This window comes from Chiloscyllium punctatum, chromosome 16, assembly GCF_047496795.1.
Source record: "Chiloscyllium punctatum isolate Juve2018m chromosome 16, sChiPun1.3, whole genome shotgun sequence".
NCBI lineage: Eukaryota > Metazoa > Chordata > Chondrichthyes > Orectolobiformes > Hemiscylliidae > Chiloscyllium > Chiloscyllium punctatum.
The window spans coordinates 39,429,379-39,673,171 of record NC_092754.1 but is presented as its reverse complement, the minus strand read 5'-3'; the positions used below and the strand labels follow the sequence as shown (position 1 = coordinate 39,673,171).

Genomic DNA, 243,793 nt, shown 5'->3' with positions numbered 1-243,793 from the left:
ATACAGCTCAGAATGGGAATGCGGTTAGTAATTTTAATCCTCTGTCTCAGTTATGTCTAACAGTTTTACAGTTCTGATGAGAGGTCACCAACCTTAAATATTAATTATGCTTCTCTTTCCACAGATCTTGTCCGACCTGAGTACTTTTAGCATTTTATGTTTTTATTTCAGACTTCCAGCATAGTGTGACAACAGTAAGATTAATAAATTAATCAGACTCTTAAAAATTCTTTCATGGGTTCTGGACATCACTAGAAAGATATGCAAAGATGGTTGGGCTTAAGACACGACCCTGCAGTGATGTACTGAGAGATGATTGGTCTTGAACAATCATAACCATCTTCCATTGTGTTCTCTGTGACTAAAATTGGTGAGACATTTTGAAACAGATTCCCATTAACTTCAATTTTGCCTGGTTTCCTTCATGCCCTGATTAAATGTTGCCTTGATGTCAAAGGCAGTCACTCTCACCTTACTTCTTGAGTTCAGCTCTTTCGTTCATCTTTGGACCAAGACTGTGTAGGGCTTGGTGGATCACAAACTGAGCAACATTATGACTATTTTTGAGTAAATGTCACTATATAGCATTGCTTGCAGTACTTTTCAGATTTCATAGAGAGGGCTGATAGAGCAGGAATTGGTTGGTTTTGATTTTTCTGGTCTTTTTGCTGTTAGGAAAAACTTGGCCAATCTTTCTAATTGTTGAGTAGATGCCAGTGCTGTAGCTGTATTGGAACAGCTCAACCAAGGGCATGGGTAGGACAGTATGCAATCTTCAGTACTATTGATGGAATGTTGTCAGGGCCCATAGCCTCATATAATCCAGATGTCACAGCAGTATCCAGTACCTTCAGCTAATTCAGTGTCAAGTAGAGTGAATCATATTGGCTGAAGATTGCCATCTGTTGACCTCAGAAGGAGTCTGAGATTACTCAATATTTCTTCAGCTTTGACCTTTGCATTGATGTGCTGGGCTGTCTCGTCACTGAGAACGGGGATTTTTTTTTCTCTTTTTTTTTCCCAATTCCCCACACTAACTGCGGTGGTGCTTATATTTGCCCCAGCACCATGTCGTGTGTGTGCAGGTGTGAGACACAGTGAAAGACAATAGGTGTACAAATCTTTATTCATCTTCCACTACCAGGAAGAAAGGAAACACCAGCGTGGCCAGTGAAGGGCAGCCCTTCTCATCAAAGGGCAATGCTGTGTGATCAAAAAAGTGGAGGGGAGGGCAGAGATTAAATCAAAATAGAGTTGGAGGGGAAAATAAAACACTCCATTCCCTATGGTGCCCACCTCTCCCTGAACAACTCCAGAGTGTTGGTAGACACCACATGTTCCTTCTCCAGAGACACCCGGGCTCTAACCTAACTGTGGAAGAGGGGCAGGCAATCGGCCCTAACGACCCCCTCCACGGCCTGGTGCCTGAACCTGTTTATGGCCAGTTTGGCCAGGCCCAGGAGCAGACCTACAAGACGATCCTCTGACCAACCGTTCCCCCCTCTGCACCGGGTGTCCAAAGATCAGGAGCGTGGGACTGAAGTGCAACCAAAAACAGAGGAGAAGATTGAGAATGGGGATATATACAGAGTCTCCTTCTTAAGTTTCATTTGATTATCCATCACCAGTCATGTTGCAAACAGCAGGACTTCAAAGCTTAGATCTGATCTATCGGTTATGGAAACATTTGCTTAGCTCTGTCTATTACAAGTTGCTTCTACTGTTTGACACACAAAAAGTGTCAAATTTATTGCTTAAATAAATTGACCCCTCATTTTTAAAAGTATATAATTAGCTGTTACCATGCATTTTGCATGCGCACCTGATACGCTCCTGCAATGCTCTCCTGAATTCTTCATTGAACCAGACAGGTCTCTGCCTTCACATGGACTATGCAGTAGTCACTTGTACTGGTTCCAATCACTCCTGCTGATTGTGTTGCAATGTCTAGGAGATTTGGTTTCCTTATCACTTGTTGCAGATTTAGTCTAGCAGTGATGGTCTCAGGACTTGGCCAATCTGTTCAGTAATGATGTTATTGAGCCACTCTTGGCAGTAGACACTAGAGTGTGGTGCTGGAAAAGCACAGCCAGTCAGGCAGCATCCGAGCAGTAGGAAAGTCGACAATTCAAGCATAAACCTGATGAAGAGCTTATGCTTGAAACGTCAATTCCCCTGCTCCTCAGATGCTGCCTGACTTGCACCACACTCTTCGACTTTGATCTCCAGCATCTGCAGTCCTCATTTTCTCCAGGTAGACACTGAGTCCCAACCCAAAGTACACAATGGGCTCTTGCTGCCCTTGGTGTTGCCTCCATGTGTTGTTCAGATTATCAGCTGTGGGGGAAGGGGTGAGTAAGACAGTGGCAATGGTAAGCAACTTTCCTTGTATAACCTGATGCCATAAGATTTCATGGGGTCTGATATCAATCTGCTGGGTTTGCAGGACCACCTGTGTTCCTGGTGAAGGGCTTTTGCCCGAAACGTTGATTTTACTGCTCCTCGGATGCTGCCTGAACTGCTGTGCTCTTCCAGCACCACTAATCCACAACCTGGTTTCCAGCATCTGCAGTCATTGTTTTTGCCCACCTGTTACCCAGGGATGGGCGCAGCGAAGGCACAGTCCTTAGCTGTGAGTTTTGAAGTATAAGACCTATGCTTTGAAAACTTTGCTGCCTTGATCTTATGTGAACATCCCAATTAAGGCCAAGCTTTTGGATTCAGGGAAAATGGGTTAAAATAAAGACCATTCATGATTTAACTGAATGACGGAAAAGATTCAAGGGAGTGAACGACCTACAGTGTTCCTAACAACCTATGAGTTTCCAAATGGACAGGTCATGAAGACCATATTTACTATACCATTAGAAATTTTGAGCGACTGAGAAATCAAGATTTGGAGATGCCGGTGTTGGACTGGGGTGTCCAAAGTTAAAAAAATCACACAACACCAGGTTATAGTCCAACGGGTTTAATTGGAAGCACTAGCTTTCGGAGCGACGCTCCTCCATCAGGTGACTAGAAACGTAAAAGAAGGAGCTGAGGTAAATGCAAAAGGAGTGTTTATGTGAAGTTACGGATGAATTTTAAATAATGGAACCCGTGAGAACAGCAGCTAAGAAAGGCAATCTTGAGGCATTTACAAAAAGTGAGAGAGGTAAGTGTAAAGTGAGGATTGAAGGAATAGTGGGCAGGAACCATTTAAGAGACTCGAGAGGACAATTTAGAGCAGCAGTAGCATTGAAAAAAATTAAAGACATTTGCAAAGACGAACGTAAGGAACCATCGGTGCGGAAGCAAAACGTACGGTAACAGCTAATTAAATATTTTTTAAAAAAGATATCATTAAAATTGCCGAAATACGAAAACTCAGTCCTCAAAAAATGTCATTGATGAAAGCTTTGGAGAGAACGAGGCTAACTCCTTTCAGTCTTTAAGGGAATCCTAATGTTAGCTTGTTACTGACAAACATTCCACGAGGCGCTAGTCGAATTGATACTCGTGTGTTTTTATTTAACCAAAAAATATTTGGACCAACAATTCCCGGTAACGGAACGATCAAATTTCCGAGAACTGGAGACGAAACTTTCTGCGCAATATCGGAGCTTCGAGTGAGGGTCCAGTCCCGGTGAAGCCCCCTCCTCCTCCCCCCCCCGGAGCTGTGTACAGAACACTGGCATAAAAGAGAAGCATTTCCGGCCCACTACGCACGCCTCTCCCAGCCCTGATGTCAACACAGAGAGATAGCGAGAGGAGGACCCAGGTGAGCCTTTGCCCAGTGTTGGCATCAAGCATCCCCAGCCCCTCCGCCTAAAACTTACTACCACATTCACAGCTCCGTGTCATCAGTTGCTGACACCGTCTCTGCCGTGATGGCCAAGAACCGCTCTCCAGACAAGAAATCCAGGAGCCGGACCAAGTTCGTGGAGGTAAGCTGGAGCCTGTTCACAGAGCCTGGCTTAGCTGAACTGCATTGCTTCTGCTGGCGCTGCATCAGGCTGTGGGGTGAGCAATGCAATTGTTGAATTTGCAATGTGCTGCCCATCAGGGCAGCGGCTGTACTCGGTATGAACTTGATACATGTCTATATATTTTTAAAGAAATTACTGACACTTCCTGCTGTCGTGTAAAAAAAAACAATTCAATGTATTAGGCAAAGTGAGGACCCTTCTTAGATTTGGGGGGTGGGGTTTGTGGATTTGCTCAGGTCTGTCTTCTGGCGTATTATGTTCCCCGCCGCCCCCCACCCGATTTTAAGTCGCGACATGTCATGAATGTTTCATATCTTACAACATACCGTCCTCCCTACTGCACGTTACTCACATCCTGCGACTCAGAGGAAAAGCATGAACAGTTTTCCAGCTCTAAAAGAAAGAATGACGTGTTTGTGATGGAAAACTATCCGGTTACCAAGAAAAATAAGGGAATTGCTACTGGAAACTGTTGGGAAGGCTCTTTAGGATTAATCACATTTCCAGAGTTCAGTGGCCAGATATCTCTGGGAGGGCACAATGCTACTTAAAATAGAGAATTTCCCCCACTATTGAAGATGGCATTTATGCATTTTAGTCAGATCCCACCCGTGTCACATCAAATCAGTTAAAATCGGACGTTGGTGATGTTTCGACTGCAACAGGAATAAGTGGAATCAACATTTTGTAACAGACAGCTGTTCCAAAAATGCTGTGTGCTGAGTTACTGACCGCAGTTTCTTCCTCAGCCATTCAAATTTTAGTGCTTATGTATTTATCACTCCGTCTTTAAAGCTATTATGGAATCTGTTTTTACCATTATTTCTGATGGGTCAATTAATAGTCAAACCTTGCCCTTTATTTTGTTTTTAAAAGTTAAATTCATGTCCTTCAATTACCAACTTGCCATTAACAGAAATTCTTTTCCCAGTTAACTTTTCAAAAACCTTCCTTATTTTGACCATTCCTGTTGATCCCCTACTGAAAGGAGCTCCAATTTCTCATGCGTATCCTTTATATTATTTTATTTTGGCTGTATTGGAGTAAGATAAATAGGGTGAACATTAAGATGGATGTTATCATAATAAACTTGCTTCCCAATCCATGGGTCTATCCATGCATCCTATCTCACCTTCAACTGCCTCTTCAAAACCTACCTCCTTTATCTTCAGTTATGATTCAGAGGAGCCGGTGCTCAACTGGGTTGGACAAAGTTAAAAATCACACAACACCAGGTTATAGTCCAACAGGTTTATTTGGAAGCACTAGCTTTTGGAGCACCGCTCCACAACCACCAGAAGGAGCAGCGCTCCGAAAGCTAGTGCTTCCAAATAAACCTGTTGGACTATAACCTGGTGTTGTGTGATTTTTAACTCTCTTCAGTTAGCTCCTTTAACCTTTTCAGCTCCTACTATTTGCAAGGCTAAGTGCTATGCACAAATGATAGGATCCCTGTACAACAGCAACAAAATCCATAGAGTGGTGATAGCAGAGGTGGCCTTTGAGCCATTGTATCTATCCTGTCTGGAACAGCAACTTAGCTAGCTCCATACCCCAATCTTTTGCCTGCATACTTTTTCTCTTCAGTTGCTTAGACAATTCTCTTTCAAAAATGAGATTTGGCATCTTACTGTACCACACTGTCAGGCTATGCATTCCAGACAGCAACCACTCAAGGCCCGGAAGGATTTTCTTTACATAGCAGTTGGTTCTTTTGCCATTAATTTCAAATCAGTGTCCTCTGGTTCTCGACCCTTCTGTCAACAGGAACAATTACTCTATTCAGATTGCAGCTCTCTTCTCCACCTTCTCTCCAGAAGGAAAACAATACAAGCCTCTCCAATATATTCACCTCGCATGCATTTTTTTCTCTGTTCCCTTTATTCATTATGGTCCTCCCACTTGCCCAAAATTTTAAAGTATCATATATTTAAATTTCCTACGGTTGGGAATGTAGCAAAACCTGCTCCCTGTTTGAAACAGAAAAGGTTCAAAACTCTGAGTAGATATTTCATATCCTTTAAGCTTAGGGAGAGCAGACCTTGCAACTAGCCTTAGCGCTTCCAAAGAGGGAAAGAACTGGAAAGAGTCTTTACAATACACATTAAAAGATCCTTCAGCACCCTCTGTGTTACAGCACTTTATTTTCCTTTTGAGACATTGTCATGATTCAGTTTCCGATCTCTGCTGATCCCAGTCGGAACAATTGACCTCAGTGTGCTTGGGCCTGCGCTGGCAAATTAGTCAGGTTTACTTTTTTTAATGAGTGAGTAGTGGCGAATTTTTGTTTTATTGAACCTGAGGAAGGTTTATGGTGGAGTTCGCTTGTATCAGTATTAGGACCTCTGAACTAGACATTTGGTATACAGGGCCAATTAAACAATTCGCAGATGGCACCAATCTTGGAAGTATTGTGCACTGTGAAGAGGATAACATTAAACTTCAAAATGACAGACAGGTTGGAGGAGTGGGTAGATAAGTGGCAAATGAAACTTAATGCAGGTAAGTGTGCAGTGATTCATTCTGGTAGGAAAAGTTGGAGAAGAGAAAATAAAGGGGATAATTTTAGGGTGTTCAGGAGCAGAAGGCCCTGGAGATATATGTGCACAATTATCAAGGGTAGCGGGGTAGGTTGAGAACATCAACAAAATGAACAGGCCTTTATAAGTAGGGCTGAGAGCACAAAAGCTATCAGATTATGATAAACCTGACTAAAACGCAATTCAGCCTCAACTGGATTGGTGTGTCAATTTCTGGGCACCATACCTCAAAAAAGATTTGAAGGCGTTAAAAAGAGTGCAGAAAAGGTTAATGAGAATGGTTCGAGGAATGAGGAACTGCAATTACGTTGAAATTGGAGAAGCTGGGGTTATTCTCCTTGGAGAAGAAAAAGTTGAGAGGAAGTTAGTTGGAGATGTTCAAAATCATGAGACGAGACAGAGTATATAGAGAGAAACTGTCACTATTGGTGAATGATTCAGAACTAGAGACATTGATTTCAGGTAGATGAGACAAGAGGCTTTGGTAACACAAGTAGTGTAACTTGCAGAATGTTTATGTCAATGACAAAAAGATTTTAGATTTACATTTTCAAGCCACCATTTTTTTTCTCATTTTGAAATTTGGTAGATGATAATGATTCTGTGGGCTTAATTTAAAGATTGACATGAATGTGATCCATTATTCAGTGGTGCTAAACTAATTGAAACAAAACGCATCTCTGTGTGCTTAAGCAAGATGGATTTTAGTGGATTGAGAGTTTGCAAAGGGCCATTGAGGAATTGAGAGTTTTATCCTTACACAGTTAGAAATAAACTTTGAGATGCAGAGTGCTTGATTAATAGGATGTGGGATTGCATCAGTGATTCCCAGGTTGTAAACTCCTAATCTCAGTTGGATTGTTGAGGAGAAGTCTGTGGAGGTATAATTGTTTATCTTTAGGATGGTAAATCAGCCATGTTACTTCTCAGCGCTTCGACTGAGTAACCAGTTACACTGCAAAACGATCAGGAAGGCATGGTAAAAACAATGACTGCAGATGTTGGAAACCAGATTGTGGATTCGAGTGGTGCTGGAAAACCACAGCAGTTCAAGTAGCATCCGAGGAGCAGGAAAATCGACGTTTCGGGCAAAAGTTCTTTATCAGGAAGGGCAAAAGTCCTTCATCTTTCCTGATGAAGGGCTTTTGCCCGAAACATCGATTTCCCTGCTCATCGGATGCTGCCTGAACTGCTGTGTTTTTCCAGCACCACTCTAATCCAGTATCAGGAAGGCATGCGTTGGTATATCCTTTTCAATTAGAATATAGTTCACAGTTAAAACTTCACATAATCAAAAAAATGAATTACTAATCATTGGATCAATGCAGAGTTTTGGGAACAAATATTGAGTAATATTTTAAGTCTATGTTGTGAGAGCTGTAGTTTATCTGTGGAATTATTCCTGCAGTATGTAGGTTCCTTTACAGTGGAGGATCAAGATCTTGATGAAAAGACATGGCGGATCCATCAACAGCTTCATATTCTGAAGGTAAAGATTGCATGTTGTCGCCAAAAGTTGTCTCCGAGGGACTGTTCTTAAAGTCAGTCGCTGGTCCATTAACTGGTGGACAATTCCTAATAAACTAAATCATAGCAATAGGATAACATTCAAACTAGGAAAGGGAACAGTTAAACCTAATGATACGTGAAGATTGATCAACACATAGGCTTCTCGTTACAATAGTGGAGGTTTAAAACCTCCAGATTCATTTAATTAGGAGTAGTATCCTGTGATTGGAGAGAGACATAAGAGACAGCAGATCCTTTATGGATAAAAGATGTTTTACAATAGTCTAAAATAGTGAAATATGGGACGCTAAGGGTGAAAATGCAGCTGGATATATTCCACTGCTATGAAGGGAGAACATAAAATGACTAGCATTAAAATAGATTAAATTGAAAAACGTATTGGTGAGAATCGAATTAGACAACATCTGGAGCTATAGAAATAGCTAAATGAAGATCTGAACAAACCACTAAACCGCATATGTTTCAAAGCAGAAAAATACTTGGAACGTGGAAGCACAGTTGAAGCTAAGCTTCAAAGTAGTAACATAGGTTTGTGTTTTCCAATTGAACTTTTTTTTAACTATCTCTTATTAGCTGTAACTCTGATGTTTGAAAATTTTATGTCAGGTGGAATACAATAGTTGCGTTAGTTTCACCATTAGAACACAAGTATATCTTAACTTTAAAAAACTCTGTTAACTTCAAAATGACAAACAGGTAGGAGGCATGTGTGGATAAGTGACAAATGAAAGTTAATGCAGACAAGTGTGAAGTGATTAATTTTGGTAGGAAAAGTTGGAGAGGATAAAATAAAGGGGATAATTTTAGGTATTCAGGAGCAGAAGGCCCTGGAGATATAGGTGATAGAGTTAAAAAATCTTTAGATGGAAGTTAACTAAATGGTCAAATTTAGTATATAGTATTAATAAAAATGTAACTTTTAATTCAAGAATATTTGGTGACCGAATCCAAATGCTGGATATTTTGAATTATCATAATGTTGAACTCATCACGTTTAAGTTGCAACATTGTCCTTCTAACCTACAAAATGGGATGTGTTTGGACCAAACATTTTTATCTTGTCCATAGATCCCAGTGCTATTATTAAGTGGAATCAAAAAACGATATTAAGGTCAACTTAAAAAGTGGTGAAAAGTAGCATGATAAACAATTGCTTCATATGAAATTATATTGTTAAGCAGTTGAGATGCTTGTAAAAAAAAAGATGATCGTAATCATTTCCATTAATCTAGATTATTCTATTCAGTCGTGGTCTGTGGGTTTCATAATTGCAATGGAAATCATAGTTATGCTTATGAAAAATATGCACTTTTTTCCTGCTGTTTTGACTATCTGTTTATTTAATGTGGCCAAGTTTTCTAGTAAAATGGTTCCAGGTGCCAGGCGTTAGTTGCACACTAATTATCTTATATAGGGCTCTTGTAAAAAGCCCTCTTGTGACACAGTGGTAGTGTCCCTACCTCTAGGTTGGGAAGTCTGTGTTCAATACCTACTTGGCAAAGAAATGTGTAAAAACATTTCTGAATATGTTAATTAGAAAAATAAGGTCTATTTTAAAAAATTGTAGGCTTCTGGTGGTGTGGTGGTAGTATCCATACTTCTGGACCAAAATGCCTGGCTTGAGTACCATCTACGCCAGAGGTCATACAGCCATACAGATCTACAACTCAGAAAAAGGGTCTTCATCCCATCATGTCTGCTCCACTCAAAAACAACAACCTAACTATTCTAACCATATTTTCTAGTACTTGCTCCATGGCATTGTATACCTTGGCATCGCCATTGCACTGTTGTGATTGTAACAAGGTAAGGCAGGTGTTTCTCATAGAATTTGAGTTCCCTGATTGAGAATGCTAACCTACTCCAATTGGGGAGCCCTGGCTGACCAAATATAAACAGAATGTCAGAAATTCTGTTCACTCCGAGAGCTGGCTCTGAGGAAACCGGACCAGTGTCAAGTACTATGCACATGTAAATAAAGTGTGACTTGGTGATGGGATACTGGCCTCTGTAGAGTTATTTCATGCACCTGTAAGTACTTCTTAAGTTTTGAGGGTTTCTGACTCAACCACATTTGCAGGCAATGAGTTCCAGTTTCCCATTAATCTCTGGGTATTAAAAAAAAAAGCTTCCCTCACATTCTCTTTAAACCTCCTGCCCCTTATCTGAAACCTAAGCCCCCTGCTCATTGACTCCCCCAAGGGGAAAGTCTTCTTCCTGACTACCCTATCTATGCCCCTCATAGTTTTTTACATCTCAATCATGTCCCCTCTTAAACTCCACTGCTCTAGGAAAAACAACCCCAGTCTATTCAAACTCTCTTCATAATTAAACCGCTTCAAGCACAGTAACATCCTTGTAAATCTTCCTTGCGTCCTCTCCAATGCAATCACATCCCTCCTATAGTGTGGATTCCAAAACTACCAGCTGTGGCCTAAACAACATTTTATACAGTCCCAGCATAACATTCCTGCTCTTAAATTCTATGTCTCCGCTAATAAGGCAGGCAAGTATGCCGACCATTTGCCTTCTTAACCACTTTATCTACTTGCCCTGATACCTTAAGGGACCAGTGTACATGCACACCAAGGTTCCTTTGATCCTCAGTGCTTCCCAGGGTCCTAAAATTCATTATCTATTCCCTTGCCTTGTTTGTTCTGACCAATCATCTCACACTCATCCAGATTGAAGTCCATTTGCCACTGATCAACCCGTTTGACTAGCCTGTGTATATCCTCCTGTATTCTAAGGCTCTTCTCCTCACTATTTACTACCACTCCGAATTTTGTATCACCTATGAATTTACTGATCAATCCTCCTACATTCAATCTAAATCATGTATTTAAGCCACAAACAGCAAGGTCCTCAACACTGACCCCGTATGGGATCTCAAGGGATAGAGACTTCCAGTCAGAAAAACATTCCTCAATTATCACCCTCTGTGCTTCCTGCCATTCCAGCCAACTGTGGATCCAGCTTGGAAAATTGGATAATTGGGCTCTTATCTTTGCTATCAGTCTCCTATGCTGGCCTTATCCAAAGCCTTGCTGATGTCCAAGTACACTACATCAAAAGCATTGCCCTCCTCTGCAAATGTGGTCACTTCTTTGGAAAAATCAGTCAAGCCGGTCAGACATAACCTCAACTAACATAACCATGCAGACTATTCTTGATTAATCCTCACCTTTCCAAGTACTGATTAATTCTGTCCCTCAGAATCACTTCCAGTAATTTCCCAACTACCGAGTTTAGACTGTCTGGCCTACATTTTCCTGATTTATACCTTGCTCCCTTTTTGAATGATGGTATTACATTGGCTGTCCTCCAGCACCTCTCTTGTGGCCAGACAGGAATTGAAACTTTTATAAGCACCCTTATTTCCCCCCTTACCTCACTCAAAGACCTGGGATACATATCATCAGGCCCTGGATATTTATCAACTTTTAGCCCTGCCACAGCACACACTCAGAGCCTCTTCTCTGTTTACGCTAATTTATTTAATTGTATCACAGACCTTCTCCCTGATTTCTATCAGGTGTTTCATAAAACACCTGAGCAGGTTGATGAAAAAAGATCCATAAAATCGTGATTCTAAGGGTCCTTAGAAGCATGGTGGTAATGTCCCTACTTCTGGTCAAGGAGCTCCAGGTTCAAATCTCACTTGCTCCAGAGGTGTGTCATAACATCCGTGACAGGCTGTTTAGAAAATGTCATGGTCTCGTGATATTACAAAAGTAATGTAGAAAACTTAATGCTGTAGATGATGCATATTTAAAATGCTTGTTTTTGAAATTCTTCTTATGATTTCAGAGAGGAATTAATCATTTTGTTAGAATTTCAATCTGTTTCGGTTCTTAAAAGGCACTTAAGTTATATCTCACGTCATCTGACATGTGCTTTTATTTTCTTGTAGAATCTTCCTCGAAAAATGGCAGTAATACTAAAATTCTCATCACAAGGAGTAAAGATGTACAATGAAAATAAAGAGGTACAGTGAAGAGACCCATTTATAATTCAAGTTGTACAACTCATTCACTTTATTATGACTGGAAAGCTTGACAAAATGGCTACTGAAGTCAAATTTAATGAAATACAAAATTCATAAATAGTATTTGGTAATACCTTTGAACTTTTTTTTTCCTCTTCCTCATTCCATTTCTCCAACCTACCCTCTTTTTGCTTTCTCTCCTTAAGGCAGTAATTTATGTTGAAGTATGATCATCTAATAAAAAGCTTTCTCATAAATAATTGTCAAATTGGTCAACTGCAGATAATGAAAATTGTCTGGCATGGTGAATGTTGATGCATATTAGAGGCTGCAGTTAAAAAATTCAGCACAGTCAAGTTATGGGGGATATGCTGCCAATCATTGACTCTGCCTCATTAGCTTTGCCTATCAATGATAGTGTTGTATTTATGATTTTAGGAATTACTTATGGCTTCAGAGCATATAACTCCAACAGATCAGCTCCTCAATTGTATACCATTACTTCTTAAAATTGGAACTAAGTGTCTACTTCCTCTCTCCTTCCCAACGTCATCCTCACTCAAGCTCGGAATCTATATGACATTTTAGTTTGTCCCTCATTTTCACCATCTTCCAACTATCACAAGTTTCATCTCCGCTGAAGCACAACTCCAGCTCCCCAAATTTTTCTTCCTGTGAACTAATGACCACACAACCAACTTACCCGACCCAAATGTTTGCTAACCCAGCTATGTACTCACCTTGCCTATAATTCCATTCAGCTAACTTAATGGAGAATGCAGGAGAGCATGCCAGGAGCAGTACCTGGCATACTCAAAAATGATATATCAACCTGGTGAAGCTACCAAATAGGACTAATTGCATGCCAAACAGAATAAGCAGCAAGTGATAGACAGAACTAAGAAATCCCACAACTCCGAGATCTAAGCTCTTTAAGAGCGAATTACTGCAGATTATGGAAACTGTAATGAAAACAACAAATGCTGGAGATCACAGTTGATCAGACAGCATCCATGGAGACAGAGTTTGCTGTCTCTCCATGGATGCTGTCTGACCAGGTACAAGCTCTGTAGTCCTGTCACATCCAGTTGTGAATAGTGGTGGAAAATTAAAGAACTGAATGACTTAAGATCCTAACCATAATTGCATAAGATAATGCTGAAGCATTCACAGCAATCTTCAGCCAGAAATGCTAAATGGATTATCTACCTCAGCCTTCTCCAGTCGTCTCCATTACCACAGATGCTGGAGCCAATTTGTGTCTTATGCCAAATTGATTCACTCCACATAATATCAATAAATGGTTGGAGGTACAGAATACTGCAAAGGCTGTGGGTCCTGACAACATTTCGGCAATTGTGCTGAAGACTCGGGCTCCAAAACTTGCTGCACCCTAGCAAAGCTTTTCCAGTATAGTTACAACACTGGAATCTACCCAACAAGTTGGAAAACTCCCCAGGTATGTCCTGTGTACAAAAAGGAGGACAAATCTAATCTGGCCAATTACCGCCCCAACATTCTACTCTCGATCACCCGTGAAGAGATGGAAGGTGTCATCAACAGTGCGACCAAGCAGCACCTGCTCAACAACAACCTTCTCAGTGATGCCCAGTTTGTGTTCTGCCAGAGCCACTCAGCTCCTGATCTCACCACAGCCTTGGATCAGACATAGACAAAAGAGCTAAATTCCTCAGGTGAGGTGAGAGTGACAGACCTTGACATTAATCAAAGCTGCATTTGACTGAGTTTGGCAGCAAGGAGCCTTAGCAAAACTGGGATCAGTGGTTATCGGGGGCAAATTCACTACTGGTTGGAGTCATACCTGGCACATAGGAAGACAGTTGTGGTTGTTGGAAATCAGTCATTTCAGCTCCATGAAATCTCTGCAGGAGTTCCTGAGGGTAGTGACCCAGGCCCAACCATCTTCAGCTGCTTCATTAATGACCTTCCCTTGATTCATAAGATTAGAAGTGGGGATATTTTCCAATGATTGCATAATTTTCAGCACTATTCATGACTCAACAGATACTGAGACAGTCCATGTTCAAATGCAACAAGATCTGGACAATATCCAGGCTTGGAATGGCAAGAAGCAAGTAACAAATTTGCACCACACAAATGGCAGACAATAAGAGACAATCTAACCAATGCCCCATGACATTCAGTGGTGTTGCCATCACTGAATCTTCTTCTATCAACTTCTTTGGGATTACCATTGACCAGAAATTCAACTGGACTCACCACATAAAAATTGACTACATGAGCAGGTCAGAGGCACGTAACTCGCCTCTTAACTCTCCAAAGCCTGTCCACCATATACAAGGCACAAGTCAGGAGTGTGATAGAATACTCCCCAGTTACTTGGATGGGTGCAGCTCCATCAACACTCAAGAAGATTGATACTATCCAGAACAAAGCAGCCCACTTGACTGGCACCACATCCACAAGCATCCACTTCTTCCACCACCAATGCTAAGTAGCTGCAGTGTGTACTATTTACAAGATGCACGGCAAGAAATTCACCAAAGATCCTTAGACAGCACCTTTCAAACCCATGACCATTTCCATCTAGAAAGGCAGGGGCAACAGACACCATGAGAACACCACCAGCTGGAAGCTCCCCTTCAAGCCACTCACCATCCTGGCTTGGAAATATATCACCATTCTTTCACTGTCACTGGGTCAAAATTCTGGAATTCCCTTCCGAAGGGTTTTGTGTGTCACCTTACAGCCTGTGGATTGCAGTAGTTCAAGAAGGCAGCTCACCACCTCCTTCTCAAGGGCATTTAGGGACATCCAATAAAAATTGCTGGCCAGCCAGCAATGCTGACATCCCACAAGTGAATAAAATAAAGTTCCTGCCCTTTTCACAGAATCTATACCAACTTTGTTGAAACACCAAAAGAGTTTGTGATTTCATTTGTACACATTATTCTATGATGTCCCACACTAAACATAATTAACCGATCCATTGAATTGAGTACACTCTTAATTGTCCAAAAATACCTAGCACAATTGCTTAAAAAGCACCTTCTTTTGCCACTGTTTGCTTACTTCAAGGGAATTTTAAGATTCCTTCTTTGGTTTTCTGGTTTTCCTTGTTTACATGTTGGACCTAAATGATGTTATCTGGAGGCATATGTCAACCTACATTTGGATAGTGACAACATTCAACATCCAACCCCAGATCTAAAACACCATCCACTCTAAGCTGTCAGAAATCTTGCCTGATATAAATGAACACTTGTAAGAATTATTCTGTTCCTGTCAGATTCTGTGGCTTAACCTAAGACCATTTTGCTTTAATTCACTGTAATCTCATATACTATTTCACTGAACCACGCTTCAAATCTATCATCAAAACTTTCACCCACTTCTTAATCCTTGTCTTATCTCCCACCCTACAAAATCTGTTTTTGTTACATTCGGCCTCATCTTTTCCAAGAGGAATCCTGCTTAATTTTGTTCTAAGCTCTAAATCATTCAAAACTCCACTACCCTAACCTGTCCCACACTGACTCACACTTTCCATCCCGATCCTCACCAACACTGGTTGAATGACCCTAATATATTTAATTCAGATTTCTCGTTCTCTGTTAAAAACCTAACTTCTGTCCCACTTTAAGACCTTGGTCTTTCTACCACTGGTCTTGCTATGCATCCCATCCTCCCGCCATCAGTCACCTTGTCTTCAATCACCTCAACTTCTTCCACTGTTCCTCTGCCATTCTGTTCCTCTCGCCACCTTTTACAGTCTCCTCAAAATTTGTCTTTGTGATCATGCTTTTAATCAAGTCGACTTGATCTTCTTTCGCTGTCCAGTGACCATTTTCCCATGACTCGCTTTAGGATGTTTATTTTGTTATTAATGGCACTGATCCAGCAAGTGCAATATTTTACAGTTATCGCCCACTTGCCACGTTTTTATCTGATCATCTTGCTGAAAGATAGGTCCATAAGATGAACTCTCACATGTATTAATGTTAACATTGATTTAAAAACTGAAAATGTGTTGCTGGAAAAGCGCAGCAGGTCAGGCAGCATCCAAGGAGCAGGAGAATCGACGTTTCGGGCATGAGCCCTTTTTCAGGAATGAGGAAAGTGTGCCAAGCAGGCTAAGATAAAAGGTAGGGCGGAGGGACTTAGGGGGGCGTTGGAAATGCGATAGGTGGAAGGATGTTAGGTTAAGGGTAATAGGCCGGAGTGGGGGTGGGGGCAGAGAGGTCAGGAAGAAGATGGCAGGTCAGGAAGGCAGTGCTGAGTTCAAGGGTTGGGACTGAGACAAGGTGGGGGAAGGGGAAATGAGGAAACTGGAGAAATCTGAGTTCATCCCTTGTGGTTGGAGGGTTCCTAGGCGGAAGATGAGGTGCTCTTCCTCCAGCCGTCATGTTGCTATGGTCTGGCGATGGAGGAGTCCAAGGACCTGCATGTCCTTGGTGGAGTGGGAGGGGGAGTTGAAGTGTTGAGCAACGGGGTGGTTGGGTTGGTTGGTCCGGGTGTCCCAGAGGTGTTCTCTGAAACGTTCTGCAAGTAAGCGGCCTGTCTCCCCAATATAGAGGAGGCCACATTGGGTGCAGCGGATGCATAAATGATGTGTGTGGAGGTGCAGGTGAATTTGTGGCGGATATGGAAGGATCCCTTGAGGCCTTGGAGGGAAGTAAGGGGGGAGGTGTGGGCACAAGTTTTGCATTTCTTGCGGTTGCAGGGAAGGTGACAGGAGTGGAGGATGGGTTGGTGGGGGGTGTGGACCTGACGAGGCAGTACTCCCTCGTCAGGTCCACACTCCCCACCAACCCAATCTCCACTCCTGTCACCTTCCCTGCAACCGCAAGAAATGCAAAACTTGTGCCCACACCTCCCCCCCACTTCCCTCCAAGGCCCCAAGGGATACTTCCATATCCGCCACAAATTCACCTGCACCTCCACACACATCACCTATTGCATCCGCTGCACCCGATGTGGCCTCCTCTATATTGGGGAGACAGGCCGCTTACTTGCAGAACATTTCAGAGAACACCTCTGGGACACCCGGACCAACCAACCCAACCACCCCGTAGCTCAACACTTCAACTCCCCCTCCCACTCCACCAAGGACATGCAGGTCCTTGGACTCCTCCATTGCCAGACCATGGCAACATGACGGCTGGAGGAAGAGCGCCTCATCTTCCGCCTGGGAACCCTCCAACCACAAGGGATGAACTCAGATTTCTCCAGTTTCCTCATTTTCCCCCCCCACCTTGTCTCAGTCCCAACCCTCGAACTCAGCACCACCTTCCTAATCTGCAATCTTCTTCCTGACCTCTCCGCCCCCACCCCCACTCCGGCCTATCACCCTCACCTTAACCTCGTTCCACCTATTGCATTTCCAACGCCCCTCTCCCCCCCCCCCCCCCCCAAGTCCCTCCTCCCTACCTTTTATCTTAGCCTGCTTGGCACACTTTCCTCATTCCTGAAAAAGGGCTCATGCCTGAAACGTCGATTCTCCTGCTCCTTGGATGCTGCCTGACCTGCTGCGCTTTTCCAGCAACACATTTTCAGCTCTGATCTCCAGCATCTGCAGTCCTCACTTTCTCCTAATTGATTTAAAAACAAACTTGGTTTCTGAACTGTGGAGCCAAGCCAATGTTATTGATTTTGAGAATCAAATTAAATCACTCCAAGTTCAAAGGATCAAATCAATTAAATTTTGCCAGGTTTTCTCATCAGTGCAACTTTTGCAGATATTAATTTCAGTTTGATTGAGGAATCAGTCAGTCTTAGCTAAATTGAACTGGATATCTGCTGGATTTGATGCTTTTCTAGGCTTAACCATAGGAATGTGGTGATGTGTAATACACAAAAAAGGATTCTACAGAAGTATCTGGCAGTGGTAGAATTTATTCTATCTTGTTTTCCTGGTGTAACATTGTTGGATATATGAGAAATTGGGGGGGGGGGGGGTCCTTGTGCTGTCTCTCTAAAGCCTAGTTTGATTTCAACTTCAGCTAATACATCTACCAATACATCTTGTGACAACATTTGGTCATTTTTATTTGTTCCAACGAATTCTGGAAAGTAACTGATCGGTTTAAGGGTTGTGTTTTAAAAGTAACATATATTCAGCTAAGAATTTTTAAAAAGCTAATGAGGTAGGTTGTGCAGTTAATTTCACTCATCGTTACAGTTGATAAGACTGTAAACTATAGAGAGATTGTTTATACTGCTTTAGTAATCAGTAAAACTCTCACATCCATTTCTCCTGGGAAGGCTCCCAGTTCAAAATGTTAAGCAGGGTTTGTTTAACAACAAAACACTGCCTTCAAGGTTGAATTCAAGACCCGCCTCTCTTGGAGCTGTGTCATAACATGTTCAAACAGGCTGATAAAAACATGTTTTTATATAAAATAATGAATATCCTAACATTACATTATCAGGGGCCATTCTTTACTTAATCAAAATATTTTCTAATGAACCTCCTGCATTTTAAAACTGAGTATGGTTATTGGTAGGCTTTTTTTAAAGCAAGCAATTCACTCCTGATTTCCCAAAAGGCTGTCCATGATCTACAAGGCACAAGTCTGGAGTGTAATGGAATGCTGTCCACCTGCTTGGATTAGTGTGGCTCCAACAATATCCAAGAACCCAACACCATCCAGGACAACAGCACATTAAATGGTGCCCATTCCACCAACTTAAACATTCATGCCCTAACACTGATGCAGAGTAACAGCACCTACAACATATATTGCAGCAACTCATCAATATTTCTTCTCATGCACCTTTCCAACCCACAGTTTCTACTACCTAGAAAGATAAGGGCAGCAGATGCAATGAACACTGCCATCTGCAAGTTCCCCATCAAGTTTCATGCCATCTGGTTTGGGAATTATGTCACTTTTCCTTCACTATCTCTGGATTGAAATCCTGGCATTCCCTTCATAACTGTACTGTTGGCGTCCCTACACATCAAAGGGCTGCAAGAGTTCAAGAAGGCAGCTAACCACAACTTTCTTGAGGGCACTTAGTGATGGCAATAAATGCTGGTCTCCCACCAAGGAAGAAAAAGATGTAGTCAGTGATGTTAGGAGTACTGTATGTCCTGGCCTGCAGAAATGTTGTAATATATAAGGATGTGCAATTTGAAATTTAATTCCTTCAACCCCAGAGGTTCTTATTAATTTTAGGAACAATTGCACTCCTGAAGCCTTGCATTTTATAGAGAACTGGCTGTATATTCTGCAACAAAGATTGTGTATTGTCCCTCAAGCAGATTTCTTGATGCATGAGAATCCTGTCAAAAATATACCAATTATATTGATCATGTATAATGTGTGCAGACAGTTGGATATTCTTTGAACAAAGGAAAGTCCCATACTGCCACACTTAATACATAGTTGAGGAGAATCTTGATGTCCATCTGTATGTAAATTTGGGATGATATGTAAACAAAGCTGAAGAGGGAGGGGGCGGGTCAATAGTTGTTACAGTGGTCAGAACAGTGTCCTGTCAGTTTTTGAGATGTGCACCTGAACCCTGAACAGCCTAATGTGACAAATGTCGTAATTTGCAGAATGATAAGGTAAATTTAATTAGCTTTGAAAATCTTATTCCACTTCTATCAGTATGTTCACAGCATAAACAACTCCAATTGAACATTAATTAGCAGTGGCTCACTGAGTGGCCACAATAATGACTGGTATATGAAATAGAAAGTTCACATTGGTGTAATTAGCAGTGCTTTTCTGAAGTTAAGAAACCTTGGGGCAACAAGAGTGGATGCTTTATTACCTGCACTTAGTATTACTTGGAGTGACAAAGTTTAATACTGACACAGTCCTGAAATTGGAAGAGTGATCCTTTTTATCCAGCAGTGACATTCCTCCCTCCAGTTCATGTCATAAATGAATAGGATTTGTTCAAGCCCTTGATATGCTCCAGGTGAACTTAAAGAGGTGGCTAAAGGAACTAAGTGGGAATTTTCTATCTGCGGTATCCTCTGGAGGAGGGGTTGATCTAATAATCCAGCATGTGTTCTTGGCATGTAGTGCTCTGTGCTTTGAGGAGAACATTTACCTTATGTCCTTTTTTTTTGTATTGAAGTTTGAATTATACATTAATTCTAATTGATCACTTAAAGGGTTAATAGCTGCCTCAAAGTTCTCTCTCTGTTGGGTGATCAGCAACATCCTGCTGTTGTGTGACTAACAGTTGTCCTCCCAGATTGGTAATGTTATTAATAATGTTTGAATTGTGTGGTCATTTTGTATTAACTAAGTACATTCTTTGTGTGTAGATGGCTCACAGTAACCAAAGTGAATGTGGAAAATAGTTTGTCATGGAACTGGAACCAGAGACAAAGCTTTATGCATGAATTTTTGTTTTCAGGCCAGGAGCACTGAGTTGGGTGTGTCCCAACTCCACAAACCTGATCCAAGAGAAAATGGTTCAGGAGTTGGCTTGGTTCTCTAGGAATCAGGCTGGGCAATTTCAGAATTAATGTAGAGGTTCTCGAAGGTGGGAAGGTCTGCTTGGGTGGAAGTCTGCCTCCGGACTCTGACACGGAGTCCGCAGTTTCTAAAAAAGAATAAAACATAAGACATCTCTCCAGCTCTCACTCCCTTACATCCTTTCACTTGCCACACAATCCCCATGTCCCATGCCAACTTACACCCTTCAATAAGTCACATGGCACTTTATAACTCCCAACCTAACTTAGTGCTAAATCATACCAATATATACCCCACAACCACCTACGCTTTGCTCTTATACCTACTATTTTAACTTCCCAGTCTCCCCATAGGCATAACTCAGAACCATACTGAGATGAAATAAGTGAGAATAAATATTGTATTCAAGTGCTTAATTCTTAGTCGCAACTTTAAAAATCTATAACCACATGAGATGTTAATCAAACTATGAAATGATTGGCACTCTGCTGTGATAATGAAAGATTACAAAATCAATCTGAAGCACTAATTCAGTTATGGTAACCCTTAGGCTTATTTCAACATAAGTAAAACAAAATAGCAATAATTAACTTTTGTTAGCATTCCTAATATTTTTGCCACGTTATAACAGGCAGGAATTTTAAATGCCTTGCCAGCTTGATTCTTTTGGACACTTTTGACAGTTCTTCTGAGCTTTACGGTTAATGAGTTTATATACTTTCATGTATATTTGTGTTTAGTTTTGCCAGTTCTAAAGGGCAATTTATCTGTCCCAAAAGGCACCAAGTCTCCCCCGAAGGGCACATTAGCTCTCCTAAAAGGCACATCACCTCCTCCAAATATGTGCTGGGATCTTATTCAAAGGGATACTTTTAACTCTCCAAAAAGGTGCACAAACAATCTAAACAATCCACAAAATTCAGACCTTTTACCAAGTCTAGTTTGAGCACAATGTGCTTCACAAAGCTAGGTCACCAAAACCAGACACAATTAGAGGTAACAGGCAATTTATATGGTCAGCTAACTCCACAAAAAGCCCTTATGTCAAATGTGACCTGCCCCTGTGAAAATGCTAGCTGCTATATTTTGGGGCAGAATTTCTGATCATTGACCTCCTTCACCTTTTCAGTCATGATGGAGAGACTCATTGCAGCATAGATATTTACAGCACAGAAAAAGGCTATTTGGCCGACTACGCCCAATAAAGATCCTGTTTTCCAGCTTTTGGCAAACTACCCTGATGGCAATGGCAATGGCAATGGCAATGCAATTATAGAGTCTTACAGTTATACAGCAAGGAAAGAGCTGCTTTGGTCCAACTTGTCTGTGCCGATCAGACATCCTAAACTGATCTAGTCCCATTTGCCAGCATTTGGCCCATATCCCTCTAAACCCTTCCTATTCAAGTACTCATCCAAATGCCTTTTAAATGGTGTAACTGTATCTGCCTCCATCTCTTCTGGCAGCTCAGGTTTCCCAAACTAAAGTAGTCCTAGTTGCTTGCATTTGGCCTATATCCTTGTAAAACTTTCCTATTCATGTACCTGTCCAAACGTCTTTTAAATGTTGTAACTGGATCTGCATCTCCCACTTCTTCCAGCTATTCATTCCACACGTGAAACACACTGTATCAAAAAGTTGCCCCTCAAGTCCCTTTTAAATCTTTTACCTCTCATCTTAAAAAAAAGCCCTCTAGTTTTGAACTCCCTGACCTTTGCTATTCATGCCCCTCATAATTTTATAAACCTCTACAAGGTCACCCTGAATCTCCTATCCTCCCATGGCTATTAAAGTCAGGTATCCCATGTCTTCTTAACCACTTTATCTATCTCCAGGCATCTTTGAATATTCCAGTCTTTACCATGGTTAAATTATTCATGGTGTAATTCCTTGTTTTCATAGCCCTCCCCAAGTGCATCACATCACACTTTTCCAGGTTGAGTTCCATTTGCCACTGCTCTGCCCATCTGACTAGTCCGCTGATATACTCCGGCAATTTATGACTAACGTCTTTTTTGGATCCAAGCTTACACTTTCCCTTGAATCCCATGGGCTTTTACTTTCTTGTCCAGAATGTCATGAGGGACCTTACCAAAAACTTTGCTAAAGCACATGTAGATAACATGAAATCACATCTCCCTTATCCACACTCCTGTTACTTCTTCTCCAAGGCCATTTGTTCTGTGAAAGTCTAAGCCCAAGTTTTTCTGTAAATTGTATTACCATAAGAGACTGCTAATTAATTGTTCTTCTTGGTACAAGGTCATTTTGTTCTTATTTTGTTTCCCCTCATCCCATCACCATCAGATCTGTGCTGTTGGAGTTACCTTCTCCTTCATGGAGCTCACTGGCAAATTCCCATTTTCTGACTGGCTCAAAATCCAAACCACAGCCTGGCACAGTTCAGTTATGCCGAACTAACCAATTGCACAATTTGTTGCTGCATATATGCTCGTTCTTGGTGTACATCCAGTTGGGAAGTTTGCCTGTACTGTTGCAGACATCTGCCATTAATTTGGTTCTAGTATCAAATTTACTGGGTACAGAAAAGATATATCTTTATTTCTCTGTGACAGTTAATCGCCCCAATATTAGCTCAATTCATATCAGACATTTTCTGTTTATGTATTTAGTAAAAGGAAAATGAAATAGCATAATTTACAGTTCTCCAGTATACTTTGAACGAATTCAGAGTTACAAGATCTCAAAATAGTATGTTTTATAATTCTGTAATGTAATGCAATCAAAAACAACTCCCCAGTATAAGTCATCTGTCTTGCCTAGCCCCCATTTTCGAATTGCTCCGAAATCTTCCTGGGAATACACTTCTGTCAGCTATTTTGTTTCTTAGTAAATGAAGTATATGATGCTCAAAGTAACATTTAAAGAACGCTTAAATTACACATTTTAAAAAATGCATGGCCAAAATTAACTAATTAGCTTATTGAATTGAATTAGATTTATTATCATATGTACATAAGTACAGTGAAAAGTTTATGCCATTTATGGCACCATCTTAGGGACAAAGGTACCTTGGTACAGATTCTTGGTACAAAGCAGGAGAAAAAAGAAAACAAAGGTTAAAAACTTAAACATTAGTCACAGAGTCATACAGTGCCCTCACTAAAAACTGAAAATGATAAAAGAAACACAGTTAACAGTTCAACACCACAGGCCATGCTGTGCTTGCAGTCCTCACATAGGCTCAACTTCCCCTGCTCCAGGCTTGACTTCACCCTCCCTGCTGTCTCAGGATGCTTGCTCTCAATCTCGTCTCCAGCTACCTTGGACTGCCTGCTCCTGCTCTCACTGCCGTCTGCCTCGGGCTGCCTAAACATGCTCTCACCGCCAGCTACCCCAAGCCGCCTACTCCTGCTCTTGCCTTTAGCTGCCTTAGGCTGCCTGCTTCCACTCTCGCCACCTCAGGCTGCTTGCTCCCGCTCCTGCTCCCGCTCCCGCCTCCAGCTACCTTGGGCTGTCTGCTCCTGCTCTCGCCACCTTGAGCTGCCTGCTCCCGATCCTCCTACCTGTCCATCTTCCTTCCCACCTATCTGCTCCACCCTCCCCATCGACCTATCACAATTACCTCCCACTTGTATACACCAATCACCATCCTAACTACCTTCCCCCAGCCATCCCCACCTCTCTATTTATCTCCCAGCCCCCCTCCCCCTCCACATTCCTGATGAAGGACTTGTACCCGAAACGTCAACTCCCCTGCTCCTGACCTGCTGTGCTTTTTCAGCACCACACTTTTTGACTTTGCTCCCACTCTCACTCAATTTTAACTGTTTGAGATTAATAAAGCTGAAATGAATTGTACACTTGCAGAGTTAAAACTGGATCATATTTTATTGACATTTGAGAAACCAAGGGTATATTTTGGATTTAATATTATTAATTAGTTTTACATGATTTTATCTGTGCTTTACTTCAACTGTTATTTTCACTTTGGTGACAATTGTCTATTAAATTCCCCTACCCTGGCTAATAAGAATGGGATGGATGAGGAGACAAAATTGGGGCTGCATTGTTAGGGTGTGTTCTCACCCTACTCCTATCCACCACCATTTTAACTCCTGGTTCTTAGGGAGTTTCAGAGGGGGATGCCTCAGAAAGTCTAGGCATCTATTGTTAAAGGAATCAAGTAAAGAAGTCGGTAAATTTTGCTGCAACTATGCAAGGCATTAGTGAGATTGCATCTAGAGTCTTGCATATACTTTTGGCCCCCTTACATGAGGCATTAGAGGCAGTTAAGATAACCTTTTGCTAGAATGATTCAAGACATGGGGGAGTTTGTCTTAAGAAGAGAGATTGAGTAGTTTACGCCGATACTCTCTGGAGCTCAGAAGGATGAGAGGAGATCTCATTGAGATATTTAAGATGTTAAAGGTAATTGACAAAGCAGAGAGAGAGGATATTTCCTCATGCAGGGCAATTGAGAATAAATTTTAGGATAAGGGATAGCAGATTTGAAACAGAGATGATAAGAAATTACTTCTCTGAAAGGCTTGCAAATCTGTGGATTTCATTACCCAGAATGTACTGGTCATGGGAACTAAATAAATTTAAGAATGAGATAGACACATTTTTTAATTAGTAATAGATTAAAGGGTTATGGAGAGCGTGCAGCAAAGTAGAGTTGAAATCAAGATGAGATCAAGCCATGATAATATTAAATGAGAGATTCTTGAGGGCTGAACTGCTTACTCCTGCTCCCAGTTCTTATGTTCAATGATGTGGCACTGGTGTTTACCCTCAGAAAAGGTGGAAGGAGTAACTATCTGAGCTCTCCCATGCTCCCATGGTAGCAGGGAAGTACAGCTGTAGATGAGGGAACTGTAGGGGAGGCAAAGTACCTTCCAAGAAAGATGGAACAGCACTCTGTCAGCAAGATCTTTTCAGTTTAACCAATCAGAGTCTTTAGAAGATATCAGTTTCCTGCTGTGCACTAACCTTGGTGACCCTGGTAAGTCATTGATGGGTCAGGAAACCGAATTACATGATTGGTAAATCCAGAATTCAGCACTAAAACAGCACAAAATTGGCTTTTTATCAATTGCAATAGCTGTTTAGCCGTCAGTTCCTGCTTGGATACAAGTCTACTCTGGGAGATTCAGGAGAGATCAGGATCCCTTTAGTTTTCAGGATTTCAACATTCCCCACTTAATACCCTCCCAGGCCAACTTTATCCATATATTCACAGAGCGGTGAAACTCTACCTTTGAGTACCCTTGCTACATTATATTGAGAATTGGGGCACTTAAAACAATAGAACCACAGGCATTTCCTGTATCCCTTCACCTCAGTATTCTCGCTGAGTTAAAACTGGAATTGTTGAATTTATTTGAGTTCATTTTATTGCAGGTTAATTTTCCTTTGATTCTATTGCTCATAGCTGTGTGCCTGCCACTGCTGTGTCAGGACTGTACATTGCTAATTGTCCTTACCTTTATTTGTGGTCATTGTTGTTATTTCTTACTACTTAGTTTTTTTTTGCTTGTTTCACAGGCTCCAACATTATTGCTCCCTCATTCAATGAGATTATGGCTGTTCTGACTGTGGTCTCAACCCATTTTCCTGTCTACTCCCATACCCTTTGAGTTCCTTGTTGTACCTCTTCCTTCAACATATTTAATGATCCTGCCCCCACAGCTCCTGAAAAAGAGAATTGTCCACACTCAGAGAAAATAAAATGCTCCACGTTTCCATATTTAAAACAAAGAAATTGAGGAGCAATATCAGATTCCAAGATACAGGTATCATCAGTGTTGAAAGAATTGGAAGAGTTAAATCAATATGTTAGGAGGTCAACAAGCTTGTGGTTTAAAACCCTTCCTGTCAGTAGAGACAGAGAAATTAAGATGGTATCAGGTTCAACAGATAGGAAGGAATGAGTTAGGGAAAACAGTCACCTAACAGATTGCTCTGTGGTTACTTTGGTCCAGTTTGGTGGGTATTTGCAACAAAAAGGTGGTGGCCTACAGAATATCAGCGATTTTGGTCAGACTACAAATTGCTTCACCAGGTTGGCTTAAAGAAAACATTTGGTATCATGGTTGAAAAATTAGAAGCTTTTGTTACTGACTTTCAGAAGAACTAACATGAAATGCTGTGCAAATAATTTGGTTGCACAGATGTAATTAATTCCTGTGCTGGGTTTCAACTAGACGCTGTTGATGGCTCATGCCCTGAGGAGAATCTTATACACAACGTGTCAACCGGCGGATTGTCAGTTTGCATTTGTCACACGCAACCCGTACAGACCACCAAGTGAGCTCTTCTGCCATCTGTTTGTCACCACACAGCCGAACGAGGTGGGTCGGTAATAATTTTAAAAAAACCATGAATCAGATGATAAAAACCATCCATTTGTTCAATAAGACTTTTTGAAAAAATATAGAATCGTGCTTTATTTTCTGTACAGAAAGTCCTCTATTTGTTTTTACTTAGGAAATAATGGCTGAGCAAAGGTTTGGTACGGAAAGTCTACAGATGACTGAGTTTTCCTCTTCCTAATCTGGAGGCCAAAAAGTACAATTGAGTCCTCCTCCCATCAATCCTATTACTGCCTTGGCTGAGACCATGAAATGAATTTGGAAACTATTTGCTGTGAATAGTTCCTATAGTCTGACTGCCTGAATAGATGAAGTTGGCTGCTGTGTTTATAACATCCTTCTGTTTTTGACATAAAATGGAATGTTTTTCTGGGGAAAGAAGAAGAGATCAATAGAACAACTTTCTCTTTATGTCAGTGTATGGTTGGGTGTCCTGAAACATGGGAAGTGGAGAGAGACAGATTTTCTTATTGTTTACAGTTAAGTTGCAGCAGTACAACACAAAGATTTATGGAAATGAAAGCTGCTAGCTGAGTGGAGTGACTTGGCACTTAGATCAGTCTCACTGAAAGAAATGCACAGGAGCAAGATGTCTCACTGAGACTGATTAGTATAGTAATGCTGAAAATATGATTTCTATTTCTATGATCAACAGAGCTTGGTTACATTTTATGATTAACCAGAATCTTGTGACCCAATGAAGGAAATTAAACTATTTGATTTGCGAAAGCAGTGGGACAGTTTAGAATGTTGCTGGATAATTACATTACGTACCACAGCACTAAACTCTTACTGTGTAGAAATTGTTTGCAAGTGTTGTGAATTAATAATTATTATCCCTGCTGGTGATGGTAAGCAGTTGATTTCATGTGCCTTCTGGATAGTAATATTATTCAGTAAAGGCAAAATCAATGTAGTTGCAAGTTGTATGATAATCCCCATTCCTTTACAAAACATTTCTCACCAGTTGTCAACTGTTGAGCTGTCAGTTGGAAAAATTGCTCTTCATTACTAGGAAGCTACAATTAGACAAGCAAGACACCAGAGGACAGCAGTGAGCTCCATTACAGCTGCAAATGACCATTTGGAAACAGTGTAAGAGAGTTGCAGAGAAGCGTCCAATGATCCCCAGGAAATATCTCAGTTCAAAAGCCCAGTCCCAGGATAGTGGCAGCAGCTTTCTTTTAATTTATTTTGAGGAGCATTGACAAAGTGATATTTTTATCTTTATTGCTCATCGTTGCTGTTTCAATACTTTAATAGTCAACTGTGTAGAGGTGGTGGGTTTCATTCTCTGAAACCATAAATGAAAAGTTGTGCTTACGTGACAATCAGGGAGCCTTCGTGGCTATTTTCCTGCTGCCAGCTTACCAGTTTTTAGATATAATGAATTAATTTTGAGAATTTGCTGACAGGAAGTGTTGCATCTAAATGTAAGTTGGTATGGAGTTGGAGTTTGTACATGTTTGGCCATTTTAGCTCAATGCACAAAACATCCCTGACTGTTCTGCCAGGAGACTCTTGTATTTAGGAAATAGGTTCTTTTATTTCACTTTAGTAGGCAACGTCAGAAATCAAATGACACATAGTCCAACAGGTCTATTTGAAATCACAAGCTTTTGGAGCGCTGCTCCTTTGTCAGGTGAAACTTTGTATGCAAAGCTTTAATTCTTGTGTACATCATTAGAGGTTTTAGTCAATATTCATAATATTTTTGTTTATATACTAGCATTTTTATAGTCCTTCTGTTTTGGTTATGATTTGGTGTTGCTAGTTTGTAACAAGTAATTAAGAAGGTAAATGGAAGTTCAGCCTTCATTGTTAGAAGGCTGGAGATTAAGTATTTGGAAGTACTGTGTAAATTTTGGTCTCCATATTCATAGAACGTAGAACAGTGCAGCACAGTACAGGCCCTTCAGCCCTTGTTGTGCTGACCTTTTATCCTACTCCAAGATTAAACTAACTTACATACCCTACATTTTACTATCATCCATGTGCCTATCTAAGAGTCATTTCAATCTGACTCTACTACCACTGTTGGCAGTGCATTCCACTCATCCACCACTCTCTGTGTAAAGAACCTACCTCTGACATCTCCCTTAAACCTTCCTCCAATCACCTTACAATTATGTTCCCTTGTGATAGCCATTTCCTCCCTGGGAAAAATCTCTGGCTATCCACTCTATCTATGCCTCTCAGCATCTTGTACACCTCTATCTAGTCACCTCTCAACTTTCTTTGCTGCAATGAGAAAAGCCCTAGCTCCTTCAACCTTTAAGAAAGGATACATTGACATGGGAGGCAGTTCAAAAGAGATGCACTAGACTGATTATGGGTATGAAAGAGTTGACTTATTGAGAACAGCTAAACAGGTTAGGCCTTTGTTCATTAGTGTCCAGAAGAATGAGGGGTGATCTGATTGAAACATATAAGACTCGGAGGGTGTTTGATAGGGTAGACATTGAGAAGCTGTTTCCACTAGTAGGGAGAATTTTGAACTTGGAGAGATAGTTACAGAATAAAGGGAATACTCATTTAAAACTGACATGCAACAGAATTTTTCTCTCAGTGGAATGATGTCTGGAATTCTCTATCTTAAAGATTTGTGGAGGCTAGATTACTGAAAGTATTTAAAGAGGAAGTGAGTAGATTTGAATGATATAGGAGTTGAGGGCTATGAGGAGCAGGCAAGAAAGAGGAATGGAGGCCTGGGGCAGATCAGCCATGATGTCATAGATTGGCAAGGCAATCTACTCCTACTCCTATTTCTATGTTTTTATGATTCCAGGAGAAAAAAAGTAAAAAGAGTTGCAATTTATGCAGAGTTTTTCGTAATCTCAGGAGGTACCAAAGTATTTCACAATAAAATAAGTTATTTTAAGTGTGGTCATTGATGAATATTTGGGAAAACATGGCAGCCAAAGTGCACATATCAATGAAGAGACAATTTAGTGATCTCTTGCTCCCCACCCCGCCCTTCTGTCACAAGCATAAAAACAACCATTTTGCATGCATCTTTTAGCCCACAAGCAGAGCTGGAAAGATACTTACTTACTCACTTTCAGTTTACCAAAATTATCTTCCCTGCATGCTTGAGAATCTTCCATTCTCCCCCTGCCATATCCAGGATTGACAACTTGTGTATACTGTTTCTCCTTAGGAGTGAGAGTCTGGAATTTATTCTCAAACTGCTGGAATATGACTAAACAGAAGTGATAATGGTACCATTAGCTCAAGACTGATTCGCACTGCAATCTTGGATTGAAGGATTTCAACTTCCCAAGCATACAATTGGCATTATTAAAATTTCTGCTCCACTAAACTCCTGTAAGAGATATAGGTCACTCCTTGAAATGTGCAATCTTGTTTTGCATTTTGAAAGGTATACCTGATTCTTTGCCCACATTACTATTCTCTTGCCAATAGGGAATATTATCAAACTGACTTGATATATTTTCTCTCTTTTATCACATGAATTCACAAAAAAGATGACAAACTATTCATATAATTTTTGAAGTTCTGATTTGATGAAATTAAAACTGAAACATTGGTTTAGGAGAGAGGGCTCTCCTCCTGTTCGTTCACAGTAATGGATCAAATGCATATTCTTGTCAACTATAGAAAAGACATATGATATTCACAGAATGCAAAATTATAAGCCCTAAGAAGGTCAAACGCACGTTTTAAATTTGCTTTTTTTGCATATCTTCACTCTTGGAGAATGTTGGAAGCATATTGCAGGCTGATTACTGACCTGACTTGAGCCACATAAACATGGCTAGCAAGTCTCAAAGTGAGAATTAAACCCAGGGCCTTCTGGATCAAAAACAGGAGTGGTGCCCAAGTGATTCATTCAGGCTCCCTACACCCTTGAATGAAAAACCTACATATGCAATAAGTAAGTCAAGAAAACTTTCAAAGCTGTTGTTGCAAGTACACTCACGGAGTTGACAAATTTAAAAAATCTCAAATCCAACCCAACCAACCACTTCAGTTTTTAATAGAGGTCAAATGGAAAAGTCGAGGTTGGAGTTTAGGAACTAGCCTGCTCCAAGGAGGTGCTTTGTCCATTTAAACATTATAATGAGGTTACATTCCTGACATTTAATCTGACTTGCAGAATTAACTGAGGTTTCCTGAGGCCCATTAAACCCAGGCAGCCAATCAGCTAAAGGCAAGACTGTCTCGCGAAAAAGGATGTGACTTTCCAGCACTGTTTATGGACCAAGGGATGTGGTTCTGCTTACTCCCAGACCACCAAACTTAACTTTCCTGCCTGCCATCACCTCCCTTCTTCTCCTGCCACCTGCAGGATTAGCAACAAGCTCAGCCTTTTCCTTCTGGGGAGTCAGAATCTAAGCCCTGCCATCTGGTATATAAGTGATTTGTGCTTTCTTATCCATGCAGTTAACCAAGCCATAAATATGCTGTATTTCTGGAGTTTCCATGCCTGCACATGATTGCAAATTGGGAGGGGCAGCAGTTGTGTAAATGGATGCAGGAAGGTATAAAGGAAAGTAAATTGTGTGAATGGGTAAAACGGTGGCAATTGGATCTCAGTGTGGGTTACACTTTGGATCCAAGAGGGAAAAGTCACAGTACTTTCTAATTGGGTGAGAAACTAGCAACTAACCGTGATTAACTTCAATCTTCTCATATTTTATAATTAATACACAAATCAAAGTTAAAAAAAATGAATTCCCCTGTGATTAATTTTGTGTTTCTCACCATATCATTCAGAAGATTAATCTTTAGTTCCTGAAGATTGCAGGCCAGTACTAGAATGGAGGAGAACATTTTCAGTACTAGAATGGAACTTATCACATATGCAAATTCTATTTGTGGTTATTGAAATATAATGTTTATATAAAATTTAATTTTAAAATAGTTTCTACACAGAGGGACTTTGTTACATGAAGGTTGGTGGATGGTGGGTTGGTTGGTAATTTTAGACCTGAGATAGATCATTTTTTATTAAGCAAAGGTATTGTGGGATATGGAGTTAGGATATAGATCAGAGCTGAAAATATGTTTGCTGGAAAAGCGCAGCATGTCAGGCAGCATCCAAGGAGCAGGAGAATCGATGTTTCAGGCATGAGCCCTTCTTCAGGAAGGGCTGCGCTTCAGGAATTCTTCAGGAATATGCTGCGCTTTTCCAGCAACACATTCTCAGCTCTGATCTCCAGCATCTGCAGTCCTCACTTTCTCCTTAGGACATAGATCAGCCATGATCTCATTGAATGGTGGAACAGGCTCAAGGGGCTGAATGACCTACCTCTCTTCCAGTGTTCCCAAAATTTATTTGAATGTAGAAAATGATCACAAATTCCAAAACATGATAAATATCCACCTGCAAAGTAACAGTTATTTGGAATAGACTGTCATTCTAAATGGTTAGATTAAAAGGAGATATGTAAATATTTAATTAAGTATAGGAGTAAGAGTTATGGGGCAAAGTATTAACAGAAATGGACAAATGCTGTATAGAACACTGTCTTAGTAAATGCTGTGGATTGAAATAAGTGGAATGTACTTGGACTAGGATTGAAGATTATATTGAGATTATAGATGTTTGATGAGTATCATGAAATTGTTTGCCTGATTTATCTTTGGGGGACTTAAAGCTGTTAAGAAAATTAAATTATCTACTTTTCAGCTTTCTCATGAGGTTAAATTGAGAAGAATCCGTGATCCTTTCCCTTTTCCTAATGTCTTTTAGGGAATTTGCAGTCCTGAGCCAGCCTGGCTGACATGTGACTGCAGAGACACAATAGTGTGGTTGACTCTTAATTGCCCTTTTGAAGAGGCCAAGCAAACCCAGTTCAAGGGCAACAAAGGATGTGCAACAAAGCCACTCAGGTTTTAAGTTTCATCTGACGGATAGCATTTTGAACAATTTTAATAGTTCAGCTCTCCATTGCTACAGCACTGGAATATTAATTTAAATTATGATCTGAAATCTCCTATTCACCTATGAATCCATAACCTTCTGACCCAGATGCATGATTGCTAACAATTGGCATATAACATTATACACTTCACAAATGTCAACAACAGAAGAATCATTCATATGTCATTTTATAACCTGTTCTTATGTATACCTAAATCAAAATTTAGAGTGCGGGGTGTGTGGTGAGACAGGTGACAAAAGAAATGTAAATTTAGGAGTGATATCTTTAATTGCCATAAGAATTATTGGTGTAGCACACCTAAATAACTGAAATTATCCTTTTACACAGATCTTTTACAAGTATTTTGGGATTTCATTCCATAATTCTGTCCAATTATAATTAGGTTCCAGTAGTTTATGGTGGTTGAGTAAGTATATTCAATTTTACTTGTTTGGGACTGAACATATTCAGCGGTGCTTTGAGGATCCTATTCTGCAGTTTTATCCCTTCCTGTAGCAGTGCAAATTCGCAGAGTTGTACATATGAAGTAATGTAATGGATACAATAGAGACCATAGAAAGACTCAATGATAATATTATTCAATTAATATATTTAGCCTAAATAATTTTTTAACTTCACATTATATTAGCTCAGTAACTAAATTCAAAGACACATGATTGCAGCTAATGTAAGGAACATTGCCAGGGTACGTACTGTGGTGTAAGTGATGCTGCTAGGTCATTATAACAGGGATATGTAAGACTTTTGCTGTCAAATCTGTCAATCTTACCTTGACAGATCACAGGGAGGCTACTGTGAGAAATGGAAAAATACAATATAGGCTTACAAAGGAATAGAGTATAGTAGCATTACAGAGTAGCAATTTGGATAATGACACCCGGAGCAGGACAGGAAGGAACTGAGTATACAAACATAGTAAAACAGCAATAAATACAGTCAAAAGGGGAAAAAAAGTGATATAAAGGCAAAATTAATGGCTCTTTACTGAAATGCTTTGTAGTATTTAGAAATGCAGATTAATGCTTATGGTTTTGTAGCCATTGCAGAGCCCTCGTTACAATGAGATCAAAGCTGGGAACTAAATAGTCAGAGGTATGTGACTTTTTCACAGGCAGGAAGGAAAGGGTGGTAGTGTAACATTGTTGGTATGGAATGGAATAAGTATAATAGCAAGAAATGATCTTCGATGGAAAGTGCAGTCTTCAAATGGGTGGAGGTAAGAAATAAAAAGGGGAAAACACTGGTAGGAGTAGTCTACAGTCTATTCTGTGGGTTAGAATAAATCAGGAGTTAATGCCTCCATGGAAGAAAGGCAGTACTTTTATCATGGGTGTCTTTAATCTTCAAATCAGGGGCTGTCCTTTGATTTGATTTGATTTATTTATTGTCATGTGTATTGTAGTGATTGAAACCAGGTGGATCTTGTTAACTTTAAGGTTCTTGATTGGGAGTGTTAACCTGGGCCAGTCAGGAAAGCCTTGCCTGATCAATGTAACCAGGGCATTAGAATCTCCTCAGTTGAGGATTGACTCCCTGCTGGCTAGCCACAACAACCATTGTGTACTGTGGATCGTTTATTATTGAGCTTTGTTTCTACAAAGAAAATATAACCAGGAGATTAGAATCTTCTCAGTCAAGGACTGACACTGAGCTGGCTGGTCACAGCCAGTGTACTGTGCGTTAGTAAATAAATCGAGGAGAAAGTGAGGACTGCAGATGCTGGAGATCAGAGCTGAAAATGTGTTGCTGGAAAGGGGCAGCAGGTCAGGCAGCATCCAAGGAACGGGAGAATCGACGTTTCGGGCATAGGCCCTTCAGGCTTGAAGAAGGGCTTATGCCCGAAACATCGATTCTCCCGTTCCTTGGATGCTGCCTGACCTGCTGCGCTTTTCCAGCAACACATTTTCAGCATTAGTAAATAAATGGTGATTTGGTGACAGGACACCGGTCTCTGTGTAGTTACTTCAGTGGTGATGAGAGTGGGATTAATGAAGTAACCATGCCAAAGTGCCTTCTAGCTGAAATGCAATTGGACTTCAAACAGGCATTGCAGCTGGCCTTGTCATTAGAAAATGTGGCAAGTGGACCGTGGACACTATAGGGCATCCCAGTGGAAGTGGACAACCTCACCTGTCCAACTGAGCTTGGGGAACACCACTTGAGAGTAGGCAATTGCAGCACTTGAGAGTAGCCCAATCCACAGCAGAACCCCAAGTGGCTAAGCAATTCTTCAGGATCTGGGCCAGCAAGCCATTGTAGTTGCTGTCGGTATATGGACTCAAGACAGCAAAGGCATTGTACAATGCCTGACTTAAGTAGGAAAGCTTGAAGGCTGGTACCCAGGAGAGTGCACACCCTGGAAAGTTCCCCTCCTTGTGGTTTGGAACAATTTAATTTCTTCGTGACACCCAAATTGAGCCGATTTAAATTAATGTTTGGTTAAATGATCACCCAGTTCCCTTGGAGATCGATACTGGCACAACTGTATCTGTCTTTGCAGAATCTGTCTTTTAACAGGATTCCCTCAAGACTCTAACCTTTAAGCTTGCGCAAGACCTCAGCCAGACTGAGCACATACACTGGGCAACCATTGTAAGTTATGAACACAACATCAGTTCTGGTCTCCTATGAGAAGCAGTTGGTGCAGTTACCACTGATGGGCCCAAGCCTATTGGGGCAGAATTGATTGAGAAAGTTTCACTTTGACTGGCTCAACATTTTTTGGTTGGAAAATGGCTGCTCAGGGAAATTCTAATGAAATACCCAGGAGATTTTCAAGAAGGGCTTCGGACTATCAAAGGGACCAAGCCACTTTACATGTCGACCAGGACGCAATTCCAAGATTTTGCAACACTTACCTGTGCCATTTGCCTTCTGGGCAAAAGTAGAGGTGGAAAACCAAAGGAATCATGAAACCAGAGCAGTTTGAAGAATGGGCAGCATCGGTTGTACCAATTGTGACGCCTGAAGGCTTGGTTCACCTTTGTGGGAATTTCAAGTAAATGGTAAACCGCTTCTCATAGCTGGATAAATACCTGATCCCTCGAGGACGTATATGCAAAGTTGGCATGGGGGCTGTCCTTTACGAAGCTGGACATGAGACACGCCTACCTGCAATTGTGACTGGATGTGGAGTCCCAGAAGTATGCTACAATCAATACCCATTAGGATCTATATCAATATACAAGACTGATATTTGTAACATCATCAGCCTGTGCTCTTTTCCAGGGGACCATGGAAAACATTTTACAAGGGCAACCCATAGTTGCCATTAATCTGGTTGACATACTAATAACAAGGAGGACCAATAAATAGCACTTGGAGAACTTAGACATGGTGCTTAAATGTTTCTCCCAGCTGAGCGCACACCTTAGAAGAGAAAAATATGTTCCAGGAGCCCCAAATGACCTACTTTGGATTATAGAGCCGACAAAATTGCGTTACACCCGTTGGAAGAGAAAGTGAGGGTGATCAAAGGAGCCCTGGCTGCCAGATCTGTACCGGAGCTTAGGTTTCTCCTTGGGTTAGTGAATTATGACAGAACGTTCACCCGTAACCTGGCGACCATCTTGGCACCCTTAAAAAAAAAAGGTCAGCCTTGGAAACAGTTGCCAAACCAAGAAGCAGCCTTTAGGGAAGTGAAAAAGCAGCTATTGTCATCTAAGGTGTTGGCCACTATGATTCAAAGTGAGAAATAGTGCTGATAGGTGATGCCACCCCACATGGTTTCGGGATAGTGTTGGCTCACTGGTGGCTCAATAGAGAGGAGCACCCAATAGTGTATGCTTCCTGGACTTTGGCAGATGCCGAACACAAATATGCCCAAAGAAAGAAGGAAGGTTTGGTGGTCATCTTTGGTGTGAGGAAGATCCACCAGTACCTTTATGGACATGAATTTGTCATAGTCACAGGTCACAAATCTCTGCTTGGGCTACTGTAGGAAGACAAGGCAGTGTCACCCATAGCTTCTGATAGAATTCAGCATTGGGCCATTACTCTCAGCGCATACAAGTACAAGTTAGAACACCATCCAGAATTCGAATGCCTTGAGCCACCTTCCATCAGTAGATACCACACTAGTGGTGCCTCCTTGGAAAAGTCCGTTTTGGTTTTAATCTTTCTGAACAGCCTTCCATTCACCACTGACAATATCCGACTGTGGACACAAAAAGATCCTCTCCTAGCAAAACTAAAGCCGCTGGTAGTAATAAGAGAAACAGAAGGGCCATCGCAACCAGAATTGAAACCTTCTTAGTCTTGGCGAGACCAACTCACCATAGAGGATGGCATATTACTGTGGGGAGCAAGGGTGATTGTCCTGAGTAATGGTCGTCACCAGATACTGGCCGAACTCCACAGGGTAATCAACAGGTTTCCAAGATGAAGATGCTATGTCTGGTGGCCAGGGTTGGATGCCAATATAGCTACGTTGATGCGGCAGTTGCCAACAAGGACAAAAATTGCCATCACCCCACATTTATGGAAATGGCTGGACTCGGTTGCATGTCAACTATGGTGGTCCTTTCATGGGTCAATGCTCCTGGTCATTGTGGACGCCCATTCAAAGTGGTTGGACACGCATAAGGTTCGTTCAGCAAACTCAGGAATGACGATTGAGAAGCTGTGAGCATTGTTCGCAGAAGACAGACTCCCAGAATTATTGGTCTTGGACAATGGGATATCATTTACCAGCAGGGAATTCAAATATTCCAAAAGTTCAATGGCATTCAGCACATAAGAACAGCTCCATACCATCCTTTGTCCAATGGTCTCGCAGAAAGAGTGGTCCAAAAATTGAAGGAAGGCTTAAAGAAACAGCCTGTAGCCTCACTTGTGATGAAACTGTCCCGGTTCCTGTTTGATTATCAGATTACCCCATACACAATAACAGGGTAACTCCAGCAGATTTGCTGAGTCTGCACCAGGTTAAATCTGATATTTGCAGACCTGGGGAGGGAGGGTAAAACAGTAGCAGGAATGCCAATGCTGACCAAATATCTCCTCTAAGTGAGAGGTAAAGTTTAATTCAGTGAATGAAGTTTGATTCTGGAATTACGGAAATGGCCCTTTATGGATACAAGGCAAGATTGACGGGAAGTCAGATCCTGTGAGTTACAAAGTTCGGGTAGGTAATTCTGTCCAAAACAAACACATGGATCACCTGAAAGCTGTTACCTTATAAATGGGGGAGGAGCAAAACATACCTGGCCCCTCAGAACAGCCTGAAGGCCAGGCAGAAACTGCAGCTAGTGTCGAGGAAACATCACAGTCCGAAATGGATGCAACCTCAATACTGTTGCTGCCTGAAGAAGAGGAGGTGACTCTTCCAAGACATTCTGGACGCAATAGATGGTCAAGTACACGCCACCTGTGTCTGGATCTGAGTCAGAGGAACTGGACCTGTGTGAAAGCGTCGCAAGAGAAGCTACAAGCGAAACACTTGGTGGGGGCGGGGGGGGTGGGGGCGGGGTGGTGGAGAATGGGGGGATTAGAGTGATTGGGATGAGTTTGCCCTTATTAACCATGAGGTTCTTGATTGGCTCAGGTTAAGAACCCCAATCAGGAAAGCCTTGACTGACCAGGAGATAGCCGGAAGGGGCTTAGGGTAGGAAGGAAGTTGGGAGGGGCAGGCAGTTTGATGGGTTGCCAGGCTTGCCTGTGTTCAATGCACTGTTTTGTTGATCATTTTCATTGGACTGTCTTGTATGAGTTTGTGTTACTGTTTCCTTGTTGATAGCATGAAGTGGGATTTGAGGTTCATGTTCATTTTCCTGCTAACTGGTTGCACAGTGGGGTTTGGCCTTCCTGTCCCTTTCCCCTGTAAATTGCAGTTTCTTGTAAACTGCTGCTTATTGTTTATTGCAAACTGTTGTTTGTATTTTGTACCATTTGATATTTTTTTTTTAAAAACAGGAGATTAGAATCTCCTCAGTTGAGGGCTAACTCCAAGCTGGCTGGCTAGTGTATTGTGCACTAGTAAATCAAGGGTGATTTGGTGATAGGACATTGGCCTCTGGAGTTATTTCATGTATCTTGTTACAAAAATACAGTGAAAAGTGTATAGTCTCACCACTCTCCAGCACCATTGTAAAACACAGAAAACCAACACATGGAATATAAGGTCAGAACAATGAAGAAATTAAGAAAATGTTTCCCACTTTACAGTCCTTCTTGTTAAGTGCTGTGTCATGAGCCATGGGCCTGGTGACCAGCACAAATCTTGTTCGCCACACCACTGCTGCTGGAATGAATGTTGCCCACTCTTCAGCACCAGGATAAAGCAGATGAGTTGTAGGACGGTGCTCGGAGATTGGCAGTTATTGGTATTGAGTACTGAGGCTCTTGCTGCGATGCCGTCATTGTGGGGAATGCTGCTGTAGAGTGCTGAAACATCCATTGTGACGAGGAATGTTCCCGGTTCGACTGGTCCGTGGGTACTGACTTCCTGTAAGAAATCTACAGTGTCGCGACAGAAGCTGGGGGTCCCCTGTACAATGGGTTTCAAGATGCCTTCAACATAGTCAGAGAGGTTCGCACACAGGGTCCCGTTGCCCAATACCATGGTCCTGGTGTGTTGGCTTTGTGTATCTTTGGAAGGCAGTACAAGTCGCCTAAGCGAGAAATGCGTGGGATGAGGGTGCTTAGAAATCTCTGAAGGACTGGATCCAAACTTCTGAACAATGTGTTTAGTTTATGGGTGTGCTCTTTGTTCGGATCGGCCGGTAATTGCTTGTAGTGTTCAGTTGTCGGAACACTTCCTTGCAGTAATCTTTTCTATTCTACATGACGATGGCTCCTCCTTTACCTGCTGGTTTGATGACAGTATTGTGGTTGGTTTTGAGAGCATGAATGGCATTGCATTCTGATCGGGTGATTTTCTGCTCTACTTTGTGGGTGCGGCTGGGTGTATACTTACGCATACACAGGATCTGTTCAGATGAGGAGGAATGTGACAGGCACTTGGAAGTAGTCAAGGATGCCTTTCTAAGAATGGGTAATGATGCCCAACTCATCGACTGCCAGTTCCAAAGTGCCACAGCGAGAAACTGTAAAGATTTCCTCAGGAGACAGACACGAGCTGCAATCGACAGGGTACCCTTCGTCGTGCAGTACTTCCCCAGGAGCCGAAAAACTATGCCATGTTCTTAGCAGCCTGCAACACATTATCAATGAGGATGAGTACCTTGCCAAGACCTTCCCTGCACCTCCACCTCTTGCCTTTAAACAACCACCAAACCTCAAACAGATCATTGTTCGTAACAAACTGCCTGGCTTGCAGGACAACACCATACAACCTTGTCACGGTGGACGCTGCAAGATGTGTTAGAGTGTTGACACAGATACCACCATTACACGTGGGGACACCTCCCACCATGTACGTGACAGGTACTTGTGCGACTCAGCCAATATTGTCTATCTCATACACTACCAGCAATTTGGTTTTGTTTCTGATTTACAGTATCCACAGTTCTTTCAGCTTTTACTGTTTAAGTATGTCCTGTTAGCTCTCAGAAAATAGATGGAATGCTATAACGATCAGTAATGTTTACATTTATTAGTCAGTATTTGAGAGTTGCTGTTTAAATTTCTTCTCTGCAGTGACAGTCTATATTCATTATATACTTACAGGGTTAGAAAAGTGTTTTATATGACTGTCAGGAATAGGGCACTGCAATTCATGATTTACAAAATTTATATACCTGCCTCATCTGAATAATTGTGACCTTAATTGTTCCATCTCCAGCACTACTACCTGGTTCTTAAAGCTGGTGGCAAGCTCTGCACATTGTGTAAAACATGGCAGTATTTCTCTACACCAGGTGGTTCAGGCAGTCTCTTCCCTGTTAAAGGGAAACTGTACATGAGGATTGCTGCATTACAAATTCCTGGAAACTGAACATCAAGAATGACAATGCAATTCACAGTAGTAGAGGTAATGGTGGTGCAGATTTGCAGGAGGAAATATGCTATTGTCCTGTGGGATGTCAAAACCATCATCAAAAATCAGCAACAAAAACAGAAGTAGCTGGAAAAGCTCACCAGGTCTGGCAGGACAGAACACAGAACAGTACATTGCTGACAAAGGATGTATGCCCGAAACGTCGATTCTCCTGCTCCTTGGATGCTGCCTGACCTGCTATGCTTTTCCAGCGACACACTTTTCGAATCTGATCTCCAGCCTCTGCAGTCCTAAGTTTCGCATAGAACAGTACAGCACAGTACAGGCCCTTCAGCTCTCGATGTTGTGCCAACCTTTTATCCTACTCTAAGATCAAACTAATCTACATACCCTTCATTTTACTATTATCCCTGTGCCTATCTAAGAGTCGCTTAAATGTCCCTAACTAATGTCTCTAATGTATCTGACTCTACTACCACTGCTGGCAGTGCATTCCATGTACCTACCACACTCTCTGTGTAAAGATCCTACCTCTGATATCTCCTTAAACCTTCCTCCAATTACCTTAAAATTATGCCCCCTCATGATAGATATTTCCGTCCTGGGAAAAAGTCTCTGGCCATGCAGTCTATGTATGCCTCTCATCATCTTGTAGACCTCTATCAAGTCACATCTCAGCCTTCTTTGCTCCACTTCTCCATAAGACATGCCCTCCTCTCCAGGCAGCATCCTGGTAAATCTCCTCTGCACCCTCTCTAAAGCTTCCACAATGAGGCATCCAGAACTGAGGACAATATTCCAAGTGTGGTCTAACTAGGGCTTTAGAGAGCTGCAGCATAACCTGGTGGCTCTTAAGCTCAATCTCCCTGCTAAGGAAAGCCAACATACCATATGCCTTCTTAACAACCGCTATCAACTTGGATGGCAACTTTGAAGGATCTATGGACGTGGACCCCAAGATCCCTCTGTTCCACCACACTGCCAAGAATCCTGGCCTTAACCTTGCAATCTGCATTCAAATTCAACCTTTCAAAATGAATCACTTCACACTTTTCCAGGTTGAACTTCATCGACCACTTATCAACCCAGCTCTGTATCCTGTCAATGTCCCATTTCAACCTACAACAGCCCTCCACACTATCCACACAACTCCACCAATATTTGTGTCATCAGCAAATTTACTAACCAGGTGCAACTCTGTTGGAGCTATCCCTGTAATTGCATGAGGTTTGGTCTGATAATCAAATGGGAATCGGGACCACTTGGTATTAAGTGAAGCTATATTCTGTTTGTTTAAGCCAGCCTTCAATGGGCTGTTCTTTCTGCCAGACCATTGGATAATGGATGGTATGGAACTGTCCTTATATGCTAAATGCCATTCAAGTTTAGGATATACTCAAATTTGCTGCTGGTAAATGATGGTCTGTTGGCTGTGACTAACACTTCCAGGAGTCTGTGTATTGGAAAAGATGTTCGCAGCTGTTCTATTGTCATACCTATGTTTGATGAATGAACTCCATGCATGTCCAACCATTTTGAGAAGGCATCCACAATGCCTAAGAACGTTAAGCCCATGAAAGGGCCGGCACATTCAATTAGTAACCGAGTCCAGATTTTGCCCGGCCATTCCCACAAAAATGGCAGAGCTGCTGGCTGTAACTTTTGTCTTTGTTGACATTCTGGGCTCTGCCCCACCAAAATAGCTATGTCGCCATCCAGTCCTGGCAACCAGACATAACTTCCTGCACACGTCTTCATTTTGGACACCTCTGGATGACCCTGGTGGAGTTCAGCCAGTACCTGGCAGCGACCTTTGCTTGGGCAATTACACTTGCTCCCCTTAATAAAAAAAACGTTCACTACTATTCTTAGAACAGCTGGTGCTGGAGCCTACCAGGGAGAAGGCAATTCTGGATCTGGTATTGTGCAATGAACCAGAATTGATCAGGGACCTCGAAGTGAAGGAGCCATTGGGAAGTAGTGACCATGATACAATAAGCTTCAATCTGCAATTTGAGAGGGAGAAGTGACAATATTTCTGTTGAATAAAGGGAACAATGGAGCTATGAGGGAGGAGCTGGCCAAAGTTCAATGGGGCAATACCTTAGCAGGGATGACAGTGGAGGAAAATTGGAAGATATTTCTGTGTATAATGTAGAAGATGCAGGATCAGTTCATTCCAAAAAGGAAGAAAGATCCTAGGAGGAGGCATGGGTGGCCGTGGCTGACAAGGGAAGTTAAGAAACATATAAAGTTAAAAGAGAAAAAGTACAACATAGCAAAGATAAGTGGGAAAACGGAGGACTGGGAAGCTTTTAAAGAACAACAGAGGATTACTAAGAAGGAAATATGCAGAGAAAAAAATGAGGTACGAAGGTAAACTGGCCAATAATATAAAGGAGGATAGTAAAAGCTTTTTTAGGTATGTGAAAGGCAAAAAAATGGTTAAGACTAAAATTGGGCCCTTGAAGACAGAAACAGGGGAATATATTACGGGGAACAAAGAAATGGCAGAAGAATTGAATTGGTACTTCAGATCTGTGTTCACTAGGGAAGACACAAGCAATCTCCCTGAGGTAACAGTGGCTGAAGGACCTGAACTTAAGGGAATTTATATTTGCCAGGAATTGGTGTTGGAGAGACTGTTAGGTCTAAAGGTTGATAAGTCCCCAGGGCCTGATGGTCTACATCCCAGGGTAATGAAGGGGGTGGCTCGAGAAATCGTGGATGCGTTGGTGATTATTTTCCAGAGTTCGATAGATTCGGGATCAGTTCCTGCGGATTGGAGGGTGGCTAATGTTGTACCACTTTTTACGAAAAGTGGGAGAGAGAAAGCAGGAAATTTTAGACCAGTTAGTCTGACCTCAGTGGTGGGAAAGATGCTGGAGTCTATTATAAAGGATGAAATTACAACACATCTGGACAGTAGTAACAGGATAGGTCAGAGTCAGCATGGATTTATGAAGGGAAAATCATGCTTGACTAATCTTCTGGAATTTTTTGAGGATGTAACTCTGAAGATGGATGAGGGAGATCCAGTAGATGTAGTGTACCTGGTCTTTCAGAAAGCTTTTGATAAAGTCCCACAGAGGAGGTTAGTGAGCAAAATTAGGGCACATGGTATTGGGGGAAAAGTACTAACTTGGATTGAAAGTTGGTTGGCTGACAGGAAACAAAGAGTAGTGATAAACGGCTCCATTTCGGAATGGCAGGTGGTGACCAGTGGGGTACCGCAGGGATCAGTACTGGGACCGCAGCTTTTTACAATATATATTAATGATATAGAAGATGGTATTAGTAATAACATTAGCAAATTTGCTGATGATACTAAGCTGGGTGGCAGGGTGAAATGTGATGAGGATGTTAGGAGATTACAGGGTGACCTGGACAAGTTAGGTGAGTGGTCAGATGCATGGCAGATGCAGTTTAATGTGACTAAATGTATGGTTATCCACTTTGATGGTAAGAACAGGAAGGCAGATTACTACCTAAATGGAATCAATTTCGGTAAAGGGGCAGTACAAAGAGATCTGGGTGTTCTTGTACACCAGTCAATGAAGGTAAGCATGCAGGTACAGCAGGTAGTGAAGAAGGCTAATAGCATGCTGGCTTTCATAACAAGACCGAATGAGTATAGAAGCAAAGAGGTTCTTCTGCAGCTGTACAGGGCTCTGGTGAGACCACACCTTGAGTACTGTGTGCAGTTCTGGTCTCCAAATTTGAGGAAAGACATTCTGGCTATTGAGGCAGTGCAGCGTAGGTTCACAAGGTCAATTCCTGGAATGGTGGGACTACCTAACGCTGAAAGACTGGAGCGACTGGGCTTGTATACCCTTGAGTTTAGAAGACTGAGAGGGGATCTGATTGAGACATATAAGATTATTAAAGGATTGGACACTCTGGAGGCAGAAAACATGTTTCCGCTGATGGGTGAGTGCCGAACCAGAGGACACAGCTTAAAAATACGGGGTAGACCATTTAGGACAGAGATGAGGAGAAACGTCTTCACCCAGAGAGTGGTAGCTGTGTGGAATGCTCTGCCCCAGAGGGCAGTGGAGGCCCAGTCTCTGGATTCATTTCAGAAAGAGTTGGATAGAGCTCTCAAGGATAGTGGAATCAAGGCAGGAACAGGATACTGATTAAGGATGATCAGCCATGATCATATTGAATGGTGGTGCAGGCTGGACGGGCAGAATGGCCTACTCCTGCACCTATTGTCTATTGTCTATTGTCTACTATGATCCAGTCTGGCCGGGTCCAGAAAGGTTTCGAATCTGGTTGTGATATTCCTTTTGTTTCTCACATCACCACCAGCTGTTTTAGTTTTGCAGGACTGGGTCTTTTTGCGTCAACAGTCTGATATTATCAGCAGTGAGCAAAAGGGTGTTTAGAAAGTTTGAAACCAGAATGAATATTTCAGTGGCAGCAGCACCAGTGGAGTATCTGCCAGTGGGAGGCAGCTAAAGGCATCCACATTTGCTACTTGGCCTCCCGGACCATGTTCCAACTTGTAGTTGTACGCACTTCAAATGAGAGCCCACTGCAGCATTAAGTGAGAAGCTATGGACTTGGCTTTATCTTCGAGTAGCCCTAGCAGAGGTCCATTACTGTTACAAATTTACATTTGTAAAGGTATTGGTGGAACTTACTGACACCAAAGATGACCGCCAACTTTCCTTCTCAATCTGGATGTATTTGCACTTGGCACCAGCCATAATCTGGGAAGCATACGCTCTTGGGAATTCCTCTCCATTTGGCCATATGAGAGCCAACACTACCTTGATACCATACGGGGAGGCATGGCATATCAGCACCAGATCTCGCTTGAGTTCATATTGTGCCAATACCTCAGACAATAATGGCTGCTTCTTCATTTCACTAAAGGTGATGTCTTGTCTATGAGACCATTTCCAAAGTTGCCCCTTTTTCAATAGCAAATGTAAGAGTGCTAGGTTATGTATGAAATTGTCAGAATAATTCACTAATCCAAGGAAAGACCTAACTTCTGGTACAGTTGTGGGAGCTGGGGCATCTTTGATTGCCCTCACTTTGTCTTCCAAACTGGTGTAATCTGGTCTTGTTGATTCTGTAACCCATGTAAGTTACTTGGGGTGCCTGGAACACACATTTTTCTTTCCAAGGCATATACCCGAATCGGAGAAATACCTAAGGACTGTGTCCAAGTTCTATACAAATGCTCTTTGTTGGTCTTTCCTGTTGTTAAGATAGATAAATGGCAACCTGTGGCAGACCTTGTAAAATGTTCACCATTGTCTGCCGGAAAATGGCACAGGCTGATGTCATTAGGAGAAAGTGAGGACTGCAAATGCTGAGAGTTGGAGTTGAAAAGTTTGGTGCTGGTGAAAGCACAGCAGGTCAGGCAGCATCTGAGTAGCAGGAGAGTTGACCTTTCGGGCATTCCCGATGAAGGACTTATGCCCAAAATCTCAACTCTCCTGCTCCTCAAATGCTGCCCAGCCAGCTGTACTTTTTAAAGCACCACACGTTTTGATACAGGCTGACGATATGCTAAATGGCAGTTCCATATATTGGTACAAGCTCTTATAGGTATTAACTGTAGCATACTTCTGGGAATCCTCATCCGACTGCAATTGCAGGTATGCATGGTTCATGTCCATCTTTGTGAAGAACAGCCCTGCCCCCACCCCCACCCCAGCCACTTTTGTGTATAAATCCTCTATGCATGGGATTAGGTATTTATCCAAGGATGAGAAGCAGTTTACCATTTGTTTAAAATTCCCATAAAGGCAAATCAACCAATTGGGCTTCACAATCATTCCGGCCGGTGCTGCCCATTCTGCCAATGTTTGATGATTCCTTCACTTTCCAGTCTCCTGATTTCTGCCTCTACTTTTGCATAAAATGCAATGGCATTGGGCAGGCTTTGCAGAATGGAATTATTTCCTGGTCAACATGCAAGGTGGCTTTGGCCCCTTTGACAGGCCCTAGACCTTCCTGAAAATCTTGCAGGTATTTAATTTAGACTTCACTCAGGCAGTCATTTTCTAATGAAAAAATGTTGAGCCAATCAAGGTGAATCTTTCTCAACCATTTTCATCCTACCAGGCTTGGGCCCAAGCCTTGTACTACACTCAGAGGTAACTGAACCAGCTGCTTTTCAAATCCATGACCACATCCATCTAGAAGGACAAGGAAAGCAAATGTATGGGAACACCACCACTTCCAAGTGCCCCTCCAAAACCATTCGCCATTCTGACTTGGAAATATATCACGTTCCTTCACTGATGCTGGGTCAAAATCCTGGAATTCTCTCCCTAAAGGCATTGTGGGTCAACCCACAGCAGGTAGACTGCAGTACTTCCAGAAGACAGCTCACCACTACCTTCTCAAGGGATGGGCAATAAATGCTGGCCCGGTCAACAATGCCCATATCCCACATATGCATTTAAATAAAGCCTACTGCCTGAAACATTAAAGTTGATTTCAGTTGATTGAAAAATTAAAATTAACAAGAATATATTATAAGCTCTCCAATATGGGAATCTTCAGTTGGAAAATCTAATTGTCTAGAAATCTTTTGAGTAGACCCATGGACTCACTGTTTGGCTTTTCAGGCACTGAAACAAACTGGGAAGGCAAGGCCTTACTTACTTTTGAACTGAAGACAGAAAATGATGGACAGTGGGGGTCATGGTAATGATATATCTTGGGATCATCCAGTACAAGTTTACGAACCTACTGGACTTCTCCCTCAGCATGGTGTCTTCCTATCCTTTTTGGTCTCTCTCTCTCTCTCTCTCTCTCTCTCTCTCTCTCTCTCTCTGTGTCTATTCCATCTTATATCTCTCTTTTTCTGTCAGAATATTCTTTTCCCTCTTATGTCTTTCTTTGCCTCTTTTTTCTCTCTGTTTCTCATCATCGCTTTTCACGAACTTTTTCTCTTCCTGACCCATCATTTTGTAGCAGTAACTTTTCACAGATCCAGTCATTTTCAGGATATCATTTTATTTTCAAATCCTAGGTATGATACAACATTGGATCAGGAAGAGATGAAGTCCCATTTTCTGGCACTGGTTTGTGCTCAGGTTGCTAACTTAACCTTGGGCAGAAGTATGTTTCATCTTCCTACACCTGATTGCAGTACAGTGACCAGAACTGAAGTTACATATGTATTAGATAGATGTTATATACTATAATATACCGAGATGAAGAGAATTTCTTTTACGCAGAGGGCAGTGAATATTGAGAGTTTTCTCTCCCCCAGAGAGCTGCAGGAGGTTAGTCTTTGCCTATATTTAAAGTATAAATTGATACATGTTTGGTTATCAGTGTCATAAAGAGTTACAGGGATAGTGGGGGTAAAAAACAATAGGTCAGCCATAGTCGTAATAATTGTGGAACAGGCTCGACAGCTGAATGATCTACTTCTGTTCATCTGTAGCAACATTTAATAAGTTGGACCCGGTTTGATACCTTCTGCTATCATGTCCAGACACATGAATGAAGAATGACTACTTTTTTGTTATGAGAGTAATTAAAATGCAATTCTCTAAAGAAAGGCTACTTTTTCCCTTCCTCCAAGCACACTCTTAAAACACCTGGCTCCATAATTTTAATCATATTTGTCAAATAATGTGGGGGTATGCCTTGGAGCTCCTTATCCAGGGTTCAAACTGCAATACAAGCAATGGCAATGAGCAAAGCCCAGAGCTCCAGCAGTAAAGCCTTCGTTGATATCAAATGAGATGCTTGCATCCAATTGAGCCCATTCTCCCTCCTCCTGCTGGTTGAGGGAGAAAACAAAACCCTTTTGCTGCACAATGCTAAATGTCCTATCAGCTGAGATAAACATGGTATGGCCATGGAAGGGGCATTCTTGTCAGAATGTCAGTCCTTCTACTACACCTTATTCTCGGACAGAACAGTTAAAATATTCACAAAAACAAACAGACCATCTAACTATAAGGGATAGGAGCAGAAGTATGGCATTTGGCCCATTGAGTCTGTTCCGTCATTCAATGAGATCATGTTTGATCTGATAATCCTCAACTCCACTTTCCTATCTTTTCCCCTAACCCTTGATTCACTCACTGATTAAAAGTCAGCCGATCTCACCCTTGAATACACTTAACCATTCACCCTTGACAACTTTTTGCAATAAGGAATTTACCACCTCCTGAGAGGAGATACTCCTCACCTTTTTCTTAAACGGGTGACCTCTTCCTCTGAGATTATATTATCGGATCCTAAACTGTCCACAAGGGGAAACAGCTCAACATCTACTCTGTCATGTCCTCTAAGAATCAAGTTTCAATAAGATTGCCTCTCATTCCTCTAAACATTGTCATTTTATGCTCACTGCCAGCAAATTCCCTGTTTGACAGGCTATCAAACCTAAACTTTTTTGTTTGGTACAATGTTACTGTGAAATGCAAAGCTAGAAAATTGTTCGATTCACAGGCATCGCTCAAACTGACCATAAAATGAACCAAAATTATTTTTGAAATTGATGTTAGTCTGGTGCATTTTTAATCCTTAGTTTAATATTTATTTCAAGATTTTTTAACAAAATCATTATTTGGAATAGTTTAATTGCTTGTCTCAGTTAGAGATCCTGGCAGTGAACGCACCATGATACCTTAAATAATTAACAGATTACCAGAAGTCCACTATACCACTCCCCCTACCTCCCAACACACTCCATTGATTAAGAAGTGACGTGATGTCGTTTTTAATGAACCAGCTTTAATCCTTGGTCAGTGTGAAATTAATTTATCCACATTATCTGATAGCAGTGATAAAATGAATATAAACCAGATGTCACGATATCTGTCCATTGCATGGACACCAGGTAAATTCACAACCAGTTTTAAATCTGATACTCAGTACAGTTCAATAGCCTCCTCACTTCCTAGTCATCATAGTATTTGCAGGTTTATACAAATAGAATTGTAATTCAGAGTGAAATGGCACCTTCAAGCGCAGAATGGAGAATTAAAACATTCAATGACTAATAATAAGCTGCTTAAAATAATTGCTTATGCTTTTATAAAATCATTTTATGTAAGAATGAAAGACTAAAATGATACAAATAGGTAATGGAATCTTTTAGGAATTTCCTTTCTGAGTTTCCTGAATTTTACTCTGTGCCCAGAATTTGTCCTCTGGTTCAAAAGCCTTCTGTCAATGTGAATGGTTACCAGCTGTGTCTAAACTCTCATGGTAACATCTTGCTTAAGTCTGCTGATAACCTTCTCTTCTATTAGGAGATCAACCCGAGCATCTGCAGTCCAGCCACCTACTGAAGATCCACATCCCCAAAGACCATGCTTGTAAAAGTTTTCTGCACCCCGTCTAAAGTCTTCCAGTCTTGGGTGACTTTCCGTGTGGAGTTTGCACATTCTTTCTGTGCCTCTTAGGGTTTCCTCCCACAGAACAAAGATGTGCAGGTTAGGTGAATTGGCCATGCTAAACCGCCCACAGTGTCCAGGGTTGTGTAAGTGAGGTGGATTGGCCATGGTAAATCTGGGGTTACTCAAATAGGGTCTTGGGTCTGGGTTTGGGGAGGCTTTTCGGAAGGTTGGTATGGACCCAATGGGCCGAATGGCTCCTTGTGCACTGTACGGAATCTGCGGACATGATAAGGCTGAAACCAATATTTTTTGAAGGCTTGTCATTACTTCCTTGCTTTTGAATGCTATGGACAAACTTATGAAATCAGTCACTGGTGCAACAATAGGACCATTTATGGAAACTGATGGGCTTGTTCTTTACTAAAGCAAACCAATTGTCAACCAATTTTCTGACCAAGTGGAGGAGGTAGGCAGAATATGTACCCTTCTGTTAAAGGAAGAATTTTTAATTAAAGGGAGCATGGCATGCTTCAGAAATGCTCACTAGTGCCTGGACTTTTGACAATACAGAAACAACAGAAATGTAGAGGGGACATGGGAAGATTGATCCCCCCACCCCCCATTTTCCCAGCTAAACCTGCCTCTCCTGATCTCTCACTCTTATTTGGAGACCCTGCTGCAGGACCCAAGTGCTGCAGAGAAGCAAAGCCTCCCTATGTGTAAAAATTCCAATACTTATACATACATACATAGTTCCATAGACAACCCAAACTGGCATTAAACCAGTCGAGAATAGCATGCTTGTACTGATGCAAATAAATAGGACTCTTTATGACTTTGAGACAATAAAAATGTTTAACAGTCAATGAAGGTTATTAAATAGAGTCACTGTTGTTTTGTAATTAAACTTGGGGTTGTGGTGGCATAGTATTAACATCATTGCATAGTAACGAGAGGCCCCACATAAAACACTATCAACATGCATTTGAATCCCATCATTGGCAGATGTTGAAATTTTAATTCAATAAAATCTGAAATTGAAAAGCTAGCATAATGATGACTTTGTAATGTTTGTCACAATGTATGGCTCACTCATGTCCTTTGGAGAAGAAAATCTGCCATCCATACATTTTTTGACCTGCATATGATTCCAGATCCACAGCAATGCAGTTGTCTCTTAACCACCCTCATAAATGGCAGAGCAAGTAATTTAGCTCCGGGGCAATTAGAGATGGAAGATAAATGATGGTCAAGTCAGCAACACTCACATCTTATGAATGAGTGTAGAACAAATTTTACAAATTGAAGTCCCACAAACATAAGGAGAGAATGATGTCTTTGATAGACTCAGACAAGGCAGATATGTCCAGAATACCAGGAGAATGTCCCTGCTCATCTTTGAATAGTGTCATGTGATTGCCCAACCCTTAACTGACCTCAGTCTCACACTGAGATTCGAAAGAAAAATGAATTAATTTTAGGTACAGATCACAAAGGGTTATACAAGATTGCAGTACTGCACCTCCAGGGTACATACAGTGAGGAATGTAATGGGTTAAAAAAATCTCATCATCTAAGCAATATATAAGAAAGGTTTCCAAGTGCAAAGAATAGGCAAAAGTGCCCATATACAAAGCAAATCTGCCAATAGTGTAACTACCTGTGAATGGGGTACTCTGATCAGATCATCTCCTGACCATCATTTGTAGCATGCTGGATAAAAAATACCAGAGTGTGTGCTACCATGATCATCTGCACACACACACACAGTTGCATGCATGATATCTGACCATTAACAAAAAAATTCATAGATCCCAAAGTTAAAATATTTAATATTTATGACTACATATATGCGATACTGCCTTAACAAAGAAGGAAACCCTAATACAAATTACAAATTCAGAAGATATTGTTGCTGTATAACTGCATCATCTGTAAAGCAACTCATGGGACTAGGAAAGCTGCCCCCAAAAATGAAAATGTAGCCCTTGAACAAAGTAATTTTAACCGCTGAACAACAATCACCCAATTCCGTTCCTATCTAGCTAATCACAGCTTGAAAATGACCTGTGATGGCATCTCTTCCTGCTCTTGCACTCTTACTTCTGGTGTCTCCAACAATTTTCCCTTGGTCTCCTCCTGTTTCTCACCTACATGTTGCTCCTCAGGGACATAGTGCAGAAAGATGTCAGTTTTCACATATATACTGATGACATTTAATGTTGCCTTTAACTCTACAAAGCCTCACTCAATTCTTTCACTGTCATTTCAAATTAATGGGAGGCTTGTCTAATGTCAGAGTGCTGGGCAAGAAGAAATTTCCTCCAATTAAATTTTTTGGAGTCTAAAACCAATTATTTCGTCCCTGCTTTAAATAATGCCAGGTATTTGCCTTTTACTACATAAAGTGGCAATTCTGCACACTGGTCCCTTACTATACTTTCACCAGTGCTTAGCCCTTCAGTGCTCTGTTCCCTAGCCACTGATTCCATCTATCCTTGCTGTCTGAGGTTGAACCATGGTGTCATATTTGATCCTGGTGAAATTTCCCAACCTCATTTGTGGTATTATTATTACTTATTTTTATATCTATAACTTCATCCATCTCAATACCTGCCTCAGCTAATTTATAGAAGCACTAATTCATATCTTTATTGCCTCAGGTTTGACTGTTCCAGACACACCTGGTCAGCAACCTACATTCTTCTCTTTATAATATTGAGGTCATTCCCAAACTCTACAGCCCATGTCCTTACTAAGTTCCTTTCATCAACCATCTCTGGCTTGCTGATGCACATTTGCTTCTGATTAAGCAATTTTAAATTTCTCATCCTCGTTTTCAAATGCTTCCATGGTCTTAACCCTCCCAACATCTACAGACTCATTCAGCTTTTTAACCCTTTGAGATATCTGCATTTGTCCAATTCTGGCCACATGAGCATCCCAAATTTTAATCACTCCACCTTTGGTGACCATGTCTTCAGCTTCCTTGGTTTTAACCTCTGTAAACCCCTCCTTAAACCTCTTCACCTCTCTATTCTCTGTCCTCCTTTAAGATAAGGCAAGGACTGATTAGGGATAGTCAACTGGGGATGGCTTTGTGCGTGGGATATCATGTCTCACAAACTTGATTGAGTTTTTTTGAAGAAGTAAAGAGGATTGATATGGGCAGAGCGATAGATGTGATCTATATGGACTTCAGTAAGGCGTTCGACAAGGTTCCCCATGGGAGACTGGTTATCAAGGTTAGATCAAGTGGAATACAGGGAGAACTAGCCATTTGGATACAGAACTGGCTCAAAGGTAGAAGACAGAGGGTGGTGGTGGAGAGTTGTTTTTCAGGTTGGAGGCCTGTGACCAGTGCAGTGCCACAAGGATCGGTGCTGGGTCCTTTACTTTTTGTCATTTATATAAATGATTTGGAAGCAAGCAAAAGAGATATAGTTAGTAAGTTTGCAGATGACACCAAAAGTGGAGGTGTAGTGAACAGTGAAGAAGGTGACCTCAGATTACAACAGGATCTTGATCATATGGGCCAATGGGCTGAGAAGTGGCAGATGGAGTTTAATTTAGATAAATGGGAGGTGCTGCATTTTGGGAAAGCAAATCTTAGCAGGACTTATACACTTAATGGCAAGGTCTTTGGGAGTGTTGCTGAACAAAGAGACCTTAGAGTGCAGGTTCATAGCTCCTTGAAAGTGGAATCGCAGGTAGATAAGGGTAATGAAGAGGGCATTTGGTATGCTTTCCTTTATTGGTCAGAGTACTGAGTACAGGAGTTGGGAGGTCATGTTGCGGCTGTACAGGACATTGGTTAGGGCACTGTTGGAATATTGCGTACAATTCTGGTCTCCTTCCTATTGGAAAGATGTTGTGAAACTTGAAAGGGTTCAGAAAAGATTTACAAGGATGTTGCCAGGGTTAGAGGATTTGAACTCTGCGGAGAGGCTGGACAGACTGGGGCTGTTTTCCCTGGAGTGTCGAAGGCTGAGGGGTGACCTTTTGGAATTTATAAAATTATGAGGGGCATGGATAGGATAAATAGACAAAGTCTTTTCCCTGGAGTCGGGGAGTCCAGAACTAGAAGGCATCGATTTAGGGTGAGAGGGGAAAGATATAAAAGAGACCTACGGGGCAACTTTTTCACACAGAGGGCAGTACATGTATGGAATGAGCTACCAGAAGAAGTGGTGGAGGTTGGTACAATTGCAACATTTAAAAGGCATTTGGATAGGGATATGGGCCGGGTGCTGGCAGGTGGGACTAGATTGGTTTGAGATATCTGGTCGGCATGGATGGGTTGGACTGAAGGGTCTGTTTCCGTGCTGTACATCTCTATGACTCTATGACTATGACATCCTTTAAAACCTACCTCTTTGACCAAGCTTTTGGCCAGCTATTTTACTACCTCCCGATGGGTTTGCTATCCAATGTGACATTCAGTGCAAGTGGCTTAGTAATGTCAGTGAAATAAGTTGTTTTGAGAAGCAATTAATTTGATTAGTCCTTTGAGTTTGAGTTTATAATAAATCCTCTGTCTAACAGACATCTTTTTACCTTAGGCAACCATTCTGAATTTGCAGCTGTGCCGGTTGTTCCAGGTTGCTTCCTGTACAAAATACCGAAGAGAGCAACAGAGCAATGTTTCTGCTACCCAGCACCCCAAACAGGAAACTCACCAAGAATCATGCTGCCCGATATCAACCATGTCTACAAGACGTGCGAGAGAGCACTATGGAGAAATGGAGGTTTCTTTGAATGTCAGTGCCTTGGTCTCCTTCAAGAGACCATCACGGCAAGAGGAAATCAGATTGTCAGAAGAAATAGTAAGGCAAAATGATCGCATGTCTAAGAGATTGACATATTTACAGAACTGTTGCTGTTTTTAACCTGTCGCAAAAAAACTGAAACATCACGGTAACACTTAGCAAATTTTCAATACATTTGAAATAGATTTATTTTGATAAGATTTATTTTGTCAAGTTTGTCACCTGCCACCTAGAACAGACAAGCCATTCCCAATTGGTCTCTGGCAGAGTTAGACATTCTTGGATCTTATGAATACTATACAACATGACAGGGTCGACAGAAGGATCAGTTTCACACCACCTGCATGATGAGATAACTGCTGTCCAGGAGCCTAACTCCTAAACAAGGAGATAGCAGTCAATCCACTGCCTGTACAGTCACTGAATAACAACATATACTTTTTGGTAAACACTTAAGTTCTCCAAATTCATATGCAAATGTAATCTACTACTTGCAGGATACTGAGGAAACCATTAAAAGTGAAAACTATGGTTGCTGTACCAGTAAAACAGTGGCACATGACTCTACAAGTGGTTCTAAGGTACGTGCCATGAAAGATTGCGAATAATTTTTTATCTGAACCCTGCCTTTGACATATGATCCACTGAAAGAGGCAATACAGACAAAATGTTGGTCTCAGTCCATACATTTCACCCAGTGCTTATATTAACGTGAGATTTGTACTTAAAATTATTGTCCCTTTCAGATGCTACTAATCCCTTCAGCAGCTCTCATGAAAATTTACTGATTAATGCAATTAAACAGAGATTCAATAGGCATGTGCTGAATCTTTTAAGCAATTACTGCAAGAGAGAGCAAGAATGGTGATTAAAGAAGCATGTTTCTTATTCATGCAATATGGGCAAATTACACTTTAAGGAGTTCTTGTGATGCATTGGTAGTATCTCTACCTCTGGATTAAGAGATCTGGGTTCAAAACCTATCTGTTTGAGAGATGTGTACAGTAATTACATCTCTGAACAGGTTTATTAGAAAACTAGGTTAATAAAAAAATTAAATTACACTTTAACATGTTCTTGAAGAACAGTGATTAATGAAGGTTCATGGGTTGCGGCCATGGTGGGCAGGGCCAGCATTTATTGTCAATAGTTGACTTTGAAAAGGTGGTGGTGAGGTAATTTTGCATCATTACTCCGGGATCAGGAGGCTCGGGTTCAAGTCCCACCTGCTCTATAATAACATGGTTGTACACATTGATTAGAAAAATAAAGGTAAATTACACTTCAATGGGTTCTTGTGCAGGTAGGGTTTATCACTGAGCTGGGGACCCAGGTTCAAGTCCCAATTGCTCTGAGGTATGTAATAACATGTTTCTGAACATGTTGATTAAACAAAAATTAAACTTTACTATCACCATTCTTTCATTGTTACTGGTGAAATTCCCTTGTTAACAGCATTGTAGGACTACCTAGACTAAGTGATCTGCAGCGGTTTACAAAATTACCTCACCACCACCTTTTCAAAGTCAACTATTGACAATAAATGCTGGCCCTGCCCACCATGGCTGCAACCCATGAACCTTCATTTATTGTAGAATCCCGACAGTGTGCAGGCTATTCAGCCCATCGGGTCCAAACAACATCTGTTCCAGGCCCACCTTCTCATGGCTAACCCACCTAGCCTGCACATCCGTGGACACTACAGGCATTTTAGCATAGCCAATCCACCTAACCTACATGTCTTTAGACTAGGGGAGGAAACCCATACAGATACAAGGAGAATGTGGAAACACCACACAGACAGTGGCCCAAGGGTAGAATTGAACCCCGGTTCCTAGCGCTGTGAGGCAGCAGTGCTAACCACTGAGCCACCCTGCTTGCCTTTTTGCCATAAATGCGTTTGAATAAGCCTTGATAATTGCAATGTGTTACAGAAAGATAAAGGGTGTTCATGTAAGATTTTACCAAAAAAATGAATTGGGTCTGATGGTTGCAGACAATGTCCTGAATTTTTGGGTCTCACATTGGTAGTACATGAGAGTTCAAATCTTATTCCTGAAAAATTCTCCAGAAGGTCCAATCTTCATTTGGGTTGGAATGCAATGGGAGTCATATCTATTGCACTAAAAATAGGTCACAAGCAGACACAGGGACTGCCTTGCCTTGGTGCTCCAGCACTTTGTTCCAGTGGGTGAGAAAGAATAAAACAAGTGCAACCCTCACCCTTTCACACAGTCCCCATACCTCAACTTCGCCAATCCATGCAACCTCCTGCAATACCCATCCCTCATGACCTTTGATAATCCTAATGCCAACCAACCAATGGGTGGCACGGTGGCTCAGTGGTTAGCACTGCTGTCTCACAGAGCCAGGGATCCAGGTTCGATTCTCCCCTTGGGCAACTGTTTGTGTGGAGGTTGCACATTCTCCCCATGTCTACTTGGGATTCCTCCAAGTGCTCCAGTTTCCTCCCATAATCCAAAGATGTGCAAATCACGTGGATTGGTCATGCTAAATTGCCTATAGTTATAGGTGCATTGGTCGGGGTAAATATAGGAATGGGTCTGGGTGGGTTACTCTTCAGAGAGTCAGTGTGGACTTGTTGGGTCAAAGGTCCTGTTTCCATATTGTAGGGAACCTAATCTAGTCTAAAACTGCTGTACTCATCCACACGGCCTAACATACTATCCAAGTCAACTTATATCTCTCTACATAACACATCCTTCCATGCAAACCTATTCTCTTCTGTTCATTCTCATGTCCCTACATAGTCTCCATGCTAATTTAATAATAATACTCAGTGAGATCTCCCCAACACTCTCACTGTATATCACATCCCACTGTGACAACAATAGATTGTGAAATCAGTCATGCAATGCTAATCCCATAATGATATCCCTCAGGCAAAGTAAATTACAAGTATTGAAGTTTTTAGCATTGCAGTTTTTTTTCAAATGGCAAGAAGCTTTAATTACCTTAACAACGTGACAGCTCCATTGATTGCTTGCATGACTTGAAGTGTCAGGTCAATATGTTTAGTACAGTACAGAGCCCCTTCCCAATAAATATGAGATTTAGCAATCTCTGATATCCATCAGTATATACACAAGTAATTATGATTTTATCCCCTTTAGAAGAATCAGCACATTGTTGCTAAACATGATTATTGGCAATAGCTCCTAGACTCTCAGAAGTGAATCCCAAGTATCCTGAACAGGTTAGAAAGATCACTGTAAACACCTTCCATGCACTCATTCTTCCTGTAATCTACTAATTGTACTTTCGAATAGCAGAAGCCAAGGTTGCTGGAATGATTCCTCAAACACCCAATAAAATGTAGATTAAACTACTGTCTACTTGCTTACACTTTTAGGTCCAATCAAAAGACCTGGAGCCATTTGAAAAATCTTTAGAAGACTGTCCATTCTCTTCATTGACATTAGTGCGAAAGAAAGCTATACGTAATAAAGGGATCAGGTCAGGAGCTTACAGGAGTTCTACCTTCAAGAGACAATTCCAACAAGCACTAGCAGATGGCTGTAAGTACAAACATTTGTTTTTACAGAACTGGGTGTTAGACAGTTTAAAGTAGGGGCATCTAGAAGGATGTTCATTATTCATTTAAGGGTCAGATCGTAGTTCTCTGGCAAATAGCAAGTTGCATCATATTCTTTGGCGGACTCCTCACTGCAAGGTTCAGCAAGACTTCTTGATGTACCAAACCAAATGTGCCTCACTACCTTCTTTGCCCCTATGGTGTCCCTTTTATCCAATTCAAGCCCCATTTTACCATGTGTCATTCCTGGAACAACTTGACACTTCCCAATATCTGCCAAAAGACCAGCATCTTTTGTAACTGCGCCATCTTTGCAAGGCCAATGTGCATCCAGACAAGATTGGCAATTTTGTGCTGCCCCTCACCAATAGCATACTGGCACAGCAACCATTAAGCCACGATGCTCATAGCACTTAGCTGACATGGCCAACACTCCCTCACAAGTAAAACACCATTTTCACACTTGTCGCCATTTAACCAGACCCTGCAGTTTACCTGCCAATATAAATACCCTCCGTACATGACCACCACTGTGCCCCACTGACCACTAGCGATCCACAACCTGTCGAATAAGAGAACATCATATACAGGTAAGCAGACATGAACTTGTATTTACAGCCACCAAAAGGGAGCACAAACAGAATTCACAGAGGCTGCAGTCTGTCCCTACACTGCAAACCAACTGCTGGTATCATGATCAATGACATTCCATGATGGTCTTTTTCACCAGCTCTGATCTACCAGAACCAGGTGCAGTTAGGGCCTTTTGGGTTTGAGGTGTCTGAATAGCTGAATTCTATCATTGACAAGTAGAGCATCAGGCTCTCCAATGTCTTTGTCCTGATACTATGAAGAATACTCCTATTCCACTCCCCAACCAGTTTCTTATGATCCAGCACATTGCCTCGTTGCCTGCTCCAATTGTGTAAAGCACAGCGTGGCAGGATAATGTAGCAAACTCTGCCGCAGGTTATATTGGAGGGACCCCCCCACCCACCACCCCCCACCCCCCAAGACTGGTCTAAGCATTGGGACTGCATCTTTAGTTGCCCTATTTTATGCTCCACTATGGCCTTAGCTGAAGTGTGCACAGCATCACATCAGACAATAGGACATGGGAGCAGAAATTAGGCCATTTGGCACATCAGGTTTGCTCCGCCATTTGATTATGGCTGATAGGGTTTTCAACCCATTTCCTGCTTTCACCCCGTAATCTTTGATCTCCTTGGCAATCATGAACTTATCTATTCTCTGTTTTAAATATACTCAATGACCTGACATTCACAGCCTTCTGTGACAATGAATTCCACAGACTCACCACTCTCTGGCTAAAGAAGTTTCTCCTTATCTCATTCTAAAGGGTCATCCCTTTACTCTAAGGCTGTGCCCTCAGGGCCTTGTCTGTCTAGCCCATGGAAACATCTTCCCAATGTCCACTCGGTATTCTCTAAGTTTCAATCAAACATTCTTCATAAGTTAAGCCTTTCGTTCCTGGGATCATTCTCGTGTACCTCCTCTGGACCCCCTCCACATCCTTCCTGAGGTATGGGACCCAGATTGCCCAGTAGGAAGCCTCTGTCCCACCATAACCAGCCTTGTAAAGCACTTGGACCATTAAGTACACCAGATACTTGAGAGGATATAGGAGTGGTAGCAACTGCCAGGCACACATTTCTAGATCACCTGGAAATTAACCAGCCTGCTCCTGTGGGCAACCAGCTGTGTTCCTGAATGTTACTTTCAAAGCTACACCTCAACATTGAGAAGCAAAATGAAATTGTATGATCTTGCACAGATGGCATCAGTCACTGTCCCGATGCATTTATAGAATCATACAGTGTGGAAGCAGGCCATTCAACACATCCATTCCACACTGACCCTCTGAAGGACATGCCACCCAGACTCACCAAATCCTGTAACCATGCATTTCCCATGGCTAACCCATCTAACTTGCATATCCCTGGACACTATGAGGCAATTTAGTATTGCCAATCTACCTAACCTGCACATCTATGTACTGTGGGAAGAAACCAGAGCACTCGGAGGAAATCCACACAGACACAGGGAGAACGTGTACACTTCACACAGCAAGATGCTGAAATTGAACTCAGCTCCTTGGCGCTGTGAGGCAGCAATGCTAAGCACTGAGCCACTGTATGAATGAATGCATGATTGAGAGATCCCACCCTGATCCCTGGAAGGAGCCAGTCTCATAGAAATTCAAAGTTTCTGTCACCTTCTCACCCACAAGAACAGGATATCTTCTCACTCCTTCAATCCTCAGGTCTCACTCCAGTCAATGAGGTCAGGCCAAAAAGCTCTGGTCCTCTTGTGACAGTGACCTCTCTCTGTGCTAAGAGCTCCTTAACCTCTACAGCAGCCTGCTTACGCTTCTGGGTTTGCCATTGGTCCGGTTTCTACTTCTTAGGAAGACAGTCACAGTGCCAAGATCCTACTAGAGGAGGGCTGTAGGATTTTTGGCTGAAATGACGTATGTTGGAAACATAAGGAGCAAAAGTCAGGTCATAGAGTCATAGAGATGTACAGCATGGAAACAGACCCTTCGGTCCAATCCGTCCATGCCGACCAGATATCCCAACCCAATCTAGTCCCACCTGCCAGCACCCGGCCCATATCCCTCCAAACCCTTCCTATTCATATACCCATCCAAATGCCTCTTACATGTTGCAATTGTACCAGCCTCCACCACATCCTCTGGCAGCTCATTCCATACATGTACTACCCTCTGCGTGAAAAAGTTGCCCCTAAGGTCTCTTTTATATCTTTCCCCTCTCACCCTAAACCTATGCCCTCTAGTTCTGGACTCCCCGATCCCAGGGAAAAGACTTTGTCTATTTATCCTATCTATGCCCATTATAATTTTGTAAACCTCTATAAGGTCCCCCCTCAGCCTCCGAGGCTCCAGGGAAAACAGCCCCAGCCTGTTCAGCCTCTCCCTGTAGTTCAGATCCTCCAACCCTGACTTATACACTTAATGGTAAGGTCCTAGGGAGTGTTGCTGAACAAAGAGACCTTGGAGTGCAGGTTCATAGCTCCTTGAAAGTGGAGTCGCAGGTAGATAGGATAGTGAAGAAGGCATTTGGTATGCTTTCCTTTATTGGTCAGAGTATTGATTACAGGAGTTGTGAGGTCATGTTGCGGCTGTACAGGACATTGGTTAGGCCACTGTTGGAATATTGCATATAATTCTGGTCTCCTCCCTATTGGAAAGATGTTGTGAAACTTGAAAGGCTTCAGAAAAGATTCACAAGGATGTTGCCAGGTCTTGGGCAAAATATTTATAATATACCCTGGAAGTGAGCACTGAACACACTCCTCATATAATGTGACATGCTGCTCCCCAATAATGAAGGCCATGTCTTCCCCATTCATTCAATCAACTTCAACCCTTAGTATGTGCCATCATCTCATTCGCTAATAAGTATTATAATCCTTCTAAGAAATTCCATGTCACTAGTCTTGGGTTCTGTGGGTTCTTGATGAACCCGATCCCAGAGTTGTATCGCTGACTATATTTTGGCAGATGTTTCCATGAGGCAGAAACATTTTTCAGCATGTGCACCAACTTGGTAAATGTGCCATGCCAACTGAAGGACCGGCATTTTACATTAAGGAAAGTGCCTGCTCTACTCCATCCTTTCATATATCCTCCTCATTTAACTTTTCATTGCATTCAGTACAGACCATAGTTGTTAAACTTATATGACAGATAATTCAGCAATGTTCTGAGTTCCCACAGCACCTTTGGAAGTTGCATGATTAATGTTTCGCCTTTGGCCAGCACTGGCTTCTTTTCAAGTCATTCTTGCGAACTTCATCATTGAGATGCAAATATTTAATTTACAAAGACAAGTGGCATAGTGCCAATTACCTTGCTGCAACATTTGAACCCTAAACATGTTCACTCTGCATGCACAGCAAATGGACAATAAAATGATTGCAAATTAATTGTAGCTGGAGTTTGAAATCAACTGCTTTAGTATTTGCCCCTTTAATGTCCTTTGTACACAAGATGTGGATCCAGCACTAATTTTCTCCTACGTATGAAAACTATCGTGAGATTTTCCATAGAGTTGCAAGAGATTTCCCTTCCTTAAACAGAGGACTGATGATGCAGATTCTTTTCTTTCTGAAACAGTAATGGTTTGCCAGAATTATAGATACTTCTCAAGTTTCTGATAATCAATTTTATTACTCAATCTGATGTTTATTCCTGACAAATGGTTCAACAGTTTTCAGCATCTATCCTTTCAACATATTTTGAAGATGGGTATCATGTAATTCCATTTTAAAACTATCAGTTTACTTATAAAATTTATATAACATTTGTCAGCTCGTTCATAACGTTTCAACATCTCTCACCCCTTGTTTCTTTGTTTCTGAACTGTAGATGGAACTAGCTAATTATCAAACCATCAGAGATAATCTCATTTACCATTTAGTCGCATTAACATTTTTTTAAAGGTCCTCATCTCATTCTAGTCTGCTTACTTTACACACTTTTTATTTCTTTGCTCCTCTGATCATCATTTAATGTGATTCTGTTTAATTCTATATTCACCCACTAGTTCTCCGGGCAATGGGATCAGAAATCCTTTATTCATCAAACTCTAAAATCCTTGTTTGAAATACTGTTTACCTAAAGCTAGATTAACTAAAAAAGGTTGTGAATCAAAAAGTGACAATGGAAAATTATTAACCAGTGTAATTCCAGGCCCCTAACCACAAAGGCCAGCAATGATTTTCAGCAAGGTCTTTTCTCACTTCCATCCTGAGACCATTAGTCCCAATTTTGAATTAATCATTAACACCCCCCCCCCCCGCCCCCTCCTCTTTTCCTTAGTTAACTTCTGCATGTTTTGGTTTTACAATTCTCTGCAATTGACCATTTTCCCTTTGGATTTAGTCCCTAAAATGATTTTCTACTTTTGGTCAAACGTTTCCCGCTTCTACTCATTTTTTTTCTCAAAATTACTTTGACAATACCTTTCCAAAATTGTGATGCAGCACAGAAACATGTTTAAATCAATAATTATAATCTGTATGTTTAATTGTATAACTAGTTTTTGTACATAAAAATACTTGTGTTACAGGGTAAGTTTGGAATTTTTATAACACAAGGAGGGGGTCTTTGAAGCAAAAGATGCTCAGATACCTTGATCTAAATAGTAGATGTGATTAATAATGAGAAGGAACTTAATGAGATATGAAGGAATAAAACAAAAGAACTGCAGCTGCTGGAGATCTGAACCAAAAATATAAAGATCTGGAGAAACTCAGCAGGTCCGGCAGTATCTGTGAGTGAAAAGTAGTTACGCTTTTGAGTCTAGTGACTCTTTGTCAGTCAGTTCTGGACTAGGAGACACATAAAAATTTATGGAAACTGCCTTTTTTATTATGATCACAAATAGTAATTACAGAGTGCCAAAATTGGAAGGACAAAAGTAGGTTTGTGCAATGCCCGCACTTGTTCTCGGTGAAGTTGCAACATGTAAGGTTGGTACTCAAACCTCAGCTTCTCTGTGCACTCAGCAGGGAACCCAGCAGAGTTGTGCTATTGCTGTTTAATTCATTCACAGGATGAGAACATTGCTACCTAGGCCAGCTAATATTGCACCTCCCTAATTGCCCAGAAGATATTTGAAAGTCAACCATATTGCTGTGAGTCTGGAGTTATATGTAGGCGAGACCAGGTAAGGATGGCAAATTCCTTCAGGAAAGGACATTGGTGAACCAAATGGGTTTTCTCCTGATAATCAACAATGGAATTATGGTCATCATTAGACTCTTAATTCCAGATTAATAGTGATAATACCATTACACCATTACCTCCCACTAGTATCCACCTATATTAACATATAGTGCAGCTAACCTTCATTCTTAAAGGCAGGCTGTCTCACTTAAAGGGAAGCTGTACTTGAATAACTGGGATTTGCTGATGAATATTATTTCTGCAATGGCAAACCAGGACAGAGATATGACAATGCAGGTCTTGGTGGTGATGGTGGTGGTAGACAGGAAAAAAGATATGATGGTTCTGCAGGGGCAGGAGGCCCTCAAGAACAATCATCAAAATGGATTGAAAAAAGGTTGCCAGAGATTGTAATTCCAGGCATCTAGCTCCAAGGATCTGGTAGCAATGCCACAAGATATCTTATATGGATGGTTAAGGACAATGAACGCATATCCTGAAAACTCCTAAGCTATGCATCACCAGCCTCTCACACTGCTCAATTCACCACATCCATATTACTCACTGATCAGCAGCCCTGAGCATAGGTTTCACACCTAACATCCATAAACTCCACATGTGCACACATGCCTCAGCTTTCAGACACTCCACCTTTTGCTGCCTCCACTTACATATTGCCTATCACCTGAACACAGTACACGTTGACATTCTTCACTCTGTTCTGCAGAATAAGATGAAGGGAGTGAAGAAAGACAGTAGAAGGGAACGGAGTATAGCCCTCCTCAGCCCTGTGGAAGATCTGGTTCTCCAAATCTTGGACCATGAGGTATCTGGCAACACTAAGAAACATTCATGATGATATGTTTCTACCATATGTCCCCTTTCAACACCCGGCTCACCCTCACCTTGCCATCTGGCACTTTGAGCAAGGTGCTCATTGTGTCACAATTAACATTTTGCTTTCCACTCTGTCTCCCTTCCCTCACATGACCTTCCCCTTCTAATTTTCTGCTTTCCTATATGCATTACTGCCACCTGACCAACCACAGCAGTTCAAATAACGGAAGTAAAAGCAGTTCAACTCTATTAAAGAAGCATTGTCACTTGAACTTGGGGCAGATGACAGCAGAATGATAATATCATCAATGGGCTAATAATCCAAAAGTCCAGCCTAATGCTCATGAAATTTGAATGCAGTTAATAAATCTGGAATTTAAACTACCATTGAATATCTGGAAAACCTACCTGGTTCACTAATGGCTATTAGGAAAGGAAATCTGCCTTCCACACCTGAGCTGGCCTCTATTTGACTCTAGACAACAACAAAGTGGTTGCCTCTTAACTGCACTCTGAAATGGACTAGCATGCCACTCAGTTCAAGGGCAAGAGATTGACAACAAATGTTCGCCTTGCCAGTGGCATCCACATCTATGAAAGAATAAAGCAAAAAGGAAGACATTCACTGCCCACCAGCTCAATTACTGCAATTTTAAACACTCGGTCATAGTTGGGGTCAGCACATGTACAATTGGGCTGCAACTAGGAAAATTGTAAAAGATGGTTCCCATTTCAGCCTTCTACAATATAATATTTCTGATGACTTTTACTGCAAAGGTCTCAGATGAAGACCTTGCTGGTGTGTCATACAGGAGAACGCCGACAGGTATACATACTGAGATGGCTGGGTACAACGGCTGGCCTGCCAAAAAGCTTCCTGTCAAGGAGTATGAAGGTATCCAGTTCCAAAATTAAATAATGCCAATGGGGACCATTAGTAGCTGACAATGGGTTGTAAGTTGTAGCAGCCCTTGTGATGACTAGGCCTGGTGGGTGGCGGGGTAAAAACAAGGACTGCAGATGCTGGAGACCAGATTCTAGATTAGAGTGGTGCTGGAAAAGCACAGCAGTTCAGTCAGCATCCGAGGAGCAGGAAAATTAACGTTTCGGGCAAAAGCCATTCATCAGGAATAGAGGCAGAGTGCCTGCAGGGTGGAGAGATAAATAAAAGGAGGATGGGAGTGGGCGAAGGTAGCAAAGAGTACAATGGGTGAATGGGGGTGGGGATGAAAGTGATAGGTCAGAGAGGAGGTTGGAGTGGATAGGTGGAAAGGAAGATAGGCAGGTAGGACAAGTCATGGGGACAATACTGAGCTGGAAATTTGGAACTGGAGTGAGGTGGGGGAAGGGGAAATGAGGAAACTGGTGAAGTCCACATTGATGCCCTGAGGTTGAAGTGTTCCGAGGCGGAAGATGAGGCATTCTTCCTCTAGGTGTTGAGTGGTAAGGGAGCGGCGGTGAAGGAGGCCCAGGACCTCCATGTCCTCAGCTGAATGGGAGGGGGAGTTGAAATGTTGGGCCACAGGGCAGTGTTGTTGATTGGTGCGGGTGTCCCGGAGATGTTCCCTAAAGCACTCTGCTAGGAGGCGTCCAGTCTCCCACTGTAGAGGAGACCGCATCGGGAGCAATGGATACAATAAATGATATTAGTGGATGTGCAGGTAAAACTTTGATGGATGTGGAAGGCTCCTTTGGGGCCTTGGATGGAGGTGAGGGAGGAAGTGTGGGCGCAGGTTTTACAATTCCTGCGGTGGCAGGGGAAGGTGCCAGGATGGGTGGGTGGGTTGTTGGGGGGGGCGTGCACCTGACTAAGTAGTCACAGGGGGAATGGTCTTTGTGGAAGGCGGAAAGGGGTGGGGATGAAATATATCCCTGGTGGTGGGGTCCATTTGGAGGTGGCGGAAATGTCGTTGGATGATTTGGTTTATGCGAAGGTTGGTAGGGTGGAAGGTGAGCACCAGGAGGGTTCTGTCCTTGTTACGGTAGGAGGGGTGGGGTCTGAGGACGGAGGTACAGGATGTGGACGAGATGCAATGGAGGGCATCTTTGACCACGTGGGAAGGGAAATTGCAGTCTCTAAAGAAGGAGGCCATCTGGTGTGTTCTGTGGTGGAACTGGTCCTCCTGGGAGCAGATCCAGCAGAGGCGGAGGAATTGGGAATACTGGATGGCATTTTTGCAAGAGATAGGGTGGGAAGAGGTGTAATCCAGGTAGCTGTGAGAGTCGGTAGGTTTGTAAAAAATGTCAGTGTCAAGTTGGTCGTCATTAATGGAGATGGAGAGGTCCAGGAAAGGGAGGGAGGTGTCAGAGATGGTCCAGGTAAATTTAAGGTCAGGGTGGAATGTGTTGGTGAAGTTGATGAATTGCTCAACCTCCTCACGTGAGCGTGAGGTGGCGCCAATGCAGTCATCAATGTAGCGGAGGAAGAGGTGGGGAGTGGTGCCGGTGTAACTACGGAGTTAAGGACATGGAAGAAGGTGCTCATGCCCTAAAATTATTGAAACCAATATTGAGTCCAAAAGACTGCAGGGTTCCAAGCAGAAAATGAGGTGTTGTTCTTCCAGATTGCACTGCAGCAAGACTAAGACAAAGACATTAACCTAGGAAGATGGTGATATGTTGAAATAGCAGGCAACCGGAAGCTGAGGGTCATTTTTGCAAACAGAATGTGGGTGTTATGCAAAGCAGTCACCCAGTCTGTGCTTTGTCTCTCCATTGTAGAGGAGACCTCATTGTGAGCAGTGAATGCAGTAGACTAGATTGAGTGATGTGCAGGTAAATCACTGCTTCAACTGGAAGGTATATCTGGGGCCTTGGATAGTGAGGAGAGTGAAAGTAAACAGGCAGGTGTAACATTTTCTGCAATTGCATGGGAAGATCTGTGGGGGCATGGGGAGATGTTGGGAGTGGAAGATGAATGGACCAAGATGTCCTGTAGAGAATTGTCCCTGCTGAAGGCTGACAGTGAAGGAGAGGGGAACGTGTGTTTGGTGGTGCCATCCTGCTGGAGGTGGCGGAAATGGCTGCTAATGATCCTTTCGACATAGTTGCTGATGGATGGTATCCTATCACTTTTATAGGAGGGAAGAGAGGGGATGAGGACCGAAGTGCAGGAGATGGGTTGGATAAGGCTGAGGTCCTTGTCAACCACAGTGGTAGGGAATCCTCAGTTGAGGAAGAAGATGGATTTTTCGGAAGCCCCCTTATCTAGGTTGGCATCATCGGAACAGATATGATGGAGAAAGAGGAACTGGGGGGAGTCATCACAGGAAGCAGGGAGTGAGGATGTATAGTCAAGGTAACTGTGGGAGTTGGTGGATTTATAATGGATGTTGATGGCCAGTTTGTTCCCAGAAATGGAAACAGATGTCGAGGAAGAGAAGGGAGGAGCCAGAGATTGACCTGACGAAGATGAGGGCAGTGTGAAGATTGGAAGCAAAGTTAGTTGATTTTTCCAATTCTGATTGGGAGTGGGAAGCAACACCAATAATGTAATCTATGTACCAGAGAAAGAGTTGTGGTGGGAGCCAGAGTAGGACTGCAATAAGGAATGTTCTATGTACTCCACAAAGAGACAGGCGTAACTGGACCCATGTGGGTATCCATGGCCACCTCTTGGACCTGAGGAAAGTGGGAGGAGCCAAAGGAGCAGTTGTTCAAAGCGAGTATCAGCCTGGCCAGGCAGAGGAGTGTGGTGATGAATGGGGAATGGTTCAGGCCATTTTTCCAGGAAAAATGGAGAACCATGAGACTATCCTGATGGTGGGGTGGACATATAAAAGGATTGCATTCCATGATAAAGAAGCAATATCTGGGGCCTACAAACTTGAAATTCTGAAACTGATGTTAAGAATCAGGAGAATCCCAGATGTAAATAGGAAGAGACTAGACAAGAGGAGATAAAAAATGAGTCGAGGTAAGTAGAGATGAGTTCTGTTGGGCAGGAACAGGCAGAAACAATGGGTCTGACCAGGCAGAACTGTTTGTGGATTTTGGGAAGGCGGTAAAAGTAGGCTCTGCGGATTTGGGGGGGCTATGAGCTTGGAGTTAGTAATGGGATGATCATCGGATGAAATGAGATTAGTGACTGTTGTGGGCACAATGGCCTGGTGTTCCATGTAGGGTTATGGTCTGGGAGAGATAGGAGGGGGGGATCTGCAATGTAGGGGGCAGTATGCTAAAGAACAGCACCATTCTTGTCAGCAGGCTTGATTACAAAGTCAGAGTTGGATCTGAGAGCATGAAGTGCAGTCAGTTCAGAGGGAGATAAGTTGAAATGGATGAGGGGGAGTGCAGAGAAATTGCGGTGACCGGTGTCAAGTTGTCAGTTCTCGATTAAGCATTTCAGATTATTTTTAGACAGTTGAAAATTGCACAAGTTCTTCAAAGCTACCTGTTCTGCAATTTGGGTGCCTGCCCCTTAAAGTAACATGAGCGCTAGGCCCCTCTTGGAATTAAACACTTGATCTTTAGTGATATGAAATTTGCTGAAAGGAGTTATGAGGCTAAAGTCTGGTAAATGGGCATCTCATCAGCTGGTAGGGCTGTGTGACATCATGATAGAACACATTCAGTTGCTTCTGGAACATATAGGGGTGCACAAACAAGCATCTGGCTGTACCAGAATTGAGTGGCTGCACAGAGTGGATCAACTTCAGTAAGTGGTGCTAGTGAATTTTGGTCTAAAACTCTCTAACCTACCACCTAAATAGTTTATTTGAGCAGAGTCAATATGGAAATGAAATATTCTTCTTTCTGACCTGATCCTCATAAATGAAATTGGTGCAGTCAGAATTGATCACAAAACTTGCATGCTCCCCAGCCTAGTTCAGTCTGGTGGTTTTCCAACTTGTGCTTTATTGAATATATGTTTAAAATAGATGTTTGAAAGTTGTTCATTTTTAAAATTAAGATTAGATCTGAAAAAAAGACATAGCTCAAATAATGTTAACACGGAATCTGAAATGCAATTTATGTTTTATATTCTCACAGATAGTTGCAGCCTGGGAGATGAACTCATGGAATCCTGGAAAGCACTTGCACCACTGCAACATGAAGAAGTATTAATGGATACAGTTTGGGCCAGCGCTGGACTACCTAGGTTAGTATGTCATGACAGTATAGTAGTAGTTTTTCTAAAGATTAGCTTTTTCAAATAAGAAATATATGGTATGTCTTCTTGAAATGATTAAGTGGCTATAAATCCAAGCAGTTTCTGTAAATAGCAGTTGCAGAAATGATCTCAATGGATTCCATGGTGAAATAAAAATTCTCGCACAAGTATAAATTGCTTACTTTAGTCATGTATTCTGTTCAGGCAGTTAAGAGTGCAATTAATTAGCATCTGGCTTGTTGAAGATGAGATGAAGCCAGTAGTCTAGTTTATACCAATGGGGTAGGCACTACATAGAGACTGGCAGGGGAATGTAACTGACAATTTTAAATAAGCCTGGGATTTCCCATTTTTGAACGATGCATGGGGAACAAGAGATCTAGGTGGCGACTAATTTGTCATTAAGAGCTCACAGACATGCATTGGTGAGTTTTTATTCCTTTGAGGCATCTTGTCAGGCTGAGGTCCACTGATTGAGGCCTACAATGGAGGGGATCCAATGGAGAGGTTTCTCTTCTTCTTGTGGGGTAGAGGATGCGAGGAAAAGATCGGTTAGGGAAATTGGAGGCAAAGACAGGGGATTGGCTTTCAGACACCACCCATATGCCCACTTTCCATACCTCTGACTGCCACTAGGTTGGGGCAATTGAAGACCCGCCCCAATCTTGATACGAAGGTTGCCATGTTGGGAATCTAGCCACCCTTCTTGTAATTGGAGTATAGTGAATTGTTGCTCTTAATTTGCTATTAATTGATCACTAAAGGGTCTTAATTGCTGGCAAGTTGAGAAAATAGCCCATGGACATTTCTTACCAAACATTTAAATGCAGAGGTAGTAAGAATGGGGCAGTTTCTCTCCAGGACAAACTCACCCAGTTATTTTCCCTTCCCTGCACCTCCCTTACAACCTCTATGGAAGGGAAGATTCCATTTTATGTTGCAGTTTGACCAGAAACTCAACTGGACTTGCCACATAATCAACCACTACAAGGGCTGGTCAGACTAGGAATACGGTGGCATGTAACTTACCTCCTGACTCCCCAAACCCTGTGCACCATCCACAAGTCAGAACTCAGGCATGTGATGGAATACCCCCCACTTGCCTGGATGGTGCAGCTCAAGAAGCTTGACACCATCCAGGACAAAGCAGCTCACTTGTCTGGCGCCACATCCACAAACGTCCACTCGCATCACCACTGATGCTCAATAGCAGCAGTATGTACTATCTACAAGATTCACCACTGAAATTCACCAAATCATGACCACTTTCATCTCGAAGGGCAAGCAGATACATGGGAATACCACCAACTGCAAGTTCCCTTCTAAGTCATTCACCATTCTGACTTGGAAATATATCGCCGTTTCTTCACCGTTACTGGGTCAAAATTCTGGAATTCCCTCCCTGACAGTAATGTGGATCAACCCACAGCACATCGCCTGTAGCAGACCAAGAAGGCAGCTCACTACCACCTTCTCAAGGCAACCAGAGACAGGCAATAAATGCTGGCTCAGAGAGTGATGCCCATGTCCCAAAAATTAATATTAAAAAAAGGCAATTATATTTTAAATACTGAACCTCTGGGTGTGGCCTGCAAGTGCCCTATTAGAACTTTTTTTTAACTAAATCAAGTTATGTTCAAGGTGACCCAGCATTTGCAGGTGGAATTTTAAAAAGGGCTCAGTATCTTAATTGAATATGTACAGAGATTAATACGTCATCAGGTGGAACACCTGGGTGCTGCATTTTTTTGGAGAATGCCAATTTATTGGACATTGTGCAATCACAATATTTAATTGTACCATTGGTTAAGTCATGTTTTTATGTTGCTCTGTCTCTCTTCTCTTTTCCTTTATTTTTTTCCTCCTTAAACTTTTTGTTTCTTCCATTTCTCTTTTGTTTAAAGCTTATGTAGAAATAGCACAGACATGACAGAGGAAATGTCTGCTTCTGGTGCTGTAACTGTTCCATGATCCTCTTCTATAATTCCATTTGGGTGCAAGGTGTAAGACATATGGCATGGTGTGATGGAGGAACTATCTGCTACCAATTGCAGACACTGCTAGGAATACGTGACTGAGCAGTTCCCATTCAACCCTTCTTCCACCTTCCCAATTATATCATCAGATAGCTTATCTCATTTTCTAGGCCTGCTGCTTGACTGTGTTTCTATCTGTTTCATCTTATGGGCTGAATTTTATGTTCCTCCCAGGGCTAGACGCTCCTCCCACTGCCACCAGGATTGTACTTGCATCAGGTGAAGGCTAACACCAAATGTCCAGCTTGTCACATTTATCTGAGTGGACTGATTGCTGGACCAGGAGTTGGGAGATGCCTTCTTCATAGACCCCCTGTGCCACTGGAGGCCTCCCACAGGGTTAACCTCCGCCTCCACATCATTCATTCCTTGTTCACCCCAGACCCCACCTGACTGTAACTACACCCTGGTTTTGCCTTTCTCTGTTGCAAATCACACTCTTGGGGACTGCTTCTGGTCTCAGCAGTTGTCACTGCTCTCGACAACACTATTGGACCAGTGATCTATCGGCTGAATCTTGGAGCTGGGAGTCCATCCCTGATAGAATGGAAGGCCCGATTCAAGCCAGTTAACGGCTTGCCAGATTAATCCCCCATCATAAAATGCAGCCCTATGTTAGTAATAAAAATCTGTCTTAGGTTTGTAAACATTTATCTTCTATAACAGTAAACAGGTCAGATAATTGGATTTTTTCAAATTTGAATATTACTGCATAGAAACTTGTTTATGAAGGCTGTATCCAACAAAATAACTTAATGGATTAACATAATTGCATTATTGTAAAATGTTTGACTATTTCTTTAAACCTCTATGTTGGATATTAGGAACTTCATTTGTTGAGGAGAAATTGGGAGATTGGAAATTTCAGAACACTTTGAGTTATTTGTAAAAATCAATAATACAATAGTGATCAGATTATATAATATGTCAAGTGTGACACAAAGTGAATAAGACACAAGGAGAGTAAGGTATAGAGTTGATGTAGATCTTATCCTTCCTTTTACCTGTCATTGGTACAGACATGGGCCACAACCTTTGGCTCCCCCTTCAGAATATCTTGCAGTTACTCAGTAATGATGAGGTAACATTGCATCCTGGTGCCAAGTCTGGAGGTGCTATTCTTGAAGATCTTAGCTTTGCAGATAATTTAGTGTCTTCAACTGCTGTACTATATCCATAACATGGTTTTCCAGTTGTTGCAGCTGGATAACTGCCTTGAACATTTGACATCATATCACACGTTTCTTACAGTATTTCTTTCTAGAAAAAAAAAGAGCATAGAAAAAATACAGCGCAGTACAGGCCTTTTGGCCCTCGATGTTGCGCCGATCCAAGCCCACCTAACCTACACTAGCCCACTATCCTCCATATGCCTATCCAATGCCCGTTTAAATGCCCATAAAGAGGGAGAGTCCACCACTGCTACTGGCAGGGCATTCCATGAACTCACGACTCGCTGAGTAAAGAATCTACCCCTAACATCTGTCCTATACCTACCACCCCTTGATTTAAAGCTATGCCCCCTCGTAATAGCTGACTCCCTATGTGGAAAAAGGTTCTCATGGTCAACCCTATCTAAACCCCTAATCATCTTGTACACCTCTATCAAGTCACCCCTAAACCTTCTTTTCTCCAATGAAAACAACCCCAAGTGCCTCAGCCTTTCCTCATACGATCTTCCTACCATACCAGGCAACATCCTGGTAAACCTCCTCTGCACCCGTTCCAGTGCCTCCACATCCTTCCTATAGTATGGCGACCAAAACTACACACAATACTCCAGATGTGGCTGCACCAGAGTCTTATACAACTGCAACATGACCTCAGGACTCCGGAACTCAATTCCTCTACCAATAAAGCCCAGTACGCCATATGCCTTCTTCACAGCACTATTTACCTGGGTGGCAACTTTCAGAGATCTGTGTACATGGACACCAAGATCCCTCTGCTCATCCACACTACCAAGTATCCGACCATTAGCCCAGTACCCCATCTTCTTGTTACTCTTACCAAAGTGAATCACTTCACACTTACCTACGTTGAACTCCATTTGCCACCTTTCTGCCCAGCTCTGCAGCTTATCTATATCCCGCTGTAACCTGCCACATCCTTCCTCACTGTCAACAACTCCACCGACTTTCGTATCATCTGCAAACTTGCTCACCCAACCTTCTAGCCCTTCCTCCAGGTCATTTATAAAAGTGACAAACAGCAATGGTCCCAAAACAGATCCTTGCGGATGGTAAAGATGAACCTTTACCATCAACTACTACCCTCTGTCTTCTTCCAGCCAGCCAATTCCTAATCCAAACCTCCAACTCAGCATCAATGCCATACCTCCGTATTTTTTGCAGTAGCCTACCATGGGGAACCTTATCAAATGCCTTACTAAAATCCATATACACCACATCTACCACTTTACCCTCGTCCACCTCCTTAGTCATCTTCTCAAAGAATTCAGTAAGGTTTGTGAGGCACAACCTGCCCTTCACAAAACCATGCTGACTATCCTTGATCACATTATTCCTATCCAGATGTTCATAAATCCTATCCCTTACAATTCTCTCTAAGACTTTGTCCACAACAGAAGTGAGACCCACCGGCCTATAGTTACTAGGGTTATCCCTACTCCCCTTCTTGAACAAGGGAACCACATTTGCTATCCTCCAGTCTTCTGGCACCATTCCTGTGGACAATGAGGACATAAAAATCAAGGCCAATGGTTCTGCAATCTCCTCCCTTGCTGTCCAGAGAATCCTAGGATAAATGCCATCAGGCCCAGGGGACTTATCTATTTTCACCCTTTCCAGAATTTCGAAAATCTCTTCCCTACGTACCTCAAAGCCATCCATTCTAATTAATTGTGACTCAATATTCACATTGGCAACAATGTCCTGTTCCTGAGTGAATACTGACGAAAAGTATTCATTCAGTGCCTCCCCAATCTCTTCAGCCTCCACACACAACTTCCCACTACTATCCTTGACTGGACCTATTCCTACCCTAGTCATTCTTTTATTCCTGACATACCTATAGAAAGCCTTAGGGTTTTCCCTAATCCTACCAACTAAGGACTTTTCATGTTCCCTCCTTGCTGCTCTTAGCTCTCTCTTCAGATCCTTCCTGGCTACCTTATAACTCTCAATCGCCCCAATTGAACCTTCACGCCTCATCTTTACATAGGCCGCCCTCTTCCCTTTAACAAGGGATTCCAATTCCTTATTAAACCACGGCTCCTTCACACGACCCTTTCCTCCCTGCCTGACAGGTACATACTTATCAAGGACACTCAATAGTTGCTCCTTGAACAAGCTCCACATATCAACTGCGCCCTTCCCTTGTAGCCTACTTTTCCAAGCCACGCATCCTAAGTCGTGCCTCACTGCATCATAATTTCCCTGCCCCCAGCTATAACTCTTGCCCTGCAGTGCACACTTATCCCTCTCCATCACTAGAGTAAAAGTCACCGAATTGTGGTCACTGTCCCCAAAGTGCTCACCTACCTCCAATTCTAACACCTGGCCTGGTTCGTTACCCAGAACCAAATCCAGTATGGCCTCACCTCTTATTGGCCTGTCTAATATTGTGTCAGGAAACCCTCGTGCACACATTGGACAAACACCAACCCATTTAACGAACTCAAGCTATAGCTTTCCCAGTCAATATCTGGAAAGTTAAAGTCCCCCATAACAACCACCCTATTACTTTCACTCTTCTCCTGAATCATCCTCGCAATCCTTTCTTCTACATCTCTAGGACTATTAAGAGGCCTGTAGAAAACTCCTAACAGGGTGACCTCACCTTTCCTATTCCTAACCTCAGCCCAAACTACCTCAGATTGCGAGTCTTCATCCAGCGTCCTTTCCACCGCTGTAATACTATCTTTGACAAGCAATGCCACACCTCCCCCTCTTTTACCCCCACCTCTGACCCTACTAAAACATTTAAACCCTGGAACCTGCAACAGCCAATCCTGTCCCTGTTCTACCCATGTCTCCGTAATAGCCACAACATCGAAATCCCAGGTACTAACCCACGCTGCAAGTTCACCTACCTTATTTCGTATACTTCTTGCATTGAAGTATACACACTTCAAGCCACTTCCCTGTTTACAGGCACCCTCCTTTGAGATTAATGGCATCTTCCTAACCTCCCTACACTCCAGGTCCTGCACCCAAAAGCTACAGTCTAGGTTCCTATGCCCCTGCAGAGTTAGTTTAAATCCGCCCCCCCCCCCAAAGAGCACCAACTCTTCTGTTTACTTCCTCTAGTTTAAAAAGTACTAATTATATACCAGGGATCCCGTGTTATTCCTTGTACTGTAAACATTTTTAATTTAAACTAAAGATCAAGTTTTAAGTTAAAGACTGTACAGTTGAAATATTTTCCCAGTCTTGCATGCCAAGGTCACCTCTCATCTTGTGCTGGCTTCCAGTCCCACTTTCCAGTTAATGTTCATCTTAAATGTTTTTAAACCCTAACCCTCTCATCCAGTCTTTCAATATTTTTAAATTTAATCATTCGCAGGATGTGGGCATCGCTGGCAAGGCCAGCATTTATTGCCAATCACTAATTTCCCCGAGGGCAATTAAGAGTCACATTGCTGGAGTCTGGAGTCACGTGGGCTGGATCAGGAAATGACAGCAGGTTCCTTCCCTAAAGGATATTAGTGAACCAGATGGGTTTCCTTAAGGCTGAAGATAGTGAAATAAAAAGGAAAAGAGTACCCCCTTCTGCTTCTCACCTAACTTGTTCTTATCAAACATGCAGCATTTGCACTCTGCACCAGATGCCAGTCAGAGTACCTAATCTCTCTTAATTATACCCCTGGGTTTCAGAATAATTATCCTATCAAACAGTTACAAAAGCAGTTAAGCCAGTTACTTAATTTGCTACTGTTACTCAATCAAACAACCTTGATTTATTTAATAAACTCTGCCCCCAAGTTTCTAATGTACTTTAGAATAAAAGCAATAAATGTATGTAAAATGCTAAATTAGAGACAAGCAATCCTAGATTTTATACAAGAGTAACACTATAAGTCTTTCCACTCTGCACCAGAGAACCTGCTTGAGTTCTTAAAATATTTTTCTGCAATTTCTGGACAGTCAAAATCAACAGTCAGAGTTTAAGTGCTGCGAGCTAGATGGCGAAAGACGAAGAATTCCCCACTCAGGGTTTCTTCAGCATCTCATTTGTTTGTTCTGTATCTTGCAGAGAAAACAGGCACTTAAACATCCAAAGGGTTGGCTAGCTTGTGTCATGACTGTCTCTTACACTGTCTTCAACTGTTCAGTGGCCCAAATATCGTCATGGTCAGTGGATTACACTTACCTGGCTTCCTGTTGAGTATTTACCAGTTGAGTATTCAGATGATTGTTTGGAGGCTTTTTTTTAATGGGGTAGGAAACAGCCTCTATTTATACTCCTTCAAGGGAATTGTTCTTAGTGAGGTTATGAAAACAGCTTGTCTTCATTTCAATGGCTTTGGACTGTCAAAGGCACAATGATGCAAATGTTCAGCCATTTTTGACTGTGATTACAAGCAATTGGAATCGAACACTAGTCTTTTATCAATGTAGTTGATTGTTTCCCGTGAGTAAATTCGTAAAGTCATTTTTATATAGCATTGTTTCACGATATTGTTATTTTTCATGAATGCTAACACATCCCTATGAAAAGTACAAGAAGGTCAGGTAACTGATTTAAATTAATAATTTAATGAAAGAATAACTGTAGATGCTTTCCATTCATCTGGATTTTGCAATCAACTGCAAAATGACAGCATTCACTACTGACCTCATAGATTTCCACAAATATTAATAGAATTCTGTAGTATGGATATCACCTTTCCTGACATTAAATTGACTATTGAGCCAACTATAGGGATCTTAAGTGGCTTGTAACAATTACATCATCAAGCAGTCTTAGCAATACTGAACAAATTCCGACAAGGAATTTCATTTAATTAATTTACAAAGAGCAAAATAAAGTTTGGGACATCCACATAGGATTAAGTAAGAAACTGGAATATGTGTTAAAAATAAATACATGTTAAAAATGAACTTTTCCATTAAAATAAATATCTACGGAATTTTTATCATAATGCACAGACTTAAAATATTTTATAAGTCCAAAGGGGTTACTCAGCAGTAATTAGGGATTTAGTTTGTGGTTGAAAACCTAGTGTGAATTTCTAAGGCTAATTGTCATGTATTTACGAAAAGTGGGAGGGACATCTGCTGAAGACTTGCAGGGTTATTCCATACGATCACATGTTCTTCAGCTCATTCTGTATGCATGTGCATAGAAAATGCCAAAGTTTGTTTAGATGCTACTCCCTCTGCTGGGTACCTTCTGGTCACCATTATCCAGCGCCATATTTAAACAATACTTCAGTGTCTGAAACCACAGAACATCAGTGAATCTCTGAAGAGCTCAAACATGTCAGAGACTAGTCAAAAGAAGCATGACACTTTAGCAATGCCTCACTAGAGGTTCTCTTGACTGTGCTAGAGAGGTTTTTTCTCTATGATTGGTAACAAGAGAATATCCAAACTGACAAAAGCAGAGGTGACTGCAGAGCTCAATAGGTGACTCAGGGAAACTGGCTCCACTGCCACAACAGGATCAATGATCTGTGCTCTGCCTCAGTAGGTACCACTGTCTACTTAGTGTTTCATGCCCCTATGAGTGTGAATTAGCATTGTAATGTTGCCATTGTAGATGACTGCAAAACAGGAGTTTGGGTGCCAGCCATGTCAATCAGATGCCTCACTGTGCAATCAATGTCTCACTTCATTGCAGCTACCAGTGGAGCCCTACTGACTCTGTAGCGATATTACTTCTCAAATATCTGCTAATGTTGAGACTTAAAACATAAAAGGAGCTACAATCTTCAGCAGTTTACCTTCAGCCCACTGATTTTTTAATCACAGCCAGGAGAAGGTACACAACTGACAGGTTTTCACCAAAGGCTTGCATGGAATGAGAACACAATCACAGAGAATGGTTCACCTTTGATAAGATTAGATTAGATTAGATTAGATTACTTACAGTGTGGAAACAGGCCCTTTGGCCCAACAAGTCCACACCGACCCGCCGAAGCGCAACCCACCCTACCCCTAACTTAACACTACAGGCAATTTAGCATGGCCAATTCACCTGACCTGCACATCTTTGGACTTTGAGTTCTACCCAAATTGTCTCAGGCAGCGTGGGAGTGTGTAGTTGTTGGTCCAGTCTGGCTGCACCCTGAGCACTACCCATTTATATTGCTTCGTTGTGAAAGAGCCAAATAACTGAAGAAATTTGTACTCACATGAGCATGGAGGAAGAAATTTATCCTGCCATGTCCATATCTCATATCTTATGTTTGGCCAGATTTGTGAAGAGAATTGCTTCCCATTTATGAATAATGAAATTGCTTCCATTAAAATAATACCAGCAGACTGGAATAATAGTGAGTATGCAGGCCTAGTGAATGCAAAACAGGTTTCCAATAATGAGGGTCAGGAAACTTAAAAAATTCTGATAAGTTAATGGGAAAACTTAAGCCTCCTGTCGGGAAACTGATTTTTTTGCCTCCCAACCAATTACCTTCTTCTGCCTGCCCTTTTAAAAGTTCTCGGTGGGCCCAGAAAATTACCCTCCATCTTCTTCATTCAATAATACGTAATGTTTGAGGGCTTTTACAGTGAGACTAAGTCATAAAAGTGAAATGAATGCAAATTCAAATGAATGCTATCCATGAGGGCTTCAACAGTGCACTCTGTGGAGGAACAGGAAATCTTATTTAACTGCATGTGTGGATGACAGAAGTTGCTCTGTTTCAAAGTTGTAGCGATGTCAAATGCTGACTGCTTTGCTGTCATTACAACTATAAAATCCAGCTATTGTATAACTTTAGCACTTTATCATGAGAAATTAGATTATTTTCCCTAGCTGTTCACCCACCCTCAGGAATTAAGTAGCAAAAGTACACTTTGTATATAGATGTGATTTTCTAGTTGAAATTATATATATGTATCCATGAAAACACTCAAGCTGGGAGAGAAGGAGATAGAAGTTAAAAATAAGATTTTAAAGAGAAGGTAAAATCTTTTCTGAATTAATTATCTGAGATATTCATCTATAGACATTTAGGATGAATAAGTAATAAAACTGAAAATCAGACCTCAAAAATGCATTTGTGAAGCAATTTATTTGAAACAATTCTTATACCAATAGATTTTATTCAAATAATTACTTAATTATCTTCTTTCACACAATTATTTCAGAATTTTAATCCCATGTCACACAAATACCTAAATTCATATAAAAATTTTATACTCAAAACGTTAGACAGAAAAATTTATTTTCATAATGAATTTACTTTCATTTATTTTACTTGAATTGACTGTAGTTTAATAAAATTTACAATTTTTACCATATGATTTCTACTAATCATTCCTTATATTTCCAATGCATGCTCAAAATCCCAAATATCAAAATCTACATCTATTTCCTCAATGTTTTTAATACTCTGAATATTTCATCACATTTGTACATAGCTCATCACATTTGTATATAGCTCTTCACATTTGCAGGGTCACTGTCTGCATTTTCAGTATTTATTCAACCATGAAATATTTTATGATGGACAATATTAAGAATACCTTCACTCTTAAGTTAATGTGAATAGATTTCTTAGAGATCCTTCTCAGCCATCATATGTTTTTTATTTGAGAAATGTTTTAATTTTGTCATTCTTCATGTGAGAACATTCAGTGAGTCAAGTGGCCCACTTAATAGTTGCAGTCATACTTTATCATACAAGCAACCTCTTTCCTTCTTGTTCTAGTCTCTTAATCTTCACTTTCTCTAATTGCTGCCTATCACTTTCTGACAACTATTTGCCACTTTTCTCCAACCATTTCAGCTTTCCTGGCTTTGGGTGTCAACTGTTGCTGTACCTTACCAATAGTAACGTGTCATGTATCAGAACATAACTTATGGGAAACCAAAAAAAATGTGGGAAAAACAAATTAAATATGAAAAATTACAAGTATTTAAGATGAACATTTTTTGTATTCTTTCTTGAAATGTGTGGTTAAGATCGGCATATTGTGTTAGTGTGGATAGTTTAAGGGCCACAGCAGGAGGCTTTCTTCCCCAGTCTCCCCAACCGATAGTAGTGGTGAGATGATTAGATGTCAACTCCTGCACGACATTCCCCTTCATCAAGGTACTGGCCACTCAAGCTTTGATTGAACAAGGATCTTGGAGGAGTTTGCTGAAAAATAGATCAACACATTTTGCATTGTAAAGACAAATAGAAACTCATTGTTATGGATTGAAATACATGAAGTGTTAAAACTGTCTAATTGGCATACAAACAAGGAATAAAAGGAATGAAGAAACAGAAAGTGCTCAGTTGTGAAGCCATTTGAAATGAAACAGCCTACCAGCACTTACTGTTAATGTTCACAAATAATAAAAAAATTCTTGGCCAAGTTATGGGGAGACTGCTGTCCTATAAGTTGTGCCATAGCAATGGACACTAGACACAGCTGTTGGAAGTGGAAAGGAATGAAACGAGAGTGGAGTTTTGCTTCCAATTTCCATTCTTCTCTCACCTTCACCTGGTCCATCTAAAACATTTACAAGGATGTTGCCAGGGTTGGAGCGTTTGAGCGACTGGGAGAGGCTGAATAGGCTGGGGCTATTTTCTTTACAGCATTGGAGGCTGAGAGGTGTTCACAAAAGAAGTTTATAAAATCATGAGGGGCATGGATAGGGTAAATAGGCAAGGTCTTTTTCCCAGGTGAGGAAGTGTAAAATTAGAGGGCACAGGTTTAAGATGAGAGGGGAAAGATTTAAAAGGGACCTAAAGGGCAATGTTTTCATGCAGAGAGTGGTGCATGTATGGAATAAGCTACTAGAGGAGGTGGTGGAGGCTGGTACAATTACACCATTTAAAAGGCATCTGAATGAGTGCATGAATAGGAACGGTTTAAGAGAGGTCAAATGCTGGCAATGGGACTAGGTCAGATTGAGGTGTCTGGTCAATGTGGACTGAAGGGTCTGTTTCCATGCTGTAAACCTCTATGACCCTCCTCCACAGTCTTGTATTGTTTGCATCTTGTTTACTTTGAATTTAATAGAGAGGATCAATTTTCTCCCTTTCACACTTAAATTTATACCCTCTTTACATATTTTTCCACCATTAACAACTCCATTGTCTTTTGCACTGGACCTCCTTCAGTGTCAAATGTATTTTAAAAATCATTTTTCAACACCTTTCAGTTTTGAAAAAGAATCATACTGCTCTTGAAATGTGAACTCTGTTTCTCTCTGTATGGATACTGCCAGATCTGCATTTCTCCAACATTCTCTGAGTTTGAAAAATGGATGGGGGCAGATTAGTCGGGATCAATTTGATATTTGGGATCTATGAAGTGGCTTTATGCCATTACTGTCTTAGACTTACCAAAGAGCAGGAACATAAAACACTTCTAAATTTGTTCAGACAGGATGATTCACCACAGCTGTAAACTGATCTGTTTGTGTTTTTTGGAAAAAAACGTCAAAGTTGACTGTTTTGTAAGAAGCATAACAGAATGCAGCACAAACAGTCACTGAGTTTCAGTCCATTTACTTCTCTGCATGATTTACCAGTGCTGGCACATTTCCACTGGGTGTGGAAACAAATTAGATGAAGGACCATGATCTGATTGTCCACACTCTTCAGACTGTAGATCAACAATTGATTTGTTAAAGCCCTAAGAGTGGCTTACCAACTCCCTGTCATAGCTGTTGAATGGGTAGGAGAGGAAAAAAAGGTCTACATACGTCCAACTGAAAAGGGAATTATTCAGTTTGGCAATAAAATATTAATCTTTGGACGATTGGCTGGAACTTTCTAACTAATACAATCCAGCTGTTTTCCTTAACTCTGGGTTGCCATTTGACCGGTAGCCAGATATATACAGAACATTCAATGGAATAAATATCCTTTAGATTTTAAATACACAAAACCCAAGGTGAATTTTATTTGCATTTGATGACTCTGGATAACGTTCAATTTTATAAACTAAAATGATAAAGGAAGAAACAAAAACAAGCTGTTCTGCCCATTATCCGTTTCCAACCACAACCATGGCCGACATCTCAGAAGAAAATTCTCTGTACTCCACACTAGCTACAAGGTAATTCTACAAAACTAAACAATTTAACATTACAATTCATAATTATGATATAATTGAACAGGTGCTTACTTTTGTCAGTGAAAGGATTTGTGAGTTTATGGTGAACGTAAATTAGATTAATGCATTAGTGAAATAAATTCACAAAGATGAAGATTTTAACGCTGTAAATATCATGACTTTAGCCATAAGGCATTTATAGCAATGTTTCATAGAGCTTAATTGGTCAAAAGCTGGCTGCCAGAGTGACTTCTTTTCCAGGTTTGGAATGGCTATGATTTTAGTTTTACTGCATCTTTGGGAGTTTCAGCAAGTTGATTCTTATCTCAAAGTGAATCAGCTGGGAGGGGATGCCTAGTGGTATTATCATTAGACTAGTAAATTAGAGACCCAGGTAATGTTCTAGGGACCCAGGTTTGAATCCTGCCATGGTAACTAGTATAATTTAATTCAATAAAAATTTGGAATTAAGAGTCTCATGAGATCATTGCCAAGTTTTGGAGAAAAATCTATCTGGTTCACTAAGGTCCTTTAGGGAAGGAAATGCCATCTGCCGTTGGTCAGGCCTACATGTCACGCCAGCTCCACAGTAATGCGCTTGACTCTTAGCTGTGCTCTGGCAGTCAGGTATGGACAATAAATGCTGGTTTAGCCAGTGACACTTACATCCTGTGAATTAATAAAAACAAAGCTAGACAAGCACAGTGGCAAAGTCATTTCATGAATTATGATTATCCCACTGCTTTGCCACATTGCACACCCCTTAATATTTTCTCCAGTTCTGTAATCTTGAAAAGATGTTCTGCATATTGCTGGTGTTTTGTTTTAGTTTGGTGCAGATTATGCATTTTGTTTTATTTTCCAACGGTGTTCTTGCTTCAGTCTTGGGCTGCTATAAGATGGAAAATCAGGCTTTAGTGCTTCCAATCTCTGTTGAAATTCCCTCTCATCGAGTACAGCAGGCACTCGATGAAGTAGTCTGCTACATTAGGGCCACCAGAGGATTCTTATTTCTTGACGAGTGTGAGTTACTATGTACTTTCAGATCTTTGAATGTCTTACCCTGCAACAGATATCGCCGGAAATAAGGTTTACCAAACTGGTTTCCATATGGGATGTAACACATAACAAAATTCGTGCACTCACAACGCATATCATTGAGTATAGGAGTTGGGAGGTCATGTTGATACTGGATATTGGTCCGGCCACTTTTGGAATATCGTGTGCAATTCTGGTCTCCCTCCAATCTGGAGACCGAAGGGTCTGTTTCGGTGCTTTTCTTTTCACTTTTTGAATTTTTTTCTCTCTCTTTTCCTGTTTTATTTTATTTTTACTTACCTCTTGGTCCTAGCGATGGTGGGGGTGAGTTCAAGTTCCTGACAGCTTCTATCGAGGCAGTCTTAGCACTGGCTCAACACCTAGCTCAAGCTTTAGATGAGGAAGGAGGTTCTAGGAGGCTGTGCCAATGGAATGAATCCAACTGTTCCTCGTGGCTGCTTAAGTGGCAGCTAAAGACGAGGTCTTTCAGCACCCTCAGCAGGGTGAGAACGTGTCTGACCTCCTGAGTGTTTGCAGCAGCAGTGGCCGGAGTCCACTCCTTGGGGAGAGTGAGTCCAGCTTGGAGGGAATAAGCCTTTAGGGAGCTCACGACGGCAATGATTGTGGGCCCTGCGGCAATTGATAGCACCAGAGGGAGGCATCTTTGGCATTGGTGGGCCTAGCACACGACTCAGAGCGGGCAGCAACATCAGCTTTCAATGGCAAGTCGGTGTCCTCTGCAGTCGGCAGAGAAAGCTGCATCTGCGGTCGACGTCGGTCAGCTGTGGCAGTAAGCCCGAATTGATACTCTGGGTGGATCAACAGGAGCAACAGGTGCTTCAGTTGTGGTGTGGCAGGCCGCGATGGGGACTCCTAGAATGGACTGTGCAGGGAAAATATGCCAAAGAAGAGGAGATCAAGCCTCTGTAGGTAGTGCAGTCCCAGTGTGGCTAAGCATTTTCAAAAGACTGTAATGTCTGACTTTTAGCTTTATTTCTATAGTTTTCTAGTTAAAACTAGGAATTACTGTAATGTTTAACTTTTAACTTAAACTTAACAAGGTTTAACATACCTTGTTCTTATGTTTCTGTACCTAGGTACTTGTACCTAAGATGGCGCTTTGTGTGGCGACATTGCACTTCTCACTGTACTCTGGTAGTACTTTTGGACTTGAATACACATGACAATAAAAAATCTAAATCCAAAAATGTCTACATCTAAATCTTCTGTCATCTTGCATGATGAACAGACTGCTAATGGTGTGACCAGGAGCCTCTTGCTTTTCATCCTACCCTCTTCCTCCAGAAGAACCTTGGTTTTCTGATTTCTTGCTTTCAGAAACTTGAAAATTGCTATTAAGAAAACAGGAATTTCTGGAAATACTCAGGAGGTCAGTTGTTTCAGATTTTCAAATGAATTGATCTGTAACTTTAATTCTGCTTGCCTTGTTGAATATTTTCAGCACTTTTTGTTTTTACTTTATATTTCCAACATCTGCAGTATTTTGCCTTTACATTATTCTTAAAAGTGCTGCTTGCACATCCACAGCAACCAAGAAGGAAGGCAGAGACAACAGCACAACAGTGATGAAGAGATTCCTTTCCATAATCTGACAACTGCAGTTACCATCATGACTCTAGCACTGCATTTACACTGGAGTCTTGTATATAGTTTAGATCAGCACATAGTGAGTCACTGGATATGAGTGGGCTGAAAGCAGGTGGAGTAAAAGGATGATTTGCTTCTTAGTTTACCAGAGGGTGAGATAACAGACACATATTGCTGTAGAGGACTCTGATGAAGACCTTGATGCAATAGTGTAACTGAAAGTATTGAATGAGCATATAATCCTAAACTGAGTTCATTCAGGGCCTGTTAGAAAGCTGGGAGGAATCTGGCTCCAACTTAGGAAAGTGGATGCTGCAGATCGTGTTCTCTGCAGGTTCTGCTACATCTCCCTGTCATGCTGCAAAATCAGCAGCTTTGTCATTGCTTCTCTATACATGCTGCAGCCTTTATGTGGTCAGGTGACCAGATCCTCTGCCCCTCTTGTGAAGTTGTGGAAATGCTTTCTGCTAAACGAAGTAAAACACCTGCAAAAACACTTGACAGATCTTTCAAATGTAAGAAGTTCTAACATGTAATTTTACTAACTTTAAGTAACACTATTTCCAGTTCCATCTGACTACACAATGTTTTTTTTTCCGGAGCAGGCAGTATAGGCATTGTCATCACTTACATTGTCCCAAATTCAGAATCCTGGTTTCACCTCAGCCAGTTAGACTATATGTATTGATGCTACTCTGACATAAGTCTATTTGGGCACACAGAAGGTTGCATCTCCATGCACTCATATTAATGAAGAACTTCATATTAGTTGCAAAGGTAGTAACCCATTGCATTGCCTGCCCCTAAGAAACAAGAAAAGTCTCTTATATCTTACTTCAAGATTTGATAAAAGCCAGAATGGTCCTCTTTGTGGGAAGTTAATATTTGACCACTGAAAGGAAGTCATGAATTGGAGAAGGATAAAGGCAGTTCTATTAATTTTAAAATAGTTATGGAGAGGGCCAAAACTAATCCACATGTTCAAGTTCTAAATTGGGGCAAGCCCAATTTTGATGGAATTAGACAGGAGCTTGCAGGGGTTGATTGGGGTAGTTTGTTTGCAGGCAAAGGGACTTCTGGCAAGTGGGAAGCCTTCCAAAGTGAGATAACTAGAGTTCAGGTCTATATGTTCCTGTGAGGGTGAAGGGCAACATGAATAAGAACAGGGAACCCTGGATAACGAAATATTGAGACTTTGATCAGAAAAAAGGAGGCATGGCTCAGGTACAGGCAGCTGGGATCAAGAGAATCCTAGAGGTATATAGGGGATACAAGAGTTTTCTGAAGAATGAAATCAGGAGGGTGAAAAAGGGGCACAAAATAGCCTTGGCTGAGAAGATTAGGATGAATCCAAAGTATATTAAAGGAAAAAGAATAACTAGAGAGAGAAAAGGACCCATCAAGGACCAAAGTGGATATGTAAGTGTAGAACCGCAGGACATGGGTGAGGTCCTCAATGAATATTTCTCCTCTGTATTTACTATGAGAAAGACATGAAGACTTCGGAACTTGGGGAAGTTAGTGGTATCTTGAGGACAGTCCATATTACAGTAGAGGAGGTGTTGATGTATTAGAATGAATGAAGATGGATATATCTCCTGGCCCTGACCAAGAATATCCAAGAACACTGCAAGTGTCTAGAGAAGAAATTGCAGGGGCCCTGGCTGAAATTTTTGCATCATTGTTAGCCACGGGTGAGGTCCCAGAAGATTGGAGGGTAGCGAATGTTGTACCCTTATTCAAGTAGGGTTGCAAAGGAAAACCTGGCAACCATAGACCAGTAGGCCTAACATCTGTGATAGATAAGTTACTTAAGAAGAATCTGAGGGATAAGATATACATGCATTTGGAAAGATAGGATTTGATTAGGAGTAGTCATCTTAGCTTTGTGTGTGGGAAGTCATGCCACACAAATTTGTTGGAGTTCTTGATGAAGTGACCAGGAAGGTTGACGAGGGCAGGGTGGTAGATGTAGTCTGTATGGATTTCAGTAAGGCCTTTGATAAAGTTCCATATGGTTGGCTGCTCTGGAAGATTATATCACATGGAATCCAGGGGGAGTTGGCAAATTGGATACACAATTGGCTTGATGATAGGAAGCAGAGGCTAATAGTGGAAGGATGCTTATTGGACTGGAGGCCTGTGACTAGTGGAGTGCCTCAGGGATTGGTGCTGGGCCCACTGCTGTTTGTTATCTATGTCAATGATTTGGCAAGAGAATGTGCAAGCATGATTGGTAAGTTTGCAGATGACATGACAATAGGCAGTATCATGGATAGTGAGGAAGATTATCAGAAACTGCATTGGGACCTTGATCAGCTGGGGAAGTGGGTTGAGAAATGGTAAATCGTGTTTAGTATAGATGATTGTGAGGTCTTGCATTTTGGGAAGTCAAATCAAAGTAGGAGTTTCATGGGGAATGGTAGGGTCTTAGGAGTGTAGTGGAGCAGAGGGACCTTGGAGTTCAGGTGCACGGTTCTCTGAAAGTGGAGTCACGGGTAGACAGGGCAGTGAAGAAGGCTTTTGGCACACTGGCCTTCATCGTTTAGGGCAATAATTATATAAGTTGGGAAGTTATGTTCCAGTTGGTGAGACCACACTTGAAGTGTTGTGTTCAGTTTTGGTCAGCTTGCTATAGGAAGGATGTCATTAAACTGGAAGGAGTAAAGAAGAAATTTACAAGGATGTTGCCAAGATTCAACAGGCTGAATTATACAGAGAGGTTGGACAAACAAGAATTTCATTTCTTTAGAGCATAGGAGATTGAGGGGGGGGATCTTATCGAAGTGTATAAGTTCATAAAATGCATGGATAGGGTGAATGCACTCAGTCTTTTTCCTAGGGTTGGGGAATCCAATTTTAGAGGGCATCAGTTTAAGGTTAGAAGGAAAAGACTAAAAAGGAACCGGAGGGGCAACGTTTTTACACAGAGGGTGGTACACATATGAAATAAGCTGCCAATGGAAGTGGTTGAGGTGGGTACATTAACAACATTTGAAAGGCATTTGGACAAATACATGAATAGGAAAGGTTTAGAAGGGTATGGACCAAGTGCAGGGAAATGGAGTTAGCATGGACGGATATTGTGGTCATCATGGACCATTTTGGGCAAAAGGGCCTGTCTCTGTGCTGTAGGATTCTGTGACTCGAGAACTAAACGTGTATCAAATGTATTTAACCAGAAAGAAAATGGATGAACATATCAAAACTAAAACTAATTAAACTTGCTCAAAAGTAACTGAGTACAAACTTCAAAATTCCTAAATATGTAGCAGCTGAATATATTAAAATGAAATGAAAAATAAATTGTGATATTAATGATCCCAATTTTGTAGTCAGAGGTGCATGGACAGCATTCACTGTAGTTGTCCAGAATTTTAATAGGCTATTAGTTGCAACTAATTGTTACATGCAGTGCACTGCAAGAGAAAAAGAAGTCTGCATAAATAGAGCAAGCAATGTTGTCTCAAAGAATACTCACCAAGAGATACAGGTTGGAATTCAATGTCCTCCCCAAGGTGAACTTGTGATGGGTAGATACCATATGGGAACCCCACTGCCTTCCAATCACAGTCTTAACTAAGTTAGGGGAACGAAGGGATTGGATGGCCCTTCTGACCTGTCTAATTGAGGTTCTTAAAGCAATCAATCTCCTTTTAAAGGCTCTTAAGACAGTGGCAGACAAAGCAGACACTTCTTTGGGAAACCCAAGAGATAAATGTTGCTTCCAGGGTGCTGGCAGTATAAGTGACCTGACAAGAACCACCCACATCCCTTGATGCTGACCCCACTATTACTTATAGTAGTATGGCCTGAATCCCTCAGTGATTCTAGGCCTCTGCAAGGATGCACTGCTGGTGGCTGCAACCCTGTCGACTGCCTGCATGGGATTTGGACAGCAGAGGACACCAGCTCATACAGGGAAGGCTATTGCTCTGTCTGAGGTCCTTACACTTGGGAAAATACCTGTTTGACACAATTTGGCTGGCCTTCCTCACAGGAGGCAAAAATACAGAGCTCTCACCAGTTCTTTAGCCAATGGGAAAGAGTACCATCATCTTGATTAAATGCCTTGCACAGAGTATATACCAGGAAGTTTAAGTCAGAATGTTTAACTTGATATAAAATCAAGTATTGTACAGAAAATCTAAAAAGCTGGAAATAAAGATGGCATTTGGAAAGAGACAAATAATGATTTTGTTTAATTTTATTTTAGTTTTATTATTTTAAGTATCACCACCAATAATTCAAACCTGAAAGAATGAGATTTTACATTTACAAAGTTAATCTTCAATGCCAAAAGTTGGTTGATGGCAATTTAAAAAAAAAAGTTGTTCTTAGGATGTGAGCTTGGCATGTAAAACCAGCATTTGCTGCCATCTCAAACAGCCCTCAAGTAGACTTTGGCAAGTCATTTATAACCAAGTGGCTTGCTGGCTAATTTCAGAGGACAGTTAAGAGGCAACCATATTTATGTGGGTCTGCACCCATATGTCATCTAGATTGGGTAAGGAGGTGTTTTCCTCCCCAGTGGAACGTTTGGTTTTTACAACGATATGATAGTTTCATGATCATTCTGTTTGGGACCAGTTTCTCATTATGATTAATTAAATGAATTTAAACTCCTCTTTTGTTGTGGTGGAGTTTGAATTCATGCTTCTAGTATATTTTTTTAAGGTTCTAGATTACCAGTCCAGTCATATTACATTATTCTACTATTGTTATGTATGTAGTTGGGGGGTGTTGCCCGTTTAAGCAAGCTGATCAGGTGACCAGGAAGGAGGTTGGGGGACCTTGGTTCTAGTCTAGAACCAGCTATGGAGTTGTGAGTATTTTCAGTAAAGTGTTGCTGTTTACATTTACCATTTGTCTATTTTGTGTGTAATTCCTGGTTCCAAAGGAAGAACCAACATCACAATTGTCACCCAATTGTTTATGTGAACACATCTTTCTGGTATGTCATAGTCACTCGCAGTTAAGTACTGCGACCTCATGTCCTTACATGGATATCAATGCTATCCCTTGGTGAGATGCCCTGAGAATGAAGCTTGTGAACGATGGAGCAAGTCAGAGAGCATCTTGCAGATTTCTGTGTTTATCTGCACATGCGAATGCTACTGTCTAATTGTATAGCTATCGAAAAATCTGACTGCTATTTGTGTAACTGAAATTTTAAATAATATTTGGCAGAATTATGATTCTCATCAATTCGTCAAAACTTATGTAGAGATCATGGAATCATAGAATGGCTGTAGCACAATGCTGGCTAATTGCAAGACCAATTTAGCTAGTCCCAGTTCCCACCTTTTTCCCAGAGCCCTAGAAGATTTTCGTTTTATCTTCAGTTACCTATCCCTTTTTAAAACCAAGATTAAATCTTCCCCACACATTTTGTCAGACCATGTATTCCAGATAGGAAAAGTTGAGGACTGTACATGCTGAAGAGTCAGAGTCAAGACTTGTGGCGCTGGAAAAACACAGCAGGTCAGGCAGCATCCAAGGAGCAGGAGAGTCGATGTTTCAAGCCCAAAACGTTGACTCTCCTGCTCCTTGGATGCTGCCTGACCTGCTGTGCTTTTCCAGTGCCACGCTTTTTGTCTCATGTATTCCAGATGTAAACCATTTGCTATGAAAAAAAAGTCACATTGTATTCTCAACAACTGGTTCTCGACTTTTTCATAAACAGGATTGGTTTCTCTCCATCTACTCTCTCTGGACTCCTTGGAATTTTGAACACCTTTGTCAACTTTCTCTTCTCTCAGGAGAACAATCTCCAGTCTACTACATGACTGAAGTACCTCACCCCGGAACCATTCCCATAATCACTTCTATGACCTTTTATGGGCGGCACGGTAGCACAGTGGCATAGTGGTTAGCACTGCTGCCTCACAGCGCCTGAGACCTGGGGATTCAATTCCCGCCTCAGGCAACTGTCTGTGTGGAGTTTGCACATTCTCCCTGTGTCTGCGTGGGTTTCCTCCGGGTGCTCTGGTTTCCTTCCACAGTCCAAAAATGTGCAGGTTAGGTGAATTGGCCATGCTAAATTGCCTGTATTGTTAGGTGAAGGGGTAAATGTAGGGGAACGGGTCTGGGTGGGTTGCTCTTCAGAGGGTCGGTGTGGACTTGTTGGGCCGAAGGGCCTGTTTTCACACTGTAAGTAATCTAATCTAATGACCTTTCTAAAGCCATTCCATCCTTTCTAAAGTGTAATGCCCAGAATTGTCACTGTACTCCAGTTGAGGCCAAATCCGTGTTTTTAAAAACTTCCTTGCTTCTGTGTTCTCTGTCTCTACTTATAAAGCCCAGGAATCATATGTCTTTTTAACCACTTTCACAACTATAGCCCACCACAGTATGCATATATATCCCCAGCATTCTCTGTCCCTGTACCCTTTTGGAATTGTACCCCTTGTATCATGCTCGCATCATATTTTCTACCAAAATGCCTTCTTGATGTCTATTACTATTCTCCCCACAATTAGTAATATTTACAAGTTTTGTGTCATCTGTAATTTTAAAATTGTACCCTGTACACCAATGTTTAGGTCATTAAAATATATAAAGGCAGTGCTCCTGGTGTTGAATCCCACTCCCCCACCCCACTATATATCCTCTCCCAATCTATTGTCTGATCAACTAATAATGATAACTAAAAAAACATAACTTTTTTCAGTGTTTAGATCAAGTTAACTATTAAAAAGTGTTTTTCCAGAAAAACTTTAAAGATGAGTTTGTTTTTCACATATATTGTTTTTTTTATAAAGGGATTATGCCACAGCACTCCTAAAACATGATGTAATGGGAGCCTTCTTACTGTGGGTGAATCCTGGCCCCCTACAGTGTTGGACACTAATGATGCGAACCCCATTTGGTGTGGTCAACTATCTTATCTGTAAAAATGATGAAGGCAAATATTATTTGCAGGTATGATCACAAAAACTTTTAAAACTATGAAATGATCTATTTTCCACTACAGCTTTAAACATTTATAATATGTATGTATTCTCTTCCAGCAATTGAACACACTAATGTTTCCCAGCATAAAAGCCTTGATAGAACATTACACAGCAAATGAAGATGGTCTATTTTGTTGCCTAAGTGTTTCAAGGGTAAATCACTGCTATGAAGAGCATGATTCTCCTGAACATTATCGTTTGCACCCAGTCCAAAGTAGACCAGAGGACAGGCAGACCGCTTCAGATTAATGAAGCTGAATTTCCAAGAACGGATAAGGCTGCTTCCTGCAGGTCATATCAAGAGGCTAGCTGCAAGTTGTGATGTGCAGGGTGGTTGAGGAAAATTTAATACAATAAATTTGAATCTGCCACAAATACTGTCTTGTGTTCAGTGGTATCAGACACCGCTGCAGTGGAGCCAGAGTTTACTGTTATGGGGATTGACTCACAATAGCATGTCGGAAGTTGTAATAATAATGCTGTCTTGTGATTCCAACAGCATACTTATATATACCACGTATGCGTTCCTTTAGTCCCTTCTATGGCAGACTATGCTAGCACTTAATGAGTTGAAGTTTGATACAAATCATTCAGCTGCTTTACTTCACAGCTAATGTACAGATACACCAACAATTATGATCAGATCAGAAAAGCTCAATTAATATCACCCATCATAGCATAAAGATACAAAATAGAAACACAGTTCACCATCAGTAAGATGTTTTTAATTAATGAAAGAAAGGCGATTTTATCCTCCAACATTTTTAACTTTCACATTCAAGAAAGCACATCTTTGTGTGCTTATTTTTCCTGATTTGGAAGAGCTTAATGGCCAAAGAGCTTTAAAACATAGTCTGTGGTTATCCTTTGATTACCCAGATGGGGTACCAAATTTCTAGTCTCTGTTTAGCCTCTTAAACAATTCATGAAAATGTGCATTGTTCTTGTAAACAATATGAAAAATAAATAAAATCCTTTCTGTGGAAATATTGTCAAAAATACTAAAATGTAACAGCAATCCATGCAAGAATAATGGTTAAATTAAAGCTTGAAGCCAAGTCAGAGATATTGTATAAGCAAATTAGCTTATGAAAATGTTTTGAGGTACTATCAATTGCAAGAGCTAAATTATCCTAGGTTTTTCTCTTCAGCTGCTATTCTGCAAAAACACATTTTAGACTTTTTGCTGACTTCACTGAGATGCTACTAGGAGAGAGGAGGTGAAACTTAGAACTGCCCACAGCTCAATCCAATTTCTTTCTGTGCCTGTGAGAATGTCCAAATTCTGAAGTTTCTGAAATATAATCAAATATAATACTTGTTTACTACTTGTAGCATGAAGCTTTTGCTGGAATGTTGTTTAATAATATGGTTGCTAATTAACAGGACTATTACTTTGGATTTATTTTTCATCTGTTAGAATTACGGAAAAGTTGTTAACAACTAGATTTTATTTACATTTAGAACTCTTTTGGTCCTCAAGGTCCTGAACTGCATCATCAAAAAGAAGAATTTTAAATGAAATTTGAATGAATGAAAGTAAAAAAATAAGTACTATAAAGCCTGTGCTTAGGCTATAAAAGAGATTCAACTTGCTGTGCCTATAATTGGTAGATTTCTCTAGTTTTTGGAGTACATTCTCGTGGGTCTAGACATTCACATGGTAGAAGGACCAAGATAAAAACCATACAGTTACAGACATGTTAGTGAATATGGGGAATAGGTCACATCATCTACCCAAGAGACTATCAGGAGTACTCCATTTTTATTTTGTTCATTGTAACTGCTCAAATATTAAACTGTATTAATAATTACATGTGCTTAAAAAAAGGCCGTACTGCTATGAAGAAGGAGTCAGCCTAAAACATTGAACAAACAGTAAAGAGACTTTAAATTTAATCAACTTTAACAAGTCTAGGCACTTAGACCAAGTATCAGATTTGGCCTCAAGAAGATACAAGAGTGGAAATTTAAAATGTGCTACTTTGAAAGCAGAGCTACCGTTTTGCAGCTTTTTGCAGATTATGGCACCAACCATTACCTCTTCAGCTTCAGTCTGTGTGAAACAAATTCTAATTAATTGCTGTATTAAAAATGTTATTTTTGATTTGATTATCATGACATCATAAAATATTGCAGTGAGGATCTCAAATGGGTTCAAGCTGACTTAAGTCATTAGATAATCTTAGCAAGTTTGCCTTTGTTTTATTAAAGTTATGATGCTAATATAAGGAGAAAGTGAGGACTCAAAGTGTGGTGCCAGAAAAGCACAGCAGGTCAAGCAGAATCTGAGGAGCAGGAGAATCGACATTTCAGGCATAAGCCCTTCATTAGGAATGGTAATGATGCCCAAAACATCGATTCCCCTGCTCCCCTGATGCTGCCAGACCTGCTGTGCTTTACCAGTGCCACGTTTTTCGATGCTAATATAAGGTTAATGGAAGTGATACTTAATAATTTGTTTATATTCTGCACATGGGTATGATGTATAATTCCTAAACAGAATACAAATATTGAATACAAAATAAGTATGAATTTGATCCAGTTATGCATTTTGTTAAGATGTGGTCTTAATTATCCAGGGTCTTTAGGACTAATTCATTCTCACTGGTCTTCATTGTCCTTATGATCTCACAAAAAACAAAACAAATCTCCAACTGTTATATCTAAATCCCTATATTGTGCTTTTTGACTTTGAATGTACTACATTGTGTTAAAGATGTGTATTTTTTATTTTTTTAAGTTGTTTATGTTATAATACCATTCATTGCAGAAATTTCATAATAAAGAGCATGTGAACATGACTTCTAGCAGCTAATTTTTTTTTCTGGAAGTGAGTGAAGAAAATATTAAGATTATTGCACAAGTCAAATCTTCTCTGGTGTCGCTTAGCCAAGCAAGCCAACTGCAGTTGAGACAGCAATAAGACCAGCTGTCAATCAACCCAGTGATATCATAGTAGTTTGATAAATACGTATTTCCTTCATTGGCATCTTCCAGCCTTCAGCACCCAGCCCTAGAATGGGGAGCTGCCTATTTTCAAAGTCTCCCACAGGTGTCTGTTACATATTGTGAACTCAGTGAATAGGTGATCATCTACTCCTCCACTTGGTGGTGCTGCATAGATATCAGCATTACATTCTGGGTCTACTAAAGTAGCATTATCTTTGCGCACTAAATTAAAAAATTTATGTAAATTCCAGTTTCAAATTAATAAGTCTAGAACATAGAATGTTACAGTGCAGACAGGCCCTTTGGTCCACGTTGGTGCACCGACCTGTGGAACCAATCTGAAGCCTGTCTAAACGACACTATTCCATTTTCATCCATATGTTTCATTCAAATGCCTTTAAAGTTGGCGAGTCTACCACTGTTGCAGGCAGTGTGTTCCCCGCCTCTACTACTCTCTGAGTAAAGAAACTACCACTGACATCTTTCTTATATTTATCACCCCTTAAGTGCCATCACCATCCAAGGAAAAAGGCTCTTACTGTCCACCCAATCTAACCCTCTGATTATCTTATTATGTCTCAATTAAGTCACCTGTCCAGCTTCTTCTCTCTAACAAAAACAGCCTCAAAGTCCCTCAGACTTTCCTCATAAGAACTTCCCCATCATACCAGGCAACATCGTAGTAAATCTCCTCTGAACCCTTTCCAAAGCTTCCAGCTATATTTCAGCTTCCAGCTTCCTTTCTATAATGCAGTGACCAGAACTGTATGCAATAGTCCAAGTGCAGCCATAACAGAGTTTTATACAGCTGCAGCATGACTCGTGGCTCCGAAATGCAATCCCTCTACCAATAAAAGCTAACACACCATACGCCTTCTTAACAACCCTATCAACCTGAGTGGCAACCTCCAGGCATCTATGTACATGGACACCGAGATCTCTCTGCTCATCTACATTACCAAGAATCTTAGCATTAGCCCAGCACTCTTTATTCCTGTTGCTCCTTCCGAAGTGAATCACCTCACACTTTTCCACATTAAACTCCATTTGACACCTCTCATCCTAGCTCTGCAGCTTATCTGTGTCCCTCTGTAACCTGTAACATCCTTCAGCACTATCCACAACTCCACCAGCCTTAGTGTCATCCGCAAATTTACTAACCCATCCTTCTACGCCCTCATCTAGGTCATTTATAAAAATGACAAACAGCAGTGGCTCCAAAACAGATCCTGGGGGTACACCACCAGTAACTGAACCCCAGGATGAACATTTCCCATCAACCACTACCCTCTGTCTTCTTTCAGCTAGCCAATTTCTGATTCAAACCGCTAAATCACCTTCAATCCCATGTATCCGTATTTTGTGCAATAGCCAGATGTTTGGATTGAGTGGGATATTGGCTTAAAATAGAACAGCTCACCCAAACTGTGATAGAAAGTAAGATTCAAAGTAAACTGCACATCTGAGGATTTTATTTACAAGCTGCTGAAATCATTGAATCTTAATTCACATTTTGAAAGATATTTTAGCAAAAATCACTTGATAAGATCACAGGTAAGTGCATTAAACGTTTGTATTCTCAAGTTCTTCTTGTTTAATTTGACTGACTATATGGGCAAGAAATTAGGTTTACAATTTCTACGCATGTGTATCGCCATGCCCATGCTATTATGGCAGTTTCAGATGATTTGATGCTCTTTTAACAAACTTGATCTGCACCATGCATTCTGAACTGCAGTGCTGATCACAGCTGAATGAATGTGTGGCATGATGGACCCCTACTGGTGCTATTTAATGAGTTAAGACACCAACTTGCAAGTGAAGTGTTTTTTACTTCAAACTTAGACACATTTAGTGGAAATTCAGTGGTGTACCTTCTGAAGTATTTTGAACAGGAGTCCTGCTGGGAATTGGTGATCATTGGAGGCTGTGGTTGCATTGCCATGGGTCTGCAACACATTCAGCAAATACATCAAAGGATGCAAAGAAGGAGGAGGAAAAAGACTCTTCACCCACCAAGAGATTTTCAAGAGTACTTTACTTAACTAAGGCTGCTGAGGTTGGACAAAGAGGAGTCACATAACTCTGCCATCTCATTCAATCTAATTTTGAGTCTTGAAGCAGGAGATCAATGGCCTTGAGATCACAGCTGCATTATTTCAGAACTTTCCCAGCAGAAATCACTAACATCTCAAACTCCTGTAAGTACATCATCCATCTGGGAGGTAACCTAGATCATAGGAAGGATGAGTACACCATTTTTCTCCATTACCAAGGCAAGGTAGAACAAAGGGTAAATGGCTTTATCAGGGTCATGGGTTCACTGATGGTGCAGAGTGCCATAACCTTCATGTACAAGGCTCTGCATGCCTCATTGTCAATGGGGAGAGGCACAGCAACAACTCACAAAACAATGCGTGGGTTACTATTCTGATAACAGCCATTCTGAACAGTTAGCTATTCCAGCATCTTTGGGCTTCTGTGGAACTTGGCTGCTTGGAGACAAAGACGATCCCATATGATGATGCACCCCTTCCATCACAATAACAACAAGGGCCAAGGAGTCACAAAATTGCATAGGACAGGCAACGGCTATGCTGAAGCAATGCAGTAATGCCTAGACTGGGGTTTGGGTTAGGGCCCTTCAGTACGTGCAGGAGGAGAGTGTTCAAGTGTTCTGTTATGTATTGCACAGCATGGCTATAACGAGAGTGCAACCATTGCCTGCAGGATTGAAGAGGATCAATTTGAGAGATGGATGAGGAAGAACAGGGAGGATGCACCCTCGACTCTTCGCACCAGGTTTTCTGCAATGATCAATTTTACAGTGAAACAACGTCCCTTAGCCTCCTTGGATCCAGCATTCCCACCATTACATTCATGTTAGATGTCCCATCATATTTTCCCTTGGCTCTACATTAAATAGTAAAGGACATCTTCAAAAATCTTCCTATTAACATCCTGTTTTGGGATGCTTTTGGGATCTCTTAATATTCCTGGACAGTAATACCCGAGTGGCTGCAGAATGGCTGACAGAAGAGCTGGGTTCCGGAGCTGCATGGTCAATTACTAAAAGTCTTATCAGTGAGGAAATACCCAGTGGTTGACATTGTATAACCACCTGATGAAGGAGCAGCGCTATGAAAGCTAGTGCTTCCAATTAAACCTGTTGGACTATAATCTGGTGTTGTGTGATTTTTAACTTTGTATAAGCTCCAAATCATAAGCTACTCACGTTTTGTTCTGACCTGTGAACAGATTTGCTGAAACTCCCTTAATCTATCTCTGAAAGGACAGCATCACGGAGCACTGACCAAAGCTCCCAATTGCTCTGTCTCTGTAGCAACGGTTGGCAAGCAACAAAAACGGAAGTGACGGACATCCGGCCGGAAACTGGGATCGTCAGTGGACCTACTTGTTGCCGAGCAACCGACGCTTGGCTGCCAGATCCCGGTCCCAGGAATGGTGGAGGGGGGCTGGGATGGGGGACCTGTAAGAAGGGACAGTCGTTGATAAGGAGACTAAAGTGCAGCAGGCTGGGGAGAGGAAGAGGAGGACGATGGCCTTGGAGACAGTGCGAGTGGTGGTACGCTGCAGACCCAGCAACAGCCGAGAGAAGGACCTGAACTGTAAGGTGGTAGTGTCCATGGACTCCGCCCGCGGCCAGTGTTTTATTCAGAAACCCGGGGTCCTCGGAGAGCCGCCCAAACAGTTCACCTTCGACGGTGTCTATTACATAGAGAGTACCACGGAGCAACTGTACAACGAGATCGCCTATCCGCTGGTGGAGGTAAAGCAGACGCAACATATCAGAACAGGGCTTGGGAAAGGAGGGGAGGTCGCATCACAGAACAATTTTCACACTTGTTCTACCAAGACACTAACAGTGAACAGGCCAGTGATGCTGTTGCTGGGTCAATACCCTGGAACTCCCTCCCGAACTGCAGAGGAGTGTAACTAAACCCCAAAGTCTACAATCGTACAAGTATGCACGTCTCCTCTCTCTCTTCATCTTCATTAGGAATGAGCACTAAATGCTAAGCCAAATTAAATTGAGCAACTGTCTTGGGAGGGGGGGCGGGGTCACTGCAACAAAAATCAAAGACTTTGAAAATTAAATTGATATAATCAAATTCACATATTATTTTGATCATTAACAATATACTGTAGCCCCTGCATTGCCCATCGTCAATTAAAGGCCTCAAACATGCTATTGGACTGTGCATACTCCCTGTCCAAGGATAAGTGGGTATGATCATAAACACTCAAGTCACAAGAAAGAATAAAACACATTAATGGACCATTTTAAGGAAATGGAAGCAGGAAGAGAATGAGTGACCACTAGACAGATAGGCAGATAATAAGATTATGTATCACTCACTAACTTTTTCGCCCTTGGTAAGCAATGAGAGTGAACATTTTAAGCCAGTATGTAGAAAGTCCATTAAGGGAGGGAATGATTCTGGGCCTAATATTAAGAAATTACCCAGACAGGAAGAAGGACCAGCAATAATGGAGCATTTTGGAGATAGTGATCATAGCTCAGATTGTAAGCTGGTAGATTTGTTCTCAGACATGATCCACAACCTGAGATACAAACCTTCTCCAAACCTGCAATTATAACTCAGGCTTTGATTGTTAGGAAATAGCTAATGATCTGGGAATAAAATCTGTAAATTTGGGAGAGGCTAATTTTACTAAGATAAGATATTATTTGGTTCAAGTGAACTGAAAGCTGTGTAAAACTGTGTATGATCAGTTGAGCCAAAAGGAGGAAATAGTGAGAGTTACAGGGCAAATGTGTCCCCATAAAGAAAAGTTAAAAGTCACACAACACCAAGTTAAGGTCCAACAGGTTTATTTGGAAGTACAATCCTTTGTCAGGTGGCTAGTGGGGCAGGATCATAGGACACAGAATTTATAGAAAAAGTCAAAGTGTCTTACAACTGATGCGATGTGTGGAACAAACCTAGTTTGCTGTTAAGTCTTTAATCACTAAGAATTAGGATGGAGGTTTTTATTGATTAATATGTAAATTCCAGAACTTCTTTCAAATCACAGTCCAGAGATAACTTAAGATTTATTCAAAAAAAAGGTGACATCTTAGCTCAGATAATACATTAAAGGTGTGAGGTTAGAGTCTGTCTGTACTCCAGCCTTGAGTCTGACTGGTTCTGTTTCCAAAGTAAGAATTTATAAAATGGCACATAAACTGACCCCCTACAGATTGTGTGCTCTTTGGAAAAAAAAAGTGTATCTGTAAATACAAATCTGCAAATGCAAATTCACCCCAAAAAATTATATGTGTATGTGCATATGTGTGTGTGGGAGAGAGGGAGAGTGCATGTGTGCGCGTGTGATCATATGTAAGACTGTGTGTTTATGTGTGTCTCCGTGTAATGTGACATCAACCCAAGATCCCAGTTGAGGCCGTCATCATGTGTACCAAATGTGGCTATTAGCCTCTGCTCGGTGACTCTGCGTTATTGCATACCCCAAAATTGCCTTGAAAGGCAGTCACCTGAACTTCCAAGGCCAAATGTCCTTGACCGCTGAAGTTCTCCAAGCTAGAGAAGTGCAGCATCACGAGGGAGTAACTGAAACAACTACACAGTGATATCAACAAGTTTCATCCTACCATCAGACTTACCATGGACTATTCTTTAATATCAGTCTCATTCTTGGACACATGCATCTCCGTCAAGGATGGGCACCTCAGTACCTCACTCTATCGCAAACCCATGGTTGCACTTCTCTAGCTTCCACCCTAAACATATTAAAACTGCCACCCCCTAAGGACAAACCCTACGAATACACAGGATCTGTTCAGATGAGGAGGAAACGTGACGGACACCTGAAGGTTCTGAAGGGCGCTCTCATAAAAACAAGATACGATGCTCAACTTATCGATTGCCAGTTCTGACGTGCCACAGCGAGAAACCATAATAACCTCCTCAGGAGATATACATGGGATATGACCGATAGGGTACCTTTCATTGTCCAGTTCTTCCCGGGAGTGGAGAAACTACGCCATGTTCTTCACAGCCTGTAACACATTATCGATGAGGATGAACAGCTTGCCAAGATCTTCCCTATGCCTTCAATTATCTCCTTTAAATGACTACCAAATCTTAAATAGACCATTGTTCACAGCAAACTGCCCAGCCTTCAAGACAACAGCAACCACAACACCATACAACCTGTCATGGCAACCACTACAAGATGTTTCAGAGTATCGACATGGATATCACCATTACACATGGGGACACTATCCACCATGCACGTGACAGGTACTCATGTGATTCGGCCAAAGTTGTATACCTCATACTCTACAGGCAAGTATACCCCGAGGCATGGTATATTGGTGAGACCAAGCCGACACTATGACAGAGGATAAATGGACACCGTGCAACAATTGCCAGACAAGGATGTTCCCTCCCAGTTGGAGAACACTTCAGCAGTCAAGAACATTTGGCCTTGGATCTTTGGGTGACTGTCCTCCAAGGGGGACTTTGGGAAATGCAACAATGCAGAGTCACTGAGAAGAGGTTGATAGCCAAGTTCAGTACCCATGAGGATGGCCTCAAACAGGATCTTGGGTTCATGCCACACTACAGGTGACCCCAATACACTATGCACTCTCTCACACACACAAGCACACATGCATGCACACACACATGCACACACACACACTCTTACACATGATCACGCTCCCACACTCACACAGATCCTCTCTCATATACACAGTCTCTCTCAGACACACACAAGCTCCTGTGCACATCCCCTCACAGGCATAGACTCCAACACACTCGCGCACAGATTATATCAAGCACGCACATACACCCTCTCACACATATATACACACTCAAATGCACACAGTCACACACTCACACATATACAAGCATTTTGTTCAAAAAGCACACAATCTGTAGGCAATCAGTCCATCAGAATTTTATAAATTCCTACTTTGGACATAGAACCAGTTTGACTCAATGTTGGAATACAGACAGACTCTAACCTCAAACCTTGAATGCATTGTCTGAGCTGAGAGGTCACTTTTTTTTAAAATGAAATTTTAAGTTATCCCAGTACTGTAACTTGAAAGAAGTTCTGGGATTTACATATTAATCAATCAAAACCTGCATCCCCATTCTTCATGATTAAAGATTTAAAAACAATCTGGGTTTGTTCAATACATTGCATCAATCATATGAGACTTTGATGTTTTATTATAAATTTTGTGTCCTATGACCCTCCCCTACTAGCTACCTGATAAAGGAGCAGCGCTCCAAAGCTTGTATTTACAAATAAACCTGTTGTACTACAACCTGGTGTTGAGTGATTTTTAACTTTGTCCATTCCAGTCTAATACTGGCACATCCAGCCCATAAAGACTATAAAGTGGCAGTAAGAACAAAGAACCTGGATATCATGAGTATGTCGATATTGTGGTTTGAGGGGAATTTTTTCTGTGATTTTTCTTAAGAGAGGTTTTGAGGCATAGGTGCTGAGCTGTCTCCTCCAAGCTAATAAAGTCAGCTAGTGAGCCTTGGCATTTTTTAAAAGTTGAAACAATAGAAGCAGCATGAATGGGTGGAGTCAAGCTCTCACTTGAAAGACTGCTAACATTGTCCCATTATTAAAAAGGGAGGAAGAGCCAGATCAGGAAATTACAGGCCAGGAAGTTTACCCTGGCAGGTATTGGAAATAATTCTGATGAACAGAATATTTATGCATTTTGACAGATGTGGATTAATCAGGGATATTCAGTTTGGATTTGTTATGGGTCAAGTTTGACAGGTTTGATCAATTTATTTGAGAACATAACCTGGAGTGTCAATGTGGGTAATATATTTGTGATCTGCCATACTTTTGATAGAGTCTATCATGGTAGACTGGTTAAAAAAAAAGAGCCCATGAGATCCATGGCAAAGTAATATGTTGGATCCAAAATTGATTGAGGGTCAGGAAGATGGTAATGGTAAGGGCATTTGACACTCAAGCATGTTTCCTGTGGGGTTCTGCAGGACCCAGTGCTGGGACAACTGCTGTTTATGATTAGACATGATTTTGACATAAATGTAGGAGGTGTGATCAAGAAGTTTATGGATTACACCAAAGTTGATTGTATGGTAAATAGTAAAGAAGATAGCTTTAAATTGCAGATGGATATCAAAAGACTGGGCAGGTGAACAGAGGAGTGGCAAATGGAATTCAGTCTGGAAAATTGTGAAATAATGCACTTGGCAAAGGCTGACAAGGTAAGGGATTATTCTACGGGAGGAAATGGGAAATTACTGTAGATCTGGGGATTTTGGTATGCATATCCACAGATTGCTGAAGGTAGCAGGGCAGATAGATTAGCTGGATAAGATTGCATATGGGGTCATTGTCATTATTAGCCAAGGCATAGAATTGAAAGGCAGGGAGGTTATGCTGGAACTGTATACAATGTTAAGCCACAACTGGAGTACTTCAGTTCTGGAAGGATGTGATTGCATTGGAGAGGGTGCAGAGGAGGGTTACCAGGATGCTGCCTGGTCTGGATGATCTGAGCCACGTGGAAGATTGGAATAACTGCTATTGTTTTCCTTGGAGAAGCAAAGGTCAGGAGAGGACCTGATAGAGGTATATAAGATTATGAGGGGCATAGATGGGGTGGTTGGGAAGACACCATTTTTCCATTAATAATGGGGTCAATAGCCAGAGGACATAGATTTAAAGTAACAGGTAGAGGCTAAGAGGGGAGTTGAGAATTTTTCTCACCCAGAGGGTGATGAAAGTCTGGAACATACTACCAGAATGAATCAGAAATTAATAAAATTTAAGCAATATTCACATATTGTAATCACATTACCTTCAGAGCTTTAGGCCAAGTGCTGGAAAATGGAATTAGTGTGATCAGATCTTTGTTGACCAGCATGGACATAATGGGCTGAATGGCCTTCTTTTGTGCTGTAAATGTTAGAGCCTATAATAGGTATCACCTGACAAGAATCAGTACCACAAATACCCTGTCAGGTAACTACTAATATTATTTTAAAATGTTAATGAACCTGATACTTAAAATACCAAATGCCGCTTTTGTCAATTAAATTGGGATGTCTAAAATACATTATACAACTACAGATCCCACTGGTTCCAGAAAAGAAACAGTTACCATTTCCCTAAGTTATTTCTGGTTTGACATATATATTTTTCTGCAGGCACTAGTTGCAATCCATTACATTTGGTCAAGAATAAGAAGGAGTCATATATTAGGTATAGACAACTGGGACCAAGTGAATCTCTTGAAGTGTATAGGGGGTTGTAGGGACGCTCCTAAGAGGGAAATCAGAAGGGCAAAAATAAGGCATATAAGGTTAAGGATAATCCAAAGAAATTCTACAAGTACGTTAAGAGCAAAAGAGCAACTAGAGAGAGTATAGGACACCTTAAAGATAGGACACCTAAAATTCATCTATGTGTGGAACCACAGGAAATGGGAGAGATACGAAACAAATATCTCGTGTCAGTTTTTACAATGGAGAAAGAAATGAAAGCTAGGGAACTCAGGAAAATAAATATTGATTTCTTGAAAACAGTCCACATTTTGGAAGAGGAAGTGCTGGAGGTCTTTAAAAAACATCAAGGTGGATAAATCTCCAGGACCTGATTAACTGTATCCCAGGACATCGTGGGAACTTAAGGAAGAAATTGCAGGCCCCCTAACCGAGAAATTGTATCAGCTGCAGCCACGCTGAGGTGCCAGAGGATTGGAGGATGGATAATGTGCCTTTATTTAAGAAAGACTATAAAGGATAAGCCTGCAAGCTATGGACCTGTGAAACTGACATTAATGGTGGTATGACATTAGAGAGGATTCTGTGAGGGATAGGGTTTACTTGCATTTGGAGAGGGAAGGCTAATTAGGGAGATTAAAGTGTGGGAAATCATGCCTCACAAACTTGATTGAATTTTTGAGGATATAACCAAAAAGATTGATGAGGGCAGAACGGTAGATGTTGTCTACATGGACTTTAGTTAAATCTTTGACAAGATTCCACGTAGTAGACTAATTAATAGAGTTAGATTACATGGGATTCAGGGAGAGCTTACCAATTGGATACACACTTGTCTTGATAATAGGAGACAGGGAATGGTGATCAAGTGTTGCTATTTTGGATTGGAGGCCTGTGACCAGCGATGTTCTGCAAGGATCAGTGCTGGGTCCACTTTTGTTTGTTATTTACAAATCATTTGGCTATAACCTGACAGTTGTGTTCCTTTGCAACCTCGTGATATAGAAAATCATACTATGGAAAACCGCTATAGAGAATCCCACTGTAGAAGAGCACTAATAGAAAATCCCTATACCCATTCAGTAGAAAGTTTGTGTTATCCAAACAAAGTCCACAATTCGTCAATTGCATTATAGCCAATTCGTGCTGATGAAATGTACATTCTAGCAGAATGACCTGTGTATAAACAATATGGATGAGAATTTAGGAGGCATGGGTTAGTAAGTTTGTAGATGACACCAAAATTGGTGTTGGAGTTGAAAGTGAAAAAGGTTATCTCAGATTACAAAGGGATCTTGATCAATTGGGCAAATGGGCTGAGGAGTGGCAGATGGAGTTCAATTTGAATAAGAAACATTTTGGTAAAACAAACAAGGGCAGGGTTTATACAGTTAATGGTAGGGCCCTGGGTACTGTTGTCGAACAGAGAGACACAGGGATTCAGGTACTTGGTTATTTGAAAGTTGCATCAGAGGTGAACAAAGTGGTTAAGAAGGCAGTTAGATTATTTACCTTCATTGCTCAGACCATTGAGTATAGGAGTTAGGACGTCATGTTGAGGCCGTACAGAACATGGGTGAGGCTCCTTTTGGAGCACTGTGCTCTGTTCTGGTCACCCTGCTATAGGAAGGATATTATTAAGCTGGAAAGGATTCAGAAGAAATGTACTAGGATGTACTGGACTGGAGGGTTTGATTTTTAAGGATAGGCTGGATGGGCTGAGATAATTTTTCACTGGAGCATAGGAGATTGAGGGTGACCTTCTTAGAGTTTATAAAATCATGAGGGGCATACATAAGGTGAAAAGCAAAGGTCTTTTCCCTAGAGTTACGGACTTCAAAACTACAGGGCGTATTTTTAATGTGAGAGGAGAAGGATTTAAAAGGGACCCGTGGGCAATATTTTCATTCAGAAGGTGATTTGTATGTGGAATTAACTACCAGAGAGAGTGGTAGATGCAGATACAGTTACATTTAAAATACATTTGGATAGGTACATGAATAAGAAAGGGTTAGAGGGATATGGACCAAACACAAGCAAGTGGGACTAGCTCATATTAAGAAACATGGTCAGCATAAAGGAATCGGACTGAAGGGTCTGTTTCCATGCTATGTGGCTCTATGACTCAGTATATTATCATGACAGTGAATGTTGACAGCTATTTGAACCTCCCTCTGAAAAGGGTCATTGGCTAGTGATCAAGTAAAATATCTTTGGATGATGTTTGCTCCTCAGTACCATTGACAACATGGCAATTTGTAATTCCACACCACATGCTAGAGGGGATATTTAGCATCACTCTGGCTGCTTGCCTCTTTTTCAGCAAACAATGTCATATAGTATGACTGTTAGCTGCTGCAATTAACTAAATAAATATTAAAATACTTTTCTTTAGGAAGCCAGCCAACTCCTTCGGAAACAAAATTGCATTTCGTGATTGTTAAGAAATTCTTTAAAATTTATACTATTTAGAACTTCCCATATTTGTAGAATTATCATAACAGGATTCTGAAACATCTGAGGACTGGAAGCCATACTAATACAAACTGATGAAAATGTATTAACTATTTTCACTACTTACAGAGAAATGATTCAGTAGGATTACTTTAGAACATTCTTCCACTAAATTCCAGTTCCACTGATCTTACAGCAGTGATGATGCACTCTTAGCTACTGGCATAACAGCAGTGAAGCCCTTATACTACAATTCCCTGCAAAGTCTTTCTTTCTGCTCTTTCACTATTTACATTTTTATCCAATTGCTCCCCACACCACCAAAGTCTTTTCGCCAAACTTCTTGGCTCATTTTGAGGAAGTGAGAATTGTGTACTCCATTATTTTCTCGCAGGAATACAGATATAATGCCAGTGTCTGGACATGATACTGAAGGCAAAAGCAGTGAAGACTGATCAAGGAAGAACTGATTCAAAAGACAAAATTTTAGGACTTGAACAATCAAATTCCAGTATAGGTGAAAACATCAAGCTGAAATCATCTTCTGCTTCATACTATGGATTAAAAGAATGAAGCACTTCTAGCCCCCTTGAAGAATATCCCAAACAAATCATGTCAATGAAAAGAAGGGTGAAAATTATTTTGAATACTATTCCAAGTTGAAGAAATGATGATTTCCCTGATACTAATTGAATAAATAATGGTGCTACTACTTCCACTGTCTGTACCTTGATGCTGCTTCTTTTTGGTCAATGATATCTCAGAAACTCCAGCAGAAATTAGGATTTCACCAGTTTCAACAATAGAATAAACTTTAAGTTTTGAGGAAATTAGTTACTTTTCCTATACAGGATTGGCATCTAGAAGAACTTCCTCTGTAGTAATAATCAGTGCCCCAAATCTTGCTGAAAGTTCCACACTAGCATCAGCCACACTGGTGATCAGATGGAAACTAGTTTAAGTACTTCAGTTACTTGCTTTAAGGCTAATATATTTCATTGATGCTCTTTTAACCTGGTTTAGTATTTATACACTCCTCCTCTTCAGTATGTTAATTTTCTTCTGTTGCTCCATTTTTAATGTGTGAATTTCTCTCAGTTGTCTGTATATGTTCCAGAAAAACCTGCAGTGAAGTAGAGCGTTGATTTTCTGCAGAAATAATTTCACCCCTTTTTTTATTGCTTAAGCAAATCTTCAGTCATTTGCCTGAAAATCTACTCAATTTAGTTGCGAATATATGTGATCCAGAAGGCTTTGATTTGTCCAGCTGCCTCATGAAGCAGCACAATGCCACACAGTGGTGTAGATAAGCTATTTGCAGCAATATCCTCTGAATCACTTATTTTTCTAGTTGCAAGATAAGTGAACATGAGGTGACTGAACATGGTGGATATTTTCAGCTGATCAGAGAGGGCAAAATATGGATTTCTAAAATATAGATCATGCTTAACGGACTCAGTTGCATTTTTGAAGAAGTGTTTAAAATAATGTAAAGGAAATGTCTGTAAATTATTTATATGGATATCCAGTAGCCATTTGATAGTCTGTTGGTTAACGTTGAAGCTCATGGAACTAAGGACAAGTTATTGATCTGTTTAAGAAATTGGCTGACTAGCAGGAGCTGCATACTTAGCTCAATAACAAGGAACAAATGGCAGAATGTGACTAGTGATATCCTGGGAGAGGGGAGGAGAAAGATTGATAGAGAAGATGGGGTGAAGTCAGCAATCCGGAACAATCTCCCGTCAGACATTGTGTTTAAGAGTGTTGAAACACATGAAGGAATTATTTATATTTAATTGCCCCAATATCTTTTTTGTTTGTTGGCATCTAGAGGCAGACCCTTCGGTCCAACTCGTCCATGCTAACCAGATATCCTAACATAATCTAGTCCCATTTGCTAGCATTTGGTCCATGTCACTCTAAACCCTTCCTATTCATATACTCATCCAGATGCCTTTTAAAGAGAAAAATATTTTTCTCACCTTAATTTGCCTCTATTCCTGTAATACAAAACACTGAAAATATCATGTAAAAAGGTTACCACATTTTTCAGGAAACCAGCACGAATGCACTGTTACCTCTCAAGGTATTTATCCACTTTTTAAGCAACAGTATTGTTCTGCTCCTACATTACAACAATGGGTACAGTTCATAACAGCACTTATTTTTAAAGTACTTTGAGAAGTCTGGTGATTGTGGAAGTTGCAATATAAGTGCAAGTTTTTCTTGCCTATCCATAATTTAAAGAAAATGTTCCCTGCCTTTCTTTAGCAGCAACATGACAGACCTGCCAGTCAATTGCTAGTTAGAAGAAGATGTTTGCTTCCAATAATCTTTAACTCCTCTGTGTCTTCAAATCATTATTGGCAAAACTGAAACTACGTATTTTACTCCCAGTAGAAACTCTAAACACTATTTTTAATTCCATTCCCATCTAGCTGCTCATTCAAATTTAGACTTAAATGATTTTTTAACATAGAAGTAATCATCCTATGGTGTCAGAAAGATACCCACGTCAGGGAGACATTAAAGGAAAGGAAAGAAGTTGATTTTAAGAAAACTGGGAGGGACGTGAAAAGGCAATATTTTTAAAATAAAGTTTAGAATTGTTTTGAATGTACTGTATAACATATATAAATTTTAAAATCTTCTTTGTTTCCATATTGTAGCTGATCTAGATACCATTTAATGCCTTCATATTTATAATTTTCAATTATGAGTAATTCCATTCTTTTCTAGGGTGTCACTGAAGGCTACAACGGAACAATATTTGCCTATGGACAAACAGGAAGTGGGAAGTCATTCACCATGCAAGGCATTTCTCATCCAACTTCACAACGAGGAGTTATTCCCAGGGCTTTTGAACATATATTTGAGAGTATCCAGGTAGTTCAGCTGCAGCTCAGAGTTTATAAATTTGGATTCTTGTGGTTAATTATTGAATTGTTGTGTGCTGAATGCTGTAAAAGAGTCTGTGATACAGTGCAATTTGTCATACATTCTTATTTTTCCAGTAATAGCTTTAGGTTTGTAGAGTTTATCTTATATGCCAGTGTTTCAAAGGTGAATAAAATGAATTCCGTTCTGCTTTAATATCAAAATATTTAGTGATGGACACATGCTTCAAGAGAATTAGTAATAGCAGTATCAGATGGACTTCAATGAGTCCTGAATAAGGCAAGACACAAATATACGTTTGTGATTCACCATAGTGAATCAATAATATCCTCTCAGTAATATCCAGTGATGAGGCAATTATCCACAGGGAAGTAATTAAAACTGGATGGCAAATAACTTGTGCCGCCCCTGGAGGTAAAATTAAGGCAGGATTAGGAGTTGCTGCTTGCTTTTATATCCTTGTGAGAGACAGTAAGGAACAATGACCTCAAAAAATACATTTTATGCTACTGGTTATAGTTGTCTTCTCTTTTTTTTGTCTTCCTCTTTATACAGTATCAACATTCTTAGGTATTTGTAAATGAAATAATCAACTCGTATTCAACATCATTACTTTTAGATTTGATATCATTCAGTGCTTTGATTACTTTGCAGCAAAATGTAAGCAGTTTAAGTGGTTTCACTGCCACTGTGTGTTCACCCACAGTGTACAGAAAATACAAAGTTCCTGGTGAGGGCTTCATATTTGGAAATTTACAATGAAGAGATCCGAGACCTTCTGGGCAAAGACACTAAACAGAAGCTGGAGGTAAAGTCAAAATTTATATGAGCATTGTCTCAAGATACATTGACTTAAATTATTAGAAATCTCTTGTATGACAAATGTCTTTATTAAACTTCTGTTTATTTGAGTTGTAAGAATCTGCATTGCTGGATGAAAAATCTGGAGTTCCTTTATTTGCAACATTTTGGGTATATCTACACCAGATGTACAGCAGTAGTTCAAGCTTACCACCACTTTCTCAAAGGCAGTTAGGGATGAATAACAAATGTTGGCCATCTCAGTGATATTCGCATCCTATGTACAAATGAAAAATAATTACAAAAAGTTCCAGGCTGTAGTTTAACTCTTCTTGAGTAGCCAGGCTTGCTAATTTAGACATCAAATATTGTAACAAAAACAAAAATTGTGAAAGGAGCTCATCAAATAAAAAATATTCTGGATGTTAATAATGTACTGCAACTCCTGTGGTCTGTACCAGTCATCAATTGCAAGTCACATTTTAGTTTCTTTTGAGTACCAAATGAATAAAAATAACCTAATTAACTAATGAAGTACACTTTCAAGGAGAAAAGTCTCTCTTTATATGTACTTAAACTACTTAATTAATCAATGCTCTCTAACTTTTTATTATTAGTTTTAATATAATTACCACACCATTAACAACAATCAAGTCTGAGGACAACATGTGATTCAATGAGAATATATGAAAAGACACCTGGAGCATTACCAAGAACCCCTAAAAATAAGGTGCCAACCTGATGAAACTGGAACACAGGATTATGTGCACCCTGTATATTAAACAGAGAAGCAGCATGCTACAGAGCAATCCTAATAATGAAAGCTCGGAGATCCTGAAGCATACAAATGTAAATGATGGTGCATAATTAATAATGGAAGGAGGAAACTCCATGAGTTTCAACCTGAATGATGGGGAAACCCAGCATGTGAGCATGAAGGACAAGACTGAAGCATTTGCAATCATCTTCATCCAGAAGTGTTGATCTCTCCTGGGCTTTTCCCATTGTTTCAGCATCACAGAAGCCAGTCTTCAGCTACCTTAAATCATTCCATGGGACATACAGATACAGCTGATCCCCCGGATGCAGCAAAGGTGACAAACTCTGACAATATCCTGGCTACAATGCCACAGTTATAAGTATCAGATGTCCATGCACCTGCAGCGATGACACAGCCTGTGGAGGAATTCTCCAGTCACCCTGAAACCCTGAGAACAGGACTTTCTTGATTGAAATAACATCATTTTATAGTTGAGTACCTACAGCCATAGGTCACACTAGGAAAGGTTTAAGAATGACACAATAGAGAGAGTCAGGAGAAGCACAGAAAGAATGATTTGTTGTAAATACTGATGTTTAGATGAGCCTGAGTTATAGTGAGAGTTTGGCCACGATAGGACTTTATTCCTTGGAACATGGGAGAATGAGGTGTGTAAGTTCATGAGGGGCATAGATAGGATGAGTGCATATAGTCTTTTTTTCCCCAGGGATGGAGAATTGAAAACTAGAGGGCATAGGTTTAAGGTGAGAGGGGAAACATTTAAGAAGAACCTGAGGCGCAACTTCTTCATGCAGAGAGCAGTACATATATGGGATGAGCTGCCAGAGAAAATGGTTAAGGCAGGTACAGTAGCAACATTTAAAAAATACTGGGTGGGAAGGATTTAGAGGGATATGGATCAAATGTGTATACTCTGAATGGGCACCATGGTCAGCATTGACCAGTTTAGGCTAAAGGACTGTTTCCATGCTTTGTTATTCTATAACTCAATTTAAAAATGAATTACTTTAGATATTTGTGTGAACAGTAGAAATGAAGGATTCAGAAGCATACCTTGCCATATTTTAATTTTGTTCTTGAGATGATATTTGTTCATTTGATTGAAACAGGATACAAAGTTCTTGGATTGCTTCCTTACTGAATTAGGGAGCCTCCTGGTTGTTTGTCTTTATTTTTGAATCATCTTATGCTACCTGCCATTTATTTTTCTTGCTGCTCTTCATGTATTGCTAGAGGTGTGAAAAATTGGTCTGGTTTTCATAGTGAGGTAGGAATTTGGATTGTCTGTCACAGCCATTAATTTTTCACTCTCAGGTATACCCTGAGGTTCTGATGGGGTTGAAACTTTTGACTAACCACTTACGTCCCTGCAGCATTTGGGATGTATTTGCAGGGAGCTTCTTATGGCCTGATGATAATTCTGTTTTGACCCTACCGCATTGCTCCAAGATATAAATATCTGTCCTTTAAGTCCTGTGAGACCTAACATTTTCTTTTTCTGTCCCTGTCAAACTCATGAGGATCTAAGGATTCTCTTATAGGGTTGCTGCAGTACTTCAAGATTATATGAACAGGGCAGGTACCTCTTTTGCCCTTCTATCAATAAGTCATTGAAATCAATCAGTGAAATCGATATACATCAAACTATTAATTTAGTCACATCATATTACTTTAGTGTTCTCCATATGGCTGGCATACAAAATTGAAAACACTGTCCTTCAAAATGTTAGTCTTTGGTGTTAGTTCTAGAGGTCAAAAACTGTCAATCTCAGATGTAAAAGATACAACTAGGGACATTCAAGCTAATGCTTTGTAGCAGAGAACAAAGCAGTAACATGAATTCCCAACTTGTTTATTATTTATTAATCCTGGTCTTGTTTATTTCTTGGGTGTGATGTTCATAGAGCATTCTGTGCTCTCTCTGTCTCCGAGGTGTGCTGTGCTCAGGGTAGATGGTGTGCGGTTTCCTCCTTAATTAGATTCTGTGGTTGCCAATTCAGTGCAAGTATGGTTAGTTTCTGAGGCATAGAATGGGAATACAATAATTATTTAGAGCAGTACAAATGGTGTTCAGCTAATATTGTTATGACACCAAGGGAGAATAGCTGTAATTAATTTTAACCTTCCAGGAAAGAATGAAAATGGAAGCTTACTTTCAAACTATCTTCTGACTAGAAAAGGGTACTTGTTTTTAAATTTAAACGGAATGTACAGGAAAGAAATAGGCCATTCGGTCCATGATAATGCTTATACTGCATATGAGCCTTCATCCATCCTACAAGGAACAGCTGTTAGTCTTATAAAATAGAAATACTTTCTAACATTAGTATAAAGCTTGTAGAGGCTAACTTTTCCTGTGCATTTGCAGTTTTTTGCATTTGCACGATTCTGTGACATCTGGCACAGAAATGAGGAACAACATGTACACACAATTGGTATGTAGGACATCTTCGTAAAAGTACTTGCTCATTTAATGAACCCTGGCAGTCAGGGGATGAAGATGCAGGTAAACACATAATGCTAATTGGAAGTTATCTCTGGGATTTTCAACCAAACCTCCCAAACTACATAACTCTATCCAACATTGAGTCTTAACTTTTCAGAACTCAACACAACATTAAACGATGTGAAGGACCTTGATAGGTTTACTGTTGGTTGTTAATAGATTAAGAAATGCCATAGTTGATTTGCTAGTGGGAAAGAAGATATTAGTAGGAGTAGTGTACAGACCTCCAAACTGTAGTTGCACTGTGGGAAAAACTATAAATCACCAAATTACAAGAGAATATGGAAAGAACAGCACAATAATTATTGATGACTTTAATCTTCATGTTACTTGGATTCATTAAAATATGGCAACAAATTCCTAGAGTGTATTAGGGATAATTTCCTAGAGCAATATGTCATGAACACAACTAGTGAGCAGGCTACCTTGGATCTGGTAATGGGTAATGATGCAGGTTTAATAAATAATCTCCAAGTAAAAGATCTCCTAGGAAGTAGTGATCATAAAGTAATAGAATTTAATACACCATTTTAGAATGAGAAATTTGGATCAGAAACAAGTGTTTAACTTAAAGGGAATTACAATTAAATGAGGCCAGAGTTAGCTAAAGTGAACTGCGCACATGGATTAGCAGGAATGACAGTATGGAAGGAGTGGCAGACATTTAAGGAGGTAATTCATGACTCTCTGCAAAATACATCCCAGTAAGTGAGAAAGATGCAAAGAGAAGGATAAATCAATCATGGCTAACCAAGGAAGTTAAGAACAGTATTAAGATGGAAGAAAAAAGCAGATAAGGTCAGGATAACCCCAAAGACTGGGATGACTTCAGAATCCAGAAAAGTTGGACTAAAAAGATAATAGAAGTGGAGAAAATAAACTAAATGGCAAACTAGCAAGGATTATACAAATATGAGGATAAGAGCTTCTTTAAATATATAAAAAGGTAGAGAGAGATCAAAGTGAACATAGGCCCCTTAGAAAATGAATATAGGGAGATCATTTTGGGGAGCAAGTATTATGAAGGTGTGGGTGTACCATACCTTTAGAGAGTTAAAAGCTAGCAAAACTACCTGGCATACTACCAAGTGTTCTGCACAAGATATAATGTAACATTGGTTGAACAATTCGATTAGCTGACAATTCGAGAGCACTGTTGCCTGGAGACAACAAAACTAGTTTGAATTATATCCTGAAAAATATCAAACTCCAATCAGGTTTAAATTTAGTAAATTGACAGTCTTAAAAGCCAATGACACAATCCAATGCTTTGGGGGCTCAGGTCTGTGATTTGAACAGGTTTAGACAGATTTGAATAGATTTGGGGTAGGAAAGATCCTAGCAGATTTAAACACTTGCAGGTTAGTGTCCTAGATCTTTAAATAAAATGTAGGTGAGACAGTTTATTTAATTTTGGTGACTTCTGGTTGATTAAATTACAAATGAGAGAAATAGCTCTTAAAAATGCTAAAGAGGTTCTGGGATTTGAAGATGATTCTCAAATTTGCCAAGGAAGTTTAGAAGGAAAGAAAAAGCCATACTTTTAGAATTAGCAAAAAAGTTAGATTTGGGTTTAATCAAGGACAAAAGTAACGCTGAAATTGTAAGGGAGTTACTCAAACAATTCGGCGTGTCAGAGAAACAGACAAGTACAGTAGAGGTAGAAAAACTCAAATTACAATTGAGGAAAATGGAGTTAGAAGATAAGCAGAGAGAGAAGGTTCTTAGCTGAGCAAAATGAATGTGAGAAGTTGCGACTTAGTCAACAAAGTCATGTTAACAGGACGGAGATTAAAAGAGAAGGTAGTGATATGCAAATATGTCAAAACTCTGCCACATTTTGATGAGAAAAATGTTGAAGCCTTCTTTATCTCATTTGAAAAATTGGCTAGGCAAATGGAGTGATCCGAGGATTTATGAGTAGTGCTAGTTCAGACTAAACTGATAAGCATAGCTAGTGAGGTATTTGCTGCGCTGTCAGATAAGAGATCAAGAGATTATGAAGAGGTTAAACAGACTATTTTAAGTGCTTATGAATTGGTACCAGAAGCATATAGACAGTGGTTCAGAAACATAAAGAAAGAACCAGGTCAGACTTATGTTAAGTTTGAAAGAATTAAACATAATCCTTTTGATCAATGGGTGCATGCTTTATAAATAGATAAGACCTTTGAGGCTGTACGAGACATTATTCTGCTGGCGGAGTTTAAAAACTTCTAGAGATGGTAAGGATTCACGTGGAGGAACAGAAAGTTCAGGAAGTGAGAAGGGCAGCAGAATTAGCAGATGAGTACATGTTGGTGCATAAGACAAGCTTCTGGCCAGAATTTCATCCTATGAGGAATAGAAGTTGGGAGAAGGGGAGATCCTACACTACTAAACCAAGAGTAGAGAGCCTCAGGTGTTTCCACTGTGGTAAAGTGGGTCGCGGTGCTGGTCGTTAAAGAAAGGCACTGTGGGAAAAGATGTGGTAAAAGAAGCTAAGCCAATGGATTAGTGAAAGTAGGGAGGAGACCCTGAGAGCCAAGGAGCTGCAGAAGAGTGCATAGCCGAGGCAAGGGCCGGGTAATTAGTATCTGATCTCTACAAAGAATTTGCTTCTCTGGGTAAAATTTGCTCAGAACAGGGGGAGAAGGACTGAAAGTTATAATTTTGAGAGATACAGATTCCAACCAGTTGCTAATAGTAAGGGATGAGCAAGTATGCACTCTTTCTGATCTGTTACCTGAGAGTGTGGTAATTTATGGGATAGATGGACAGAAAGTTCGCGTTTCCCTCTGTAAGATCAGGTTGAAGTGCCAACTTAAGACTGGGGAAGTTACAGTGGGAGTGATTGACAAAGTGTCAGTTCCAGGAATTCAGATTGTTCTGGGGATGATTTGGCAGGATCCAAGGCGGGAGTGACACCCCTTGTAGTGGAGAAGCACAAGGAAGACCAAGAAACTGAGGAGTTAAAACAGAACTATCCTGGTATTTTCCCAGACTGTATGGTAACCAGATCCCACTATCATAAATCACAGCATAAAACAAAAAGTGAAGAGGAAAGTGAAGGAGTTGAAGTTCAGTTAGCAGATATCCTGTTTGAAGTAATGGTGCAGGAAAAACCTGAATAGGCAGAGGGTCAGACAGAAGTGTTTATTCCTGAAAGACTAAGAGACTTGCAACAGCAAGACAAGATGGTAAAAGATATATATGTGGAAATGTACTCCGAAAATGAAGCAGAGAGTATTCCAGAGGGTTATTATCTGAAATACAGAATCTTAAGGTGGAAGTGGAGACCATGGCAGGTTAGTACAGAGGAGAAATGGGCTGAAGTACACCACCAGATTATGTTGCCGGTAGCATACAGACGGGAGGTGTTACGGTAGCACATGAACTACCTGTAGGAGGTCACCTAAGGATTCATACGACTCAGGCTAAGGTACAAAAACATTTTTATTGGCCTGGAATGCACAAGGATGTGGTGAACTTTTGCCATTTGTGTCATACGTGCCAGATGGTAGTAATAAAACTAGCACCTTTGTTGCCAATTCCCGCATTTGAAGAACCTTTCACATGGATTATAATGTAGGTCCCCTCCTGAGAACTAAAAGTGGGAACCAGTACTTGTTGACTATAATGATGTGTCTACCAGATTTCCTGAGGCAATTCCAAATGAAATATCAAGGCAAAAAAGGTAGTGGAGGTGTTAGTAGCTTTCTTCACATTGTATGGATTACTCACAGAGACTCAGTCAGACCAAAGTTCAAATTTTACTGCTAGGCTGTTTAAGGAGGTAATGGATAGCATAGGTGGATGGCATAGGTGTACAGCACTTTAAAACCAGTGTGTATCATCCTGAATCCCAGGGAGCTTTAGAAAGGTCACATCAGACCTTGAAGACCATGTTGAGAGCATACTGTCAAGACTACCCGAATGATTGGAGTGAAGGTATCCCATTTGTATTGTTTGCCATCAGAGATGCCCCAAATGAATCTACTCAGTTTACTCCCTTCAAGTTAGTATTAGGGCATGAAGTGAAAGGTCCTTTGAAATTAATTAAAGAAAAATTGACAGGACCAAAGTTGGAGATCTCGCATTTAGATTATGCATCGGAGGTGAGAGACAAATTAAATAGAGTAGGTGAGTTAGCTAAACAGCACCTAAAGAGAACACAGCATAGAATGAAGCAGGTGACAGATAAAGGCTCTGAAGTTCGAACGTTTTCCCAAGGGGATAACGTGTTAGTACTATTACCAGTGGTAGGCAATCCCTTCAAAGCCAGGTTTAGTGGTCCCTGTCAAATTGAGAAAAAGTTGAGTCAGGTGAACTATTTAGTAAAGATGCCAGATAGAAAAGCAAGGTATTGGGTATGTCATGTGAATATGTTGAAACCGTATTATACTGGAGATGTGGTATGGTGGCTCAGTGGTTAGCACTGCTGCCTCACCGTGTCTGCATGGGTTTCCTCTGGGTGTTCTGGTTTCCTCCTACAATCCAAATATGTGTAGATTAGGGTGGATTAGCTGCGCTAATTAGGGGGAATGGGTCTGGATGGGTTATTCTTTGGCGGGTTGGTGTGAACTTGTTGGGCCGAAGAGCCTGTTTCCACATTGTAGGGATTTTAAAAAAAAGAAAGGACAGGAGAAACTGGTGTTAGTTACTGCCCCACAGAGTGAGGAATCAAATCCAGATGATGTGATTATATTAATTCCCTACAGTGTGGAAACAGGCCCTTTGGCACAACAAGTCCACATCGACACTCTGAAGAGTAACCCACTCAGACCCATTTCCTTCTGCCTAATTGCCTATGGGCAATTTAGCATGAGCAATTCACCTGACTTGCACATTTGTTTGGACTGTGGGAAGAAACCGGAGCACCTGGAAGAAACCCACGCAGAGAACATGCAAACTCCACACAGACAGTCGCCAAAGGCTGGAATTGAACCTGGGACCCTGCTGCTGTGAGGCAGCAGTGCTAACCACTGAGCCACCATGGACTTTGATGTGCCTCAAAATAGATTAAAAAATGAAGAAGTCCTTGAGGACTTGGATAGGTTAGTAAGCTATCTGTCTCAGGAGCATAGAACACAATTGAAAGATTTGTTACTGCAGTGCAAGGACATATGTAAGAATCAGATGGGGAGGACTAATGCTATTGTACATTAAGTAGCTGTAGGGAATACTGTTCTGATAAAACAATACCCCTATCAGCTTAATCCTTTCAAAGCCAGACAGGTCCAGATGGAGGTGGAGGCTATGCTCAATGAGGACATCATTAAATCAAGCCAGAGCGAGTGATGTTCGCCAACCGTCTTAGTTCCCAAATCAGGCAGGACTTAACGATTCTGCGTGGATTATAAGAAGGTCAATGCTGTTACAAAATCAGACTCATATCCATTTCCTAGATTGGAGGACTGTATCAAGAAAGTTGGATAAGCCAGTTACATCACCAAGTTGGACTTAATGCGTGGTTACTGGCAGGATCCTTTATCAGAGATGGCAAAAGAAATTTCTGTGCTTGAAACCCCAAGTGAGCTGTATCAGTTTAAAGTGATGCCCTTTGAAACGAAGAACACATTTGCTACATTCCAAAGACTAATGAACAGAGTTGTGGCTGGGTTAACAAACTGTACGATCTATTTGGATGATGTAGTGATCTTTAGTAAGTCATGGAAAGATCAAATAGTACAGTGGGCAGAGCTCTTTGAATGACTACAAGAAGCAAAACTGGTGATAAACGTAATTAAAACTGAATTTGCGAAAGCAGAGGTGACGTTCTTGGGACATAACATCGGTCATGGAAGGTTAACCCCACGGAATGCAAAGACGAAGCTCATCAAGAAATTTCCATGACCAACCTCAAAGAAACAGATGCTTCGATTCTTAGGACACAGCGGATTCTACTGGAAGTTTGTACCAAACTTTAGCAGTGTAGTGGCACCGTTAATCGATTTGCTGAAGAAGAACACAAAGTGTCAGTGGACAGAGCAATGACAGGAGGCATTCGACCATTTGATATCAATATTAACCACCAAACCAGTTTCAAAACCTTTTAAAGTCACCATCGATGCTAGTGACTTTGGGGTTGGAGCTGCACTCCTACCAGGAAGATGAGGATGGGATTGATCTGCTGGTTGTTTACTTTTCGAAGAAGATCAACATCCACCAGAGGAAATACTCCACAATTGAAAAAGCACTATTGAGTTAGGTACTGGCCTTAATACATTTTACTGTGTAAAGTGTCGGAGACGATTGTGTACACTGATCACAATCCGCTTACGTTCTTAGAATGCTTTAAAGACAAGAATATGAGACGATTTCGTTGGAGTCTTAATTTTAAAATCGTACATGTTGCGGGTCGTAAGAACGTAATCGAAGATGCATTATCGCGGATTTAACTGATAAAGTTGAGATGAGATTTGTCTTAATTTAATGTTATATACATATATACAATTATATGGGAAGAAGTTAGGGTGAACTTAAAGTTATCTGTATGTTAGGGTAATTTCTTTAAAGAATAGAAAACAATTTTTCTTAAGGGGGGAGGTATTATGAAGATGTGGGTTTAATCTACCTTTAAGAGAGTTAAAAGCTAGCAGAACTACCTGACACAGTACCAAGTGTTCTGAACAAGATATAACATAACATTTGGTTGAAGAACTCGATTAGCTGGTTCTGGGTCAAGATTAGAGTAGTGCTGGAAATGCATAGCAGGTCAGGCAGCATCTGAGGAGCGGGAAAGTCGATGTTTCGGACAGGAGCCCTTCATCAGGAAGGTAAAAAGATTTGCCACGGCAATGGTTGCTGTCCTGACCTGGTGGCTAATGGCAGCAGTTCTGGAGGCAGGGGGAATCTTCTGGAATGTTCGAGGAGCGCTGGTTATTGAGGTGGTTATATAAAAGTTTGTTATACTTACAGTTTTTGAATTTGAGATGGTGTAGAAATACTGTTTGTTGAGAGTATGAATTCTTCTTAGGACATAGTCCTGTGCAGTTCTGAGAGAGTGTTGCCTCAGTTGAGGCATAGCCAACTATAGAGAAGTTAGATTGTGGTGCATGACTGCGAGTGTGGAACCTTTTAAAGTCACCAATCCTCCGATCCAGAAGGAGAACTGTTGCTGGTGGTTTTGAATTTGTAGTCTGTACTGGTTGTCCTGTTGAGATCCAAACTGTGCTAGTCTGAATGTAGTCCGGAGTCCATGTGGGATCAGTTGGTTGTGGAGGCAAGCACTGAGGAAGCAAATGTGGCTGTGGTAGCGAGTCTATTTCAGGACATGGTTGAAGAGCTTCAGGGCAAAGGAGATGATCTGGGTGGTTGCAGTGAGAGAGAGACTCACTGAGATCTTTGTAGAGAGATGAGGAGAACTTCTTCAAGGTAGGCATCCTTGCAAGAGGATTCACTGTAAGGTTAAAATCAACTAGGCGAAAGTGAGGACTGCAGATGCTGGAGATTAGAGTCAAGATTAGAGTGGTGCTGGAAATGCAGAGCAGGTCAGACAGCAACCAAGGAGCAGGAAAATCAATGTTTCGGACAGGAGCCCTGCTCCTGATGAAGGGCTCCTATCTGAAATGTCAATTTTCCTCGATTAGCTGGTTGCCTGGAGATGACAAAACTAATTTGAATTAGGCCAATCAGTTTAAATGATACCTGAAAAATTCCAAACACCAATCAAGTTTGAATTTAGTATATTGACAATCTTAAAAGCCAATGATACAATCTGATGCTTTGGGGGTATAAGACCGGAGAAAATTGGACGGTTGGAAGGAGAATTGCCAAGCCACCAGCATATATAGACTGTCCAAAAAATAGCTCTCTTAAAGGCACCTTTATCGATCAATAACCTGCAAAACAGAAATCCCTAAGAAGAAGAAAAGAAGACAGAGGAAGACATAAAGAGAAGATTTGACATCTGGCTGGTTTTGAAAATTTGAATTTTGGCCATCTTAATTGGGAATTTTTATTGGACTACTATTATAAAAAGGAAGGTAAAAGATAGGTTTGAGGAAGGAGTTGTAAATAGTTGTTAGTTAATTATTCTCTGTTATACTTTAAGAAATAAAGTTGTCAGTTTTTAATTTAACTAGTTCCTGGCCTCTCGAATTTTCACAGATTACTGCACGGGATAAATCTTTTCTGTGTTGCTGGTTTAAATTAAGCAGGAGGGTCTACCCCATGTTGTAACACAAGGAAACAGCAGAAGAGTTAAACCAGTATTTTGCATCAGTCTTTACAGTGGAAAATGCTTTGAATATCCCACTAATACAAAAGAATATTGAGGAGGAATTTCATACCAATAAAGAAGTAGCATTAGACAAATTAATTGAGTTAAAGTCAGATAAGTCCCCTGGCCCTGACAGCTTGCATTGTAGGATCCTAAAACAGGTAGCTACAGATATGGTGGCTGAATTGGTAGTGATGTTCCAAAAATTGGTGGATTCTAGAGAAATACCAGAGGATTAGAAAACTGATAATGTGACACCCTAATTCAAAAAGGAAAGGAGGCAAAAACTGGGTATATGGGCTAATTAGCCTAACATTTATTGTTGGAAAAGTACTGAAATAAATTGTTAAGGAAGGAAGAGCAAAATATTTGGAAAATCATAATCCTATCAAGCAGAGTCAGCATGGCGTCATGTAAGGGAAATTGTGGCTGACTAATTTATCACAATGTTTTGAGGAAGTTTCAAATAGACTGGATAGAGTGAAGCTGTAGATGTGCTATATTTGGACTTCCAGAAGGCATTCAACAAGGTACCTTGCAAAAGATTACATCATAAGATAAGAGTCCACAACATTGGAGGTAGTATGTTGGATAGAGAATTGGCTGATGGGCAGGAATCAACCAGTTGAGATAAGGGATTATTTTTCAGGTTGGAACCGACTAATACGGTTCCACGGGCATCAGCGCTGGGACCACAACTGTGGACAATACATATTAATAACTTGGAGGAAGGAAAGGAATGTACTGCATCCAGATTTGCAGATGACACTAAAATGGGTGGAAGAGTAGGTTGTGAGAGAGATGCAAATAGTTTTCAGGGAGCTATTGTTAGAATAAGTAAATCGTCAAAAAGTTAAAGTATAATGTGGGAAAATGTGAAGTTGTTCACTTTGGAAGGGAGAACAAAAGAACAGAATATAATTTATGTGGAGAAAAACTGCAGAAAGCTGCAATGCACAAGGACTTGGGGGTAGTTGTGACCAAATACAAAAAGTTAGTGCACAAGTGCAACAGCTAATTGGGAAGGACAATGGAATGTTGGCCCTTATTTCAAGGATGTTGGAGTGTTAGAATATAGAATCTAGTCTTACTGCAACTTTACAAGGTGCTGGTGAGACCTCAGCTTGAGGATTGTGAACAGTTTTAGTTCCCTAATTTAAGAAAAGGTTTCATTTCATTGGAGGCAGTTCAGCAGAGGTTCATTACAATGGTGGGATTGTCTTATAAGCAAAGACTAAAAAGGTGAGGAGTTTGATCATTGGAATTTAGAAGAATGAGAAGTGATTGAAAAGTTTAGGATTCTTACGGGGCTTGTCAGAGTAAAAGCTGAGAGGATATTTCCCCTCATGGGAGAGTTTTGCACCAGAGGGCATAGTCTTAGAATAAAAGAGCATCAATTCAACCTGAAATGAGGAATTGCTTCTCTCAGAAGGTTGAGAGTTTTGGAACTCTTTGCCACAGAGAGCTTGGTGGCACAGACCCTGTGTATATTTAAGACTGAAGTAGATTCTTGATCAGTAAGGGAGTCAGTGGTCATGGAGAAAGGGCAGGAAAGTAGACGTGAGGAATGCCTGATCAGCCATAATCCAATTGAATAGCAGAGTAGGCTCAAGTGGCCGAAAGGCCTGCTCCTGTTTTTATTTCTTATGGTCTTATGTTTAATCACTCAGTGCAGAAAAGGTGTAAAAAAAACAAACAAAAAGAAAATAAAAGGACCTATATGGGGCTTCATCCCTTTCTCCCTACTTCTCCCTTATCTTTGGTGTGCATTGCCTTTTACTAGCTTTACATGCAAATTATTCAAATGGGTGATTTACTGATGGTGGTTAAAAGATGAACTACCATAGATGATTTGGTGATGGAGAAAAAGAATGTTCAGCTGTGAAAGAGCACTTTTGGATATTAGAGAGAGGGAAAAAGGCCCTTAATGGTTCAAATAATATTTGAAAAAAAGACTTTGACTTAGTCAATTTAAAGGGATCACAAAGTCCATGTTAGTTGCTGGATTAATCCCATTGACTATTGGTTCAATTGCGAAGGTTTTGGAGTTTTCCTGTAAGTGGCTAAAGTATGGTTACGTTGGAAAAAGTGACCTTGCTTTTTTTGAATTTTTTTTTCAATTGAAGTAGCTGATGGAAATTGTTTCCAGATGTGAGTAACCCATTAAGACTTTCTCTGGGAATAAACTTGATTAGGATAATGACAAAAAAACCAGGAGGAACAGGACAAGATTCTAGGAGGGTGTGATGAAGAGATGATTGGAAAAGGGAATTCAACAAGAGGCCTAGGGCCTTCAGGTATTCATTTTCTTACCTCCAATTCAACAAGAACCAATGCTCAAGACAATATTGCTTCACAACAGAGATCATGAATGAAGTCTGCAGTGTTGCAGTAACATCGACACCTCAAAGCAGGACAGGATCACCGGTATCTGTGGTGATCAAGATGACAATGGCACTTAAGTTTTGTGGATCTGGCTCTGTTCAGGCTGTTAATGCAGACATGAGCCACATCTGAGAGTTTGTATTGCACTACTGTATAAATGAGTTTACTGCCAGAGTTTGCCAGAAATGTTCCATTGAGGAGATTGTCTTCCAAAGTTAACTTCAATCTCAAACAACTGAGTATGGCTCCAGCTTCTAACTGCCCCACCCTGGCCTAAGCAAACTAGCTGAGGGGCAACACCAAAGACATTGATGGAGCATTAGGGGCAGAATTAGATGGAAACACTGACATTTTTCTCAGACAATGCCTCAGCAAACATTTTAATCTTGTGAGATATTCTGTGATACTAGAAGTCAGTGGTTTTCAAAACCATGATGGCAACAATTTGAGTTTCCACTGTGGCATTCAGGCCTATTATTGAAGCTTAAAATTATTATTGTTGTTTGGCAATTTGGGTTTAAGATGGGATAGAAGAATTTACGACTTGATTTGTACTTTTATTTTGTATATTGCATGAATTAAGAAGGGAAGGCCATGGTTTTAGTTTCATTTTTCAGTTTTGTGAATTGTGTGTCTATCTAACTAAAAATTTGTTTGTACTGTTTAAATAAGGTTTCAAAAAATCTTTTGAAGTGAATAGTTCAGTACTTTAGTAAACACGTGGTAGAAGATCAGTGTTTTAGTAAAGAAGGGATAGAGATAGGAGAAGAAATGGAACTGTAGCAACAAGGTATTCTCTGGCACAGGGAATCAGAGAAAAATTAGTTTCCTTTTATAGAGAGACAATACCGTCATAAAAGGTAAGTGTGTAGGTTTCTTTCTGAGAGGAGCAGGACATTTAGAAAGAAAAGTGCCTAAACAGCAGTGCAGTTGCTCCAAAACATCGATGCTGCCAGACCAGCTGAGTTCGTCCAGCAATTTCTGGTTTTGTTTCAGATTCCAAAGCAGTCAAGATAAGAGAAAGAGAGTGCCTAGTACCAGTTTTTTAAAAAAAGCAGAAGAATTTTAAAAATCCATGTTAAGAAACAAGTGAGCTATGTTTATGTGTCTCAGGAAGAGACATTTCCTAAAGAAAATGTCTGCATCAAGTAATTACAGAAGTTTGCAAAAAAAAATAATTATAGCCATGCCCACTGACAAAGAGACTTTAAAGTTTAAACAGGGTAGTCCTTCGCTGAGGTTTGATTATTTGTAAATTGTTGTTGAGGGTTGAGACTTTTTATCTGATATTCCTTATGACACTGTTTCAAACAGTTCTTATATGTTGTAATTTTTTTTCATGTTCCTTTTGCACAGTATAAACTTTTATTTTCTTTTGTTAAATGTGCATTGGCAACCTGTTATGAATATGCATGGAATAAAATTGGTGGAGTTTTAGTTACATAATCTTAACAGAATTAGGCTTCTTCATTTTTGGTGAGTTTCATGTAGAGTTTCTCTCCACAAGGCTTAGTGCATTTTCTGACGCTGTTGTCCCAAACTCACCACATTACCACTCATTATATTCTGCCACTAGCTGCAGGCAGAAGTGCTTGGCACTGCCAGGTCCTCCTGGGATTGGTGCCATCTTCAAAGTCAAGTCCTGACAGTCTGCAGCTGTCTTCACAGTTCTTGTCATTTGCCCTAGGTATGTCAGACAGAAGGAAATTGGCATCTCACTTTGCTGATGGGGACATGAAGATCCTGGTGGAGCGAGGGGTTTGCATGCGGTCATTGTCCCTGAAGCATGCCTGAGATGTTGGTGACTAGTGTGCAAGATGGAGGAGTAAGTAGGCTGTGATGAAAGCAGCCCATGTGATGACAAGGCCTGAGATATGTGGATGGAAAAAGGTGCTCACGTGCTAAAATTATTGAACTCAATATTGAGTCCTGAAGGAGCCCAAGGCAGATTTTGGGATGCTGTTCTTCCAATTTCACTGAGCATTGCTGAAACACTACAGCAGGCCTGAAGCAGAAATTTTGGCTAGGGAATGCAGTGGTGTGTTAAAGTGTCAAGCAACTGGAGCTTGGGGTCATTTTTGCTAACAGAATATGTATTTGAATTGTTCGATGTGAGGCTTTCAACAATGCTAAGTGTATGAGTGTAGGGTAAAGCATTTGAATTAAAGGGCTGAGGATTAATTGACAATGATTGTTGGTCAGCTGGTATCAGGACTGCAGTGAATTAACAATGGATGAGACTACTGGTGCAGTTGGTAAGCTACACCATTTAAAGGTTGAACTCATTCTTGTCAGATTGTTAAACGTCTTTCAGCTCTTATCCATGTCCTTGGAGCAACAGTGCGGGCACTGACCTCCACTGTGACTTCTTCCCACAAGTGTGGAGGGCTATCTGCCAGCACCCCCTGAAGATACACAACACCAGCATTTCTCCACATTTTACTATCTCCAATGTTTGATATCAGTCACAAGAACTCTCACCAATATAGGCCAAATAGCCTGTGCCAGTTTCTAATTTGTGTGTTTGTATATGTGTATTCCAGTTTTATAAACCTTTAATATTCTTGTCAGTATATTCTTGAACTGTATCTGTGTAGGTTTTAAATAAATCAGTTTGGACACATCACCCTTGGGTAGAATGGAATGATAAATCTGGGTTCCTTTTTCCACCATACCAGTCTCTGTATTCAAAGGATCATTCAAAACCATTTACGCCAGTTTCAGCAGGACACCACCACCAAAACTCAACTTCTCCTCTCCTCCACTGTCAGAATTCTGCAAGGATCATTCTGACCCATTCCACCACCACTCCTAACACTGCTCATTCGCTCCTCCCTCCTTACTGTCCAAGGCTCCACACACATCTTCCAGGTGAAGCAGTGTTGTACGTCGTCTGATGTATTTGCTGCTCACAATGCAGTTGTCTTTACATTTGGGAGACCAAACACAGACTGGGTGGCCACTTTATGGGACAGCTCTGCTCTTGCAGGAGTGACCCTGCCCTTCCATTTGCTTGCTGTTTCAATATATCACTGTGCTTCCTTGCAAACATTTTCATCCAAGGCTTGCCACATTGTTCCAACAAAGCACAACACAAGCTAGAGGAACATCACCACATTTTCTACCAAGGCACCTTACATCCACCAGGTCTCAGTATTGAATTCCACAACTTCAGAGCATGCCCTCTGCACTGTCTGTTTTTCTTACATCCGACATCAGGTTATAGTCCAACAGGTTTATTTGAAATGACAAGTTGTAGGAGCACTGCTCCTTCATCAGGTGAAGTCTCACCTGATGAATGAGCAATGCTTTGAAAGCTTGTGATTTCAAATAAACCTGTTGGACTCTGACCAGGTGTCGTGTGACCTCTGACTTTGTCTACCTCAGTCCAACACTGGCACCTCCACCTCCACATCATTTCTTACATCTCACCGCCCCCCCACCACCCCCCAGCCCTCTCTTTCTTTCTCCTCCACCACTCACCCACCTTACCCCGTGCAAACACATACACGGACACAGACTGCCATGTCTTGTTTGTATCTTTTTGCCTTTGCTGTCAGCAGAGTGGACCCATTTTCTCCTTTCCCCATCTTCACCTTGACTACCATTAGCACCCCCTTTGTCTTTGGCATTGAGCACCATTACAACCTGTTCCACTTGTTGCTCCTCTTCATCTGTCTTCAGCATAAAAAAAACACAACTTACTCATCCATTCAGTTCCGAATGGACATATCGGACTTAGAATGTTAAAGCTGTTTCTTCCTCCAAAGATGCTAGCAGACTTGCTGAGTTTCTCCAGCATTTTTTTAGATTTAAGATTTCCAGTATCTGCAGTATTTTTTTCAAGTTTGAGCATTATTAGAAGCATCATGGCTAACAATTGTACCTCAGCTAACATCACTGGATAAGAAAATGGATTATGTGGTCATAAATTTTCTTGTTTTTTGTTGGATCTTACATCATGTAAGTCGATTTCTGTGTTTCCCAACTATATGTTACTACACTTCAATCATATGGAGACATACAGCAGAATCCTGAATAAACATCATCTTCAAATCAACTTGCAAGCTAATTATTTTGCTGAGAAGTGACTTGGAATGACTTGAAGTTGAAATAGAATGAAATGCAATATAAATGCATGCTCTTTATCTTTGCATGCCACAGCGATAATCAGCACCTTTGGGGGAGGTATAGAGACAATTTTAAAATTGAGTTATAGTTCTGTTGCAAAATTAGAAGTAAAATCTATCTTGAATTTTTTGACACTGTAAATAATCTTTACAATGGTGAAATTTAATAGATTAGTTCTAGGCTGATGATTCCCCAGGCTTCTAACTTATTTGTCTCATCCATCTGATTATAGCTCAAGGAGCATCCAGAGAAAGGCATTTATGTGAAGGATCTATCCATGCACACTGTGCACAGTGTATCAGAGTGTGAGAAAATCATGGATATTGGCTGGGGCAATCGAGCTGTGGGATACACCCTCATGAATAAAGACTCATCACGTTCACATTCTATATTCACCATACACTTGGAGATGTGCTCAATAGGTCAGTTATGCAAAGCAACAGGTGATTGAATATTGATATTTTATTTGCAGTGATTTACTTCTGAAAATTTTTTTTCTAAAATTCGTAGATACAATCCTCAGAATTTCTTCCAAAATTAAAATAGGTTAAACAAATTGCATCTATTTATCCCTCTGTCCTTTTCTCTTTCTGTTTTTGCATACTTTCACCTTTGCCTTTGTGTTTATTGTCCCTTAATTTCCATCTGTTTGTTTTACTCTTTCTCCCGTTCTCATCATTTCCAATAAATTTGATTCCTTTATAAAATGGATTTAGATTTTATCGTCACGTACTCAAGTACAGGAGTTCAGTGGAAAGTTGCACATGGTGCCATCTTAGGTACCAAAGTACCTAAGTACAAAAGAAGCTTAGGTGCAAATTAGTCAGAGAAACAAGTGTTGAAAAGTTAAGCATTGTTTCATAAAATAGTAGAAAAATTAAAAAAGTGGATTATAGTTTACATTGAAGTCGTTCATAGCTTAAAAGAGGAAAATAATGGAATAAGTTAATACTTCAACAGTTTTTGATGAGTCCTCTACTTATCTCGCACTCTGGGAATCTTGTCTATCTGTTCTTGAAGCATGTGTCATAGATACCATCGCTTCTGCTGGAACTGCCACCTCTCTATTTTGCCTCCGGTGCCTCAGGAATATGCCTGGGCAGGATCCACTCACATGCCAAGCCAAGATGCCACCATGACCTGCCAAGAGACCAACCAACATACCATCAAAAGACCAGGATGAGAACTCCAGAGAGACCAGGCCAGGACCCACCATGAGACGCCGAGACACCAGGTCAGGACCATCAGGAGCCATCGGGAGACCAGGCTGAGAGAGGCCATGCTGCTGAGAGACCAAGACCAGACCCACCAAGAGACTAAAGGGCGAGAGAAAAAGAAAGAGAAAGCAACAGAAGGAACGAAGGAGCTCCAGTTGGAGTACCCTACTCTGCCTGAGAATGTATTGTTTATCAAGGCTATTGTTTATCTTCACAAAATTATGGCAAGGAACTTAAATTCTTCGGAACTTTTGCTTAGTTTTGTCTTTAGTACTGAAATGCTACTCCTTAGGGGTTAAAAGAAGTGTATATTAACATTGGAAATAGAGTAAGCCAATTAACCCCTTCAGCCTGTTCTACCATGAGCCACTGTTCAGTAAAATCATGGTGAGCTGAAATCCAAACATCCTTTGATGTGCCTTTGCTCATATCTCCTGTTACCTATGGTGGGAAAAAAAATCTATTAATCTCACATTTAAAATTAGCAAACAAAACATCAACCATTGCCATTTACTGAGAGATTAGATTTCTAGATTTTTACCTTATTTTGCCGATGTGTGTGCCTAATTGCTCTCCTAAAAGTTCTGGTTGTCATTTTTAGACTCTCTCCCTTTGTCCTCGCCTCTTCAATCAGCTAAAGTAGACTCTCCCTATCTTCACTTAGTATCTTTTAAAAATTAATCAAATAACCCCTTCATTTATACATCCCAAAGAATACAATCCTAGTTTTGTATCCTCTCATTGTAATTTAATCCTTGGATTTAATTTAATCCAGTTATTATTTGGAGATGTCATAAAGATGTACAGCAGGGAAACAGACCCTTCGGTCCAACTCATCCATGTCAACCAGATATGCCAACCCAATCTAGACCCACCTGCCAGCACCCGGCCCATATCCCTCCAAACCTTTTCGATTCATATACCCATCCAGATGCCTTATAAATGTTGCAATTGTACTAGCCTCCACCACTTCCTCTGGCAGCTCATTCCATACTCAAAGCACCCTCTGTGTGAAAAAGTTGCCCCTTATGTCTCTTTTACATCTTTCCCCTCTCAACCTAAACCTATGCCCTCTAGTTCTGGACTCCCCCACCCCACGGAAGGGACTTTGTCTATTTATCCTATCCATGCCCCTCATGATTTTATAAACCTGTATAAGGTCACCCCTCAGCCTCCGAAGCTCCAGGGAAAACAGCCCCAGCTGATTCAACTTCTCCCTACAGTTCAAATCTTCCAACCCTGGCCACATCCTGTAAATCTTTTCTGAACCCTTTCAAGTTTCTCAACATCCTTCCGATAGGAAGGAGACTAGAATTGCACGCAATATTCCAAAAGTGGCCTAACCAATGTCCTGTACAGCCACAACATGACCTCCCAACTCCTATACCAATAAAGGAAAGCATACAAAACATGTTCACTATCCTATCTACCCGAGACTCTGTTTTCAAGGAGCTATGAACCTGCACTCCAAGGTCTCTTTGTTCAGCAACTCTCCTTAGGACCTTACCATTAAGTGTATAAGTCCTGCTAAGGTTTGCTTTCCCAAAAAGCATCACCTCACATTTATCTAAATTAAACTCCATCTGCCACTCCTCCGCCCATTGGCCCATCTGATCATGATCCCATTGATTGGCGGTGGAGGGAATGAATGATGAAGGAGGTGGATGGGGTGCAAATCAAATTGGTTGCCTTGTTGTGGATGGTGATGAGTTTCTTTAAGTATGTTGTGGTTGCACTGTTCCACTCAGCACTTCTGGCTGAAGGTGGTTTCAAACATCTTGAGAAGATGTATTACTAAGTCCTTGTATTGTCAGATTACCCACAGTCCTGTAGGAAGGACCAGCAACAGTGAAGGAATGGCATTGCAGTTCCAAGCCAGCATAATGTGGGAGGGGAACTTGCACATTGTGGGTGACACATTGGCTCAGTGGTTTGCACTGCTGCCTCACAGCGCCAGTGACCTGGATTCGATTCCAACTTCTGTCGACTGTCTGTGTGGAGTTTACACGTTCTCCCTGTGTCTGCATGGGTTTCCTCGGGGTGCTCTGGTTTCCTCCCACAGTCCAAAGATGTGTGAGGTAGGTGAATTGGCCATGCTAAATTACCCATAGTATACAGGGATGTATTGGTTAGCTGCATCATTCTGGGGAAATGTGAAAAAAAGTAATAGGGTAGAGGGAATGAGTCTGGGTGGGATACTGATCGGAGGGTCATTGTGGACTTGTTGGGCCTAATGACTTGTTTCCACATTGTAGGGATTCTACGATTTTGTAATCTGAGGTAACCTACTTCACTGTCCATTAAACCTCCAATTTTGATATCTTCTGCAAACTTACTAACTATATCTCTTATGCTCACATCCAAATCATTTATATAAATGATGAAAAGTAGCGACTTAGCACCGATCCTTGTGGCACTCCACTGGTCACAGGCCTCTAGTCTGAAAAATAGCCCTGCACCACCACTCTCTGTCTTCTATCTTTGAGCCAGTTTTGTATCCAAATGGCTAGTTATCCCTGTATTCCATGAGATCTAACCTTGCTCACCATTCTCCCATGAGGAACCTTATTAAATGTCTTACTGAAGTCCACATAGATCACATCTACCACTGTGCCCTCATCAATATTCTTTTTGTTACTTTTTCAAAAAAACTGAATCAAGTTTGTGAGACGTGATTTCCCATGCACAAAGCCATGTTGACTATCCCTAATCAGTCCTTGCCTTTCCAAATAAATGTACATCCTGTCCGTCAGGATTCCCTCCAACAACTTGCCCATCACCGACGTCAGGCTTACCGGTCCATTGTTCACTGGCTTGTCCTTACCACCTTTCTTAAATAGTAGCACCACGTTAGCCAACCTCCAGTCTTCCAGCACATCACCTGTGATATTGATGATGCAAATATCTCAGCTCGGGACCCAGCAATCACTTCCCTAGCTTCCCACAGAGTTCTAGCATACACCTGAGCAGGTACTGGGGATTTATCCAGTTTTATGCATTTCAAAACATCCAGCACTTCCTCCTCTGTAATATGCACATTTTCCAAGATGTCACCAACTATTTCCACATTCTATATCTTCCATGTCCTTTTCCACAGTAAACACTGATGCAAAATACTCATTTAGTATCTACCCCATCTCCTGTGGCTCCACACAAAGACTGCCTTGCTGATCTTTGAGGGGCTGTATTCTCTTCCTTATTACCCTTTTTGCCCTTAATGTATTTGTAAAAACCCTTTGGAGTCTCCTAAACTCTATTTGCCAAAGCTATCTCATGTCGCCTTTTCTGCTCTCCTGATTTCCGTCTTAAGTATAATCCTACTGCCTTTACACTCTTACAGGGATTCACTCGATCTATCCTGTGTATACTTGACAAATGTTACTTCTTTTTCTTAACCAAAACCTCAATTTCTTTAGTCATCCAACATTGCCTATACCTACCAACCTTTCCTTTCACCCTAACAGGAATATACTGTCTCTGGACTCATTATCTCATTTCTGAAGGCTTCCCATTTTCCAGCTGTCCCTTTACTTGCGAACATCTGCCCCCAATCAGTTTTTGAAAGTTCTTGCCTAATACTGTCAACATTAGCCTTCCTCCAGTTTGAACTTCAACTTTTAGATCTGGTCTATCCTTTTCCATCACTATTTTAAAACTAATAGAATTATGGTCGCTGGCCCCAAAGTGCTTCCCCACGCACACCTCAGACACCTGCCCTGCCTTATTTCCCAAGAGTAAGTCAAATTTTGCATTTTTCTAGTAGGTACATCCACATACTCATTCAGAAAATTTTCTTGTACGCACTTAACAAATTCCTCTCCATCTAAACCCTCAACACAATGGTAGTACCAATCTACGTTTGGAATGTTAAAATTCCCTACCGTAGCCACCCTATTATTTTCACAGATAACTGAGATCTACTTACAAATTTGTTTCTCAATTTCCCACTGACTATTAGGAGGTCTATAATACAATCCCAATAAGGTGATCATCCCTTTCTTATTTCTCAGTTTGACTCAAATAACTTCCCTGGATGTATTTCCAGGAATATCCTCCCTCAGTACAGCTGTAATGCTATCCCTTATCAAAAATACCACTGCCCCTTCTCTCTTGCCTCCCTTTCTGTCCTTCCTGTAACATTTGTATCCTGGAGCATTAAGCTGCCAGTCCTGTTAGGCTTCTTGCATTGAAATAAATGCAGTTTTAATTTATCAGTCCTACCTTGTTCTTTCCTTTGTCCCTGCCTGCCCTGACTGTTTGACTCTCTTTTATAAATCTACATTGTACTTGCTGACAGCTGTGATATCTTTCCTAAGGTGTAGTACTCAGAACTGCTCAGGATACTGTAGGTATTGTCTGACTAGAATTTTATACAGCAGAAGCATATCTTCTATCCTCTGTGTAAAGTAACTCTCTAGATATAAAGGCCAAAATTATATTAATGTTTTTGATAACCTTCTGTACTCATTGATGACATTTCAGTGATCTATGTTCATGCACCCCAAGTTTCTTTGAACCTTCACTGTTTCAAGCAATGCCCTATATTAATTTTTTTTGTCTGTAGTAGATAACCTTATTTCTTACATTGAAATCCATTCACCAGTTGTCTGTTCATTTAATTAATATCATATAATTTTATACTTACATCTACCCTGTTTACAATACTACCTATCTTGTGTGACTTTATGTTTCATCACCTTGGTCATTAGTAAATACACTAAATTGTTGAGACTCCAACAAAGATCCTTGCTGAAAATTAGTGCCTACTCGTTATTCCTAGCCTTGACTTCTGCCAGAGGTCAATTTACTAATGTGCCAAAGTTAGTCATGATTTGGAGGTTCCAGTATTGGACTGGAGTGTGTTTCGACTTGCACTACCATCTGATGAAGGAGCAGCGCTCCAAAAGCTAGTGCTTCCAAATAAATCTGTTGGACTCTAACCTGGTGTGTGATTTTTAACTTCCTAATGTTCAGTAGTGATCTGCCATGGGGGCAGGATCTCTACTTATTTCTCGATGACTTGCAATCTTGTGATGACCTCTTTCATTGCTCATATGAGTCTCCCATTTTCAATCTCAAAGAGCAATATGTCTTTGGAAGAAAAAGCAGCTGAGCTAATTTTCCATTGTCTTCAATTATGCTTAAGGAAACATAAGTCCCCTTCCCAAAGGTCATCTTTCATCTGCACCTTGAGTAGTTGTCCTTCAAGGTTCTATCTCTCCTGCCATCACCACTGAAATTTGCTAGTTCTGCTGTTTACTATGGCTCATAATGCTGAACATGAGAGTCTTATTTGGGTCTGGGCTTACTCACAAAAGTGCAGTGGCCACCACCCCTAGGTTTGAATGATCCTGCTACCCATCAATTTCCCTATCAGATGAGTAATAAAAAGGGACAGGGAAACAGAGCTGGTGGTTTATCCCAATGGAGGCAAGTTAAAATATAATAGGTTCTGAGCAACAGAGAAGGTCTGTGATTGAGTGGAGCGTAGCAGAAACTAAATTGCCAAAGTTTTTGTGATTCAAAGCTAAAGGAGCAATAAAAGAAACAAAAGATATGTCTGAAGAAGGTTAAATGACAAAATATCAGCTGTATGAAAATAAAGTAATTCCTTTAAATTAGCAATAATATTCAGAGGCCACAAGATGACAGCCAATTATCTTTTAATAGACCTATGTCTCATCTCTTGTAGTAGTATCCATAGTGTTAATCTTCAATTCTTAGTGATACCAGTACAATCCTGGAAGGGTTGGCAGTTCTACTTTCATCGTTTATGAATGTGAATTCAGTTTGAAGCACATATCTGTTTGAAAGAAATGATGGTATCAGAACATAACCATGAAAACCCATTTTCAAAACAACCCAATTGATTTCACTTTATCCTTTAGAGAAGAAAACCTGCTGTCATTACCCAGATTTAGACCATTTGTGAGTCCATTCACCAAAATTATTGACTAACTACCTTTTGAAATCAAACTAGGAAGGAACAATTACTTCTAGCCTTGTAGTGCTATTCACTAATAAAATTTGGTGAGACACTTGGGATGGTCTATCTGATACCCTCCTCAGGCTGAAAATGACTGAAGGCGAATGGGCATCGTGATGGAAGAGAATATTTGTAACTATCGTTTCTGTGTCTTTCTTGCAGATGATAATGGAAAAGACCGCATCCGTGTGGGAAAATTAAACCTGGTAGATTTGGCAGGTAGTGAAAGACAGGCAAAAACTGGAGCGACTGGAGATCGATTGAAAGAAGCCACAAAAATCAACTTGTCACTGTCAGCACTTGGAAATGTAATTTCTGCGCTTGTGGATGGAAGATCAAAACACATTCCATATCGTGACTCCAAACTGACGCGAATGTTACAGGATTCCCTTGGAGGCAACACCAAAACTCTGATGGTGGCATGTCTATCTCCTGCAGACAATAATTATGATGAAAGTCTTAGCACTTTACGATATGCCAACAGGGCAAAGAATATCAAAAACAAGCCAAGAATTAATGAAGATCCAAAGGATGCTTTACTTCGAGAGTATCAGGAAGAGATTAAACAGCTAAAGGCACTCCTAGCTGGACAACTTGGAAATGACAACTTATCTAGTAAGTACTTTTTCTTCTCTCATTCATTAAAAACTCCTTATTTTATACTGATACGAACTGATGGAATCCAAATTTCTGTTAATCAAAAAGTGGAAGATTGATCCAGTGGATGTAGAATGTATGCCACTTCCAATGTCACAGTCCGGATTTTCAATTGTGCTTGCAACCCACCTACTGGTTTAGCTCAGGCTCCTAACCCCATATGATATATTCCAGGAGTGCCCACCAGATTTTTAAAGACTGGGAACTGACTGACCATCCAAGCAAGGATGGTGGATGGGCTTCCAACATTGACGGACATTTGGGAAGCTTCTAAGCACTCAATGATTGGCAGTCCCACCAGCCAGGGTGGGAGCTGTTGATCTGAACGTTGAGAAAAAGAAAAGTTAAAGTATGTTTATTTTCACTTTTTAAATAGCCATAACTATCTGGCCCTTGTTGTGAAGAGTAGCTGAAGCTGAATGGGTCCTTATTAGGCCCGGAGAATGCCTATAATTAGCCTTAATGGTCAGCATCTGATTTAACTCCAAGCTGCCCTCATTGAAAATGAGTCAGGATCATGGCAGGGAACCTTATGGAGGCTGGTAGCATGTAATTGCCTGCCTACTTGCATCTGATTTCAGGCTTAAACAATTTAACAGTCCCTATAACAATACACAATCACTTCTTTTATTCTCTCATGGATGTTGGTGACACTGGCTAGGCTGGCATTTATTGCCCACCCAATTCTCAGAGTCGCCACATTGCTGTGGGATGGAAGCCACCTACAGGCCACACCAGGCAAGACATGTCCTTGTAGGAGGTAAAAACAATGACTGCAGATGCTGGAAACCAGATTCTGGATTAGTGGTGCTGGAAGAGCACAGCAGTTCAGGCAGCATTCAAGGAGCAGCGAAATCGATGTTTCGGGCAAAAGCCCTTCATCAGGAATAAAGCCTGATGAAGGACTTTTGCCCAAAACGTTGATTTCGCTGCTCCTTGGATGCTGCCTGAACTGCTGTGCTCTTCCAGCACCACTAATCTAGAATGTCCTTGTAAGACATTAGTGAACCAGGTAAATTTTTATGACAACCAACAGTGATTACATGGTCACCATTAGGCTGGGTTTTATTACAGATTTTTATTGAATTCAAATTTCACCACCTGCTATGGTGGGATTTGAACCCACATCTCCAGAACATTAGCCTGTGAGTTCAGATTAAAAGCGCTGAATTAGTAGTGAACAGTGGTAGTGTTCCTCATTGTTCATAATAATAACTGGTGTTAACTGCCAATACAATTTGAAATTTTTATAGAACATAATATCTGTTCTACCAACACCCAAAACAATTCTTGCAGTACCACAGTAAAAGACATGTCTTTTTGTAATATATCATCTAAAATGATTGTGCATCATATGGTCTGAATTTGTATACATCACTTGTGTTTTTAAAAAATCTAGTGGGTCTTACAGCCCTGAAAATCTTGACTGACATCACAGTACTTTTTGTAGTTTTGTGCTGGATTCAGATAAATCTGTTCAAAGTTATTCTTTGTCTCTACTTTGTTACCATGGCCACTGTTTCCACGAACTGTTCCGCCTCTTTTGTTTCTACTAAGATGCAAATTGAGTATCCTATACATTCTTACTCCTTGCTGGATCCTTAAGGTTTTTGAATCAATTCATCACACTGTCCCCCATTCCAACCTGTGTTTACCCATAGAACCAAAGCTCTATTGTACTCTTCATCTCTCATCTACTATTAAGCACAAAACTTTAAAATCCAATCTTGGCATCACCTAATCATGATTTTTAAGTTCACTAGTAATCTGAATCACCTCATCCAAATGATATTATTTCGGTAATCATTTTTGCTTTTTGTAATTCCAGAAGGATCATTTATTTAAACCAACACCAATATTATTAGATGTAATTTTCTCTGACTGTGGTCTAACTCCCAGATGGATGCTATCAAAAGCGTAGTATCATAGAATTTAAAAAGGGAAGGAAGAAGACAGGAGGGAATTAAAAAATGGAAGTGAAACACATGTACCTATTCTCCATCACAGTTCAAAGGGTAACTCAGTATCTAATGTGTTACTTGTTACTGGTAAGTCCTAGGTTTAAGATTTGCTGAGTTAACTGATCTCAACTGAAGTAGCATCTTCAAACCTAGATAAAAGAAGATAGGTAGGATCTATTGTTGATAACTACCAAGAAGCACTGAAAAGGAACGTACATATGGATTAGGACCATACAATTGGATTAGGACACTGGGCACTCAAATGTGATCTGCCTTGATCAAATTGCTAGCCTGAATCTAAGACAACTGTATGTCTACCGTTCCATTATTTTAGAATAGGAAGCATCGTAGGTTATCACTTAAACTGACTTTGCTTTTTATTTTGCAGATTTTCTAAATAAAGTGCAAAGGAATAGTAGTCAAACGACCATTCCATCCCCTCAGAATACCAATGCTCATGCTGAGATAGAACTTGAAAAAGAAAATATGAGACAGGTTTGTGTAAATTGAAGAAAAAGCTAAAATATATTCTCAATCTTTACATGCTATGTTTATAGATTTATGCTAAATGGTACTTCTGGTTCTGATATTACTGCTTTTTTGATGTATTACTTCCACAAGGGAGATTTGTATTCATCCCAGTGAAGTAGCAATGTTCTAAATTCACCAGGTTTCAGGACTCACATTGATTGTGATGGGAAAATCTTTGTGATAAAATAAAATATCACAAGAATCATTTTGGGAATAGAAGTTCACTTCTTTCCATCTAGATTGTAATGCATAGGATATCCAAATGCATAGTATTGTTGCTTTATCAGTCATAGTTGTGCAGCAGATTCAGTGGGTTGAAACTTACTTCTTTCAGTTTGGATCTAATTCTTGTGTACACTGCTCTAGTAGAGTCATTTACCGAAAAACATTAACCTGCATAATAAAATACTTCATAATGCAACCTGAATCCTGACAAATTGGAGGGGTCTTTGTGAGTATTGCACACAGGTCCCTTTTAAATTTGTAATTAATAATCTCATCTCACTGCAGTTGGGAGACCAGGGAGATTCTGAAAGGAGATTTATTTGCAACTGCTATTAGTAATAACAGTGATTGCTTGAGATGCAGCAAGCTACCAGTCTTTGCATGATGGACAATCAGGTTTTCCTTCAGAAGGGGAGGTGGATGAAAAGGAACATTGAAGCTCTCCTTAAATGAAATGCATTTTGAGTACAATGCAGCTAGATATAGCTTTTTAAAAATTCACTCAAAGTATGCGGACATCACTGGCTGGATCAGCAATTATTACCCATCCCTTAGAACATAGAACATAGAACAATACAGCACAGAACAGGCCCTTCGGCCCACGATGTTGTGCCGAACTTCTAACCTAGATTAAGCACCCATCCATGTACCTATCCAAATGCCGCTTAAAGGTCGCCAATGATTCTGACTCTACCACTCCCACGGGCAGCGCATTCCATGCCCCCACCACTCTCTGGGTAAAGAACCCACCCCTGACATCTCCCCTATACCTTCCACCCTTCACCTTAAATTTATGTCCCCTTGTAACACTCTGTTGTACCTGGGGAAAAAGTTTCTGACTGTCTACTCTATCTATTCCTCTGATCATCTTATAAACCTCTATCAAGTCACCCCTCATCCTTCGCCGTTCCAACGAGAAAAGGCTGAGAACTCTCAACCTATGCTCGTACGACCTACTCTCTATTCCAGGCAACATCCTGGTAAATCTTCTCTGCACCCTCTCCAAAGCTTCCACATCTTTCCTAAAGTGAGGCGACCAGAACTGCACACAGTACTCCAACTGTGGCCTAACCAAAGTCCTGTACAGCTGCAACATCACTTCACGACTCTTGAATTCAATCCCTCTGCTAATGAACGATAATATTCCATAGGCCTTCTTACAAACTCTATCCACCTGAGTGGCAACCTTCAAAGATCTATGTACATAGACCCCAAGATCCGTCTGTTCCTCCACCTGACTAAGAACCCTACCATTAACCCTGTATTCCGCATTCTTATTTGTTCTTCCAAAATGGACAACCTCACACTTGGCAGGGTTGAACTCCATCTGCCACTCCTCAGCCCAACTCTGCATCATATCTAAGTCCCTCTGCAGCCGACAACAGCCCTCCTCACTGTCCACAACTCCACCTATCTTCGTATCATCTGCAAATTTACTGACCCACCCTTCGACTCCCTCATCTAAGTCATTAATAAAAATTACAAACAGCAGAGGACCCAGAACTGAACCCTGCGGAACTCCACTTGTAACTGGGCTCCAGGCTGAATATTTACCATCAACCACCACTCTCTGCCTTCGACCGGTTAGCCAGTTTTCTATCCAATTGGCCAAATTTCCCTCTATCCCATGCCTCCTGACTTTCCGCATAAGCCTACCATGGGGAACCTTATCAAATGCCTTACTAAAATCCATGTACACTACATCCACTGCTCTACCCTCATCCACATGCTTGGTCACCTCCTCGAAGAATTCAATAAGACTTGTAAGGCAAGACCTACCCTTCACAAATCCGTGCTGGCTGTCCCTAATCAAGCAGTGTCTTTCCAGATACTTGTAAATCCTATCCCTCAGTACCCTTTCCATTACTTTGCCTACCACAGAAGTAAGACTAACTGGCCTGTAATTCCCGGGGTTATCCCTATTCCCTTTTTTGAACAGGGGCACAACATTCGCTACTCTCCAGTCCCCTGGTACCACCCCCGTTGCCAGTGAAGACGAGAAGATCATTGCCAACGGTATTGCAATTTCCTCTCTTGCTTCCCACATAATCCTAGGATATATCCCGTCAGGCCCGGGGGACTTGTCTATCCTCAAGTTGTTCAAAATGTCCAACACATCTTCCTTCCTAACAGGTATCTCTTCTAGCTTATCAGTCCGTTTCACACTCTCCTCATCAACAATACGGTCCCTCTCGTTCGTAAATACTGAAGAGAAGTACTTGTTCAAGACCTCTGCTATCTCTTCCGACTCAATACACAGTCTCCCACTACTGTCCTTGATCAGACCTACCCTCGTTCTCTTCATTCTCAGGTTTCTCACATACGCATAGAATGCCTTGGGGTTATCCTTGATCCTATCCGCCAAGGATTTTTCATGCCCTCTCTTAGCTCTCCTAATCCCTTTCTTCAGGTCCCTTCTGGCTATCCTGTATCCCTCCACTGCTCTGTCTGAACCTTGTTTCCTCAACCTTATGTAAGCCTCCTTCTTCCTCTTTACTAGACATTCAACCTCCCTCGTCAACCAAGGCTCCCTCACACGACCATTTCTTTCCTGCCTGATAGGTACATACATATCAAGGACACGTCGTATCTGCTCCTTGAAAAAGTTCCACATTTCCACCACATCCTTCCCTGACAGCCTATGCTCCCAATGTATGCTCCTCAAATCCTGTCTTACAGCATCGTAATTTCCCTTCCCCCAGTTGTAAAATCTTCCTTGTTGTGCGCACCTATCTCTCTCCATAACCAAGGTGAAAGTCACAGAATTGTGGTCACCATCACCAAAATGTTCACCCACTAACAAGCCCGCCACTTGTCCCGGTTCATTACCGAGTACCAAATCCAATATGGCCTCCCCTCTGGTTGGACATTCTACATACTGCGTTAGAAAAGCTTCCTGGACCCACTGCACAAACACCGCCCCATCCAATCTACTTGATCTAAAGAGCTTCTAATCGATATTTGGGAAGTTGAATTCGCCCATGACTACGACCCTGTGGCTTCTGCACCTTTCTAAAATCTGTTTCCCAATCTGTTTCTCCACATCTCTGCTGCTATTGGGGGGGCCTATAATAAACACCCAACAAGGTGACTGCACCTTTCCTATTTCTGACTTCAGCCCATACTACCTCCAGAGGCAGATCCCCCTCAAACTTCCTTTCTGCAGCCGTTATACCATTTCTAATTAGCAATGCCACCCCCCCTCCTTTTTTACCACCCTCCCTAATCTTACTGAAACATCTGTAACCAGGAACCTCCAACAGCCATTCCTGTCCCTCATCTATCCATGTTTCCGTGATGGCCACAACATCGTAGTCCCAGGTACCGATCCACGCCTTAAGTTCACCCACCTTATTTCTGATACTCCTTGCGTTGAAGTATACGCACTTGAGCCCATCTCTGTGTCCGCAAGTAGTCCCTGTCAGTGCTACCTTCTCCACAGCCTCCCTACAGTCTTGGGCATCCTGACACACAGCTAGCTTACTTGCTGGACTACAAGTCCGGATCCCATCCCCCTGCCAAATTAGTTTAAACCCCCCCGAAGAGTGCTAGCAAACCTACCCCCCCAGGATATTGGTGCCCTTCTGGTTCAGGTGCAACCCGTCCTGTTTATACAGGTCCCACCTTCCCCAGAATGCAGTCCAATTGTCCAAATATCTGAAGCCCTCCCTCCTACACCATCCTTGCAGCCACATGTTCAACTGCACTCTCTCCCTATTCTTTGCCTCACTGTCACGTGGCACCGGCAACAACCCAGAGATGACGACTCTGTTTGTCCTAGCTTTTAGCTTCCAGCCTAACTCCTTGAGCTCTTGAATGACCTCCCCACCCCTCTTCCTACCTATGTCGTTGGTGCCAATGTGTACCACGACCTCTGGCTGCACACCCTCCCCCTTAAGGATTCTGAAGACACGGTCCGAGACGTCTCGGACCCTAGCACCCGGGAGGCAACAAACCATCCGAGAGTCTCGCCCATGTCCACAGAACCGCCTGTCCGTCCCTCTAACTAGAGAGTCCCCTATAACTAGCGCTCTCCTCCTCTCCCCCTTTCCCTTCTGAGTCTCAGAGCCACAGACCCCTTCACTGCAGCTTACACCTGCAAGGCTGTCCCCCCCAACAGTTTCCAAAGCTGTATACCTATTTTTTAGGGGAACGACCACAGGGGAACCCTGCACTGCCTGCTTCTTCCCCTTCCCACCTCTAACTGTTACCCAGCTACCTCTGTTCTCCGGCGTAACTATGTCCCTGTAGCTTCTATCGATCACCCTCTCAGCCTCTCGAATAATCCTCAGCTCATCCAGCTCCAGTTCCAGTTCCCTAACTCGTTCGGTGAGGATCAGGATCTGACTACATTTCCTGCAGACGAAGTCGGCAGGAGTATCGGTGGTCACCCCTACCTCAAACATCCTGCAGGAGGAACATTCCACCGCCTGCGCTGCCATGACTGTACACTTTGTCTCCAAAAACAAGAACACTGAGTCAATAACCTGTGGACTTTAAAGTTAGGTTAGAGGAGGAGGGTGGGAGGGAGGCTCTACGAAAGTAGGACCTGGGGTCTAGAACACACGCACTCAAATACTAATCACTTACCTTCCCGCCCAGCTATGTGCTCCAACCTCACTTCCGCTGCCCGCTACAGGTAAGCAATTTTGAAACAAACTGTCTTACCTTAGCTGTAGTCTCCCGGGTTCGCTTTTCCTCGGCCGCTGCTCCCACCCTTGTTACTGATGTTCCTGTAATTTCTTTTGCCACTGCGAGGTCCTCTGAGGTCCATGCATGGTAGTGGCTTCTGAAAGTCAAAATCAGTCATTGGCACACTCAGATTGATATATGTGGACCTACCCAGCCGTGCACAGCGTGCAGCCTAGAGGAAACATTGCTGGTGCCTTTGAGAAGGTGGTGGTGAGCTGCCTTCTTGAACCCTGCATCCCATTCAGAATAGGTACACCCACAATGCCTTTAGGAGATATTTCTAGCAGTTTAGCAGCAATACTGAACAATTAGCGATATATTTCCAAGTTAGGATAGTGAATGGCTTGGAGACGAACTTGAAGGTGCGGGTGCTCCCATATATCTGTTACCTTTTCCTTTTAGGCAATAGTGGGCTTGGAAGTTATTGCCTAAAGAGCCTTGGTGAATTTCTGAAGTGCATCTTTTATATAGTGCACACTATTGCTACTGAGCATCGGTGGTGGAGGGAGGAGGGAGTGAATGTTTATGGATGTGGTGCCAATCAAGTGAATTGCTTTGTCCTGGATGGTGTCGAGCTTCATGAGTGTTGTTGGAGCTCCGCATATTCAGGCAAGTGGGAGGTATTTCATCACACTCCTGACTTGTGCCTACTACATGGCGGACAGGCTTCGGGAAGTCAGAAGGTGAGTTACTCCCTGCAACAGTCCTAGCCTCTGACATGCTCATGTAGCCACTGTGTTTATATGGCTGGTCCAGTTGAGTTGCTCACTAACAGTAAACTTCAGAATGTTGATAGTGCAGGATTTGGTGATAGGAATGCCAGAGGGTTTACCAGAACCACACAGTTGTCATTCAAGTATTTCATTGTTTTGGTAGATGTTAAAACAATACAATGAGATTTTGGGAGATAATCATAGAATTGTACTATAGTAGAAGCCCATTGAGTCTGCACCGCCAAAAATATACTACTACCTACACAAGTTCCACTTTCCCACACTAGGTCCATAGCTTTGAATGTTATGATGCTTCAAGTGCCTGTCCAAGTACTTTTTAAAGGTTATGAGGCTTCCTGCCTCGACTATTGTCCCAGATAGTGCATTCTAGACCTCCAACATATTCTTGAAATCCCCTCTCAACTTTTCACTTTTAAATTATGGCCCCTTGTTGTTGACCCTTTAACTAAGGGTGCAGCTGTTTTCAATCCATCCTGTCCATGACCCTTATAACCTTATAATTCACTATCATGGCCCCCAACAACCTGAGCTTATCCAGCCTCTTTTCATCGTTGAAATTCTCCATCCTGCGAATCTCCTTCGCGCATCCTCCAGGGCAGCCTCATCCTACCTATAGCGTGGTGTTTAGAACTGCACACAGTTGTGGTATAACCAAAGTTCTGTACAACTCCACAAGACCTCCCTGCTTTTATAATCTATGCCACAACTGAAAAAGGTATGTATCCAGTATGCTGCCTCAACTGTTCTATTAACTTGTTCTGCCACTTTCGAGGAGAAAGTGAGGACTGCAGATGCTGGAGATCAGAGCTGAAAATGTGTTGCTGGAAAAGCGCAGCAGGTCAGGCAGCATCCAAGGAACACATTTTCAGCTCTGCCACATTCAAGGACTTGTGGACAAGCACTTCTAGATCCCTCTATTCCTCTGAGCTTAATAGTGTCTTTTCATTCATTGGATACTTCTATTAGATTACTTACAGTGTGGAAACAGGCCCTTCGGCCCAACAAGTCCACACCGCCCCACGAAGCGCAACCCACCCATACCCCTACATTTACCCCTTACCTAACACTACGGGCAATTTAGCATGGCCAATTCACCTGACCTGCACATCTTTGGACTGTGGGAGGAAATCAGAGCACCCGGAGGAAACCCACGCAGACACAGGGAGGACGTGCAAACTCCACACAGTTAGTCGCCTGAGGCGGGAATTGAACCCGGGTCTCTGGCGCTGTGAGGCAGCAGTGCTGACCACTGTGCCACCATGCCGCCCACTATGTCAGTTCCTTCTTTCAAAGTGCATCACCTCACACTCATCAGGGTTCAATTCCATTTGCCACTGATCTGCCCAGTTGACCAATCCGTTATATTCTCCTGTATATTTTGATTCCTCTCACTGTCAACAAGCAGTCAATCTTGGTGTCATCCACAAACTTACTTATCATCTTCCCTACCCCACCCCCAACCCCACACCATTCTCATCTACATAATTTATGAATATCACAAACAACAACAGTGGGGTGATATGCCACTGCACACCAGTTTCTAGTCACATAGACAGCCTTCAACCACACCCCTCTGTTTCCTGTCACTATTTAAATCCACGCTGCCAAGTCACCCTGGATCCTATGAGGTTTCACCTCCTTTATCAGATTCCCATATGGAACCTTATCAAAGGCCTTATCAACTGCCCTACCCTCATCCAATTACTTGATCACCTCTTTTGAAATTCTCACTGGCTTTGTTAGTTATGACCTTCCTCTGACAAAGCCATGCTGATAATCTCTGAACAAACCTTATCTTTCTAAATGGAGATTATTTTTCTCCTTCACAATTTTCTGTCATTGGTGTTAGACTCACCAGCTATAGTTGCCTGGTCTAAGTCCTCCACTCTTCTTCAACAGTTCTTCATCAATTATTTCATTTTGTATTTTTCTTTAGGAATATGAGCAGAAATTATCAAAGATCAAGGCAGATTATGAAGCAGAACAAAAGTCCAATGTCAAACTGCAAGAAGATATTGAAAAATTAAGAAGTTCATATGAAATGAAATTGGCACACATTGAGGCTTCAGATAAGGCCACAGGTATGCCTTCTGGACTTGGTTTTGAAATCCATGAAATGTTGACTTCATTGGTGAGATTGATGGTGTCCCGTTATGGCTGAACATCTGAGAGTCAGCTGGATTGAATGGGGAAATGCATACATTTGAACTCCAACATTTGATTGATCCGTACAGCAGACCATTCATAATATCTTGACGCAAAGTAGAGTGATCTGTTTGTGTTTTTCTTTTTGTCCTATTTCTGTGCACAGAGATACTTGTTTCTAAATAATTAACGTTCATGCCACAGAAATGCCAGGTAATGACCATCTGTAACTGTCTGTCCCTTGACGCTCAATGCCATTATAATCATTGATTCCCCCACTATCAACATCATGGGATTGCCATTGGCCAGAAAATCAACTAGCCCCATCATATAAATAAAGTGGCTACAAGAGCAAGCCAGAGGCTAAGAATATTGTACTGAGTAACTCACCTCCTGACTCCTCAAGCCTGTACAACATCTACAAAACATAGGTCAGGAGTGTGATGGAATACTTCCTATTTGCTTGGATAAGTTCAGCTGCAATTGCACTCAAGAAGCATGACACTATCCAAGACAAAGCAGTCCACTTGATTGGCACCACATCCACAAGCATCCATTCCACACCAAAGCCCAGCAACAGCAGTGTGTACATCTACAAGATGTACTGCAGAAAACTGTCAAAACTCCTAGGGCAGCACTTTCCAGACCATATCTGCTTCCATCCAGAATGGCAAGGACAGCAGATACATAGGAACACCACCACCTGCAAGTTCTCCTCCAAGTCATTCACCACCCTGACTTGGAAATATATTGCCATTATTTCCCTGTTGCTGGGTCAAAATCCTGAAATTCCATCTCTCATGACATTGTGGGTCAATGATAACACATGAGCTATAGCAAATTCAGAAAGCAGCTCACGATCACCAAGCCTTCAAGGGCAGTTAGGTACAGGCAATAATATTGTCCAGCCAGCAATCCCCATGTCCCACCAGTGAATTTAAATGAAAATGTTCAGAGGGTCTTCCCTCAGGTTGTGCATCACTGCACAAATTATTTTTTAATACAATCACCTCATGTCTTGATGTATGTGCAGAAGCACTTTAGATTGTCTCCCAGAGTAGCCTTAATATATTGACTACGCAACTAATTCTTGATTGCTGATTCTTCAAGGTATGAACTTACTTTTTTCTAACCTCGTTGCTGTATTCTCAAAACCATACATCAAATTGTGAAGTCTGTCAAAAGGTTTAACATTTGTGCAATAAATTACCACTTTTCACAACTGTAGAGGTAATCATGACTGCTCAGGAAGCTTTATTCTTCTATTCAGACATAATTCTATTTTAAGAAGCAGTATGTTAGTCTTTCTGACACAGAGTGATCTTATGATCAATCATTGGAGATGGAAGGAGTACTACTGTGATATGTAGCATGTTCAGCTGAACTACAACCCAGGTGACAGAGTGATGGTTGATACAGAATTATAGTTTTATTACAAAATTACAAAAGAATATATGATTTGAGAATAAGATTGAGGTGAAAGTGACTGCCCTTGATATCAACACCACATTTAACCAAGTGTAACATTAAGAAGCATGCCAAACTATGTAAGCAGTAGGTGATAGACAGGGCTAGTTCATTTCACAGCCAATGGATCAGATAAAAGCTCTACAATCCTACCACATCCATTTGTAAATGATGGTGGACAATTAACCAACTAGCTGGAGGAGGCTCCACAAATATTCCCATCTTCAGTGATGGGAGTGCCCAATATACCAGTGAAAAAGATAAGCCTGATGTACTTGCAGCAATCTTCAGTCAGAAGTGCTGATTAGATGATCAATCTCAGCCTCCTCCAGAGATCTCTAGCATCATAGATGTCAGTCGTTATCCAATTTAATTCACTCCAGTGATATCACGAAATAGCTGAAGGGCCTGGATACTGCAAAGACTATGGCAAAATCCCAACAATAGTACTGAAGATACGTCCTGTACACAGAAAGCAGGACAAATCCAACTCAACTAATTACCACCCCATCCGTTAATCATTGCTATAATTGAAGAATGCCCGACATTCCCTGCAGGTACCATTTGTGGCTTTAACTTCCATCTTGAATACTGCATAGAAGATGCATATATATGTCTCCCCTCTCGTGTTTGCCTTCCATATTATACCATGCCCTGGATACCCTAAAGCACTTTTAAACTCATGGTTCATTTATTTAAGTGTAATTATTGTTGCTATGTAGCAATTTGTGCATAGTCGTGTCCTACCGCAAAAAATGATGATGATCATTTATTTTCAAACAGTGCCATCCTTAGTGTTCACGTGAGCTACTAGGTGAATTTTTGGTATAACCCATGTACAAGTGATAACATTCCAACAATGCACTATAACTTCCATGCTACTCAGAAAGATATATAATTTGCACACTAATCTTTCCAATGGATATTCTAGTGCAACTAGTTCCATAATATTTCTCATGATTGCGAATGAGAAATAACCTTTAACTTGGAAAATTAAGAAAATAAAAAGGGCTATTACAAGTGTTTTCTCTGTCTCTTGTGAAGACAGTTGATTTAACATTTTCTTTGACAAATATTTTAAGTTAGATTCTATACTATCTACATTGAATGACTTTACGATAGTTACTCCTTGTAGAGTTGTGTGATGAAGTGTGCACAAATTAGATAGCTACCTATTGCTGGCCCAGTTGCTCATTACACACACATTCCCCCAATACCATGCCACCTACAAACATTTACCCCTTGTCCTCACCCCCCCCCCCACATTAACTGCACAAAGCAGCAATATAAACACAACACACAACAAGCTTCAGTAATTTGCTTTCAAAAAGTGCTGCAAATTTCCCCACATACCTTGCTTTTATAACAGTCCTTTCCCGTTTTAATCCATACTCCATATTACAGAAAACAAAATGAGACAGTCTTTAGCTAAAGATTAAGAGATTATATACCAGTGATTCTCTGTAGTTGTGGCCGACATATGCTTCAAATGTTTCAGAGCTAGCAACGATCCCAGAGTTTTGTTTTTCCACTGCTGAGTATTTTTTTGATACTGGTTTAGCGATTTGCAAAACTATCCCCATTATTGAGTATTCCCATTCACTCTGTAGCTAAACTCATGGTTTATTGAACAGAGTCTGATGGACCAGCTAGGTGGTAGGATTACTTCTGAATGATGTTGGAGAACCTCAGATGGGGTATCAATTATCACAATCCAGAGAGCCATTTAGTGAAGAATAGAACTGAAGCCAATCTTTACATTCTTTTATAAACATTTAACTGTCATCAGTTTCTCTCTGCTCAATCTTAAGGATACAAGTGAATCCCCAGCACTTGAATAGAATTATTACACAATAGCTATGAAGATTTCATATTTATTTTTGTGAAGACTTACAGTTCATAAGGATTGCTGAAAAGTTGATTTGTTTCAAGTACTTTGAATACAAGTTTTTCGCTTTCCTAAAAGATCAATGTAAGGACATTGAAACATAATTTTAAAAAATATTTCTAGGAACTCACTTGACGTTGGCTGATTACTTGGCTGTCTTGTTTGATAACTTTTTTTATGCAGTTGGAGATTGTTCAGTTTTCACTTGGGGAAAGCCTGCTCAGGAAATGGCTGCCCAGCTCACCTTTTTGCCTTTTAGAAACATCCTTGTTGTGAGTTCAATATCAATCTTGTGCTCTGAAGTAGAATCTGAAAGACCTTTAAATACTGTGTTTCCTGAACAAGCTGTCAAGATGACTGAGACAACTCTATGTGTCCAGTAATGTGGCTATAAGTTTTCCCATGCCAGATTAGGTGCCATCTGAATATTCCACACCTCCTCTTTTTCCCTTCAAAAGTAATAATTATTAGAGGTTTTGCTCTCACACTGAATCTCTGCAGAGAGTAATCTATTGTTATCTTTAATCCTTTTCTCTTGGGGAATAGGGGTTAATTATTTAAAGGGGTAAATGTATAATACTGTGATATGAAAATGGAAAAAAATGTGTTAACTATTTCTCATTATAAATCAGTAGTTAATGATTTATATAATTACTGATAACATTGGACTTTTCTGTGGAAATTCATTGAATCACTGAAGTATAGTAGTAGGCCATTCTGCCCATTAAATTAACACCAACACTTTAAAGAGCATCCCACCCAGACCCAACCCCTCACCCTATCCTTGTAACCCTGCAATTCCCATGGATAATCCATCTAGCCTGCACATCCCTGGACACTATGGGCAGTTTAGAATGGCCATTCCACCTAACTTACACATCTTTGGACCATGGAAGGAAACTGAAGCACTCTGAGGAAACCCATGCAGACAGAGAAGAATGTGCAAACTCCATACAGTTGCCGGAAGGTGGAATCAAGCCAGGAACCCTGATACTGTGTGGCAGCAGTGCTAACCTAATAGTATTGAGAAAAAATGTTGTGAGTAATCAATCCAATTAAGAATTTTAATTGAAAATGTCATAGTTACATCAAAATTAATCTTAAAACAACTTTAAGTAATCTAGGATTTGGATTACCTGGGGGTGCAAACTTTGATATACTAAAACATCTTCTGTTTGACCAGGAAAATATATGGAAGAGAATATTAAGGTTGCTTTCAAGCTTCTGTATATATTGGGGCTATATGCTTTTAAGAGTTGAGATAGTGTATTTGCTTGGGGAACATGCATGTCATTTATTCCAGAGAAGCAACACAACAGTATGCAACTAGTACAAAAATACAAACGCATCTCTGTCTCCTCAGATGCACCTGAATTTGAAGAAAGAGCATCTGCCCAGGAGGTAACTCAGCCATTTAATGTTGAACTAGCAGATGTATGTGAAATAGAACAGAAGCTAGAGATTGCCACGGTAAATACTATTTTAATACTCCATTAAATATCTATGTACATTTTATTGGATTCATTTTATAATTTTTTTATGATAAGATGTAAAATAAACATTTATACACTGACAGCCAGTTTAAATTATTATATAGTGGTGATTGTAATTGGGCATTCCTGAACACAGAAATATAGTATTTACAGCCTTTGCAAATTCTTATCCAAGCATAGGGCTATCCTGCAAAATAGGGCTAGCCTACAAATTTATGTTAAACAGAACTTCAGGATTGATGAGGAAGCCCTATGTTAAAAGAAAACAAATGAAATGACAGTGAGATAGTTAATATGTGATGAATTGTTAATGCAGTCAAACAAGTTTGCACTTCACTGCAAATGACTAGAGCATTTATTCAGCCTTTGCAGTTTCAGCTAGGAACACAGGTGTGAATGAGTGTGAATTCATCAGCCACTTCAGAGTCATCAGTGTGAAAGTTTTCCTTTTCTCTTGTTGAAACATTCTACCATGTTCTTAATGCATGCCTCAAAAATACTAGTCATCTGGACAGTTTTTTTAATCCTCACCTGGTGTGGTAATGTTGACATTCACAAAGCAGTGAAGCTTCTTGTACTTTCCTATCACACAAAGCAGCAATTCTACAGTTATGCCCATGTTGGCACAGACCATTGCAGTGACAATTCCTAGTTTCACTTTCTGTCATTACATTTTTCAACTCTAAACTTAAAAAAAAGCGATCTGGTAAAAAAAAAGTAAACCAAGCTGGTTTCAACTATGTTAAAAATGTTTCTTGGTGCATGTTGAAAAGAAGCTAGCCTGGTGGCAATTGTCAGAAAAGCCTATCTGATTCACTGAAGCCCTTCAGGGAAGGAAGTGTGCTATCTTTACAAGGTCTACATGTGACATAGTAATGTGGTTAGCTGTAAACTGCCCTGTAGGCAATTAGAAATGGACAATAAATGTTGGTATAGCCAGTGATGCTCATATCCTGTGAGCCATTTAAAAAGGATTTTGCACATGACTTTTGGACTGAAAAGTGGCAAGTAAGATTAAAGGCATACAAATGAGAAGCAATAACCATCTCCAACAAGAGGGAATTTAGCCACCCTTCCTGGACATTCAACAGCATTTCCATCACTGAAGGCCCCATTATCAATAAGAATAACCATTGACCAAAAGCCAAACCGGACTAGCCATATATATGTTGGCTATAAGACCAAGTCAGAAACTAGGAACATTGCAATAATCAACTCAACCCCTGACTCCCCAAAGCCTGTCAACCATCAATAAAGTATGGTAGGATATTTCCCACTTGCCTCCCAAAAATACTCAAGAAGCTTGACACCATCCAGGAAAAAGCAGACTCCTTGATTGGCATTATCTCCACAAATGTCTACTGTTTCTGCCATTGATACACAGTAGCAGTAATGTGTGCAATCTATAAGAGAGACTGCAGAAATTCACTAAGATTCCTTAGAGACTACCTTCCAAACCCATGACAGTTTCTATCTAGAAAGACAAGAGCTGCAGATCCATGGAGCATGACAATTTCTAAGTTCCTGTCCAAGCTACTCACTATTCTGACTTGGAAATATATTGCCATTCCTTCAGTGTCACTGGTCAAAATCCTGGAACTTTCTCCCTAACAGCAAATGGGCTGTAGTGGTTCAAGAAGGCAGCTCACCACATTCTCAAAAGCAACTAAATATGGGCAATTAGTGCCTAACCAGTGACACCCACATCCCATGATTAAATAATCAAACATTGCGCTCTATGGCGGCTTAACTGTGTTCTCATTGGTTGGCAAGTCTGTCTGAGTTTGGCTAATCCAGAGTTACCAGTGCAGAACTTTGGTTTATCACAGGATTTCTATTGGATTTGCTATTTACCTAGCAGGAATGTTTGAAAACCTTGCGTCAACCAGAATTTCAGGTTATCTGAATTTGACTCATTGTGATTTTACAACACATATATACTTTATTTTTAAATTTTCAGCTATTCAACCTGTCATGCCCATGCTCTGCAAGAGTCTTTTAACTCAACCGCGTGCCTTGTTCTTTTGAAGTGATTAATCAATTATCTTTTGAAGACTATGATAGAATTTCCTTCCACCTCTCTTCTAGATGTGTGCTGCTGTATTACCACTCATTAGTTAAAATTGTTTTCCTCACATCCCCTCTAGTTCTTTTGGTAATCTCTTTAAACCTGTCATCTCTGGTTCTCAGCCTTTTACTGCAATTGAAACGGGTTCTCTGTAGCTAAGCTTGTTAGGTCTGTAATGATTTTGAACAAGTCTCCGAATTCTCCACTCAACCTTCTCGAAGGAGTCTTTCCAACCTATGCAATCATTAAAATTTCTTATTACTTGAACTATTCTTTTGGCACTTTTTCTGTGGTACTTTGGGAAAAAAACTCTTTAATCCAGGGGCCAGTATAACTTGCCTGGTAGTCTGAAATCAAAACAAATGTAAGACATAGACTTAAAATGGTTCTTAATCACAAAAGCGGTGCTTATATGGATAAAGTGTACATGCTTAGTTTTACATAGCTGGACATGGTACAAGTTGAGGATACTGTAGTGGAATACGTTATGATCCCAAACCAAACCACTTCAATATGCTATTAAGGTCTGGCTGGCACCAGTAAACTTTAAAATAGACAAAGTATGAGATCCAGGGTACCTACTGAAAGAATAAAGCCTCAGGATTCTGTGGTTTTAAGCAAACAACAATAAACTTTTCTATTCATGTACTCCCATATCATACACCAAATTATCAAATGCAATCAAGACAGATCCCACAGATTTCTCAACAATTATTCCCAGACAATAATGACATAGTAGGTTGTCATCTTATTAAACTTCACAAGGGGTTATAATTCTTCACTTTTACCCATCTGGCCTTGAATTTCTGAAGAACTACTCTATAATGAACTGCCTTAACAATTGAGCCCATTCCTTTGACCTTTTGTGGATCTAGCTTTCCCTGAAATGCAGAAACTGCACTTTAGCACTCATTCACAATATAACTCCAGCTCTTGACCAACATCTAGCATCACTGAGTTGAGAGTGTGGTGCTGGGAAAACACAGCAGGTCAGGCAGCATCCAAGGAGCAGGAGATTCGATGTTTCGGGCATAAGCCCTTCATCAGGGACTTCCCATTCCTGAAGAAGGTTTATGCCCAAAACGTCAATTTTCCTGCTCCTCGGATGCTGCCTGACCTGCTGTGTTTTCCCAGCACCACACTCTCAACTCTGATCTCCAGCAACTGCAGTCCTCGCTTTCTTCTAGCATCACTGACCCTGTTCTGCTCTTGGGTTTTCTCCAGAATTTCAATCTTGCTCAGTTATGTCAAGTAGATGCTGCTTGTGTACTTTTCAGCATCTCTGCTACAGTGGCATCCACACTCACAGGCTTTATTCAAGCTCCTTGCAGCTTCCTACAATACAGAGACAATGATTTTCTCAGCTCTCCAGGATTTTCTGAGCCCTGACTCCCATACTTCACTGTGTCTACTAATTCTTAGATCTTCTATCTGAGTTTTAAGTCACAGAGTTATCCAGCTGCTCTTGACTCCTCACTTAGTTCCCTACACAGAATCCATGTAGTTCAGCTGCTTTCCCAGCAGAACCAGTAAATATATACACCTAACATGAAATATTCTTCTCTCTTTCACATATTATCACTCATGGCCTATACATTTTGAACTGATCTTCAGTGAAACAGCCTCTCCAAATGTCCTGAGTGACTTATTGAAAACATTGTGATAGTACCCTGCCCTATTGCTGGACCAAATTGAATGCTGCCATCTAACAACTCTTGAAACTGTGTTCTGTAAGTGTTAACAGTCATCAATTTCTGGCTTGTGCGGTACAAAAATTGTTACAAATAGATGATTTCATCAAAGGAGGAAGTGGAAACGGTGACATAAAAGGCTAACAATATATGAAATACTTTAATAGTTTGATACTAGAAAACAGTAATGCTATATGTACATTAAAGAGCAGATCAGATTTCTCTGTAAATAATGCACTGTTGATCATTTCTGAAACTACACCGGTATTGGATAACTGAGAATAGCACATTCATCTACAGTGCAGTGTGGTGGTGCCCTGGAACATTAATGTACTTTTAGTATCGTAGGAGAGAAAGTTGTGTCAAGGAATAGAGGTCATATAATTATCTCCCAAGATCAGACCAATTTGCAATGCTGAGTTAGAGGTAGAAGTCTGTCAAGAGGGAGGGAAAGTTGACAGGAGTAAGTATAGCTGGATTTTTCTTAAAAACAGAGCAGCCAGTTTCAGAGCAGAAAAATTCCCATTTTCTTTTTAGCCTAGTCTAGAAATAAGCAAGAGAGGATAGTATCAGAGGAGGAACTAGCCTTATGGCTTACATTCTGGTAATGGTGGAAATTCATTGAAGATAATTCTTTAAACATCTTAATGATGAAGGAGCAAATGGATTTAACTATTTTAAAAAGTGGACTGACACATTTTGGTTTGTCTAGTACAAACCTGTGGCAATTCCAACTGAGTAAGGTATAAAAGCGATTGTCCAGCCATCATTTTATGCCAGTACAGAAAATGGGAAACCAAAATACAAAGGAAGAAGTGGTAATTGTCAGACGGTCAGAAGAAGTACATGTTAGTTATCTTTCTAAACAAAAATCAGTATTTCATAGCTTAATGGCATAGACCATATTTGTTTACAAACTGATTTTAAAGCGGTTCTGATACTTCTACTTTTGCAAAAGTGCACGATCCACAAAGAAAATCGATAAATAATAATGTACGTGATTTCCTGGAGTGCCAACTGCAGAGGGCCAGTTAAATCAGGTGCAAGTACAGTGGAGGGACCTCATACATGACAGTTTTCCAACAGTGATCTTTGAGTGTTTCACTGTTCAGCCCACATATAACCCATGCAGTTAGCTGCAGACCAGAGCGTCTTCTGTTGCTTCCCCTCCTCTGTTATTATCCGAGATTCACCAGAGTTGGGCAGTTCCTTTCCATTCCACCTAAATGAAGAGAGTTCCTTAATCCCAGGTTATCTGAGGGTGTCTGGTGCAGATCACTAGCACCTCCTTCTCCACATTTCCACCAATGAACAGGTTTACAATTACTCAAGATAATATAGCTATTACTAATTATTAAAGAAAACAAAGAAGTCATCATACATGTGCTTAATAGTTTAATGTTAGAAATTACATATTACCTACAAACAATTAAGTAGCTGAATATCCATTTTAATACATGAGTGTATTTTTCCAATTAATGCTATTAATTATGGAAATTTCTGAGCTTGGTTACCTGACAAATGCAAAATTTCTCTTTCATGATTTGATTTTCTTATTCATTTTTTCAAGTTAATTGAAATAGAGCCTGAAATAGCCACACACGAAAACAGCAAGAAAGCTACACCAATTAATGAAGAACAAAGCTCTCCATTAGATATGCAACTCCTAAAGGAAGAAACCATGGCTGAATGTTCTCCATCTGGTTCATCACCCACCACCTTGGATCAGGAGGAAGTGCTTGCAAGGTCTGTTCGATAAGTGCTCCTTTGCACTATAAATGATTCAGGCCATCTATGTGTACAACTTTCAAATGCTTGTCTTATTACGTAATCAAAAATAGCAATCATATTTTATGTCCTCATAAGCAGCAAAGGAGATAAATAAGTTCATCTACATTTATTGGTGTTTCTTATGTCATATTGTCAATCAATGATAGTGAAATCTTCCTGCCAAGAAATACTTTACATTCACCTTGGAGAGGTAGATAGTTAAAAGTCTTATCACAAAGTTGTTACTTCTAACATTGTAGCATTCCTTTAATTTGTATTTATCCTTCTATCTTTCAATCCCACTGCTAATTAATATTTAACAAGTACTTTATTATGGCACCCACAGTTCACTACCCTAATGTAAATGAGGCTGCTATCTCAAAATCTCAACTGCTTCTATATCATAGGGATGAAATAACTGGTGCCCCATTGACTGGTCACTTAAAAATCAAAATTAGTTCTAATCAATAAAACTTTCCATTGTTTACTTTAGACTGAAGATGTTGGAGAATGAGGTTGTAGGTGGAGAACAGGCCAAAAATACAGAGCTGAAGGAGAAACGGAAACGACGTAAGAAGTATGCAGATGAACGAAAGAATCAACTTGCAGAAGCACTGAAGCACACAGATAGGGATGATCCTGCTATCTTGATCAACGTGTATGAATCTATTCAGGATGAAGTTCGAGCAAAAAGCAAAAACATTGAAAACTTGCAAAGAAAGGTCCTCCTTTTTCTTTGTACTTCCCTCTTACTGTCTTAACTATCAGGGACATTTGCTAATGCAATATAATAGAAATTGCTTATAAATGTAAAGCTTGCTCTCAGAAAAAGGCCTGTTCACCAAGGCAAGGAAATTGTTGTGCTGTTTCATTGTTCAAGTATCCACCATCTATAAGATGCACTGTACCAACTCACCCAGTTTTCAAATGCTTCTAGCCTTTGAATTTCATAGAGCATTCTTTCCCTTCTATGCAATCGTCTTGCTGAATCTGGTACATTTTACTTCTGCTGGCTGTTTAAGCCAGGATGCTGGGTTAAGTTTCAGTTTAATTGTCTTGTAACAGCTGAATGCAGATGCTGACTTTCCACCCCACCCCCTACTGGGAGCAGCTTGTTCTTTTAAATTCTGCCCATGGGTTTTCTAGTAATAATGCTACTCATGATGTAACTGACAACTTGTATAATTAACTTTGACCATGAATAATGGAATGCCTATTTTATTTCACGACCAAACATTTAAAGGAATGTCCATAGACTATCTATTTAAAATTATGTATTAATAATAACAATTGCTTAAATGTTGAGTAGACTTAGTGTGCAGTTTTCACATTGGACTCACAATATTAATATACAAAGGAAGATGATTGTAGTTGTTGGAGGCTTTTGTTATATGAGTCCTGGCCAAATCATCTTCAATTGCTCCATCAATGTTCTTCCAGCCATTAGAAGGTCAGAGTAGAAATGATTGCTGATGCTCGCATAAAGTTTAGTACCACTTGCAACTGCAGATACTGGAGTGGTCTGTGTAGAGATACAACAACGCCTATGGGGACAGCAATAAATAACATGTAATATTCACACCACACAAGTGCCAGGCAATGACCATCTATAACAAGGGAGATTCTAACCATATCCTGATGACATTCAAGAGTGTTACCATTGCTATATTCTACACTGTCAACATGCTTGTGGTTATCATTGACCAGAAACTGAGAACAACATAGAGGTTCAGTGGTTAGCACTGTTGCCTCACAGTGCTGGGGTCTGGGGTTCAATTCTGGCCTCGGGCAGCTGTTTGTGTGGAGTTTTCATGTTCTCCAGTGAGTGCATGGATTTCCTCTGGATGTACCGATTTCCTCCCACAGTTCAACAATGTGCAGATGAGATGAATTGGCTACGTTAAATTCCCCCATAGTGTCTAGGGATGTGCAGTTTAGATGGATTAACCACGGTAAATGTGAGGTTACAGGGATAGGGTGGAGGTCTGGCTCTTGGTGAGATTCTCTTCCGAGGATTAATGAGGGCTTGATGGGCTGAATGGCTTCTTGTGGTTATGACAGCAAGATAGCAAAGACCTCCTGAGTCTCCAAAGCCTATCCATCATCTACAAGGCACAAGTCAGGAATGAGAGAGAATACTTTCCATTTGTTTAGGTTAGGTTCCAGGAAACTTAAGAAATTTGATTCCATTCAGGACAAACCAGCCTGATTGAATGGCAGAACTTGCAACATTGGGTTCCTCCATAACCAACACACAGTGGCAGCAGTGTCCACCATCTACAAGATGCACTGCACCAACTCACCAAGACTTCCCTAACAGCACTTGCCAAGCCCATGATCTCTACCACAGAGAAGTGCAACAATTCAAGAAATCAACTCACCAACACTTCACTAATTAGGGATGGACAATGAATGCTGGCCCTGCCACTAACAAGCATATCCCATCAATGAATTTTAAAAATCCTCTTAATTTTTTATAGGCACAATGTATAGTAAAACTATTCTTATTCCAGAAACAAAAGGTTGAGCCTCCATAATTTCACAACCCTTTTGCATTCAGCTAGATCCACAATATCACATAGGTAATAATCAAGTGGTGTATCTTTGCTGGTGTTGCTTCTGGAAGGAATGATGAATAGGAAATCAAGGGGATTTCCTGCTCTTTTTTAAACAGTGCCTTAGGACCTTTTATGCCAGCTTATAATCAAGAAAACATTGGCTTGGTTAACTTGTCTTCTTAAAGACGGTATTTCAAATAATGAATTTAAGAAATTACAGGATAAACAGTACACTAATAGTTACCCTGATGGACATGTTGCTGAGGTATCTGTCACTTCTGTATTTTTTTACTTTATTTCCCCCAACAGTATTCTCTTGATGCATTCTTTCTGGTGAAATTTGGTTTTAATCTGAGGTTAGTGGTAAATTTCACAATAACCAATTGTGAATCAAATTCAATAAGTGTGCTCTGACCTTCCTACATAAAGGACACACATGGATGAAATGGAATGATGGAGAAAGAGACTACATTTTCAGTCTCTTTCAGAATTCAGAATAAACCCAACCTTATTTAGATAGAATTTCAGCACAGAAACAACCCTTTCATTATCCAGCACATAAATACCTCCCACCTTACTTCATCTCATCCTGTCAACCTGTCCTTCACTTCCTTTCATCCTCATTACTACTTCCATTGATTCTTCTTAAATCCATCTGTGTTCCACACTTCCATTACAGTTTGAGCAAAATTCCCTATTGGGTTTCTTAGTGACTATTAATGAGCAGATTAAGAGGTTTGTTTGTTAATATGTTTATTGTTTATCCTCCTTAAGCTGAAAGTTGCAGAGATAGAGATCTCTGATCTCCAATCTGAATTTGAATTTGAACGTATCGACTACCTGTCTACTATAAGGAAGCAGGAACGGGAAAACATTTTGCTGCAGCAAGTCCTAGAAAGAATCCAGCCATTGATTCGGCGTGAGTGTAATTACAGCAATATTGACAAAATAAAACGGGAGAGTGTTTGGGATGAAGAAAGTGGTTGCTGGAAATTACCGGAAACAGTTCTTCAAAAGATCACGCTTCCTTCCGGTAAGTGATAATGGACACTTTGTCTAGAGAGGTATTCATTTTATAAACTTCACTCAGAAACATGCCAATATCTTCAAAGAAAACACTGTGATTTATCTTTCAATATTTTCATGTATGCACATATTCTAACGAAATGCCATTTGAAGGGAATAGATAAGATAGATGTTTCCACTGTCAGGTGAAACTAGGACAAGAGGGCATAGCCTCAAAATTAGGAGGAGCAGATTCAGGACTGAATTGAAAAGGAACTCCTTCACCAAGGGGATTGTAAATGTATGGAATTCCTTGCCCAGTGAAGTAGTTGATGCTACTTAAGTAAAGGTTTTTAAAGCTAAGATAATTTTTTTTGAACAATAAAGGAAGTAAAGGATATGGTGAGAGGATGGGTAAGTGGAGCTGAGGCCACGAAAAGATGAGCCATGATCTTATTGAATGGCGGAGCAGGCTCAAAGGGCCAGATGGCCTTCTCCTGCTCCTAGTTCTTATGACTTTCAAAGACAACAACTTGCATTTAAGTAAAACCTTTAAATGCACCTCACGGGAGCATTTTTCAACAAAATTTGACAATAAGGCAGAAAAAGAACACTTGGACAGAATTGAACCTTAAACAAGAAGAGAGAAGCAGAGAGATTCCAGAGTTTGAGGTTTAGGCAGTTGAAAACACGATCACCAATGATGGAATGACTAAAATCTGGAATGCATACGAGGGCAGAAGTGAAGGATCTTGGAGGGTTGCGGGGCTGGTGATGATTACAGACAGGTTGCTACCGATAGGGTACCTCTCATTGTTCGGGACATCCCAGGAGTCGAGAAACTGCATTATGTTCTTCGCAGCCTGCAACACATTATTGATGAGAACCACCTCACTAAGACCTTCCCTATGTCTCCACTCCTCGCCTTTAAACGATCACCAAACCTTAAACAGATCATTGTTTGCAGCAAACTGCCCAGCCTTCAGGGGAACATCTGCCACAACACTGTACAAGCCTGTCATGGCTACCACTGCAAGATGTGTTAGAATGTCGACATGGATGTCGGGACACCACCCACCATGTACGCAGCAGGTACTCATGTGACTCTGCCAACATTGTCTATCTCATATGCTGCAGGCAAGGATGCCCCTGGGCATAGTATATTGGCGAGACCAAGCAGACACTACAACAACGGATGATTGGATACCGCACAACAATCACCAAGCCGGGGTGTTCCCTCCCAGTCAGGGAACACTTCAGCAGTCTGGGAAATTCAGCATCGGACCTTCAGGTGACCGTCCTCCAAGGCGGAATTCAGGACAGGCAACAACGCAAAGTGGGCGAGCAGAGGCTGATATCCAGGTTCGGTATCCATGAGGATGGCCTCAAATGGGACCTTGGATTCATGTCACACTACAGATGACCCCACTGAACTTTTCTCTCTCTCTCTCTCTACTCTTTCTCTCTCTATTCTCTGTCTGTCTCTCTCACACACACGTTCATGCACATGTGCACACACATACACCCCCCACACTCACAACCATGCATGTACTCTCTTATAAGCTTATACCCCATGACACTCACACAGACTTCACCAAGCTTGCGCACACGCAAGCACACATTCTCTCGCATGCACTCACACTCACATGCACACACTCTGTCTCTACTGCACGCACACACATATATAAGTTTATGGGGTGAATTTATATTTGCGGAATTATATTTGTAGATACATTCTATTTTGCTGAAACAATGCATAATCTACAGGCAGTCAATCCATGTAATATTTTGTAAGTTCCACTTTAGACTCAAGATTCGGATACAGACATATTTTAACCTCATACCTTTAATGCCCTGTCTGAGCTGAGATGGCACATTTTGTTATAAAACCTTAAGTTATCTTAAGAATGTGACTTAAAAGAACTTTTGGGATTTACATATTAAAGAACCAAAACTAGCAATCCCATTCTAAAAAATGAAAGACTTGATCTCGGTATGTTCAATATATCATTACAGCAGAATGACACTGTAATCTTTTGCTTTAAATTCTGTGACTTGTGATCTGGCTTCACAACCACCTGATGAAGAAGCAGTGCTTCAAAAGCTAGTGTCTCCAAATAAACCTGTTGGACTATAACCTGGTGTTATGTGATTTTTAACTGTACCAATGTAGACAGAGATCTAGTCATACGGGCCAACAGTTCCCTGAAAGTGGATAAGGTGGTCAAGAAGACATATAGCGTGCTTGCCTTCATCAGTCAGGTCAGAGAGTATAAAAATTAGCAAGTTGTGTTGCAACTGTATAGAGCTTTAGTTAGGCTACATTTGAAATATTTATACACAGTTCTGGTCGTTGCTACTAGAGGGATGTGGAAGCTTTGCAGAGGTTACAGAAACAGTTTACCAGTGTGTTGTCTGGTTTAGAGGGTATTGGCTATGAGGAGAGATTGAACAAACTTAGTTTGTTTTCACTTTGAATATTGAAGGATGAGGAGCAACTTGTTGGAAGTTCACAAAATTATGAGAGGCATGGATGGTTAGAGTCTTTTGCCCAGTGAAGAAATATCTGTATGAGGTGACATAGGTTTAAGGTAAAGGAGGGTAAGTTTAAAGGAGATGTGAGAGACAAGTTTTTTACACAGAGGGTGGTAATTGCTTGGAATGCACTGCCAGAGGAGGTGGTGGAAGCAGATACACCAGCAACATTTCAGAGGCACCTTGACAGATACATGAATAGACAAGGAATAGAGGGATACAGACTGCATAGAGGCAAAAGATTTTTTAGTATAGAAAAGCATCATGTATCAGCATAGTCTTAGTGGGTCAAAGGACACGTTTCTGTGCTGCACTGTTCTTAGTTCTTTGTACATAAAATCACAGGAATTAAAATCACATTTGTTCGCTATTTGTGCACAAAGATGGGGTCAAGCATCAGGGTTTACTGTCACAAACTGAGGTGCAATGGTTATTGTAGGGGACATTTCTCTCCCATGCTCATGAGCTCCGGAGAGAACTGACAGAGTTTTCAACAATACATGAGCTGTCTTATAAAGAGTTATTATCTGATGATTGCTGGAGGACTAAGCTGGCATATCTGTTATTGTCATCATCCGAATGAGCTGAATACTAAAATACAGGGGAAGAACATGGCAATCCTAACCATCACAGATAAACTTTAAGGTTTCAAGTCAAAACTGGGCCTTTGGGAAAAGACAATGGCAGGGTTTCTGTAGAGATGTTTCCACTAACATCACCAGCCAGATGCAGCGGTCAAGCTGCATAACCTTATATTCAGAAATCCAAAACACTGCAAGAAAAGTTTGAATTCTATTACCCCTCGACAAAAGTGAAAAACTACAACTGGATAAGTGATCTGTTTAGTTCACTGTCTTCTGATTCATCACAAAAGCTGATGTTAGAAGAGAAAGAGGAATACACAGAGCTACGGATGGATCACATAGCAAAGTTGAAGTTTCGAGGTGTCTTTGTGTGTTTTGGTTGATTGAAGTACACGAATATCTGACAATCTCTCACCATCCTTTTGCTGTATTCTTGCGATTTCTGGTAACATACCTTGTGAGCTAGCATTTTCAACAAAGGTATGTGTATAAAACAACAGGAGGATGCACTTGTCGGTGGAGCAAGATTTGCAGGTGGCATCCTCTTGTCAATTCTTCCTCGGATCAAAAGGCTCTGCGCTCATTGGCTGGCCCAAGTTTCCCTCTAATCCAGTAAATTGCAATTTACTCAACTTTGCATTTTGCTCTGATCCATTGAATTTCAGTTATGTATTGGTTCACTTAATTAATTAAAATTATATTTTTAAAATTATTGTTACAATTGTGAAAATCAGACCCTGAACCAAATGCTATGTGTGGAATAGATTTAGTGCCCTGAATACTTCGAAATGATTGAGTTGAGCAGATTTTGAAAATGTGTTTGTGCTGGCAGTCGAAGACAGTGTATTGTTTCAGGAGGATTTGAAATGCATGTATAGAATCCCGACACTGCAGCAAGTGGCCCTTCGCCCAGATCCAGCCACCTAACCTATCCTCATAGCCCTGCATTTACCATGGCTAATCCACATATCCTGTACACTCCTGGACACTACAGGGCAATGTAGCGTGGTCAATCCACGTAACCTGCACATCTTTTGTCTGTGGAGGAAACCTAAGCACCAGGTGGAAACCCATGCAAACACGGGAAAGTGTGAAACTCCTCACAGACAGTTGCCCAAGGCTGCAATCGAACCCAGGTCCCTGGCGCTGTGAGGCACCCATGACAACCACTCGGCCACCCTGCCACCAGTTTGATCCTTCTTCAGTTTGTTATATAGATTATGTTGCAAACCTCTCAAGTGAGACTTAACCACAAGAAATGCAAGCAACCAGTCACTGTAGCCAGTAATACTTATACACTTCTTTGACTACCTCTGACATGCTTCTGTAGTCAGCAGGTCTGGCTCAACCTCAGCCCCCACCCCTGAAATCAAAACAGTATGTAGAGGGACCATTTTTCGGAGGATGGTCTGCTGATTTAAAGATATCCTGACTCAACTTTCTTGCCCACTATTGAAAATTCTGCCCTCTATCTCTTCAATGTAAATAAAGTTATCCAGATAATCACAATCAACTTAATTTGTCTCATATAAAATGTCTGCAAAACTTGTGTGTTATCATCTGATATGGTCTGAAGAAATGCGTGAGACCCAGCAGAATGAGGGAAATGTGATGGATGTCTGAATGAAGAGTTAATTGGGTTTGAACTGGTGAATTGGTTGTATAAATATGAGCAACTGGTATTGAGTGGTGGGGAGTTTCATGCTGCCTGCTGATATAAAGTTCATATATAAGTGTGGAGCTGAATTCAGTTTAAAAACAGTTATCGTTTGGAGTATAACATTAGCAACTAAGAGAAAGTGAGGACTGCAATTACTGGAGAGTCAGAGTCGAAAAGTGTGGCACTGGAAAAAGCACAAAAGGTCAGACAGCATCCGAGGAACAGGAGAGTTGACTTTTCAGGCAGAAGCCCTCCATCAGGAATGCAATTCCTGATGAAAGGCTTATGCCGGAAACATCGACTTTCCTGCTCCTCAGGTGCTGTTCGATCTGTTGCACTTTTTCCAGCGCTACACTTTTCATATACCATTAGCAGCAGAGGATGCTTGAATCAAAATGTAAAATTTCAACATATAATTACCCACCCTTGTCTTCTGAAAATGAACCTTATGACTAGTGGAAGAATGAATTTACAATGCGGATCTTGGTTACTTCTTTATCAAAGAGAAAGCCAAGTATGGCCTTAACACTTTCGCTACCTACAGGAGCAAGCTAAGAAGTAAAGTTTTATTGAAATTGAAGCCTGATCATTTGAACAAGGTTGAAGGTTTGAACCGACTTTTTAATTATTTGGATAAAATTTATCCAAAAGCTGATCTGTTGACTGCTTATCAGGCAGGGTCAAATTTTGACAAATTTAGAAAGACTGAAGACAATATAATGGAAGAGTTTATAATGGCGGTCAGTAGGTGTGCAAATTTGCAGAAATTTCGTTTGGAAATTCTCCAATTTGTGGTGTCATTTAGGTTATTAATTGTGCCAAAGTATCAAGCTTCTATTTTTGATTGGAGTTAAGTTTGTGGATAAACATATACTACAAAATTAGATGTCAGAAGCAGTAAAAACATTCCTAGGAAAACATTACTTCCCAGCAGATTTGTAGCACAAAGTGACAGTCAGCAATAAAACAGAAAATGGAGGACATAGTGTTAACAAATTGGTGAGTCTGTCTAGATTCAGAACATAGATGACAGTACAAAAGGAGAGCTGTAACTGAACATAAGAACAGAACTACTACTGTGAATTTTGAAAAGTAAAGAGAACTTTGGGATTTATAAGAAGCGACTGAATCCCAGAGGTTTTCAGGATGAAGTCACTTGTTGTTTCAGGTGTGATGCTAAGTACCACTACACCATGAACTGCCCTAAACCTATAATAAACCTGTAATTCAAAACCAAACAAGAAGTTGAGGATTCAGAGGGAAAAAAATAGATATAGATGTCAAAGAGAAGATATTGTATTGGTCACAAGGTATTTCAGCTCAGTGATGTATATATTCATTGCAGGAACTTTCAGGCATTTTACATTTTATTGATTTGGCAAATTGTGAAGTATTGGACAGCGGCTACACATCTACTGTGCGAGGAATAGACTGGCTAAAGTGTTACCTAGACTGTCTGGGTAACAAAGTTAACAAATTTGACAATTTTATCAGTTTCACATTTGGGAATGATAACAGACTAAAATCTCTGAAATTAGTGGTTGTTTATTCTTTTTAAAATAGTCAGAATGGATCATTTTATTAGTACAGATTTACTGCTCAGCAAAATACTTGTTATTAAGTATAATATCAATGAAGGAAGTACAGATGAAACTAGAAGATGGAAAATAACAAAGCTATTGAATTTATAAAATCTGTGAATTTGCAATTTACAGTAGCAAGGCATTATTGTATTCTTTTAATGGAACATGACCTGTCCACTAGAGAAATCTGAGTTTTATTGACAGAAGAGGATGGAAATTTAGAAATATCAATTGTGTTTAAATTACAAAGGCAATATGCTTATCCATCCTCGAAGAGATTAAAAGTTTTCATAGAGGATGACTGACTGAGGGATGGGAAGTACAATAAGATCAGAGAGATAAATCTAACAGAAAAATCAAAATACATCGTCATAGCCTTAGCAAAAAATTTCAATGAGTCAGTGGCCATGAATTTAAAGGGATGGGATGAAGAAAAACGTATTTTCATTTTACATTTTGTAGATTTGACAAACATATTTTGTCAGTCAACAATAATACAGAGTACAGCTAAGAAGATAATTAGGCAATGTAAAAGTGAATATGGACCTAACTTGGACCACAGGCAAAATCTCTCACTGATGTTTGGGAAGGGAGTTTGGTAATGATGAATTCAAAGATATGTGCCCATATATGGGCATAACTATTATGAATATGGAAGCAGAAAACCCTTTCAGCAATGATTATGTGAAAGGAATCATACAGTAAGAGATAATATTGTTCATTAAGTTTTGACAGATCTGCCAAACTGTAAATTGTGATCTGCAATATCATATGCTAAGAATCCATAGCAGATGACAAGGATACAGTGATTATCAATACGTTTTTGAAATGAATCCTAAATTTCCATTAATAATAAGTGAGCAGCTTAGGAAAGGGCTTCAATAATTCTAGTTTTTCAAAGCATTTGAATGCACTGCAGGCAGGCAAAAAGGCTTTCATGAAAGGTGAAGTCTCAAAGAATTCAGTGAACCTTAAGGTGCATTATAAGGCCATCTAAAACATGTTTTAATCTTGGAGATGTGGTTTATTATAAAAGAAAGGGGCTAAAAGAATAAAGAGGTTGAAAGAACGTTATTGGTAATAAAGCTGAATGAAAGTACAGGATGAGGGTTAAACCCATAGATTGGAAACACAAATTACAAAGATGAAAAAGACAAAAATGCAATGGAAGTTCAAACAGTGGATCTAGGAATAAATGTGTCCATAGAAAGAGATCACAAATTGTTGAAATAAATCTTATTATATTCGGGGAAATGTTTAAAGTAAAAGTTTCTTTACACAGGTATTTGGAATGTGTTGCAGGGAAGGTGGTAGAAACAGATACGATTGCAATGTTTAAGAGGCATTCAGACAGACACATGAGTAGGCAAGGAATAGAGGAATACAGACCGTGTGCAAACAGATGGGCTTAGGTTAGAATGGCATCATGGTAAACACAGACACGGAGTCATAGAGTCATAGAGATGTACAGCATGGAAACAGACCCCTCGGTCCAATCCGTCCATGCCGACCAGATATCCCAACCCAATCTAGTCCCACCTACCAGCACCCAGCCCGTATCCCTCCAAACCCTTCCTATTCATATACCCATCCAAATGCCTCTTAAATGTTGCAATTGTACCAACCTCGACCACATCCTCTGGCAGCTCATTTCCATACCCGTACCACTCTCTGTGTGAAATAGTTTCCCCTTAGGTCTCTTTTATATCTTTCCCCTCTCACCCTAAACCTATGCCCTCTAGTTCTGGACTCCCTCACCCCAGGAAAAAGGCTTTGTCTATTTATCCTATCCATGCCCCTCATAATTTTGTAAACCTATATAAGATCATCCCTCAGCCTCCGATGCTCCAGGGAAAACAGCCCCAGCCTGTTCAGCCTCTCCCTATAGCTGGCAACATCCTTGTGAATCTTTTCTGAACCCTTTCAAGTTTCACAACATCTTTCCGATAGGAAGGAAACCAAAATTGCACTCAATATTCCAACAGTGGTCTGACCAATGTCCTGTACAGCCACAACATGACCTCACAACTCCTATACTCAATACTCTGGCCAATAAAGGAAAACATACCAAACGCCTTCTTCACTATCCTGTCTACCTGTGACTCCACTTTCAAGGAGCTATGAACCAAGGTCTCTTTGTTCAGCAACACTCCCTAGGACCTTACCATTAAGTGTATAAGTCCTGCTAAGATTTGCTTTCCCAAAATGCAGCAACTCGCATTTATCTGAATTAAACTCCATCTGCCACTTCTCAACCCATTGGCCCATCTGATCAAAATCCTGTTGTAATCTGAGGTAACCTTCTTCACTGTCTACTACACCTCCAATTTTGGTGTTATCTGCAAACTTACTAACTATACCTGTTATGCCCGCATCCAAATCATTTATATAAATGACAAAAAGTAGTGGACCCAGCACCGATCCTTGGGTCACTCCACTGGTCACAGGCCTCCAGTCTGAAAATCAACCCTCCACCACCACCCTCTGTCTTCTATCTTTGAGCCAATTCTGTATCCAAATGGCTAGTTCTCCCTGTATTCCATGAGGTCTAACCTTGCTAGCCAGTCTCCCATGGGGAACCTTGTCAAACGCCTTACTAAAGTCCATATAGATCACATATGTGATCTACCGCTCTGCCCTCATCAATTCTCTTTGTTACTTCTTCAAAAATCTCAATCAAGTTTGTGAGACATGATTTCCCATGCACAAAGGCATGTTGACTATCCCTAATCAGTCCTTGACTTTCCAAATACATGTACATCCTGTCCCTCAGGATTCCCTCCAACAACTTTCCAACCACCAACATCAGGCTCACTGGTCTATAGTTCCCTGGCTTGTCCTTACCACCCTTCTTAAACAGTGGCACCATGTTAGCCAATCTTTAGTCTTCCAACACCTCATCTGTGACTATCGATGAAACAAATATATCAGCAAGAGGCTTCTCCCGCTTCCCACATATTCTAGGGTACACCTGATCAGGTCCTGGGGATTTATCCACCTTTATGCGTTTCAAAACATTCAGCACTTCCTCCTCTGAAATATGGACATTTTGCAAGGTGCTACCATCTATTTCCCTACATTCTATATCTTCCATATCCTTTTCCACAGTAAATACTGATGCAAAATACTCGTTTAGTATCTTCTCCATTTTCTGCGGCTCCACACACAGGCCGCCTTGCTGATCTTTGAGGGGCCCAATTCTCTCCCTAGTTACCCTTTTGTCCTTAATGTATTTGTAAAAACCCTTTGGATTCTCCTTAATTCTATTTGCCAAAGGTATCTCATGTCCCCTTTTTGCCCTCCTGATTTCCCTCTTAAGTATACTCCTACTTTCTTTATACTCTTTTAAGGATTCACTCGATCTATCCTGTCTATACCTGACATATGCTTCCTTCTTTTTCTTAACTAAACCCTCAATTTCTTTAGTCATCCAACATTCCCTATATCTACCAGCCTTCCCTTTCACCTTAACAGTAATATACTTTCTCTGGATTCTCATTATCTCATTTCTGAAGGCTTCCCATTTTCCAGTTGTCCCTTTACCTGCGAATATCTTCCCCCAGTCAGCTTTTGAAAGTTCTTGCCTAATACCGTCAAAATTGGCCTTTCTTCAATTTAGAACTTCAACTTTTAGATCTGGTCTATCCTTTTCCATCACTATTTTAAATCTAATAGAATTATGGTTGCTGGCCTAAAGTACTCCCCCACTGACACCTCAGTCACCTGCCCTGCCTTATTTCCCAAGAGTAGGTCAAGTTTTGCAACCTGTCTAGTAGATACATCCACATACAGAATCAGAAAATTTTCTTTGGTGGCTCATAGAGCCTGTTCCTGTGCTGTATTGTTCTATTTTCTATGTTACAAGACAGAGGTTAAACAGTAGCAGTCCATAAAGAGACAGAAAGCATGATTGTGGACCTAGCTTAACAAGGATGAGAAATATAATACAAAACCAGGAATACAATCAAGAATAGAAGCCCATGTGATTGGGACATCTTAGTAATCATGAACAAATTACCAGACAAGTTAATAAAAGATGCAAACCAACAAGAACTGGAAAGCTGGAGGGAATTGAAAGTATACACAGAGCGTTCCCAGATCGGGAATAAACAGCCCTATCACATGGGTGGATATGCATCAAAAAATAAGTCTATAGTGGGATTATTTAGGCTAAAGCAAGGTGAGTAGCATGAGATTTGTAGAAAAACTGGAGGATCAAGATATAAGGGTAGATTTACTGACAGCAAGAAACAGACTTCAATTTTTTTTGGCTTTGTTAGCAACAAATGCTTGGGATTAAAGTTGTATTTCTGCAAGGAAATCAGTTTAAGAGAGAAACCAAATGAAATGGGGACACTCTAGAAGTTAAATATATATATTGGCCTAAATGATGCCTGTATGCTTTGGTATTAAAATTGAATTGTCTTCAGTTAAGAGCAGGCTTTGCTTTTTTTACAGGTATCATAAATTGCAGCTTTCAGCATTTTAAGGATGCATGTAGATGATCTTTAGCGGGGATGGAGCTGGGAATTTGAAAAAATTATCATAAATGGGGTTAAAGCAGAATCCAAATTTGGAAATCAGGCTCATGGGGATTTTAAGTACATTGGTTTGGAAATCAGGCCGAATGCATCTTGCATCACTTTGCATAATCTTATTTGAAATATGTAAACTCATTGCTATTAGCTAAAGGTAGGGCTTTACAAAAAGATGCAGCAGCTTCCAAATCTGAAATGAAGAAATTGCAAGATCTAACAGGATAGCTGAATTGGCTGGCACCCAAATAAGGACAGATGCCAGTTTTGACATCTTTGAGTTGAGTAACGCTCTGAAAAATCTCAAAGTGGAAGGTATTTTCCATGGAAACCAATCATTGCAAAAAATATTAAGTGACAAAATTGGAAGAAATTCTTAAAAAAAGATTCAGCAGCAATATTCATTGAGTGCGACATCAATACTGCTTCACTATGGGATAACATACACTCAATGAAATGTGTGAATGAAAATGTCCAAGGAACAATATTGCAGTTTTAAAACATATGTGGGAGAATGGAGAGATCACCAAATTGAAATGATTAGATAGTAGTCATCAATTATCTGATTATTTTAAAAAGAAAGCAGCAAGTTCAAAGAAACTGTTGGATGTACTGGAAAAATAGATGCTTGGAATTTTAGAGTTCAAAGGGAAAGATATGGAAATATAACCTATTTTCATTTTTAAAATTCTGTTATGATCCCAGCTGGTGTTATTACTGGAAAATGCAGACCCCAGAGTGAGGAACTGGGCTTGATGGATCATATTTTGTTTTTAATTTTTACAAAGTGGTCGCCAGCTGAAGCATAAGCATGCAGTGCTGCAGATGTTGCTTTAACAAAAAAACAGAAAACATAAAGGAATATACTTGAAATATAATAATCCAAATTATCTATTTATATTCCAAATTCAAAGATTTTAAACACACAGTAAAAGTATAATCCCCTTAATCTCAAAATACTGTTTTATAAATAGGGAAGAAAAAGAACAGCTTTTGTATAATGCCCAAAATACTCCAAGTACAGTTTGTAAAACTCCATACCTCGTACAGTATCCGGGCAGCACAGTGGCTCAGTGGTTAGCACTGCTGTATCACAGTGCCAGTGACCCAGGTTTGATTCAAAATGCTCCTTGTATAATATTCAGTCCAGGATTCCTGTATCTTGATAGGTTGAGGTCAACTGTGACATTCACTTTTGATTTTGATTTTATTGTCACATGTATTTTACACTAAGATTACAACAAAATACAGTGAAAAGCTTTCTTTTGTCACCGTTTTAAATAATTTAAATAATATTATGGAAGATAAAGAAAGATATAGCTTGAAAAGAGTCCATCAGTCCTTAGCCAGCTCATCTCCCCGTTAGCAATGTCTGTGCTTCCAATCCACTGCCACCACTTAACCTCATTTACACCAGACACAACCAATATCAAAATTGACAATTATCAGGCGTCATCTTTGCCACTGAGCTGATACTCCTCCACCACTGCCTCATTGCCACGTATGGTAGACCAGTCAATGTCAAAGACGTGTCTCTTGCCGCTGGGTACACCTGATCGATGTTGTGATGATGTCCTTATGCCACAGCTTTGCCGCTGCCAGCATTGGACTCAACTAATGATGAAGTTGCCGATCCTCAGGCACCATCTTTTGCTGTGGGCCTACCTTGCCGACATCACCTCTGCCAATGTATCAGGTGTCAATTCCAGGTCCTGTGTTTGCTCTGGAAAAGTAAGTAGGGTCTCACTTTCCTCCACACTTGGCCTACTTGATGACCATGCCCTGGGCTCACTGGAAGTCCATGCCCTGGGCCCGGCTGGAAGTCTGTGTCTTGGGCCTGGTGGAGGTCCGCAGCAGGTCTATCCAAGGTCCTTCACACTGGGCTTTCACCACCACAGATGCCATCCAAGCTCAGGACAAGGTAGGTTTAAAAAAAAAGACAGCAAAAATAAAGAAAAGCTGTCGAAGTAGACAAGCTCTAGCACAAGAGCCCTATTGGACCAGAAGCCAACTGGAACTCTAGATACATTCTTCTTAGAGTTATCATAACACTTGAGCTTCAATATGCTCAGCTTAAACAATCACTCATGTGTTTATATCTAAACACTTCTGGTCTGGAACTAATGCTCACTTTTAACTCCAAAGTAATCTAATTCACTGTGTCTATCATTTCATTCTCAGGAACATTGCATCCAACCATCATGTTCCAAGGTCTTCCCAGGACTATTCCACTCAAAGTAAAATATGAAATTAAAAGTCACTTTAGTTATAGGGGTTCTCCTTAAACTTAAAAAAATCACAAATTTCAGAATTTTGTAACAAATCTTTGAGGCCCCATTATTTACCACACAGAGTCTCAATAACTCAAAAATAAACAAAAGTCCATTAGTGCACAAACCTAATCACTTCGAAAACTGTATTTAAAAGAAATCGCTATGACTACATAAATACTTACAAGTTAATTATTTACTTCAGACACATGGAAAACCCACCACTTGCTAACTCAAAAACCACACTCAATTGGACACAAACTAACATTAAAAATCATAATCCATAAATCAACAGTCTTTTTCACAATTATTATAGATTGATTTATCTAAATAAGAGAAAGGGGAATCTCCTATAATTTAAAATAGATGAAGGAATGCCTGAAACCTAATGAAATGAAGGATCATATGATTGGTATGTTAATAAAGAGTTAACTGTGTATGAATCAGTTGCATAAATATTAGTAGCTACTAATCAGTGGTGAGGAAATGTTATTGTTTATGGCAAACTGAAATAAAGCTCTTGCAAAAAAAAAGGATGTTGAATTCTGTTTAAAAACTATTATCTTTTGGACTATAATGTTGTGAATATCCTAACAGTTTTTCTCAGAACTAAACTTAGAACACAGGCTAACTTTCATAGAAAATGGAACTAGCAGTCAGTGAAGGTGTTATTCATACACTTAACTATGACAAATAGTAAATTGATTATTGGTATGTTTCCTGGAAAAGGAATCCTAAATAGCTAGAGTCCAATTGAAATAAATGTTAAGGATATCTGGAAAGAGAGTTTAGTTTTTTTCAAGTGCTGGCTTTCATATTGGAATAGTGCGTAGAGCTCGATGGAGCTGAAATATCCAGGATACCTTAAATCAACAACCAAGCTGCCAGGTTTTAAAAACCAGAGTGTTATAAGTTTGGATTGCTTAAAATATTGCAAACATTAAGGATTGCATAACTGATTATTTTCTGTACTCTTTTGCATCAGGCTAATTATAATTATGGCGAGGAGTATTAACAGATATTTTTATTCTTAGTGATACAAGTTGGTAGATTAGATTAGATTCCCTACAGTGCAGAAACAGGACCTTCAGCCCAACAAGTCCACACCAACCCTCCGAAGAGTAACCCACCCAGACCCATTTCCCTCTGATTAATTCACCTAACACTGTGGGCAATTTAGCATGGCCAATCTACCTAACCTGCACATCTTTGGACTGTGGGAGGAAACTCACGCAGACACAGGGAGAATATGCAAACTCCACACAGACAGTTGCCCGAGGCTGGAATCGAATCCAGGTCCCTGGTGCTGTGAGGCTGCAGTGCTAACCAGTAAACAACCGTGCCGCCGGTAGTGTGGTGGTTTCTATCTTTCATGTTGGAAGGGAAACAACAGTAGGGAAACTGCAATCTCTAGTGCTAACGGTCATGATAAGCACAATTATCAGTCCACCAACCTCTGATTCCCTCCATGCTTCTATGTGCTAATCAGAGAACCAGGTCGACCTTGGAATGGTCTTCTTGTAATATAAACTGTAATAAGGTGCACAAAAACCATTCTATTTTACTAAATCGACCAGAAATGAGAAAATTTTGGATAGAAATAAAGTGCTGCTTTTGTGTTGTACAAGTTAACTTCATTTGTTCTTTTTCAGCTGGCTCTAGTCTAGCACCAGCAAAGCAGGGGATCAGAGTCACTACAAATGAAATTGCAGATTGCTCAGTGGTAAGTGTCATCTACAAATTAACCATAATTATTCCTGACAGTTGCCACCCAGGTGGATAGTGCTGTTAAAAAGGCATATGGTGTGTTAGGTTTCATTTGTAGAAGGATTGAGTTCCGGAACGACAATATCATGTTTCAACTGTACAAAACGCTGGTGCGGCCACACTTGGAATATTGTGTACAGTTCTGGTTGCCATATTTGGGGAAGGATGTGGAAGCATTGGAAAAGGTGCAGAGGAGACTTACCAGGATGTTGCCTGGTCTGGAGAGAAGGTCATATGAGGAAACGCTGAGAGACTTGGATCTGTTCTCATTGGAAAGAAGAAGGCCAAGAGGGGATTTGATAGGGACATAAAGATAATCAGAGGATTAGATAGGGTAGACAGTGAGAGTCTTTTTCCTAGGATGATGATGTCAGCTTGTATGAGGGGGTATAACTACAAATTGAGGGGTGATAGATTTAAGACAGATGTCAGAGGCAGGTTCTTTACTCAGAGAGTGGTAAGGGCGTGAAATGCCCTACCTGCTACCGAACTCATCTCTGCATACCTCGACACTGTCCTGTCCCCCTTAGTCCAAGAACTCCCCACCTACGTTTGGGACACCACCCACGCCCTCCACCTCCTCCATGATTTTAACTTCCCTGATCCCCAACGCCTTATCTTCACCATGGACATCCAGTCCCTGTACACCTCCATCCCCCATCACGAAGGACTCAAAGCCCTCCGCTTCTTCCTTTCCCGCCGTACCAACCAATACCCCTCCACTGACACCCTCCTTCGACTGACTGAACTGGTCCTCACCTTGAACAGCTTCTCTTTTCAATCCTCCCACTTCCTCCAAACCAAAGGAGTAGCCTTGGGCACCTGCATGGGCCCCAGCTCTGCCTGCCTCTTCGTAGGATATGTGGAACAGTCCATCTTCCGCAGCTACACTGGCACCAGCCCCCACCTTTTCCTCCGCTACATCGATGACTGCATCGGTGCTGCCTCATGCTCCCACGAGGAGGTTGAACAGTTCATCCACTTTACCAACACCTTCCACCCTGCCCTCAAATTTACCTGGACCATCTCAGACTCCTCCCTCCCCTTGCTAGATCTTTCCATTTCTATCTCTGGTGACCGAATCAACGCGGACATTTACTATAAACTGACTGACTCCCACAGCTACCTAGACTACACCTCCTCCCACCCTGCCCCCTGTAAAAACGCCATTCCATATTCCCAATTCTTTTGTCTCCGCCGCATCTGCTCCCAGGAGGACCAGTTCCAATACTGTACAATCCAGATGGCCTCCTTCTTCAAAGACCGCAATTTTCCCCCGGACGTGATCGACGATGCCCTCCACCGCAGCTCCTCCACTTCCCGCTCCTCTGACCTTGAGCCCCGCCCCTCTAATTGCCACCAGGACAGAACCCCACTGGTCCTCACCTACCACCCCACCAACCTCCATATACATTGTATCATCCATCGTCACTTCCGCCACCTCCAAATGGACCCCATTACCAGGGATATACTTCCCTCCCCTCCCCTATCAGCGTTCCAAAAAGACCACTCCCTCCGTGACTCCCTCGTCAGGTCCACACCCCCCACCAACCCAACCTCCACTCCCGGCACCTTCCCCTGCAACTGCAAGAAATGCAAAACTTGCGTCCACACCTCCCCCCTTACTTCCCTCCAAAGCCTCAAGGGATCCTTCCATATCCGCCACAAATTCACCTGCACCTCCACAAACATCATTTACTGCATCCGCTGCACCCGATGTGGCCTCCTCTATATTGGGGAGACAGGCCGCCTACTTGCGGAACGTTTCAGAGAACACCTCTGGGACACCCGGACCAACCAACCCAACCACCCCGTGGCTCAACACTTCAACTCCCCCTCCCACTCCACCAAGGACATGCAGGTCCTTGGACTCCTCCATCGCCAGACCATAGCAATACGACGGCTGGAGGAAGAGCACCTCATCTTCCGCCTAGGAACCCTCCAACCACAAGGGATGAACTCAGATTTCTCCAGTTTCCTCCTTTCCCCTCCCCCCACCTTGTCTCAGTCAAATCCCTCGAACTCAGCACCGCCTTCCTAACCTGCAATCTTCTTCCTGACCCCTCCGCCCCCACCCGCACTCCGGCCTATCACCCTCACCTTGACCTCCTTCCACCTATCACATTTCCAACGCTCCTCCCCCAAGTCCCTCCTCCCTTCCTTTTATCTTAGCCTGCTGGACACACTTTCCTCATTCCTGAAGAAGGGCTCATGCTCGAAACGTCGATTCTCCTGCTCCTTGAATGCTGCCTGACCTGCTGCACTTTTCCAGCAACACATTTTCAGCTCGTACCTGCTAATGTAGTCAACTCAGCCACATTAGGGAAATTTAAACAATCCTTGGATAAGCACATGGATGATGTTGGGATAGTGTAGGGGGACGAGCTGAGAATAGTTCACAGGTCAGTGCAACATTGAGGGCCAAAGGGCCTGTTCTGCGCTGTATTGTTCCATGTTCTATGTTCCATGAAATGCCAGAAATACATTGTTAAACTCAACTGACAAGTTACTCGAACATTCATAATACTGAAGCAGAGGTATTAAGTTTCGAACACACAGTCTATTCTGAGGAGCAGGCTGAATTGTATTCAGGCTTGGGCTGATGTGTGGCAAGTAAGATTTCGACTATAGAGGCTTTAACTAGAACCATCTCCCTTGACATAAAAGAACATTACCATCGCTGAATTACCTTCTGTCATCAATCTGAAGGTCACCATTGGCTGGAAACTTAACTGGACCAGCTGTATAAATATTTTTGGTGTACTGTGACAGCAGTGTGTGGCAAGATGCATGGCAGTAATTTGCCAAGCTGCCTTTGACAGCACTTCCTTAACTGGTGAGCTCTATTACTTAGAAGAATAGGGCAACAGATGCATGAGAATAGCACCACCTCCAGGTTTTCCCACAATTTATACACTATTCTGATGTGGAAATATATCATCGTTCCTTCATCTTCGCTGTGTCAAAATCTTTGGATTCCCTCCATAATAGCAATGGGGGAATGCATCCGCAACATTTACTACAATGGTTCAAGAAGGTGGCTCATCATAACTTTCTCAAGGTTAATTAGGGTTAGACCACAAAAAAGTGGTTTGCCAGTGTTGTCCACATTCTTGTAAATGAATAAATGAAATGTATTTTTGTGCAATGATTATTCAATAAGATGTTTTAAGAAATAGAACATTCTGTCTGGAAAATACTTTAAGAAATTACAGATAAAATAGATTTTAAAAATGATGAATAAAATGTTGCAGAGTGTAAGGACTGAGCAGTGTATGCTTCACTGTTTTGGAAGCCCCTGGCTATTCAGAAATTCATCTTATTGGCATTTTATTGCCAAATACATTGCCAAATACATAGGATATCAAACACATCTCTAAGTTAGTGGATTTCAAGCTCCTGTGTGCAGTTAAGACGATGACTTGACTTCAGAAATACTTAGTTGGCTGTATTATGTTCTGAGGTGCCCTGAAATGATTAAAAATGTTTTATAAATTTGCCTTCTTTCTGTAATGATCGGAAAATTGGTCAAATCTAGTAAGGTTTTTCTGCACTGTGGATGTTGCAGTTCAAGAGTTATATGAATTAAATTTCTTCAATACAGCAATTTGCTGTTTTATCCTACAGTAAAGTACCATTGGGCAAAGATAATTAGTGTTAATTACATGAATCACTTTCACCTAATCTACATAGGAACACACCATTTCCAAGTTCACTTCCAAGTCATTCACCACCTTAATATATCACCTTCATCATCACAGTGGGCATACCTTCAGCCACATTGATTGCATCCCATGAGTGAGCAATTTACAAAAATGTCTAGGTCACATTAAAAGAATCCCGAAACTTAATCTTTTTATGATAGCAGACACGCCTAGTACAGCTGCATTGGTCATGGAGGTACAGTTATGAAAGATCGGTCTTCTGGTGCAAATGTCTGATGAACAACACCTGAAGAAGGTGATTTCATGGTGTATTTATGATTTGGAGGTGATCATCAGCAAAGTAAATATATAGACTGCTTAAATGTGACTCTGAAACAGTGTGAATGGATGTCCATAAATTGAAACAATTTCCTCAAGATAAAGTATAGTGAGAAATTAATCTAGAGGCATGTTGCACTACCGATCCTGAACATCAGCACCAGCTGAGATGTAACACTTGAAAATATCAAGATTTTGAGTCTGGTAAATATGGCATTTACTGTTATTATCATTCTGAGCAAAACCAGGTCCCATTGGTTACTAGACAATTCAATGCAGCACGGTGGCTCAGTAGTTAGTACTGTTGCCTCACAGCACTAGGGACTTGGGTTTGATTTCAGCCTCAGGCGACTGTCAGTTTGCACATTTTCCCCATGTCTACGTGTTTCCTCCAGGTGCTCTAGTTTCCTCCCACAATCCAAAGGTGTGCAAGTTAGGTGAATTGGCCATGCTAAATTGTCCATAAAGTTCAGGTGCTTTAGTTAGGGGTAAATATAGATTAATGGGGAATGTGTCTAGGTGGGATACTCTTTGGTGGATCGGTGTAGATCTGTTGGGCCAAATGGCCTGTTTCCACACTGTAGGGATTCAATGATTCTTATTCACTATTGACGTAAATAATTTTTAAAACTCATGTTTAGCCTGTTAAATAGTAGTCAGAGTTTAATTTTGTTGATGCTCCATTACTTAGCACAAGGAAATCTAGAGTCATAGAGATGTACAACATAGAAACAGACCCTTTGGTCCAACTTGTCCATCCCGATCAGATATCCTAACCTAATCTAGTCCCATTTGCCAGCACTTGGCCCATATCCCTCTAAACCTTTCCTTAGAGATTGGAACTACAGTTTACTGTAAAAGGTCTCTGTGGTACAAAGATAAGTTTATGTTTATTAGATACTGTTTACATGGCTGACAGTTTTGAATTTAAGTCAAACTAATCTAAAAGAATGAATAGCAAACCAGCAAATTATATGTTTTTATCATCAAAGGCAACTTTTTCAGTGCTGGCTGCAACTCAAAAAAATTATCTGTCATGTTCCAAATGGGTAGCTGAATCTTGAATAACAATTTTTAAACTCAATTATTCCAATGCACCGTTTTTGATGTGTTAAGGATGAAATATGTTTTCAAATATCATTACTGACTTATAGGAAGAAGACCGTTACAGGCAAATGCTGAACCGCAGTGATAGTGAAAATATTGCCAACAACTATTTCAGGTCAAAGCGTGCTAGTCAGATCCTGAATACAGACCCTGCACGAAGTCTCTGTAAGTATTTTCACAATCCATGATGAAAACAGTAATACTAAACATACCATTGGGAACTAGTTCAAACAATATTCTTTCCAAGAGGAAATATCAAAACTCAGATGCATTGTGCCAGCTTAGAAAGTACCTTGGTGAGGATACCTTTTATCATTACGGAGGATATTTGTCCAAAATGCCAATAAGTAAGTCTTTGAGCTATTTGACCTTTTAGTCCAGTAGTAAATCTCAGCACATTGTTTTTACAAAGCATGCTGTGTGAACAACCATCCAATCAAACTACTGAAATTTTGGGCCAATTCTTGGCTTAGAATTGTGCTAAGTAATATGACAATGGGTATTAATATACCATCATACCAGGAAGCCTGGAAGGAGGCCATGGTTCTGTCAGTTAAACAAGCAACGGGATATGAGATCCAGATGTGTTTTGAGTGAATGCAAGGGTCTAGCAAATGGATTCAGGAATACTTGATAGTGGTGGGTCTTAAGATCACTGGGGAAATGATCCTGAAATCGGGAATCACTGGAAGAAGCTGACATGTCCTGGGAACAATTGAAGAGGACCCAGAATCAAGGAGGATTGAAAGAGATCACGAGATCTGGGAATGGTAGAATGAGACTCTGAGGAGAGGATCCTAGGGTCCAGGAAGCCAGCACAGAAGTTTAGAACTTTTGGAATTAATCTTTCAATATATAGGATCCCAAGTGCATGACCCTACTGAGGGAAAGCATAGCTTGGGAGGTGGAACCCATACCATCCTGACTCCATTCAGACTGTTACATCCATAATTGTTTCCTCAACAAAATTCCAATACATTATCAATCTCTCCACATGATCTTTTAGATCTACAGGTTCATCTCTCCCACCAGTCTTTCTGTTTTTGCATTCCTATCTTAAGACATTTAATGGTAAAATCTTCTCAACATATATTTAGAGTACCTGCCACAGTTAGTGCTATTCACAAGTACTGCTTGTCTATGAGGAATCTGAAGCAGAAAGGGAACAATGATTAATAACTAAATCTATATCAGTTTGATGACTTGGTTTGTTCATGCAGACTTTTGGATAAGCAAAGAAATATCAATTTCTCCAGGACAAGGGAGCACATACCCTTTCTGGTGATTTTTAAGAATAAAATTACAAGTTTTGAACTAGCCAATTAATTAAAAACAGTTTTTGTATTAGGCCTAGTCCATACTGATCAATATTCATCATGGGTATAAACAAATCAGATTTAAATTGTTCCTCAGTTTAACTCAAAGTGTTGGACTCCGATCTGGCCGGCAAGACATCTTAAATTGGAAATCCCTTTAATGAGCAATCTTTGAAGTTGAATTTGGTTAAACTGATCTGTGTAAATAGCTCATGAAGAATGGTGTGGCATTGTGCAAATGACCCTATTTTGTATTTTTTGTTCTCTCCTGTAACAGTGCACAACTCCACATCTGTACATAATGTATCTCTTAACAATGGATCTTCTTCCCATGCTGTCTCCAACTTGAATACAGTGTCTCCAACCCAGCCTCCTGAAATGCCCACACCAAGGCCATTTCGTTTGGAATCTTTGGAACTTCGTGTGCCCTCAGCCAAAACCAAACGCAAGAAAAGCAAAAGCAGTTCTTTCATGGACATTGCCTGATTTGGAATTGTTGCAATAAATTGTTTTTAAAGACATTTGTTGTATTTTTCCCTTCCCGTCCTGCTAATGCTGCTCTATCACCAGCTACTTAGAGGTGTTTGGGATAGTAATAGAGCTACTGTCCAAAAGGCTGTCTATGTAATATAGCGCTTTATTCCCATTTGACACCTCCCTATAAAGATATGTCTGCAATTGAGAAATCATAATGATGCAGGAAACTGATTAAGACCTGTATTGGTCTAATAAATCATACTACTATGCCATCTAATGCTGTTGTTTTGGGAATTTGAATATATATAAAGTGAAATTACAAAAGTCAAAGTTCCATACAACACATTTCATCTTAACAATAGCACAGTTCATGTATTTTAAATTTCACTAAATCTTTCTAAGAGCGTGCAGCTGTTCTCTTTTCCACTCTTCTTTTTATTTCAATTAATTAATTCATCATCCATCCCTACAAATTAATTTTCCAAAACATTTCTGATTTTGTTTATTAAATTCCTTCAAATTAGCCAATCTGACAATGAACCAGTTCTGGTTGTACAGCTATGTTTTCGTTTCTTTCTGCTCAGCGAAAGTTTATTATGTTGCATGAGTCTGATCAAGAGCTGCCACCTTTACCTCTCCAAAAAATGTCTTTACATGTTGATCTTCTGAGCTTCTCTATCTCTTCTAATAGCAAATCCTTTCCTATTGCAGCTTTCAAGAAGTTTGGCTTCTTTCATGCTTAACATTGCTTCTCTCCTCAGCAATTCTGTTTCATGCTCAAGAATGTCCAATATTTCTAACATTATTGCAATATCAAGGGAAGGTTCTTAGAATATATTTCTAACATCCTAACATCTGTTAAAGTTCTCTAACAAGATACAAGAAAAATATTGTCTTCTGATACAATAATGACTTACAATTCTGTTTCTCATCACGTGCCAATATTTCGGACATTTCACACATGGACAAAGTTAGTGTATGGTGAGCAGGAAGGAAATGGATAACAGAAAGGGTGTGGGTATGACTAATGCTTTCTCACCTCTAGTCACAAACCCTAGAAATATACAGGGATGGAGGTAGAGGTCTAACAGTTTTCTTTTTTCATCTAAGTATTAGATTCCATTATAATGCTAGAAGTACTCTTATAACTTTGCACTCCATTTCTTAACTTTTTCTCCTCGCTACATTCTAACTTTATTGAAATTGAGACTCGTTATAGTATCCCATTCAAACACACTCATTCTCAGGAGCTCCTGCAGTTTCATCTTGCATTGCTATTCACCATTTTCTTTTTACTTTCCGGTCTATTGCCCTTTCTGTTTTATTGTTGTTAAACTTGATAATGTACTGCCCTATATCAGGCAAATTGTTTGGCCTCCCTCCGGGTGTCCTCAAGCCGCTACTTCATTGTAAGCAGCTCCATTCACACAAGTTCCTCTTATTAAGATGCTCCTGGTGATGTTGTTTACCAATCTCAAAAACAGTAATTCCAACTGGTCCACTTTTTAAAAACATGTCCAGGCTGGGTATTATGAGTTCACTCTGGGAGCAGGAGCAGGAGGTCAGGCTATGTATTTGCTGTCATTTGTAATGTTACACAGTAATGTTATAAATATCATACATTTTATAAATTATTGTCATTGTATTCTTACATTGTCTGTGATGGCTAAACTGAGCCAAGTGCTCAGAATTCACAAGTAACCAGTTAACTATTGCTGTTCTTTAACTTTGATGAGTATTCTTATAGATCTTTAAATGATTTTGTTAGTAAACATAACAACAAACTGTACCTATCATAGGGTCCAAAATTTAATTCTTGTCCTGAATTATTGTATCTCTGCAGAGTTGTAATAAAGATAATATAGTATTAATTTTATTATCCATGTTTAAGGTAAGGCAAGAGGGTACATGGAATAAATTGATTGTTATCTAATTAACCCTGGCAGAATTCTTTGTTATGGATCTCAGTTGGAAAAAATGGATTGGGCTTGACCATGATGATCCCCCACAGTCAAAAATCCTGCTGTTGCTTAAAGAATGACACCGATGGACTGTACGCAAGGCCAGAGAGGATAGTCACACTGAAGAGTCTGGCTCCAGATAGTACTGGATTTGAAATTATTATAATTTCAATACCTCAAGCTCAGGTGGAACAAAAACACCACCCAGCTTGTATTCCTACCTCAACTTATTTGTAAAATTTGATGAGACCATTTAGACATACAATTGGTAGTGAAGCTTCTCCGGTTAATAGGAAATCCTACAGTGATATTGGGTTCCCAGGGAAGCTCCCTACTCTGTGCTAAATTAGCTAGTCTCAGTATATTTAGGCTGTTACATCTGGCCACAACCCTCCAGGTAAAGAAGAGGAGGATGAAATCAGCTAGGTGGTTGTTCCCACTAATCCTTGCTACAAAGTGCACATGTGCAGAAACTGAATGGGAAAAACAAAAGGCTGTACTACCTTCACACTTGCCACTTGAGCAAGTTCTGGAAGGTGCTGGCACTTTTCTCCCTGTCCTCTAACCATGAGTTAGAGCCATGAGGTAAGGAAGGAGAAAAGTAATTGTGGCAGGTGTTGGAATTCAACGTACATGTGCATGTCCAACTCAGAATAAACTAAACAAAGAAAGAAATGCAGTCAAACATTATGACCCACCATTGGAAGTACACAAAAGTTGTGTTAGTTTTAGGCTTTTGTCATTTTGACTAACAATACTTCAACTCAGACTGACATTTTTTAAAAATAATGACATATGAGTAATATTTTGTTATATTGGAATTTGATTACAGTCACTTTTAATGGTAAATTAAAATGAGATTAGGAGGAAATGGGCATAATTGTTCTTATTCATAAATCTTTAAACTATGTAGTCACAGAAGAATTAATTTATGTATTATGTTACTTAAACTAAATTATTTGTTTGTTTATAACATTTTAAGCTTGTATCTGTACACATTCTCAATAAAGTTAAGAAAAAAACTTGAGTTTTTCTAACTCCTTTTGCAATTAAAAATACATTTTGATGAAAGTTGTCACTGTGGACTTAATAAACTGAACAAATCTAATGCAGTCTCCCTCTTAGTTCTGTATTTAAATGGACCAACTGTGAGATTGGACCACACAGCTTGAAAAGTCAGGTCAGAGACAAGTTAACTAATCTCAATCTCTGAGGATTCAAAGCTGGGGGAACAAAAAGCAGAATCAAGCAGGGCTTCTCCTTCTGTCTTTTTCCTGTGACCGCCTATAACTAAATTTCCAAGTGTAGACTTGCATGAAAATATTGGCTGTGGCATCTAGACTTAGGTACAGTATGGACAATGACTATTTGAGCAAATAAGACTGTAAACCTTAGCATAACCCACCACCTTAATGACAGCAAAGGTAAATACAGTGAAATCGTAACAAATCAAATAACAGGGGATCTATTCATAAATTTGTATTGAGCAAAGCTTTGAGATAACTGGGTAAGTATCCTATGTAACCAGATTTGCCTGCAGACATACTTTCTGAGAAAATGAAAATCCCAAATGAAAGCGTGGAAAAGCAGTAAATATGTGAAAACTCAATGGTGGAATCATTCACTCTTTAGCGATACCCACTAGTCACTTAAAATCAGTGTTTTCCACTTGCAGTTTGACTTCAAATTCTCTCCGATCAACACATTTAACCTTTTCACGGGTTTAGATGGAGACCTTGATATTAAAGGATGGCTTACTTTGAGCTACATGATTTCATGTTCCAGTGTGGCCTAACCGTGGTTTAATTTGTTGCCATAATCATATGACAAGCTTAAATGAGTTTGGCCAATTCAGATTTAGCAATGTGGAACTTCAGCTTATCCCTGGCATCATTCTATTCAATACAACCAAAACTTATCAGTATCAGAATTTGACATCATAATTTTACTTAATGAATATGATGGTCTAGTGGTACTATCACTGGACTATTAATCCAGAAGCTCCACTAATGTTCTAGGGACCTGGCTTTGAATCTGTCCACAGCAGATATCCATTTTTAAAAATGGAGCTAAGAATCTAAGGACGACTGTGAAATAATTGTCAGAAGAACCCACCTGATTCACTAACATCTGTTGGAAGGAAATCTGCAATCCTCATGTAACTGCCAAATCACAACAATGAAGTTGACTCTCAACTGCCTTCTGAAATGGCCTTGTAAGCCACTCAGTTGTATCAATTACTATAAAGTATAAGCAAAGAAATTAAACTGGATGGACAAAGAATTGATCTAGGCACAAGAAACAACAATGGCAAAAACAGCCTTGTTGAGCCTGCAAAGTCGTCCTTAATAACATCCGGGGGCTAGTGCCAAAATAGGGAAGCTGTCTCACAGACTAGTCAAGCCACAACCTTACATAATCATACTCACAGAATCATACCCTACAGACATGTCCGAGACACCACCATTACCATTCCTGGATTTGTCCCACCAGAACTGGTCCAGCAGAGATAGTAGCACAGTGGTCTAAAGTCAGGAGGGAATTGCCATGGACATCCTCAACATTGACTCTGGACCTCATGAAATCTCATGGCATCAGCTTATAAATGGGCAAGGAAACCTCCTGCTGATTACCATTAACTGCCTTCCCTAATCAGTACTCCTTCGTGTTGAACAACAGTTGGAGGAAGCACTGAGGGTGGCAAGGGTAGTGAAGGAATCAAAAAGAGGGGAATAATTAACTTGACCTCAGCCCCACCAATCTGCCAACTGCAGATCCATCTGCCCATGACAATATTGGTAAGAATGACCACTGCACAGTCCTTTGAAGATGTAGTCCCATTTTAACATTGAGAATACCTTCCATTGTGTTGTGTGGCACTATCACCTTGCTAACTGGGACAGACTTCAAACAGATCGAGCAATTCTAAATTGGGTATCCATGAGGTGCTGTGGGCATTCAACAACAGCAGAATCGTGCTCCAACACAATTTGCAAACTCAAAGACCAGCATATCCCCCACTCGAGCACTACCATCAAGCCAGGGGATCAACCCAGGTTCAATGGAGAGTACAGGAGAATATGGAAGGCACAGCACCAGGCATATCTAAAAAATGAGAAGTCAACCTGGTGAAGCTACCAAACAGGATTACTTGCATAAGCAACAAACGAAAGTCTGATGATATCATGGCTTTAAGAGGTAAATTTTGTCCTTGTTTTTATGAAGAGAGGTTGAGACAGAGGTGATGATCAGTCTGCTTAAAGTCAATAAAGAAAACACCTTGTGAGGCATTGCAGGTGTTTTTGAAGTTGGAATAATAGAAGGAGCCTGAATGGATGGGTTCAAGCTTTCACAGAACCTTGATTTTTAGTTTTAGCCTTTAGCAGTTGCTGCTGGGGTCTTAAAGCTGTGTGTTGAAGTTTTTATTCCTGTCTTTGTGACAGCTAAAAGCTGAGATTTTATTGAATTTGCCTTTGTCAAAGGTGTGTTAATGGGATGCTATTATATTGAAACAGTTGATTAGTTACAGTTAATATAAACATTATTTCGTTAAGCATTTCAATAAGTTTACAGTTAAGTCAATTCTTTTCATTTCTTTTTATTTTGTCTGTATTCTAACTATGTCAGAAGTGCCAAGTGGATAAGCCATCTCAGCAATCTCCAGAGGACCCTAGCATTGTAGACACCAGTCTTCAGCCAATTTGATTCACTCCATGTGATATCAACAAATTGTTGGAGACTCTAGGCGCTGCAGAGGCTATGAGTCCTGACAAGACTTATGCTCTAGATCTTGCTACATTCCATCAGTCTTCTCTCCATCATCAGTAAAGTGATGGAAGGTGTTACCAGCAGAACTATCAAGCAGAGCATGCTTAGCAACAACCTACTCAATGATGCTCAGTTTGGGTTCCACTTGGACTACTCAGCTCATGAACTCATTACAGCCTTGGTCAAACATGACAGTTGGGCTGAATTTCAGAAGTGATGGGAAGAGTGGTAGCCCATGACATCAAGGCTTCACCCGTTCAACTGTATCCTCAAGGAGCTCGAGCAAAACCGGAATCAATGGGAATCAGGAGGCAAACTCTCAACTGATTGAAATCATACCTGCCAGATAGGACGATGGTTGTGGTTGTTGGAGGTCAGTCATCTCAGTTTCAGGACATTTCTGCAAGAGTTCCTCAGAGTAGTGTCCTAGGCTTAGGGCATCTTCAGCTGTTTCATCAATGACCTTCCCTCCATCATAATGTCAGAAGTCAAGGATGATTGCACAATGTTCATCACAATTTGTGACTCCTAAGACACTGAGCAATTCATGTCCAAAAGCAACAAAATCTGGACAATATTGAGGCTTGGGCTGACAAATGACAAATAACATTCTCGCTCCACAAATGCCAATCAATGACCATCACCCATGAGTCAATCTAAACATCCCCCCCTTGACATTCAATGGTATTACCACGATTGAATCCCATACTATCAAGATCCTGGGGGGTCACTATTTAACAGAAACATAATTGAACTCACCAGACAAATGCAGTGCTATGACTGCCGATTAGAGGCTAGGAATATTGCAGTGAGTAACTCACCTCCAGACTCTCCACAGCCAGTCCATCTACAATATAGTCCCCAGTTGCTTGGTTGAATCCAACTCTAAAAACACTCAAGAAACTTGACACCAACCAGGACAAAACATCCCATTTGATTGGCACAACATTCACAAACATCCATTCCCTCAACTAATGATGGTCAATAGGCAGCAGTGTGTTCAATCTACAAGATGCACTGCGGAAATTTGTCCAAGATCTTTAGACAACATCTTCTAAACACACAACCATTTCCACTTAGAGGTACATGGGCAGCAGATACATGGGAACACCACTGCCTGCAAGTTCCCTTTCAAGTCACTCACCATCTGAACTTGGAACTATATCTCCATTCCTTCACTAGGTCAAAATCCTGGAATTCCCTCCCTAAGGGGGAGGGGGAGCAACCACAAGTCATGGTCCCCTTTAGGCACCAACGACATAGGTAGGCAGAGAGATGGGGATTTATGGCAGAGATTCAGGGAGCCAGGATGGAAGCTTAGAGCTAGGACAAATAGAGTGGTTATCTCTGGTTTGTTGATTGTGCTTCGTGCTACCGAGGAGTTGAACACATGGCGACAGGGGTGGTGCAGGAGGGAGGGTTTTGTATTCCTGGATAATTGGAGCTCTTTCTGGGGTAGGTGGGACCTCTACAAACAGGATGGTCTCCACCTGAACCAGAGGGGTACCAATATCCTAGGGGGATATTTGCTAATCCTCTTCAAGTGGGTTTAAACTAATTCAGCAGGGGGATAGGAACCTAAATTGTAGTTCGAGTATAGAGGAGGTTAAGAATAGGGAGGTTTTGGGGTTGCAAGAGGGAATCAGAAAGCAAGAAGTTGGTTTGAAGTGTGTCTACTTCAATGACAGGAGCATCCAGAATAAGGAGGGTGAACTTGCAGCATGGGTCAGTACCTGGGATTTCAATATTGTGGCCATTTCAGAGACATGGGTAGAGCAGGGACAGGAATGGTTATTGCAGGTTCCAGGATTTAGATGTTTCAATAAGAACAGAGAAGATGGTAAAAGAGGTGGGGGTGTAACATTGTTAGTCAAGGACAGTATTACAGCTGCAGAAAGCACATTTGAGGACTTGTCAACTGAAGTAAGTATGGGATGAGATGAGACACAGGAAAGGAGAGATCACCTTGTTGGGAGTTTTCTACAGGCCTCTGAATAGTTCCAGAGATTTAGAGGAAACGATAGCAAAGATGACTTTGGATAGGAGCGAGAGTGACAGGGTAGTTGTTATGGGGGACCTCAACATCCCAGATATTGACTGGGAATATTATAGTTCAAGTACTTTAGATGGGTCAGTTTTTATCCATTGTGTGCAGGAGTGTTTTCTGACATGGTATGTAGACAGGCCAACAAGGAGTGAGGGCCACATTAGATTTGGTATTGGGTAATGAATCTGGCCAGGTGTTAGATTTGGAGGTAGGTGAGCACTTTGGTGATAGTGACCACAATTCAGTTATGTTTATTTTAGCGATGGAAAGGGTTAGGTGTACACCGGGGGGCAAGAGCTGCAGCTGAGGGAAAGGCAATTACAATGCAATTAGGCAAGATTTAGGATGCATAGGATTCTGCATAGGAGCCACAGGAAACTGCAGGAGTTTGGCACAGTAGAAATATGGACCTTATTCAAGGTCCAACTACTGTGTGCCCTTGATAAGTATGTACTTGCCAGACAGGGAGGAGGTTTTCGAGCACAGGAGCTGTGGTTTATTAAGGAAGTTGAATCTCTTGGCAAGTAGAAGAAGATGAGGTGTGAAGGCACAGTTAGGGCACTTGAGAGTTACAAGTTAGCCAGGTAAGACCTAAAGAGAGAGCCAAGACGAGTGAGGAGGCGGCATGAGAAGTTGTTGGTGGATAGGATCAGGGAAAACCCTAAAGCTTTCTATAGGTCTATAAGAAATAAAAGAATGATGACAGTAAGATTAGGGCCAATCAAGGATAGTAGTGAGAAGTTGTGCATAGAGTCAAAGGAGATAGGGAAAACACTAAATGAATATTTTTCGTCAGTATTCACACTGGAAAGAGACAATGTTGTTGAGGAGAATACTGAGAAACAGGCTACTAGGCTATATGGGATTGAAGTTCACAAGGAGGAGGTATTACAAATTATGGAAAGTGTGAAAATAGATATGGGCCAGACAGTATTTATCCTAGGATTCTCTGGGAAGGCAGGGAGGAGATTGCTGAGTCTTTGGCTTTGATCTTTATGTCATTATTGTCTACGGGAATTGTACCAGAAGACTGGAGGATAGCAAATGTTGTTCCCTTGTTCACGAAGCGGGGGAGAGATGACCCTGGTAATTGTAGACCAGTGAGCCTTACTTCAGTTGTGGGTAAAGTGTTGGGAACATTTATAAGAGACAGGACTAAGTTGATTAGGGATAGTCAACACAGTTTTTTGAAGGGTAGGCTGTGCCTTACAAACCTTGTTGAGTTCTTTGAGAAGGTAACCAAACAGATAGATGAGGGTAAAGCAGTTGATGTTGAAGGTAAAGCATGGAGTTGAAGTTGATTTAGCAGTTTGGATCAGAAATTGACTAGCTGAAGGAAGTGAGAGGGTGGTGGTTGATGGGAAATGTTCATCTTGGAGTTCAGTTACTAGTGGTGTACTGCAAGGATCTGTTTTGGGGCCACTGCTGTTTGTCATTTTTATAAACAACCTGGATGAGAGCATAGAAGGATGGGTTAATAAATTTGCAGATAACACTAAGGTCAGTACAGTTATGAATGGTGCCCAAGGATGTTGTAGGTTACAGAGAGACATAGGTAAGCTGCAGAGCTGGGCTAAGAAGTGGCCAATGGAGTTTAATGATGAAAAATGTGAGGTGATCCACTTTGGAAGGAGTAACAGGAATACAGAGTACTAGGCTAATGGTAAGATTCTAGTTAGTGTAGATGAGCAGAGAGATCTTGTGTCCATGTACATAGATCCCTGAAAGTTGCCACCCAGGTTGATAGGGTTGTTAAGAAGGCATGCGATGTGTTACCTTAGATCGAGTTTTGGAACTATGAGGTCATGCTGCAATTGCATAAAACTCTGGTGCGGCCGCACTTGCAGTATTGTGTGCAGTTCTGGTCACCGCATTATAGGAAAGTGGAAGCTTCAGAAACGGTTCAGAGGAGATTTACTGGGATGTTGCCTGGTATGGAAGAAAGGTCTTACGAGGCAAGGTTGAGGGACTTGAGGCTGTTTTCATTAGTGAGAAAAAGGTTGAGAGGTAACCTAATTGAGACATATAAGATAATCAGAGGGTTAGATAGGGTGGACAGTGAGAGCAGTTTTCCTTGGATGGTGATGACTAGCACGAGGGGGCATAGCTTCAAAGTGAGGGGTGACAGATATAGGACAGATGTTAGAGGTAGGTTCTTCATTCAGAGAGTAGTCAGGGGGTGGAACACACTGCCTGCAACAGTTGTAGACTTGCTAACTTTACAGGCATTTAAATAGTCATTGGATAAGCATATGGACGAAAATGAAATAGTGTAGGTTAGCTGGACTTTAGATTGGTTTCACAGGGCAGTACAACATCAAGGGCCGAAGGACCTGTACTGCGTTGTAATGTTCTCTGTTCTATAAGGGTATTGTGGGTCTACGCACTAATGAATAGCCACAGTTCAAGAAGGCAACTCACCATTACTTACTCAAGGGAAAGTAGTACAGCCAATAAATGCTGGCCTGCTAGTGATGCCAATATCCCATGAAAGAAAAATAAAACCTTAAATTGTACCATATACATCAATTGAGGACAACCCAATTTTTGGCCCCAAATCATGTTTTTGCATATACCTGATTTATTAGTTGACTAGCATATACACGTTCCTCCCAACCCCCGTGTCAGCCATGGTATGTGTTCTCGGACTTGCTGGTCTCACTATTTCACCCTATAAACAGATGTTTCATTTACCATTACCTTATAGTGCAGTTTGAGAGTAATCTAGCAAAACAATTTGCGTTGCAAACTTGTATGGCAATTTAAAATATACCCATATGGAGCAGACTCTGTGTGGCAAATGACAAAGGTGGTGACCACCCATAGTCATGCCGTACTCAGTTTTATATTAATAATAAAAGTCAAACACCATTTTTGGAGGGAGTTTTCAATAATTCTAAAGTTGACTTAGATGCTGACCTCTACCAGAATTAATTAAATTAGACCAAAATAACTCTGAAATTGATTGTAACCTAACAAAGAGTTGCAGTAATTTTAATAATGATAATTTCAATAATAATTTATGTTGCTATTTTTGTACTAGAGTAAATGGTAAAAGAAAATGTGAATTGCATAGGTGACTGCTTATTCTGAGTGAATTTAATGATCGTATTCCCATCAGAGTCAAAAAGATGAAGTGTTTGAGATCTGTTTTGGACATCCCCAGTGGAAGAGAGACCAGAATGTGATTTCTCAATACTAGGATAAGATCCAGAGCAATTATATCTAGACAGAGTGACTTCTGGCTTAGGGGCTGTACTGTTGCTCTCATCCTTCTAGGTTGTAGTGATTGTGGTTTTGGAAGGTTCTGTGTAAGGAGCCTTGGTGAATTTCTGTAATGCTAAATCTCATGTGAAAAACTTGAGTTAGGACCTGCACTACAGTGGATGATGGACAAAGGAGTTGCATACTCACATATTGTCTCTCACCCTCAAACTCAAAGGCAAAGGGAGCCATAAGGCATCTAACCAGTTTAAGTTTCCCAACTTTAGTTTAGCTAACATGCATACTTCTAGAAAATAATGATGATTTTGTGTCTTTTTTTAAGAAATACCCTCTATATAAATCTATGGAGGTCAATTAACTCACTTCACTGGAAGGCTCACCTGTGGCAATGTGACTTGCTGGTTAAACCACCACCAGTCATTTTTTTCTAATAAGAGATGAACCTATGGTCTGCGAGGAGTATGTCAACTTTACATTTTTTTCTCCTTTCAGCTCTTTCCATGATCATCCTTTTTTCATACTGCTCAACTAGATGAATAGTTCCTGGGTAAATTTTAACTCAGCAGTTCTCAAGTAGGGGTCTAAGAGGTCTCAAGGGATCCACCAAAAATATCTATTTGTGTTTTTTTATCATAACTGGTCCCAATGATCCATCTCCAGGCTAACCTCAACATCAGCACACAGAGGCACACAAAGCATGCAAGAGAGAGAAAAGCCCATTAGAATAATAGGGAACAAGCCTTGGCACCAGGAACTAAGCTCTCATAGCCCCCACTGCACAGTACTTACAGAAACACAGCTCGTTATTGAAAGAGTGAGAAATAGGTTTCAAACCAACTCATGGAGAGCAGCCGTGAGTGTTCTGTGCTTAGTGCAGATAGAACCCCTGTCAATAGACTGGAAAATGTAGAAGTAGGCCATTCGGCTGAATGAGTTTACTCTGCCATTCTATGAGATCTTGACTGATCTAATCATCTTTTACTTTCCTGCCTTTTTCCCATAACCTTTGTTTGCCTTAAGTAAAACTCCACCCATCTTATCATCTACAGCCTCCTGTGGTAAAGAATTCCATGAATTCACTAAGAGAAGAAATTTCTCCTCATCTGTTCCTTTAGGTGACCCTATTCTTGAAGATCATGCCCTGTAGTCCTAGGCTGTCCCATAAGAGGAAACAATCTCTCAGCATTATCTTATCAAGTAACCTTACATGGAATACCTTACCAAACACCTTTTGGAATTCAATACACCTGCTGGTTTCACTTTATCTAAGCAGCTTGTTACCTCTTCAATAAAATCCTAATGCATTTATAATGCCCTTTCACAAAACTCTGCCTGATTATATTATATATGTCTAAATACACTGTTATTACTTCCTTTATAATAGACCCCTAATAGTTGCCCAAGGACAGATGTTTATCCGACTGGCTAAGAGTTAACTGTTTCGTTTTTGCCTCCCTTTTGAATAAGGATGTCACATAGGCAGTTTTTCAATCCTCTGGGACTTTTCCTAAATAGATAGGAAATTTATTTCCTCCCCTACTTTTGCCCCTTGGTTATTTTGTGTTTTTAGAATGTTTTTAGTGTCTGCTGTGAAGTCTGATTCAACATCTCTGCCATTTCCTGGTTGCCCATTTTTATTTCCCAGCCTCATTCTCTAAGGGACCCATGTTCACATTCGCCTCTCTCTTCCTTTTTATCTGTTTAAAGAAAGTCTAGTTTCTTTTTTTATATATTGATTGCTAGTTTTGCCCTCAAAGTTTATTTTTCATCCCACCTCTTTTCTTTTTCAGTCATTCCCTTCTGGTTTTAAAAACTTTCCCAATCCTGTGGATGAGATCTTGACTGATCTAATCATCTTTTACTTTCCTGCCTTTTTCCCATAACCTTTGTTTGCCTTAAGTAAAACTCCACCCATCTTATCAGCTACAGCCTCCTGTGGTAAAGAATTCCATGAATTCACTAAGAGAAGAAATTGCTCCTCATCTGTTCTTTGACACAGTGTATAATTTTTTCTTTCTTTTGATACTATCCTTAACTTTCTTGGTTAATCATGGTCGATTTATCTCCTTCTTTAAATGCTTCTTCCTCGCTGGATTAGATCTTTGTTTTGAGTTATGAATTATTTTCTTCATTGACTGCCATTGTTGGCAACTGTTATTTCTACTAAACTCGAAGTAACAGTAATTATATTTAAGTAGTCATAGAGATGTACAGAATGGAAATAAACCCTTTGGTCCAACGTGTCCATGCTGATCAGATAGCCTAAATTAATCTAGTCTCATTTGGCTCATATCCTTCTAAACCCTTCCTATTCATATATCCATCCAGATGCTTTTTAGATGTTGTCATTGTACCAGCCTCCACCACTTTCTCTGGCAGTTCATTTCATATGTGCACTACCCACTGCATGAAAAAGCTGGCCCTTACATCCCTTTTAAATCTTACCTCTCTGACTTTCCTAACTTGGGGAAAAGACCTTGACTGAATCCATGCCCATCATGGTTTTATAAACTTCTATAAGGTCACCCCTCAGCCTCTGACAATCCAGGGAAAATAGCCCCAGCCAATCCAGCCGCTCCCTATAGTTCTAACCTTCCAACCATGGCAGTAGTCTTGTAAATCTTTTCTGAACTCTTTCAAGTTTTACAACATCCTTCCGATAACAGGGAGACCACGACTGAATGCAGTAATCCAAAAGTTGCCTAAAACCAATGTGCTGTACAGCTGCAACATGACATCCCAACTCCTATACTCAATGCACTGACCAATAAAGGCAAGTATACCAAAAATCTTCTTCACTATCCTGTCTACCTGCATTAGTTAGAGGCATTGAGTTCTTGCGCTGACATAGATAATATTGAGAGATCAATTACAACTTGGAAATTAAATCCTAAAAGCTGATCAGAAATTTAAATTTAAATTTACTATTTAAATCAGTTTAAACATCAGATTAGACATAACAAAATTATAAAAATCACAAAATATCGTTTTATTGAACAAAACATACTCTATTGAAAGAATATAGAAACGTACAGAACAGAACAGGCCCTTTGGCCCATGATCTTGTGCCGAGCATTAATCCTAATGTAAAATAACTTAACCTATGCACCCCTCAATTCACTGCTATCCATGTGCATGTCCAGCAGTCGCTTAAATGTCCCTAATGACTCTGCTTCCACCCCCACCACTGGCAACACATTCCATGCATTCACAACTCTCTGCATAAAGAAACTTTCTCTGACATCTCCTCTATACCTTTCTCCTAATATCTTAAAACTATGACCCCCTCGTGCCAGTCAATCCTGCCCTGGGGAAAAGTCTCTGGCTATTGACTCTATCCATGCCTCTCATTATCTTATATACCTCGATCAGGTCACCTCTCTTTCTCCTTCTCTCCGGAGAGAAAAGTCCGAGCTTAGTCATCCTCTCTTCATAAGGCAAGTCCTCCAGGTAAACCTTCCTTGCACCCTCTCCAAAGCCTGTGTATCTTTCCTATAGTAGGGTGACCAGAACTGGACACAATATTCCAAGTGTGGTCTCACCAGGGACCTGTAGAGCTGTGGTAAAACCTTGCGGCTCTTAAATTGATCCTGTTGTTAATGAAAGCCAAAACACCATATACTTTCTTAACAACCCTATCCACCTGGGTGGCAACTTTGAGGGATCTATGTACTTGAAAACCAAGATTCTTCTGTTCCTCCACACTGCCAAGAATCCTGTCTTTAATTCTATATTCAGCATTCGAGTTCGACCTTCCAAAATGCATCACTTCGCATTTATCCAGGTTGAACTCCATCTGCCATTTTTCAGCCCAACTCTGCATCCTGTCTATGTTGCACTGCAGCCTGCAATAGCCCTCGACACTATCAATGGCACCTCCAACCTTTGTGTCACCTGCAAATTTACTAACCCACCCCTCAACCTCCTCAACCAAGTCATTTATAAAAACTACAAAGAGCAGAGGCCCAAGAACAGAGCCCTGCGGGACCTCACTCAACACTGACCTCCAGGCAGAATACTTTCCATCTGCAACCACTCTTTGCCTTCTGTCAGCCAACCAATTTGGAATCCAGATAGCCAAATCTCCCTGTATCCCATACTTGCTGACATTATGAATGAGCCTACCATGGGGAACCTTATCAAATACCTTGCTGAAGTCCATATACACCACATCTACTGCTCGACCTGTCTTGTCACCTTCTCAAAGAACTCAATAAGATTTGTGAGGCATGACCTGCCCCTCACAAAGCCATGCTGACTGCCTTTAATCACGCTATGCTCTTCCAAATAGTCAGAAAGCTTATCCCTCAGAATTCTTTCCCAAACTTTGCTGACCACAGATGTAAGACTGACTGGTCTGTAATTATCAGGGATTTCCCTATTATCCTTCTTGAAAAGAGGAACAACATTTGCATCCTTCCAATCCTCCGGTCTGGCTCCTGTGGAGAGTGAGGAGGCAAAGATCTTCACTAGCGGCTTGGCAACCTCCTTTCTTGCTTCCCAGAGAAGCCTAGGATAAATCTGGTCTGGCCCTTGGGGTCTTATCAATCTTAATGTTTGCCAAACTTTCCAGCGCATCAACTTCATCAATCTTGATCTGTTCAAGCCTATATCCCAGCTCCTCAAAGTTCTCATTCACAACAAGTCCCTTTCCTTAGTGAAAACTGAAGAAAAAAACTCATTTAGGGCTTCCCCGATCTTCTCAGGCTCCATGCACAAGTTCCCTATGCTATTCCTGATTGGCTCTACATTCTCCCTGATCATTCTCTTATTCCTCACGTATGAGTAAAATGCCTTTGGGTTCTCCCTAATCCTTCTTGCCAAGCCTTTTTTGTGCCTGCTCCTGGCTCTCCTCAGTCCATTTCTGAGCTCCTTTCTAGCAAGCCTGTAATCCTCTAAAGCTGTGCTAGATCCTTGCTTCCTCCACCTTACGTAAGCTGACTTCTTCCTTTTGACGAGAAGCTCCTCTGTTCTTGTCATCCAAGGTTCCTTAATCTTACCCCTTCTTACCTGTCTCAGAGGAACAAATTTGTACATCACTCGCAATAGCTGCTCCTTAAACAGTCTCCACATGTGTGATGAGCCCTTTCTTTGGAACATTGCTCCCAGTCTGTACTTCCCAACTCCTGTCTGATAGTGTCATAATTTCCTTTTCCCCAGTTAAATATCTGCCCTCGGTAACTGCTCCTTTCCCTCTCCAAGGCTATGGTAAATGTGAGGCAGTTGTGATCACTGTCATCAAAGTGTTCTCCCACCACGAGATGTTGAAAATTCAAAACAAAGAAGTCAAGATCTTGGTATTACTTGGTAGATCAGACAGCATTTACACAGAAGCAGCGGTAATGAGCTGAAATTTTCAGATTTTAAACATTTTCAGATCTTGACTCTTAGCAGCTGCAGTAAATGTCTGCTGAATCCAGGATTGCTATCAAGTTAGGGGCAGTGAGCAGGTAGCTAGAATGTAATATCAACCAATAGCATTCTCTGTTTATGCAGTGAATGCAAGGAGATTTGAATAGTAAAGAGATAAACAAAATGGAGAACTAAAGCTGCTGGAGGCAATGTGTGTCATTTACTACCTGTAATATTCCTTCCTGCAAATTCTCAAGAGATTGGGAGGAAAGTGCAAAGCTTTTATCTCTGAAGGATCTGAAGCTGTCCATTTGCTTCCTCAGGCAATAGATTAGAATAATTTGTCATGGGAACGTATCCAATGTCCTCAATACCTGCTCTCCTTCCCATGGCATTTTCCTATGCAAACACTTTTACTTTCTCCCTTTCCATCATCCAGAGCCCCAAACACTGTTGCCAGGTGAAACAACTTATACTTCTTTCACTTAGGGATATTATTACTGTTCCAGATATGTACTTACATCAACAGCAGACATACCTTAAATATTATTACTTTTCCAGACAAATGGTACATCCCTCCCTATCACTGTGACCTTGACCAGCCTGAAATTCCTCAGATTTCTGTCCTCCAACAATTCTTGACTCTTTTACATCTCTGATTTTCCTTGTTCCACCATTAGCAATTGTATCTTCACAGCTGCTCGCTTCCTAAACTCTGAAATGATTTTCCTGAACCTCATCACCTTAAAACCTATCTGTTTGATTAAGCTTTTGGTCACCTGATCTAATATCTCCTTGGCTAGAGGCAAAAGAAAACTACATATGCTGGATCCAAAGTAGTCAAACAGGAGGCTGGAAGATCACTGCAAGCCAGGCAGCATTAGGAGGTGGAGAAGTTAATGTTTCGGGTATTGACCCTTCTTCAGGACTAGATATGGGGGTTAGGGGGAGCTACAGAAAAAGACAGTGAGTTGGGTTGGGGAGAGTAGTGGAAAGGTGAGACAGTGATAGGTGAACAGATAGTGAGTACGACCTGGTTAGTCAATGAGAGGGATGAGTCCATTTGTTAGCTGGAAGGAAGAGTCGGTAGGTGGAATGGAAGGAAGAAGGTGAGGCTGGAAAGGGAGCCGGGGGATGGGAGGGAAGGTTATTTGAAATTAGAGAACTCAATATTAAGTCCTCCGGACTGTAGGTTGCTCAGGTAGAAGATAAGGTGCTATTCCTCCAATTTGTGGTCTGATTCACTGCAGCAATAGATGCAGCCAAAAATGGACATGTCGGAGGGACAATGAAAAGGGGAATTGAAATTGGCAGTGACCAGGAGGCCAGGCTGGCCGTTTTGTCCCAGACAAAAATACTGAGCGAAAGGGTCACCTAGTCTAAGGCTGGTCTCACCAATGTAGAGAAGGCCACAGCTGGAGCACTGGATACAATAGACTAGGTTGGAGTAGATGCAGGTGAACCTCTGTCTCACCTGGAAGGACTGTTTGGGGCCCTGCATAGAAATGTGGGAGGTGGTGTATGGGCACGCGATGCATCTTTTTCAGTTACAGGGGAAGGTGCCGAGCGGTTGGTGGGGAGTGTGGCATGAACCAAGGAGTGGCAATGGGAACGGACCTTGTAGAAGGCAGAGAAGGGTGGGGAGGGGAAGATATTCTGGATGGTAGGGTCTAATTGGTGTTGGTGGAAGTGTTTGAGGATAGTACTTTGGATTCAGAGGCTGGTGGAATGGGAAGTGAGGACAAGAGGGACCCTATCTCTGTCATGTTTGGATGGGGGAGTGTTCAGACCAGTGGAACAGGGAATGGAGAAGGTATGGTAGAGGACTGTCTGGATGACAGAGGGAGGGAAAACGTGTTGTTGGACCCATCCAGTCCCTCCCTCTCTCCTTCAATACCCTCCTCTGTCTTACTGAACTAGTCCTCACTCTTGATAATTTTTCCTTCAACTCTTCCCACATTCTCCAAATCCAGGGGGTGGCCATGGACACTCACATGCAACCCACCTATGCTTGCCTTTTTGTTGGTTATGTAAAACAATCCCTCTTCAGTACGTACACTGTACTGTTCCCCAACTCTTCTGCCATTACATTGATGACTGCATCCTGCATCCAGGCAGAACTGGAGCAGTTCACCGACTTCGCTAACAATTTCCATCCCTCTCTCAAATTCACTTGGCCTATTTCAGTCATCTTCCTCCCTTTTTTTGACCTCTTCATTTCCATCTCCAGCAACAGTTTACGGACCAACATTTATTTCAAACCCACAGACTCCCACAGCTCCCTGAAATACACCTCCTCCCTGTATCCTGCAAAAACTCCATCCTGTTTTCCCAATTCCTCTGTCTCTGTCACATCTGCTCTAAGAAGGAGACGTTCCATTCCCAAGTATCCCAGGTGAGCTCGTAATTCAAACAACATTTACTTCCCCCCTCTGTCATCCAGACAGCCCTCACCACACCTCTTCCATTCCCCACTCCACTGCTTTAAACATCCCCCATCCAAACAATAACAAAGATAGAGTCCCCCTTGTCCTCACCTTCCACCCACCAGCCTCCGCAACCAAGATATCATCTTCAAGCACTTCCGCCAACATCCAATTAGACCCAACCACCCAGAACAGGCTCCCCTCCTCACCCCTCTCTGCCTTCCACAAAGACACCTTCACCAATTCTTGGCATGTGCCTCACTCCCCACCAACCCCTCAGCACCTTCCCCTGTAACCAAAAAAGATGCAATACCCGCCTGTAAACCTACTTTCTCACCTCCATCCAGGGTTCCCAAACAGTCCTTCCAGGTGAGACAGAAGTTCACCTGCATCTCCTCCATCCTAGTCTTCTGCACCCAGTGCTCCCAATGTGATCTTCTCTACATCGGTGAGACCAAACATAGATTAGGTGACCATTTAGCTGATCATCTTTGCTTGGCCCAAAATGGCCAGCTCAACTTCCTGGTCACTGCCCATTTCAATTACCCCCCAAATTTCCTTCTGACATGTCCATTTTTGGTCTCCTCCATTGTTGCAGTGAATCAGATCGCAAATTGGAGGAACAATACCTTGTCTTCCACCTGGGCAACCTAGAGCCCAAACTTAACACTGAGTTCTCTAATTTCAAATAACCTTCCTATCCATCCCCCAGCTCCCTTTCCAGTCTTGCCTCCTCCCTTCCATTCCACCTATCGACTCTTCCTTCCAGCTACTAACCGGATCCATCCCTCCCACCACTTGTGTCCACCTATCACTACTTTAGCATTCCACTCTCCCCAGCAACTTCTCACCCCTGTATCTGTAGCTCCCCCCAACCCCACATCTAGTCCTGAAGAAGGAATTCTCCACCTCCTAATGCCACCTGGCTTACTGTGTTCTTCCAGCCTCCTGTTTCTCTAATATCTCCTTTTCATAATTTGATATCAAATGCTCCTTTGAAGGAATTTGTGATGGGTTACTATCTTAAAATTATTCTTTAAATGTAGGTTGTTGTTACTATAACATGCAACTGCAATTTCTTTTACATGACACTTAATTCCATGTACATAGATCCCTGAAAATTGCCACCCAGGATGATAGTGTTGTTAAGAAGACATATGGCATGTTAGCTTTTATTAGTAGGGGGACTGAGTTTCAGAACCTTGAGGTCATGCTGCAGCTGTACAAAACTCTGGTGCGGTTGCACTTGGAGTATTACGTATAGTTCTGGTCACCGCACTACAGGAAGGATGTGGAAGTGTTGGAAAGGTTTCAAAGGAGACTTGCTAGGATGTTGCTGGTATGGAAGGTAGGTAGGTCTTCCAAGGGAAGGCTGAGGGACTTGAGGCTGTTTTCATTAAAGAGAAGATTGAGAGGTGACTCAATTGAGACATATAAGATAATCAGGAGGAGAAAGTGAGGACTGCAGATGCTGGAGACCAGAGTCGTGAGTGTGGTGTTGGAAAAGCACAGCAGATCAGGCAGCATCCGAGGAGCAGGAGAATCAATGTTTCGGGCATAAGCCTTCATCAGGAATGAGGCTTGTGGGTCGGGGTTAAGAGATAAATGGGATGGGGGTGGGGTTGGGAGGGGGATAGCTGGGAAAGCGATACGTGAATGAACGTGAGGGAGAAGATGATAGGTCAGAAGGGGCAGTGATCCGGAGGTTGGTGCTGAGTTGGAGGCTTAGGATTGGGATAATGTGGGGGGAGGGGAAATAGGAAGCTGTTGAAATGCACATTTATCCTGTGTGGTTGCAGGATACAAAGGTGGAATATGAGGCATGTTTTTTTCCAGAGAGAATGATAATCAGAGGGTTAGATAGTGTGGAGAGTGAGGGCATGTTCCCTCGGAAGGTGATGGCTAGCATGAAGGGACATAGCTTTGGATTGAGGGGTGATAGATGTAGGACAGATGTCAAAGAGTAGTAGGGGCGTGGAACACACTCTCTGAAACAATCATAGACTCGCCAAGTTGAGAGCATTTAAATGGTTATTGAATATAAGAACTAGGAGCAGGAATACGCCATCTGGCCCTTTGACCCTTCTTCGCCACTCAATAAGATCATGGCTAATCTTTTCACTCAGCTCAGCTCCACTTACCCGCTTTTTCACCATATCCCTTAATTCCTTTATTTTCGAAAAAGTATCCACCTTAGCTTTAAAAGTGATTACAGAAGTAGCATCAACTACTTCCCTGGGCAAGGAATTCCATACATTAACAACCCACTGGTGAAGAAGCTCCTTCTCAGTTCAGTTCTAAATCTGCTTCCTCTAATCTTGAGGCCATGCCCTCTTGTCCTAGTGTCATGTACCAGTGGAAACATCCTATGTATTTCTATTTTATCGATTCCCTTCATAATTTTATATGTTTTTAAAAGATTCCCCTCTCGTTCTTCTGAATTCTAATGAATATAATCCCAAGCTACTCAGTCTCTCCTCATAAACCAAACCCCTCAACTCCAGAATCAATCCAGTGAACTTCCTCTGCACCCACTCCGTGCCAGTAAGGAGACCAAATAAGGGGTCCAAATCTTAAGGAAGGAGACCAAATCTGCACACAGTACTTCAGGTTTGGCCTCACCTGCATTTTGTACAGCTGCAACATTACCTCTCTGCTTTTAAACTCAACCCCTTTTGCAATGAAGTACAAAATTCCATTTGACTTCCTAATTACTTGTTGTACCTGCAGACCAACATTCTGCAATTCATGCACAAGGTCCCTCTGCAAATCAGCATGCTGCAACTTTTTACCATTCAAGTAATAAACTATTTTGCTGTTACTCCTAGCAAAATGAATGACTCCACATTTACTAACATTGTATTCCATCTGCCAGACCTTTGCCCAATCATTCAATGTTCCTCTGCAAAGTTTCACAGTCCTCTGCACACTTTGCTCTGCCACTCATGTTAGTGTCATCGGCAAATTTTGACATGTACACATGGTCCCCAACTACAAATCATCTATGTAAATTGTAAGTAATTTTGGTCCCAACGATTGCCAGCCAGAATTACACTCATTTATCCCCACTCTTTATTTCCTGTCAGTCAACCAATCCTCGATCCACACTAATACTTTACCCCTCACACCATGCATCCTTGTCTTATGCAGCAGCCTCATGTGCAGGCGACTTGTCAAAGGCCTTTTGGAAATCTAGGTACACCACATTCACTGGGTCTCCGTTGTCCACCTTGTTTGAAATGTCTTCATAGAATTCCAAAAGATTTGTGAAGCATGACCTGCCCTTCATTAATTCATGCTGCGGCTGTACAATGGGATAACTTCTTTTGAGATGCCCTGCTATTTATTCCTTGATAATTGACTCAAGCATCTTCCCTACTACAACGGATAAACTCACTGGTCTATAATTCTCTATCTTTTTTCTACTTCTTTTTTAAAACTGTGACATCACACTTGCTATTTTTCAATTTGCTGGTACTGCCCCAGAGTCCAGCGAATTTTGGAAAATTACCGCTAGTCCACCTGCTATTTCTCCTGCCATCTCTTTTAGTACCCTAGGATGCATTCCATCAGGGCCAGGAGACCTATCTATCCTTCGCTCAATTAGCTTACCCAACACTACTTCTTCCATAATAATAATTGTTTCCAGGTCCTCACCTACCTTTTTCTCTTCGTCACTTACTGGCATGTTATTAGCATCCTCCACTGTGAAGACCGATGTAAAGTACTTGTTCAATACCTCAGCCATTTCATCATATTCCATAACTAACTGCCCTTTCTCATCCTCTAAAGGACCGATATTAACTTTAGTCACTCTTCTTTGTTTTAAATATTGATAGAAACTTTTGCTATCTGTCTTTATATTCTGTGCTAGGCTTTTTTCATACTCTATCTTAATTTTCTTTATTGCTCTTTTTGTGGCTTTCTGTTGACCTTTAAGGTTTTCCCAATTTTCTAGATTCCTGGTGTTTCTGGCCACTTTGTGTGTCTTCTCTTTTACTTTGATAGCCTGTTTTGTTTCCTTAGACACCCAAGACTCACCGGATACACTTTTGCTGAGCACTATGAAGAATTTTTTGAAGGTCCCCCACTGCTCGTCAACTGTCCCACCATAAAGTTTCTGTTCCAGTCTACTTTAGCCAGGTCCTCCCTCATTCTATCATAGTCCCTTATTCATGCACAGGACCCTGGTACTGGATTTTATCTTCAGACTATTCAGCTGTATTTTAAATTCAACCTTACTGCGATCACTCCTTCCAAGAGGATCCATGACTATGAGGTTATTAATTATTCCTGTCTCATTACATAGGACCAGGTCTAAGATAGCTTGCTCCCTCATTGGTTCCATTACATACTGTTCAAGAAAACTATCAAGAAAAATACACTCAATGAACTCCTCCTCAAGGCTACCCTGATCAAGCTAGTTCGACCAATCTACATGTAGATTTAAATCCCCCATGATAGTAGCCATATCAATTTTGCAGGCATTAGTTATTTCCTTGTTTATTGCGCGTCCCAATGTGATGTTATCATTCGGTGGCCTATAGACTACATCTATCAGTGACCTTTTCTTCTTGGAATTCCTAATTTCCACCCAAATGGATTCAACCTCATGCTCCATAGAACCTATATCATCTCTCAGCACCACCCTGATGTCATCCTTGAATATCAGAGCGACACCACTTCCTGTGCATTCCTGCCTGTCCTTCCGAATAATCTGGTACCCCTGGATATTAAATTCCCAGTCATGACCATTTTGCAATCATGTCTCCGTGATTGCTATCAATCATATTCATTCACGATGATTTGTATCGCTAATTCATCAACCTTGTTACAAATGCTACAAGCATTCAGGTAAAGTACTTTTATCATGATTCACAACATCTCTAATATCTCCTGAGTTACCCTTCATTTTTGCTTCTTTCATAGTCTGCCTTGAACTTAAACCCTCCTGTATACATGCTAACCTGCTGCTACCTTTTCATTTATCACCATACACCCTGTTGCTTTCCCTTTTCCTCGCCCCACCTCCGACTCACAAGTTTAAAGTCTTAGTGACCACCTTATTTATTCTTTTGACTAGAACAATAGTTCCAGATCGGTTCAGGTGGAGACTGTCCATCGGTACAGATCCACCCCCCTCCCCCCCCCCCCCGGTTCCAAACCTGATGCCAATGCCCCATGAAATGGAACTCCTCTTTCCCACACCATTCCCTTAGCCACATGCTTACTTCCCTAATTTTCTTGTCCCTAAGCTAATTTGCACCTGGCTTGGGCAGTAATCCGGAGATTATGACCCTCGAGGACCTGTTCCTTCACTTCATTCCTCAATAATCCCCAAACAGGCTTCCATCCTACCCTTGCCTTTGTTGTTAGCCCCAACGTGGACCACAACAACTGGATCCTCCCCCTCCCACTGCAGTATCCTTTCAAGCTAGTCAGAATTGTCCTGCACCTTGGCACCAGGCAGGCAAAACACCATGTGAGGCTTCTGATCCAGCTTGCAAACGATACTATCTGTCCCCGTAATTATAGAATGCCCGATAACTACCACTTGTCTTTTTGCTCCCCTGTCTTGAATGGCCTTCTGCACCATGGTCAGTTGGCTCATACTCCCGCAGCCCTTTTCCTCATCCTCACAGTGAGCAAGAATGCCATACCTTTTGGATAAGGTCAAAAGCTGAGGCTCCTGTACTCCTGAACTCAGTATCCCCCTACCTGCCTCACTTGCAATGACACCCTGTTGTCCCTGATCACTAACTGAATTTGAATTACTTAATCTACCAGGTATGACTGCCTTCTGAAACAAAGCGTCCAGGTAACTCTCCCCCTCCCGGATGTGCCGCAATGTTTGAAGCTCAAATTCCAGATCATCAACTCTGAGCCAGAGTTCTTCCAGCAACCAACACCGCCTGCAGATGTGATCACTGCCATTCACAATGGGATCAGCCATCTCCCACAGCGTACAGCTACAGCACAACACCTGTCCATCCATCTCTACCTAATTAAATAATAGATAACAATTTGAGTTAAATAATTTCTAGAACTTCTCTACTATGATCTTATGCAATTAACCCATTAATAGAAGATAAAAAATGTAAATTTTTAACCAATCAACTTACCTTATCAACCCACCACAGAGTCCTTTTTTTTGGTTAGAGGAGGAGGGCGGGTGGATAGTCTTATGGACAAAAATGGAATAGTATGGGTTAGATGGGCTTCAGATTGGTTTCACAGGTTGGCGCAATATCGAGGGCCGAAGAGCCTGGACTGTGTCATAATGTTCAATGTTAATCCTTATGGATAAAGTCTTTATCATGTCCTGAGAGACATTTGTTCAACAGATAGGAAACTGAAATTGTGATATAGAATAGTCATGCTGCCGCACTAATTAAACACAAAGCAATTAACTGTGTTTCATATATGATTTGGAGATGCCGGTGTTGGACTGGGGTGTACAAAGTTAAAAATCACACAATACCGGGTTATAGTCCAACAGGTTTAACTGGAAGCACACTAGCTTTCGGAGCGACACTCCTTCAATCACCTGATGAAGGAGCGTCGCTCCGAAAGCTAGTGTGCTTTCAATTAAACCTGTTGGACTATAACCTGGTGTTGTGTGATTTTTAACTGTGTTTCATATAGTGAGTGACAATCATTGATCCTCATCATGGTTTTGCTGCACACTGCATTTAACTATTTTGGCCAGAAATTTCACTGAGACTGCTCTCCTGCCAATAGCTTAGAAATGCACCCGAAACACACTATTTCCCTTCCTTTCCACCAATAATTTTCTTATTCCCATTTACGATTCTGAACTGGAGTCAGAGTTATGCTATTAACAGCCGGAGAAAAAATCAACTTTTTTTTCATCAGTCTAATTCACCTATTAATTCAAATCTATAGCTTCATCAAAATTAACAATCTTATGTTTGCCTCACTTTTTTGGTGGATTTGGCTGAGCAGAAATTGACCACTGTATCACCCTATACAACAGTGCACTTCAAAATACACAAGGAATTTTCGGAGATTTTCGTGCTGGGATAAACCATTTCATGTGGAAGCCTTAAAATCCGACAGAAAGTTTTTAATTTAAAACTGAAGTCAATCAAATATTTTTCCCTTCTGCCTTTATATAAAAAAAATCATTATGTCACAAAAAGATAAACTATCAATTGTTTATTATTGACCAGTCCAGTGTTTTGATATTATTTAAAAGGTAATTTGCAACGACTTAATACCATGTATTGTATATATTTGAGTAAAAGTCGATTTTATGTAAATATCGACCCCCTATTTTAGGCTAGAAATCTGGAATTTTCCGAGACGACTAATCAACATTTCTGAGTTAGTCTGGCGGTCGTCCTGCTCCAGTCCGGGTCGTCCAGTCCGCCGCCCGTCGAGCTCCGTTCCGCGTCTTTAGATTTGCCGCAATTCGTTTTTTTTCATTCGTTTGGAGATCTATTGGAGCATGAATTTCAGCTCCTCAAAATGTAGTGTCCATGTAATACTCGACCTCATAAATTTAACCTTGAAACGTAATCAAAAATATTCGATTATCACTCAGATATGTACAGTAATTGTCAGACTGTTGAAGACAGATTATTTCTTGACTACAAGAAACCCATAGGGGGTGCTGTTATTATGCAAATAAAGTTACGTTAATCAAATCAAGTACCTAAAAAAACTTTTGACACTTCTTTAATATATAGGTACGTTCGGCACCAAATAAAGAAGTATTTTCAAGGAAAAGATAAAGATAAGGTGAACGAGCAAAGACATGATGGGCTGAATGATCTCCCTCTATGTTGCATGGTTCCAGTGACCTGCTGTCATCATAAGAACATAAGAGCCAGGAGCAGGTGTAAGGCCGTCCAGCCCTTTGAGCCTGCTCCACCACTCAATAACATCATGGCTAATCTTTTCGTGGACTCAGCTCCACTTATCCGCGTTTTCACCATACCCCTTAATTCCTTTATTTTTCAAACAAGTATTTACCTTAGCTTTAAAAGTCGTCAACTACTTCCCTGGGCAAGGAATTCCAGATTAACAACCCTCTGGGTGAAGAAGTATCTTCTCAGTTCAGTTCTAAACTTGCTGCCTCTAATCTTGAGGCCATGCCCTCTTGTCCTAGTTTCACCTACCAGTGATGTGAAACATCCGATCTATTTCTATTTTATCAGTTTATTTCATAATTTTATATGTTTCTGTAAGATTGCCCCCCCCCCCCCATTCTTCTGAATTCCAATGAATATAATCCCAAAGCACTCAGCCTGTCCTCATAAACCAACCCCTCAACTCTGGGACCAACCTTGTGAACCTCCTCTGCACCCCCACCAGTACGTCATTTCTTAAGTAAGGAGACCAAATCTGCCCACTGTACTCCAGGTGTGACCAAGAAGATGCCTTAAGTACTATAGGGAAAGGAATGCTAGATTCGCTCCTCCTCACAATTAGACTGCTAATCATGCCCCCAGTGGCAATGAAACAGCTGATTTAATTGTGCAGCCACAACTGGAGAATTGTGTTCAGTTCTGGTCACCACATTACAGGAAGGATGTAATTGCCCTCCAAAGAGGGCAGAGAAGATTTACTAGAACATTGCCAGGGCTGGAGAATTATAGTTCTGAGGAGAGATTGGAAGGGGTGGTGTTGTTTTCCTGGGAACAGAGGACACTGAGGGGTGATATGGTTGAGGTATACAAAATTGTGAGGGATAGAGATAGGTAGACAAGCAGGAAGCTGTGAGAACACAGCAAGCCAGGCAGCATCAGAAGGTGAAATTGACATTTCAGGTGTAACCCTTCTTCAGAACTGGGGATGGGTGTAAGGGAGCTGCAGATTGGGGAGGGGGGGGGGGGAGGGGTGTTGGGGGGAGAGGGTGGGGAGCGCGCATAGTGCAGAATGGTGAGGTGGGGTAGTTGGAGTCAGGTAGAGGGTAGGACCTGGTTGGTAAATGTAAGGGATGAATCTGATAGGTGGTTGAGAGGAATGGAAAGGAGGGTGGGGTTCTGGAAAGGGCATCAGAGGATGGGAAGAGGTGTTATTTGAAATTGGAGAACTCAATGTTGAGTCTTCTGGGCTGTATGCTGCCCAAGCAGAAGATGAGGTTTTGTTCCTCCAATGTGCGGTTTGATTAATTGTGGCAATGGAGGAGGCCAAGGATGGCTATGTTGGAAAGGGATTGGGAAAGAGAATTAAAATGGGTAGTGACTGAAAGGTCCAGTCGGCCCCTGTGGGCCCAGCTGAGATGTTCAGAGAAACGTTCCCTTAGTTTACGTTTGGTCTTCCTGATGAAAAGACAACCAAATCAGGAGCACCAGATACAGTAAACTAGGTTGGAAGAGAGACAGGTGAACCTCTATCTCACCTGGAAGGATTATTTGTGGCCCTGGATAGAGGTGAGGTGGTTTACAGGCAGGTTTGCATCTTTTCCAGTTGCAGGGGAAGGTACCTGTATGTTTGGGGGTGGGGGTGGGGGTGGGGGGGGGGGTGGCTGGGCAGAGAGTGGCACAAACTAAGGATTGATGAAGGGAACAGTCCTTGCAGAAGGCAGCGAGGGGTGGGGAGGGGAAGATGTGTTTGGTGGTGCAGTCTAGTTGAAGTTGGCGGAAATGTTTAAGGATGATGGGTTGGATGGGGAAACTGGTAGGGTGGTAGGTGAGAACAAGGAAGACTCTGTCTTTATTGTGTTTGGGGAGTACGGTTTAGAGGAGTGGAACAGGGAATGAGGTTGGTGCAATGGAGGCCTGTCTGGATGACAGAGAGGGGCATAAGCACATTGTTTGAAATAGGTGGACATCTGGGATGCTTGAGAATGGAATGTCTCCTCATCCAAACAGATGCGGTGGAGGTGGAGGAATTGGGAGAACGGGATGGAGTTCTTGCAGGATTGGAGTTTGTGTAGGTTTGTCAGGAAGCAGACCACAATTCTGAGGAAACTTTTACTTCAGTCTCCAGAGAAGAAGTGCAGCATTTCAATCTTTTCATAGGGAGAGGCTGAATAGGCTGGGGCTGTTTCCCCAGGAGCATTGGAGTCTGAGGTTATAGAAGTTTATAAAATTATGAGGGTGATGGATAGGGTAAATGCACAAGGTATTTTCCCTCGAGTGGGGAGTCAAGAACTAGAGGGCACAGGTTTAGGGTGAGAGCATAACGATTTAAAAAGGACCTAAAGGACAATGTTTTCATGCAAAGAGTGGTGCGTTTATGGAATGAGATTTTACGGGAAGTGGTGGAGGTTGATACAATTACAATATTTTAAAAGGTATCTCGATGGGTATATGAATAACATAGTTTTAGAGGAATATGGGCCAAGTGCTGGCAAATGGCACTCAATTAGGTTAGGATATATGGTTGGCATGCATGAGTTGGACAGAAGGGTCTATTTCCGTGCTGTACATCTCTGTGACTGTATGATACTGGGTGGGAGGAGGTGTAGTCCAAATAGTTGTTAGAGTTGTGGCTTATAGTAAACATCCGTCTGGAAACAGGGAGGTCCGGGGGGGGGGGGGGGGGGGGGGTGGGAGGCGTGTTGGTGGCAGGTGTCCGAGATGGACCAAGTGAATTTGAGGGTGGGTTGGAAGTTGTGGGCGAAGTCGATGAACTTCTCCTGTTCAGCATGGGTGCAGGACGCTGTACCAATGCAGTCATCAATGTAATGGCGGAAGAGTTGGGGAACAGTGCCTGATTAGGTACGGATAAGGACTGTTCGATGTGGTGAACTAAGAGGCAAGAGTAGCTGGGACCCATCTGAGTGCCCATGGCCACGAGAGGAACCTGTTTTCCTTAGCAGAGAGTTCAAAATCCAGGGGTCATAGATTCAAGTTCAGTGACAGGACTAGAAGGGCTCTGTGGAAAAGTTTTTTTACATGGAGGGCCTAAATTGCTGGAGACAGAGACCTAAACACTGAAAAGTACCTAGATCTGCACCTTAAGCGCTGAAAGCTGCAAGGCTATGGGCCGTGTGTAGGAAGATGGAATTGAAAAGGGAATCTTGTGTCTTTGGGTCATGTTATAGACTAGGCCAGACCACTCAAAACATTCTTAAGCAGGCAGCCCAGATCCATAACTTTGCAATTTGTTTTGGTAAGTGTACAGTGAAAATTACACTAGGTTGTAAGTTAACTAGGAGTAAGTTAACTAGGTTGACTACTAGATTTTAAAACAGACAAAAATTTATTCACAAAATCACACCATGAAACAGAAAGAACAGAATAAAGAACCCCTACTTAACTATGTTGTTCCGAATGTAGTCCCAATAAGCAAACTCCCTTTAAAAACCAGTATAAATGAAGTTAAAAATCACTTAAGACCAGGTTATAGTCCAACAGGTTTATTTGGAAGCACTAACTTTCGGAGCGCTGCTCCTTCATCAGGAGTGTGTGGAGAATATGATTGTAAAATACAGAAATTCTAGCAAAGGTTTACAGTGTGATGTAATTCAAATTATATATTGGAAAATACATGGATTGTTTATTAAGTTTCTCATCTTTTAGAATGACCATGTTGGTTTCAGTTCTTTCATAGTTAATTGCAAAACATTTTTAAAGTTACATTCTCAAGTGAACTTTAACAATTGGTGTCATGTTGGCCCAGATAATGTATTGAAGGTGTGAGTTTCCCTGTGTGAGGTTGTCTGTGCCACAATGGTCAGACAGGTTCTAATCTAAAAAAGAGTCTGACATGGATTAAAGGTCTGACATGGATCTGACATGGATTCATGCAGTTTTAGAGCAAAATAAAATGTAATCCTGCAAGTACAAATTCACCCCACAAACTTGTGTGTGTGCACGTGGGTGTATGTGGGGTATGTTTATGAGTGCCTGTTAGAGAGTGCGTGTGTATGTGTGTGAGTATGAGTGGAAAGGGGTATAAATCTGTGAGAGGGTGTGTGTGAGAGTGTATGTATGAACGTATGAGAGAAGGGCTGGTGAGTGTGTGTGTCTGTAGGAGTGTGTGTGTGTAGGAGTGTCTGTATGTGTGTGTGTGGGGAGTGTCTGTCTGTGTGTATGCGTGTTTGTCTGAGTGTGTGTGTATAGTACAATGGAGTCACTTGTAGTGTGACATGGACCCAAGGTCCTGGTTGAGGCTGTCTCCTATACACACAGACAGACACACACAACCACACAGACCATCGGACACACACACAAACACACACACACTTTCACGCAGGTCCTCTCTCATACGTTCACCCATACACTCCCACATACACCCTCTCACAGACTTATACTCCTTTGCACTCACACTCATACACATACACACTTACAGACACTCATAAACTCCCCCCTCCCCCCCAACACACCCACATGTACACGTACATATATGAGTTTGTGGGGTGAATTTGTACTTGCAGAATTACATTTTACTTTGCTCTAAAACTGCATGAATCCATGTAAGATTCTGTAAACCCATTTTTTAGATTAAAATCAGTCTGACCATGGTGGCACAGACAACCTCACACAGGAAAACTCACACCTTCAATACATTATCTGGGTCGACATGACACCAATTTTTAAAATTCACTTGAGTATGTAACTTTTAAAAAATGTTTTGCGATTTACATATGAAAGAACTGAAACCAAAATGGTCATTCTAAAAGATGAGAGACTTAACAAACAATCCACATCTTTTTCAATATATAATTTGTTACATCAAACTGGAATCTTTTGCTAGAAATTCTGTGTCTTATGATCTTATTCTCCACAACCAACTGATGAAGGAGCAGCGCTCTGAAAGCTAGTGCTTCCAAATAAACCTGTTGGACTATAACCTGATGTTGTGTGATTTTTGACTTTGTACACCTGAGTCCAACACCGGCGTCTCCAAAGTATAAATGAAACACCTGCTTACAGGCTGAAGTTGAAGGGCAAAAAGAGAGTTTCCACACAGCTCATTGTTGAACTCCTCACCAGTTCAATGTTGAACTAAACTGCTCAGCTCTGCTGTCCACTGCTGTCCACTCCCCTTTCATTATACAGGTCACTTTTAAAATGTGACTACTTTAGCCTGAAGTCTCGTCTGTTTACATATAAACAAAAGGCCTTTCAAAATCCTTTCATCTCTGTACCAAAACCGACTGATCAGAGGCCGGCCTTGTTTATTAGCCCTCTGAAAAACATCAAGGACAGAGTATCCTTGAGCCAAGGAAGAGCTTTTAGAAAAAACAAAGGACTAGCTTTGTGACAGTCAGCATGGATACAATTGCCTGAATGGAACCCTTCTGTGTTGTATCATTTTTATGGTTCTATTATCTCTGGTGATATTGGCCCTAATCTGATCATAGACCAGCTTGTGGTTCCCGCTTCTCATAAATCATAGAAATTTACAGAAGAAGACCATCAGCCAGTTACACACTACAATAAACCTAACATTGCATGTATGCACTATCAGCTCTGTTGAGTTAGGTACATTGATCTGCAGTATGATACCAGAAAAAATCTGACTACGCTTTTGTTGAAGAAACTGCCAGCATTTCAGGCTTTACCTGACCACAAGGCAATTAAAAATAGAGCACAGAAGAACAAGAAACCACATGCAAATAATGAGCAAGTAACATAGCCGTTTTGTACATGTTTCCATGATGAAAATTCTATCGAAAATCTGATGTGGTTTGAAGATATGTGTGAGTAAGTCATCATTGTCTTGCATGATAAATCTATAAGAAGCTACAGTTTGTCCAAAGACCACACTTGCAATGTTAACTGACTCCAAGTAGAAACGTACTATCTCCTGTAGATAACATATGAGAATAAACGAATAATGACCATAACTATATTCATTGGCCAGCTTCATTGGCCAGACCCCAATTTAAAGAATACAGTCTATACATTAGACGTTTTTCTTAATTTTAAGGTATTTTCAAAATAGGTGACTTTGCCTGTTTAATAAATGCTGACAATTACTTGCTCCTTGAGTTTAGTGAGGACTGGTCCTACATTGCCTATTAGTTGTATAACAGCAACTGTTATACAGGGACTGTGCCTACGTGATGTAACGTTGAGTGAGACAGATAGCGAGATCCAAGAGTAGCAAAAGATCCAATCGTTGTGGTCCACATTAATGCCAATAGTAAAGGTAGAATAAGGAGAGAGATTCTTCTGAGGAAATACAAGCAGCTAGGTGCTAAATTAAAAGCAGAACCACATCTCTGGATGAGTTCTTTGGTGCAGAGTCAATAAGATTGAAGAGGTAAATGCATGGCTCGAACATTAGTGCAGGAGAATTCATATGATATTGGCACCACTGGATTAGTGGTGCTGGAAGAGCACAGCAGTTCAGGCAGCATCCAACGAGCAGCGAAATCGACGTTTCAGGCAAAAGTCCGATTTCCTGATGAAGGGCTTTTGCCCGAAACGTCGATTTCGCTGCTCGTTGGATGCTGCCTGAACTGCTGTGCTCTTCCAGCACCACTAATCCAGTATTTGGTTTTCAGCATCTGCAGTCATTGTTTTTACCTTGATATTGGCACCATACTAGCGAAAGTGAGAGCTTTGCCATTGGCTTCACTTGAACCATGCTGGGATAAGCATCCTGATGGATTGCATAAGCATGGCTGTAGATAGATCTTTAAACTAAACAATGGGGGTCCAGCTGGGATAGGGGTGGAGGGTTCAGTTGCATGGAAATTTTTAAAAATCCAAGTGTAAGGAGTAGGTTGGTGTTTGGATTAGTGATGAGGCTGAATGTTACTGGATAACAAAAGGAGGGTCAGAGCATATGAACTTGAAATTGCACCAAGGAATTGTACAAGCGAAGAAAAAAAAATGATAATAGGACAATTTTAAAGGCTTTGTGTCTGAATCCATATAGCTTTTGGAATAAAATTATTGAGTAACAGTGCAAATAGTGACAAATGAGGATGATTTGGTGGCAATTACTGAGTTATGGTTACAGAGAGACCAGATCTGGGAGTTCAATATCCAAGAGTACTCAGTGTTTTGGAAGGATAGTCAGAAATCAAAAGATGGAGATATAGCTTTGTTAGTGCTGTGGTGAAAAATGATTTTGCCACTGAAAATCAAGATGTAGAATCAGTCTGGGTAGAAATAAGAATAACAAGGGAAAGAAGTAGGAGCAACCTATAAGTTCTCTAACAGTAGTTCCACAATATAAACCAAGAAATACTAAGGGCTTGGAAGAAAGGTACGACAATAATCATGAGTGATTTCAATATTCATATACAAACTGATCAAATTTACAGAGGTGGCCTTGATGGGGAGTTCAGAGACTGTGTTAAGACTGTATTTCTTGGAGCAATATATGGGGGAGTCATCCCAGGGAACATACTATTTTGGATTTAAAATTGTGTAATGAAATAGGATTAATGAATGGTCTTATAGGAAAGGACGCTCTTGGGAAGAGTGATCATAGTATGCTGGAATTTCAAATTCACTTCGAGGCCTAGAAACTTCAGTCCTATATGAGTATTCTGGTGTTAATTAAGAGCAATTGCATAGACAGAAGCGTTGATTTGGGCCTAGTGGACTTGTCAGAAAGACTAAAAGATAGGACGGTTAATGAATAATTGCAGGCATTTAAGATAATATTCAATTCCTCACAACTAAAATATATTCTACAAGAGAATAATTCTACATTGTAAGAGGGGCAAAATTGCGAGGAAAGCAAATTAAAGATAACAGAGACAAAAAACTAATGCATACCATATTACAAAGGTCAGTGGCAGGGTGAAGAACTAGGAAACTTTTAAAAACCAACAAAGGGTTACTAAAAAAGTTACAAAAAGAGCAAAGGTAAGTTATGAAAGAAAACTAGAGCAAAGAATAAAATTGGACTTCTATAAGTATATAAAAAGGAAAAGAGTAGTTGAAGTAAATGTTGCTCCTTGAGAAAACTTGGAGCTACAATGTTGTGGCCATTACGGAGACTTGGATATCACAGGGGTAGGAATGGTTGTTAGATGTTCCGGGGTTTAGATGCTCCAAAACGAATAGGGATGGAGGTAAAAGAGGTGGGGAGTGGCATTGTTAATCAGGGACTGCATCATAGCTACTGAAAGGAAGGTCATCGAGGAGGGTTTGTCTACTGAGTCAGTATGGGTGGAAGTCAGAAACAAGAATTTATTGGGAGTCAATTTATTAGGAGTTTTCTATCGACTCCCCCAGTAACAACAGTGACACAGAGGAGCAGATTGGGAGGCAGATTTTGGAAATGTGCAGAATTAAAAGAGTTGTTGTAACAAGTGACTTCATCTTCCCTGATATTGATTGGAACCTCCTTAGCGCAAATAGTTTGGATGGAACAGATTTTGTCAGGATTCCTGACTCAATATGTAGATAGGCCAACTCGAGCAGAGGCCATACTGGATTTGGTGCTTGGCAATGAACCAGGTCAGGTGCCAGATCTCTCAGTAGGAGACCATTTTGGTGATTGTGTTCACAATTCCCTGACCTTTACTATAGTTACAGAAGGGATAGGACCAGACAGTATGGGAAAGTATTTAATTGGGGAAGGTGGAATTACAATGCGATTAGGCAAGAAGTGGGGCATCTAAATTGGGAACAGGTAAATGCACAACGGAAATGGAGAGGTTGTTTCAGGACAACTTTGTGAGTGCTAGATAGGTTTGTCTCAATGAGGCAAGGAAGGGATGATAGGGTGAAGGAACCTTGGATGATAAGAGATGTGGAAGATATAGTCAAGAAGAAGAAGGAAGTTTACTGAAGGTTGAGGGAGCAAAGATCTGACAGGGCTCTAGAGGGTTGCAAGGTAGCCAGGAAGGAACTGAACAATGGACTTAGGAGAGCTAGAAGGGGGCATGAAAAACCTTTGGTGGGTAGGATTAAGGAAAATTCCAAGGCGTTCTACTTATGTGAGGATCAAGAGGATGGCCAGAGTGAGGGTTAGGCTGATCAGGGATAGTGAAGGAAACTTATGCCTGGAGTCAGAGGATGTTGGGGACATCATTAATGAATATTCAGTATTCACTAGTGAGAGGGACCTTGTCGTTTGTGAGGACAGCATGAAACAGGCCGATATGTGTAGGAAATTTGAAAAACATGGGGATAGATAAGTTCCCTGGGCCAGATGGTCATTTATGGGAAGTGACAGAGGAGACTGCTATGCCTTTAGCAACAATCTTTGTATCCTCACTGTCCAGATAATTGGAGGGTGGCAAATGTTATTCTCTTATTCAAGAAAGGGAATAGAAATTACCCTGGAAATTACAGACCAGTCAGTTCATTGATGGTAGGCAAATTATCGGAGAGGGTTCTGAGAGACAGAATTTATGATCATTTGGAATAGCATAGTTTGATGAGAGATAGCCTGGCTTTGTGAGGGGTAAGTCCTGCCTCACAAACTTTGTTGAATTTTTTGACGATGTGACAAAATACATTGATGAAGGTAGAGCAATGGATGTGGTGTATACGGATTTTAACAAAGTGTTTGAGAAGGTTCCCCATGGTAGGCTCATTCAGAAGGTAAGGAGGCACGGGATCGAGGGAAATTTGGCTGTCTGAATACAGAATTGGCTGGCCCAAGACAGAGAGCGGTAGCATATGGAAAGTATTCAGCCTGGAGCTCAGTGACCAATGGTGTTCCGCAGGAATCTGTTCTGGGACCTCTGCTCTTTGTAATTTTTATAAATGACTTAGATGAGAAAGTGGAAAGGTGGGTTAGTAAGTTTGCTAATATCACAAAGGTTGGTGGAATTGTGGGTAGTGTGGAAGTTTATTGAAGGTTGCAACGGGACATTGACAGGATGCAGAGCTGTACTGATAATTGGCAGATGGAGTTCCATCTGGAAAAGTGTGAAGTGATTCGTTTTGGAAGGCCAAATTTGAATGCAGATTACAGGGTTAAAGGCAGGATTCTTAGCACTGTGGAGGAAGGGGTGCTGAAGGGCTTATGCCTGAAATGTCGATTCTCCTGCTTCTCGGATGCTGCCTGACTGGCTGTGCTTTTCCAGCATCACACTCGTTGAGCATGGAGGAACACAGGGATCCTGGGGTCCACGTCCATGGACCTCTCAAAGTTGCCAGCTAAGCTCACACGAGTTGTTAAGAAGGCATTTGGTGTGTTGGCTTTTGTAAGCAGGGGGATTGAGTTTAGGAGCTGCAAATTGTGCTGCAGCTCTATTAGTCCCTAGTTAGGAATTTTGGAATATTGTGTTCACTTCTAGTCACCTCATTATTGGAAGGATGTGGAAGGTGCAGAGGAGATTTACCAGGATGCTGTCCGGAGGACATGTCTTATGAAGAAATGTTGAGGAAGCTAGGGTTTTTCTTATTGCAGCAAAGGGTAAGAGGTAACTTTCAGAGGTGTACAAGATGATGTGAGGCATAGATAAAGTGGATAGCCAGAGACTTTTTCCCAGGGCGGAAATGGCTATCACAAGGGGGCATAATTTTAAGGTGATTAGAGAAAGGTTTAGGGGAGATGTCAGAGGTAGGATCTTTACACAGAGAGTGGTGGGTGCGTGGAATGCACTGCCAGCAATGGTAGTAGAGTCATTTAAGCGACTCTTGGATAGGCACACGGATGATAGTAAAATGAAGGGTATGTAGTAAGAAGAAGATAAAAGGTTGGCACAACATCAGGGGCTGAAGGGCCTGTACTGTGCTGTACTCTATGTTCTAAGACGAGACTAGGGAGTTCATAATGGGGAACACAAAAATGATAGAGACATTAAATTAATATTTTGCCTCAGTTTTCATAGTAGAGAACACTGAAAACATCCCAATAGGATCAAGTAATGCAAAAGTTGTAGAAAAGAAGCAACTTACAACAATTGTTGTCACTAGGGAAAAGGTACTGAGCAAATTATTGACATTAATGGCAGACAAGTCCTCAAACCCTGGTGGCCTACATACTAAAATCTTAAAGGAAGTGACAGCCAAGACAGTGAATGCTTTGGTATAATTTTCCAAAATTTCTTGGATGCTGGAAAGGTTCCAGAGGATTGAAAAATTGTTAATATAATGCCCTTATCCAAAAATGGATGGAGGCAGAATGTGGGACACTAAAACCAGTTAGTTTAACATCTCACTTTGGAAAGTTTTTGAAATCCATTTGGGGTAATATATCAGTTTGGATAGAGGATTGGTTAACCAACAAAAAGCAAAGAGTTGGGTTAAATGGGTCTTTATCTGATTGGCAAGCTGTAACTAGTGGGTACCACATGGTTCAGTCCTCAGACTACAACTATTTACAATATATCTCAATGATTTGAATGCAGAGATACAGTGTTTGGCCAAATTTGCACACGGCATTAAAATACATATAAAAGTAAGTTGCAATGAAGAAAGAAGAAATTTACAAATGGACGTTGGTTGGTTAGATAAATTGTCAAAACTTGACAAATGACTTTTAAGTGGATAAGTGTGAGGTATCCATTTCGGTCAAAGAATAAAAATGCAACTTAGTATGTAACTGGAAAGAAACTTCAAAATGCTTCAGTGCACAGGGATGTGGGTGTCCTTGTGCATGAATCACAGAAAGCTAGAATGCAGGTACAGCAGTTAGTGAGAGCAAATGGAATTTTGGCATTTATTGTCAAATAAATGGAATATAAAAGTAGAGAACTGTTGTTGCAACTGTACAATGCATTGGTTAGACCACATCTGGAGTACTGCAGATAGTTTAGGTCCCCTTACTTGAGGAAAGGTGTAATTCCATAGCAGACAGTTCAGAGAAGGTTCACTAGAGTAATTTCAGAGACTAAAGGTTTGTTTTATGAAGCGAGATTGAGCAATTTAAGCCTTTCTTTGCTAGAGTTCAGAAGATGAGAAGAGATTGAACTGCGGTGCATAAGATGCTAAAGGGGATTGACAAAGTAGTCAGAGTGGGTGATCTCCTTGTAGAGCAATCTAAAAACAAGTGCCCATAGTTTTAGGCTAAATGGCAGACATAAGCAGAATTGAGGAGGAATTACTTCTCTCAAAGAATGATGAATCTGTGGAATTCACCACCCTAGAGTGCAGTTCACATGGACATTGAATAAAATTGAAGGAGGATATAGACAGATTTTGAATTAGTAATAGGTTAAAAGGTTATGGGGAGTGGGCAGGGAAATGGAATTGAGGCCAAGATAAGAACACCGATGATTGTATTGAAAAGTAGATGTTTGAGAAGTTGATTTGCCTACTCCTGGTTATGTCTTTCTATTTCTAGCGTTGGAATTTAGGGACATGAATAGCTCCTCAGGCCCAGAGGTACCATTTAATTAGGTTATAACTGACCTGCACCTCAACTCTATTTTCTTTAACCTTGCTGTTACTCCACACCCCTTAATAACTCAATAAAAATAAATATCATTCTCAGTCTTGAAAGCACTGATGTGTGGAAAACCAGCCAGTTTAAGACAATAGGCTTGATTCCCTATATCCAGTGCAATTGGGCACAAACCCAGGAGAATTTCCTCTTTTATCTGAGCTCAATTAGTCTATTGCCCTGTAAATGTTCTGATGTTCCTTACATATGTACAATTCATTTGAATCCTTTAATCAAAACATAATCTGAGACTGTCATAGTGTTAAAGGCTTCGGTTGGGAGGAATTTGTTAGGTGTGTACAAGAAAACTTTCTTGTTCAATATGTGGGTGTCCCCAGTAGACAAGGAGCAATACTTGACCTTCTGTTGGGAAATAAGACAGGTCAAGTGACTGAGGTGTCAGTGGGGGATCCACCTTGGGCAAGTTATCATAACTCTGTTAGTTTTAAAATAGTTATGGAAAAGATAGTACTGATCAAAATGTTAAAGTTCTAAATTGGAGTAAGGCTAATTTTAATGGTATTAGACAGTAACTTTCAAAAGTTGATTGGGGAGGCTATTTGCAGGTAAAAGGACTGTTGGAAAGTGGGAGGCCTTTAAAAATGAAATCATAAAACAAAAAGGGGTCATGAGATAGCTTTGGTAAATAAAGTTAAGGAGAATCCAAAGAGATTCTATAAGTATGTTAAGGGCAAAATAGTAACTATGGAGAGAATAGAGCCTTTTAAAGATCAATGTGGCTGTCTAAGCGTGGAACCACAGGGGTGGGTGAGATACTAAACAAATATTTCACATTGGTATTTACTGTCGAGAAGGATATGGAAGCTAGGGAACTTGGGGAAATAAATCATGATGCCTTGAAAATAGTTCATATTACAGAAGAGGAGATGCTGGGGATCTTAAAATGCATAAAGGTAGAAAAAGCTCCAGGACTTAATTGGGTGTTTCCCAGAACCATGTGGGAAACTATGAAGAGATTGCTGGACCCCTTGCTGATATATTTGTATCATGAACAGCAGTGGGTGAGGTGCCTGAAGACTGGAGGTTGGTTAATGTGGTGCCATTATTTAAGAAAGACTGTATGAAAAGCCAGGGAAGTATAGATTGGTGAGCCTTAGTCAATGGGTAAATTGGTGGAGGGGATTCTGAGGGACAGGATTTACATGCATTTGGAAAGGCAAGGACTGATCAGGGATAATCAACATGGCATTGTGAGTGGGAAATTGTGTCTCACTAACATAACTGAGTTTTTTAAAAAGGTGACAAAGAAGATTGCTGAAGGAAGAGCAGTAGACATTGTCTATACAGACTTCAGCAAAGTGTTCAACAAGGTTTTACATGGTAGACTGGTTAGTACACTTAGATTACTTGGGATCTGGGGGGAACTAGCCTATTGGATTCAAACTTGCCTTGAACGGAGGAGACAGAGGGTGATGGTCGGGTCTTGCTTTTCAGACTGAAGGCCTGTGACCATCAGTGTGCTGCAACGACCGGTGCTGGGTACACTCTTTTCATCATTTATATGAGTAATTTGGATGTGAATATAGGAGTTTAAGTTAGTAAGTTTACAGATGACACCAAAATTGATGATTCACTGGACAACAAAAGAGATTACTGCAGAGTACAACGGGACCTTGATCAGATGGGCTAATGAGCTGAGAAGTGGCAGATGAAGTTTAATTTAATAAATGTGAGATATTGTATGTTAGTAAGGCAAACCAGGGCAGGATTTACACAGTTAATAGTAGGGCCCTGGGGAGTGTTGCCAAATAAAGAGAGCAAAGGCTGCAGATGTATATTTCCTGAGAAGTGAAGTTGCAGGTAGATAGTGTGGTGAAGAAGGCAATTGGCATGCCTGCTGCTCATTGGTTAGAGCATTGAGCATAGGAATTGGGATGTCATGTTGCATCTGCACAGGGCATTGGTGAAGCTGCATACAATTCTGGTCATTCTTCTACAGGAAGGATGTTGTTTAACTTGAGAGGGTGCAGAAGAGATTTACAAGGATGTTTCTGGAACTGGAGGGTCTGAGTTATAGGAAAAGGCTGCATAGGCTGGGGCTTTTTACCCTGGAGGTTGGAAGCTGAGGGGCGAACCTACAGAGATTTATAAATCATGAGGGGCATGAATAGGGTGAATAGCCAAGGTCTTTTTCCTAGGATGGGGAGTGCAAAACTGGAAGGCATGGGTTTAAGATTGGGGTGAAAGAGTTAAAAAGGACCTGAGGGTTAACATTTTCACGCAGAAGGTGGTACATGAGCTGCCAGAGAAAGTGGTGGGGGCGGGTACAATTACAACATTTAAAGAGTATCTGGTTGGCTATATGAATAGTAAGGGTTTAGACGATAGGGGCCAAATGCCGACAAATGGGACTAGGTCAAATTAGGATGTCTGGTCAGCGCAGACGAGTTGGACCGTAGGTTGCTTCTGCGCTGTATGATTATAATTAATATCGTATAAACATGCTACCATTGTTGTGTCAAATAAGAAGTTACTGCTAATGTGCAACAGTTTAATTATCAGGGCATGTTAATATTAAATGTTCTCAATGTTCAGATCCCTTTAGTCTCATCCTTCCTTATTCATCCAGCCTTATAACTATGATTCCTACACAGCAACTTGAAAATTACCACATAGGATTGCACATGTCAGCCCTTTTAAGTTATCACATATGTGTGGCGATACACTTAAACATATCTCCACACACTTCAAAAGAAAATTAAAGGGTAACACTTATAACCCACCAAAATTACTGCACTACAATAGAATGATTTTCCACCCTCGATTTTCATCAACTTGCCGTGATGGTCATAGCTTCAGCTGTCTAGGTGTTATAATCCAGAATTATTTCCTTTAAACCTTTCCTTCTGCTCTCAACCTCACTTTCAATTTATAAGATGATCTTTAAAGCCTCCCTCTTTGACTGAACTTTTGGACACCGATATGAGTATTTAATTCAGTGCTTCAGTAACAAATTTTGGGGCATTTTCCTACATCAAATATGCTATATAATTGCAAAGTTGTTATTGTTGTTCAGTTTTTGTGATGGGTCCAAAACCTTAATTGTTTTCTTTCGCATTTCTGCTTCCTTTACTTCAATGTTTAGTTCTTCCTTTTCTTGTATTATCTGTACTATCTGATTCCTACAATAGTATTGCTCCTGATTAGAGAAAAAGAAGGTTGTTTTGTAACAATGGAGGTATTCAAAAAGTCTAATAGATCTTCAATCAGTGTGCTTCCTTGAAAATATTTCTACTAATTTTGTTTTTCCATACAGATAGTGAGGTAGTGACTTTATACAAAACTGCATAGTGAAAGTTAATAGAAGTGAAACATATAAAGGGGCTAGCTGAACTTCACCTGAGGCTCACTGACGATGTTACCTAGTATGGTAATGAAATGTCTAAAAATTAACCTTTCAGCTCTGTGAGCAAATTTACATCCATATAAAAAGGGCTTTCATTTCCTTATTAATGGTTTTACTCTATCACATAAAGTCCATATTTACTCAGTGCATCTCAATGAACTATTGCAGTAGATACTGGTTTCAAAATCACTTGCAAATATCAAACATTTCTTCATCTATTCAGTCTACCTTCCTCACCTATTCAGTCTACCTTTTGAATCACTGTGTGCACAGCGTTTCAGTTCAACTCTGCATTTTTTGACAAACAGGTGTGATTACCAAAGCTAGTTAAATTCTGTCAAACGTAAAGAGAAAAGCAACAAGTCAAGGTCTTAACAGAACAAATTTTGAAAGAATAATTATGATCTTTTCATGGTGTGAAATAGATTTTTAACTCGTAAGTAAATCAATGGGTATCCAAGAAAGGCAGAACAGTGGAGTTGGAAATTGTCAGATCAGCCATGATCTCATTGAATGGTGGAGCAGTTTGATGGGCTGAATGGGTGACTTCTAATCCTGCATTTTATGATCATTCTTTAATAGAACAACATGTTCCGTATTCACATCTTACAATTCCAAGGCATTTTTCTTCACACAAGCATAAGAGTCAACGTGTGAAATTATTAAACCCCCATGGGAGAATGGAAAAGCAGGGCATTTTTAAAACGTGAGCAAATACAGGGATTTGGGTCTTTGTAGGTGTTTTTAATGAACCTATTTAGATATGTTATGGCATATGTTTATGATAGGTGAAGCTTAAACCCAGGCCTTCTGGCTCAGAGGTAGGGACACCCAGGCCAAACAGGTATTTGGGAGATCCTTGTACAGTAATAACAGCAAGTTATTAGTTCAGCAGGTCAGCAAGCAATTAGCAAAGCAAATAGCATGTGAGCCTTGAATGCAAGGTGGTTAGAGTATAAGGCAGTTTTACTGTTCATTCTTTCATGATGGTTATCATCTCCTGGTACTACTTGGTTGTCTATGATTGTGGAGTCCCCCTGCTTATTGCAGGGAAAGGGTTGCCACTTGTTGATCCTCGTGTGTTCCAGCCAACAGTTACAATTGCCAGTTTGTGCGATACAAGAGCTCTTTATAAATTAAACCAGCAGTGGTGACACTGAGTCACTGGACAGGAAAACATAAACTAACTAATGCAAGTGCCAACAGAATAAACCAAACAGCCTAATTAAATTAAAATGATTAATAAAGTGACAGGAATTAAAAATGGTCCCTGACACTCAATCCCACAGTGCCCTTTAGTTGGGAAATTTAATCGGTACTGATCCAAACATTGTGAAGGGGTAAAATCAAAAGTAATCCTTGATGTCCCATCACACTACTTAGCAAAGGCAAGAATTCCAACACCATGATTGGCACTATTGGCATTCTAGTAACACTAAAAATAACAGGGGTGAAGGGTAAATTCACATCCAAAGGTCACCAAAACATCTGAGAAAATTCAGTCACAGGGTGATCAAGCAGGAAGATGTTTTTGTAAACAAAGTGGACAGACTCTCTGAGGAACTGCTGCTCCAGTCCTTGGCTGGTTCTCTCTGGGCCATTTGCTGTAAAGAACTCAAGACAGAAAGCGGGCTGTGATCATAGCAGCATTGAAAAGGTAATAGGCAGCAGGCAGCAAGGCCAGAATAAACAAGAAGGGAAGTAATGTAGCCAGGGAAGGTAGAACAAGTCCTAGGATATGAGACTGGCAAGGATAAGAGCCTGTAGGAACAAGGTCAACAAGGCCAGGACTCAACATTGGAGGCTACAGCTCAGCAAACAAGACTGGTGAGGATCAGGGCCACCAAGAACAAGGTTACTGAGGCTGGGGCCTGACCCAAGAGGTTGGTGAGGAAAAGGGCCACCAGTAGCAAGGTGGGGGAATCAATGAGTGAGGGTGATGGGGATGAGATCCACTGGGGGTAAGGTTGATGCCCAGCAAACAAAGTTAGTGAAGATGACTGGGAGTAAGGCTGGCAAAGACAGGGACTGAGGTGAGATAGAGCTATATATCATCTTGGAACTGTATTGCTATTCTTTCACTATTGCTGCATCAACTTTCTGGAACTCTCTCCTGAACAGCACTGTGGATACACCTACACGATATACTCTGCAGTAGCTCAAGAGTCGTCTCAACAGTTTCTTCTCAAAGGCAATTAGAGATGAGTAGTAAATGCTGGCCTATCATTTGCACTCAATTTTCATTCAAATTATAAATGTAACAGTTTGGGGAGAGAGGGGCTGCAAAGGAGGCAGCAAAGCTGACATTGGGATTTCATGGAGGGGGTGGGCAAGCTGATATGGGTAGCCAAATGGAGATAGGTACTGCTAACCTGAGTGCCAGGTGCAAAAAGTCAAAGGGGTAGCACAGTTAGAGAGAGGTGTGGCAAAGGAAGAAAGGGCTGCAAAGTGACGAAAGCATCTGTAAAGCATGGTATTAGTGTTTGTGAAGGAACTAGGAAAACTGAGGTCATGATTTCTCTTGCAAATGAATGTGGAGTCTCTAGCTTAAGACTGCAGGAGTTTTGTAGTTTGTTTATATTCACTTGAGGGTCATCAGTGCTGCTGACTCCACCAGCATTTATTACCTATCCCTGGTTGCCCTTAACAAGAAGGTGAGTACCCTTTTTGAACCTCTGCAGTCCCAGTGCTGTAGGTCGAATCATTAGGAAGGGAATTTGAGGATTTTGGCCCAGAAGGAACACAACATATTTGCAGGATGGTGAGACGCTTGGAGGGGAAACTTCAAGTGATGGTATTCCCATATATCTCTGCCCTTGTTCTTTTAGATGATTGTGGTTGTGGTTTTAGAAGGTGCACTATCAGGGGTTTTGATCATTTTTGCAGTGCAGCTTGTAGACCGAACACACTGCTGCTGCTAAGTGTTATTGGTGGAGTAACTGAATATATGTGGATGTGGTGCCAAGCAAGTGGACTGTTTTGTGTTTGATGGTATCAAGCTTCTCAAGTGTTGTTGGAGCTGCACATATCCAATTAAGTGGAGAAGATTCCACCACACTCTTGACTTGTGCGGGAAGGAGTCAGGAAGTGAGTTACTCACTGTAATATTCAGAGCTTCTGACCTGCTATTGCAGCCACAGTATTTATATATCTAGTCCAGTTCAGTTTCTGGTCAATAGTGACCCTCAAGATGTTGACAGAGGGGGAATTAGTGGTTGTAATGTCACTGAATGTCATGGGGCAGAGATTAGATTGTCTCTTATCGGAAGTGGTCAGTACCCAGCATTTGTGCAGCGCAGATGTTATTTGCCATTTGTCAGCCCAAGCCTGGATAATGTCCACCTCTTGCTGCATTTGAACATGCACTGCTTCAGTCTTCGAGGAGTTGCAAATTATGCTGAACACTGTGCAATCATGGACGAACTTCTGACCTTACGATGGAGGGAAGATGAAGCAGCTGAAGATGGCTGGGCCGAGGATACTATCCTGAGGAACTCCTGCAGAGATATTTTAGAGTTGAAATGACTGACCTCCAACAAACACAACCACCTTCCTATGTTCCAGACACTTCTCCAACCAGCTTAGAATTTTCCCCCCATTTCCCACAGACTCCAGTTTTGTAACTGGGTCTGGAAAGAGAACACACTGTGTTTATTGGCATGTTTGAGGCTCTCCAGGACTGGTGAGCATGGTATAATGGAGAATAGTCAATATTACCAATAATATGATTGTGCAATGTCACTGCATTATTATTCATCGTATGTGTTGTTCATGCAGAGAGTGGTGCATTCATGGAATGTGTTGCCAGAAGATGTGGTGGAGGCTGGTACAGTTATAACGTTTAAAAGGTATCTGGATGGGTATATGAATAGGAAGGGTTTAGAGGGATATGGGCCAAATGCTGGCAAATGGGACTAGATTAATGTAGGATATCTGGTCAGCATGGACGAGTTGGACCAAGGGGTCTGTTTTTATGTTGCGCATCTCTATGACTCTATGCTCCTTTAATATTTTAATGTTTTGGTTTGGTGGCTAAGGCAACTTAGGTGACTGCCTTACAGATAAACTGAAAGGAGCTGAAAGCATTATTTGGAAACGACAATCATAACTGGTAAGCTGGCAAAAAGGCCAAGGAATTTCCAATTAGGCCCGCCAGTCTGGAAGATGTGGTTTGTGCAAAAGGCATGATTCAGCAGTTTCAGTGAGAAAAACCATCGCAAAGGCAACCTAAAATTCGCACTGAACCAAGAGGAGGAGGGGAAAGAGAGAGAAATGTGAACGGGAGATTAATCTCCTTGTCGGGAAACTTGAATCTCCTCCTCTTCTGGCAACGAGCTCAGTCCAGTGGCTGAGAGCCCCGAGTGAGCAGCTCTGTGTCCCCTGCTCCACGAGACAGCGAGTCCTCCAGGGAGCGCAACCAGTCTAACTACCCCCCCCCGTTTCTGTCGGATCCAGGACCTCCCTCTCCCAAACTCTCGCCGGGAAAGGGGGCCATGTGCCCGGGCTCCGGTTCCCCGGGCGACCCGGGGACGGGCTGGTTAAGACAGCGTCTCGGGCAGTGCCCGACGCTCTGAGCCCGGGGGGAAGGGGGAGATCGGGGGAGGAGGAGGAGGGGGGGGGGAGAGATCGAGAGGGAGGGGGGAGAGATCGAGAGGGAGGGGGGGAGATCGAGAGGGAGGGGGGGAGATCACGCCCCTCTCTATCTCACTCAGCCCCTTCCCCCTCTGATCATGGACTACATCTTCCGCAAGAGGAAACTGCTGAAGACACTGCTGAGCTTGTCGCTGTTCTTCGCCGCCCTGGCTCTCCTCCAGAAACTCAAACTGGGGGATGGCCTGAACCCGACCGCGGGGCTGCGGGGGGAGGCCTCCGCCGGCGGAGGAGGAAGAGGAGGTGGCAGGAGGCAGCTGGAGGTGGCGGTGGGGGGCTGGCTGGAGGCCGACAACATCTTCGCCCGGAGCGGAGCGATCAGTAACGGGAGTGTCGGGGGCGCGGCAGCTCCGGGCTCCGAGGAGGCAGCGCCCGGTCCGTCCGGGGGCTTGGCGAACCTCAGCAGCCCGGCTCCGGCCTGGGAGGTAACGGTCACCGAGTGCAGCCCGAACGCCTCAGTGCGGAGCCTGCCCTGGTTCTCGGGGCTGGACAGCCGCTTCCAGCAGTACGTCCTTTACCGGCACTGCCGCTATTTCCCGCTGCTGCTCAACCATCCGGAAAAATGCCGGCCGTCGCCTGGAGGAGAACGGGAGTCCGGGTCGCCTCACCTGCTCATCGCCGTCAAGTCGGTCATTGAGCAACACGACCGCCGGGCGGCCGTCAGGAAAACCTGGGGCAGGGAACTCATCGTGGGCGGCCGCAGCATCAGGACCGTCTTTCTGCTGGGCACGCCGGCCGCCGGCAAAGACCGGAGGAACCTGCAGAAGCTTCTGGAATACGAGGACCGGCTGTACGGCGACATCTTGCAGTGGGACTTCATGGACACCTTCTTCAACCTGACCCTCAAGGAGGTCAACTTCCTCAAGTGGTTCGACATCTACTGCCGCGGCACCCGCTTCATCTTCAAGGGCGACGACGACGTCTTCGTCAACACCGAGAACCTTCTGGAATTCCTGGCGTCGCAGAGCGAGGGGCCGCGGCGCGAGAACCTGTTCGCGGGCGACATCATTTCGCGCGCGCTGCCCATCCGCAACCACCAGAGCAAGTACTTCATCCCCAAGCAGCTGCACGACCGGCCGTACCCGCCTTACGCCGGCGGGGGCGGCTTCCTCATGGCGTCGGCCCTGGCCCGCCGACTGCTCGTGGCCTCGGAGGGCATCGAGCTGTACCCCATCGACGACGTCTACCTGGGCATGTGCCTGCAGAAGGTCGGCGTCAAGCCGCAGCTGCACTACGCCTTCAGGACGTTCGGCATCGTCAAGCGCCGGGTCAGCCCCATGAACAGCGACCCGTGCTTCTACAAAAACCTGGTGGTCATCCACAAACTGAGCCCCGAGGGGTTGCTCCACATGTGGGACACCGTCCACAACTCGACTCTTGTCTGTGCCAAGAAATTTTTCGTCAATTTGAACGAGTAACCTCGTCGCTTTCTCGCGGATTCTGAAGGAGCGAATCATTGAGCCTGTGAAATCTGCTTGATGTTGTGAAGAGAGACCTACTATGAATGACACCGATATTAAACTTAACTGAGCTAAGGTACTTTATAGAATAGACATTTACAAAAAAAAACTGCTGTATTTTAGCACACACTACATTGTTTAAACACTATATATAAAGTTGCACTCCCCTCAGCTTTCGTATCTACAGGTGATTCAACCGGAGACCATAATTTCTTTTCTTACACGTTTTTGTGTGTAACGAATTTTTTTTTGGGGGGGGGTAGGAAACATCGAATACGTTTTACAGAATTAAGGTAGTAACTTTTACCCCTTTGCTCCTCCTAACCTGAAATTATTTTTATTTGTAGGGATGACATTTAGCCTGTGATAACATGCTCAATTTCTCGTGATGGGATGTTGTGTAAGTGAATGTACCAGTAGCTGAACCCAAGAGTCTGATAAAGATCAAAAGATCGCCTGGCCTGGGGCGATGAGCCGCGCCTAAATTGATATCGAATTAACTAACTAACTTTAGCATTGATTTGGAGATGCCGATGTTGGACTGGGGTGTACAAAGTTAAAAATCACACAACACCAGGTTATAGTCCAACAGGTTTAATTGGAAGCACACTAGCTTTCGGAGCGACGCCCCTCCATCAGGTAGTTGTATGAAGGAGCGTCGCTCCGAAAGCTAGTGTGCTTCCAATTAAACCTGTTGGACTATAACCTGGTGTTGTGTGATTTTTAACTTTAGATACAATAAATAGAAAATGTCACCTTTCTGGTCTGTCTGATTCAGCTACCATTGGTTACTTCAGCAATAGAAACAGACGCGGATTTTAGAATGGCATAATAAAGCAGAATTGATAGTACCTTTAATCCCACCGTCACAAAAAATACTGACAGGAGGAAAGAAAAACTAAAATAAAACCTAAATAAATCTATTCTGTGAACTGTTTTTGAGTGACTGCATTAAACTGGGAAAACTCTAATGGGCAAACTATTAGTTTAATTTTTCATTTTCCCACCACAGCTCCCAACCCCTAACTAAATAAAAATGTAGTTTCTGAGTTGATCGTTGAAGTTAATTTATGCACAGCTGAGATGCCAAACACAGGAATTATGGAGCAATGGGAGCTCTAATTGTCAGTCTGCTCCACATCCAATTCCAAACCTGTGCTTGGGTTGAAGTTGTTGTATGAGATGACTAATGCTAGTGTAATTTCTGGGTCATCTAACCTTGATAGGAGGAATTAGGAAATCCAGAATAATGTTTTATTTCAGAATTGGCTGTTTTCAGTAAATGGAACTTGGTGCAACAATCATTTGCATTTAAGAATCTGGTACTTGGTGCTGATATGGACTGCACCTCCAATAGGCATCGAGAGTATTGATGGTGGGACTGTCAAGATTTACTGATGAATGATGGATCTGGCCAGGTGGCCTCTACAAACAGTGGTGCTTTTAATCTCTGGCAGAATTTAGTGGCAATACTGGGCTCAGCATTGATTCTGCTGCTGTTGTATAATCCCAATTAGCCCAGGAATTTCAGGGCTACATAAATCTAATGTAGGTTTTGGTCATATATGTTTACAGTACAATGGATTTAGAGGAAAAAACATGGTGAGAAAGTGAAGTAATTTCCTTTTTGTGTACTGATTCATCATTTAAGACACCCCTAGTTATTGACCTAATAGCAAATCAAACTCTTTAATGTCATGATGTAATCATGAATATACAATATATCCTTCCAGATATTAATATATTTGATGAAAAATTAAGATGTGAAGTACTCGAGAGGCTAACATTGCATAAAATGACCCTCTCACCTGGTTAGTCAGGGCCGCTAATTTCTGCTTAACTTGATTAACTTGCTGCTCGGTGTTCCTAAAGAAGGAGCCATGAAATTGCTGAGGTGCATGGTATTGAAAATCCTTGCTGCCAACTCCATTGTAGTACTCCCTGGCTTCCATTCCTCAAGGAAAACCTTATAAAGCATTGCATGTTGAGGCATGTGTGCTAGGATGTCAGGAATAGGATTTAACTCCATGATCTCCAGCCTAAGGCTGAGGCACCATCTGAATGACGGCTGATTTCAAAATGGCAACTAATATGAGAAAGAAAGAGATGGAATATGCAACCGTGACTGGTGTGTATTCGATAGACATGTGTTCCTTGCCTATATGGTATATGTTTAGTTTTTAAAATAAGGGTCTTAATATTTAACACCAATTATGTCTTCTGAAATCCAGATTGTTTTTTGATAAAAGCAATGAAAATAATTTGTATGAAATTTTTCTTTTAGTTGAAGTGACATTTGATATTGGAAATGGTTTGAAAATTTTGCCAAAATAAATAAATTGAAATGTACATTAAAATATAACCAATAAAAAGTTTTAAAGACAATTTTCTTTAACTGTATGCTATATTTCTGCATTTGCATGACAAAAACCAGCAGTTAGTACAATGATGTTTGTAAGTATGACTAGTAATAATGTAGGCATTTTCTACTAATGTGGACAATTTAGATTAATTATACTATTATTTGTTCTCTAGACTAAACTTTATCCATTGGTTTCTAGGTAGTCATTTGTGCGGCAGATTTCTAATCTCCCTTAGTAATTAAATATTTATTTCTTGAAAATTGGGATAAAAATGTACTTTTTTGGCTTCTGGTGCATTTTCAATAAAAATCCACAATCCAGGTTCAGTCTCTGGTCAGAAAAATGTGTTGCTGGAAAAGCGCAGCAGGTCAGGCAGCATCCAAGGAGCAGGAGAATCGGCTTATGCCCGAAACGTCGATTCTCCTCCTTGGATGCTGCCTGACCTGCTGCGCTTTTCCAGCAACACATTTTTCAGTTCTGATCTCCAGCATCTGCAGTCCTCACTTTCTCTCAGTCTTTGGTCAGACAAGTTGAGGGGGGCCAGATGAAAGTGGAAAACAATTGTTTTGTGTTCTTAATGTGAATTGTTGTTTAGTGATCTCCTGCTGTGGGAGGTGCGTGTGGAACAGTACAAAGAGAAGTGTGTTTTCATAATTTACTTGCTTGTGCATTGGCAAAGACTTTGACAGTCTGGCTGCTGGCCCAGCCTTTCCAACGAGGACAGCGCCTGGCAGAGAGACCTCAGGCGACTTACACAAATAAAACCCTTGCAAATAAATACCAAGCTTGTCATGGTGTATTTGCTGCCTTGACTTCTCACTCCAAAATGTAAAATTTTGAGATTTGACTGGTTCTGGAATTGCCACCAGTCCAGTTGAAGACTGCTTAAAATGGGCCTGTAATTTAGCAAACAAACCAAGCTTTAATTAAAAATAGAAATTTATATAAAAGTAATAATGGAAGCAAAAGGTTTAAAAAAATAGATTTGCTTGACCCTTGCTTTTACTTCTGGCAATGACAAGTGCATAGAATGTGGATTAAAATCTGACATTCCTATTGAAGAAAATTGCATAACTATTCACAATCAAGGCATCCCAAAATGCTTTTGAACTGCTGTGCCAGGAATCAGGGAGCCAATTTGCAAATCACACAAAACACAGCAATGATTTGATCTGATTTGATCTCGTGTACCTAGGCACAGTGAAATGTTTTGTTTTGCATGCAGTACAGGTAGATCATACCTTACAAAGTGCATGAGGGAAATGTGTAATAAAACTGAAAATGCTAGAGAATCCCAGCAGGTAGGATACTTCTGTGGAGAAAGAAATATCTTGAGATCCGAAAGATTGTTTTTTGGAACTTCGCATCCAAATCACTTAATGGCTGTTTTTCATTGCATTGATGCTGCTGGGTTGCTCCATTGCATTGTTTTTGGTTCAGATTTCCAGCATCTGCATATTTCACCTTTTACAACAATGATATGGTTTTGTGGCATTGGTTGAAAGGTTAGTGTCGACAAGGTAGAAACTGCCCTCCCACCTTTGGTTTACACAAGAGTGCCATAATATCTTACGTCTACCAGAGCAGGCAATATGGAGCCTGGGTTGAATGTTACATGGAACCACTGCAACTCTTGACAGCATATGCAGCATATTCTCAGTAACATAAGAATGCCAGCCTAGATTTTGTGCTGAAGTGGGGCTTAAATTCCCAAATTTGAAGAGATGTGAGTGCAACCAATGAAGCACACCTGATGATGCTCTATTACCTTGTAGGCTGCTCTGATGATAGACCTTGTTTCTCTGATCTTTTATTTTTTTTCTTTTTGCACACACACTGGTCCAGCTCTCTCAAGAGTCAGCTCTCAGAGTGAGCCAAACTTCTGACCCTCCTGTTTGTTTATTTTTCTTTTTTTCCTTTTTTAAAATTTTTTTCCTCACACTACCGCCTAACTGTGGTAGTGCTTATTTTCCCCAGCACCCATGCTGTGTGCAGGTGTGAGACACAGTGAAAGACACAAGGTGCACGAATCTTTATTCAATTTTCCACCACCAGGAAGAATGGAAATACCCAAGTGGCCAGTGACAAGCAGTGCCTTTCACATCAAAGAGCAATGCTGCGTGATCAAACAGTGAAGGGGAGGGCAGGGATCAAATCAAAATAGAGTTGGAGGGGGGAATAATGCACTCCACTCCCTGTGGCCCCCACCTCTCCCTGAATAACTCCAGGGTGTCGGTGGACACCACGTGCTCCTTTTCCAGAGACACCCGGGCTCTAACGTAACTGCGGTCTCTGATCTTTTAAACCCTTTCATCCCTTTTATTTGATCCATTTTTTAATGGCTAATCATCAAGTTATCATAGTATATTGAGTCACTGATATGATGCCACCCAATTGTACTATTTTTTTCAACCTGGTTGGATGTGTCATGATATCTCCTGGGTTATTACAATCTGAGGTGCGATTTGAACTCAGACTTCTAGCCTAGAGGTACTGACACTACCAAGCATCACAAGTATAGGCATTTTCTGATCAACCTGTCCAGAGTTGTTGTTACTTATCTCTGGGGCAGGAAGGAATTAGACAATGTTAGGGATGCTATCACTGCACCACAAGAGCCCCAACAAAAACACACCCTTTATTATACACAGCCAGTTACACAGATCAGCCAATGAGCCATTGTATAATCTTGGCCACAATTTCCCAAATTTACCACATTAGCTGATTAGTTGTAATTGATAATGCCTGTGATTTATCACAGTGCCATTAGCCGTCAGCTTTTGAAAATCGTCATGCATAGGCTTTTGGCTGCCGGCATTAAAGCTCAGCAACTGCTTCTAGAGTAAACAAATTCAAATTGAATAAAACATCATCTGCAAAGCTCAAGACATCTGAGATCAACAGTCTTCTAAACCGTAAGGATAGTTTTGCATAGTTTGCCTACTGTAGATTGAGATATTGAAAGCCTTAAGCCTGGAGACTTAGAAGAGCAGAAGTTCTTTATTTTGTCAGAACAGACACTATTATGCATTACCTCCTGCTCTTAATTTTTCTATTGACTATATGTCCAAGAAAATTTATTTGCAATCCACTTTCAGAATGATCATTTTCAAATCATGCGTTTTAAAAGTACTCAAGTTTTCTTGCATTTTTGTATACAATGAGTTTGCTGTGTGTTTGCCCCAGTCCCTAAATCTGAGAAAGCGAAGCCATTAATCAGTACATGTTTGAAGTTTGGACTGACTATGCAACTGAAAACTGCACTTTTAGACTCCAAAAACCATGAAATACAGTGCTTTTTCCACACTCTGGTCCAAGACTGCCTCCTGTCCAAGTCCCAAATGACAAAATACTGACTACTTCCTTATGGTCTGACTAGTTAATGTACTTAATTATCTTCTTAGTACCTGCTTTTCAAAAAAAAATGAATGATTTTGGGATGGAACCAAAATATGTGAATAAGTCTCTTTCTCTGTGGCAAGCCCTGCCATTACACTAAAGGATGTGGATTTGTGTCCAGGGAGATTCTGTGAGAGAGTTTCTATGAAAGGTTTTCACAATTGTTTAACAAAGAGACTTTCACCAAGCAAGATCTTGCGGGAAAGGCACACTTGAGGGGACAGTATGTTGATAGCTATTGTGGATTTTTTTTTTCAATGATATTGTAGTATTTCATTTTTCATAGTAACCTTTCCAGGAAAAAAAAATCAATCTGCTTCAGTAATCAAAGCAACAATTTCTGAAGGATTATAAATCATGCTTGTTCCAATTCCACAGGTCTCAAACACTGAAAACAAAGCAGATGAATGCCATAGAAACTGGGTGTAGTAATTCAGGAAGCCCATCTGGAAAGGAACACCATTTATAGCAGAACATCAAAACAGAGTCATTATTCATGGCGCACATAAGCTAAAATCCAGCCCTGGACAGATAGATCTGCAGATATATTGGAGGTCCGCTTTTTTTCCTTCTTCTCTGTCCAGAAGTGTTATCGCACACCATTGAGAACCTTTGCACTATAAAAATCATGACTATTTTTCCTTTTTTGTAACGAGTTAACCACCACTAGTAAAAACACCCATGCTTACAAGCAAAGCCCCTTATGAGGAATGCAAACAATCAAAGTTGGGGGGAGGATTGGTGGGGGTGTGAGGTGGGAGGGGAGGGATGGGAGGAGGGTGTTGGGGGATGTGGTATGGAGAGCAGGAAGGGATTAAATCAAAATGGAGTTGGAGGGGAAAATATCCTCCATGGTGCTTACCTCTCTCAAAAGGCATCAAGAGCATTGATGGGCATTGCGTGGTCCTTCTTCAAGGACACCAGGGCACAAACCTATTTGAGGTGATGGCCTAGTTAGAACATAGAATATAGAAAACTACAGCACAGAACAGGCCCTTTGGCCCACAGTGTTGTGCCGAGGGTTAATCCTAACGTAAAATAAAATAACTTAACCTATGCACCCCTCAACTCACTGCTATCCATGTGCAACTGGTGTATTATTGCTGGATGTTAATCAGAGACCCAAGTAATGTGCTTGGGACCAGGGTTTGAAGCCTACCACAGTGGATGGTGGAATTTGAAATCAATAACATTCTGGAACTAAGAGTTTAATGATGACCATGAATACATTGTCAATTGTAGAAAAAACACTTCTGGTTCACTAATATTCTTTAGGGAAGGAAATTGCCAGTCTTACTGGTCTGACCTACCTGTGAGTCCAGATGCACAGCAATGTGGTTGACTCTTAACAATAGGGATGGGCAATTCAATGCTAACCTAGCCAGAGACAAAAAAAACCTCTTTGTGAGGTGGGGCACCTCACATAGTAGTGAAAGGGTCAACGGGTAAGTTAATTGGAAAAAAGAAACCAAGTTATAGTTCACAAGGTTTATTTGAAATCATAAGGTTTTGGAGTGCAGCTCCATTATCAGGTCAAGTGAAGTTGCATTTTAAAATTAATTTTGTTTTAGAAATGATTTCAGTTCATAATGTAGGGATTTAACAATGTAGTATGTTTAAACTTACAGGGTTTAATGTTTTCTCTCTAAAAGAGAAGGTCCTTCAGAACCTAACTCCAGCTTTTTACGTAGGTTCCTATAAGAAACAATGTTTCATTTTAAGTCCCGGTTTTCAGGAAAGCAACCACAACTTTAAGTGAGGACTTGTGTACCTGCATGTGGATAGAGAAGAGGCCTCCTTAGGCAAGATGGTGTAACCAACTAATAAAAGAATAAACTGTTCTGTTGGTAGCATAACCTTTCTTCAAAAAATAATTGGTGGCATTGCTTGAATTATAGAGAGAATGACAAAAGGTTTGAATTATTGTGGTCTTAAAACAGTTAATTTCCACAGTAAACTAATATAGTCTCCTTCCACAAACATTCCTATATCTGGAATATATGGTAAAGACATTCACAACGCACCATTAAATAAGGTAAAGTTTTGAGGGCGGTCTTGCTTTTAAAATTTGATTCTGGATATTTTTTCCATTTATAGTGAATGCTATTTGGGAATGTGTATTTTGCTATTGCTGAATCTCTGGAATCAAACAGGTTATGAATACACTTGAAATCTTGATCAAATGGGTCAATTGGTTTAAAAATGGCAGATGGACTTCAATCTGGATAGCTGCGACATATTGTATTTTGGTACAACAAACAAGGGTAGAATGTATACAATCAATGGTAGGGCCTTGGATAGTTTAGAACAAAGGGACCAAGGGGTGCAGGTACATAAGTTTTTAAAGTTTGTGTCACATGAAAAGGTATTTGGCACTCTTGCCTTCACTGCTTAGTTGCTTGAGTCTAGGAGTTGGGATATCAAAGTGAGGTTGCACAGGACATTGATGAGGCCTCTTGTGGAATACTGTGTCCAATTCTGGTTGATGGCAGTTGTCTTTTCCCCAAGATAGGGGGTTTGTGGGAGCACACCTTTAAGGTGAGAGGAGAGAGATTTAAAAAAAAAGACATGAGACAAATATTTTACACAGAGGGTGACTTAAGCATGGAATGAGCCTTCTAAGAAAGTGATGGATGCGGGTACAATTACAACATTTAAAAGACATTTGGATAAGTACATGAATAGGAAAGGATTGGAGGGATATGGGCTAAGAGCTGGCAGATGGCATTAGTTTAGTTTAGGATTATGTTCGGCATGGACTGGTAGGACCAAAGGGTCTGTTTCCATACTGTTTGACTCTAGACTCTGTAATAATGAATCATAGAATGATTCTAGAATGCTCTGAATTGCATCTGCGCTGCTTGGCAATGGGAGTGGTATATTTATAAGTCATGTTTATCTGATACTGTTGAATTTTCTGTTAAAGTTTCATTTTGCTCAACAGATGAACACTTCCACAAAGCGACTAGTTTAAAAGTTTTAAACCTACTTTAGGCAATTTAATTTACTAAGTTTTAAATCCAAAAGCTGCAGACTGCTTCAGTTGGGATCAATTGGCTTTATGTACCAAGTAAGAAAGTGTCTCTACCTTCCATGGCTGAAGCAATTTTTAACAGAAAGTATAACTTCTCCCTTAAGTAAATGAAAGTTAAACTGTCTAATATTAAAATGACCGTTGCTTTCAACATTTCTTGAAATGCACTGTGATGTCGTACTTATGATATTAGGAATAATGTGGTGAATTCTTTTAATGTGAAGAATTTTTTATTGAATTTTTTTCTAAATTCGTAATTTATCTCACATTAAGGAAGACTGAATAAAAAAACTTAACTCTGTGGTGTATTACATAATGAAGTGAGAAAATGTCTGTGCTTATGTTTTTCCCTGTTTGCCAATCCCTTGATCATGAGCAGTTGAAACCAAAAGCGGAAACACTGAAAGAGAGACACCCATGATTATATGGCACATATCGCAGTAGTCTGTTGTCTGTTCCTTTCTACTTTTCGGACCCACTTCCATTCCTGTAGTTACAGATTTTACCTGATGTCAGATTTATTCTGTGGAGATCAGAAATTATGAAGTATTATGGGCAATGTTTGGTTGACCCATTGCAAGACAGACAGAGTACAAGATTTGAATGCAGCCTATACCTCATAGCAATTGTAATTTCAGGTAAAGAAAGTAAGTGTAAACCCAATTCCAGGAAGCTAATTTTGAACACCTTTTCTTCGGGGGAGATGTCAGAGGTAGGTTCTTTACTCAGAGAGTGGAATGCGCTGCCAGCAGTGGTGGTAGAGTCAGATATATTAGATACATTTAAGCCACTCTTGGATAGGCACATGGATGATAGTAAAATGTAGGGCATGTAAGTTAGGAGAAAGTGAGGACTGCAGATGCTGGAGATCAGAGTCAAGAGAGTGGTGCTGAAAAAGCACAGCAGGTCAGGCAGTGTCCAAGAAGCAGGAGAATCGACGTTTCGGGGATAATCGATGTTTCCTTCATCAGGAATGAGGCTTATGGGTCGGGGCTGAGAGATAAATGGGAGGGGGTGGTGGGGTGGGTAGCTGGGAAAGCAATAGATGGATGAAGGTGAGGAGGAGGTGATAGGTCAGAGGTGGCAGTGATGGACGGGTCTGGAGGGCGGTGCCGAATTGGAGGCTTGGGACTGGGACAATGTGGGGAACGGGAATGAGGAAGCTTTTGAAATCCACATTTATCCTGTGTAGTTGCAGTGTTAAAAATGTGTTGCTGGAAAAGTGCAGCAGGTCAGGCAGCATCCAAGGAACAGGAGAATCGACGTTTCGGGCATAAGCCCTTCTTCAGTTGCAGTGTTCCCAGGCGGAATATGAGGTGTTCCTCCTCCAGGCGTCAGGTGGTAACAGTTTGGTGGTGGAGAAGGCCCAGGACCTGCGTGTTCTTGACAGATTGGGAGGGGGATTTGAAGTGTTCAGCCACGGGGCGGTGAGTGTTGGTGTCCCAGAGATGTTCTCTGAAACGATCCGCAAGAAGGCGTACTGTCTCCCCGATGTAGAGGAGACCACACTGGGTGCAATGGATGCAGTAGATGACAACTGTAAGGGTATGTAAGTTAATCTGAACTTAAAGTAGGATAGAAGGCCGGCACAGCATCGAGGGCCAAACGGCACTGTGCTGTACTGTTCTGTGTTCCATATTCTATACCCAAGAGGCGGTTCTGGTTACAGGGCATGGGCTCCTATGGAAGTTCCGGACCCTGAGGCCAATGTGAAATTCTATCTGAACAGGAGACAGGATTCTATTGCACATTGAGCATCCTCCAAGTGGTGTATGACATTGGGTCCCACCACTGCGTTTTCAGGCAACAGACAACATCGGCCATAAGCTGGATGTCCACCAATGCCCTGCTGGTCTGTCTTTTTTTAAGCCAGAAATGTTATCACAAGCAACTAAATCCCTTGCCACCACCAAAATCAATGTGACATTTTTTTTCTTTTTTTAAAGTAGTAACCAGTGCCAGCAAAATACCCATGAAGCAAATTGAAAATTTTACATGCAATGCCTGCTGGGTCAGCTTTATAAATGGAGACCTGCTGATAACGCAGAGGAAAGGAGGCCTGTTCCTACAGTGCATGTGCCAGCTGTTTTAAACATCTATCCAATTTGTATGTGGCCACGCACCTGCATAGAAATGTGAAAGATCCCTCACAAGCTCAAACAAGTCAGTTCCTTTAATTTTGTAAGTGTGTTTGTGCACAGCGCAAAAAGACTTTTTTTGTAAATATATTTATTAGCAAATTTTTTAACTTTACAAATATAAAGAATTATTGAAAAATACAATCAATAACAAATATCAGTATAATAAAAAGAAAAAAAACCCCACAAATTACAATACAACTCCTGTCTAAAAACTATTAACCTAACCTACAAAACAAACCCTAACACTGTGCAAAGCAACACCAGAAAAATGAAAGAAAAGCAAAAAAAACAAAAAAAAAGCAAAAAAAAACAGAACAGCTATGCTCAGCACAAAGCTCCCAAACAGAGGAACGGGAGCATTGTATATATACTCTTATTAACTTAGGAGACCCCTCCAGGGTCCAGGGCTTAACAAATCTAACCATCCTGGTTAATCAAGCACCCTAGTTAAGATAACTGACAAATCTATATCCAAATAACTCAAGTAGGGCCGCCATGTCTTATAAAGGTGGTCATGTTTGTAAAAAAGTCCAAGGGAATGTGCTCCATAATTAATTTCTGTGATTCCAGCAAGCCCGGCGGGTTCTCAGACACCCAATTCATCAGAATATTCTTCCGTGCACAGTATGCAAGAATATTAAATAGTTTCTTCCCATGCCTGTCTAAAGATGGTAAATTCAGTAGACCTAAGAGGAGAGGTATTGGGTCTACTTTGACTTCAGTCCTCAATACCCTCCCTATCTCTCCCGCCACAGCACTCCAATAAACACAGAGCCTGTGACATGTCCAGAAGCAATGGGTAAGAGTACCTACACTTATATTTGTGGCACACTGAAGATGCCCCTTTCTTAAACTTTGCCAGGTGCTCTAGTGCCAGATGAGCCCTGTGCAGAACTTTTAACTGCGTAGTGCATGTCCTATTACAGATTGAGCTCTTTTGAGTATTCTCCCACATGTTCTCCCATGTTTCAGAAGAGATCTTTACTCCTAGCTCTTGCACCAAGGCATCACTTAACTGTTTAATATCCTGCCAGGCCCTGCCACCCGGCAGGCGATAGAGGGCACTAACCAAAAGGGTGCTTATGGAATGTAGCAACAACCTCTCTGTATCGGACTTATAGGGCTTACTGAGAAGCGTAGTCTTCTTCTGGATGAAATCCCTAACCTGAAAAAAATGGAGAAGATTTCTGTTGGGTAACCCGTATTTGTGGCTCAGTTACTCAAAAGACATCATAACCTTCCCCTCAAACAAGTCTCCCAAACTAGAAACTCCTCTCACTGCTCATAGTTTGAACCCTGAGTCCATCATCCCTGGT

The 243,793-nt window shown here is 41.1% G+C and overlaps 3 protein-coding genes across 5 annotated transcripts; all 3 read left to right on the top strand.

Annotated features, from left to right (window-relative positions):
• The first annotated feature begins 3,594 nt into the window (after positions 1–3,594).
• On the top strand, positions 3,595–95,055 carry sh2d5 (SH2 domain containing 5). The gene is made up of 10 exons (XM_072586757.1): positions 3,595–3,929; positions 7,920–8,000; positions 11,955–12,029; positions 26,626–26,772; positions 54,503–54,766; positions 55,207–55,290; positions 58,083–58,248; positions 69,808–69,916; positions 92,561–92,720; positions 92,810–95,055. Exons 1-10 carry the CDS (start codon positions 3,873–3,875, stop codon positions 92,999–93,001), a joined length of 1,335 nt encoding a protein of 444 aa, XP_072442858.1. The 5' UTR covers positions 3,595–3,872; the 3' UTR covers positions 93,002–95,055.
• Positions 95,056–99,103: 4,048 nt separating this feature from the next.
• On the top strand, positions 99,104–183,096 carry kif17 (kinesin family member 17). 3 transcript variants are annotated; one of them, XM_072586753.1, is made up of 14 exons: positions 99,104–99,494; positions 110,182–110,328; positions 111,047–111,148; positions 129,380–129,569; positions 136,513–136,965; positions 139,357–139,463; positions 147,087–147,231; positions 152,014–152,120; positions 157,473–157,648; positions 158,166–158,394; positions 161,005–161,263; positions 176,055–176,125; positions 181,307–181,424; positions 182,853–183,096. In XM_072586753.1, exons 1-14 carry the CDS (start codon positions 99,264–99,266, stop codon positions 183,059–183,061), a joined length of 2,544 nt encoding a protein of 847 aa, XP_072442854.1. In that variant the 5' UTR covers positions 99,104–99,263; the 3' UTR covers positions 183,062–183,096. The 3 variants fall into 3 exon arrangements, with proteins under 3 accessions (XP_072442854.1, XP_072442855.1, XP_072442857.1); XM_072586756.1 differs by having other exon boundaries at positions 99,346–99,689; XM_072586754.1 differs by lacking the exons at positions 176,055–176,125; positions 181,307–181,424; positions 182,853–183,096 and adding an exon at positions 162,203–162,361.
• Positions 183,097–230,099: 47,003 nt separating this feature from the next.
• On the top strand, positions 230,100–232,158 carry b3gnt7l (UDP-GlcNAc:betaGal beta-1,3-N-acetylglucosaminyltransferase 7, like). Its single transcript, XM_072586752.1, has one exon. It carries the CDS (start codon positions 230,161–230,163, stop codon positions 231,496–231,498), a length of 1,338 nt encoding a protein of 445 aa, XP_072442853.1. The 5' UTR covers positions 230,100–230,160; the 3' UTR covers positions 231,499–232,158.
• The last annotated feature ends 11,635 nt before the right edge of the window (positions 232,159–243,793 follow it).

What these genes read in the sequence shown, in the direction of transcription:
- sh2d5 (XM_072586757.1), top strand. Translation starts at nt 3,873, where the DNA reads ATGGCCAAGAACCGCTCTCCAGACAAGAAATCCAGGAGCCGGACCAAG. An exon ending in TCACCACACAGCCGAACGAG is followed by an intron (nt 26,773 to 54,502) that starts GTGGGTCGGTAA and finishes TTTTTACCTTAG; the next exon opens with GCAACCATTCTGAATTTGCA. An exon ending in GCCAGCGCTGGACTACCTAG is followed by an intron (nt 69,917 to 92,560) that starts GTTAGTATGTCA and finishes TTTTTTATAAAG; the next exon opens with GGATTATGCCACAGCACTCC.
- kif17 (XM_072586753.1), top strand. Translation starts at nt 99,264, where the DNA reads ATGGCCTTGGAGACAGTGCGAGTGGTGGTACGCTGCAGACCCAGCAAC. An exon ending in ACACTAAACAGAAGCTGGAG is followed by an intron (nt 111,149 to 129,379) that starts GTAAAGTCAAAA and finishes ATCTGATTATAG; the next exon opens with CTCAAGGAGCATCCAGAGAA. An exon ending in CAGGAGGAAGTGCTTGCAAG is followed by an intron (nt 157,649 to 158,165) that starts GTCTGTTCGATA and finishes TGTTTACTTTAG; the next exon opens with ACTGAAGATGTTGGAGAATG.
- b3gnt7l (XM_072586752.1), top strand. Translation starts at nt 230,161, where the DNA reads ATGGACTACATCTTCCGCAAGAGGAAACTGCTGAAGACACTGCTGAGC.